General features: G+C 43.1%; 3 protein-coding genes and 1 long non-coding RNA gene across 7 annotated transcripts; 2 read left to right on the top strand and 2 right to left on the bottom strand.

The window, feature by feature from the left end:
- Positions 1–3,187: 3,187 nt before the first annotated feature.
- On the top strand, positions 3,188–11,096 carry RPS5 (ribosomal protein S5). Of its 3 annotated transcripts, none has more exons than XM_034431794.3 (6): positions 3,188–3,317; positions 5,068–5,173; positions 5,304–5,513; positions 9,429–9,557; positions 9,640–9,738; positions 10,975–11,096. In XM_034431794.3, the coding sequence occupies exons 2-6, from the start codon at positions 5,069–5,071 to the stop codon at positions 11,041–11,043; spliced, it is 612 nt and encodes a 203-aa protein (XP_034287685.1). In that variant the 5' UTR covers positions 3,188–3,317; position 5,068; the 3' UTR covers positions 11,044–11,096. The 3 variants fall into 3 exon arrangements, with proteins under 3 accessions (XP_034287685.1, XP_034287686.1, XP_060540231.1); XM_034431795.3 differs by having other exon boundaries at positions 3,211–3,336; XM_060684248.2 differs by having other exon boundaries at positions 3,317–3,392.
- LOC148115585 (uncharacterized) lies at positions 7,932–11,023 on the bottom strand. Its single transcript, XR_015731696.1, has 2 exons — positions 10,908–11,023; positions 7,932–9,807 (listed from the first exon to the last, which is right to left on the bottom strand). It is a non-coding gene; the product is annotated as an uncharacterized LOC148115585 (long non-coding RNA).
- Positions 11,097–31,743: 20,647 nt separating the features above from the next.
- RNF225 (ring finger protein 225) lies at positions 31,744–44,704 on the top strand. The gene is made up of 2 exons (XM_034431789.2): positions 31,744–32,256; positions 42,062–44,704. Exon 2 carries the CDS (start codon positions 42,187–42,189, stop codon positions 42,889–42,891), a length of 705 nt encoding a protein of 234 aa, XP_034287680.2. The 5' UTR covers positions 31,744–32,256; positions 42,062–42,186; the 3' UTR covers positions 42,892–44,704.
- Positions 44,705–47,739: 3,035 nt separating this feature from the next.
- Positions 47,740–248,122, bottom strand: GABBR1 (gamma-aminobutyric acid type B receptor subunit 1). 2 transcript variants are annotated; one of them, XM_034431779.3, is made up of 24 exons: positions 247,166–248,122; positions 195,818–195,895; positions 144,610–144,688; positions 110,060–110,263; positions 107,560–107,748; positions 104,444–104,476; positions 93,500–93,660; positions 86,549–86,683; positions 85,257–85,427; positions 77,967–78,068; positions 73,079–73,144; positions 72,229–72,420; positions 70,808–71,050; positions 69,673–69,736; positions 68,191–68,268; positions 66,876–67,026; positions 65,998–66,130; positions 61,345–61,461; positions 59,972–60,079; positions 55,066–55,159; positions 54,057–54,184; positions 52,041–52,169; positions 51,116–51,259; positions 47,740–49,643 (listed from the first exon to the last, which is right to left on the bottom strand). In XM_034431779.3, exons 2-24 carry the CDS (start codon positions 195,833–195,835, stop codon positions 49,398–49,400), a joined length of 2,985 nt encoding a protein of 994 aa, XP_034287670.1. In that variant the 5' UTR covers positions 195,836–195,895; positions 247,166–248,122; the 3' UTR covers positions 47,740–49,397. The 2 variants fall into 2 exon arrangements, with proteins under 2 accessions (XP_034287670.1, XP_087739953.1); XM_087883827.1 differs by having other exon boundaries at positions 107,597–107,748; positions 247,166–247,976.
- Between the last annotated feature and the right edge of the window lie 17,330 nt (positions 248,123–265,452).

Raw genomic sequence — 265,452 nt, 5'->3', positions numbered from 1 at the left:
ATTGCAGGCAGCTGGTCTTAATAAGCTTAATAACAGGGTGCCTTAAACCCCTGTACCACCAAGGCTCTTTCCTGCAGGAGACCAATTTCTTCTCTCCTAATTTAGGAATTAATTTTGATTTTCTGGAAAAAAAAAAAACAGAGATCGAAGTCCACTAGTGAGGTATCTTCTTTTTAATAGGCGCATTCTTGTATTTGTTATACCATACTTAAGACATATAAAGTGTTAACTCTCCCTGGATACTGTAACCTCTGATTTCAGAATCTTTTCTTCATTGAATGGAGGTTCTTTGACCTGATATACTGCAGCCCCACCATATGTAAGAATGAGAAATCAAACCGACCTGTTAATTTTTATTTATATCTTACTTTTATTATTTTTTTTTATAAACAACTCAAAGTGGCGAACATACTTTATATTCCTTCTTCCTCCTATTTTTCCGATAACAAAAGCAACCTTGTGAAGTGAGCTGGGCTGAGACGGAGCTGGCCCAAAGTCACCCAGTTGGCTTTCATGCCTAAACTGGGACTAGAACTCATGATGTCTTAGTTTCTAGCCTGGTGCCTTAACCACTATATGAAACAGTCTTGAGGACATTTTTAAGCACCATAAAATTACTAAACCTATTGTTTTAGTATTTTTGTGATATGATCTGTATTTTCTATTCAAGCCAAGTATCCACATAACTAGCACAATAGGTTTTTCAGCAGAACCTCTCTCGACCAGCTGCCCTGGACCTGTTTTTAATATATACATAGTACCAGAGAGATCCCTTTATACTCACTGCCAGGAGGCAGGCACTTACACAGCTAGTTTGGGTCCTCATTGGGAATTCACAGTAGTAGATAATGTTATTCTGTGGGATTCAAACTTCCCACCAGAAGTTGAACTCATAAAGTTTTATACTTCAAATGCAATGCATTAGCTTTTAGGAGCTATCTAGATTCTGGTCTTGGTGATTGCAGGGAATAATATATCGAAGCTATCTTCCCTTAAACCTTCAGAGCAGCGAAATACTGATGTGAAACTATGTCATGTCTCTGTATATGGGGATTTTTTTTACATAATTCCAAAAGCTACAATTGTTTCTGTAATGTCTCTGCATATTGCAATAGTTTAAGTTACTGAAATAAATTATATGGTGGTGATTTGGTGTTGCCAGGGTTCATTGGGAGAACTGTGTGGACTCTGGGGACAATCTGTACTCAAATTTAAGCCTTTAAAGCTTAACTTTGATTAAGATGTTGAGACATATCAAATAGTTCTTCAGCATTAATTTTTGTGAAGAAGGTACTAAAGCAGATGTTATTCGTACAAGCGCCACTTGAAGGGAGATTTTCTCACAAAAGTGTTAAAGGAGCAGAATCATTCAGGTCTTTCCTCTAGAGAAGTCCTCCAACTCTTCTCACTGTCACTCATGACCTTTGTGGCCTCTCCTCTGGATTACTGCAATGCACTCTACATGGGGCTGCCCTTGAAGAGCATATGGAATGCTGCTGCACGTATAGTAAATGGTGTTGATTACTTGACACTATTCTGTGTGTTGTAGTGGTTGCCTGTGCTTCCGGGTACAATTCAATGTGCTGGTTGCCATCTTTAAAGTTTATGGCTATGGACCAGATTATCTGGGGGACTGTCTTTTCCCAGTTGTTCCTACCAACCAATTTAATCTGGCAGGATGGGCTGCCTGGGTCCTGTTACTCAGGAAATGGCAGGGCCCAGGAAATGTGCTTTTTGTAATGTGCAAGTAACACTTGCCTTATGGAACATCCTCCCTCCGGGGATTAGGATACCCTTGAGTTGCTGGCCTTTCATAAGATCCTAAAAAGGCTTGGTTATGTATCCAGGCATGAGACCCCAAAGTGTCCCATCTCCTGGCTGTGACAACACTCATGGATTATAGCAGTTTCTTTATCTGCTGTACGTGGTTTAAATTTCGCAGTCATGGTAATTTATTTGATTGTTCATTGCCCAGAATCACTTGCTAATGAGATAGGTGGGCCTACAGTTTGAATGAATTAATGAATAAATAAAGTGGAAAGTAAAGGCAGCTTACCTTCACTTAAATAAACAGATTATGCTCCACGTAGTTTGAGTAAACAAAGCGAGGGAAGCTGATCTAAATGCACCTGCACAAAAGAGATTTTCATATGCAAGATATCTCTTGCCAACATTTATAAAGAAAAAAAGAGGACATTAGGGTCCCCAGATCCGGGTTCAAAAATCTGGCAGAGATGCAACCCACCGTTAGTAGTCTTTGTTTCTCTTGATTCCACCTACTGGGCATCTGGAGTTTTGCAACCCAAATCAGGTAGCCGAATGTCTATGGAGATTCTGAAGTTATCTAGGTCATAGTTGCCCCAAAGGTACTTTTTTTTCCCAAGAGGCAACTGAGCTGAATCTGGCACCTTTTTCAGAGCTGATGAAGCTTCTTGGATGAGAAGCGAAATGTCTTCAAAAGAAGAAAGCAAGAAAGTCCAGTTGCCTCCTAAAAAAGCACCTTCGGGACAACCTAACAAGCAGTTCAATTACAGAGAAATAAAACTGATAACGAGGAAAGGCTGAAGGCGAAAAGCAAACCGCCTCAATCATCATCATCATCATCATCATCATCATCATCCCATTGTCATCAGGGCACTTGGTACCATGTCCAAGAATTTCACAAAACATTTAAAGAAATTACAGCTTCCTGCAATAACACCAGTGGAACTGTAAAAAACTGCGCTACTTGGAACTTCGTACATCTTAAGAAGGTACTTGGTTGATACCTAGGATGCTGGCAGCAACCCGTATCAACCATTAGCACCAGTCAATGGTATTTGTGACACATTTTTAAATGTCCAGTTGAGTTTCATTTTTAATGAATAAATAATAATAATAATAATAATAATAATAATAATAATAATAATAATAATAATAATAATAATAATAGTAGTAGTAGTAGTAGTAATACTAGTGATTTGTGATATGAAATCCAGCATGGTTAGCTCGTTTGCTGTGTACAATGTCATTTTTGTGTATATAATAATAATAATAATGATGATGATGATGATGTTATCATTATCATGATAAAGTTATCAAGGCCACTTTCGTCCGCAAACCCCTCACTACCTCTGTCACGACTCGGAAGGAGCAACTCCGCATGCGCTAAAAAACGTCTAAACCATGCGACGATTTCTTCGGACCCGATCGGCGCCCCGGAGTGAGGATGAAGCGCATGCGCAAACACGCCGGAAGCCGGTAGCCCCTGGATAAGTCTCCGAGAAACCCCGCGTGTGGCCCTTTTCTGCCTGAGCCAGCGAGCGGCGCGCGGGGAGGTGAGGGGAGCGTCTCCATGTGAGCTTTTACCTCCGCGAGCGTCGGCGGGATCCTATTTGGTCCGAGGGTTGGGAGTAAGGAGAAGCTCTGAGGGAAAGGCCTGGGGCTGGTTGGGTGGGCAGAATCCGTTGAGAAATGAGGCCGGGGCGCCCTTATCCAGAGCACGTGATCCGGCAAAGCGGAGAAAGACACGGCGGCATTAACATTCAATCCCTGAATAAAATAAAATAAAATATGACACAATAAAGCAACGGCAATTATTCTGAGGCGGGCTTTGTAGGCCGGTCAGCCCTCTATAACCCTGCACCCTTCCAATATGCTGGGACTTCATGGCTCCAACGTGGTCGTGCTGACTGAAATGGGAGTTGTAGTCCTGAGCCAGTAGAGAGTACAGTAGGGAGAGGAAAGGGAAGGTCGGGCTTCACATCTTTATTTGACCAGTGAACTTTTCTTTTTCTTTTTTTTGGAGGGGGGGAGAGGAGAATGTAATTTTTGGCGCCTCCTAATTTCTGAAATGAACTTTCCTGAAGGGAGAAATGATCCATTTTTTTAAAAAGTTACGGTGCTCCAAGTATAGCCGTTTTGAGAGAGAGAAACTTTTGAGAGCGAAGCAGGTTGTACCTCCTGAGGTTTTTCCTCCCACTTATTTCAGCGGCTGTGATGATTCCCCTCATTTTCAGCTTGTGATTCTGCATTGCTCTTCGTTTTAGTTATTTATTTATTATTTATTTATTAAATTTATATACCGCCCTATTCCTGAGGGACTCAGGGCGGTGAACAGCGAACGATAAAAATACATGTAATACAAACGTTAATAAAAAAAACCAATTAAAATATACTAAACACTCTGGTCCTAGATAATTCAAGACATCCCAGTTTAAAATAAAATCAAAAGCAATATAAAGGGAAAGTTAGGCCAGGCCGGCCTGCTGAAACAGGAATGTTTTGAGGGCACGGCGGAAAGTGCGCAGATGTTTTACTTACGGGTGTGTTGGTATTTTATGACCCAACCCTCCTGTCCCTTTATACCAGGGGTCTTCAAACTTGGCAGCTTTAAGACTTATGGACTTCAACTCCCAGAATTCTCCAGCCAGCTATGCTGGGAGTTGAAGTCCACAAGTCTTAAAGCTGCCAAGTTTGAAGACCTCTGCTTTATACAGTAGGCCATTTTCCATTGTCTCCCCCCCCCCCAAGCTTTTTCTTCACATTCCTGTTCACTTGTCCCTCCAGCTAATTCTTATAAACAGAGTCAACCACAGCCTCCAAAATTTATAGAATGTATGCTCCTTCTGGTAATAACCCACCACGTTGCTATCAAGATTTAGATCATCCGATAAGCCTGAATTTGGAAAGAGGGAACGTAATAGTAATGTATTTGTAAATATACCTTACAACTACAATTAGCCTTGAAATACGGGTGTAATGGGACTTGTAGTCTGGCACCTAACTCTGTTAAAGAACGAGCATGTACTGCATCACGTTTTTGCAGGTTTGTGGGAATTACAGGCCATTTGGATTCTTTCTGATAGCTTGTCTACAACATTAGTATTGGTTATGAATTAGAGCTGTGTGATTATGTTTCTTCACAACTAAATACTTCCATATTATGAAAAGATAATTGAACTAATTTGCATAGCATGAGTAGAGCTGCCTGACGTTGTCTATCCAGAAAGTCAATATTGGGAGTGAGGAACAAGCTATTGAAGAAGGCCGATTCAGGATTTAATTGCTTTTTATATTTGTATCTAGAATGACTGACTGGGAGACAGCCCCTGCTGTGGCAGAGACCCCTGATATCAAGCTGTTTGGAAAGTGGAGCACAGATGATGTCCAAATCAGCGATATCTCCCTGCAGGTATGAAAAGAGAAGTTACAGATGGAATTTTGAAAGACAAAAACTGTAGAGTGGTTTGTCTTCTGGCTGGAAAAAAAGTTTTATTCTTATATTTATCCTAATGCATGGCTCTTTATTTGTGTTTTTGTAGGATTACATTGCTGTGAAGGAAAAATATGCTAAGTATTTGCCCCACAGTGCTGGGCGCTATGCTGCTAAGCGCTTCCGTAAGGCCCAGTGCCCAATTGTGGAGCGCCTCACCAACTCCATGATGATGCATGGGCGCAACAACGGCAAGAAGCTCATGACTGTGCGCATCATTAAGCATGCTTTTGAGATCATCCATCTGCTCACAGGAGAGGTAAGCATGGGGAGAAAAGACTATGTTGAGGCATGGAGCAGGATAATTGAAATAAATTACTTGAAGTGGGGGGCAAGAGAAGGAGAGATGAAGTCATACTTACTAGAAATAAATAGCTATAGTATGAATGAGGCATAAGCCATGTAGTTGGAATTACAGGCCTGATAGAGTACATTTGATAGACAGGTATTGTGTTTGGTCATTTTCTTAAGTCTACTTTTGAAGCCCATTACAATTCCCATTAAAGAGTAAAGTTCCACTTGAATAATTTTTAATTTATGGAATAGAGATGCTGCAAACAGTTTATCAATCTTGGATAGCAGAGTGCATCCTGAAGCCCAATTGCTTGCAAATACTCAAAGCCACTCTGAAAGTTGTCACTAAACTAAATGTTTTAATGGAACCAAAGGGGAAAAATACTACTTTTGCTTTGGTCCCTATTTAGCTGTTAAACTGTCTTCTCATTGATGTATTCAAAAGAGGTTTGATCTTCAGCCCAAAATAGATTTAACAACCCTGATCTAAGAGAAGTAAACCATAAAAATCAATATACCCACAGTATTTTCAAGGATTTATTCCTGAGTAATACATAATTTAACATCTATTTGTGCTACATCTTTAAATAGAAATAGATTTGGCCTCAGTAAAAATACATCATCTGAATTTTAAACAAATCCTGCTTTGTTAATAAGCTATTAAACATTGTCTTTCTCACAATATTTAGTGCTCTATTGACATAGCAGGTTTGTTTAAAGTTCAGATGGTGTTTAAAGTTTAAATGTTTGCTCTTAAATCCTATAGAAAATATTCGCTATTAAATGTACATGTTGTTGCTCCTTCCTGCCTGGTGTGAAGAGTAGTTGCCTAGGCTAGAGATCCTTGTATAATGCTAAGAAACTCCATACCTAGAATGTATTGCTGTTGGAAAAGGTATCTAATCTTAATCTTTTTCACCCAAAATTCTAGACAAACGAACATTAACATTATAAGAGGCAGACAAATAAGATGGTGGCTATCTTAATATAATGCAGTCCATTATTGTAAAAAGCAAAGAGGACGGCCATAAGAGAGAGACTGAGGAGAACCAGTCCAAAGAGATGAGAATGAGAAAATAGATTAAGTTTAGGGCATTTGGAAAAAGTATGCAAACATCTGAGACATCCTTAATTCACACAAGTATAAAAAAGAAGGGGAAGCACAATCATACTTGGAAATTACGTTATCAATCTACATGTAGGTGGTCCTTGTTTAGAAACTGCAATGAGGCTGGCAACTGTTGCTAAGCAAAACGGTTGCTAAGTGAAACTCTTGCTTATGATCTTATTTCAGCTTTCCTTTGCTTTACAAACCTGCAAATATTGTCAATGTGTTGGTCCCAAAGTTACTTTTTCATCACTGTCATAACTGCAGCAGGTCACTGTACCAGGCAATCTAAATGAGAACTATCTGTAAAAGTAGTCTTTTGTCTTCCGTGGAGTTTATTCCTTGGTCTGGTCTGCCTCATAGGGCTGATAGTTGCTTTGTTGTTATGGCCTGCAAAAAGTTGGTGCTAGGGAACTGCTACATGAAAAATAGAAGAGAGGGTCAAGGCAAGATTTTGCTGGTTGAGCCTCATGAATATTTGGTGGCAAGCAGCCTCAGACTTCTGTTATGCCATAAAGTAAATAAAAGCATTTCTAAAAAGTTAGACACAGATCAGCATCAAATGATGTTACTTGCTTAGTGCTGTTCTGATTTGGTAGCCACTGATTTTATAGAGATAATTGCAGAATTCCCCCAGTATAATCTGGATTGGGCTAGCAATTAGAAAGGCAATTATGACTAATCAGCTTTTGAACATTTTATTTATTCATCACATTTCAATGCAGCCCATTTTATCTAAGCGACTCAGGGCAGCTTACAGTAAAAACATCACAAAATATAAAAGCATAGGTAAGAAAGTTGAGCCTTGGTAGTACAGTGGTCTAAAGCACCCTGTTATTAAGACCAGCTGCCTGCAATTACTGTAGGTTCGAATCTCGCCAGGCTCAAGGTTGACTCAGCCTTCCATCCTTTCTAAGGTAGGTAAATTGTGGACCCAGTTGTGGGGGCAATAAGCTGACTTTGTATAAATATACAAAAGGATGAAGGCTATTGCTTAGCACATTGTAAGCTGCCCTGAGTCTCCGGAGAAGGGCGGCATATAAATCAAATTAAAAAAAAAAGTTAAAAACAGTATTAAAAAGTTTTTAAAACATGGAAAGAACACTTTTAAGACAGCAACCATCCCCAGGGCTGCCTAACACTTCAACTCCTGTGCTAATTGGCAGAACCAAGTCTTAACACTTTCTGAAGGCCAAAAAATATAATTTGGGGAGAGATCTCCACTGTTAAACTCCTGGGAGGAATGAACTAAAAACACACAAAACAAAATTGGTATTTACATATTAAGTTTTGACTTTCTTTAATACCTTTCTCTTTTTATATGTTTTAATATGTACAGAAAATTTAAGAGTGGTGGAAACCTCTAGGATAGGGAGACGGAAACAATAAAAACATAGCAGTTACATATAGGGAATAATTTCAGGCAAATCTTTAATACATCATTAAATCTAGACTGTATATAATAATATTGATCAGAGAACTAGTTCACCATTGCTGTTTGCTGTAGACAAATTGAAACCACTTACTCTGCAACTGTTTTATCAAACTATCTTGTGCAGAGTAGTTAATCAAAGGCAATATCTAATATGCTAGGATTTTTTAATGTCTTCAAAATTAATTACATAGCCTTGCTGAGGAAATTGGAAAAGCCTTATAACAAAAAGCATTATTGATCTCCAGTCATTGAACAGTGTCAGAAATAAATTGCCCTTTTTGCACTTATTCAGGACTAAAGAAATGGGCTTTAGGAAAGCTACCAGGTGTTTATAGGCTTATTTTGGCCACAACAGTTTCATCTCCATGATGTTCACAAATTGTAATCAGACTAAGTCATCTCTGAATATAGTGCTCCTTATAGGGTGTGTTTTAGGAAAGTCAATTTGATTCCCTTTGCTTTCTTCAGAGCAGTTGCTGCAAAGTGATTGTTACAAAAGTATTTTATAACCAGTGCACAATTTTTCTGGGTTGAGGACTGTGTGAATGGGCATAGAGAGTTGGATGGCGTAGTTATTTCTGCTTGGTTAGTTTCAGGATAAATATTTATTCATACTCAGTTGAGCAAGATTCTAGAAACTACACAGACACAAAATCATTCTAGTATTACTACTATTTCTTATATTGGTGAAATAATATTTGCAACTCCGGCTGTTGTCTTTTTTAAACTCTCTGCCTTTTGGAAACTAAAAGTTACACTTGTGTGCCCCTTAATACAAGTAGGAAACTATAATATTGGAGAATAGAGCTAAAGTCAGTAATAGCCAGCTCTACTAACTTAACAACTCCAGTGATTCACTTAACAACTGTGGCAAGAAAAGTCGTAAAATGGCAAAACTCACTTCTCAAATGTCTCACTTAGCAACAGAAATTTTGGGTTCAGTTATGCTCATAAATCAAGGACTACGTGTACAACTAAAGATACAATTGGAGAATTTCCCATACATAAATATTGTCTGTCACCTCACTTTTTTTGCCCTTGCAGTTTTAGAGAGATTTCAATAATGGCAAGTATAGTAGCATAAAATTAGTTACAGTCATGATTATATCTTTGAATTTTGTTTACTTTTTGTTAAAATCTCACTTCAGTTAAAACAATTAAAAGGTAAAGATTCAAATTTAGATATGCAGATTATTTAAGCGTTAATCATTATGTGCTCTTCTGGAAACTGTAAAATATTTAACATTTTGGGCTATTTTTTGAGAAACATTGGCTCTTTAATCCTTTCCCAGACTTGGTTTGGATGTAGTTTAAACCTTGCTTGATTTTTGTTCCAGAATCCCCTCCAAGTCCTGGTGAATGCCATCATCAACAGTGGCCCTCGTGAAGACTCTACCCGTATTGGTCGTGCTGGCACAGTGAGGAGGCAGGCTGTTGATGTGTCACCACTGCGTCGTGTCAATCAGGTAGGGGTATTTATCAAGAGAGGTAGATTGATGTAGACTCGGCTGACTATTTTGTGAACATATCTCCTATGTCTTCATATAGGCTATTTGGTTACTTTGCACCGGGGCACGTGAAGCTGCCTTCCGAAACATAAAGACCATAGCTGAGTGCCTAGCAGATGAGTTGATAAATGCAGCAAAGGTAAGAACAAAAGAATGGAGAGCTGAGCTGAGTTGAGCTGTGGAGAAGATGGCTTAAGAGACCACAGACCTAGGAATCAAATATATAAATCTTAAAAGAGTATTTACATTAGCCTATCTGAGACATTTCAACAAAGTCCTCTGGAAAACCCAGCAGGAGCCCAAGTGCAGTGGTGCTAAGTTGCATCTCACAGCAGCAGTGCACATTTTGTTTACTTGGGGTTGGACCTGTGAATAATAATAATAATAATAATAATAATAATAATAATAATAATAATAATAATAATAATAATAATTTATTATTATTATTATTATTATTATTATTATTATTATTATTATTATATAATATGTTAATAATATATTCAATAATATAGAGGTGGCAAAATGACCCTTAAGATGAAATAATTTCCTGGAATCTTTTTATAGTATCCTCAAGTGTTAAGAGATTTAAATAACAAGAATAACAATCTTATGTGGTATTTCAAACAAAAACACCAAAATTATTAGTGACCTTTAAAGCTATTTAAGAAGACACCAGTGTTTTTGTGATTGCCTGTCTTGTAGTATAGGATGATGCCCCTAAAGTTATATTTGCTGGCTTAAACATTAATTTTTACGGTGCAGAGCAATTCTTTCCTGTCTTTATTCTAGTCCTCACTGTTTATTGTTTGGCAAAAATAGCTATCATTGCAAGTAGCTTGCTAGCAGTAAACAAAGAATGCAAGTCAATACAATTCTAACATTGTGAAATTTATTTTATTGCTCAATTTCTTTGGTATATATAGCCACCCATCTTATAAAATGATTTGGGTAGAATTAAAAATTCAATAGAAATAAATTAATACTAGTAGTAAAACTAAACACAAATTAGTAACCAAAAATTGATGACACCGAGGCCAATAGCAAGCGATACGGTAGTCTCCATCTCACAGATCCTCTTAATCTTCTGACCCTCAAGCGTGGGAACATAGCCACATTGTTAAGGCAAGTGTCTCTTAAATGGCTACTATGTTAACATAAGTCTGGCATGTAATCAGTTAATGGTACCATAAAGGTTTCTGGTGTGGTGATAGCTGACTGGCTTTTTCAGCCATGTACATGAAAACCACTCTGCTGCTATACCTCCTATTTATCTTGAGTTTGGAGGATGGGAGAGAAGGAGAGACTTACATAGATGTTTTCAGTGACGTCAGATGGGATGTGTGGTTGCTTAAACTGTAACTGTACTTGTTCCTAGGGTTCCTCCAACTCCTATGCCATCAAGAAGAAGGATGAGCTGGAGCGTGTGGCCAAGTCCAACCGTTAAAAAGAGTTGTTCCTGGAAACCAAAGCAAATAAATCCTCATTTTCATACTGTTACACTTTTTTTGTGTTGCAGTTCACTTGTTGAAGCAGATGGGACTTTTTCTTTGATTTGAGGGAATGGCCTGGTCGGTTTATAATAGACATGATATCTGGAGGTTTTTTCTTTTCTTTTTCAAATAATTTTATTAAAGAGATATAAATTGATAAAAGTCAATATATAAACTACAAAAATGTGACAGAAAAATACAAGACAAAGAAAAAAAGTCATTTCTCCCTTCATGCCATCAGGTAAAACAATTTTAGTAGTTTGGCACCATCTCTGATTAGCTCACTTCTTAGATTTAAAATAAGGCCACGTGCTACATCAATCAATCTTTGTCAGTGTAGCACATCTTGACATCAAATAGATACCTAGGTATCTCTCTTTACTGTCTGTATTTTAATTTTCTCAGCCAATTCTTTTTCTTGCATTTTACTCATATTCTTGACTAAAATTTCGGTTTTTTCCTTGTTCACCCTCAAACTTGCAACTTCCCCATATTCGCCCAATACTTCCATTAACCTCTCATTGTAAAGGGTCTTCTAGAATGAACACAAGGTCATCAGTGAATGCTTGCACCTTGAAGATTTCCTTTTTTATTTCCAGACCTTTTATTTGTTTGTCTTTTCGCATAATTCTAGTGAGTACTTCTAGGGATAGAACGAACAATAACTGTGATAATGGGCATCCCTGCCTAGTTCCTTTCTGAATTTTGAAACTCTGTGTCGTTTCACCATTAACAACTACTTTGGCTTTTTGGGTGGAGTAGATTGCGTTGAACATATTTATGAAATTCTCCCCAAATTCCATTAGTTTTAATTGATTTGACATGAAGTCCCATTTGATGTTATCGAAGGCCTTTTGCGCATCAACAAACATTTAGGCCAATTTCTTTTCATTATGGGTCTCATAGTATTCCAATACGTTTAGTATGATTCTGATTTTATTTTTTATCTGCCTCCTCGGCAAGAAACCATTATGGTCACTATGAATAAAGTCCTCTAAGAATCTTTTTAACCTTTCGGCCATAATAGCCATGAATATCTTATAGTCCAAATTTAACAAAGATATGGGTCTGTAATTCCTAACAAGTGTCAAATCCGAATTATCCTTTGGAATTAAGGTGATGATTGCTTCCTCCCATGAGGCCGATATTTTTGCATCTTTCAGAACTGCATTGAATACTTCTAATAAAGTGGAATTTAGTGGATCTTGAAGATTTTTGTATATCTCCGAAGGCAATCCATCCGGGCCTGCCGTTTTGTTATTTTTCTGTCTTTTAATTCCCATTATTAATTCTAGAGGTGTTCTGTCTTTGTTCAGCATGAATCTTATTTCTTCTGACACTTTAGGTAAGTCGGCTTTTTGGAGACATCGAATGCTTTTTTCTTTGAGAGTGCCGCCCTCTTCTGCATATAATTCCTTGTAGAACTCATGAATTATGTCTCTTCCCTTCGTTATGATATCTGCCCCTCTATTGCATAATCTACTAATGCACTTTTTATCTTTTTGTTTCTTCAATTTATAAGCTAGCTATTGTCCCGGTTTATTTGCATTTTCGAAATTATTTTAAGTATTTTAGTTGTCGTGCCAAATCCTCCTTCTCGATCATATTCAAATTATGTTTAATTATGTCTATTTGTTGCTTCAAATCCCTTCTTTTGGGTTTTTTTTGTAGATCTCTTCCTAGTCTTACCAAGTTCTTCCTCCAAATCTTTTTGATGCTGTCTTTTCTTTTTATTTTCTTTCGCCATGTAGGCGATTGCAATCCCTCTCGTGTAGGCTTTTGCCGTATCCCATAGATTTTGAATATTCGTGTCCTCTTTTTATTATCTTTGAAGAACAGATTCATCTGTTCTTCCATCTTTGATTTAAATTCTTTATGTTTTAAAATTGCTCTCTTTAATGTCCACCTTCTTGTTTTTTTTCCCCTCTCCATCTAATTGTCACTGGATTATGATCTGCCCAAAGATTTTTTCCAATTTTGATTTCTTCTATTTCCAAATTTAATTCCTTTGATATCCAAGCCATGTCAATCCTTGACCACGAGGCATTTTATCCATTCGCTCCAAAAATTTGGCTGAGAGGTATTCAAAAATTCACAATAAGGATTTGTATACTCTGGCTGTACTGTCCATCCTTGAAGTTCTCCTAAAAATACCAAAGCAGTCTCCATTTTCCCATGATAAAATATCTATAATTCTAAATTCCTTTGGCCACTTAATCTGTTGTTAACTTTCCAGTGTGAGTTTGACACTTCTGCCATAGATCCATACAGGCACAGAAGAAGCGAAGCTAACTCTTGAGGTTTTCACATGAAGAACAGCATAGTTAATTTCCCCTTTTCCGACATGGGCCATCCATTGTCCACCAATCCAACATGTTCTTTTTATTTTGGGAAAACAGTGCGCCTTTGGAAGGTTCCCATCACCCAGCCTCTGAAGTGTCAGGACTTTCTCAGGCTAATTCCTCATCTCCCTGCTCCCAATACATTCCAAACATTCCCCTACCTTCTCCTTTGTTTCTGTTATCAAGTTGGGAATAAAGCTGCATTACGAGTCAGCCTTGACAGTTGTTTATTTTTTAAACATTAAAATCAAATTTACACCATCTTTTAAAAGAGGTGGAAATTTACCTGAATTCAGTAAAACCTTACTGGTCCAAAGGGTCTTAAATCTCTCCAATATACAAAAATCCAAACAAGTGATTAAGATATAAAAATTGTTCGAACTTAATGTGAATATGAGCTTGATGTAATCCTGAATCTCAACCACCCATAAGCTGATTGTACAAAATGGGAGTTTCTATTCACAAGGAATGACTGCCTGGAATCACATGGATTGTCTCATTGATCTTCGTTCCAGAGAAATTACACTAGCTTGGATCCAGCATCCAGCCACGATTCCCTTCACAAGAGCTGTCTTGCTAGTCAGCAAAAGCCAGAATATGTCAGCTCACTGTGATGCCCACAGGAACTCATATCTGGGGCTTTCTAAATGACCCTTTTGGAAGATGAGCTGTGATTTGGGCGAATAATCCAGAATGCGGACTATAGCAGTTCAATGTGACAAGGCTATAGAAGAGCAATGAACTAGAAGCAGTTCTAAAAGCACTGTACCATTGATGTAGAGTACACTTTTGGCGTCATGTTGCCGTCTCATGACATTGTGTCGTTTTCCCTTCACAGAGCTGGGGTGGGAGTAGTGTGTGCGTGATGCATCTGGCCCATGGTCTGCCAGTTTAACTCCCCTTGATGTAGAGGCTGCTATTCCTGTAGTCTATTGATCATTTTTCAAGGTCCTTAAAATTTAGACTTGTATCCCATTTTTTGTTTAGGAATTCAAGGTGGTATAAATGATATCCCTCCACCTATTTTTTCCTCCCAAGAGCAACCCTTTTAGGCTTGAGAGAGAGTGACTCAAAATTACCCAGGAGCTTCTCCAGTTGAAGTAGATTAGATGCAGGGTCTACCCTATTCAACAGTCCAACACCATCTCCAATATGCTAACCTTTTATCTTTCCCAATCATGTTTACTCTTGTGATTATGCAAATATATATTTTTTAGCTAAACAGATTTCAATAAAAGTGCAACAAATTTATTGCACTGAAGAGGTCAGCAGACTCCACTGTAAAGAGGCATTTTGAAGCTTGAAGAGTGACTAAAATGTTGGCACACTGCCTACTTGAATAGTGTTAAAACGACTATTAACATCATTGCTTAATACTAAGAATAAGAAAAGGTGTTTTAGTCTTGACCTTTCTACAGATCCCTTGTTCGGAAAATAGACCAGGGGCCTTTAATCCATCAAAATATTCATTGTCATTGTTTCATACACTGTCAAGCACAAGAAATCAGGAGCCATGGTAGTTCAAATAAATAGGTTTAATACATGGTAACGCTCTACAAGAATCTGAACTATTAATGGTCAAAGTTAATTGGCATTAGATGAGTCAGTAGAACTGAAGGTGGGCTGGACTTAATCTCTCATGAGTGTGAAGAGATTCGAGACTGATGACACATTTGACCCCTCCCTTGGGCTCAGACTGATCATCTACATACACATTACACGGGGTACTAAATCCCTATAGAATTCCCCCCGAATCAAATTTTTAAAATTAGTATGAAATCTTAAGGTGGGATACAACGTATCAACAAGCTGATGGCTTTATTATTAGATTTATATCCTGGCTTTATTTTGTATACGTTAAGGTAGAGCTTCCTATTTCCTTTGGCTGAGAGAGGAGGACTGGCCCAAAGTCATCCATGCAACGTTCATGCTTAATTCTCTGCTGGTTTCTAGTGCAGCACCTAAGTTGTTAAAGCACAAATGGGCTCTCCAGTATCAAGAGCCAAGTAGCTTTCCTACTTGCAATGACTGCAACTTCAGGATTTGTTCTTCCTGTAGGTGAACAGGGCTCACATAGAAGCAAGATGATGAAATGTTCAATGGCACGTATCGTAGTGTTTTGATGTATTTTATAGGGGAAAATAAAATGAAATATAAAGGCTATGATTGTTCTCCCTCGTATTGTGCAACAGGAGATGATAAAACTTGAAGGCTGTGGTCCAGATTACGTTTTATATGAAAGCTGAGTTGCAGGAAGGAGTTGCTTTTTTTCTGACCACAACTGAATGCTAATCCCTCCTCATTTGCAGAAGTTGCAACATTTTAAAGTAATTTGTTTTAGCATTTAGCCACTGAAAAACTTTTGATGGAAAAATCCTTTAAATTTTCTTTCCAGGTATAAAATTTACAGATGTTAAATTCAGTGCATTCTGCTTAATAAGAACTTAACAAATGCCATTAAAGAAAAGTCGTGAGATCATTCCTGAAAACCATCTTTGTCTTCCAAAAGGCAGCACACTTAATACATTTTAAAAAATATTGGTCTCCCTATGTCCCCAATAAGAGAGAAATCCCTAAACCACGGGTGTCAAACTCACGGCATCACGTTGCCATCAAGCAACGTATCGCGATGTTTTTTCCCTTTGTGGAGCTGGAATGGGCGTGGCCTGCGTTTGATGCATCCGGCCCACAGGCCACCAGTTTGACACCCCTGCCCTAAACAATTTAAAACATAGGCAGTATGTCTTAAAACAGTGTAAGACATAAGCAGTATGTTTTAAATCACTTAGAGCAAGGGTGTCAATATTGATTTCATTAAGGGCTGCATCAGAGTTGTGTTTGATCGAGGTGGGCAGGGCCAAGGTGGGCATGGCCAGCTCGATATCACTCATGTATTTCTTGGAAGAAAATGTTAATGGGAGATGTAGAAAGCCATAAACATTCAGGCCAAAGAATATTGTTGCTAGGGTTAAGTTTGTTACCATGCTGTAAATGCAGGGAACAGATTTTACATACATCAGATAAGTAGGACTATAAAACGACTTTCAACCCAGAGAGCTTTTGAGCCACAACAGAAATCCTGCTTAGCTCATTACACGTAATCCTTTTGTTTGGTGACCATTTGAAGTTACAACAGCATTGAAAAAAGTTAAGTTATTATGACCACTTTTCACTTATGACTGTTGTAACATCCCCATGGTCATGTGATCAAAATTCAGATGCTTGGCAACTGGTCCATACTTATGACCGTTGCTGTGTTCCAGGGTCGTGTGATCCCGTTTTGCGATCTCCTGACAAGCAAAATCAATGGGAAAGCCAGATTCACTTTACAATCATATTACTAATTTAACAATTGCAGCGCTTTATTTAATAACAGAGGCAAGAACGGTCATAAAATGGGGCAAACAAAACTCACTTAACTTGGCAACAGAAATTTTGGGCTCAATTGTCATATTCATGGGCATTTCTCTGCTCCTCAAAATATCTGTCGCAAGTAATTTATTCTACAATCTCGAGTTATCCAGGCCCTGGAATTAACCTGCCACCTAATTTATCACAATTCCTGGATCACTATTTTATCTGGTACAACAGGGGCAAGTGATCAGCAGTATCCAAAATTGCCCAGGTTATATCTGAGATGGGTGGTTGGATGTCATTTGTTTTGACAGGGGCCAAAAATCAAATCTTTAATGACCAATTTGGAATCAAAGTCTCTATGGACAGTTTGGGTATGGGGGAAGAGAACACCCTTTCACCATTTTAGCTCCAGTCACAGCTGTGTGGTAATAGCACTGAAATGGATGTTTCTAGAGAAGTTTCTTGAGAAACTTCCCAAGTTTCCATCTCACTGTACAAGAGCGAAACAGTGAATTAAACCTGTCTTAATGCAGTGAAGAGTGTAAATGGACAACATTCTTTTGCAAAATGCATGTGATGTTGCGGTGTTTATATGCTTGTATTCTTTGAGCGACAAGGAACTGCCAGAGTTTTCCATCCAGATCCGGATATGCTTAGTTCCAGCAGGACAGCTCCATCACGTCATGACCTGGAGAGCAACTTACACAGGACAGACAGGAAGTTCATTTTCAAAGTAGGATTATAATCTCTGTACATTCAGACCAGGAAACTAACTCTCTCCAAAGGCTTCCATTGTTATCCATCCATCTGTGGTATTAGGGAAAGAGATTATTTAACTTCAATTGGGGAGAAGTTGTAAAACTTTGGCACTTGCAAAGATTAACTTGGATTGCCATCCTTGCTTGCAAGTCATTGGATCAGTGGACATTTCCCCCACCGCCCACCATTCCAGTGTTACTAGAGATTGTATACTCAGATACTCTGTGTTCATTGTGCGTACAAGTCATTTCAATCTTCAGTCATGCATAGACACAGAAATTATGGACTTCAAATTGCTTCCAAACAAAAGCTTTTATCTTTAAAATCTGTTCCTGCACTCTCTAAGGGTAAGAGGAGGGGAGGCAAGAGAAGAGTAGTACTTTAAAATACCTACCTTAATGAAAGTTAGCCATTAATTAGCTTTACAGGGATACTCAGTGTTAAATTGCAAGGGCTTAAAAATCTGTATGATCTAGCAAGCACTTTTTCATGCTAAAATCCCCCGGGAGAATGATTTTCTGCAGGGTACATCTACACATGCACACTTTTAGGTTATGCACATCTGCTTTTTAGTGGAGAGTAAGTTGTATTATCATAATACATGTCAGCCCATGCTCTTTTAAAGAGATAGGATGTATCATAGTCTGTAAGACGATCCTCCTTGTAACCGACCGATGCCTCCGTTTGAAAAATATTTGTCCTTATGATGGCAGTGTTTTTGCCGCAGGTGATCCTGCCAATACCTTGCTCTGCAGGTAATGCTGGTTTTGCTATTTGCTGGTTCCAGCACTGTCTGAAACAAGTTATGACTGCATATCATATGTAAGTTGGTTTACCTCTAGGCCCCTGTAGCTTCCTGTTGATCAAAATGTCCTTCAGAATTGGGGTAATTTTCTGCCTTACTCTTATTGTGCCAACCCTGTGTGTCCATTCTTACAGTGACTCAGTTGGAGGGGTTCCCAACTTTGGAGGCTTAGTGTGGGCATATCTGGAATATTTAGAACATGCTATCACTCTCTGAAAGCTTCCATGGGGAATATAACCACTATCAAAGTCACAATTTCCCAGAATGCTCTCTGCTATCCTCGCCTGCCTTGTATTCTCCCATAAAATCAACCGAGGGACTTTTATTGAAAGTAAAACCACAATCACAATCACTCCACGCACATACGGAAACGTATGATTTAGTCTTTTTCCCCCCAATTACTTGTACAGGGATTATTCTCTATACTATTTATGTTGTTTTGTATTTTCTGTTATGGATTGCACCAGGGAGGCTAAACCAATTTCGTTGTATATATTATGTACAATGACAATAAAGGTTATACCGTACTTATTGAACTTCTTTGAACACTTGGAAGGAAGGTGGGATAAACCATAGGAATTTTTCTGTTTGCTTTCGTTTCTGTCTGGGAAAATGGGCATAGTTCCAAAAAGCAATGGGCTTTTAAATGAAATTTGGATAAAATGTTTAAGCACTTGTTTTTTTTGGTAGAGGTAAGAATATCTGTCATATAATGAGAGTTTGAAAATTTTGAGAGCACGAAATGATTTTCACCGATCGAAATACTGTCTGTAAGTGTTTGGAAGGTTGATGTTTTTATGTTGTTTCTGTTTAAAAAATAAAAAAAAATTGCAAAAAAACCAAAACAAAAAGCAATGAGCTTTTCATCTAACCCTCTTTTTTATTTCTTTGTTTTCTAAGCAGGTGTATAAGGCCCATTGTATCTAAAAATAATTTGGAAATAAAGACAATGTAGAATGGCTCCCACATTGACCTCTAGACAAAGTAGACGACAGCCTACTTCTTGGTAAGATAGAAAAATGTGAGATGGAAAGCATCACCATCAGATGGATTCATAACTGGCTGACCAACTGCATTCAATGTGTAGTCCTTAATGGAGCTATATCAACATGGAGGGAAGCATGCACTGGAGTACCCCAAGGTTCTATCTAAAGCCCAGTACTCTTCAAGATCTTCATAAATTATTTGGATGAGGGGATAGGAGGGGAACTCATCAAAGAGCCTTGATAGTACAGTGGTTTAATGCACCCTGTTATTAACACAGCTGCCTGCAATTTCTGCTGGTTCGAATCTCTCCAAGGCTCAAGGTTGACTTAGCCTTCCATCCTTTCTAAGGTAGGTGAAATGAGGACCCAGTTTGTGGGGGCAATAAGCTGACTTTGTATAAAATATACAAAAGAATGAAGGCTATTGCTTAACGCATTGTAAGCCGCCCTGAGTCTCCGGAGAAGGGCGGCATATAAATCAAATTAAAAAAAAAAAAATTTGCAGACAACACCAAATGGGGGAACAGTCAACAATTTAGAAGACAGGCTCAAGATCCCAAAGGATCTTGACAGACTCAAATACTGGGCTCTATCCAACAAAATGCAATTCAGTTGTGAGAAAGGTAAGGTTTTACATGAAAAGTAAAATACAGAATAGGTGGTAGGTGACTCAACAGTAGTAACTGTGAGAGAGATCTAGGAGACCTAGTAAACAACCACTTAAGTATTAGCTAGCATTGTGCTATAGCTGCCAAAAAGCCAATGCAGCCCTAAACTACATCAATAGAGGAATAGTATCAAGATCATGTAAAGTATTAGTACCGCCTTATACTGCACTGTTAAGACCATGCTTGGAATATTGCATCTGATTTTGGTCACAGTAGAAAAAAGTTGTTGAGACCCTAAAAAAAAAAGGGCAGAGAAGAGCATCAAAGATGATTAGGGTTTTGGTTACCACCTTTAAAGCGCTCCATGGCTTAGGACCCGGGTACTTGCGGGACCGCCTACTACCACCAATAGCCTCCCACCGGCCGGTACACTCCCATAGAGAGGGGCTCCTCCGGGTGCCGTCAGCCAAACAATGCCGACTGGCGGCCCCCAGGGGGAGAGCCTTCTCTGTGGGGGCACCTACTATCTGGAACGAGCTCCCCCCAGAGATACGGAGGATCCCGGATCTGCGCACCTTCCGCCGCGCCTTAAAGACCTTACTATTTCACCAGGCCGGCCTGGCCTAATTTTCCCCCTCTTTTATAAAAGATTTTTAAAATTTTAAATATCTTTTAGTATTTATATATTCAATTTTAAATTGGTTTTAAAAGTTTGGGGTTTTAAATTTATCGGGGCCAAAATTATTTAATTTGATTTTATTCTATTTTTTAAATTTTGTATTGTATGTGTTTTTATTGTTTGGCTGTGCACCGCCCTGAGTCCTTCGGGAGTAGGGCGGTATAGAAATCTAATAAATAATAATAATAATAATAATAATTAGGAGACTGGAGGATAAAATGTATGATAAACCATTGCAGGAACTGGGTATGTCTACTCTAACAAACAGAAAGACTAGGGATTTTTAAGAAAAGATTGGACAGCCATTTCTATGAAATGGTGTAGGGTCTCCTGTTTGAGCAGGGGGTTGGACTAGAAGACCTCCAAGGTCTTTTCCAACTCTGTTATGCTGTTGCTGCTTGTCACCTGCCTATTGGTTTCAATGCTTTTTATAAAAGGCAGATGTGTCGAGAAGCTTGGTAGGCATCAAGGAAGATGTCAGTAGGCATCAATTCAGAGACAGTAACCATTGTCATGCAAAAAAAAAAAAAAAATCTGTTACGTAGGAGAAGAACATTGACAAATCTAGACCAAAGATTGAAGTGCAGAAGAATTATTTATTAAACATATTTACAAAGGCACCCAATTTATAGACCATGACTCAAAGATATGTATGGTCTGAGCTATCTAACATACGGTCATGAAAACTGGAGCATCAAAAATGCTAAACAGAAAAATTAAACACATTTGACCCGTGATGCTTGAGAAATTGTTGAAAATATATCTGTGTCAGCCCTGGAGGCCATCTTTTTCTTTGGATCTTCAGGGCTGCCACACTTAGTACTGTGGGAAAGTGGGAGGGGGTTGTATGGACTTGGTGGAGATATATAAACATAACAACATTCTTTTAAACATATAAACAGATTAACAGAATTGGAAGGGACCTTATAGGTCATCTAGTCCAACCCTCTGCTCAAGCAGGAGACTCTACACCATTTCTGACAAAATGGCCGTCCAATCTTTTCTTGAAAGTCTCAAGTGATGAAGCTCCCACAACTTCCGAAGGCAAAGCTGTTCCATTGGTTGATTGTTCTCACTGTCAGAAAGTTCCTCCTCATTTCTAGGTTGAATCTCTCCTTGGTCTATTTCCATCCATTATTCCTTGTCTGGCCTTCAGGTGCTTTGGAAAACAGCTTGACCCCCTTCCTCTCCGGGAGTCAAGGACGTTCAGCCTGCACATGGGGGGCATCTCCAGTTGGGACGGTGCATTGATTGGACCATGTGATGGACATGTGGGTGCAGGGGAAGGGACTTGGGCTTTCTTTTGGGTGGGGAAAACCCAGGAGCTTTCAGATTCGGGTTTTCCCAGATGTGCCAATATGACATCTCTAATAAAATGGAACTTTGAAGAACTTCAAGCCTTGGAGTCTTGTTTAGTTGGGGGTATTACTTGGAACTCTGACACTCGGCCTGCATTATGAACAAGTAATTTATTACGCACTAATAGTGAAGCTAGAGCGTAATGTTTTGGACAGTTAGACAGAAGGGTAGAGTCACTGGAGAAAGCCCTGAGGCTTGGAAAAAGCAACATGAATTTAAGAAGCAGACCAAGGAGCCTGCTAGTTACTATCACTGTTGACATAGGCAAAGAAGCTAAACCTGGAGAAATGACATCCTTCAGGTCACAAAGACCTGCAAGTGCCTGGGATGACTGAGCAACGCTAAGAGGAATATGATCTGCTGGGTGCAAAGACCATGCAGTTCTCCTGTGAATGTTCCACTGCAATGGATGGGAGCAGCACAAACCTATGAAAAAGCCTTGTGTGCTGCACACCTGGTCTAGTTACCTTTGGCCTTCTTCTAGAGAGTTGGGCAGGTTTCCAAACTCAACAATGGACTGCAGCCTCCTGTCCTGTTATTTTTCTTTCCTGAGAAAGCTTGTTGGGCCTGTTTTGCACTAGCGGCATTTATGCAAAGGCTGAGACTGGAAACTGGTGCTTTGCTCTACTTTGTATAAGTGCCCCCACTTTTGAATAAATAAATAAATAAATAATAATAAAAAAAACCAAAATAAGGAGTTAGGAAGACTGACTAACTGGCTGGAAAGATGGATGCCAAGGGCTTTTTGTCTGTAAGGAGCGTGGTGCTGTCAGGCTTCATATCATGAGGACCCAAATTGTTGGGGGCAATATGCTGACTCTGTAAACCGCTTAGAAGAGGGCTCATATCAGGGGTGAAATTTTGAGCAGTTCGGAGAACCGGTAGCAGAAATTTTGAGTAGTTTGGAGAACCGGCAAATACCGCCTCTGGCTGGCCCCAGAATGGGGTGGGAATGGAGATTTTTCAATATCCTTCTCCCAGGAATGGGGAGGGAATGGGGATTTTGCAGTATCTTTTCCATGGAGTGAGGTGGGAATGGAGATTTTGCAGTATCCTTCCCTTGCCACGCCCACCAAGCCACACCACGCCCACCAAGCCACGCCCACAGAACCGGTAGTAAAAAAAATTGGATTTCATCACTTACTCATACATTTCCATATGTAAATCATATTCTGTGCAACAAGTATATTACTCTGGTGTATGATCTTATATCATGATATATCCAATATGATATGTATATACATATTGTATATACCATGATATAAGAGCATACACCAGAGTAATATACTTGTTGCACAGAATATGACGTACATATGGAAACATATGACTAGTTTTTTTTCTTTCCTAACTCCTTGTATAAGAATTATTCTTTATATTATTCATGTTCTCTTGTATTTTTGTATGGACTGCACCAGTAGAGGCTAAACCAATTTCGTTGCATACATGATGTACAATGATAATGAAGGCTTTGAACTAAAAGCACAGTGAAGTGGAATATAAGTCTAAGTGCTATTGCTATATTAGGGACCTCCAATAGTAAATCATCTTTTATTGACTTGGCTACAAAACAGGGATCGAAACTCAACCAACCCACAATGTGACTCAGAGTAATGTAGAAATCTCAATATTTTCAAAGAATGCTTCTAAATTGGTGTTTAAAAAATAAAAAAGTAGTCTTCCATGGTAATAGTTCAACAAGGGATGTCTGTAGATCAGTGGTGGGTTTCAAATTTTTTTACTACCAGTTCTGTGGGCGTGGCTTGGTAGGTGTGGCTTGGTGGGCGTGGCAGGGGAAGGATACTGCAAAATCCCCATTTCCTCCCGATCAGCTGGGACTTGGGAGGCAGAGAATAGATGGGGGCGGGGCCAGTCAGAATTTTTACTACCGGTTCTCCAAACTACTCAAAGTTTCCGTTACCGGTTTTCCAGAACTGGTTAGAACTTGCTGAAACTCTTGCTGTAGAGGTCAAAAAAGAGGAGGTTTCAAAGGATTTCTAGCAGGACTACCAGATTCTGTAGCAGCTTTGTTCCATTTTATGCCAAGGGTGTCAAACTCACGGCGGCATCACGTAACGTATAGGGACTTTTTCCTCCCTTCACTAAACTAGGTATGGACGTGGCCAGAGCGTGACGCATCTGGCCTGCGGGCCGGGAGTTTGACAGCCCTGCCCTGTGCCATCTGTCTGGTAAACTTGCAAGATTCATTTTTCTCGCCATGTGTTTGTATACATCCGAACTAGACTGTTGTTTCTCTGCGTCATACAATGTATGTGGGTAGGTGGGTATATGCATATTTATTTATTTATTTGTCATATTTATGTAGTGTATATTGGGGGTGGTGACCCTTTGAGAGCTGTATGCAACGAAATTTTATTTTAATGTATGCCGATTAGTGTACTTTTAAAATGACAATAAAGTTAGCCTAAGTCAACATGGCAGCCAAATGGCGTAAGGGATGCCCCACATTTTACATGCATTAAATGTGTGATGCACGAAAATAAGAGATGAGGATTCAATTGCAGTCACAGTCCCCATCTTGACTTTTTTTTCTTCGTTTTTCCTAACTCCCATCTCCATGGATACTCCTGCTGTATGCAGTCCTTTTAAACTCTTGCAAATTTCAGCTGATCTATAAATGTCATAACTTGACTAGAATAGCTCACCAAAGGTTTGCTGAAATTGTGCTTCTGTGTTATTTAAGTGGAAATGAATTCTCTTCTTGGGAACCAGAAGAACGTAGGCCAACCTCTTCTCAATGCGTTCGACAGGAAGTCCTCAACTTAGAACCATGACTGGCACCAGAATTACCGTTGATAAACCAGGTGATTGTTAGGTAAGTCATGCCTGATTTTATTATCTTTTTTGCCACCGTTGTTAAACAAATCATGTGATAGTTAAGAGAATCTGGCTTCTCCCATTGACTTTGATTGTTGGAAGCCAGCTGGGAAGGTCGCCAATGGCGATCACAAGACCCCAGGATGCTGCAACCTTCATAAATACATGCCTGTTGCCAAGCACCCAAATTTTAATCATGCGACTGGGGGGAATGCTGCACAGTGAATCCTAGGTCACTTTTTTTCAATGCCGCTGTAACTTCAGTCACTAGATGAATGGTGGTAAGTCGAGGACTGCTCTACAGTAGGAACTGCTTAATAACTGCTAATTGTGCCTAGGTTTGTTTTCTTTTTTTTTTACAAAATATTGGAAATCTAAAATCTTTCAGCATGCAATGGCATGCTGGCAGCCAGAAGAACCATGGCTTCTGTCTGCCACCTGATTGGCTGGTGGCTAACTGCCCTGTGCGGCCAAAGGCCCGGGACGAACAGTGTTTCAGCAAATGAGCTGGGCCGAAGGATGTGCGGCAGAGTTGCGGAGGCCCATTGGCCAGGGCGAATGGCTAGGGGAGGGCCAGCCGAGGAGGAAAGCTAGAGGTAAATGGGCGGAGGAGGAAGCCTGGAGGAGGAGGAGGCGCAGCCAAAGGTAGGACACTGAAGATCCCATTCCGGTCTAGGAATTTTCTTTAGCTGACCACTTAACAGAATACAGGTAGTCCTCAACTTATGATCACTATTGAGCCCAGGGGTGAAATCCAAAATTTTTCCCTACCGGTTCTGTGGGCGTGGTTTGGTGGGCGCGGCAGGGGAAGGATATTGCAAAATCTCCATTCCCACCCTACTCTGGGGCCAGCCAGAGGTGGTATTTGCCGGTTCTCTGAACTACTCAAAATTTCCAGAACCTGCTGGATTTCACCCGATTGAGCCCAAAATTTATGTTGTTAAGTGAGAAATTTGTTCAGTGAGTTTTGCCCCATTTTACAGCTTTTCTTGCCACAGTTGTTAAGTGAATCACTGCAAAGGTTAAGTTAGTAACACGGCGGTCAAGTGAATCCTGGCTTTGCTTGTCAGAAGGTTACAAAGGGGGATTATCTGACCCCCAGGATACTGCAACCCGTCATCAGTAAGAGTCAGTTGCGAAGCTCTGAATTTTGATCCCATGATCATGGGGATGCTGCAGTGGTCTCAAGTGTGAAAAATGGTCATAAGTCACTTTTTTCAGTGCTGTTGTAACTTCGAACCATCATTAAATGAACTGTTATAAGTCGAGGACTACCTGTAAGGCGTTTTGAAAACTATTTCTCACAAAGGTTTCCCTAAGAGAAATGCTCCCCCATGCCTAGCCACTCCTGCAGATCTGAGATGTGTCCTTGAATATGGGGCTCATAACAACAGCTGTGAGCCCAGATGCTGAAAAACATGTTAAAAGAAAGAATAAAAAATTGTAAAAATACTTTATAGCAGTGGGGTCACTGTACAAGGGCTGGATACTGGAGGTCTCGTTTAAAAAAAGAAAACTTCTCATCTGGTGCAGGGGTGAAATGCTCCCGGTTCGGACTGGATCGCCTGATCTGGTAGCGATGGTGGCGGGTGGTTCGGAGAATCGGTAGCAAAAATCCCTGCCCCTCCCCTCACCCATGCCCAGCTGAGCCCCGCAATCATCAGAGGCTTTTTTTAAAAATTACTTTTAAAAGCATTTTTTCTATAACCTCTTCGGCTGCAAAAAAAATGCTTTTAAAAGGAAAAAAAAGCCTCTGACGATCAGGCAACTCAGCTGGGATCGTCAGAGCCATTTAAAAGCATTTTTTTTACAACCTCTTTGGCCGAAGAGGTTGTAGAAAAAATATTTTTAAAAGGTTAAAAAAAAAGACTCTGACGATCACAGCTGAGCAATGCATTCATCATAGGCTTTTTTTTTTTTTACTTTTAAAAGCAATACTTTTAAAAATAAAAAAAAAAAGATTGCACGCCACAGCTGTTCTATTTACCGCATGCCTCCTTTTGGCGTGCATTGCGCACGCGCACCTCGCATTTGGTGCATGGTGCGCACTGTGCATGCAGCCAGTGTAGTAAACCGGTTCAGATTTCACCACTGATCTGGTGCCCTGCAGCTGTGTTACATCTTCAGTTAGTATTATCACAGCCAGCTTATACCATTCCTTTGTCCATGTTCCTAAGGTAACTTCTACACGTGGTGGGATGTCTCAGGCCTGGGAGCTGCTGCTCAACAATTCTCAGATCTGTAGGCTTGCTTGATTTCTCGTGAAAAGGTGAACCAGTAGATGGCACTCTTTTTTAATCATTGTGGCTGGTTGTAGTGAAGGCCTAGTATTGGAAGCAACAGGAAAATGATTTGTTTCTGGCCTGAAAAACAGGACTTAGTTATCCCTTAGGTCTAGGTCAGGGGTCTCCAACCTTAAACTCTCAAAGAGCTATTTGGACCCATTTCCCACAGAAAAGAAAACACCGGGAGCCACATAACCCTTCCTGTGCCTGACTATTTCTTGAGTGGCCACAAAACTAGCATATGTGGTTGAATTAAATGTTCTGTTTTCTTCAGAAACTTTTCTTTTCTTGGATTTATCCATGGTTGGCCTACCAGGGGTTGAAAAGCTCAATAAATAGCATGCCAGTGGGTGTCGCAAATTGGCGGTTGTGATGCATATTTTGAGTGACAGGGAGCTGCAGCAGAGGGGTGGAAGAGCCACATGCGGCTCCAGAGCCGCAGGTTGCTGACCCCTAATCTAGGGAGAAAGGAATGTTTTGGGGAGGGGGACTAGGACCGTGATGGCGAACCTTTCTGCTTTACATAAGTCTAGGTTGCTCTCCCAATCTCTTATTTGGCATTTTTCTCTAGTTAGTATTCTTGGGGTGGTGGATCAGTTGAGTCTTCTTGAACAGAAAGAAACCTGGTTAATTTCACAGATCTTTCCCGCTGCCAAACATTTCCTCTGAGTTCAGCTCTGGCAAAGGACATTCTGGTTTGGCTTCCTGGTGTAATCTGGTTAGAGAAGTCAAACTTGAACAGAGATCACGCTGGGATTTTAACCTCTCGTCTTGAACTGTTTTTGATGTTGCTGTTGCTGGAAATGTTGGTTTGATTCACCTTTCGCACACATAATGGCTGTAACCTAGAGGCACCTCAGGGCCATTCCTATGAATACTCATTTCTCATAAAAACAAACACACAGGAACTTAAGTACTGACTGGGTTTGGAGGTGGGAGACCATGTGATGCAAAATAAAGGAATGTTTTCTACAGATTGAGGCATTTCCTTGTGTAAGAAGCACTGCAGAAGTTTGTGTATTAAAAGAAAAATAATGTTAAGAACCCCCCTTCAAAGACAGCTGCAAAAGACACGTCTGCTTCCAGACACACAAATGATTTGGTTGTAAATGCACCTGTATAGAGGGATCTAAAGTGGCTTTCTTCAGCTTGAAAGACTCAGATAGAGCAGGATTAAAATTCCCCTCAGCCTCAGCCTCTCTGGGTTGCAATGGTGGGAGTTGCAGTCCATTCATTTAGAGCAGGGGGGTCAAATTCGAGGCCGGCGGGCTGGATCTGCAGGCTGCCCTAGAAACAGCGAAGGACCAGCCCGCGGTGCCTCTGCCAGTGAAAATGGAGCTCGAGAGGGCCGCACACAGCCCTCCCCAGCTCTGTTATTGGTTGTGATGGCCTCCTACAACCCTTTGCCAGTGAAAACGGAGCTCGGGAGGGCTGCATGCAGGGTGGATAAAAATCAATGATTTTTTTTTTAAACAATCAAAAAAATCAGATTTTTTAAAATTTAAATCGGATTTTTTTGATTTTTATCCAATTTATTTTAATAAAAAACTTGGGGTAAAAATCTATCGTAAGATAGTTTTCTATTTAAGATACATAAATAATTTAGTTTACTCAGCATGAAATGGAGTTTAGTTATGTAGCATGAGGTTGTATATTCTGCAACACTGGGACTATCGGTGAGTCAACAGTGGGTCAAAGGAGTAGCAGAGATGACAGTTGCTCTTTAAAAATTATGATTTAAATCGAGTTGATTTAAATCAAAGCTTTTTACTAGTGATTTAAATCATGATTTAAATTGTGATTTAAATCAACTCGATTTAAATCAAATCCACCCTGGCTGCATGTGAGCTCCATTTTCACTGGCAGAGTGCTTGGGCTACCACAGGCGCCAGTGATGTCGAGCTGGCCACGCCCCCTGGCCACCACCCCCCCCCGGTCAAAGACAACTCTGATGCGGCCCTCAAAGAAGTCAAGCTTGACACCCCTGATTTAGAGGCTGTGCAGATCCTCTAAAAGATTATATCTTCTATCACTATGACCAGGCTGTACAGGTAGGCCTCATCTTACAACCACACTGAGCCCCAAGTTTCTGTTGCTAAGTGAGACAATTGTGAATTAAGTGACTTTTGCCCCATTTTACAACCTTTCTTGCCGCAGCTGTTAAGTGAACCACTGCAGTTGTTAAGTTAGTAACATCGTTGTAAAATGAGTCTAGCTTCCCCTTTGACTTTGCTTATCAGAAGGCCGCAAAAGGTGACCACTTGATCCCGGGACACTGTAACCATCATAAATATGAGCCAGTTGCCAAGCGTTCGTATTTTGATCGTGTAACCCGGGGGATGCTGCAATGCTTGTGTGAAACATGGTCGTAAATCACTTTTTTCAGTGCCGTGGTAACTTCAAATGGTCACTAAATGAAAGGCTGTAAATTGAGGACTACCTGTAACTGTAAGGAACATCTGTGAAATCCCATGGGTCTTGTTCCAGGTTCTTATGAAAATGGCTTTATTGTGTGATATTTTGAAAAATGAGCACAGGGAGAAGACAACCTTCATGCATTCTTTCCCCACCAGTCATCTTAGAGACTGGAGTAATTTGACAAAAAAAGGTCTTTAGTCTCCTTACTTCCAGAAACAAAATTCAATTCTACCTAGTTGTTTAATAAAGAAATAAATTTAACTCTGGATGATACTAATTACAAAGCTTTTGGGTAATGACAAATTCTTAGACTTTTTAAACTCTCTTAGTGGCTGTAATAAAATGTATTTTCAGTGTATTAAACTATGTAATAGGGACGCGGTGGCTCAATGGCTAAGACGCTGAGCTTATCGATCGAAAGGTCGGCAGTTCAGCGGCTTGAATCCCTAGTGCTGCATAACGGGGTGAGCTCCCGTTACTTGTCCCAGCTTCTGCCAACCTAGCAGTTCGAAAGCACGTAAAAAATGCAAGTAGAAAAATAAGGACCACCTTTGGTGGGAAGGTAACAGCGTTCCGTGCGCCTTTGGCATTTAGTCATGCCAGCCACATGACCACGGAGACATCTTCGGACAGCGCTGGCTCTTCAGCTTTGAAAAAGAGATGAGCACTCCCCCCTAGAGTCGGAAACGTCTAGCACATATGTGCGAGGGGAACCTGTACCTTTTTAAACTATGTAATAAATGAAGAACTATTTGGCTATTTATGATTACTGGTTTTGTCATTTTGTAGGGTCTGCTCATATGCTATTTGCATATCTATCTATCTATCTATCTATCTATCTATCTATCTATCTATCTATCTATCTATCTCATCTATATCTATACCAGGGATGTCAAACTTGCGTCGTCAGTGTCGTCATGTGATGTATCTTGACTTTTCTCCCCTTCGCTTAACCAGGCGTGGGCATGGGCAGCACGTGACACATCTGGCCCGTGGGCCATGAATTTGACACCCCTGGTCTATATACTAATCTCTCTGTATTTCAAGTTGGTGATTTTTGCAGGCAAACCAGTGGTGGTTTGCCCTTGGTTTGGACAGGTTCACAAGAACCTGTAGTAAAACCGGCGGGAGGCCCCGCCCACCGTCCCGGATGTCATCATCAGCGATCTGTGCATGCGATCCCGTTGCCAACTGGTAGTAAAGGTAAGTAGAACCCACCTCTGAGGCAAACCCGCCTTCTAAGTCTGTCTTCACTTTATGCTCCTTTGGCCCAACTGTATTCTACACTCACATGTAGTTTGTAGCTCAGTTTGTCATGAAAACCCTGAAAATTGGGCTGATTAAGTAAACGTGGTTAAACACGGAAAGCATGTAGTGCAAACACAGCTATTGTCTGAGTTACCCTAGGACAGTGGTTCTCAACCTGTGGGTCGCGACCCCTTTGGGGGTCGAATGACCCTTTCACAGGGGTCGCCTAAGACCATTGGAAAACACATATTTTCAATGGTTTTAGGAATAATTTTATGGTTGGGGGTCACCACATGAGGAACTGTATTAAAGGGTTGCACCATTAGGAAGGTTGAGAACCACTGCCCTAGGAGATTTCCAGCTGCACCACTACCTTCTACCTAACCAAACATTTGATTACTAATTTGTCAGTTTCACTGCCTTGTTACTCTCTGCCGTAATTCACAACACATGCTAAACTGGGTTAGCTTTCTGGCTTTAGGATGCGGTGTGAATGCAACCCATTGGATTAGATTATGGTTCAGAGTCTCAGACAAATTAAGAAGCAATTCAAGACCTGAAGGAAATGTGGCATATGAACAAGTGGTTTAGTAACTAATTTGTGGTTGGTGTGTTAAAAACCCCAAACCCGATTTGATTAAGTAAATCGCGATTAGGTGAATCACGGGTAAGTGTGTTGTTTACACCAGACAGAGGAAGGTGGGTGCAATGGATCCGTTAAGTAGATACTAGGGGCTTCTGTCCTCAGCTGAGGGGGCTGGAAAAATTCCGCCAGCAGACTCGGGAAATTTAAGGCGGTTCTCCTAGAGGGTCTGTTTGTTAGGAGTGGAAGATTTCTAACACGTCGGAGTTCGGCGCTCTCTGGGTAAAGCCAAGCGGCCCCCGGAGGCTTCTACAACCATGAATGGAATTTGCAAACCCATCGGAAGGGCAGAGGGCAAACCATCTTCCGGAATAAGTTATCCCGCAGGTCGAGTCCACCCCCCCTCAAAACGCCTGAAGGCGCGAAAGAAACCCACTTACGTCCGTCTGATGGAAGAGACGCTGCTATAGATTTGCGGTGAGCCCCCCCCCTTGCAAGGAGGGCGATTTCCTAGGCAGAGGAACCCGGAGAGCCTCAGGGGAGAGAAAGGGGCCATAAACCCGCACTTGGCCGGGGATGAGGTTCAGCCACTTTACGCGGGCCACTTTGACGGAGGATTACGCGCCGGCTAATCCCTCCTCCGGGAGAGAATGCGGCGGTACCGGCTCGGTCACCCCCGCCGCTCCCCAGAGCAGGTGGAGCCCTGACACGGGGTGTGCCCGAGGAATACGCTCTCTCCAGGGGGCAGATTCCAGTGGCAGGGAGTGGCCAAGAGCAAACGGCGGCCGGGGCCGGCACGCAGCTGCGGAGGCGCGGCAGAAAAAGCCGGGAGCGCAAAGAGAGCGAGAGCAGAGCAGCTGCCGCGCAGGAAGGCGAGGAAGGCCCGCCCGCGTCTCCCAACTGGTAAGACTTGGCCGGTGCGCTAGGCGAGAAGGGAAGCTCCGGCCCCGCAGCGGCCTTGGGTCAAGGGTGGCCGCGGTGGGACCAGCGGGCTTTCTCATTAGGGGAGCCGAAAGGAGCTCCATATGGAAGCCAGGGCCAAATATCTCTGGGGAAAACGTTCCTATCGTGGAAAGTTTTATTCGACCCACAAACGAGGGGGACCGGCTGCGAATGATGCTCTTACAAGGCTTCTCCGCTCCTTCCGTGCTTTGCATTTGCTTTACACCATGAGTAAGTGCCATGCGTGATTTGGATATGCCAGATTTCCAACGGCTGCTTAGCATATTGGTGGAATATCAAGCAAAAGTGTGTCCGAGGAACATGTTTCTAGTCCTCATGTGTGCAGGGAAAGCTTTGGAAGAGAATTTCTGTTACCTAACTGAAAAGTTGGAATTGGCCTTATCCAGGCCTTGGAGGGTGAGGAAGTGGTTGCTTTTTCGTTCAGTACTTGATACCGTAAAGTCAAGCTCAATACCTACGGGTGTCTTGGACTTGGCTGTGTGGTTTTTTTCAACAGGAGAATAAAAGAGATTTACCTGTATTTGCTTTGGGGGTGGTTTTCAACTTTCTAGTCTAGCCTACATTTTAGGGATTCCGGGGAAATTTCTCCTCCGGGGATCCAGGCAAAACTAACCAGACAACCCTAGCCAAGGTCAAGCAGGTGCCGCCATCGGCTAAGACTCAGGAGAGGTAACATTCCTCAAATTAGATGCATTGGAGCTCAGGTTATTTGGAAACCCCCATCGTCTAGCAAATCCCGCGTTGGTTATAGGAGGTCTGCATAGCTTTTCAGTGCTGCAAGATTCCTGCGCACTATTTACGCTCAGAGGCACTCTTTGTCACCTACACTTTTTCATACGTTCCATACGGCAATGGTTCTCAGTCTGTGCTCTGCGGACCCTGATGTCGTCGTAGGGAGGTCTGCGAAGGCTTGAAGAAATGTTATGGTTTAAATCTTGAGTTAAGTCTTTGATGGTCCATGGCCATTGTCTTTGGCTACAAAGTAAAGGAAGATCTGTGCTGAAGAAAAGATTGAGAACCACAGCCAAACAGTATTGTACTGGATCTGGAAGCAGGATCTAAAAAATAAGGTAACCTGCTTGGGAATTTGGACTCTTAAGAAATCCCTGCAGTAGGAAGCAGTCACCTTAAGAGCACCCTTGGTCTCTGGGCGTTATGTGAATTTCATTGTATGGGTATACTGTGTATATATGTACAATGACAATAAATTATTAAATTAAGCGTTCTGTGTTTTTGACTCGCCTGTGTCCAGAGACTGGGTTGCTTCAGGTGCTAGTTTTAAAAAAGAGTTCAAGAGACAGAGACGAGCTTATTTTTGGCTTAAATCTTCCACCCTCACCCTTAAGTAATGCCCGCGAGAGCTCTATGGTAATGCCTTGTTTGTCCTGCTTCCCCTGGCATGTATTTGCCCCTGTCGAAAAACCAGTGCAGAAGAAAAATTATTCTTTGGAAGCCTTTCAAGAAAGCTCCAGGTAGCAGCTGTCGGGAGAACCAAACTCAGTGATCTGCAAAGACCAAGCAGACCAGGGACTGTAAATTTCAGGTTGCCAAGCCTGTGGAGAATTCCTGGTTGAACTTGCATTGCTGTCTTTGCCTTCCCCCCAGCCTTCACTTGACAGATGCTCCAGCTGTCCCAGGGGTTCCCTCTTGACTGAAGTGCAGATGCCTGTGTGCCTGTCTACCCAGACAGCTGACCTTCTCCGTAACCTTTGAAATAAGATGATGAGCTGTCAAGACGGTCAGTGCTCTTGCATGCCAATGGGTTATTGACCAATACTTTCAACGTGCCCAGACTTTTTGAGGCTGCCCTGGTTTGATCAAGCTGCTTGGGGAAGGTCTATATTCCCCATAGAAAATACTATTCTCTACTGTGGTAGGGCTGGGAAGGACTCCTGTCTGAAACCTGAAAAACTTCTGCCAGTGGGCACTTAGAATCAGGCAGTTTCACATGTTCCATGTTTGAATGTTTGCAAAGCTGGTGGATAAAGGGAAATTCCATTAAAGCAAAGGTGAAGAACCTACAGTCCTCCAGATGTTGCTGCCCGACACTTACAGCCTCTGTCTGCAGTACCTTGTGTTGCTGGAGGTTCTGGCTGAGAATTGGATTTCTGCAACCGCTGAAAGCCCACAATTGAATTACGGAAAATAATGGATTCAGGTTGTGGGACAGTTGGTTTCTTTATTATTTATTAACTACCTCTTTTGTTGAGGCTACATATCCCTCCGTCCTAAAGTGATAAGATCTGGACTGCCAAAATCCAGACTGCTGCTTGACGATGGCAGGGACAATCTCCTCGATGCCCTTTTTGCAGCCCAGATTGGATGGCCTTCCTTGTTCTTCTATTTATGTCTGAAAAAAATCGATCGATACTCGCAAATTTATTTATTAAACTCATACACGGTGATTCCAGGTGGTTTATAACAGTGGTCCCCAACCCCCGGTCCGCGGACCGGTGCCGGGCCGTGGAGTACCTGGCACCGGGCCGCGCAGCGGCCGGGGGACATGAACGCTGCAGCGCACGGCCCAGGAGCCTTTGCGCTGCAGCGTTCATGTCCCCTGGCCGCTTTTGCGCACTGGGCCGTGCGCAAAAGCTCCTGGGCCGTGCCCCCACCCCTGCACGCGCTCAGCGGGCCGCGGCGATAAAAAGGTTGGGGACCACTGGTTTATAACATCAAAAATTGTCAATGTAAAACCCTACCACACCTTCACAGCCTTATAGTCAAACTGGCTGCAATTTGACGCTGCCCAGCATGCCTTGCACAGTTCTATCAATCTGCTGCCTACTGAAGAAATGTTTACAGAGGAGCAAAGGGCTACTATGGTCAACTGTCAGACTTGACCCCCAACATCACTTTTGCATTTCCTAACATGGGGAGCAGCCCTATTTCTCCGTCCTTGTTACTGCTTCTCTTCTGACAGTGTCTCAAATAACTCCCTCCACACTGTCAAACTATTCACTAAGTCTGCACTACTATTAATCTTCTCATCGTTCCCACCACCCATCTCCTTCCACTTATGACTGTATGACTGTAACCAGGGTGGATTTGATTTAAATCGAGTTGATTTAAATCATGATTTAAATCATGATTTAAATCACTAGTAAAAAGACTTGATTTAAATCAACTCGATTTAAATCATAATTTTTAAAGAGCAACTGTCATCTCTGCTACTCCTTTGACCCCGCTGTTGACTCACCGATAGTCCCAGTGTTGCAGAATGTACAGCCTCATGCTACATAACTAAGCTCCATTTCATGCTGAATAAACTAAATTATTTATGTATCTTAAATAGAAAACTATCTTACGATAGATTTGTACCCCAAAAGTTTTTTATTAAAATAAATTTGATAAAAATCAAAAAAATCCGATTTAAATCAAAAAAATCCGATTTAAATAAAAAAAATCTGATTTTTTTGATTTTTTAAAAAAAATCATTGATTTTTATCCACCCTGACTGTAACCTTGTTGCTGGTATCCTTACAATTTATATTGATATTGTTTCCTGATTGCTTATTTGTAACCAATGACTATCATTACAAATAATGATAGTGTTGTACCTTATGATTCTTGATGAACGTATCTTTTATTTTATGTACACTGAGAGCGTATGCACCAAGGCAAATTCCTTGTGTGTCCAATCACACTTGGCCAATAAAAATTCCTATTCTATTCTATTCTATTCTATTCTATTCTATTCTATTCTATTCTATTCTATTCTATTCTATTCTATTCTATTCTATTCTATTCTATTCTATTCTATTCTATTCTATTCTATTCATCAAACCCTGCTCCCTGATCTTTTTAATGGGAAATGCCACAGCCGGAACCTGGAACATCTGGCACATAAGGTGTATGCTGTACTAACTGAGCAACAGTATCTCCTCCTCCTCCTCCTCCTCCTCCTCCTCCTCCTCCTCCTCCTCCTCCTCCTCCTCCTCCTCCTCCTCCGTCTGGGAGGTGGGAGCGAATTTGGCTGGCAGAAAGTTGAAGTCTGATTCCCACATTGGATCCAAAGGGTGGCCTTAGGTAATCCTTCATCTTAGCTCATTTGTTGGGTGAGGCGTTCGTTGATCATAATTAGAAGAAAAAATTATATTGTGATTGGTTTGATTATTGTTTGTGGATAATAATTGCAGGAAGAAAATAGTTGTAGGCTGTTATTGAGCCAAAATATATATCTTGGAGATCATTTAGTCCAACCCACAGCTTAGTATAGCACCTATAATGCAAAATGCAGTTTTTAAGTTTCTTCCTTTCCTGGGAAAGAAACATAGCAGCTCTTAAGCCTGTTAGATTCCTCTCTAATTGCTGTAATTATCAGGATAGTTCTCCTAATGTTTAGTCAGATGCCTCTTCAGTATTATTTCTACCAATGTCAGATAGTGAAACGCCTGCAGATTTTTCTCCCAGTTGTCCTTCAACTGGAGGGAAAAGAATTGGTTTTAAAAATTGTTTTAAAAGAGAAATGATCAGGAATGGATTGGGCTCTTCTTCCTTTTCTGTGCTACCAAAAAGGTTTTGCCCATTATTGAGTTCTGTGACCACAAGGATATATTTGAATTCATTCTGCATGATATAGCTCTGTAATATTCACGTAACCAAATTATTGATTTATAAAAGTTCTCAGAACTCGCCTGTGCAAATGTATCTCCGGGTTGGGCAAAAAACATTTTAGATGTGAGATGGTGCCCACTCATGGTGGGCAATAAAAGTAACAAGAGCCTTTTGCAGAATTGGGGTGCTCTTTTTATTTTATCACAATGGGGCCAAAGGCTGTGTCTAACTTTGCCAGAACAGTAGTCCTTGACTTACAACAGTTCCTTTAGTGACCATTCAAAGTTACAATGGCACTGAAAAAAGTGACTTATGACCATTTTTCACACTTACCTTTGTAGCATCCCCATGATCCTGTGATCAAAATTCAGATGCTTGGCAACTGGTTCATACTTATGACCATTGCTGTGTCCCAAGGTCGTGTGATCACTTTTTGCAATCTTCTGATGAGCAAAGTCATCAAATGAGGCAGCCAGATTCACTTTAACAACCGTGTCACTAACTTAACAACCTCAGTGATTCACTTAACAACCGTGGCAAGAAAGGTCGTAAAATGGGGCAAAACTCAATTAACAAATGTCTCACTTAACAAGCAAAATTTTGGGCTCAATTGTGATTGTACATTGAGGACTACCTGTATCTGTCCTGCAGCCTTCCTTGCTTTAGTTCAGCCTTGAGGAAAGATTTCAGGAGGAAATGTCTTCCTTTGGCCTTTTTACCATTAAGAAGTAGGCTGGGTTGATTGTTTACCTACCATCAAATTGTTGTTGACTCTTAGCAACCACATTAGACCTTTGTGAGGGAAAAAAAGGAACCCTGACCTTGAGAAATACAGAAAAAGCATCTACTTCACCCTACAGATCGAATGGAGAAATTTGGAAAGGTTATTTAAGCCTAGCTCTAATTTCTCCCCTTTGTTATTTTCTTTTACTTTATTTTCTAATTTACTGGAGCTCTCCATCTCATTTTCTCCTTAACTTTCTCTTAAAATAGCCAGTCCTCTCAAATATTCCTCATCATTCAGGATTAAACATTAAACGTTACTGAAATAAACGTGTTCATCTCAGAGATGGACTATCGTTTTGAGAGCGTAACACACATTTTTGTTGTTTAACATAATAGTGGAGTAGCGGAGCTATTGGGAAAGGTAGGGTACTTGACCTATATCCCTATTTTCTTTTAAAGGGGGGTATTTTTGAAGGCCAAGCCCATTCCTTTTTATTCATGTCCCACCCTAAATCAACATGGAATAATTCCAGCATTGTTCATGTTGTTGCCAAGCAAGAGGTCTTGCCAGACATATCCGAGGGATTGGGATGGTCATTTATTTATATCTCACATTTATTATTATTATAAATAATTTATTATTATAATAAATAATTAGAATGATGAAGATAACTAATACTCCCCCTTCCTCTTATTTTCTCCACAACAACAACCCTGTGAAGTCAGTTGGGCTGAGAGAGAGTAACTGGCCTGAAGTCTCCCAGCCAGCTTTCATACTTAACTTGGGACTAGAACTCACAGTCTCCTGGTTTCTAGCCTGGTGCCTTAACTACTAGAGCCTGGTGGCCCACGGGCCGGATGCGTCATGCGCAGGCCACACCCAGCCCAGTTCCGCGAAGGGGAAAACCGTCGTGATACATCACATGACGGCAATGTGACACCGTGAGTTTGACACCCGTGCACTAGACTAATAATGGCTTTGCTGCCCCTGTGTTATACTGTAGGAAGTTAGCACCCACCCCTCTCCTGGAAGAATGAAATATTTTAGGAATTATTAAAAAGGCAGAATATTATGTTTCCCTGTATGAGAAATGGAGAAGCATGTTTTTAAAGACAAAGCAGCTCCCACCTTCCTGCCCCCATCCTTTTGTTAATGGGCCAGAGGCAGAATCTTAATCTTTGTCAATGGACCTCATCTGCAAGACAATGGGACCCATCTAGCAACAGAAACCCACCACATGGCACCTGAAGATTACATCAGCCAGCAAGGCTAGCTAAGACCTGCACCCCCTGGAAGTCTGACAACCAATCAGGATACTCTTTCTGGGCCCCAGGAAGTTCAAAGCCAGAGAGAGCATAAAACCCGAAAACTCATTGTATCTACCCTTTTTCTGTTCAGGAACTCAAGCCATGTGATCCTGTCCACCCTTAAACCATCTTTCCAAGCGGTCTCCATGTTTCCAATGTCTTTTTCCCCACTTGGAGCAGAACCCAGAAGGATATTCCTTCCTACAATACTAAGGTGGGACCAGGCATTTTTGCTTGCGCAAGATAATGATACCATTGGAGAATGTCTCCATACTCAGTCCCCATTCATGCCAAGTTATACCAGAAACATCCCTCTGCAAGCAATAAAATTAGCTTTCCCAAATGAAATCTAAACTGAGAGGATACAGAGTCCAACAATCGTATTTCCCATGCATTCTTATCGCCTTGTTGTCATTCCTCTTTTGTTGCTACATATATGCAGATGGTTGACCATTGACTAGAATGACTTGCAGACATTTTTTTTTTTTTACAGCCCGCATGTTCTCCAGGTTGTCTTGGAACTGAATCTGTGAGTGGGCATTTTGTCTGTCTCTCTCTCACATCCCTGGATGTTGTACGGCTGCGCAACCCATAACCTCCCACTTTACATTTAGCACCAGTGAAGACTATTTTGCATTGCTGAGGAAACTTTTTCATGGAGGATTTTTTTTCCTCCTCATCCAATGCAGATAAAGATCTCTCTACATTGCCTTTTGACCTTGCAGCCTCTCTCCAAAAGTAATCCAGAAGATACAAGCAAGTTGTGCTTTCCTCTTAAGATTCCCCTTTCTGGATTGGGACGCCTTGCGCACAGTCACCCATGCTCTTGTCATTTCCCTTCTGGACTATTGCAATGCTCTCTACATGGGGCTCCCCTTGAGAAGCACCCGGAGGCTCCAACTGGTCCAGAATGAGGCTGCACGAGTGATAATGGGGGCAACTCGTCACTCCCATGTAACACCTCTCTTGCGCGAGCTGCACTGGCTCCCGGTGGTCTTCTGGGTGCGTTTCAAGGTGTTGGTTACTACCTTTAGAGCGCTTCATGGCTTAGGACCTGGATATTTACAGGACTGCCTGCTGCCACTGACTGCCTCCCACCGACCAATACGCTCCCACAGAGAGGGCCTCCTCAGGGTGCCGTCGGCCAAACAATGTCGACTGACGACTCCCAGGGGGAGAGCCTTCTCTGTGGGGGCTCCTGCCCTATGGAACGAATTGCCCCCAGATATACGAAGGATCCCCGACCTCCGTGCCTTCCATTGTGCGCTGAAGACCCTGTTATTCCAGCAAGCCAGTCTGATGGGACAATAATTTTAATCGGGTTTTAAATATGGGTTTTTAACATGGTTTTATAAGGGTTGTAGAATGGGAATTTTAAATTCGGTCAAAAATTGAATTATTTTAATATGGTTTTTAAATTTGTCTTGTATATTGTTTTATTATGGCTGTTCACCGCCCTGAGTCGTTCGGGAGAAGGGCGATATAAAAATATAATCAAATCAAATCAAATCAAGATGCGTATGTGTGATTTGAGAACCTGACTGCTGTAAATATCAACTCATACAATTTCATTGAAATGTCCCTTATTTCTCAGTTATACCACATTTGTCACACAGTTGAGAAGTTAGTTGCTGAATGAAAGATAATTCATGGAGCAGTTTCTCTAATCACCTGTATTCGGGTTTCCCTTATTCTTTTCCACTGGAGATGCCACAAAGTATACTTTCTTAATTTAGATCATTTTCTAAATCCTTTAGATCAGGGGTGTCAAACTCAAGGCCCGCGGGCTGAATCTGGCCCGCAGGGGCTTAGATCTGGCCTGAGGGGCCGTCCTGGAAACAGCAAAGGACTGGTCTGTGGGGCCTTTGCCAGCTAAAATGGAGTTCAAAAAGGCCACAACGACCTCCTGCAGCTCTCTGACAGTGAAAATGGAGCTCATATGCACCCCTTGGGCTCCGTTTTTGCTGGCAGAAGGCTGCAGGAGGCCATTGTGGCCGAAAACGAGTGACGTCGAGCTGGCTATGCCCACCCTGGCCCCATGAGGTCAAACACAATCCTGATGCGGCCCTCAGTGAAATCGAGTTTGACACCCCTGCTTTAGATCTTCTTCAAAGGATGAGGCCACAAAAGCAATGAAAGGTTTAGGGCTAGGAAAAAGAAAGACTTGGATAACATTAGGAGAACTGCTAAGGATGGAGATCAGTATTTCTCAATCTCAGCAACTTTTAAGGTGTGTGGACTTCAATTCCCAGAATTCCCTAGCCAGCAGCTTCTACCATGAGGAGAAGTGGGATGAGAAAAGCAGGTATAGCTGGCATTTAAGATCAGGGTCAGCAAAGTGTCTTTGGACTATGATAACAAAGAGAGCCAATTTGGTGTAGTAATTAAGGGCACTGGGCTAGAAACAAAGAGACCATGAGTTCTAGTCTAATCTTGGACATGAAGCCAGCTGTTGATTTGGGGCAGGGGTCTCCCACCTTGGCAACTTTAAGACTTGTGGACTTCAGCAAAGCTGGCTGAGGAACTCTGGGAGTTGAAGTCCACAAGTCTTAAAGTTGCCAAGGTGGGAGACCCCTGATTTGGGGTTTCTCTCTCTCTCTCTCTCTCTGTCCTAAATGAGAGCAATGGCAAACAACTTTCAAAAATATTATCAAGAAAAGAGTATGAACTTGTTCAGATGGTCATTAGAATCAAGACTGACTTGAAGCACACATATTAATAAAGATCTGAAGTATAGTAGTTGAGATGCTGAGGATAAACCTTTGCTGCAATTAAAAAGTCAGCAGAAGGCTTTTGATCCATTTCACCTGTCATTTTGTAGACAGAGCCTTTGGTGATTAAGTCTGGGCGTTAACCAAGCATTATGAATTCAAAGCCTTCGTGGCAAGAAACATAACATCTATCACAAAAGCTGCATGTACAAAAGAAAAAGGAAAAAAACACCCATGTCTTCCACTGGACGGGGCTGTGCTGTTTGAAAGCGGCTGTGATTTGCAATTCTTCTCCTGTTTTAGTATCTTATCTTGGTATTGCAGGCAAACTGGAGTACCTCCCTTTGAATCTACTTGACAAAAGGTGTCCCTGCTCCTGGTACATTGTGGTTTGGGAGCATGTTATCATCAGTGCTGACCTTTTGTCCTCTTTTTGTTGTTCTCAGAATTGTCAACTCATTTCCCGGCCAATTCCTCTGAAGTTTGTCGAATGGAAGAGTGGACTATTGAAGCATGACACCTGAGTCCTTCAGCTTTTGGTCTTTCAGGGTTTGGGCCTGCCAGTGACACCATGGCGCACCACAATGTCGGTTTCCAACCTGAATCCTCAGTCCCACGTTCGGATTCCAAGGAAGAAGCCGTGAATGACAAGGAAGAAGCGGCCAGTGCTGAGCCCAGCCCTTTGGACTGCGTTATCTGCTTCACCCCTTATGACCAGCTCTTTAAACTGCCAAAGGAGCTGAGCTGCAGTCACATCTTCTGCCTGGAGTGCCTGGCCCGCATCAATGTCTCCTCAGAAGACGTCAATGCCATCACCTGCCCCATCTGCCGGGCACCCACTGTCTTGCCTCCCCGCAAGGGCCTGCCGGGGCTTCCCACCCGCCGTGACTTGCTGGAGCAGCTCACCGCAATGCCGGTGCCCCCTGGCTCAGTGCGCTTTGATCGTCGGCGGGGTTTGCTCTACTTGCCAGCGGGGAATAAAAGCGGGCCTCAAGTTGGATCGAAGCCGGGACCTCTGCTCAACACTGTCAGTTTGAGTGTTGATGTCGGGAGGCCTCCACCCCCAGGATCAGCCCGAAGACTGGCCGTATCGGGTTGGCCATTCTATGCCGCTCTGTCGGTCGCATTGCTCGTCACTATCGCCTTGATAGTCTGTGGCATCTACATCTTCATGATGCCTTCTATGTACATTTCAGTGGGAGGATTTCACAAAGGGAATCACAGCTTAGGCCTTGGGGGAAACCACTCTAATCCAATAAGTCCTTCCCCAACCTAACGCTAAGTGATGGGCTTCCTGCCCTTCCTGCATCCACTTGTTATGATTGTGCTGCTGGTAGTTTCAGATTCTCCAGAAACACCCTGGCCGCCTCCAGTTGCCTGCGTAGGATGAATGGGAAAATAAAGCTTAACTCTTGTCTGCTAATCCTTTTCATCTCTGGAGGCTGTGGCACCACCAGCACTTTATTGGTGAATCACTCTTTGGACTTCTACTGGCACTTTCTCTCGCAGCCACCAACCTGCGGATCATCTTTAGATGAGTTTCCCCTTTGCTGTTTTATTGCCCACAGGAACAGGCTGGTGGAAAAACAGAGCAAGTTATAACTTCTTGGTGGAAGGGAGACATTAATCCACCTTAATTGGTACCTTGGCAGAGACACACCATGCTGTTAAAATATTGCCAACCTTCCTTATCCTGGTGCCCTTCAGACATGATAGTTCATTATTTCCAACCCCTCCAGGATGTTGTAGTCAGATGTCAGATGGTGCCAGGCTGGAGACTTATCACTCCAGATGAGGGGAACAACATTTCAGGTGCCCAAGCCACTGCCAGCTTGAAACTCTTTTCTCCAATCAGAAATTTACTACAGGACAGAATATGATGGGGTAAAACTCTTAGAAACTGTGCTTGGGAAGAAGCAAATGAGGATGTTTCCATTGGCCTTTTTTCCTGAACAGCTGGGGGAATCTCCTCAGTGGATCTGTTTCATAAATGGCTCTGGCACATGATCACTTCCAGGGATTGAGGTTTCTTTGGCAAAGGGAGCTGCACTTTCACTGTTCTTGGTGTTTCTTTTTTGCTATCTATCCTCTCCTCCTGGGCCCAGGCTACATTACTCACAGGAGCAGCTTGGCAGACTAATCCACAGTGTGGGGTTCAATCATGGGCACCTTGCCAAAGATACCAAGGTGAGATTAATGGTTGATGCTGCTCTGGAGTTCTGGTCAGCATGAATATAGATGTCAAGTCTTGTGAAAGTACAACAGCTTAATGAAGGATTGTGGGGGTATCACTTCCAGCTTATTGCTTGTTTTGCTACTTCGTTTTTCTCTCCTCTTCTGTGGCCTGAATAGTTGCATGGAAAGCAGGAATCCAAAATGCCAAGGTTTTCCTAACATCAAACATGTAGTGAAGCGAGTGGCCTTTACCTGCGCTGAGATACTTGCTGTGAGTCCATAAAGGCCCAAGACTGGGATTTAGGAAGGAGAGATGGGGGTGGAACAGACCTGCACAAAGGCAGCCTGTGGTAGAAGCTTGGAGATTTTATCTCCAGCTCAGAGTTGTATTTTTTTTTAGTGGATTGTGGTTATTAATTGGCTGGGGGGAAAAACCATCTGGCTTTGTGTCTGTGGTTTAATAGCAGCAGAAAATGCACAGATCAGCAGATAAAGTGAGAAGCAGTTACGGGCAATTAATGCAGGTCAAATTACTCTGAAACACAAGAGGACGGATTGGTTAGGCAAGGAAGAATGCCAGTAAAATTCTGCACTCTTCAGGTTTTGTGCCTTAGAAATTACTCTTTGTTTTTGTTTCTGTTGTTGTTGGCCACTTCTGTAGCAGGGTCACCTCATTCTTGGATATGCCCCAAAGCCGTTTCACCATCCTGTATAGGAAATCTGTACTATTGGGGGATGCTTATTTGTAAAAATATTGGCCAGCTGCTTTGAACTTGAAACTTGTGATATGGAAATTTAGAACTGAAGTCCAAAAGCCTAGAACTCTATGCCCATTGCCCCAAGAAGTTTAATCTTCTTAAATGTTTTGTCTGCAATCACAAATAACCATTAAAAGACTTTCACAGATTTCTTAAGCATGTCTTGGGAACTTATTCTGGGTTCATAACATGTATTTTTTTTCTCTTTATGGTTGGCTATGAACTGAGCAAACTCATCTCCAATCATTCATCACCTGGGCCTGACACCTGAAGTTCAACCAAATTATTGGCATTTGTATCTTGATTAATGGATCATTGCAATTGAGAGATCTATATGGGTATCTTCCTTAGGTAGCTTTTTATTTTTCCTTTGCCGTGTGCCTCAAGCAAATTATTCTTTTCAGCAATCTAATCATTATAACTTCTAAGGTCACAAATAGATGCAAGATATACATAATACAGCAGTGTTTTGTAATCTTAAAAGGCTTTAAAATCTGTGAACTTCTAATTTCAAAACTCGGGGAATTGAAATCCACACACCGATCCAACCTTGATAACTTTAAAATTATCAAGGTTGAGAAAACACTGCAGTAGAGAACACCAAAATTAGCAAGCTAGGCTCTCGGTCTGCTTGTGGAGGCTATTTAGCTATTTGTGTGTGTGTGTGTATATATATACTTGACTGCATTTATTAAAATGCTGATTCATGCATACACGGGCAAATGCAAAACAATGCCTTAGAGCAGGGGTGTCAAACTCGATTTCATTGAGGACCGCATCGGGGTTGTGTTTGACCTCGGGGGGCCGGGATGGGTGTGGCCAGGGTGAGCATGGCCAGTTTGACATCACTTGTGTTGGGGGACGCCTGTGGTGGCCCGAGCGCTCTGCCAGAGAAAATGGGCTCCTGAGCTCCGTTTTAGGCTGTAATGGCCTCCTGCAACCCTCTGCAGCTCTGTTTTCGCTGGCAGAAGGTTGCAGAAGGCCGTTGCGGCCGAAAATGGAGCCTAGGAGGGCCGTGTGTGGCCCTCCCAAGCTCCGTTTTTGCTGACAGAGGCACCATGGACCAGTCCTTCATTGTTTCCAGGGCGGGCCGGATCTAAGCACCCAGCGGGCCAGATCCAGCCCACGGGCCTTGAGTTTGACACCCCTGCCTTAGAGGATAGGACCCAGAATGTTGTTATGGAGGAAGACCCAATTACCCTGTACCTCGAAATCTTGTATATAAATCTGTATTGAGAGCCAATTTGGCCTAGTGATTAAAGTGCCAGCCTAGAAATCAGGAGGTTATGAGTTCTAGTCCTCCCTTGGGCCTGAAAACCGACTGGGTGACTTTGGGCCAGTCACTCTCTCTTAGCCTAACCCATCTCACAGGGTTGTTGTTTGGGGGGAAAATAGGAGCAAGGAATATTGCTGCCTTGAGTTATTTAACAATAATGGGACAAAAATCTAATTAAAAAAATACCTCAACCACTACAAATGGGACCTTCTAAGAGTCCTTTCTTTAATGGGGAAGAAGCTGCTCATTTTGGATAAGCAGGAAATTGAGGTAATATTAGCTCCTGGTAGTTTCTAATCTATTTTTCTGGTTGCCCTCTATCTAAGGAGTTAAAATAATTGTCTAATGTCAGTTAAATTTTACGTTGAATCTCTAGAGATCTATATCTGCAGTATATAAAAGAATGGACTAATTCTTTGTATAATTTCTAACTATGCTGATGAACAGTCCTGGCACAGTTTTGGCAGCAACAGAGCAAGCTTGCTGGCCAGTGCTGCTCATATGACCTCCATCAATCTCTTTACTATTATGCCATTTTCCATAGCTGTTTTAACTCCAGGAGCTGGGCATTATGAGATAAATGATCTCCTTCGCCTTAGGGCTACTGGGCTAATTCATCTGTTCATTCATCGGCAAAGATTAAGGCTGTATTTTAAAAGAGGCTTTTCAGACTAGTCTAGCCACACTCCTTAGCTTCCTTGGCTCTGCTGCACCAACAAAGCTTTCCAAAACACACATACAACACACCCTCCCAGTCAGGTATTAGTGGCACTGAACAGCTTTTCTTTTAAAGTAGTAAGAACAGTTTGGAAACAGCCCAAGTATACCTGCTTTCTCAAGCACATTGTTTTTACAAGCCTGCGGAAGCAGCCAATTACAGTTGGCATTAACTGGCTATGTTTTTTTAATCAACTTTAAAAGCCCACTAGAAGGGTTTTTTCTCTCTCTCTACTTTCTTATGAACTGATTTATAAGAGGAGCCTAGTGAACTCAGTGAAACTTACTTCAGGGCCAAACAGCTTGCCCTTCCCTCATTCCCAATAAGTACGGTTAACAGTCAAAGCTGGTGCAAGTTTATAAACCAAAACATTTAGATGGTGCTAGGTTGCTAGATTGAGATGCTCTGGAGTAACATGCGTTGATTTCCTATACATGCAGTCAAGTGTGTCCTGACACCACAATAGAGGCCCAAAATTTCCATTGCTAAGCCAAGACAGTTAAGTGAATTTTGAATTTTGCCTCATTTGCCACAGTTAAGTAAAATCACTGTAGTTAGTAACATGGTTGTTAAGTGAATTTGGCTTCCCCGTTGACTTTGCTTGTCAAAAAGTCGCAAAAGGGGATCGCATGTCCCTGGGACATTGCCAACAGTCAAAAGTGTGAAAAATGGTCAAAAGTCACTTTTCCAGTGCTGTTGCAACTTCAAATGGTCACTAAACAAATGGTTGTAAGTCAAGGAGTACCTGTGTAAGAGAATGAACAGGTTGTACCTATACGTTATGGGGGAAACATATATGGCACCAAAAATGTGGCGCAGTGGTTAGGGTGCAGTACTGCAGCTACTTCAGCTGACTGCTAGTTCAGCAGATCAGTGGATCAAATCTCACCGGCTCAAGGTTGACTCAGCCTTCCATCCTTCCGAGGTGGGTAAAATGAGGACCCAGATTGTTGGGGGCAATATGCTATTTAGTATACTGTCTTTGGTGTAAGCTGCCCAGAGTCCTCGGAGAGTGGGCGGCATAGAAATATGAATAATGATAATAATAATAAATAAAATAATAAAACACTTTCATGAAAGAGAATTCCCTTTGCTCCATTCCGTGTTACTTTGTGTAGGGCTCATGTCACTGGATGTAGAACAAAACCACAAAATTGAAGACATTCATACTGTCCACAGATGACACACAGACATGTATTTCATATGGTATAATTTTACTAAAGAACATCTGTATACTGGTGGAAAAGTCTGGCAGGCATCTGGGCTCCCCTCACCATCCTAGGCAGCACCCATTCACTTTCCTATATCTGCTGGGATAATAAAGTGCTCCAAATGGGAAAAGCATGGGGAGGACCTGGCACACGTGTGTGCATTCTGCATGCAGAGGTGCATACATTCGTCAGACCGTTGGGCCCAGTTCCCTAATGTTCATCAGCAACCTAGCCAATCCTTGACTTCACTGTAGCTCCAGCACCCTACATTCCTTGTTTAGGTGAACTAAAATGAAGGCAATAACGGCAATTAAATATGGTCTAGAAATTCTCCATGGCCCAGTGTCAAAAGGAGGACACACTTCCAAGCAGGGGCAGGCGTTGCTGAGTGAGAACTGCAACATTTGTAGAAACGACTCCAAGCTAACCTTCTCACATCAGGCAATGCCCATCCCATCCCCTCATATCCAAGGAACAGTGCTTGCTTTCTTAAGAACTCTGCTACAAGGTGTATCTCGTGGTTAATTAATTACCATCTGGACAAGGAAGTCACCTGATAGGTTCCCTCTCCTGTCCCTAGCAATAGCCTATACCTCTGAATAAGGGCTCCACCTTCACCTTTACAATTTTTCCCTTTGACTTTAAACCTTCACCTCCATCATTGCATCACTCTTCACCTTTACATAGATGTGGCCCACCTGGGACTCCGCTCTGTCCCATGATTGTACAGGAATGATGGCTATCGTCAGAGCCAGCCAGGTTGCGCCTTTGTGCGGTTGCTTGTATTGGCAGCCAGAATCAGATTGGGAAACTTAAGTTAAGTGCTTTTGATAACGAACGTACATAATGCATTCCAGTCCAACGGTAGGCAACTCTTTGGGGTTACATGAAACAGATTTTTTTTTCATGCCAAAATGCTTAGAAGACTCAATTGTCTGCTGCAGGAAAACTGTGCTACAGACCGGCTTGCAATAAATAGACCCTTTTGCAAACGATCAGGTTGCAGCGAAAACGGGAAAAAATGTCCTCGTTGTTGTAAAGAAGACCCTTGTGAATTATGGTATGACTATCAGTAACGCAATACAACTGCCACATCACAACTCAACTGTATACAAAATTGGTGTCCCTGAATGCTGTATCTACTGGTATCTGTATCTACTGGTATCTGTCTCTAGGTAAGTTTACAGAGGAGCAAAAACTACATCAGTTTTCAGTGCTCCTTTCAGTCTGAATTTCTTCTCGCTCGTATTCCTGCAAGCATCCAAGGCATGCAGACTGAGAGTTTGAGTTTACAACAACCATATTTCCAGCTGCTCCCTTCCCGAGTAGTGACACTTGAAGAGTGGTGAGATGTGGAAGTGGGGGTGGGAAGTGTAGATGTGGGTATCCTTGGGATTCCCTACTTTTAAAATAAATCTCCAGATTTTCCACTTGGATTCCAGGCTCCAGGGGTAGCAGATGGACAGACACAAAGATATTTTACAAAGACTAGGGATTATGATTCCTTTTCCTTTCTTTTTTTTGGGGGGGGGGGAAAGCCCCTTCCCAGCCAGCTGTACAGAGTCCCCACCCATCAGATGCCCATTCCCCCAGCTACCCAAACAAAGCTCCACTCTCCCTTTCTCCAGATGTCTGTAAGGTCCTTCACTTGTAGAGCAGGTGGACACGGCTCCCATCACAGTTGTTGCGTCCCAGCTTGTCAGCCTGCTCAGCCACCAGGCAGCGGACGAGAGGCAAGCTGGGCTGGTAAAGGTTGGGGCCAGTGGCTGCTGAAGCTGAAGCCGAGTTGTTGAAATGGTTGTCAGCTGCACAGTTGGAGGAGCGCCGCCGGGAACGCAGTTGCTGCCGCTCTTTCAGCTGTTGCTGGAGCTCTGAGACACGCTCTTCTTTCTGTCGGGGAGGAAGGAGCAGGGGTGGGTTGCTGGCGGTTTGTAAGAACCTCTAGCTAAGATTCTGTGCAGTTTGGAGAACCCCCAAATCCCACTCCTGGCTGGCCCTGTCCACCCCTCCCCTCCCCTCCCTTCCCAGGAGTCCCCATGCAGCCCATTTTGGATGCAGGTAAGTGCAGGGTGTGCGTGGAGGCTCGGGGAGGCTGAAAAATGGGTCTACTGGAAGTTCAGAAAGGCCAGAAATGGGCCTGTTTCCAGCCTCCAGAAGTCCTCCGGAGCCTGGGGAGGCCATTTGCACCCTCCTGGAGGTTCAAGGAAAGCCTCCTGAGCCTGGGGAGGGCAAAAACGCCCCTCCCCCCCCACCATGGTGCAGGAGGCTGACTAGGCCATGCCCAACATGGCCACGCCCACTCAGCAACCGGGCAGAGAAACCCTTGCTAAAATTTTTGAAACCCATCCCCGGGAAGGAGGAAGGGAGGAGTCTATGAAGCAACGGGTCAAGACCCCCAGCATCCTGGTGGAAGGGATGGAAGTTGGCACAGGAGGACTTGATCATGTGCCATCAAGTTGGTGTTGACTCTAAATGACCACATAATAGATTTTTCTCCAGGATCTGCTCTCAACTTGGTCCTTTAGATACTAGGAGGAGGAGGCAGCTGCAATCCTCCCCACACAAAAGGACCACCCCAAAACCTAAAACTCACTTCCAAGGAGGCTGCCCAGCAATCAAAAGGGAGCTCAGTTCTCCTACTGTTTTATACTCTCAGTTCTGTAGACTTCTAAAATAGTATATTCTAAGAAGAGTGTGGAAGGTGCTCATGAATAGTAAGCAGTGTTGTGCCACATTCTTAGTCTTTACAGGTGGCCGATTTGCACCTCCAAGGTTGGCATTCTCCATCAATGATCACTGGAAACATTCACAATGGCGTTTCCCACAATTTTGAGGAAAGAAACTGCCCCAAAGTCAGGTAGAAAGAAATCCCATGCCATCTCCCATCATGGCTTTGTTCTCTGCCCCACGTTTTCTCCCTCTGGATCCAAGAAAGTCCCTACTGTGCATTACAAGCTTTTCAGTGGTGGGTTTCAAAAAGTTTTACTACTGGTTCTGTGGGTGTGGCTTGGTGGGTGTGGCATGGCGGGTGTGGCATGGCATGGCTTGGTGGGCGTGGCAGGGGAAGGATACTGCAAAATCTCCATTCCCTCCCCAATCCAGGGAAGGATAGTGCAAAATCCCCATTTCTTCCCAATCAGCTGGGAGTTGAAAGGCAGAGAATAGATGGGGGCGGTGCTAGTCAAAAATTTTTACTACCGGTTCTCCAAACTACTCAAAATTTCCGCTACCGGTTCTCCAGAACTGGTCAGAACCTGCTGAAACCCACCTCTGAAGCTTGTGCAGAAAATATAATGGAAATGCAAGGAAGGGCCAAACATCCCTCCCTGACTGCCCCCTGCCAAGTCACACATGGCCCCCACCTCGGCAATGATCTTCTCCAGTTCACGGTTCTCCTTCTCCAGCATCCGTGATTTCTCCTCCTCGTTGTTGTTGGTGGAGGAGCCAGTTTTCATGGTGTCCTGCTGCTCGGATTGCCATTCTCCACGGGTGATAAGGCGCCTCATCTGAAACAAGAACCACACTTCTGCAATTCATGGCTAGGAAAGGGCTGCGCAAGATAGCCAGAACAGGAAGACCAGGTGTGCTTCCTTTACTTTTTCAGCTCCCTTCCTGAGAAGGCCATTGTCTGGGATGGGCTAGAGCAGATCTGGGCATTTTACAGCCCCTGATCCATATTTGGCTCTTTGGCTGTCTCTGTCCAGCTCACATGAAATCAATCGAAAATTAAAAATCGAATGTAATAGTGTACGCCATGCATGCAATACAACTGCATTGCTTTTATTTTGAAAGTGACTGTTTTTTTTTTCCAAAAGGGATGCGGTGGCTCAGCGGCTAAGACGCTGAGCTTCTCGATCGAAAGGTTGGCAGTCCAGCGGTTCGAATCCCTAGTGCCGCATATTGGGGCGAGCTCCCGTTACTTGTCCCAGCTTCTGCCAACCTAGCAGTTCGAAAGCACGTAAAAAATGCAAGTAGAAAAATAGGGACCACTTTTGGTGGGAAAGTAACAGTGTTACGTCTTCGGACAGTGCTGGCTCTTCGGCTTTGAAATGGAGATGAGCATCGCCCCCTAGAGTCAGGAACGACTAGCACATATGTGCAAGGGGAACCTTTACGTATTTTTTTTTCCAATTTACATCATGCATGCATGCATACCTATGCACCTTCACAGCCCTTTTGGTTTGGACCTCCATAATAGTCCCAGTCTCAGGTGGCCCCTTGGGAAAATTAATTGTCCAGCCCTGAGCTAGAGAATGACTTAAACGGTGTCAGAGGGGAAGTACTTACCTTGGGCACAAACAGCACAACCAGTGTGATGTAAGAGGAGAAGACAATGGCAAGGGAGGCGAAGGCAAAGGCAGCATCCTGTTGACTGCTGAGGATCATGGTCACGGGGGCTGTGATAAGACACAGCACCTACAAGAGGGAGAAGCTCCAGGCTGTTAGCTTATACCAGAAAGCACACCCAGGAAGTCCTACAGCAGGATTTTACAACCTTGACAAACATAAGGCGTGTGGACTTCAACTCTCAGAATTCTCTAGCCGTTGTAGGAACTGTCAGGAAATTTGCTTCTAGCCTTTAAGGCTCACCCGGCCCCTATGGCCAAGGAGAGATAATATCCTTAATATCATCCAACAGGACAGGTTGGCTTCCTGAAAGCAGATGGTTATCACTGCAACTCTAAACACTGGGAAGCAAAACTTCCTGTCTGAGCTGCAGCCAGATGTTCAGAAGTTCCTCTCCCAAAGTGTCAACCCCAGTGGGTAGACCACACCAGGAAATCTACAGGAAGGTTTTATCTACTTTTATTGAGATTGGCTATAATAACAGAATTGTCCAAGTCTGATTGTATCTCCTACTCCTTTTAAATATACTGTAAACTAGCTGGATCCCCATGCTTCGCAACAAAAGAAGGAAGAGCCTGTAGTACAGTGGACTAAAGCACTGTTATTAACATCTGCTGCTTGCAATTACTGCAAGTTCAAATCTCACCAGGCTCAAGGTTGACTCAGCCTTCCATCCTTTCAAAGGTAGGTGAAATGAGGACCCAGATTGTGGGGGCAATAAGCTGACTTTGTATAAATATACAAAAGTATGAAGGCTATTGCTTAATGCATTGTAAGCCGCCCTGAGTCTCCGGAGAAGGGCGGCATATAAATTAAAGCAAAAAAAAAAACAAAACCCACTATGTGATCGGGCTTGATAAATGGACACTTACATCTTGAAAATTAATGAATAGTTATGATTGGCTTCTCCTCTCCCCTTCTCTCCCTCAGCCTTGCCCCACAGAAACATCTATCCTATCCCCTTCTCTCCTTCAGGCTTTCTAGCCCCTTCTCTCCATGAAGCTTGTCCTATGTTATCCCATTCTCTCCAGTTATTTTCAGGTTGAGAGGGGGAGTAGAACATCTAACTAATTAGCATCAGAGCATGTTATAATAATATAGGAAATACTAATGCTCTGATTGTCATTTTGAAAAATCCTTTCTTAGTGAGCACCTAGAAGCCAAGAGGAACATACGTGGCAAATTTCAAGTTTGTAGGCTTTACGGTTCTGGAGATTTTGTGATTACGGCGTGAGTGGTTTTCGCTTTTATATATATAGATTTAGAATCCTAAATTCTAAATATAAATTTGGTGAATATACTAAATCAAGTAAATTTACCCTTGTAGTATGGCTGTATTATCATTATTATCCTTCTCATCTTTTTTTACTACTTTCTCTTATTATTGTTGTTGTTGTTGTTGTTGTTGTTGTTGTTATTATTATTATTATTATTATTATTATTATTTGTTGTTGTTGTTTTGCATGTACACTGAGAGCTTGTACACTGGAGACAAATTCCATGTGTGTCTAATCACACTTGGCCAAATAAAGTATTCCATTCCGTTCCATTCTGTTTTTAAAGTATTCTTATAGTTCAGTGAATCTTCCACTTCCCAACATTATCTAGACATCCTGGACTTTAAAAAAATATTCTATGTCTTGTTACCTTGGCAACAGAGCTTGCAGATATGTGAAGATCATCTTCCTTCCGCTTTACAAAAAGAGATCTAACATGCAACCCCCAGTGTGAGGCAAAGTAGCCCAAAACAAGACAACTGCACGACAAATTAGAAGTGGCCCAATCCCCATTCTGAGCCCTGCTAAGGCAGAAATGTTGGCCCAAACCTTCTTCCTTCCCTTTAGACGGAGGAGAAACTGAACACTCTTCTAATTACTTGTACTCTCAACTTCACTGCTGCACTCAGAAGGTCAATTGGCAGAGATGATTGCCAATCATTGGAAACAAACCACTTACAGCCACATTATAGATTGCCATGCCCACAGCTCGGTGGTCATTGATCTTCTCTGTGGAGACTCCCTTTGTCTCATAGGCCAGGAAGATGCCTAAAAGTAGCAGCAGTCCCTTGAAGCCATAGAAGATACCTGTGGGGAGGGAGAAGTGTGAAGGTGGTGGAAGGGGAAGAGGTTCCAATGGGAGTCTGGATGTAGAACAACCTTAGGAAGGTTGGCAGTAGATTCTGCCCTCCACCCCACCCCCCTTCACTCTCTCACTCTTTAGATAGTTAGGTAGCTCACTTCTTTTATGAAACATTCAAGGACGTTTGCAAGAAAAAAGCAACACATAATAACAAAAAGAATCAAAAAGAATCAAAAAGAAATTTTTAAAAACACAGATTTTAACAGGACTTTAAACCAGCCACCCTTTTCCTCCAAGGATTAAATCTCCCCAAATTTCCAGGTAGCCTAATTGCTGGTCACTGGGCAGCCAATGTACCAGATGGAGGAAGGCTTGTCTAATCAGCTTCCAAACAGTGTAAAAAAAATAAAAATAAAAACCAGCAATGATCATTGAGTACAAACCAAATGTAACAAAGAGAGAGGGCACCAAATGGCAGGCAATTCATGCCCAGTATTCTTGGCAGAGCCACCTGGCTGACTCTTGTCTCCAGGATCCTGCTCAATCCCAGTCTGTGTCTCCAGCCTTATCACCTACATGGTTTTCAGCCCTCCAGCATTTCCTCCCCAATTTCCTATGACAGTCCATTTTGGACTGGTAAAATACACGTGTACAGAAGGAACTCCTGGGGGGGGGAGATTGGGCAGTAGACTAGAACCCCAAAAATATTCAGGACATGTAAGATTCAGTCCAGAATGCAGGACAGTGACCGAGTTGTCCAGTTCTGAACTAAGGCAAGACTGGGCAGGGTTGCAGGGCTAGCCAAGGAAAGGAAAGGACACCGAAACCTTGGGATGAGCGGAAGTGGACTTGGGACAAACACCCTTCTTTTCCCGGAGAGGCTCACCCAGCCAAGTGTTCATTTTTTCGGAACTGCAATGCTCCAGCTTGGGTAGGATCAGCACGTCAATGTCACTTTTAGGCTCCTCTTTGGTAAATTCCTTAGTGGAATGGATGAAGACATGTCAGGATGAAGACATTGGAAGCAGAAGAGACAAAGCACATAATAAACTGAATAAGGCAAGGTACACTGTTAACTAGGAGCCTGGATAGCTCTGCAGACTAAAAAAGCACTGTAATTTAACACCAGCTGCCTGCAATTACTGGAAGTTCGAATCTCCCCAGGCTCAAGGTTGACTCAGCCTTCCATCCTTTCTAAGGTAGGTAAATTGAGGACCCAGTTTGTGGAGGCAATAAGCTGACTTTGTATAAAATATACAAAAGTACGAAGGCTATTGCTTAACGCACTGTAAGCTGCCCTGAGTCTCTGGAGAAGGGCGGCATATAAATTAAATTAAAATAAAAAAAAATAAAAAATAAACTATTTCTTAAGGATGCACTATAAGGATCAAGATGATTATATATATCTCTATATCTCTAGCTCTATCTTTCTATCTATCTATCATCTATCTATCATCTACCTACCTACCTACCTACTTACCTACCTATCATCTATCTATCTATCTATCTATCTATCTATCTATCTATCTATCTATCATCTATCTATCATCTACCTACCTACCTACCTACCTACTTACCTACCTATCATCTATCTATCTATCTATCTATCTATCTATCTATCTATCTATCTATCTATCATCTATTTATCATCTACCTATCTACCTACCTACCTACCTACCTACCTACCTACCTACCTATCCCTGTCTCAAACAGATACAGTATAAAGAAGCCTATAAAGAAGCCTATATATAATGGAATACCCTAGTCAAGAAACCACCAAGGAGAAAATCACCCTCAGCAACACTGGCAGGACAAGCTACTGTATATGAAAAGAGAGCAAACCCCACTCCCTTCTAGCACTGATGACGTTACATAGCTGGATAATAAAACATCTGCAAGAAAACAACCAAGCTTGGAAAGCACCAGGACTTCACAGTTCAATCCTGATATTCTCTTTTCTAGAGAAGGGCGTGGAAGAGGGTGAAATGGTAATTTAACAATAGCAATAGCATTTAGGCTTACATATTGCCCCATAATACTTTATAGCACTATCTGGGCAGTTGACAATGTAAATATCAAGCAAGGAAAATCAGTAGTCCAGGCAGTTGGGATGAATATAAAAGTTTAGTGCATGCTTAAACTCTCTACAAGAATATTTATTACTAGCTGTCAAAGCAAAGAGGCGGTAAATAAGAGTCAACGGAATTCAAGGTGGGTTGGACTTACCGTATTTTTTGGAGGACAAGACGCACCTTTTTACCCCCAAAAAGGGGGTGAAAATCTGGGTGTGTCTTATAGTCCAAATGTAGCCCCACCCACCCACCGGCCTCCACCCTTTGGACATTTTCAGGCAGTTCCAGGCAGCGGGGATTTGGGTTGGGGCACAGCCTGAGGAACAAACCTCTTCGGGACAGTATGGGGGGGAAATCTGCCCGGCAGCTTCGGCGAACAAGGCAGGCCCCACAGTTTGTGGCTGGTCACCCCTCTGGCTGCCCAGTGGGCAGCTCAGGGCAGACAATGGTCGCAATGACTTCACTCCCCAGCAATGTGAGGAGCCGCCGCCGCCGCCTAAGCCCTCTCTGAGCCCAGGAGCCAAGCCAAGCCGAACGGGAGCCCCTAAAGTGCCTCCCGTTCCATTCAGCTCGGCTTGGCTCCTGGGCATGGAGAGGGCTTAGGCAGTGGCTCCTCACATTGCTGGGGAGTGAAGTCATCGCGACCTTGTCTGCCCTGAACTGCCTGCTGGACGGCTAGAGGGGTGACCAGCTGTGAATCGTGGGGCCCGCCTTGTTCACCAAAGTCGCCAGGCAGATTCACACACCCCTCCCCCGCCCCAGACAATCCTGAAGAGGTTTGTTCCTCAGGCAACTCAGCTGGGATCGTCAGAGGCTTTTAAAAGCATTTTTTTCTACAACCTCTTCAGCCAAAGAGGTTGTAGAAAAAATGCTTTTAAAAGCCTCTGACGATCCCAGCTGAGCCACGCGATCATCAGAGGCTTTTTTTTTTACTTTTAAAAGCATTTTTTTCGGCCGAAGAGGTTGTACAAAAAATGCTTTTAAAAGTAAAAAAAAAAGCCTCTGATGATCGCGTGGCTCAGCTGGGCATGGGGGTGGGGGGTGGGGCAGAGATTTTTGCTATTGGTTCTCCAAACCGCCCTCTGCCATCACTACCAGATTGGGTGATCCGGTCCGAATTGGGAGCATTTCACCCCTGCTCCACATCTTTTTTACGTCGTGGCAATCAAAACTGGAATGCCGTATTCCAAGTGTGGCCTTACCAATTTTAATTTGCTTTTTAAAAAAGGGGTGTTTTAATTAGTATGGGCCAAATTTGTTTAATATGTTTTAAATTGATTTTTTAAACTTTATATTGTATGTGTTTTATCTTTGGCTGTTCACCGCCCTGAGTCCTTCGGGAGAAGGGCGGTATATAAATCCAAATAAACCTTAAACCTTAAACCAAGGCATTATAAAGTGATATTAACACTTCATGTGATCTTGATTCTATCTCTCTGTTTATGCAGCCTAGGAATGTTTCATCATCATGAGGAAATGGATGTTGTGACATCACACTGAAAACACCTGTCTCTTACTGCATGCAATATCACGATGAATGTGCAAAAGAACAGAGCTTGCGTCCATATTTCACAACGATCATTTTGTCATTTGCACCTCTTCCCTTGTGATATACTTTTAGGTCAGGGGGAAGGAACACCAAAGTTTTAGCCCCTTCCCAGAACCATAAGTCCTAAGTTAAATTCAGTCAAAGAAGGAAAGGATCCTGGGATAGATCTTTACATACAACTCAACTTACAGCAGTTTGCTTATGACCGTTCGAAGTTACAATGACACTGAAAAAAGTGACTTATGACCACTGCAGCATCCCTATGGTCATGTGATTTACATTCAGACCACTTGGCAACTGCTTCATATTTATGTCGGTTGCAGTATCCGGGGCTTCATGTGATCCCCTTTTGCAACCTTTTGACAAGCAAAGTCAATGGGGAAGCCAGATTCACATAACAACCGTGTTACTAATTTAACAACTGCAGTGATTCACTTAACAACTGTGGCAAGGAAAGGCGTAATATGGGGCAATACTCACTTAACAAATGTCTCACTTGGCAACATAAATTTTGGGCTCAATTGTGGTCATAAGTCGAGGACTGTATATTCCAACACAGACTGGGAATCACGATTCAACCAAGATATGGACAAATATGCCAAGAACGGAAAGGAGAGCAAAGAAGGGAGAAAAACAATTTTCTCAACAGGTTGAGATAATGGAAGAGGAGAAGAAAGTGCAGGGACATACCAAAGAGGTGAGATATAGGAGATGACGAGGCTGAGCCCGAGGGAAGGATCAACCCCATGATCTCCTACATGATATCTACAACTGCAGTAAAGGCCAGTAATTAACAGGAGCTTGTAAAACTCAAGACTCAGCGGTTGAGTGTCAATAAGGTGAGTTTACAAAATTCTCCTCTGCTTACAACTGTCTCTGGTGGCCGGGCCAGTTAAGTATTGCTGGATCAATTCCAAAAATGGAACGAATTGATTAAACCAGGATTAAGGCAAGCATATCATGTGAATGCAGCCAGCACAGATATGAAGGGTGGTGGGAGAGACTCAAAAACGAGAGGCGGTAAATGTTTGGGAGATTAAGGGGCTATGTTTTAAGGGAAGAATCAGGGGAACTGGGCCATAGAGGAGAGATGGGCATCCAAGAGAGACAGACTTTTCTACAATACATTGCTTTTAGTTATGGTCCATCAAGCCATCCCTGACTCCTGATGACTGCATGGACAAATCTATGCAGTTTCCTTGCCAAAACTTTCAGAGGAGATTTGTCATTGCCTTCTTCCTAAGGCAGAGAAAAAGTGACTGATCCAAAGTCACTCACTTTATTCCATGCCTAAGGCAGCAATAATTTCCCCCCTCCCAATTTCCTGGCTTCAAATTTAGTGCCGTTAAGCTTGATTGCAACGGTTGGCTTTTCTGTAAAAGAAAAGCAACAACACAGCGGTCAGTGGAATGAGAACCGTCTCCAGTAACATGGGACTAGTAGTCCTCTTTCCTGCCTAAGCAGGGGGTTGGGCTCTTAGAAGACCTCCAAGGTCCCTTCCAACTCTGTTATTCTATTCTATTCTCTCTGTGGTTCCAGAACGACACCTTACAGGATCTCCAGACAGCAGGGCCAGTGAAGAGGGATATTACAAATAACAGTAACTGGGAGGCCACAAGGTTCCCCTCATTGAACTAATAGGAATGTGGAATCTTCTTTTGAAGACGCTTTTAATATAAGCATGTTTGATAAAGCAATACTTCACTGCTGAAAAGACAGACCTTCTGGTCCAGGCTAACATAATTTTTGCCTGTTTAACTCACTAAAACTTTGTGGGCTTATAATAGAAAGGCAGTCTTGTACTCTCCATGGATTTTTTTAAAATTCCTGTTTCACGTATCTTGGTACTAATGGTACCAACAGCCCAGTGGTGGGTTGCTACCAGTTCGCCCCGGTCCGAGCGAACCAGTAGTGACGGCGGCAGGAGGCTCCGCCCACCCACCCAGATTTTATCAAAAATGCTTTGTGCATTTGCAGAACCTTCTGTGCATGTGCAGAAGTGCCGCACGCTTGCAAAGCAAGTGTGTGCACTCACGCGCTCCCGATAATGAACTGGTAGCGCCGGGATTTGAAACCCACAACTTCAACAGCCTTTTCAACAATCTGGCCCTGTCTCCTGGAATCCTTGAACCTATAGCTTGCTTTGAAATGACGCCATCTTAGGATGTTACCTCTGTTGTGCGTTTCAGTGGATTAACTATTTGCCAGATAGCCAAGATGACAAAATCGAGCCCAACAAGCAATCCAACAGTGGCATAGAGTTTCCAGGGTTCCAAAGTCTGTGGAAGAAAAAGGAGAGAGAGAACTGGGGGCTGAACCCACTCAAAGGGATAGAATAGAATATATGAAATTTCACGGATCCCGGAAGTCACAAATTCAAGCTGCCCTGAGTTTTCAGACCATGGATCCATCTAGTCAATTACAATAATGATTATTGTTTACCCAATGTGTTTATCGTGTATTATTGGGTAATATGGAAACAATACACACCTATTTCACATGCTTCCTTTTTGATTATGGGAGCAACTTTTCCCCAAGCTGGTGCCATTTATGTAGTTGGTTTTTCAGACTCTCATAAGCCAGGGAATTGAAATGAATATTACCTGGAAGGCATCAGACTGAGGAAAGTTGAGAAAGTGTGGGAAATCCAAGACCTTGTGTCAAAAGTTTAATGGAAAAAGTGGGCTTAAAGTTAAGAAATAAGACAACACAAAGATGTTCTGGGAAACAGGTTGTGTGCAAATTCCTGTTTTGCATCCAGAGAGGACTGGAGAAACTAGTCCCAGTCACAACAATACCAGGCTGCGTGGTTCAATGGTTTGATTTACCGGTAATATAAGGCAGCCTCTTCAATGTGCCTATGAATTTAAGTTCTGTTCCTGCAGTGACAGTTCCTTGGGAAATTTATCAACATAAATGTAAAAATACAACACCGTAAAGCAATAAATCAAAACAGCAAAGTTCAGCAGTGTTTAAACAAGAGGCTAAGGACACACACGGAGAGAGAGAAAACATGGTATCCATGGCTAAGGAACTCTGAGAACTTAATTATGCCTTTTCTGAAGTATGGGTTGTAAGATCAAATTTACTAGCCCTCCCACCCTGAGAATGGTGTGCTCCCCTCCAAATCTGCAGCCAGTCATAAATCGTAGAAAAACTCAGGTGTAAATACACTCTTAGACCTGGGCTTTGCTAAGATTTATGAACTTGTATGTTAAATCCTTTCACCCAAAGACACACCCACCAGATATAAAAGATAAAGTATCTGGAAACGCTAATCTCTATCAACAATTATTTTAGTGGAACAAGGGTGTGGCATGATTTCAAGATTAAATTCCTGCGGAATAGAAAACGATGAACACCCTTGTAACTTAGGAGCAAATCTAGGCCAATTCTGTCTTGGGGTGACCCCAAGCCAATTCTGAATTGTTTCCAAAAATAATAGAGTTCAAAAGAAATACATGGTACATCCAAATTTTTTCTCTGTATTTCTCGCTTCATTTGAATGACTCAGCCCAGAGTGATAACAAGACAAAACACTCACCTTCCGTCGTTCTTTCTTCTCTTCTTTCTTGGTGAAGACGGTGTGCACCCACCAGATTTTGGTGAACATGCTGCCATAGCCAAGGCTAAAACCCAAACCCAGGAGCCAAAGCCGAGCCTGGAAGTGGGGTGGGGGAAAAGAATAGTAAGAAAGCAGTAGCCTTTATTACCAGATTTTTCTAGTTCTAAAAATCCATTAAGTCAGTATCTTCCTTTAAAGTATCTCATCACAAAAGAATGTCAGAACTTCCACAAAGCTCTTAATCAACCAAGAGAATCTGGGACTTTCCCAAGAGATATCTATACCACAGAGAGTTGATGCATTTTCTAACACTATAGATCAGGGGTGTCAAACTCGATTTCATTGAGGGCCGCATCAGGGTTGTGTTTGACCTTGGGGGGCTGTGGTGGGCGTGGCCAGGGTGGGCGTGGCTGGCACATCACTTGTGTTGGGGCACCTGTAGCGGCCCGAGCGCTCTGCCAGCGAAAACGGGCTCCCAAGCTTCTTTTTCGGCTGCGACAGCCTCCTGCAACCCTCTGCCAGCGAAAATGGAGCTCGGGAGGGTCAGTCACAGCCCTCGTGAACTCCGTTTTCACTGTCAAAAGCACCGCAGGCTGGCCCTTTGCTGTTTCCAGGGCGGCCCACGGGCCAGATCTAAGCACCCCGTGGGACAGATCTGGCCCCGAGCCTTGAGTTTGACCCCCCCCGCTATAGATAGTTGTCAACTTACAACATTTCAACTAGTGACCTTTCGAAGTTACGACGGCACTGGAAAAAAAGCGACATGACCGTTTTTCACACTTCAAACCCTTGCAGCGTCCCCATGGTCACATGATCAAAATTTAGATGCTTGGCAACTGACTCATATTTATGACGGTAGCAGTGTCCTGGGGTCATGTGGTCACATTTTGCGACAGTCTGACAAGCAAAGTCAATAGGGAATCCACCAGATTCATTTAACAATCATGTTACTAATTTAACAACTGCAGTGATTCACTTAACAGCTGTGGCAAGAAAAGTCGTAAAATGGGACAAAATTAACAACTGTCTTGCTTAGCAACAGAAATGTTAGGCTCAATTGTGGTCAAAAATCGAGAACCACCTGAATTCTCTCTCATTTAAACAACGTTACATTAAATCTTATTAAACGGCTTGCCTCCAAAAGTTGTGGTGCCAGACTGGACAGCCATCTGCCTGAAATGATATACGGTCTCCTACTTGAGCAAGGGGTTGGACTAGAAGGCCTCCAAGGTCCCTTCCAATTTATACTATTTAAGTGGGCTCAGTTCTGAAATAACAGAATAATGTTATTTCAGAACTGAGGCCGCTTAAATGATATAAATGATGTAAAGGTTTAAATTGTATGAAAATAACACTTCTACCGGCAACCCATTCAACTATGTTTCTTCATTTCAATATTGCAGGTTAGAAATGCTATGATTGAAAATGTGCTGAGCTGCCTATTAAACTTTTTTCCCAAATTGTGGGATATTGTGACATTTGCGCACAACAATTTGAAAATATCCTTGGGTTTATATCAGTGATGGGTTGCCCCCGATTCGGACTGGTTCTCTAGAACCGGTAGTAAAACCGGTGGGAGGCTCCGCCCACTGACCCTGACATCAACAGAAGTGATCTGCGCATGCGCAGAAGCAAGGTACGTGCGCGAGCGAAGCGAGAGTGTGCACTCAATCCCGTTGCGAACTGGTAGTAAAGGTAAGTAGAACCCACCCTTGGTTTATATAGCACTAAGATTATGAGACTAGCATTCAATAGTCTTACAAAGAACAGTTTTAATTAAATTTGAGAAATTCCACCAGCTGCCAACTGTGCCAACAAAGTGCCAGTTTCCACTGGAGTTTGTGGCAAAGGTTTTCATCTGTTTTTGTGTCACAAGTTCTACAGGGGCTCTAGCAAAGACTTTACTCTATTATCTACCCAGTAGAGATCAACAGTGCAAGATATTTCAAGAATCAGTACCCAATAAGATTTTGTTCTGCCTTAATTTTACAGGACTTTATTCATGAAGATCAATGTGGGTTTTTACCTAAAAGACAATTATGAAATAGTATTAGAAATGTTTTGGATATTTTGGCGCATTTGGAGCAATGCAATGAAAAACAATTCTGCACTGATCTTCTTAGATGCATCAACGTTTTGAATTGGATTTTCTTATTTAGAGTTCTAGAACACATGACTCTTAGAGATAATATTATTAAATAGATAAGATCAATTTATACTTCATAGAAAGCACAAATGATTCTTAACAGATAACTAATAAAACTCTGTGAGATTCAAAAAGGCTCAATATTAGGATACCTGCTGTCTCCACTCTTATTTTAATTCTTGAGTTACTGAATAGAGACATAAGATATCATGAGAGAATAACCAGATTAAGATAAAAAAGTAAATTTATAAATCAATCCTTTTGCAGATGACCCAGTGTTAACTCTGGAAGCTCTACTGGATGGAGTTGAAACATTAATGGGAAAATTAAATATGTTTAGTATGCTAGTAGGTTTTAAAACCTACTGGCTTAGGACCTGGTTATTTACGGGACCGCCTACTACCAAATAGCCTCCCACCGGTCAGTACGGTCTCATAGAGAGGGGCTCCTCCGGGTGCCATCAGCCAAGCAGTGTCGACTGGTGGCCCCCAGGGGGAGGGCCTTCTCTGTGGGGGCACCCACTATCTGGAACGAGCTTCCCCCGGAGATACGGAGGATCCCGGATCTGCGCACCTTCCGCTGTGCTCTTAAGACCCTCTTATTCCAGCAAGCCGGCCTGGCCTAATTTTTCTCCCCTTTCTTTTAAATTTTAAATTGAAATTTTAATTTGTTTTAAATTTATTGGGATTTTAATTGTCATGGGCCAAATTATTTAATTTGGTTTTAAATTGTTTTTAAATTTTGTATTTCTGTATTTTATCCTGTGCCTGTTCACCGCCCTGAGTCCTTCGGGAGTAGGGCGGTATACAAATTTAATAAAACTAAACTAAACTAAACTTAATAATCAAAAGACAAAGATGTTTACAAAAATATGAAAATAGAAAATCAAATAGAACTGATGGAGAAAATTGGTTTAAGATTAAGAAAAAAAGTAAAATACTTGGGTATTATGATTATGAATATGAATCATATGTTATTTTGAAATTATTATTTAAATATGGAATGAAATTTAAAAGGTCATGTTAAGATGGAAGAAATTAAAACTGTCACTGTTAGGGAGGACTTATTTGATAAAAATGAATGTTTTATCCAGAATGATGTTTTAAGAACTTATGTACTATTTTTTTTTTATATATACTATTCAAGCAATGGCAAAAAAATATATTTCAATTTGTATGGCAAGGGGAAAAAACTATGAGTTAAATATAAAGCGTTATAAGATGTAAAGGACAGAAGAGAATTGGGTTAACCAGATCTGAAATTGTATTTTGCAGTACATTTATGGTATTTTGATACCATAAAGTTAATGTTTATCTTAAAAGCCATTTTATTAGACGTGTCATTTTGAGAATATGGAATAGATATAAATCAAGACTGTGTCCAAAAACACCTCTGAGGATCTCAGCAAAAGAAGCATTTTATAGAAGAGAAGCAGCAGACAAGTGGTTACTGTATAGGAATTATTGAATTTATCACCAAGGGGAATACAAAATCGAATCAAGAGAGCAATTAATGACAGAGAAATATAGTTCTCAATGGTTTTCCCATTTACAGTTATCAGAAAGATTTAAAACAATATCACTATTGATTTATTTATTTACTATATTGTGGACTGGAGGCCTGTGTTTAAAATAAAATGTTTACAACATCAAATATATATGTGGGATGAGATGCAATTACTATGAATTCCCAGTCCAATATCAGTCCAACATAATTCAGGTTGAGCAAAAGTTGGCTTCCTAACACCTTCTCCTCAAAATCTAGCACTGACACAAAGTGCTTTCTTTCTTCCTTTCTAGTACGAAGAATTTGTACTTTTACTGCATACTAATACATTTAAATGTTTAGGAACTTCTTTAAAATGCATTTTTTTCACACAAAGTAAGACCCAAGTTAGGGTATTCGTTCAACTTTTGGGGGCACGGATATGATAGTGTCTGTTCTAGTTCTGAACTGTATCCGTTGGTTTCCATGGTAGCTCTCAGTTCTGAAATGGAATTAGAAGTCTTTAAGAAGAGATTGGACAACCATTTGTCTGAAATGGTCTAGGACAGTGGTAGGCAAACTTGGCTCTTTCACACCCTGTGGACTTCAACCCCCAGAATTCCTAAGACAGGGTGTGAAAGAGCCAAGTTTGCCTACCACTGGTCTAGGAGTTTCCTGCCTAAGCAGGGGGTTGGACTAGAAGACCTCCAAGGTCCCTTCCAACTCTGTTATTCTATTCTATTCTAAGTGGTGGGGACTTCACTGAACAAAAATTCTGAAATTTGGTCTTAGGTACATGTATAACTCAGGGCTGGTGGTAACTGTGGTTCTCCAGAAACTACAGGATTGTAGCTCCTAGCATCATTTATCATTAGGTAAATTGGTTAGGTTTGCTGGGAAATGTAGTTCAATGGCATGTAAGGGCCTCAGGTTTCCTACTCTTTGTTTAGCTATTAAACTACCAGGATGTTCTCTAAAGCTTTACAGCAGCCATGATGTACCTGGCAAACAAAAGGGAAGAGTTCTTTGCTGATGTGAAGGCCATCCAACCCAAGCGGGAAGACAGCTGCCTGGGCCAGTGCACAGCCCACAGCTGTCATATTATTGAGATATGGCTGAGAGTTCTGGATGTATCTGTAAAAAAAGAAGGACACCGTCAAGCAGAATCTGGAATACAAAGGGTTCGAGTCACCAGCTCTCTGCTTCCAAATTCATAATAAAGTATTTCAGCTAAATGAACTAGGCAAAATCCATTTTGAGTTGCCAGTTTTAAAAGCTATCAAACTCAATTGTTGATTCAATTTGATTTTTAAAAAATATTCTAATTTATGCTTTTGAATCATTGAATTGGATCTTGAAATAGCCTCAGCATGCTTAAGTGAAATAAACAAATATTCAATCTTTTTTATCGTTTTGGGTGAATATGCCCTTCAGTATTACATGAGATAAGTATCTAAGAAGCCACCTTACTCTGACTTGAAGTCCCTGTCTTGGTTGTCTCTAACATGTTACCTTTTGGTTGTTCAAATACTAAACTTGTGGTATGCTGGCAGGGGATTCTGGGAGTTGAAATCCCAACATTACTGGGAGTCATCAGATTGGGGAACTGATAAGGATTAAAATCTGACAATATCTAGACTGCTGCAGGTTCCTCACACTTGATCTGTGCTGACAGGCAATGGTTCTTTCATTGTTTCAGAATCCAGATGTTCTGGATATTTTGAGAATGAACCTTAGGGACTCTGAATGCAAAGTATGTCTTCAACTATAGAATTACAAATTTTCACTTAGCAAAAGAAACTGGATTTTTTAAGTGGAATCACTTGTCAGTGAGATGAGCAGCATATAAACTTAATAAATAAATAAAAGTATCACCCACCTGACATGCCCATTGTAGATGTTGAAGGCCAAGCAAATGATGGCCAACAGGATACCCAAACTTGAGAGCACCGAAACAGAAATGAAGAGCTTCTGGGAAAGGTACCGGAAGGTGATGATGACTTTAGTATAATCTGCTGGTGGGACACCACCTGCAATGAAAGATATGGGAAGAAGAAAGGAATTCAAGAGCCTATTCATATCTCAGGCTTTTTCACCAGGAAGATTCACAAAGACTCACGTGTGGGGATGTTTCCATATGGTAACCTGACTAGCTTGAAAGATGCATTGCCTGAGGCTAAGCAGTTCCTCCTGACTCAACCCACGCACGAAGCATTTCCCAAGATGCACCTCCTGACAGACACGGAATGCTAAATTATGAAATTCAGCATTTCAACAATAAAATGGTACTTGCTAACTTCATTGTATAACAATGGTCATTAACCCACATGCATACAAGGAAGTGGAAAGCTCTAAAAATTCTCATTCATCTGACCCCATTCCTACCATTTATAGTGTGGGTCCTTTGTGAAGAGTACACTCTTTGCCTTAATTGTTCTTGAAATGAATCGTTATCTACTCTAAGCCAGTATAGATGCTCTCAGGATGTCTAAACCTGAGATGAGAACATTTTTAGACCTCAAGGAAATCACTAGACTGCTAGATTTCATCTTTTCAAATCTAAATCCCATATTTAGCCCAAATATGCACCAGCAGTTCATTCATATCCATCTGTCTGTTAATTTCCTCATCCTACAATTTCATTATTAGTGATTCTGACTCACTAGTTAAAATCTCTAGAATTTCCTATCCTCAGATAAATTGGAAAAAAACTGAATTGCATCAATTTTTTTAAAATTTCTTATTTGTTATCTTTCTTACCATATAAGAAAATGTCTTACACTGACTTTCTTGAGATGTTCTGTTGAAATGATTACTTGACTGTGTTACAGCAGGACAAAACTTGGAACAACTTCAGGATTTTGTCGCAATTCCTGGCCTCAGAATAAAACTGTTGGAATGTCCAACTTTGTTTTTGATCTTGGAACACTCGAAATCACCAGCTTCAATTTCAAGCAGTATTTTAGTATTTACCTATAACTTAAATACTCAAAACGCCATTGCTCAGAATGATTTAAGTTTTTAGGCTGTTGGTTTGAGCTCCGAGCTTGGCAATTTGGTTGCATGATTAACTTTTGTTTGGAGTTTGGAACAAAGCAATATTATTTTATTTTAAGCTCAGAACACTTAAAATATTTTGATTTCAAAAAAAATTTCACACTCCTATTCATAATGAACATCTTTCAGTCTCTTACCAATCCACTTGTCATTGTTATACCAGGAGAGGTTATCCTTGGTGCTGTCATAATAGCCAATCTTCTTATAGACACCATCTGTTGGCAGAGAGAAGAATTCTAGACAATAGAAGAATCAAGGAATGGATTTACGGGAAGAGAGACTATTGGGCCAGTTTTTAAACTGTCAGAATGATGGAACTGAATCTTTAAAAAAATAGCAATAGCATAGCAACACCTAATTGCCTTTTTATAAAAGGAAACATGGTAAAATAAATCCTACATAATTATGCAAAATTGAACATTTCTACATAATTATACAGTATTTATTGTGCAGTGCTGATCCTTGTAATGTTGAATAATTACTTGCCCTCAGTGGGATATTATACAGCTTTGTGGGCAAGAGATGGCATTCTCCCAAGCACAGTGGTATGATTCACAACCTATGGTATTGTTAAAGACAATCATTTGTTTTTAGAGCATCTCCTCAGCAGTACATTTCTATGAGCTATAATCTCAAAAAACTGTAATGATGAGAACATAATTGTAATCTTTTGTTCCCTTCAATAACCAGGAGAGCAATAATTTCCTGCAAGGTGCTGACACACCTGACTTTACCGTTTCGTCACAAAATCTTTTAAACAGGATGTACAGCTGTGCTGCAGCAGAAGTCCATTTTAGGTGTGTGTGTGAAATGTGTTTATTTAAAGGGTAGGATTTCCATAGAGTTGTGCAACAGGGCAGGAATGAAGAGCACAGAGAAAAATACATTTCTATATCATTCCAAATAAAGGGGAAAGGTAAACCCCCGGTGATATAAGTTACACCGTGGCGTTATCGGCACACACCTAAATTAATAGAAAAGAAAGGTGGGTGGGGAGGAGTAGCAAAATGAATCCTGCCAATCAAAACCACTCCTGTAACTGTAACACTGCGTGACTGCCACACAGTACAGCTAGTCCTCAACTTAGAACCACAATTAAGCCAACATTTCTGTTGCTAAGTGAGACATTTGTTCAGTGAGTTTTGCCGCATTGTATGACCTTTCTTGCCACCGTTGTTAAGTGAATCTGGCTTCCCCATTGACTTTGCTTGTCAGAAGGTTGCAAAAGGTGATCACATGATTCCCAAGACACAACAATTGTCATAAGTATGAGCCAGTTGGCAAGTGTCTAAATTTTGTTAATGTGACCCTGAGGATGCCGCAACGGTCATACATGTGAAAAACAGTCATAAGTCACTTTTTTCAGTGCTGGTGTAACTTCAAATGGTCCCTAAACGAACTGTTGTAAGTTGACTACTACCTGTAAAAAAAAAAAATCCAAAATGGAAATTACAGCATATCTGTGTTCCATTGGGGGGGGGGGGTGGAAAAAGGATAAAAGGGCAGAAATGATGCGAGTGTGATGTTTTGGCAGCTATTTCATGTGGCATGGGAGCCAGCTTGATGTTGCAATCAATGGGAAAACCCATAGTGTAGAGCATGCTGGGAACTTTGCTCACCCTGAAGCTGCTCAATGAGGGTCCAGGCCATCCGAGAGCCACTGGCATCAAAGACCACATGTCCCTGGGGGAGTGAAGGAAATTGTATTAACAGAAGGTCCCCATCGTGGCAACCTGGTTTGGGATCTCTTGCCAATGTTACCTGGGGAAAAGCCCCACATCCCAACAATTTAAGAGAAAGAATGATTGTTTCTCTCTAGTGAGAAGGAATTTCAGAGAAGAAAAGTGGCCATAGCGCTGAAGAATGTAAAATTAAGAAGTTGAGTCAACCTGGCTCTAGGAGGTTGTACAGTTCTATTCGAGAAATATTTCTATCATGTGTCTGACTTCCAGAGCAGAGTTTCTGAGAATCTCAGTTTTCAAAAATATGGGACAAGCAGTTCAAGGACTAAGTCATCATTGTGAAGAAATATTGTACCTGAAAGTGTACATATAACCTCAGTGAAAGGTGAGTTTTTGTTCCTTAACTGAGTAGGACACCTATCCTTGATCTACTACCTTTCATGACCTTTATTATATGTCCTGTACTAATAAAATGTAATGTTAATGTTAAAGGTTTCCCTGTTCAATCATATCTGACTCTAGGGGGCAGTGCTCACCTCTGTTTCTTAGCCAAGGAAGCCAGGGTTCTCTGAAGACACTTCTCTGGACATGTGGCCGGCATGACTATATGCCAAGGCGCAGGAACACTGTTACCCTTCCACCAAAGTGGTACCTATTTATCTACTTGCATTTTCCATATTTTCCAACTGCTAAGTTGGAGGATCTGAGACAAGAATGGGAGCTCACTCCATCACATGGTACTTAGGTCTCAAGTTGCCAATCTTCAGGTCAACAAATCCAACGCCTTAACCACTAGGCCACTGCGCCACCATCCTGTACTAATAATTCTTTATATAATTCTTTTTTCTTACCATCAGGGTTTCTTGGCATATCCTATTTACTTCTACCCCAAAAACCAAAGGCTTTAAAAAGTCAAATAGGCTTGGAAGGAGAATGCAGGATTTTTGATCTTACTCAAAATAATCTTACTTGATGATCCAGAATTCTGACAGACTTGCCAACGGGTAGATCCTGAATGTTTTGCACACCAGATTCCCTACCTTCAGGAGATTGGTTTCAAGGGATCACTCACCGAGACCCCCTCAAAGGCTGAAGAGTTGAGGGCTCGGTAGATCTCGTCTGTAATGGTCTGGTTATTGTAATTGAAGTCTTCAAGACGTAACCCTTTCTTTACCAGTTCAGCTGAGGTCTTGTTCAATGCAAGGGCCAGTGCCCAGATGGCATCATAAGCCAATGGGGCTTCCTGGAAACCCCCAGTCTCCTCTGGAGATTTCGCTACACGCTTTGTCAGTTTCTCAATGAATTCCTCCGATGTCTAGAGGGGACCAAGAAAAACAACATTCTTCCTTGTTGCAAAAATTGATAATTATTGGGATTGTTTAAATAAAGAAAAAGAAATAGCAAAAAGTAAAATGCAACATTTATAAATAAACAGGATTTAATACTTCTATAAAATATGTAAAATATTTTAAATTTGCAAAGCAGTAAAATACTATTATTGGGTAATATATTGTTTGGATACTTTTACAAATTTGCCTTTTTACCCAGGTTTTTCTGCCTGGAACTGCATTGCCTGGAACTGCATTGTTCCAGTTAGATCTCTTTAAATATTGTTTTTTATTTTTTATTGTATTTTGTTATTTTATTTATTTATTTTTTGTATATGGCTTTGATATTATGTTTTTAGTATTAAATGGTTTACAAACTGATTAAAAACAAATATATTGCTGTAAAAAAGTTTGAGAATAATATTGGCTCAAAGATTTATTGTAATTTGTTTCATAATTGAATGCAAAAGAATGTAAGGTTTTCTAAAAGGAGAATTAATCTTATTAGAGAAATCTATAACTGCTCAGCTACCCAAAAGAAAACTCTAATTTTAATTGAATTAGAAATATTACTTTATACAGTGAATCAGCTCTTTTTAAATGGAAAGGAACCTTTCATGAAACAATCTTGTTTTCTTTTTAATAAAATCAGGGAGCATCGGTGTGAAAAAAATATTTTTGCTTAGCTGAAATACTATAAAAAAAATCTCCTGCCAACGTATATAATTTTGACTAGTGATTTGCAATAAAAGAAAATATGTAAATATTTTACGTGTAATGAACGTGCTATTGGCATATAACACATTTCTTATACTGCCAATTCATTTGTAGAGTAAATATGTCCAAACTAAGGAATGTAACTCCTAGATAAATTTGCAAGTCTATTTTAAAACTCAAGAGGAGTCTGGCAGGCCTAAGCTTTTTGAATTACAGCTCACTTCATCAAATGCACAGGGTGGAAAAATCGACGCAAGATTTAAATTAAAAAATGAGGTCAGGGGAGAAGAAAGAGAGGGGAAAACCAGGCGCTTATGTCTTTTAATAAAATGTATTCGCCTGAAAAGGCCCCATCAGGCGCCTCCTAATTTTGGCTACCATGGATTAACCGGGTTTTCATTTTAGCAAGACATGGCCACGTTCCTTGCCTGTTGCGGCTCTTCCTCACCATATTAGAGATGCTGCGGGTGTTTTCTGGGTTCAGCATGACGATCTCCGTGGTGATGTGTCCCTCTACCGCCTCCCTCATCTCTTCCTCTGTGCAATTAATGTTTGCGTCCTTGATGCGGAACCAGTTGTCAGCATACCAGCCAATCAGGAACCAGACATATTTCTTTCCAAACAAACGCTCCTTATATACCTGCCACGGTTCACAAAGGAGGAATAAAAGAAGGTGAACTCGCAAACAGAGGAAGCCACACTTTCTGGCAGAAGGAGCGCACACACCATCACAGTACAGAAAGGGGCCCATTGAATACATACAGGTAGGCGGAAGAAAGCATTGCGAGATCGGCTATGCATTACTCACTGGAAAGTAACAAAGCCGAGCGCATACACAACAACCCCGGAGCACGAGGCACGGAACAGTTCATCAAATTAGTGCCATCCTCCCACCCACTAATGCTAATTTTCCAGAACGAGAAGCAGAATGGAGCTTCTATCTCAGAGGTGGTATCCAGCAGGTTCTGACCAGTTCTGGAGAACCGGTAGCGGAAATTTTGAGTAGTTCGGAGAACCGGTAAATACCACCTCTGACTGGTCCCACTCCCATCTATTCTCTGTCTCCCGAGTCCCAGCTGATCGGGAGGAAATGGGGATTTTGCAGTATCCTTCCCCTGGAGTGGGGAGGGAATGGAGATTTTACAGTATCCTTCCCCTGCCATGCCTACCAAGCCATGCCCACCAAGCCACGCCACGCCCACCGAGCCACGCCCACAGAACCGGTAGTAAAAAAATTTGAATCCCACCACTGTTCTATCTGCATTCTCTGGTCCACTCAGAGGATTCTGTGTACTCACCTCACAGAAAACCTTTCGTGCCTCAGTCTCGTAAAACAGCCCAACAATAATGCGAGCGTCCTGGCGCTGGAAAGGGAAAAAGTGGAATCAGATTTTGCTATGGAGACAAGCTTATATATAAATAATGCCAATGCTAGAAAACACAACGTTCTTTCGTCAAATGTATACGTATAGACAGACACATAATTGTATTTCTGTTGGTACTCATTATTATCCGACATGCAGCTTGTTTTCAATTTATAACCAGGGGTGAAATCCAGCAGGTTCTAACAGGTTCTGGAGAACCGATAGTGGAAATTTTGAGCAGTTTGGAGAACTGGCAAATACCACTTCTGGCTGACTCAAGAGTGGGATGGGAATGGAGATTTTGCAGTATCCTTCCCCTGCCACGCCCACCACAGAACCGGTAGGGAAAAATTTTGGATTTCACCCCTGCTTATAACCATTCATTTATCGACTGTTCAAAGTGATGCCACTGCTGAAAAGGATGAGTTGCAACCAGTCCTTGCACTTACGACTGTCGCAGCATCCCCACAGTTATGTGATTGAGTGCTTGGCAATCAGCATGTACTTATGACGGTAACATCAGCCTGGAGTCACGTAATCACCGCTTGCAACCTTCCCAGCTGGCAAACAAAGTCAACGGGGGAAGCTGGATTTGCTTAACGATGGCATGATTCCCTTATAAATTGCAGTGATTTGCTTAACAACTATGGTAAAAAAAAAAGGTGGTAAAATGAGGCATGATTCACTTAACAACTGCCTTGCTTAGCAACAAAGCAATTCTAGTTCCAATTGTGGTCATAAATCAAGGACCACCTGTACTATCCAACATATTTAACTGCAGATCATGCTTCCATTACATAGAATGAAATCGTATAAATGCCCTTCCTTACAGCTTTTAGAATGCTGCAGGGAAAGATATTTCCCACTGCACAGTTGCAAACTCACCCTTTCAGACCATTAATCCCCAAATCTTAACCAATCCAAAAAGGGTAACCTGCCTATCAGCTAATGAAGGACAGAAATATTTCTGTAGGTGTACTGCATGCACACAAGTACGCACCCATACATCAACAACTGCAATTACATTTTGAGCCTCACAACATAAGCACCATTTTATTCCTTTCATGCACAACAGAGGGAAAGATCCCATCTACATACAGTAAGTGCAGCTGTAGCAATAGTTTCTATTTTCTATTATCTTAAATGGGTAAATGGAAATCTGTTTTGCATTATTTTATTGGGGTGGGGGGACCATGTCATTTTGCTAAGACTTCCAGAAGTCATTATTACTCTCCTTTATTATATTGGTCTATACACGGGTACATATGACAGGCAGGTTTAAAATTACAAAATTCCAACAGGTAGTATAGAACAATGAGTAAAAAGTTAATTCAAACCCTGTGGAATCAAGCCACAGGCCAGCCTTCCCTAACTTGGTGTTACTGTCCTTCGGTGCTAGGTCCTAATTGCCATAATCCTCAGCCACTAGGACCAACAGAGTAGAGTATCTGAAAAGCCCAAGTTGGAGGAGGAAGTTGTATAACAGATCTCTCCCCTGCCCTGCCCTGCCCTGCCCTCTCCTCTCCTCTCTCCTGCCCTGCCCTCTCTTCCTTTCCCTTCCCTTCCCTTTCCCTTCCTTCTCCTCTCCCCTCCGCTCCTCTCTCCTGCCTCCCCTCCCCCTTCCCCTCCTCTCTTCCCTTCCCTTCCCTCCACTCCACTCCCCTCCCCTCTCCTCTCCTCTCCTCTCCTCTCCTCTCCTCTCCTCTCCTCTCCTCCCTTCCAGGGGTAGATTCTACTTACCTTTACTACCAGTTTGCAACAGGAGCGCGCGCACGCTCTTCTGCACATGCGCAGAAGCTTCTGTACATGCACAGATCATCAATTATGATGTCCGGGCAGGTGGGTGGAGCTTCCCACCGCTTTTACTACCGGTTCGCAAGAACCGGACAGAACCGGGAGCAACCCATCACTGCTCCCTTCCCTTCCCCTCCCCTCCCCTCCTCTCCTTTCCTTTCCTTTCCTCCTGGATCTCAATCAGCCACTGTGCTTAATTTGTTCAGACCTCTTAAAAAGCAGTCACTGTACATTCGAGGCACATATTTCTGACTTAATTATTCATTGCGTGAAGACATTCTTCTTTTTGTCTGTCCTGAACTTATGGTTAATCAGGTGGTCTACTCTGTGTCAGAACAGCTTAGCTGGGAATTCTGCATTTTTGAAGTAGACAAGGCGTTCGGTGAAGCCCGCACCTAGCTCCTTGTTTTCATTCTGGCAGAGCCAGGTCTGACAAATCTATCATTCTGTGCCATCAATTATTAATGCATGCCGCTGAACTGGGCCATTGGATTTTTAGACGTGGGAAGTACCTGTTGCAACTGGTCTCTTCTAGGAATTGGGGAGAGAAGCGTAGGGCTCAAGTTTTCTGGCATCATTATAGCTTCCAGTAAGGGGGGGGGGGAGAACATGCTGCAGTGCCTATAATGCAGTGTTTCTCAACCTTGGCAACTTTATGATGTGTGGACTTCAACTCCCTGAATTTCCCAACCACACATCTTAAATTTGCCAAGGTTCAGAAACACTGCAAAATATAGTAAAAGGGAGGCCCTGTCCCACTAAAACTGAGTGGGGCATAAACTTGTTGGCTTCCATAGGAATAAAGGCAGTCGCTTTTCCCCTTAGGAAAGGAGGTGGGTCACAGCCATCTGACTGCTACCAGATGATGCTCACCGTAACTTAGCTCCACTTTTTAAAGGATCCATGAAAAGGTTAAGTACTGCCACTGAGACGGCATTTGGTGCATTCATTCCAGAGGCATCATCTCCTTCCTGAGTAGCAACCATCAGAAGGATGAGAGTCTGCCCATCTCTTAGTTCGGAGATTGGCAGCTGCCACGAGGACAACAGAATCGCAGTGATAGCTTTTTTTCTCTCTCTCTCAGCAGGCGGCTAAGCCGGCTGTGATGAATCTGTCCTGTCTGGGAGCCCAGAGCAATTATGATCCAGGGAGGGTTGAAGCTGCACTGCTGGATGCAGGCCAGGGGTGGCCTCGTTTGTTTGTTTTTTTATGGAAAGGTTAACGGAGGGAAAAGATCATAAAGGGATTGCTCATTTAGAAGACAACCCTATACGAGTTCCCCAGAACAATTAAGGCGGCTGCAAAAAAGGACAACGGCCTCTTGAAGAGCATCCAGATCCCAGGAGGTAATTATCCTGTTCTGTTCTGCCTTGGCCAGGCCATATAATCCCAGTTTCAAAAGGACATTGATAAATTGGAGCAAGTCCAGAGAAGGGCTGCCAAGGACTGGGAACCGCATCCTATGAGGAATAGTTAAAAAACCTATCTATCTATCTATCTCTATCTATCTATCTATCACCTACCTTCCTATCTATAGTCATAAGTCACTCTTTTCAGTGTTATTGTAACTTCGAACGGTCACTAAACGAATGGTTGTAAGTGGATGTAGTGGGATGAAAATTCAAGGAGGTAAATACAGATTATCTATCTATCATCTGTTTGTCTCTGTCTGTCTGTCTGTCTATCTATCTCTATCTCTACCTCTCTCTATCTCTCTATCTACCTATCTCTATCCATCTCTATCTATCTCTATCTATCTATCCATCTCTATCTATCTATCTATCTATCTATCTATCTATCTATCTATCTCTATCTATCTATCCATCTCTATCTATCTATCTCTCTCTCTCTCTCTCTTTCTCTCTCTCTCTCTCTCTATCTATCTATCTATCTCTATTTCTATCTATCCATATCTATCTATCTATCTATCTATCTATCTATCTATCTATCTATCTATCTATCTATCTTCCCCCGCCTGAGGATTTTAAACAATGATTGGATAATCAACTATCAGGGATGACTTAGGGAATCTTGCAGTGTGCAGAGGGTTGATTTTGATGACCTCTTAGATCCCCTTCCAATTCTATGATTCATTTAATTTAACATTCCAACACAGCCTTTCTGGACAATGGCCTCTCAAAAAGGCTGCATCAGTTGCACTGCATTCCATTCAAAAGTTAAATTCCAAAAATCTAACGATAAGTAGCACTTGAAAATGTGATTCGGTTTGTATGAAATTATTTCCTCATATTGCAGTAAACATACTTGCAGCTTGCCCAATCAAATTGCATCAGTTTTTTAAAAAATTGATCTCAGCAAATGTAGGGGACAAGTCAGCAGGTAGTCCATCACCTGCCAACCCATAATAGCCCATAATCTCAGTGCCTTTTCCCCTCATCTCTGTTTTATGCTAATCTAATCAGTCTTAGATAGCCTAGGTATACATTTCCAAACCAACTACAAAGCACTAACCCAGGCAAGGAGTCCACTAGTAACCTATGATAGATAGACACACATACACAGACACATACAGACACAGAAACATAAAAATATCAGTCAACATTAATTTAACAGCACATGATCAATCAAGTACAGTTCATGGATAAATGGGTTCACTTCTAAAAAAACAAGGTTACATAATATAACAATTTATTCACCGCAATCATTAATCTGTTTAGAATTATCCCCCTTTTAGCCTCCATGTTGAGATGTTCCAGGCTAACAGGGTCAAACATGTTTGTAGGAAATTCTTTTGTAAAGGTTTCGTGCGTCCATGTGGCTTTTCAATTTGCAAGAGAAATGTTTCATGACAACTCTGCCAAAAGTCTATTATTTTGTTGTCAAATTTCACCCATGCAATCATAGAGCTGGCGATTGGGGATGAAGGACAATCTTCCTTAACATATTCTTGGGCTGTTCTGCCAGCTTAAACCTTCCACGTGTGAAAGGCGATGGGTTGTGGAAGGCTGCATGGAGGTATTGTGGGTCCCAACCTGCCCTCCCATGAGAGTCAGACATATTCTGATACCTTGAGATTCTTGACAGGCACTGTAGGATCAGAGAAGAAGCTCTGACGAAAAGTGATTTCAATCCCAGCCTCTTTGACTCGCTCCTCCAGATCATCCAAAGTCTGTGGGAATGCAGAAGGAGGTATCATAACCATGAAGATATAAGGACCTGGATAAAGATGTACTTCAGAAACTACATTAAGATAGGGGAATATATATTCTGAGTTTGCACCTCATACTACTAAAACTAATAATAAGCCAATCCCAAACAAAGCACAGTACAGTTCAGCCTGCTGTGTGAATCCAGTGGCTCTATTTTTCAAGCCATGATTGAAAACCCAACTCAGTTATCAACTTAGAATAGAACAGAATAACAGAGTTGGAAGGAACATGGAGGTCTTCTAGTCCAACCCCCTGTTTAGGCAGGAAGCCCTACACCACTTCAGACAAATGGTTATCCAACATCTTTTTAAAAACTTCCAGTGTTGGGGCATTCACAACTTCTGCAGGCAAGTTGTTCCACTGATCAATTGTTTTAACTGTCAGGAAATTTCTCCTTAATTCTGAGTTGCTTCTCTCCTTGATTAGTTTCCACCCATTGCTTCTTGTCCTGCCCTCAGGTGCTTTGGAGAATAGTTTGACTCCCTCTTCTTTGTGGCAGGCCCTGAGATATTGGAACATTGCTGTCATGTCTCCCCTAGTCCTTCTTTTCATTAAACTAGACATACCCAGTTCCTGCAACCGTTCTTCGTATGTTTTAGCCTCCAGTCCCCTAATCACCTTGGTTGCTCTTCTCTGCAGCCTTTCTAGAGTCTCCACATCTTTTTTATATCGTGGTGGCCAAAGCTAGATGCAGTATTCCAAGTGTGGCCTTACCAAGGCATTATAAAGTGATATTAACACTTCACATGATATTGATTCTATCCCTCTATTTATGCAGCTTAGAACTGTGTTGCTGCACACTGCTGGCTGGTTCAACTTATTCAATAAAACATGACCATACAAATAGCAGCTTAGCACAACACATAAAATTATCGCATGCAGAGGTTAAAAACTATGAAAATGACAATGTCATTTTTATGTTTAGAAAATCTCCAGCATTTGTGATCCTGCAGAAAACAGAACTTCAGAATTTCAGTTTCTATGTTCTCAAAAGATACTAGCCCTGTAGCTGTACAAAAATACCTAGTCAAATCTCAGAAGCAGGTTCTTGTTTTGGACTATAAAGCTCCCAATGTTTGCTTGTTGTTTTTTTTTTTTCATTCTTGCTATCATGGGGACAAATACAAAATAAATTGTTTAGAATATTATTATTTCACATACTTTGGCCTCTTTTAACATGTTCATTGGTGTTTTCTAATGTACATGCATTTTCTCTTTTTATTCAGGAAAAATAGACACAAGGGATCAAATTCTATGTGACAAAGAAGCTTTTCTTTTTCTATACCTCTTCCCCGTTGGAGCTCTTGGACCCAATGAGAAACAGCCCCTCTGTAAGCAAAGGAATACTTTTCATGAGTAAAGAGAATATTTGCATTACTGGATGCTACTTATTAAAAGGAGAAACCAAGGAGGAAACAAATCACAAAGAGGAAGCAAAGTAGAATTAGGGATATATGGAGAAATATTTGAGTGCAACTACCTAAAACTAGCTGGGTACTTGTGTATCTGGTATGAACTCAAGCACACTTAGCATTGTTACTTGCACAATTGCCGAAGCCTCAATTGGGATTAGGAGCACATTTGTATCCAGGGTCCAGGAGCTGCTTTTCTTTTAAAATATTTTTTTTTCAAAGAAGTGAAAAATGTAACATATACTGTGATTCTAATAGTCAGTGGTGGATTTCAAATTTTTTTACTACCGGTTCTGTGGGTCTGGCTTGGTGGGCGTGGCATGGCTTGGTAGGCATGGCAGGGGAAGGATACTGTAAAATCTCCATTCCCTCCCCACTCCAGGGGAAGGTTATTGCAAAATCCCCATTTCCTCTCGATCAGCTGGGACTCAGAAGGCAGAGAATAGATTGGGGTGGGGTCAGTCAGAGGTGGTATTTACCGGTTCTCCTAATTACTCAAAATTTCTGCAACCGGTTCTCCAGAACTGGTCAGAACCTGCTGAAACCCACCTCTGCTAATAATGCTGATCTCTCTGTTCTGCTGTGTCTCTGGTATAATAATAATTGTGATAATGATAATACCCAACAATGTGCAAGTATTATGAGACATAGCTTGCATCAATCATAGCCTGCATTAATTACAGCTGCTTTGATCACCCACAGTTTCTTAATTTCTCTGATAATAGACTGGGATTAATCAAAAATGAAGAACAGGTTTGGGCAGGAGGAGGATCGCTTAGCCCCAGTGATGCTAGTGGCAATATACCACCATGAGAGATGCAGAGCTTCAGCCTGCTTGCCAGTCACAGGTCATGTAAAAATAATTCTGGGGTTTCACATTTGCATAAATGTGATAGACATTGGAAAACAGCTGGTGAAAATGTTCCTCTTCTTTCTTGGAGCTATTTGTGGGGCTTTGTTTTGTTTTTTTCCTTCTCTGAAAGAGGAAGCTGTAATTGTTGTTAGGACATCGTTGAGACAAATAGCCCTCAGCTGAGATCTCAGTTGACATTTATTAAAATTCAGTAAGGAAAAAAAAAAAGGTCCTGAAAATATATTTTCTGCTAGAGAGAGCAGTCTAGAAGCATATTAAGAGACTCATTACTTCTTCTCTTGTCATTTCCTCCTTTTTCGCATCCCAACCTCTCCCACCCCCTCTCATCTGTCTAACTTCAGTCTGAGAAACTCAAATGTGGAAGGAGAATTACAGCACCATTCTTGTTATTTCACCATATATGGGCACCTTCATGCCAGCTTTTGATTCCTGGCAACTGCATGGACTAAGACCTTGTAAAGGTTCCTCCCCACTCCCCAGAAGTGATCTGCCCTTCCTTCCTTCTTTCCTATGGCTGAGAGCAGGGGTGAAATCCAGCAAGTTCTGACAGGTTCTGGAGAACTGGTAGTGGAAATTTTGAGCAGTTCAGAGAACCGGCAAATACCACATCTGGCTGGCTCCAGAGTGGGGTGGGGAATGGAGATTTTGCAGTATCCTTCCCCTGGAGTGGGGTGGGAATGGAGATTTTGCAGTATCCTTCCCCTGGAATGGGGTGGGAATGGAGATTTTGCAGTATCCTTCCCCTACCATGCCCACCAAGCCACGCCCACCAAGCTACACCCACAGAACCAGTAGTAAAAAAAATTGGATTTCACCACTGGCTGAGAGGCTCCAGGTCACCGGGCCTCTGGCAGGACTAGAACTCATACCGTAGTCACCTGGTTTTTAGCCTGATGCTTTAATCACTACACCAAATTGGTTCTCTATATTACAGTAAACTCAGTGGTGGGTTGCCCCCGGTTCGCACCGGTTCTATAGAACCGGTAGTAAAACCGGCAGGAGGCTCCGCCACCGACATCATCAAAACACTTCTGCACATGCACAGAAGCTTCTTTCTTTGCACAGAAGAGCGCACACGCGGCCCCGCTGCGAACCGGTAGTAAAGGTAAGTAGAACCCACTCCTGAGTATACTATATAGTTCTACTTAATAAATATGGAATTGATTTCACCTTCTACATGGGTAAGAGCATTCTAAACGAAGTTTTGCCCAGAAAGCCAGCAGACTAGGGAGGGGATAATTTTTGCCATTTCTTCTTCCAACAGGCCAGCCCCATAATTCTGAAGAGTTCCCAAACATCCAGAGCAGATTTTCTGAGACAGAAGGGACTCCGGGTGTTTGTGTGTGCAGAATCCTCAATTAGCCAGTGTTTCTTTTGGTCCACAGATCACACAATGGATTAAACCCGTTTTTAATAATTTATATTGTGCAAATGTTCACTATATCTTAAGTCCTGACATTTTGAAGGAAATCTTTCTTTGAGTTTCTAAGGATATTCAAGCCTGAGATATACCCAGAAGTTTAAATTGTCCATTTGTGTGTAGATTAAAGGGATGGTTGCTAATACTGCTAATAATCCAAAAGAAGATTAGGATTATATACAGTAGTAATTACAGAGATGGCATCAAATAGAGACAATTTCAGAGACAATCATGGAGAAAGACCTTAATTTTAACTCTGTGCATTCAGTTCAGGGATAGGGTCTTTGTGCTGAGAGAGAGATACACGGATATTCAATACCTTGCTGAAGTTTGAGATTTATTTCTGGTAGATAAACTACTGGTATATTAGTATGCATTAGGAAACTCAAATCTAATGAAAATAATATATATAAGTGGAAAGCAATCACCATAGATAATATGAGCTAGGCTGCATTTATACAAATTCGAAATGTTTTAGTACGGATTTGAGTGGCAAACAGCAACAAGAGGAAAGATCAGCTGAGATACTGCAAAATATGGGGTGGGGGTGGGGGGAAACCAGGGGTGAAATGCTCCCGGTTCGGACTGGATTGCCTGATCTGGTAGCGATGGAGGCGGGTGGTTCGGAAAACCGGTAGCAAAAATCCCTGCCCACCCCCCACCCCATGCCCAGCTGAACCGCTTGATCATCAGAGCCTTTTTTTTTACTTTTAAAAGCATTTTTTCCTACAACCTCTTTGGCCGAAAAAATGCTTCTAAAAGTAAAAAAAAAAAGCCTCTGATGATCGCACGGCTCAGCTGGGATCATCAAAGGCTTTTAAAAGAAAAAAAACCTTTTTTTTCTTTTAAATGCCTCTGACGATCCAAGCTGAGTTGCCTGATCGGCAGAGACTTTTTTTCTTTTAAATGCCTCTAATGATCAGGCAACTCAGTTTGGATTGTCAGAGTTGCTTGATCGGCAGAGGCATTTAAAAGAAAAAACCCCTTTTTTTTCTTTTAAATGCCTTTGACGATCCAAGCTGAGTTGCCTGATCGTCAGAGGCATTTAAAAGAAAAAAAGTCTATGCCGATCAGGCAACTCAGCTGGGATCGTCAGAGCCTTTTGAAAGCATTTTTTTACAACCTTTTCCCCAAAGAGGTTGTAGAAAAAATGGTTTTAAAAGTAAAAAAAGTAAAAAAAAATTGGCCACGCCCACCCAGTCACATTACCTCCCCCCCCCAAGCCACGCCCGCAGAACCGGTAGTAACAAGTTTTAGATTTCACCACTGGAGGAAACCCATGGCAAAAACCAGGAGGTGAATAAGAATGGACTTTAGAGAATAAGTCAATCCCCGCTTCTCTATATCAGCCCCTCAAGTACTGGAAGACAGCTATCATGTCCCCCATAATTCTTCTCTTCGATAGGCTAGACATACCTAGGTCCCTCAACTGTTCATCTTGCAGTTTATCCTATAATCCCCTAATTGTCTTTGTTGCTCTTCTCTCCGTACCTTCTACAGTCTCAGCAACTTTTATGTATTGCGGTGACCAGAAGTGGATGCAGTAATGTGGCCTCACTAGTGCAGTATAAATCAGCATTATCACTTCTCATGATCTTGATGTTATCCCTTTGTTGATGCAGCGCTGAACTGCAGTGGCTTTTTGGTCAGCTGCAGCCCATTGCTAACTCATACTTAAGTGGTGATCCACTAGGACACCTCAATCTCTCTCACGGTTACTAATGTTGAGCCAGGCACCATCTATTTTGTACCTTTTTCTCTCCTTCCTTATCATTTTGTATCCTTCCTTGCAGGGGTGAAATGCTCCCGGTTCGGACCGGATCACCCGATCCGGTAGCGATGGTGGTGGGTGGTTCGGAGAACCTGTAGCAAAAATCCCTGCCCCCCCCCCCATGCCCAGCTGAGCTGCGCAATCATCAGAGGCTTTTTTTTTTTTACTTTTAAAAGCATTTTTTCTACAACTTCTTCAGCCAAAAAAATGCCTTTAAAAGCCTCTGACAATCCCAGCTGAGTTGCCTGATTGTCAGAGGCTTTTAAAAGCATTTTTTTCCTGCAACCTCTTAAGGTTGTATAAAAATGCTTTTAAAAGTAAAAAAAAAAAAAGTTGGGTCACGCCTACCCAGTCACATTACCCACCCACCCCCACCAAGCCATGCCCACAGAACCGGTAGTAACAAATTTTACATTTCACCACTGCTTCCTTGTCCACTTTTAAGATCCATTCTTTTCAGACCTCACCAAACACTGCCTGCATTTTAAAATCTTATTTTGAAACCACAAGAGCTAGGACTATGAGAAGGAGTTTTGTTTAGTTGTTTTGTCTTTTATGAAATAATACGTGTGGAGATTCTGAAAATGCTGAAGATTGTGTCAGTTATATTTATTTAGTTATTCGTTTATATGTTGGGGAGTTTCTATTGCTCAAAAGAGGAACTTAAAGCAACTACATAATTAGACGGTAATGAAAGCACACCCTGAAATAGGAATGATTTGCCAGTTTTATTGGCGACTGGCAATTATTACAGAATCAGGGCTTTTATGAAGCAAAGGCTGCTGCCAAGATATTTTAAAGATCATTGCATAAAGTAAATGTGAAATATCGTTGTGCGTATCCCCTGGCCAACAAGAACTGGCATAATGTCAAGGATGCAACAAAGATTCTGTCTTCACTACAATTGTGTCTCTAGACTATTTTTTAATTTTCTCTATTGAAATCATCATTTACCGAGTGGGGGGAAAAGTAAAGATGTAGTTCAAGGCCTTAATGGTTATCAGAAATACACCAGTTTTCCTCTACTGTGGATTACAATACTAGGGCGTGGAGCTGGTTTGCTATAGGAGAAAGGCACTATCCATTGCCAGAACAAATATTCTGCACAAGGACTGTCCTAGTTTTAAAACCCTGCATCTGTGATTAAAAGAATCAGGTAGCAGGTGATGGACTGATTAATTGAAATTCTGGAACGTAGTTAGAATGAAGTGGTTTTAGAAGAGATTTATGAACAAAGGCAGTGTAGTGATTATTAGTCTTGGACTGAGGAGATATACTTTCAAGTCCTCTCTAAATCATGGGGCCAGGCTTCTCTCTTAAGCTAACCTATCTCACAGGACTGTTGCTATAGCAATAAAATGAAAGACCCCATGTATATTATCTTGAGCACCGATAAGAAAAGATGGAATATAACTGCAGTAATTAATCAATGAATTGTCCTTGGTTTCTTTGGAAATCAGCCCAGTACTGAACCTCTGGAAGAAACAATGCAGTTTGAATATACAAACTGCAAGGATGATGTATTAGACTTGGAAACCTGTTGTGGTTAGGATGGGAACCAGGGATTATAGTCAGGATAAGATTTAAAGGCGCGTGTTCTGGAACCTGTTGCAAATTACAGAATGACTAAGAGATTAAGCTGGGGTCTACACTCAGGTTTGGGTTCCATACCGATGTAAACACCTCTGTGGTCTGCTGTATTGTGGCAATCTTCGTCCAGCTCCATTTCTTGAAGAGCTGCACACGGGTGGGATTGTGCAGTGTGGCAGATGGGTGGGTGCGGAAAAAGGTGGGGAAACGCTGGCGATTGGAAAGGGCTGGTGAGCTGGAGCCGTAGGACAACTGAAAAGAAGGAGATGGAAATATGATTAAAGACAGGAAGATTGAGACACCCGACATTCCTTAGCTAACTTTGAGATGAAGATTTTCTTTCTGCCCCTTCATACATGCACACAGATCTGTCTGGTTAACACCGAAGACATCTGTTCCTTCCTATGCATCTAGGATAATTAGAACTGCAGAAAAAACAATGGCTACCAACCTGCCTTCCATTGAGGACCTATATACTGCACAAGTCAAAAAGAGGGCTGTGAAAATATTTACAGATCCCCTCACATCCTGGACATAAACTGATTCAACTCCTACCCTCAAAACGACGCTATAGAGCACTGCACAACAAAACAAAACAACTAGACACAAGAACAGTTTTTCCCCAAACGCCATCACTCTGCTAAACAAATAATTCCCTCAACACTGTCAAACTATTTTCTAAGTCTGCACTACTATTAATCTTCTCATTGTTCCCATCACCCATCTCCTCCCACTTATGATTGTATGACTGTGACTTTGTTGCTTGTATTCTTACGATTTATACTGACTGTTTCCTAATATGATTTGATTGCTTATTTGTACCCTATGACTATCATTAAATCTTGCACCTTATGATTCTTGATGAACGTATCTTTTCTTTTATGTAGACTGAGAGTATATGCACCAAGACAAATTCCTTGTGTGTCCAATCACACTTGGCCAATAAAAAATTCTATTCTATTCTATTCTAGAGATGCTTCAGTCGAGGTTATGGAGTCCTCCAATGTATTTTACCTTCTTCCATTCACGATGCATGGAGAAAGATAGGGTCTATGGTATCATAGATACGCGGGGAAAGATGCTAAGAGAAAGGTATAGTACTTTGAAGCATTTTCTTCGTGTGTTTCAGGTTGAAAATTTCAGCTTGCAGGGTCAAAATTAGAGCTGGCTTCTCCCATAGCATCATTATCTATCTATCTATCTATCTATCTATCTATCTATCTATCTATCTATCATCCATCCATCCATCCATCCATCCATCCATCCATCCTTCCATCCATCCATCCATCCATCCATCCATCCATCCATCCATCCATCCATCTATCTATCTATCTATCTATCTATCTATCTATCTCAATAGGACCGATGCTTACCACAATGAGATTCCACATGCGTGCGGCCTCGGCCACCAAGGTGGAAACACTGCTGCAGCCAGGCATAAGGATGATCTTGATGGGATCATTGTAGAGGAGTTCATACAGAAATTTAGTTGCCACACCAGGTTCACACTGTAGGTGGAGAGATAAACCTCATCACCAAGAATCTCAAACTGCTCATGGTCCTACATGCACCCCATTCAAAATTCTGGTCAAACTCGGGGTTTATTTTCATATTAAATGCTAAGCAAGAAGCTGTACATAAAATACTTTAATGGAGCCCAAACACGAATCAGTTGCAAATTAGAACGAGTAGAAGAAACATGGAAGATTAATGCTTGGGCAAAATTAATAATAGAAAGAGTTAAATGGCCATGTAAATTCGGGTAGAATAGAACGGAAAAAGCTTTTGTAGTAAAGCGAGAATGTAATTTGTTAAGTAGGCAGAGAAAAGCATACAGCACTTGGCTTGCCAATGAACCTTCCTCTCACAGATGGACCACTGCCCTCCTGTGAGTCTTGCTCCGTAAAAAAACAATATCATATACTTGCCAACTACTCTGCCAAGACCTAGAAATGATGCCACTCCTGAAAGACCAGAGTTCTTGGATTGCAATGGGGTTGCACAATGAAGAAAATGGCTTCTCCAAAAAGTCAGCTTACCACAGACACGCTATACCCCTTACTCCCCTAGCTTTGGAACAATGAAGGTATTAAGTTAGAACAGTGTTTTCACCAACCTGGGTCTCTCCTAGAAACATGGACTTCAGTTCTGAGAATTTCCAGCCAGTATGTCCACTGCTGAGAATTCTGAGAATTGAAGTCTATAATGCTTGGAAGATACCTAGGATGACAAAAACACAGTTATTTTACCCATTTATTAGAGGTATGGGTCATCCATCTCATTTAGAAACAACTCTAGGTTAGAAGGCTTCATAGTAGTGAGGAATCAATAATTAATTGGATTTTTGTTGACAAGTTTAAAAAGATGTCAACCCTGGAGTTTGAACTGGGTTTGAATGGGAGAGAGCAGGACAGCTGAAGAGGCCTGGCCCCACCTTTCTTGGAATTCACTGGGTTTAAGTGAGGAAGGAAATGACTTTTCCATGGACACATTGTCAGTTGTCAGAAACAACTTCAGTTCATTTCTATGCCAACATGCAGAAAGAAAAACCAACCTATTAGAGACAGGATGAATTTTCACCATGGAGAAGCAGACCAAAGGTTATTTCCCCCACATTTCCACTAATAAGGCATAATAAGGCATAGCATAGCTAAGCCTCTCAGGCTGATGGTGACTATAAATAGGAGTAAAATCTCCCTTGTATTGAACACGATGCTGGTGACTTTGTGAGCAGGTCCATATCACTTTGTGAGCAACAGTTCATAAACACCTTGCATTGCCATTTTCCAGGCCATTTTCTCAACGTCCAGTCATCTGAGGACTTTCCAATTAAGAGGTTGGAGCCAAGTTGACTAATGAAACTTTATCTCCCACTAATCTCCCACTAAGGCAGAGTAGGCAATGTGATTCCCGACAGCCACCTAAGATCACAGCTGCTAAAAATGGTGGCAGCGTCCCTAAAATGTGTAGATGGAAAACACCCAACTGCAGCCTTAACTTAACCAAAAAAAGTAAATGAAAAAAATCCAGCTCCTACCACAAAACAATGGCCCTGCCCATCCTGCACTATTGTCATCAGTTGTTGTATGCAGTTTGTTACTGTCATCCTGTCCATCCAAAGGTTCTCCACACCTTCAACGGGCTTGAACAACTAATGCCTACCTACAACTATTCCCTAACTGTGCACATCCTATAGGACCCCAGCCTTGCTTGGTCTCTCTTTGAATAAATGTGCCATCCAAGACCCTCCTGCTGTTTTTTTTTCTACCCCCCCACCACCACATACCCCATGTGCCCCATCCTGTTCCTGGCTGTGAGCCTCCACCGCAAGGGGATGATGAATTATTCAGGGCCTCGCCGCCCCAAGAAAGAGGATCAGTTTCCATGGAAACCTCAGGCAGGCGCTGCCACGGCAACCTGTCAGCACCAGGGAGCGGGCTTCAATAGGGAAGGAACAAAGGGAACGCCATGGTGGGGGGGAGGACGGTTGACTGGGAACCACAGGAGAGCAGAAGACAAGGAGGGAGAGAGAAACAGGAACAGGCAGGGCCGGGAGGGGAGATGTGTGTGGGAGAAGGGACAGACGACCAGACAGACTGATGGGTAGAGAAATGGATGTGAGCAGAGACTGCCTATGTAGGGTTGGAGGAAAGCAGAGAATAATAATAATAAATAAATAAAGTTTGCAAAAATTCTGTGCAAGGGAACCAGGCAGTATGGTGGCAACTGGGCCACGTTGCTTTGTGCCTGAGGAGAATGGAGGAGGAAAAGGGCTGATGTACATAGCTGTGGGTAGCTGGGCAAAGGAAAGAGCTACAGGGATTTCAACATGAGCATCGTGTGTGGGGGAAAGATTTGTAGGAATGGACATGTGGCCTGCCTCAAGTTGCCAAAGTCAATCCAAGAATCTTTAAGGCAAGGAGTGGCAGCAAATGAGGAAGTTAAAAGATGGGTGTTTTTGGAAATCCTGCCCATATATGCCCCTCAGGGCTACATTAACAGGATCATGGTGGGGCCACCAATCCATAGGTACACCTAGACCCACTGACAGTGACAGTATCCCAGGAAAGCCACAAGAAAGAGCAGGAAGAGTTTGGTTCACTTCCCAGTCTTGGGAAGAAAAACATGGTCTAAATATGGCAACATGTGGCATAAGGAGCCTTGGTGGCGCAGCGGACTAAAGTGCTGTTAAGTAGCCACTTAGTTGCCAGTTGTCTGCAATTACTGCAAGTTCAAATCTCACCAGGCTCAAGGTTGACTCAGCCTTCCATCCTTCCGAGGTAGGTAAAATGAGGACCCGGATTGTGGGGGCAATAAGCTGACTTTGTATAAAAAGAACACCGCTTGGGGGGGCCTAAGCAGGTATATACAAAAGTATGAAGGCTATTGCTTAACGCATTGTAAGCCGCACTGAGTCTCCAGAGAAGGGCGGCATATAAATCGAACCAATAAATAAATAAATAATAAATAAATAAGGACCCATACCGTAATGGCCTTTACAGAACTCATGATGAAAACCAGGAGTCTACTCCAGTTAGGGATGAAAGACATGGCTTGTTCCCAGTTGTTATCTAACCTGAAGGACATTACAGAAGGCACCAATAGAAGAGAATATTTGTAGCCGAGAGTTGAACTGTGGGTCTTTGATGCTCTCTGAGCTTGGCTGTTTTTTTTTTGCAAACATTTTATTACCCAGCTGGGCAACATCATCAGTGCACTTATCTAGTTTGGTAATGAAAGGTCTGCAAGAAAACAACCAAGCTCAGAGTCCACCAAGGAACCCACATTCCAGAAGGCTTAAACCACACAGGAAACATCATTTTACAACAGCACCCCCCCGGTTTCTCTTCCATACATTATTTGTGGCACATTGTGCTGTTCAGGGCACAATAACTCATCTAATACAGCTCATTTATCAGAGAAAATATTAAAAAAACACATGTAGAAATAAAAACAAAAGGACAAAGGGTTGAATAAGAACTTAACAAACAAGGGGAGTTGTCCAACACATATTAGAGAGCAATAAGTGCAAATGGAAAGACTCAAGATTGCTTCGGTCAGAAATGGTGCATGCAGACCTAAATGGACGAAAAACATGGCACGTGAGTGTGCAACGGAAGCACATAAAACAATTGGGCATGACCAAAGCTAGTTCCTTGGAAATACCATGCCAATTCTCTGCATAGTCTTTTTCTGTACAGTCTTTCTTGAAGGAGACACATGAATTAAAAAAATGAAATGTTGGAAAGCAGAGAGGATGATTGACAGGGATGTTTATACTTCAAGAGACAAATCTGGCTTAGGGAACGTTTGCTATTCAACCCTGTTTGCAACTGACTTTGGTCTATTTTGGTTTGGGCAGGAACTGATGCTCTGAGGACGGGGAATTTCACATCATCGTTGGCTCAAAAGAAGCTGATTGCTCCCTTCCTCCTCTACTTGCCTCCTCACACCAAAATCCACCCATACCTATACTGGTAACTCTAGAGCAGTGTTTCTTAGCCTTGACAACATTAAGATGTATGGACATTAACTCCCAGAATTCCCCAGCCAGACATTGAAGTCCACACATCTCCAAATTGTCAGGGCTGAGAAACACTGCTGTAGAATACAGGTAGTCCTCAACTTACAACCGTTCAGTCAATGACCATTTGAAGTTCTGAAAAACAGGTGACTTACTGCTGATCCTCACACATGCAATTGTTGCAGAATTTCCACAGTCATGTGATCAAAATTTGGGAACTTGGCAACTAGCATGTATTTACTGCAATGCCCTGGGATCATGTGACCACTATTTGCAACTTTCTCAGCCGGCTTCTGATAAGTAAAGTCAATGGGGAAAGCCAGATTCGTTGAAAACCCATGGTGAATGCTTAGTACCCATGACAAAACAATTGTAAAATTGGGTGTGAATCACTTGACAACTGTTTTGTTTAACAAAGTCTGGCCCCAATTGGGGTCATATGTCAAGGACTACCTGTAACCTTGAATCAGATCATAGGTCTTACCTCTGTTTATCCACATGGTTGGTACTGATGAAGATAGCCTCATAACATCTGTGATGCTTCCTCAATCAACCTTTCGTGATGATTGGCATAGTGACTTCCCATTTAAGACCTATATCTAAACAAACTACAACCAAACTACCAACTGTTGTATAATGTACTGTATTATCTTCAAGAAACTGCTATGCTGACAAAGACCTCCAGTCCCGTAAGCCCAGTGGTGGGATTCAGCCAGTTCGCACCACTTCGGGAGAACCGGTTGTTAACTTTCTGAGCAGTTTGGTGAACTGGTTGTTGGAAGAAATCATTAGGGCAGAGAACCGGTTGTTAAATTATTTGAATCCCACCACTGCGTAAGCCCCATTAAATATATAGTTTTCTGAGGGTCCTTGGTGCTGTTTGAGTTTGGTTATTTCTTGTAGATGTTTCATTATCCAAACTTAGGTAGCATCATCAGTGCTAGTCAAGCTAATCAGAGTAGCACTGATGTTACCTGCTTTGGGTAATGAAACATCTACGACCAAGCTCAGAGAGCACTAAATACCCCTCATTTCAACCCTGAGCTACAAATATTCTCCTTTATTGATATACTTTTCTTCAAGCTGAACTTGAGTCCTGGAGACTACATGCCTGCATTCACACAATTATCTTGACAGTTGCACGGAAAGGTTTTCCACTGCCTCTGCTGGGATCTTTTTCCAGTCTAACCTAAAGCCAAGAATTTCCTGGTGGTCTCTTATCCGTACAAACCACTCTTAAGTCTGCTTAGTGTTTAAGTCCAGGGCTCCCTAAAATGTACTTCTCAACTTCCATTCCTTTTAGAGGACTACAGGTAGTCCTCGACTTACAACAGTTCATTTGGTGACCGTTCAAAGTTACAGCGGCACTGAAAAATGTGACTTATGACCGTTTTTCACAGTTACGACCTTTGCAGCATCCCCGTGATCCTGCGATCAAAATTCAGATGCTTGGCCACTGGTTCATACTAATGACTGTAGCTGTGTCCCAAGGTCATGTGATCACCTCCTGCAACCTTCTGACAAGCAAAGTCAATGGAGAAGCCAGATTCACTTAACAACCGGATTACTATTTTATCAATGGCAGTGACTCACTTAACAACGGTGGCAAGAAAGGTCGTAAAATGGGACAAAGCTCACTGAACAAATGTCTCATTTAACAGCAGAAATTTTGGGCTCAATTGTGGCCGTATGTCGAGGACTACCTATAATTGCGAACGCTGCTGCTTCTCCTCTTCTTTTTCCTTCTCACATTAAAAGCATGCATCTTCCTTCAATATTTCTCTCTACATGGGAACCCTAGCAAATTGTTAACTGAGTCATTCTCACTTTTGGAATCTCCAACCCCTTCCACCACCACCTCCATTTCTGAAGAGGGTCTCCAAACTTTGCTTCCAATAGATGCACGAATGTCACTGTTCCTGTCCTACCTTTTTTCCATCTGTTTACTTTCTTGCTGTGTTGGACCATTACACCCTATGAGAGTTCTCTGCCTCCCGGTCTTCCAGGTCATTCTTTTTCCCAGATCCTCTAATTATGGTCTGGGGCAGTAACCCAAATAAGGAGCCCCATAACTCCTTCGTCTTCAAGCTCTTTGGAGGAGCCCATCTTTGGCCGTTTCACCAACTCTTCCAAAGAAATGAGAAGGTTGCGCAGAGTCCTACCAAAGGAGGCTCTGTCTGACCCAAAGGAACATGTTGAAAGTTGGGTGAGAAAAGAAAGACTTCTGTTTGATTATGCTCACAGTCTCTACCTCTCCCATAGCTCGAAAGCCTTGAATGCTAACTTCAGTCCTGCTATTTTCCTGCCCCTCATTTTTTAGCCTTCTTGTGAACCTTCACACGCACAGCCCTGCTCCCTCAACCAAGACCAGCTCCAGGATTTCCACGTCTCTTACTTTGAAGGTTGCTTTGTCTTTCCATCCTTCTATGAACCTTCTCCCCCTAAGAGTATCCTAGTTGCGTAGACCGACCGACCGACACCTTTTAAAACACCTCTTCCAAGCAAGCCGCTTTGGTCTCCATTTACAGATGGGTCCCTTGCTTGATCTGGCGGTGAGGAGGACTTGTGCCAAGATTGCCCATTATGTTCAAGCATCCCACTGCAGGCAGAACTTACCTTGGTTATAAGGCACAATGTTCTCCTCTCCCAATTTTGATTTCTCCCACCTCCTTCCAGTGAAATTGGGGGGTGGGGAGGGCTTCCCTATCGCAACCAAGGACCCTCTTCCCTTCTCTCCCCCCCCCTGTGGAAGCCCACCGGTGCCCCACCTGGGCGCTGGGGCAGGTGGGGCTCTGCTCACCTCGCTGTCGCGGTGGTCGAGACGCAGCTCGTAGTCGGGCAGAATGTCCCTCCGGCTGTTGACGTCCTCGAGGGCCATCTGGGCGGAAGGCAGGCAGGCTTGGCCCCCCGGCCAGCCGCCGGTCATGGGAAAAAGCGCCCCGATGTGCAGCCTCTTCTTGCCTGCGCCCAGCGGAGGAGAGAGCAAGAGCCAGCCCGTGAGTACCAGCAAGGCCGCCTGGGGGCCCCCGCCGGGCCGCGGGCCGGGTAAGGCCATGGTGCCGGCCGGAGGTCAGGGGCGACGGCGGCGAGGGCGCGCGGTGGTGGCTGCACTGCGCGGCGGTGGCGGCGGCGAAAGCGCCGGAGCCGGCTCCTCCATGGCGCTGCCCGGCGTCGGTGCTGCAGTAAGCGAGCGAGCGAGCGAGCAAGCGAGCTGGCGGGCGGGCGGGCGGGTTGGCGAGCGAGCCAGCCAAGAGGAGGGGGAGGGTGAGGAGGGGGCGGGGGCTGATGTCAGCGCGGAGCCGGCGCGGAACGCCGCCGTCCAAGGGCGCGGGGGGAATTGCAATAAGCCCACCGCACCGCCTCGTCGCAGGGGCGGCGGGCGGGCGAGGGAGCGAGGCGGCCAAGGAAAAGCACCGATGATGGGGAAGAACGAAGAGGGAACGAAATGCAGAGACCACCCCCTCCCCACCTCCTGGGGGGGGGGGGGTTTGTAGGAGAAAAGCAACCCAAAAAAAAAAAAGGCGCTAAGAAAAGAGCGGACGACTGCTAGAAAAGGAGAGGGGAGACTAAACGGTTAGGGGACCATCTGGGACGATGGGAGAAGCACGAAGAGCGGATGGATGAGAAGTGCGGGGAAAGGGCAGAGAGGATGGAGAAGGCAAAGGAGGAATGGAGCTAGGAACGCTATGAAAAAGGTGTAACGTTCAAGTGAGACAGACCAGAGCCAGGAGGAACAAAAAATGAGATTAGTAAACACACACATACACACACAGAGAGAGAGAGAGAGAGAGAGAGAGAAAGAAAGAAAGAAAGAAAGAAAGAAAGAAAGAAAGAAAGAAAGAAAGAAAGAAAGAAAGAAAGAAAGAAAGAAAGAAAGAAAGAAAAAAGGAAGGAAGGAAAGGAAGGAAGAAAGAAAGAAGAAAGAAGGAAGGAAGGAAGGAAGGAAGAAAGAAAGAAAGAAAGAAGGAAGGAAGGAAGGAAGGAAGGAAAGAAAGAAAGAAAGAAAGAAAGAAAGAAAGAAAGAAAGAAAGAAAGAAAGAAAGAAAGGAAGACTGATGGCGAAGAGGAAGAAGCCAAAGGAATGGGTTAGGCAGATTGGTCAAGTTTACCCAGCCAAATCCCTCTAGCTGGAATTGCCCAGCAGGCTAAGTTGGTTAAACTTTATTATTGGGAGCAGGGGCAAAGGGGTTGGGGTCTTGTGAATGCAACCCACTTGGGTAATGATTCGGAGTAGTATGAGAAACAGAAATTCAGCAGACAGATTAAGTCTGAATCAGAAAGAGTGACAGGGGAATGGACCAATAGGTGGCAAGATAAAATGATGAAGGAAGATATGTTTGAAATGTTTTGGAGATATGTGGAGAAAGAAAAACAGAAGGACAAGAATAAGAATCAGGAGGCAAAGAAATGAAAGAGCACGAGGGGATGTAGATTTGGAGTTTGTTGGAAAAAATATGGGGCGGAGGGTGGCTAGATTAGGATGATGGAAACCAGAAACGGATTGAAATCCAAAAAGAGTGTCAGGTATAAGTTGGAGACCTGAAGGCACCAATCATAGAAGCTTGGATAAAGAAAAGCTATGCAGGGAGGGAAGTGATAAAGAAGTTGAAAGGATGATTAAAGAAAAGAAACATGTATTTAAAAAAAGATGAAAAAAAACCCAGAAAAGTTGGAGTAAAATACCAGGCTCTCCACTGTGACTAGCAACATGCTTCCCTATTACTCATATTTGCTGATGTGTTGGAAGATGGACTCTGGAAAAGGGGATAGTTGAAGAATGAAGAAATTGTGATGATAAAAGGCTGAGCAGAAGAGAAGGAGCAGAGAAAAGAGAGAGAACAGTTAGTAGAAAGATGGGGAAAATGTAGTGAGGGTCGAGGGAAAAGCTAGTAGAAATTAGATGTGGGGAAGGATGGAGAAACAACAGCTGAGGAGGAAGGTGGACTAATGAGAACAGATAAGAAGGAACAGAAATGCAGTTAATGTCGGGAACACAGAAAGAGGAAAGTGACAGATGCAGTTAACAAGCAACAGCCAGATAGAAAAGCAGATAAAAAGAAAGACAATGCAGGATGGGAATCAAAGAGGTGGGGAAAGGAGGCGGTAAGGGAAAGTGAAGAGGCTTTACAAAGACACACAGCAAAATACAAAAAGGCTGACAAAGGAAGGGTGGAGGCAAGGATGCAGATCAGGCATGGAGAGGAAAAAAAGCAGTGGGATTTATCAAAACACACCAAAAGGGACGCAGGGAAGCCATTGAGTGATGGAGATAAAATTGAGGCAAGGATGCCATGGAAATGGTGAACAACAACTAGCAATTCACAAAATGGCAAATCATGGCCATCGAGAAATCAGCAACCAGAGTCTCAGTCTGGCATGCAGAAGGAGCCATTCTAGCCAATTCTGGGCTGCATAAGTAAAGGTAAAGGTTCCCCTCGCACATATGTGCTAGTCGTTCCCGACTCTAGGGGGCTGTGCTCATCTCCGTTTCAAAGCCGAAGAGCCAGCACTGTCTGAAGACGTCTCCGTGATCATGTGGCCGGCATGACTCAATACCAAAGGCGTATGGAACGCTGTTACCTTCCCACCAAAGGTGGTCCCTATTTTTCTACTTGCATTTTTTACGTGCTTTCGAACTGCTAGGTTGGCAGAAGCTGGGACAAGTAACGGGAGCTCACCCCGTTACACAACACTAGGGATTAGGACCGCTGAACTGCTGACCTTTCGATCGACAAGCTCAGCTTCTTAGCCACTGAGCCACTGCGTCCCTTCTGTGTAAGTACACACCACCAATAGCTTACAGTTGAGTTACAACTTTTCCTACACCTTTGCTGCTACCTAGTGAGTGCCTGGATATTTGCAGCCCAGATCAGGTAGCCCTTATCTAGGTGGCCAGAAGAAGAAAAATCTTTTAGATTATCCTGTCCACAGATAAATAGCATCAGAGGAAGTAAACTCAGTTGTAGTGTATCCTTTCTGCTCCACAGTTAGCAGGGCAGAGAAGGTGGAACTTAGTTTCTAGCATGGAGATTCTGGGAGGGCAGGATTCCTGGGTTTTCTGAAAGGGGGGGGATTGATTAGAATAGTGGTATTTGTGCTTTTTTTGGGGAGTGGGGGTTGCACTGTGAAGTCCTTGGCTCTTTTCCCAGCTCTGAGAAATGGGGAGGAGGTAGTGTATATCACCAATTCCTCTCCCTGCTGGTTGCTGACATTTCCCTGGCAAAGAGACACATGCGGAGGTGGCTGGAAAAGGAACGGAAACAAAAGGAAATAAAGGGCCTCCCTAAAGCCCCAATTTAGTGTTCAACCCCTGTAGGGAAACGGAGGCTTTGTAAGAAAGGGTATGTGGATAAGGAAAAACAACTGGAAAAGCAAAGGTTTGCAACCTGGAAATGTAGCCCCTGTTCCATCCTGTGTCCAGTTCTCCCTGTTGTAACTCCTTAGACTCTCATCATGGTTTCTTCCCTGTCTTAAGGTCCATTCTGCCTCTGTTAGGCAATTAATATGAAGTCTTGTGAGGAAAAAGGATTTGGAATTTGGGCTCCCAGGCTTTTGATAGGGAGGGTCAAATTATAATTCATATTATCTCCTGGAGGACCAAAATGGCCAAGAGACAAACGTGTCCCTTTATACAGGACACAAACACACACCCCTACCCCAAGCCACCTGTTTCAGCTCACAGAGCGAGATGTTAAGGCTATAGATGGAATATTTGGAGATCCCATTTTTCTTGGCTATATCTTGTGAAAGGTACTGCCTCAAATGATAACAGAAGAAAAGTGTATGCACAACAGTATTAAGAATACAGGAAGTCTGATGCATATTCCGAATTGCATTAGCAGAAGACTTATCAAAAGACATTTGCCAGCTGTTTCACCATCCCTCCATTGAAACAGCTGGCCTTCAGCAGGAGCTACTCTGAGGGGCAGGGCTGGTGGATGGAGAATGTGACAGTTGCTAGGCAACCATATTCTACTGCCAGTGGTGGATTTAGGCCTGGCAACAGAAGCCTACTCTTGCAACCGGTTCTTGCAACCTGGTGCCCCCCAGATGTGACAAGATTTTAACTCTGCAAATTCCACCATGGAGAGTACAAGGATGTTGAAGCCTATTCTAAATTTTGCCTGGCATTTCTCTTCCCCAATAATGAAATAACTATTGTAGGGAATATTCTTTTCCTATGTTTCGGCTGTCAGCTTCCAATTTGGACCCTAGTCTTGTAGCTACCAATGGCAGGAGAGATGTGGTGGGGATGTGTGTCTACCTTTCTCTTCCCTTCCCTTAAGGTCCATTCTGCCTCTATTAGGCAATGAATGTGAAGTCTTGTGAGGAAAAAGGGGCACCAAGCCCCAGAGGAACAGTGAGGAACTATGGCTGCCTCATCTCCAAAAACGATTGGGTGATTGAATGTATCTTATGCTTGGGTTGCAATGTGACAACACCAATACCTATTTAAAATTAAGTTCCTTGAAGTGGATGTGCACATATTCCTGGCATGTTCTTGGCAATCATATGGAAGAGCTGGATTTACCAGGTGATTTTTCATTTAAGTCCTATCAGACCCATCTTGCTTAGCACTAAGCCTAATCAAGGTTGGACAACTGCTGCCATCTGCAAGAGACACCTGCCTTTAAAGAAAACCCAAATCTGGCTCCTTCCTATGCCAAATGCTCACATATGCTGGGATAACGGAGGAAGCCATCCGATCTTTAGCATGTAGACCACCAAAAGAAAAAAAAAAAAGAAAACCCACAGCAGTATTAAGTTACACCTCTGTGAAAAGCACTTGTGGTCCACAGTGTCCTTTAAAGTCCCAAGGGGAAATTACCTCATTGAATGATTTCAAAGTCTAATGCTTTTAAACAAGCTGCCTTGCAAATGATGAGGTCAACTTTTTTTGTCTGCCTGTGTCTAGCCAAGGCAGCATTCACACATCCCATCCTAATCTGATACTTTCCACATGTGTGAGACCCAAATATATTAATTTAGGAAATTTATTTGCCGCCCATTTTATATCCAACGACTCTGTGTGATTTACAGCATAATCCCTGATCTTCCATATTAGCTCAATGTCCAGGTCAATTTGCTTCTAGTTCAAATATCTCAAATTTCTATTTTACCATTTGAGACACTCAAAGTCTTTCAGGGATGTGGATATGGGACAGTTTCATAGTGTGGAGAACTGATGTGGGCCAGTATCATACTGGTCTAGTTTCATAGTGAGAGGACTTACTTTTTGCAACACCCTCCTCCTTGAGGCTAAGAAATTGCCTTATTCCTCAGTACTTAATGCCCTTATACTGGGTTCCAGAACAGTTAGGCACCTATATAGTTTTATTTTATTATTTTTTTTGCTGCAAAACAAGAAAGATACTAATCAGCTCAGATGTTTCCAAAGTCCATAGTGGGAACAACCATGGACTCCTGCCAACCTGAATCTGAACCCAGTATGTGATGTGAGGAACACTTGTGGTATAGTGGAGAATTACAATATGATGGCAGTGTACTACAGAAAAATATTGCCTACACTGGTATTTTAGATCTGAATGATTGGAGAATGGAACAAGCAGTGATACAGAAGTACTCTTAGAAGCCTGAGAAGCATCACATTTGTTACCATGGGTCTGCAAGGCCACAGTATAGCAGAGTTGGAAGGGATCTTGGAGGTCTTCTAGTCCAACCCCCTGCTCAAGCAGGAAACTACTATTTCATACAAAAGTCAGCCTCAAGTCAGTTTTTCTCAGTTAGATTAATCCCTCGCCTGGCTACAAGACATGGAATCATTCATGCCATTAGGCACCAGATATAGTTTTTGTTTCTCCACATACTTGCTGGCAGCTGTAAGGAACATGAATAGGACAGTGGAGAACCACAACCTGATAGCAAATTCCACAAGATGTATAGCTTTATAATTTATGGACCAGCCTGGGATTATTCACTTCTGGGGAATGGTTTTGGCAGCATGCCTAGGTAGGAAGTATTAGAAATGCACAGACCAAAGGTTTCAGCAATCTAGCAACTGATAGAGAGAGAGAGAGAGTTAGGAAGCAGGTACTTAGTATAAAAGCATACTAAAAATTTGAAAAGAACATTTGTTATCACCTTAGAAAACTCAAGATAACAGGGGGTTCTTTCATATTATTTTGACAGCGGTCCCATGAGTTGGGTTGATTGAGAGAGAGTAACTTGTCCTAAAGATACCCATTGAGCTTCATGATTTAGTAAAGATATTTGACATCTCTTGGTTTACTTCCACAGGTAATGATTATTTTTTTTTAACCACAGATCTAAGAAAGTGCAGAAAAATAGATGCAGCCATCATCGACCATTTCCCAAAGTAGACCTGGCATTTGCAAAAAAGAAATGAGATGTAAGTAGGGCCCCCATATATAGTTGGGCAAGTGGGTGTGATACAGAAGTTTAAAAAATATATATCTACAACTCACAATGAACTAGTGTGGTAGTTCATCGTCCACAATCTTCACTGAAGAAGACGTCACCTTACAGTAGATTGATTTTGGGGGATGATAATAATAGCAGCAACAACAATAATAATAATGTAAATCAAATTTTTTTTCCTGTTTAATTTAGGGCCCACTGCACTATTACTTAACTACTGATATGTGACTGTCTTAGAGGAGTGTGCATGCACCAAGTTTTCCCTCATATGTTTTTAAGCTATCAGCAGAGAAGTCCCTAATTATATTTTTGCTTCACTTATTCAGTTTGCCTCGGATGAACCTACATCTCCTCAGTTTAAGTGTTAATAACACGAGGATAAAGTCTGTGGCTTCCTCTACACAAAGCACCTCTAATACCTCAAATCCAGGGGTGGGCTTCAAAAATTTTAGCAAGGGATTCTCTGCCCTGTTGCTGGGTGGGTGTGGCCATGTGGGCATGGCCTAGTGGCCTCCTGCACCATGGCGGGTGTGTGTGTGTGTTTTTGCCTTCCCTGTACTCCGGAGGCTTTCTTTGAGCCTCTGGGAGGGCAAAAATAGCCTCCCCAAATTCTGGAGGCCGTCTGGAGGTCGGAAACTGGCTCATTTCCAGCCTTCCCAAACTTCTGGTAAACCCATTTTTTGCCCTCCCCAAGCCTCCACGCATGCCCTGCACTTCCTGCATCCAAAATGGGCCGCGTGGGGACTTCTGGGAGGGGCGGGGAGGTGGGACCAGCTAGAAGTGGGATTTGGGGGTTCTCCAAACTGCACAAAATCGTAGCTCTCCCGAACCCCTGCGAACCCCCAGCAGCCCACCCCTGCTCAAATCTACGGTCAAAATGCAAACCCGAATGATACGCCCCATTCTGCATCCTTTAGACAAGGGTTCATGACTTCTAAATTAGGTAGCTAAATAAATAAACCATGGGAAAAAAATTCTTTTAAGACGAAAGAAATGACAGACGAAGCAGGAGGGAACCCTTTACACGCAGGACCAGCAATTGAAATTCTATGTCCCAAAGATCAAGGCAAGATGCTATAAAATATGAATAAAGATGTAGCTCCTAATTTGTGCATAACGCATAACTGGCTGAAGGAAAGGCTTGTAGCCTGGAGACAGAGCAACGTTTTGCCCATTAAAAAAATCTTCAGTGCAAGGAGGGCTCAAAATGAGGCAGAACAGCAGCTTTGTTAGTAAAGATCGTTCTCACCTACACACAGAAATCTTCTGATCTGGAAATAAGAGTTTACAGCAATACCCCCTAAGATGCCAATAGAGTGTGGGTGGAGAAAAGCCGACTCTTAAATTCCATAACTTTTGTCTTCCTAGAAAATGCATGTCTGCACACCTTTTTATTCAAACCATATTCAGTGCTGTATTGCTCCCAGCAATTTTTTTTTTCACCACAGAGAGGTAATACTAATTTTCCACCCTGATGCCCACCGCCAGTGTTGAACCTCAATTCTCATAATCCCCAACCAATATCGCCAAAGCTGCAGAGCTGAGAAGGCAAGCTTTAAAAATAGAAGGTTTAGCTATGTTCAGCTTCTGATATCTTCCACCACAGGAAAGACTGAAAAGGCCCAATTCTGCCCGAGACTTTGAAAAAAACTCTTCCAAGGAAATGAGATAAAACTGGCAAAAGCAGCATCCCATAATCCAGTGTCCCCAGTGCCTCCCAACTCATGACTCACATTAAGAAGAAGAACAAGTAGTCTCCCAAGACATCTCCTGGCAACTGAGGGGAGGCCTCCAAGCATTACCCATCAGAGAGCCAAGCTGAAGAATTTCAACCTGGGTTTGAAGGGGATCTCTCTTTTGATAGCTTTAAAAAATAAGATCTGGATGGAAAAAGAGAGAAAGAGAGAAGGAAATGGCCTCCCAGCAACACACTTGACTAAGAGACAAAATGTGCAGGCAGAAAGATCTCTACAGAGGGTCTGACCGCAAGGCTGCAGCAGAAAGAATCCATCATCAAGAATTCTGGGCAGATATGTCCCTTTCAGCAAAATGGACAAAGCCCATAAAGCAAGAGCGGAGATGCATTAAAAGTACAAGAAAGAGTATCTGAATCTCTTCTTTGAATGCTAAAAACAACCCAAAGAAAACAGGTCATTCCTTTTCAGCCTATTGCCGCTTCCACAGTTGCTGTAGGAATGCAAAAGAAGTTGCAAGACTCCTAGGTGCCTGAAGGACAGCGTAGATAAAATGGAGAATCCTGGTTTCTTTGAATTGTCTAGTTGGAGTCTGGGAGGTACAACTTTAGAGGGAATCCGGTTCTCTTTGATTAGTTAGGCCTTCTTGTTGTGCCATGTAGGTTTTCAAAGGTTTCATTTTATTTCCCCGTAATAAAATGGAATTAACAAGAAAATGCACATTAACAAGAAACCACTAAGGGAAATGATCCAAAGGTATGGGGTTATACCAATGATGGGTTTCTACTGATTCGCACCGGTTTGGGGGAACCAGTAGCGGTATTTTGGCCTGGGTCACCAAACCGGTAGCAACCACTGGCTAGCCACACCCCCGAACCGGTAGCCCGGTTGCCACTTGCTTGTCCCACCTGCACAACTGCCGGGAAGCAGCTGGCAAAGAGGCAGCGGCTGGGAGGCTTCTTGCAGTCGCATCAAAAAAGAAATGCCTCCCAGAGGTCGCTGAAGGTCACCAAAAAAGCCGTTGCCGTCACATCCCATTGCGTGCTGCGTTGCACTCGGACTGACGCAGCCCATTGCCTGCTTCGTCAGTCCGAGCACAATGCAGCAGGCAATGGGATGCATGTGTGTGGCTGGCGCGAAGAACAGGGCGGTGGCGGCAGAGGCTTTTTCAGCGACCTCCGGTAGTTTTTGGTGACTTGCAGGCAGCCGCCACAGCCGCAAAGTGGCTCTCAAAGTGGCGGTGGCTGGGAGGCTTTTTCTTTTTCGATGCGACGGTGAGAAGCCTCCCAGCCACTGCCTCTTTGCCAGCCGCTTCCCAGCAGCGGCAGATGGCTGGAAACTATCAGAGGTCAGCTTGCCTTCTGGACTCTGGACCAGCCGCTGTGGGAGGAAGGTAAGCAGCCTGAAGAAAGAGACAGTGGTGGTGGAGGAAGCGGGGCTAGGGCTCGGGCCGCTGAAGGAGGGGAAACGGGGCGACGCGTATGACTGGTGAAGGAAGGGCGGAATGGCATGCAGAAGGAAGCCTTTGATAGATTAGGCCAAGCCTGGGCAGAAAATAAGATAGGTAGAAATTCAAAAAAAAATCCTACCTTTTTCTGTGGGCGTGGCTAGGTAGGGTGGTCATGTGACTGAGTGGCCATGGCCGTGAGTGATGTCAAGTTGGCCATGCTCACTCAGTCACATGACCACCAAGCCATGCCCACCAAGCAAGCCACACCCACAGAACCGGTAGTAAAAAAATTTGAAACCCACCACTGGGTTATACCTTTGACTCTTCACCCAGGCCTTTGATGAGGGGGATTAAGACCTCTAGCCTCATTGCACGTGCCATCTTTTATCTTTATATTTGATTGAGTTGATTGTAACTTCTTTGTCTGATTGCTGTAAGCTGCCCAGAATTGTTCAGAATCAGGCATACAAGTTTAATGATTATAATTGTTGTCGATCGCACAGTCAGCCTGACCTTTAGACTAGATTCAGCATTTTTATCCATCTATCAAGTCCTTCCCAAGGACCTGCAATAGGCAGATGTTGTTGTTTGAGAGTGTTAATGATATTGTCAACTCAACCTGTTTTCTACCCACTAATTCAAAGGAGGCTGTTGAGTTTTGGTTTTGGCATGAATGAGGGTGAACAAATTGAAGTACAAGATAGAAGTACGGTACATTGTGTGAAGAAATGTGCTAATTTGATAGAGGAGGGTTCTTTTTTTAAAAAAAAATGGATAGCGTGGCAAGAACATCAATTGCTGCCATTGCCAATTTCTTCCAAAGCCCATGTTGACCTACCTACTTATCATTCATATTTGCCAAGAATCTCTTGACACCGAAAACTAACCGTGTATTTAACCTGGTCTCACAAAAGTTCTAAACTAAGTGATAATTGCTTGGAGATCTAGACTAGCCTGGGATTAGTGAAGAATTTAAACAATGTAGTGTAGTTGTCAAAGAATAAGCTTAACAATTGTGATCAGGATCTCAGAGAGAACAAAGACTTGTCACCTATTAATACCAGCTGGAACAGGCTACCAGGGTTGCAAACCTTCAAGAAATATGCAAGATAAGCCCAATATTCATGAGTACTAAGGAATGAAGGTGAGCTTTGTAGACATGTGAGAACAAGGATGGTAGGCAAAATAGAAATCAACTCACCTGATCCAGACCGGGAAACAGGAGGACGCCACACTGCACAGAAACATGAAGAGAAAGGGATGAGACCCATGAAGGATCTGGGAAAGTATTTTCACCCCTTCCCAAAGAGTATGCCAGTACAATATATCACAAGGATATACTCTTTCACATGCCAAATTAAATGATTTGTAAGTGGCTGGTGGTGGTAGAAAACTCATTATTTTACCAATTCCACCAATAAAGCTGCTTAATAACATTAGGGATCCCTAAAACCTATTCTAAGTATTTCAACAGCCAAGTAAGTACCAATTCCAACTGATAAATTTGGGTTGCAAATATGTATACAGATAGTCCTCAACCTATGACCACAGTTGAGACCGGAACCTCCGTTACTAAGCAATGTGATTGTTAAGTAAGTCTTAGACAATTTTACCACCCTTTTTTTTGTCATGGTAGTTAAGTGAATCCAACTTACTCCATTGAGCTTGCTTTTTGGAAACCAGCAAGGAAGATCACAAATGGCAATCATGTGACCCCAGGATGCTGCAACTATCATAAGTACATGCTAGTTACCAAGCGCCCGAATTTTAATCACGTGATCCCAGTAACACGCCAATGGTTATAAATTTGAGGACTGCTTGTAAATCACATTTTTCAATATCAATGTAACTTTGAACAATCATGTTTAAAAAATGGCCATAAGCCAAGAATTTTCTGTATAGCCAATGGCAGCAAAAAAGACACACAGGAAACTTGGTTACTTTGCTGTCATCTAATGGTCACCTGGATTTTTGCAACCCAGATCTGATAAACCTGTTGGTTTTCCTGGGTAGGTCTGTTTCAATCTGGATTTGAACCTGGATGGATTGGGATGATTAAACTTGGCCTTCCCTGTATTAGTAACTCTATATAGTTATTCTGTTATAACTGAGGCAAATTTTTAAATGTATTTTTTCTCTCTCTCTTGCATATTAATATATATGGTTTTTATTTGTATAAATGTTCCATTACTCTTTTTAAACCTGATTGTAAAGCACTTTGACATATTTTATGGGGAGAGGCAGATAAATGCATTTCATCATTTATCATTCTCAGTATGGTTAGCCTTGAAAAAAGCCTTCCATAGAAGCCCAGAGATGAGGGTGTATGAGTTTGCACGTATGCACCCGAGAGTGAATGCTTAAAGCAGAGGTATTGAATGATGACCTGCAGGCCAGATGCGTCACGTGCAGGCCACGCCCACCCCAGCTCCACAAAGGCCAAAAACCGCTGCGATACATCACATGACGCGATCGAGTTTGACACCCGTGGCTTAAAGGAAAATATAAAGGAGTGCATGTACATAGGTGTATGTATGCTATACAGGAATGTGTAGGAATCAGTGAGTTTGAAGGCATGTAGAGATGAGAAGTTAGGGGCAGTTCTGCTCCCTGATTCCACCCACTTGTTAAGGATATGTAATGTATCCTGTCCAGTTAGTAGTTATGAAGCCCATTAGCCTAAAATAAGTTTCTCTGCTCTATCTTCCTTCTTTTAGACTTTTGGGAGAGGCCCAATTGATACAGAAGGCTTTTAATTGATTGCTTTCTTGGCTGTATAATTTTAGAGATTATTTTTCCTCCCCAGCCGATGCTTTCTTTGATGCTAATAGATTCAACTGTAATTTTGAATTGCATATTTTTCATCTGTTGCATGACGCGCTCTTAGGTAAGTCACTCTGAATTCATGCTCCAAGAAAGGCAGTATGGAAACAGTTTAAATAAATTAGAAGGCAATTTTAGGGCCTGCTGCAAACTTATTTTATTCTGACTGATTTTTGCCATCAGTGCTATCACTAGTTGGGGTGCTGGGATTGCTCTCATTCAGTTTGCCAGGAAATTACTAACCATCATGAACTAACATGAAGTTCTAAGAATAACATTCCAATGCAAAGAAAACCAGAGTATATAACCCACCACCACCAAATATGAGTACTGCAAACTCTAAATCAGTGTTTTTTAAACTTGGCAGCCTTGAAATGTGTTAAGACAGGGATAGGGGATGAGATTGTTAAAGACTCAATGATTGCCTGGGGGAGAAATATTGGTTACTCAATTGAATTGATAAAATGGGAAGAAATTTGGATGAAACAATTGAAATTTCTGATGGCAACTACTTATAAAGAAAACTTGTATAAGGTGGTGTATAGATGGCATCTCCCTCCTGCTCGATTAGCCAAAATGTTTCCAGGACTCTCCCCAAATTGTTGGAAGTGTGGGGAGATAGGTACTTATTATCATGTATGGTGGACCTGCCCTAAAGCAATCGAATTTTGGAGATCTATATAGAGGTGGATATTAGAAATCACGGGATATAAATTACAATTGAAACCTGAATACTATCTATTAAATATTAGGCCAGATAAGATAGGCACGAATATATGGTGTTTGATTACATATATCACAACCGCAGCAAGAATATGTTTTGCTCAACATTGGAAGGGGAACGACCTACCGGCTGAAGACCTGATTCTGGGGAAAATTATCGAATATGCGGAAGCTGACAGGTTAACTAAAATTTTGAGAGATCAAAAGGACTCCGTATTTTTTCAATGCTGGGACCAATGGTATACTTGGTTGAATAATAGAATAAAAAAAGGATAAGGTTAGTGTATATATATATATATATTTTTATTTGTATATCTTGACTGAAGTTAATATATTCTGTAAAGCTCCCGTCGCGATCTGTGTGCGAATAAATATTTTGTTGTAAAGAAATAAATAAAAAAAAATTTAAAAAAAGAAGTGTGTTAAGACAGGGATATCAAACTCATGTTGTCATGGCGGCATCACGTGACATATTGGAACTTTCCCCCCCCCCTTCGCTAAACTGGGTGCATCCAGCCCATAGCTGGGAGTTTTGACAGCCCTGTGTTAAGATGTGTTAAAAATGAACTGAAGTCCACAGATAACAAGTTTGGAAAAAAAACACTGATCTAAGTCCATCTATCACAAATAGATATTATTTCTCCCAGAATTTCTGAAGTTAACAATCTTGAATACTATTCCCTCCCCCCCCCCAAAAAAAACCTTCTGCTCCAAATCAACCTTCCTTGTGTCTAAGGTTCCCCAGCTCTGCTCTCCTGCCTTATGACTTACGCTCGCAAACAGGTTTGGCGGAGCTCCAGCGGCCCACCTTGGTGCAATTGCTGCGGGGACTGCCCACTAGGTAAAAGCCAGGATTGCAGCGATATTCCACCCAGGTGCCTTCAACAGGCACCCGTTCAATTGCCCGAACAGTGACTTGCCCATTCTCCAGGTTCAGGTGCATCTTGGGACAAGTGCGTACTGTAGAAAAAGAAGGTTTCGTTTCAGAAACATCTCCCAATAATTATTGTACATAGCTTGGCATTGCTACATGAACCAACTAGGTCTTCATGCTGTATAAGACTGTGGCTATCTGGACACAGAGTTAATGTATCTTTGGGACAGGAATTTGACTGTTCAGTCATATTTGTTCCATTGTCATGGTTTTCCAACTGTGGCAACTTGCCACAGCCAAATCGCTGTGGCCAAATCGCCACACCCAACTCACTGCAGGACAGCTCACCATGACCATCTCACGGTGGGACAGCTTGCTGTGAGAAAATTTAACAATTCTATTTAATTATTTGAAGTAAATAAAAAAATATGCACCCTTTCTTTAATGATTCTATTCCACTATCTCTTTATTATTTGTGCAATTCTTCTCTTGCAGCTAGTTGCCCTGCAGTGAGTTGGCCTTGGCAAATTGACTGTGGCAAATTGTCACAGACCCACCTTAAGACACGGCTTTGGGGCAGTGGTGAAATCCAAATTTTTTTACTGCCGGTTCTGTGGGCATGGCTTGGTGGGCGTGGTGTGGTATGGTGTGGTGTGGATTGGTGGGCATGGCTTGGTAAGCGTGTCAGGGGAAGGATACTGCAAAATTCCCATTCCCTCACCACTCCTGGGGGAAGGATATTGCAAAATCTCCATTACCACCCCACTCCTGGGGGAAGGACAGGGGTGAAATCCAGCAGGTTCTGACAGGTTCTGGAGAACCGGTAGCAGAAATTTTGAGTAGTTCGGAGAACCTGCAAATACCACCCCTGGCTGACCCCAGAGTAAGTTGGGAATGGAGATTTTGCAATATCCTTCCCCCAGGAGTGAGGAGGGAATCGGGATTTTGCAGTTTCCTTCCTCTGCCACACCCACCAAGCCACACCTACAAAACCAGTAAGAAAAAAATTTGGATTTCACCACTGGGGAAGGATATTGCAAAATCCCCATTCCCTCCCCACTCCTGGGGGAAGGATATTGCAAAATCTCCATTCCCACCCCACTTTGGGGCCAGCCAGAGGTGGTATTTTCCGGTTCTCCAAACTACTCAAAATTTCCGCTACTGGTTCTCCAGAATCTGTCAGAACCTGCTGGATTTCACCCCTGCTTTGGGGACTGGGGAATTCTGGAAGTTGAAGTCCACACATCTTAAAGTTGCCAAGGTTGGGAAACCCTGAATTAAGTCTTATGCTAGACCACTCATATTTTCAAAGCTGAAAGCATCTTCTGCAAAATTCCTTTGTGCACTGTCACCCTTCTTGATGAGACCAAACTTAATGGGCACAAGCTGCAAGCAAATTTAAATTAGCACTGTAAACTCCCCATACTTATGTGGGTATTCTGGAGCTTCCTAAGAAATTTAAAATGACCATTTATAGCTGCCTGCCACCTGATGCCAGCCCTGTGGTCTAAGTGCTAAGCTCAGAATTTGTTCGACCTATTGAGTACTTCCGTACTTCCTTTCATTTATTTACCTCCCCCAACCACCTCTCAGAGCAAGGATCTCTGCAAAACAAGCAGAAAACCAACAGGTCAAGCTTTCTCCATCATATTCGCCCCGTGTTAAAGAATTTCCTCATGGATTAGGCTCTTACCGCATGAATGCTGTCATGATGAAATAAGGTGAAACTGAAAAAGTAAGAATAAAGCTGCAAGGTTGGTTTTTTTCTTAAAAAAAAAAAAAGAACCACCTTGACTAACAGGATGAAGTTAGTTGCACAAATTATTTGGAGACCAGGAAATTAACTAAATGAAATAAATAGAAATCTATCCAACGTGGCAGATGTAGCTAATCTAGAACAGGGGCGTCAAACTTCATTTCATTGAGGGCGGCATCGGGGTTGTGTTTGACCTTGGGGGGCCAGGGTGGGTGTGGCCAGGGTGGGCATGGCTAATTCCATGTTGTGGGGGGTGCCTGTGGTGGCTCACGCATTCTGCCAGCAAAAAGGGACTACCAAGCTCTGTTTTCGGCTGCAACAGCCTCCTGCAACTCTCTGCCAGCGAGCTCCGTTTTCACTGGCAGAGGCACCGTGGGGCGGTCCTTTGCTGTTTCCAGGGCGGCCCCACGGGCCAGATCTGGGCCCCGGGCCTTGAGTTTGACACCCCTGATCTAGAAGCTTTGGACTGCACTGAAAACTAACTGTTTTTACCTCCCATTGTTCCCCCAAGGCCTGGTGCTTTTAGCCCAAGCAAGGACAGTTTCCATAACCACCAGAAAATTTCACACACACGCACACACACCACCCACTTTGAGCACCACAACACAAAGCTCTTCTCCCAGACACCAGGTAGAACTCACAGCAGCGGCTTTCAACATCACTGTCCGTCCAGGTGCCATTAGGGAGGCATTTTCGTACTTTGGGCCCCACAATTTCCCTCTCTGGACGGCAGACGTATTCAATCTCATAGTCGAAAGGAAGGAAGTGGGCCGTCTTCACCTGTTCACGGGTCAGGCCTCTGTAGCGGATCCCACCGTCCCAAGGAGGGAAGATGAGCTTGCAACCTGGATGAGAAGATAAAGCAAAAGATCCTTTCAAAGAAAAGAAGTGATCTCGCACACCTGAAAAACATTGTTTTGACCTGAGCACCAGAGCTGTGTAGGAATTTGGATCTGGGACATCAACTGAGAGATCTCGATCAGCTACAAAGCTTATGACTGGGAGACCTGGAGCTGATTACTGTGCTGGCTTTCGCTTTCAACCTACACTTTACAAGAGAGCTACGATGCTAAAAAGGTGTGCCTGTTTACACCTGTGTATTATTTCCTGAGCTTTTTGGAGGAAGGCCAAGAAATGAGTTCATCCTTGAATATTAATCTAAGAAGTCACTGAGGCACTTCAGATCGACTAATCCTCCCTTGGCTCCACACAGCCATCTTAAAAGCTGGATTTTGTCTTTCTTTATACCAACTATCACAGAGGTTTTCCTAGGTGCAATAGTAACAATAAAAGAAGAAGAAGAAAAAGATTCTTCTGAGTCAAATTCAACTTTAGGTGACTACAGGAAAACACATCAGTGTAGCCTTCTAGATAGCATACAGAAACAATACGCCATTGTTTTGTTCAACTTGACAATCTAGGGGGATTCCTGACAGTCTTCCATTCAAATCCTAACCATGTTGTCCAAGGAGAATTATGTGCCGCAGTCTGCCATACACACATAAGAGCACCGTGGTTAGAATGCAGTATTGCAGGCTAATTCTGCCGACTGCCAGCAGTTCAATCCTGACCGGCTCAAGGTTGACTCAGCCTTCCATCCATCCAAGGTGGGTAAAATGAGGACCCAGATTGTTGGGGGCAATAGGCTGACTCTGTAAACTGCTTAGAGAGGGCTATAAAGAACTGTGAAGCAGTATATAAGTCTAAGTGCTATTGCTATTTATTTATTTATTCACTTGCTTATTAATCTTAATTTTCATGCAGGAGCTCAACATATAATGCACTCTCCTTCCTCCATAACCACCCAGTGAAGCAGATGGGACCAAGCAAGCATGATTGGACCAGTGAGCATCTATGCCAACCAGTCCACCACCTTATCAATGCACCACAACCCCCTTACAGAGTCCAATTTAACTGCAGTCTATAGAGACAATGTAGTTTTATGCTATATTTTTCATGTGTTTCCTGCTTTAGAATGGAGGGAAACTGAAATTTTCCGTGTCATTGAAAAAGACTGTCGGATCTTTGAAAAGGGATTTGGGAGGTACTGTCGCCAAATGATGCATGACGAGATATGCTGAATCATATAGTTGGAAAAAGCAACGCAGATCAAACAAGAATGAAAGTGCAGCGGTGATAACTATCTTATTAACCAGTGGCAGTTCTGCCATAAAACACCTGCTGCCTGATAATAACTGTTATCAGGTATTTCCTTCTTAATTCACTGTTTACAATTCTTTCTCCATTCCCGCCCCCTCCCTTCAGTAATCTGTGACTCAAGATAAATCTTCAGGCATAAAACCCATGATGTTTACCTTGTAATATATGTGTTTGTTTGAAAATGCCACAAAGTATGCCACAAGTATCTCTCCTTCCTTAATCCCATCTAAATGCAGGCTCGGTGAGTTCATGACAGCTTCCACTCTGCCCTGTCACCTTTTTCAGTTAACATACAGCCCCACACACTTTCTCAAACTTTGGGGTATTGTGACCCCAAAAATAATTCATGAATTTGTATGAAACCTTCCCCCCCCCCAAATTAACTATTTCATTGGCATTAGGGTTAAACAAAAAAAAATACAACTGCACTCATCTTAAGAATTAAAGATTTATTTATTTATTTATTTATTTATTTTACATAGCTGCGTATCTCACATACATGACTCTGGGGGGCACAGAATCAAAATAACAACCCCCCCAATAAACAAATACAAATAAACATCCAAAACAAAATATAAAACCATTAAAAACAATGAAACTAATCTGCAAGAATGTACAATCCACACATTGGAAACAGTGCAACCATCTTGCGGGCTTCCTACCTCTGCTGGATCTCCAGGGCTAATTTAAACTCGGGAGGAATGATGTTCCAAAGACAGATCCGATGCCATTTTGGGCTGAATTGAATCCGGAAGCAAACTGACAACCAATGCAGCTCATGGTTGTCAGTTGCAGAGGCAGTGGTGGGATTCAGCCAGTTCGCACCACTTCGGGAGAACCGGTTGTTAACTTTCTGAGCAGTTTGATGAACTGGTTGTTGGAAGAAATCATTAGGGCAGAGAACCGGTTGTTAAATTATTTGAATCCCACCACTGGGCAGAGGTATCACCTAGGAGCGCACATCAAGCCAAAAATGCAGCGGCCTGCGGTTTTGTGCAGACCTCGGTGTGCGCATGTGTCACCTCTCCTGTGGGAGCTGCATTGATTGCCAATTTGCTTCCACGTGCAAGTCAAGGTGCTAGCTGTCACTTTTAAAGCTCTTCATGGTTTGGCGCCAGGTTATCTGAGGGACTGTCTTTTGCCAGTCACTTTCACCTGATCCACTAGAGGGGAGGCAAGGAATGCTGCAGGTCCCATCCTCTTAAGTAGGTACCACTGGCAGCAGTGGTGAAATTCAATTTTTTTTACTACTGGTTCTGTGGGCGTGGCTTGGTAGGCGTGGCTTGGTGCGTGTGGCAGGGGAAGGATACTGCAAAATCACCATTCCCTCCCCATTCCTGGGGGAAGGATATTGCAAAATCTCCATTCCCACCCCACTCTGGGGCCAGCCAGAGGTGGACTAGAAGATCTCCAAACTCCTTTCCAATTCTGTTGTTCTGTAAAGTGGCTCCAAGAATGGGACTTCTCACTCCTCATCTTGCTATATATGAAGAGATTCTCAAACTTTGCTCTACTGGAACTGCCCCTGAGGCAAGAGACCCATCCCTCAGCAAACTTTGTCAAGGTTCCCGCTCTACCATTGTAAGATTGATCAGATATTTTTTTAAAAAAACAAAAAACATGATGTAAGTCACCCAGGATCTATAGGGAAATCCTGACTCACAGTGTGAGAGCCCTTGATAAAGCCTAAAAATATTTTTGTTGGTCTTGAAGACAGCATTAGTAAAGTCTCCTTTGACTTCAGCTGAATTCCTGCTGACTTCACAGATGCATCCTCATACTTTTCTTGGCAACTATGTGAATGTTATTTGCTATTGCCTTTTTTCAGGGTTTTAAAAAAAAATTTCCCTGAGACTTTGAAATCCCCAGAAAAAGATGGGCTCCCACCCAATTATTAACCAAGCCCAACCCTGCTTAACCTCTAAGCCATGGGTGTCAAACCCGCGGCACCATGTTGATGTCACGTGACGTATCGCGACGTTTTCCCTTTGCGGACCTGGGGTGGGCGTGGCCTGCACGTGACGCATCCGGCCCATGGGCCACCAGTTTGACATCCCTGGTGCTTAATCATTTGCTGAAGCCTAAAGATGCCATACATGTAGCAGATGATTGTCAAGAATGAAACATAAAAGCATGACTTCTTTTTCCATTGTTTGGAAAACAAGCCACAATTGGCTGGACTTTGCATGAGGTGAGAGACTGTGGGGAGGCTGGGAAGGTACCAGGAGAAATGCTGAACAGCGAATAGACTGCAGTTTGTTAGCAGCTTATCTCATAAATGGGAATTCAATCGGCTGCAGAAAGACTGAGAGGAGAAGATTCATAGTCTTCGAAGAAATTCCATCAAACAAATTCAATAATATATAAGGGGTGGAAATTTTTCTACTGCAATTCCACATTTCTCTACACTGCACCTAATCCTTGCATCAAAGCCCCTTACTGAAGTCTGTGAAGCTCTTGCTTGCAGATTATACACAGCGCACTTTGCCCTAGGAATCAGGGGGCCTGAGTTCAAATCATCTGCTAAGACCAACTGAGACTACATTAAGGCTTAGTACAATGTGCAAAACTCATGGCTGACTAGAAATCTCTCATTGCAACCCAGGACTAATGTCACAACACAGCACTGTCTCACAAAATTCTTGGCAAATGTAGGTTCTAAAGATTGGTTGGATGAAGGGGCTTCTGCAAAGAACATCCATATCTGAGAATTTATTTCCAAAGTCAATGAACGTCTTAGAAAGAGGGCTGGTTTTGTTGAGAAACTTAAGACTGCAACTGAAAAGAAATAGATAAATTTGGAGATAGTGGGAAGCTGTCTGGCTCAACCCTCATTGTAAGCATCTGGTACAAGCCAGGATGATGCCTCATGTGCCATGATGTCATCGTACAAATGGCACATGAGACATACTGTACTGTACTGTAATTGCAGAATTCCCATCATTCCTATGATGATGTCATGATGCCTCCTTACCCTTGGCAGATACCCATGACCTTTAATTTGATGCAGCTAACCCAGAATTAAGAGATAGCGGCCAAGCCTGATTCAAGAGGCATGGACCCACTAGCAAAAATCCAAGTTAACTTGTACAAAAACATTTGCATATACTGCAAGAGCTTTTTGGATCCTGACTTAAAGATTACTTCAACCATTTTATGCAATGGCATTCTAAGTTATCCCTTAAATGTCATTCATGCAGGTTTCAGAGGGACATTTCCAAGGCAGTCACAGGAGGTGCTGCTCAGAGCTTGCGGTGGAGCCACTGGCTGAAGAGGAAGGGGCTCAGCTAAGAGGTGTACAAAGACATCCCAGCTTAAAGTCCATTCTGAGGAGGAAATGTCTGAGATCAAACTCTTAGGCTTTCCCCAGGGCAGGCAGAAAGACTGTCAAAATTCTTGTAATATAGGTAATCAGCAATAAAGTATCTGTTTCGGCCTACCCATGAGTAATTCTGGTTACTTGCATCTGATAAGCGTGGGAGAAAATTTGATTGCAGCTTCACCTTTTCAATCAATCAATTAAACAGCAAGGAACAGGATTCGCTCACCCCAGGAATGGAGATATCAGATGGATGGTAACCTCCTGACCAGTATGTCTGCAAGGATAAATAGCCACCTGCAATCTGCCCACCCACCCACACACACCCCAAGGTTTTTTATATTTTAGGCAAACACAAAAGGAGACAAAGGAATGGAATCCAATGGAAATTGATAACAGATTAACAGAAGGACCTTGTAAATTATCTAACTCAACCCCCACCCCAAGCAGGAGACCCTGCCTACACCATTTCTGACACATAAGATAAAGAACACATGGGGGAGGAGGAGGAGGAGGAGGAAGGACAGAATACTAGATCAAGTGTAATCTGAACCAGGATCAGGGGTGAAATCCAGCAGGTTCTGACAGGTTCTGGAGAACCAATAGTGGAAATTTTGAGTAGTTCGGAGAACCGGCAAGTACCACCTCTGGCTTGCCCCAGAGTGGGGTGGGAATGGAGATTTTGCAATATCCTTCCTCCAGGAATGGGGAGGGAATGGGGATTTTGCAGTATCCTTCCTCTGCCATGCCCACCAAGCCACGCCCACCAAGCCACACCCACAGAACTGGTAGTAAACAAATTTGGATTTCACCACTGACCAGGATTATACTGTAATCTGACCCAAATTGAACCAAACCCTGTTAGGCCAGTCACTCAGCCTCATGTAGCAATTTATGGGTTATAGCATAGCGGAGGTTGTAATGTCAGATGATGTCGTTCCAGGAAATATGAGATTACCTGGAAGTCTTCCTCTGAGTCCTCTAGGGGCCATCTCCAAGTGGAGTGACTTTATCTGATTGTGCTTGAGTCACAGACATCTGCCCTTCCCAGAAGGTAGTTCTCTGCTTGCAGGAATCCAATGTTCTGGGCGTCAAGCCTGATCCAAACTTGTACAAACACCTGATTTGCTTTTTAAAATTTTATTGATTTGTAAACCGATAACTTAGTTCATGCAGTAAGCCATAAACCATAATTATACCATGTGTTGTTAACCCATCTCCCAAGAAACCACGTATTGGCTTAGTGTACTCTATGAACCAAGTCACTGAATGAAACAGCAGTCCTGCTGCGTTACCTCAAAGGGATCCCATTTCCCACCATATCTAGCCAGGGGACTCTGGGAAGCCCATGAGCTGAGCAACATTCCTGCCCTGATATTGCAATGCAACACACTGATGCTTAGTGGCTCAAGATGGAAGCTTCCCTCTCCCCCACTCTCTTGGGGCAGGCACAAAAAGGGTGGGTGCCTGAAGACAGTGAAATCATGTGGGGGATGCGAGGTAGACTGAGGATTTCCAGTTCAGCCTTCAGCTCCCTCGCTCTTGCTCCCTAAAGAGAGGAGAAGACGTGGGATGTCTGCATATTAAAAGTATTTTTCAGGTGCAGGAGGGAATGGCGTGTTTAATTTTTATACAGGAAAAAAGGGGAAAAATATAACCAGCACTTGGCTGCACCTAGAGCAGTGGTGGTCCGTGGACCACTCGTGGTCCACGAGAAAATTTTGGTGGTCCACAGAAAAATTATTTGCATTTTTTTTATACCACTAAATACTATTTATCTTTTTAAAAAATTCATACTAGTGGTCCACGGGATTTAAAATTATGAATTTAGTGGTCCCTGAGATCCGAAAGGTTGGTGATCCCTGACCTAGAGGAACCTGGTTAGCCTCAAATAGGATCAGAATCACTTAACGACAGAATGGGAGACAGCCCTAAAATCCTAGGGGAGTCAAAAAAAAAAATAATGTACCGATATATCAAGCTTGATTTAAAAGGGAAAGGTTTACTATAATGAGTCAGACCATTGGTGAAATCCAATTTTTTTTACTACCGGTTCTGTGGGCATGGCTTGGTGGGCGTGGTATGGCTTAGTGGACATGGCTTGGTGGGCATGGCAGGGGAAAGATACTGCAAAGTCTCCATTCCCTCCCCACTCCTGGGGGAAGGATATTGCAAAATCTCCATTTCCACCCCACTCCAGGCAAAGGATACTGCAAAATCCCCATTCCCTCCCTACCCTGGGGCCAGCCAGAGGTAATATTTGCCGGTTCTCTGAACTGCTCAAAATTTCCGCTACCGGTTCTCCAGAATCTGTCAGAACCTGCTGGATTTCATCCCTGAGCCAAACCCTTATATATTTACTGTCTGATTTGCATATTGCATGAAACTATGGTTTATTTAGCCATCTTTCATTGAATAAACTACAACTGGCAGCTTTACATCATACACTAAGCAACAAATCGTCATTTATACATCCTAAGAGTTGCATTTAGGCACCATGCCCAGCCAAACCAAACAAACCATGTTATCGCTTAGCATCATATGTGAACCCAGACAGTGTTGCAATGAGGATAGTAAACGAGGAGAGCCTTCTATAGCTGCCTTACATTTCTCAAGGCTGTGAAGACCTTGGATAGTTTGCCTGTCCAGAAGCAATTTTTCTTTACTCTCCCTGGTTCCAGGGATGGGCAACATTGCAAGAATGAGAAGTTACCGAGGGCTTGCAATGAATAGCACAGGTGGGTAGGGAGGAGCAAAGGACTTGGATGGCACACAAAAGGTTGCGTCAAAGAAGTAGGCATTATCATCAGGAGGCAGGAGAAAAGCAGAACTATAATTAAACACTGGACAACAGTCCTACTGCTAATCTAATAAAGCTAATTTGTTCAAGAAAGGGAAAGCTAATTTAAGATAGCAGAAGCCCATTATTGAGATACTTTTCTGCAAGGTGCTAGACTTCAGCTCTCATTATCCCTGGCCAGCATGATTTGGGATTATGTCTGAAGAGTACCAGAGCGGCAGAAGGGGTGTAATCTCTGTTGTGATTTCTTCCCTGGTCAGGGAAGACAATTCCTGCAGATCAGAATGGATTCTCCCAGCCGTAAAATATGCTATGAATAGCAAATTCTACTCATGCCTTTTTTTCATTACTTCCTAGAGCTGTTTCCCACTCTTCTCTGAAGCAACCAACCAACCAATCACATTTAGAAAGAAGATTTTATAACGCTGCTCCAACAAGTGTAGGGTTGGAAGTAGGAAGGGATGAGAATGCAGCAGATGGGGGGGGTGTGGGGAGCGAGGCCTTCCCATCATGGGGATCTTATTTTGGTTGCCAAAGGATTATTAGACCTAAAAGCGAAAAACAATCAAGGGTCTTCTAGCAACTTAAAGTCTAGCACATTTATTATTGAATCTACTTTCATAGTTCGCTTCATCAGATCTACACAATATGGGTTGCTGAGAAAGTGTGCACACCCACACCCACAGAGAGAGAGGAGAGAGAGGGGGGGAGAGAGAGAGAGAAGAGAGAGAGAGAGAAAGGAGAGAGAGAGGAGAGAGAGAGAGGAGAGAGAAAGGAGAGAGAGAAGAGAGAGAGAGATGAGAGAGAGAGAAAGGAGAGAGAGAGAAGAGAAAGAAAGGAGAGAGAAAGGAAAGAGAGAAGAGGGAGAAGAGAGAGGAGAGAGGGAGGGGGAGAGAGAGGAGAGAGAGAGAGAGAGAAAGGAGAGAGAGAGAAGAGAGAGAGAGGAGAGAGAAAGGAGAGAGAGAAGAGGGAGAAGAGAGAGGAGAGAGAGGGGGAGAGAGAGAGAGAAGAGAGAGAGAGAGAAAGGAGAGAGAGAAGAGAGAGAGAGGAGAGAGAAAGGAGAGAGAGAAGAGAGAGAGAGAAAGGAGAGAGAGAGAAGAGAGAGAAAGGAGAGAGAAAGGAGAGAGAGAAGAGAGAGAGAGAAGAGAGAGAGAGAAAGGAGAGAGAGAGAAGAGAGAGAAAGGAGAGAGAGAAGAGAGAGAGAAAGGAGAGAGAGAGAAGAGAAAGAAAGGAGAGAGAAAGGAAAGAGAGAAGAGGGAGAAGAGAGAGGAGAGAGGGAGGGGGAGAGAGAGGAGAGAGAAGAGAGAAGAGAGAAGAGAGAGAAAGGAGAGAGAAAGGAGAGAGAGAAGAGAGAGAGAGAAGAGAGAGAGAAGGGAGAGAGAGAGAAGAGAAAGAAAGGAGAGAGAAAGGAAAGAGAGAAGAGGGAGAAGAGAGAGGAGAGAGAGGGGGGAGAGAGAGAGAAGAGAGAGAGAGAGAAAGGAGAGAGAGAGAAGAGAGAGAGGGGAGAGAGAAAGGAGAGAGAGAAGAGAGAGAGAGATGAGAGAGAGAGAAAGGAGAGAGAGAGAAGAGAAAGAAAGGAGAGAGAAAGGAAAGAGAGAAGAGAAAGAGGGAGAAGAGAGAGGAGAGAGGGAGGGGGAGAGAGAGGAGAGAGAGAGAAGAGAGAAGAGAGAGAGGAGAGAGAAAAGAGAGAGAGGAGAGAGAAAGGAGAGAGAGAAGAGAGGAAAGAGAGAAAAGAGAGAGAAAAGAGAGAAGAGAGGGAGAGAGAGAGGAGAGAGAAGAGAGGGAGGAGAGAGAGAGAAGAGAGAAGAGGAGAGAGAGAGAAAGAGAGAAGAGAGAGAGAGAGAGAGAGAGAGAGAATTATTGATAAGAGAGGATGGAAAAAGCTGAAAGAGAATTGCCCAAACATAAAGTTAGTAGCATCTGTTTGAATCCATGCCACGCATACGGTAGCTGCAACTGTAAGACCCACCCAACGAATTTAAATACCAGACCAACCAATTCTTGGGAATAATCTGCTACAAGAGAGGCACAGAAGAGGGGGAAAAAAACCCACCCCAATCAAAATGCCACTCATCACCTACTGTTCTCAGCTAAAGCCGCTCAACAGTATAATTAATCATCAAAGAAAGGCTGCTTCCTTTCACGCATCTCCTAGGTGCTCGGCCCGGATTTGTTGCAGATAACTGCTGAGCCTACCACAATTAATAACCAGCCTCAATAAATAAATTGAATTTTAATTATTTTCAAAAGGAATTGCTAATAGATTTGAATTATTATTTTAATTAATACAATAATGCACTATGCATGCCGCAGCAGGGCCTAAAATCTGCAATGACTCTTCCCAGCCATTTAAACAACAGGACAGGGCTAATAACATCACGCACCACTTTAGGAAAACACACACATTTTCACTCTTCTAGGAGGCACCTGTCCCCCTCCCATCAGCACTGGGCAACATATTGCGCACTATACTGGATCCTGATCGCCTTGCAGGAGAATAAGTAAGCATAAATCTGATATTAAAAATAACAACAATCCCAAAAGAGAAATATCATTTCAACTCCCCAGGCTGTTTCTGACCTCGGGGGTCACCATCCTCAGAAAAAAAAAAAGGAATGAATCAGCGAACAATGGAGCTGGAATTCATCCAACAGTTTAACACCATTTCTTACAGATTAAACAAAGACTGCAATTTCTTATCACCCATATATTTACTAATTAAGTGCAGGACTATCTGGGTTACAACTAACTACTATCTAATTTTGGCTGACTGTTAGGTAATTGTACCTTTCAGCTTTTCTTTCACCCTTTTTCTTCTCTTTCCTCATGAAATCACCTAAACTCTGTGTGTGTGTGTGTGTGTAATTTCCCCCCACCCATTTCCCCTGAGTCTTCACGCCGCCCGGTTTTGGGTCGACGTTTGGGGGCTCAGAACCCTGGACAGCGCCCCGGTATTCGGTATTTGGGGAGCTGGTTGGATTTTAAAGCAGATTCAGGTTAATGTTGGGGTTCCAAGTAACACGCCCAATGATAGAAGACTCCGAGGCTAGCAATTCCTCAAAGTTCCATTTTATTAGAGATGTCATATTGGCACATCTGGGAAAACCCAAATCTGAAAGCTTCCAGGTTTTCCCCACCCAAAGGAAAGTTCAAGTCCCTGCCCAACACCCACATGTTTATCACATGGTCCAATCCAAGCACCGTCCCAACTGGAGATGCCTCCCAGTCCCGGCTGTCCAGGCGCAGGGCAAGATGACCTTGACTTTCTGAGAAAGGAATGTTATTATGACTATATATATCACCCTGGCTCCATACAATCCCCTCTCCCAGTTTCCCACAGTAGTAAATGTGGCAGGCCTGAAGATCCAAGGAAAAAGATGGCTTCCAGGCCTGACAGTGTGTTTGTGTATTCTGAAAATGCCTGAAACTTAATCAGCAAAACCATCAGGGAAGAATCTTGGGGCAGACAATCAAGTTCCCACCAGATGGATATACTCAGCGCATTTTAAAATAAATGAAGCCATACCCATTATGGAAGATGGACAGTTATATAAATTTGAAAAATTAACAAATATAATAAAAAAAAATATTGTGAAGAAACAATGGACCATCTAGTTATCTGCAGCAAGAACATCACACAGACGGACTGCAAACAATGGCATGAGAAAGCAGATAATGGATGTTGCAGTATTTGGAGGCTTCTCTGAAGAGAAGAAAAAGAACCAGAGAAATTCACAAAATATAAAGACCTGCAAATAGAAGTAAAATATTTGTGGCAAAAGAAAGCAAAGATAATATCAATGTAAATATCAATGTATTTTGGGTAAAATCCCAAAATATCTGTAGCACCACTTGCCCCCTATCGGCATTGACAAAATGACCATCAGTCAATTGCAAAAGGCACCTTTACTCGGAACAGTTTATATCCTGGGATGATACCTTTAATACCATCTGTTTATCCCAGGTTCTTGGGAAGGACTCATAGGTGGATAAAATATCAAATCCAGCCTAAACCTTTGGCTAACAGTATGATGAACAAAAATAATAATTATTTGTGTTGTTTTTTTTAACACTACCATGTTTCCCCGAAAATAAGATCCTGTTTTATATTTTTTTGAACCCTAAAATAAGCTCTTGGTCTTATTGCCATGCACTCAAAAGCCCGATTGGGCTTATTATCAGGGGATGTCTTATTTTGGGGGAAACAGGGTAGTTGTATGCCACCCAGAGTCACTTATTTTGTGAGATGAATGGCTAATAAATTTGAAAAATAAATAAATAAATCATGACCAAAACACTTCCTTCTTTAGAACTATTATGCCCAGAATCTAAAATTAACAAACCATGCCTCTGATCTCAGAATGGAAACCACGTTCCAAGGTTTGGAAACTACTGGGCAGAATATGTGGAAGGAAAGATAACGCATCCATCTGTATACATACTGTATATCCTGTAAGGCACAAGCAACCAGAACCACTCGTGAATAATCTTAAACTGTAACTTTATTGTTTATCGTCTATGCTACAAGAATCTCATCAGACCGCTTACCTTCCCCTGGGAACGCCCAGATAAGGTTTCATGGATTTGGGAGGGAGATAGTGCTTATGCTGTTTGCAACTGTGCACTAATTCTAAGCTAGGCCCTTACTTGACCCCTCCCTCCAGCTTAGTTTGGCAATTCTCCAAAACATCTTATCTATACTGCAGAAGAATGAATGTCATATCATCCTTCTTATGGTAGCAATACAGCAATACAGTATGGTAAGGTAGCAATTCACCCCATATTAGCTCCTTGCCCCACCTGATTTTTAAAAAAATACTAATTAAAAATCACAAATAGGAAACTAGGATGACACAAGACAAAGCCTGTGCCACTAGCCTATCTATGCCTTTTATTAAATGGGTGTTTTAAGCCACAGAAAGCTCTGTGACTATGTTTTGAACAGACAAGCTTCTTCTTTTTAATATGCCTGTTATATAGTCTCACAATCCCGGGTAAACCCAGTGAAACTGCCTACCCTTTTCCTATTGTGTACCTATCCACAGAGCCTAGGGAACTGGCTGCAACAAAATCATTGCATTGACTACAGGTGCCATAAAATCTGTGGGGTCCTTGGTGCTCTCTGAGCTTGCAGATATGCAATCGTGATTGATTTATTTAAGAAAATGTATATTATTATTATTATTATTATTATTATTATTATTATTATTAATATTAATATTATTATTAATATTTCTATGCTGCCCACTCTCTGAGGACTCTGGGTGGCTTACACCGAAGACAGTATACTAAATAGCATATTGCCCCCAACAATCTGGGTCCTCATTTTACCCACCTCAGAAGGATGGAAGGCTGAGTCAACCTTGAGCCGGTGAGATTTGATCCGCTGATCTGCTGAAGTAGCTGCAGTACTGCACTCTAACCACTGCGCCACCTCGGCTCAGTATATGACTGCCAATTCACTCTCAGTGATTCTGCATGGCTTACAAGGATAAAACCCTAATAAAAAAAAATACCAAAAGCTATAACCCCCACCCCTTTGAGGACAACAATCAAACGAGGCACTTGATGGGTTCAATATCATTCAGGCCCATTGGCAGAACCATGTTTTCAGGCTTGTGAAAGTTTGTGGGCCAATCATTTCTCTGCAGGGATGATGTTCCACAGGGAGAGACCCAGTGGTGAAATGCAGCCGGTTCTATCCAGCTCAGGCGAATCGGTAGCACCTGCAGTGGGAGGCTCCACCCAACTGCCCGGACATCATCATGTCCCGTTTTTGACCCTCTGCGCATGCGTGGAGGAGGCACGCGCTCTCACATTTGCAAACTGGTAGCGAAGATAAGTGGATTTCACCCCTGGAGAGGACCAACAGAGAGAAGGCCCTTCTTCTTGGTCCCATCAGATGGACCTCCTTAGGAGAGGGGTCCCTTAGCATTCCCTGACTCCCACTCTCTAGGGTTGGGTAGGTCTGCTTTGGAAAAGACGATCCCTCAACTAAGCTGATCCCAAACCATGGAGAGCTTTGAAGGTGATGATGTTACCTAGCTGAAATAATGAAATATCTGCAAGCAAATAACCAAGCTCAGAGAACACCAATGACTCCACAGTTCAACCTTGAGCTGTGGACACCAAACTATAAAAAAGGTGTTGAGACTCTAGAAAAAGTGCAGAGAAGAGCAACAAAGATGATTAGGGGACTGGAGGCTAAAACATATGAAGAAAAGTTACAGGAACTGGGCATGGCTTGTCTAGGGAAGAGAAGAACCAGGGGAGACAGTGTTCCAATATTTGAGGGGCTGTCAGCACAGCGGAGGGGGTTCTTAGAAAGAGCCTTGGTGGCGCAGCAGACCAAAGTGCTGTTAAGTAGCACCAGCTGCCTGCAATTACTGCAAGTTCAAATCTCACCAGGCTCAAGGTTGACTCAGCCTTCCATCCTTCCGAGGTAGGTAAAATGAGGACCCGGATTGTGGGGGCAATAAGCTGACTTTGTATTAAAAAAGAACACCGCCTGGGGGGGGCGAAAGCCCTACTAAGCAGGTATATACAAAAGTATGAAGGCTATTGCTTAACGCATTGTAAGCTGCCCTGAGTCTCCGGAGAAGGGCGGCATATAAATCGAACCAATAAATAAATAAATAATAAATAAACAAATAAACAAATAAACAAATAATAAACAAACAAACAAACAAACAAACAATGGATGGAAACTGATCAAGGAGAGATCCAACCTACAAATAAGGAGAAATTTTCTGACAGTGAGAACAATGAACCAATGGAACAGTTTTGCCTTCAGAAGTTGTGGGAGCTTCATCACTGGAAGCTTTTAAGAAGAGACTGGACTGCAATCTGTCAGAAATGGTATAGGATCTCCTGCTTGAGCAGGGGGGTGGACTAGATGACCTACAAGGTCCCTTCCAACTCTGTTCTGTTCTGTTCTGTTCTTAGCATAAAGCCTCCTACAATTTGGTGTCCCCTCCTCCTAAGTTAGACTATGAACCCCATTATTCTTAGCTCATAACAGTGGTGGGATTCAGCCGGTTCTCTCTGGATCGCGCGAACCAGTAGCGGTGACTGTGGGAGGCTCCGCCCACCCGCCCGGATGTAATGCGCGACTACTGCGCAGGCGCAGAAGGCCATGTGCATGCACAGAGGTGATGCGCGCGCACATTTGCGAACTGGTAGGGAAGGTAAGTGAATCCCATCTCTGGCTGATAAGAAAATAAGGTTTCAGCCTCAGTTTTAGTCCAACATACCAGGAGGAGCACCAAGGGCTGCTTTAAAATATAACAAGAATCTTCATTCTGATGGTTGCTAAGGAAGAGACAACTTCTTCCCTGTCCCTTCCCCTGTTTGAGCTCTGACTGTGCAAATCCGGATTTCAAAGAAAAGAAAGCAGGTGCGCTAATGATCATGCAGGCGAAAACCTGAACCACGCACGGAAATCAAGCAATTATTGCAAAATATGTAATTGCAGAAACATCTATCGGGAGTCGCCTTTTTTTCGCGGGAACATTATATGAATCATACAGCATAATTCTGGGGAAGACAATACCCTCCTGATTACCATCGATACCTCCATTGAAGTTTATTCTTCTGCACACAATGGAGCTGGATTGACGGAGGACTGCTTTCTTAATAAGGCTGCCAAGTTCTCAGGCAGCTCCTGAAGCTGTGCCTGTAATGGCAGTCTGACTAAATGAGGGTCAGAATGTATTTGTCCTTGCTGTGCTAAGTCAGGACGAAGCCTCAACTTTGCCATTTTGCTGGAGGTCTCTCCTAGTTGCAGTTCTTAAGAAACATAAGCATATAAATAGCACCTAGCTGGATTGGACCTCTGACCCCATCTAGTCCAGCAGTCTGTTCATGCAGTAACCAAGCAACTGCAGATAGAAGCCCAGTGGTCTCTCAGCATGCAGCCTTCAGTGGGAACTGATCTGACAGATGTCATGTGATTTTTGAGGAGAGCCATAGAAGATACTTAGAATAAAATCGATCTAGGGCAGCTCTCCCCAACTTGGGCAGATAAGAATAACAGAACAACAGTTGGCAGGGACCTTGGAGGTCTTCTAGTCCAACCTCCTGCTCAAGCAGGAGACCCTATACCCGTGATGGTGAACCTATGGCACGCGTGCCACAGGTGGGCACACAAGCTCAGCTCCACCAGCTGATTTTCAGGCCTTCTGGGCCCACCAGAAGTAGGGAAACAGGCTGTTTCCTGCCTCCTGAGGACCTCGGGGGGGTGGGGGGTGGGAAGGCCCGTTTTTCTCTCTCCCCAGCCTCCAGAGCCTTTCTAGGAGTCTGGGGAGGGTGAAAATGGCCTACCCCACCCCCCTGGAGGCCCTCCGGAGACCCAAAACAGCCCGTTTCCCAAATTCCAGGGGGAAACTCCCACCCCACCCCGCTCCTGGCACGCAATGGCAAAAAGATTAGTCATCACTGCCCTATACCATTTCAGACAAATGGTAATCTCTAATCTAATCTCTTCTTAAAAACCTCCAGTGATGGAGCACCCACAACTTCTGGAGGGAAGCCATTCTACTGATTCTTCTAATTGTCAGGAAATTTCTCCTTAGTTCTACGTTGCTTCTCTCCTTGATTAATTTCCATCCATTGCTTCTTGTTCTGCCTTCAGGTGTTTTGGAAAATAAGTTGACTCCCTCTTCTCTATGGTAGCCCCCTAGATACTGAAACACTGTTATCATGTCACCCAGTGGTAGGTTTCAAATTTTTTTACTACCGGTTCTGTGGGCGTGGCTTGGTGGGTGTGGCATGGCTTGGTGAGCGTGGCTTGGTGGGCGTGACAGGGGAAGGATACTGTAATATCTCCATTCCCTCCCCAATCCAGGGGAAGTTTACTGCAAAATCCCCATTTCCTCCCAATCAGCTGGGATTCAGGAGGAAGAGAATAGATGGGGGCGGGGCCAGTCAGAATTTTTACTACCGGTTCTCCGAACTACTCAAATTTTCCGCTACCGGTTCTCCAGAACTGGTCAGAACCTGCTGAAACCCACCTCTGATGTCACCCCTAGTCCTTCTTTTCATTAAACTAGACATACCCAATCGGGGGTGGGCTGCTGCCCTTGTAACAACTGGTTCGCCCAAAACTGAAAATATGGGAATGTGTGCGTGGCATTGGAAAACTGGCGATTATATAGGACATGATAGCGCCAGGATGGGTGGGCGGGGCCAGCCCTGGTAGGAACTACCGGTTTGCACGAACCGGTCTGAACCAGCAGCAGCCCACCACTATACCCAATTCTTGCAACTGTTCTTCCTATGTTTCAAATCCCAGAATCCCCCAATCAGGATGGCCACTGCTGAGAACTCTGGGAGTTGAAGTCTACACATCTCGATGTCCCCAGACTGGAGATATTGCCTTTGAGCAGCTTTCTCCAAGCTATTATCTTTCAGCTGCACGGGGAATAAAAAATTATTAGAGTATTAGCTAAGCATTCTAACAATTGCAGTTTCAAACAGCAGGTTTGGGAACGCTGCCTTGGGACTCTTTACCCAAAACAAGAGGAAACTGCAAGGCCCAGTATAGCCACTGCTTCTGACGATTTATACTGCAAGATTATTTGTTTTTATTTATTTGATTTCTATAGCTATCCGTCTCAACAAGTGACTCTGCACTGCAAGGATGAAAGAAAAGCCATTTTTTTCCTGACAACTTGGAAATCAAAGCTGGGACTTTTCCAAGAGCTCACTTAAAATTTAATCTTACTTGACTTGGAACACACAGAAAGAATGCTAGACAGGCCTAGGATCGTTTTCAATGCATTTTCAATCCAGAATACACAAATTGCTGTGCTGAATCAAATCAAAGGCCCATCCAAGTTTTCGCACGTCATCCCCCAGCAGTGTGCAGCCAAATGCCCCTGGGAAGCTGAAAAATAGGGCATGATCGAGATAGTTGTCCCCTGTTGTTTGTCCCCAGCGTCTCATAATTATGTTAGCCGTAATAAAGGCAAACCACTCAGCAGCTTCCTCCACAAAGAAAATTGCCATGTAATTAACCGGCATTCAAGTTGGTTTCACTTCCAGACAAAGCAGCAGCCAACCACCAACTGCGGTTGTTATTTTTTGCATTAATTGAAGACATTTACCCTCACAAAGGCATTAAAAAAGGAAGCAGAGATTTCTGCCACTGTCGCTTTCACTGAGTTTTGAAAAGAGCTGATGCCATTTGACTTTTTGAACCAAACAACTTGGCAAGATGTGGATACAGAGGCAAATTTGTATAGTTATTGTTGTTGTTGTTGTTGTTATTTTGTTGTTGTTCCATTTTAATACACAATACAATGGGTTATACATAATTGTGAACATACTTGATACTCCTACCTCTTATTTGCCTCAGAACGACAACAACCCTGTGAGGTAAAGTTGAGCTGAGAGAGGGGAACTGACCCAAAATCTCCCAAATCCAATATTTTATTACAGTGAAAGGATAAACAAATAGATACTTTGGGTCAAGAGAGAATTATCGTCTGGGGAGTAGGGCCAGTGGATTTATATCAATTTAGCTCCTGCCTATTTTCAGTCTAAGCTTCAACACACAGTGCAGGTAGTCCTCGACTTACAACCATAATGAAGCCTGCCCATTATGGTTGTAAGTCATGAGGATTGTAAAGTGGGCAATCACGTGACTGATCAGATTTTACAATATTTTTTTGTGGTGCTCATGAACATGACGGTCATTAACTGAATCCCATTGTTCACTATGGGATTGTTCACTGCGACAAAAGACAAAAGCAAATGCTGGTTTTGGCAAAAACGTTCTAAAGCTATATATGAGTGTGATGCTGGTTGCAAGCTGGTTACCGAGCACCCAAAATGCTCGGCAGGGGAAGAGGCAGCCGTCAGAACTTCAGAACTGTACCTTTTGGGAGGTCTGGTCCAGTGATGGGTTCCGCCCGGTTCCGCCCGGTTCTACTGAGCTGGTAGCAGTGATGATATGACGTCACCAAACCGGTTCTGTCCCCCACCCACCCCCCCACGTTATTCTTACCTTTTATTTGGCCCTACCCCCAATCTATTGTTGCCTCCTGAGTCCCAGATGATGGCTAGAGGGAAAAAAACTGTTTAAACTATTGCGGCGGGGCTTCAAAGGGCCGCCGTACCCATTTGTTAAAAGAAAACAAATGGGTAGACCAGTGCCTGCAAAAATATATGAGTAGATCAGTGCCTGCAAAAATAAATGGGTAGATCGGTACAGCTCTGCAAGCAGTTAAAAGCCTGGTAGACCAGTACCTCTGCTAAATCCTAAATAATTGTCACATGACCATCAAGCCACGCCCACAAAATAATCCACACCCCCAGAACCGGTAGTAAAAAATTTTAGAACCCACCCTTGGTCTGGTCACTAAAAAGATCACTAAGATGGTCACAGAGAAGAAGGAGTCGACCTATTCTCCAAAGCCTCTGAAGGCAGGACAAGAAGCAATGGAGAGAATCAATCTAGAACTAAGGAGAAATTTCCTTATAGTTAGAACAATTGATCAGTGAAACGAAGTTGTGGGGTGCTCCAACACTGGAGCTTTTTAAGAAGAGATTGGATGGCCATTTGTCTGAAATAGTATAAGGCAGGGATGGCTAACCTTTTCTGGACTGAGTGACCAAAGCGTGCGCACATGCGTGTGGATGTGCTCGCGTGCGCCCAAACTACCAAAATTCAATGTGTGCATTGCTCCCACCCTGTGCATGCACCTGCGGCCCGCCCCCACCCCTTGTGCATGCGTGTACGCTCCCGGCATGCACCCAACTCCCCGCGCATGTGCCTGCGGGCCCCCGCACGCCCCACGTCCCCCACGCATGCGCATGTGCCCCATGCACACGCCCCTCCCCCCATGCATACGTGGCAGAGACCCAAAGACCAGCTGGCTGGTGGGAAGCATGTGCGCGTGCGTGGTGGAGCTGAATGGGGCGACGGCTCATGTGCCCACAGAGTGGGCACTGCGTGCCACCTCTGGCACGCATGCCATAGGTTTGCCATCACGGGTATAGGGTCTCCTACTTGACCCTACTTGACTCCAAGATCTCTTCCAACTATGTTGGAAGTGACCAATCCTTTACCATCTTTGGTTCTGGAGGGGATGGTACTATCCCAAATGGGCCTAATGCACAGTTCTTTTGGACTCACACCTTCTGCTCGAGGAGCAGATGGCAATCATGGCCAAGAGGATCTTTGGGCAATTTTGTAATGTGCACCAGTTGTGCCCATTCTTGGATCAGGAGACTCTGCTTATAGTCACTCCTCCCCTGGTCACCTCCTGACTTGACTACTGCAGCTTGCTTTACATGGGGCTGTTCTTGAGGAGTATCCAGAAAAGCTTCAGCTGGTGCAAAATGCAGCAACACGGGCAGTTATTATGACTGCCCTAGGATGGGCACCTATTATACCTGTATTGGTTGCCAGTTTGCTTCCAGGTCCAATTCAAGGTGAAATTTTTTATATGGCATAGCACCAGGTTTATCTTCATCCCTATTACAGCTACCCATCCCATCAGGTCTTTCAGGAAAGGCGCGCTGCAGGTCCCATCTGCTAAGAGTTCCATGTGACAGGGACCTCTTCTGCCATGGCGCCCACCCTCTGGAACATCATCCCACTCGAGATGAAATTAGCCTCAACTCTGATGGTCAAAATGTGCTTTTTCAGGAAGCCTGGGTATCCCCCTGGTAATAGGGAGCCGGCATGCTGTTTGTAATTGGGATGCGGTGGCTCAGCGGCTAAGACGCTGAGCTTGTCGACTGAAAGGTCAGCAGTTCAGCGGTTTGAATCCCTAGTGCCGCGTAACGGGGTGAGCTCCCATTACTTCTCCCAGCTTCTCCCAACCTAGCAGTTCGAAAGCACGTAAAAAATGCAAGTAGAAAAAATAGGGAACACCTTTGGTGGGAAGGTAACAGCGTTCCGTGTGCCTTTGGCGTTTAGTCATGCCGGCCACATGACCACGGAGACATCTTTGGACAGCGCCCCCTAGAGTCGGGAACGACTAGCACATATGTGCAAGGGGAACCTTTACTTTTACCTTTCATGCTGTTTCTACTGTATGTAAATATTATCCCTCTCATGGTCTTGTTTTATCCATTTTTATTCTTTTTATGGGTTCACAAAATGTTTTAATTACTGGCTTTACTGAACAGCGCCCGGTGTCACTTCAGGTGAAATAGGCAGCCCTGTAAATTTAGCCAATTAAAAATAAAATAATAAAATAAAAATAAGTGTACTGGACCCGGATCACACTTTGATTAAAGGCACAAAAGTAGGCCAAGCTGATTTTTTTCCCCCCTTATCCCTTGTGAGCCTGGCTCGCTTATAAGTACAGATGGGTAGATATTCAACAGGTAACAACCGAGGAAAGGAAATAGCTTCATCTTTAGAATACCTACTTATTATTCAACGGCTGAATGGCCCCGGAGCGCTGATGGAGAAGAAGAAATGACAGATTTGTGCAACTGAAGCGGCATATGTAGATAATTGTCTCTGCTGCTCTCATCTTTTCTATACTCCGAGAAAGCTCATCAGACATACTCAGTTTTTATGTGGGTCACCTCATCGATCAGTATTCGGAAGATGACTCTGGCTGGGAAGGAACGGCAGACGGAGTGAAGTGCTTGGCTGCAGAGAACCGAGAAGGATGGACTGGGATAACCCTTCCCGGAATCCGTGCTGGTTTCAAGGAAGACAGGACGCTTGCATTGATTCTCACTGTGACTTCACGCAAGTAGTCCTCGACTTACGACCACAAAAATGTCTGTTGCTAAGCAAGGCAGTTGTTAAGTGAGTTTTGCCCCATTTCAAGTGAGTTTTTTGCCACAGTTGTTAAGCAAGTCGCTCCAGTTGTTGGCGGAGGAAGGTTACAAATAGTGATCACATGACCCTGGGACCAGTGGTGAAATCCAAATTTTTTTACTACCGGTTCTGTGGGTGTGGCTTGGTGGGCATGGCTTGGTGGGTGTGGCAGGAGAAGGATACTGCAAAATCCCCATTCCAGTGATGGGTTGCCACTGGTTCACACCAGTTCTATAGAACTGGTAGTAAAACTGGTGGGAAGCTCCACCCACCAACAGCAACATCATCAAAACGCTTCTGCGCATGTGCGGCCCCGCTGCGGCCCCGCTGCGAACCAGTAGTAAAGGTAAGTAGAACCCACCCCTGTCCCATTCCCTCCTCACTCCTGGGGGAAGGATATTGCTAAACCTCCATTCCCACCCCACTCACAGGTATTTTCCAGTTCTCTAAACTACTCAAAATTTCTACTACCGGTTCTCCAGAACCTTTCAGAACCTGCTGGATTTCACCCCTGCCTGGGACAGTGCAATTTTCATTAATACATGCCAGGTGTCAAGCGCCCAAATTTTGATCACGTGACCATGGGGATGCTGCAAGGATCGTAAGTGTGAAAAACGGTCATAAGTCACTTTTTTCAGTGCCATTGTGACTATGAATGATCACTAAATGAATGGTTGTAACAGTTCATTTAGTGACTGTTCAAAGTTACGACGGCACTGAAAAAAATGACCGCTTTTCACACTTATGACCATTGCAGCATCCCCATGGTCACATGATCAAAATTCAAATGCTTGATAACTGACTCACATTTATGACAGTTGCAATATCCCGGGTCATGCCGGATCACCTTTTGCGACCTTCTGACAAGCAAAAGTCAATGGGGAATCCAGATTCCCTTAACAACCATATTACTAACTTAACAAATGCAATGATCCACTTAACAACTGCAGCAAGAAAAGTCATCCAATGGGGCAAACTCACTTAACAAATCTTTCACTTGGCAACATCAATTGTGGTCATAACTCAAGGACCACCTTTATAGTGTCGCTACCAGAGTAACACCTGGTAAGGATGATGGGAGTCTAGTCTGGGCGATGGATTCTGCATTTGGAATTGAAGGCATCACCTTGCAGCTACAACTCTGGACACTACATTTTTATACACCATGAATCATTCATTTAGAGCAACGTTTCTCAAACTCATCCACTTGAAGATGTGTGGACTTCAATTCCAGCATGCTGGCTGGGGCATTCTGGAAATCCACATATCTTCAAGTTGCTGAGTTTGAAAAACTCTGATATAGAATAAATATTATAGTCACTTAAATATCTTTAATATATTATCAGAGACAAATAGAAAGCCATTGTGGTCTAGTGATTAAGGCACCATTCTAGAAACATACGATGAATGGTTGCAGGAACTGGGCATGACTAATCTAGTGAAGAGAAGGACGAAGGAGATATGACAGCAGTGTTCCCATATTTGAAGGGTTGCCACAGAAGGGAGGGCGGTCAACCTATTTTCCAAAGCCTTGTCTGACCTGAAGGCCAGACAAGAACCAGTGGATGGAAACTGATCAAGCAGAGATTCAACCAGGGGTGAAATCCAATTTTTTTCCCTACCGGTCTGTGGGCGTGGCTTGGTGGGTGTGGCAGGGGAAGGATACTGCAAAATCTCCATTCCCTCCCCTCCTGGGGGAAGGATATTGCAAAATCTCCATTCCCACCCCATTATGGGGTCTGCCAGAAGTGGTATTTGCTGGTTCTCTGAACTACTCAAAATTTCCACTACTGGTTCTCCAGAACCTGTTAGAACCTGCTGGATTTCAACCCTAGATTCAATCTAGAAATAAGGAGAAATTTTCTGACAGTGAGAACAATCAACCACTGGAACAGAAGTTGCCTTCAGAAGTTGTGGGAGCTTCATCATTGGAGGCTTTCAAGAAGAGACTGGACTGCCATCTGTCAGAAATGGTGTAGGATCTCCTGCTTGGCCAGGGGGTTGGACTAGATGACCTGCAAGGTCCCTTCCAACTCTGTTAATCTGTTAATGTATTAAACCAGGAGACTGTGAGTTCTACTTCCACCATAGGCCTGAAAGCCAGCCAGGTGACTTTGGGCTAGTCACACTCTCTCAGGCCACAACACCAGGCGACAAGTGTTGACAAGCCAGGCAATCAATTCCTAGTGCAACCAATGAATCAAGCCTCTGAAAAAATTCCAACCTTACACTTGTAGGAAAACGCTGAGAAGAAAGGAAAAAAAAAGAGTTCCTAGAGCAAATATAGTTTATGTGTGACAATATGTCTTACTTGCAATGAGGCTTTAATGATGATGATTTCAGCATGTGGTCCAGTGGTGAAATCCAATTTTTTTTACTACCAGTTCTGTGGGTGTGGCTTGGTGGGCATGGCAGGGAAAGGATACTGCAAAATCCCCATTCCCTCCCCACTCCGGTGGGAACGATATTGCAAAATCTCCATTCCAGGGGGAGAGCCTTCTCTGTGGGGGCACCCGCCCTCTGGAACGAGCTACCCCCAGGGATACGACTGATCCCGGACCTCCGGACCTTCTGCCGGGCCCTGAAGACTTTTCTATTTCAGCAAGCCGGGCTGGTTTAAAATTTTTTTAACTGGTTAATTTTATGGGTAAGGGGTTTTAAATTGGGGAAGCCAAATTGATTTAATTATGTTTTAAATTATTTTAAACTTTCATATTGTATGTATTTTAATCTTGGCTGTATAAAATTTAATAAATAATAATAATAGTAATAATAGTAATAGTAATAGTAGTAGTAGTAGTAGTAGTAATAATAATAATAATAATAATAATAATAATAATAATAATAATAATAATAATAATTCCCACCCCACTCTGGGGCCAGCCAGAGGTGGCATTTGCCGGTTCTCTGAACTACTCAGAATTTCCGCTACCGTTTCTCCAGAATCTGTCAGAACCTGCTGGATTTCACCCCCGATGTGGTCTATATTTTAACTTGACCCTGACCTTTTGTTTATAACCACTCCTAAACCGTTTTAAGGTATTATGAAGGTTCTGTTTTTAGTCCATGCCTGCTTGGTATGGTTGTTTCAAGGGTTGATTCAATATCACTTTAAATATTGATTTTTAAAAACATTGTTGATTGTTCTTGATTTCCTTGCACTTAAGTATAAACATTTTTTTTAAAAAAGAGATATCCCAATATACTCTGCCTTTGATTCGATGAAGATAAAAGGCAGTGCAAAATTACCAGAAAAAAGAAAAAGTACTTCTGTTTGGCTTATGTATTTCCTTTGAGGTTGAAACCTTCTGTATCTAGGATTTTTTTTAAAAAAACAACAACCAACAACCCTTGATTACTATAGCTAAAAATATGCTTTAATAAAGCAATCCTATGCTCTGCTCAAAATGCTTCTACAGCAGAAATTTCTGACCTTGCCAAATATCCTGCAGGCAGGGAGGAAGCAGAAAAAGAAGCCAAATTTATTTCTATGATTGTTGGTTGGTTTGTGGAAAAAAACCCCAAACTTCTTCCACAGTAAGCAATGATATTATTTATAGAATCTTCGGAACACAGAAATGTGGAGTTAGAAAGAACTGTAAGGATCATCTAGTCCAGGGGTCACCAACTGGTGGTCCGTGAGAAAATTTTGGTGGTCCGCAGAAAAATTATTTGCATTTTTTATATTGCACTAAATCAGGGGTCCTCAAATTAAGGGCCCTGGGCTGGATATATATATTTTTTAATTTGATTTATATGCCGCCCTTCTCCGGAGACTCAGGGCGGCTTACAATGTGCTCAGTAATAGCCTTCATCCTTTTTATTTATACAAAGTCATCTTATTGCCCCCACAACTGGGTCCTCAATTTAGAAAGGATGGAAGGCTGAGTCAACCTTGAGCCTTGGAGAGATTCGAACCTGCAGTAATTGCAGGCAGCTGGTCTTAATAACCAGCTTAATAACAGGGTGCCTTAGACCACTGTACTACCAAGGCTCTTCTGCAATGAACATTTGTGTTGCTGCAGAGAGTCTACCTCTTCGGGGTCCTTTTGTGAGGGTTGGAGGGGGACAGAAATTCCGACTCGGGGTCTCCTTCAGCCTCCTGGTGTGGGGCTTTGGGCGAAGGCTGGAGGGAATGCCGCTGGCAGCAAAGAGCCAGAGGGCCTCGTTCCAGTGGGACTGCATCATGGCCTGGAACTGGCTGACCATCTCAGCCCGCTGACCCTCCAGGAGCCGGTACCCGGCCTTGCACTCTCACAGGACTTCCCTCTGCTTGGAAAGCCTATGCTCCTAGTCCTCAGTGAGGTGCTTCTGCTGAGCCTCCTTCTTGGTCAGATCAGATTTGAAACTGAGCTGTTTTGCCAACTCTTTCTCATGGTGGCTGCTTAGCTCCAACAACTGCTTCCTGTTGGGGCCCTAAGGAGCCCGGGCAGGGAGGGGAGGAGTGGGTGGGAGGGGAGGGGCGAGTAGAGGCTGGTGAGGTGCCCCTTGACATAAGTGACATCAAGTTGGCCACACCCATCCAGTCACATGACCACCTAGCCACGCCCACCCAGCCAGTCATTGGTAGATCATGTTAGTGGTCCGTGGAATTTAAAATTATGAATTTAGTGGTCCCTGAGGTCCGAAAGGTTGGTGACCCCTGATCTAGTCCACGGGTCCCCAATGCCCGATCTGTGGCCCAGTGCCGGCAGTGGTGGGATCCTTCTGGTTTAACAACCGGTTCAGTGATTACGTGCTTTGTGCGCAGTTGAACCAAAAATCATCTTCCGCATTAGTGCTAGGGAATTAAAACAACTGAAGCACGGCAATCCGCTCTGCCGCGCCAATCAGCTGCGAAGGTAAAGGTAAGTAAAGCACAGGGGCGGGGGGTGGGGTGGGCGGGTGGGCGCAGCTGATCATTGGAGCAAACCGGTTTGCTCCCAGCTGATCGTCGGAGCTACCAGTTCACCCGAACTAGTAGAATCTCAACCCTGAGTGCCGGGCTGCAGCCTGTTTGGGCTGCAATTAGTGGTGGCGAGCACGCCTCTGTGCACACATGAAGCTGCATTTGTGAAAGTGGCGCGCAAGTATGAAACCATTCCCTCTTCCCCCCCCCCACTTCCTCCGCTGGTCTGCCAAGTCAGAAAGGTTGGGGATCGCTGGGATGCTGTAGTGTAGCCTCTTCTTCAAAGCAGCGGAGAACCCCACCACTTCCACAGGGAAAGGGCTTACTCTTGTAGAGATCTTACCATCACAAAGTTTTTTTATTGTATATAAATGATAATCAAAGGCCTTGAAATAACAGGAGTCACTAGAAACTTCAGAAGCTTTGTGGAAAGACAAATGACATGATAGAATATAGTTGCCTGACCCAACTGTGGAATGGGGCAACTTGCTGTCAGACCTGGAGGCCATCTTTTTCTTTGGATCTTCAGGGCTGCCACACTTAATGCTGTGGGAAACTGGGAGGGGGGAGTCTTCTTTTGTTGGGGGTGTTACTTGGAACCTTGACACTCGCCCTGGTTCTCTTGCCACGGCCATCTAGCTATAGCTGACTTGCCATGGCCAACTTGCCATGGGACAACTCAATGTCGCCAACTAGCCACGGGACAATTCGCCATGGACAATTTAATGCAGGATAACTCAAGAGAGAGTCAAGTAGAATTGCAACTCACCCCAGCCTCGAAGACTTTTAACTTGAGAAGGTTCAAACCTAAAGCAAGACAAAGCCCACTGCAATTCTTTTGTCCCTCTCTTGAGTTATCTTGCATTGAACTGTCCAATGGCGAGTTGGCCAGAGTGAGTTGTCCTGCAGTGAGTTGGTCAGAATGAGTTGGTTTTGGTGAGTTAGACACAATGAGAAAGTCAGGGTGAGTCGACTGAGGTGAGTAGTCCTAGACCAGTGATGGCTAACCTTTTTGCCATCATGTGCCAAAAGCGGGGGGAGTGTGTGGAGGGGTCGCGAGCGCATGTGCCTACATCCATAATTCAATGCGCCCTGCCCTTCCGCGCATACCCACACGACACCCCTCCATGCAACTCCATGCTTTTTGCACCTGATGGCCCGGTGGGTCCAGTAGGCCCATTTTTCGCCCTCCCCAGGCTCCAGAGGCTTTCTAGGAGCCTGGGGAGGGCGAAAATGGCCTCCCCCACCCCCCGGAGGCCAGAAACAACCAGTTTCCTGACTTCCGGTGGGACTGGAAGGCCTGAAAATTAGCTGGCCGGTGCGCACATGCACGCTGGAGCTGAGCTAGGGCAACACTCGCGTGCCCACCAATATGGCTCCGCGTGCCAACTGCGGCACGCATGCCATAGGTTTGCCATCACGGTCCTAGACCTATAACAGTTATAACAGTAACAGAGTTGGAAGGGACCTTGGAGTTCATCTAGTCCAACCCCCTGCTCACACAGGAGACCTATATCAAGGATTCGAACCGCCGAACTGCCGACCTTTCTGATCGACAAGCTCAGCATATTAGTCACTGAGCCACCTCGCCAGGCTGATTACTGGGAGACTAGGAGAGGTTTAATATCAAGAGGGGAATCTTTCAACGAAACTCATTATCACAACTATTGTTATCAGTGCACTGATTCCTCTGTCAACTCTACTGAACAGGTCTTGCTCATGGTTATCAAACATCAAAAACATCTGCCAGGCTATCCCACCTCCTCTACATGGATGTTCTGAAGTTGTATGGAAAAGCACCCTTACCATCAGCATGGAAAAATAGTGAACATTGATGATGTTTTATGGAAATGTCATCAAAAGTCTGGTTGAGGAAGAGCACTACAAATACCTGGGCGTCCTTCAAACTGACAACATCAAGCACACCGAAGTCAAGAAGAAGATTAGAAGTGAATACATCATGAGAGTGCGAAGAAGATCTTATAGTCCAAACTCAGTGGAGGAAATATTTTCAAGGCAATTTACACCTGGACAATTCCAGTCATTAGGTACACAAATGGAATAATGGACTGGATTTAAACAGCCCTGGGTAGGAAGACCAGAAAAATAATGACAATGAATCATGCCTGTCACTCAACTCAGCAATGTTGACAGACCCTACTTACCAAGGAAAATAGGTGGGCGTGGAATGTTGCAAGTACATCAGACAGTTGAAGAAGAAGAAAGGGCACTGGAAGAATATCTGAAGGGCAGTGAAGAAGATGCATCCAAACTAGTAAAGCATGAAGGTTTACTGAATACCAGAGAGAACAAACTGGAGTCCAAGAAAGACCAAACGAAGAAGAGAAAAAAGATTTGGCAAGGCAAAATATTTTACACACAATTAGTAGGCAAAACAGATAACAAGATCTGATGATGGCTAAAATAGGAAAGTTAAAGAAAGAGGCAGAGGGGCTAATTCAGAGTTGAAATCCAGCAGGTTCTGACAGGTTCTGGAGAACCGGTAGTGGAAATTTTGAGCAGTTCGGAGAACCGGCAAATACCACCTCTGGCTGGCCCCAGAGTGGGGTGGGAATGGAGATTTTGCAATATTCTTCCCCCAGGAGTGGGGAGGGAATGGGGATTTTGTAGTATCCTTCCCCTGCCACGCCCACCAAACCACACCACGCCCACCAAGCCACGCCCACAGAACCCGTAGTAAAAAAAAATTGAATTCTACCACTGGGCTAATTGTGACAGCAATAGACCAAGCTTTAAGAATGAATGCATTCATGGCTGAAATTCTGCATCCAGGTTTGATCACCATGTTACAAAAAAGTTGTTGAGACATTAGAAAAGGTGCAGAGAAGAGCAACTAGGATGATTAAAGGCCTGGAGACTAAAACATATGAAGAATGACTGCAGGATCTGGATATGGCTAGTCTAGAGAAAAGAAGGAGTAGGAATGACATGATAACATTATTCCAGTATTTGAAGGGCTGCCACAAAGAAGAGGGGATCAACTTATTTTCCAAAGCACCTGAAGGCAGGACAAGAAACAATAGCCTTGGTAGTACAGTGGTCTAAGCCACCCTGTTATTAAGCTGGTTATTAAGACCAGCTGCCTGCAATTACTGCAGGTTCAAATCTCGCCAAGGCTCAAGGTTGACTCAGCCTTCCATCCTTTCTAAGGTAGGTAAATTGAGGACCCATTTGTGGGGGCAATAAGCTGACTTTGTATAAATATACAAAAGGATGAAGGCTATTGCTTAGCGCATTGTAAGCCGCCCTGAGTCTCCGGAGAAGGGCGGCATATAAATCAAATTAAAAAAAAATAATAGGTGGAAACTAATCAAGGAGAGAACTTAGAACTAAGGAGAAATTTCCTGACAGTTAGAACTAATCAGTGGAAGTAGTTGTCTCCAGAAGTTGTGAATGCTCCAACACTGGAAGTTTATAAGAAGAGATTGGACAACCATTTGTCTGAAGTGGTGTAGGGTTTCCTGCCTAAGCAGGGGGTTGGACTAGAAGACCTCCAAGGTCCCTTCCAACTCTGTTATTCTATTCTATTCTATTCTATTCTATTCTATTCTATTCTATTCTATTCTATTCTATTCTATTCTATTCTATTCTATTCTATTCTATTCTCATCAAGGAGAGAAGCAACCTGGAATTAAGGAGAAACTTCCTAACAGTGACAACAATTAACCAGTGGAAGGCTTGCCTTCAGTAGTTGTGGGTGCTTCCTCACTGAAGGCTTTTAAGAAGAGACTGGATAGCTACTTGACTGAAATGGTATAGGGCAGGGGTGGGTTCTACATACCTTTACTACCGGTTCGCAACGGGAGCGTGCGCACTTCTGCGCATGCACAGATCGTCCATTATGACGTCTGGGTAGGTGGGCGGAGCCTCCCGCTGCTTTTACTACCGGTTTGCAAGAACCAGACAGAACCGGGAGCAACCTACCACTGGTATAGGGTCTCCTGCTTGAGCAGGTGGTTGGACTAGAACAGGGGTGTCAAATTCAAGGACCAGGAGCTGGAGCCAGCCTATAGGGTGCTTAGATCTAGCCCATGGGGCCTGCCCTCAAAACAGCAAAGGACCGGCCTGCAGTGTCTCTGACAGTGAAAACAGAGCTTGGGAGGGCCATGGGTAGCACTCCCAAACTCTGTTTACTCTGGCAGATGGTTGCAGGAGGCCGTCGCAGCGTAAAACGGAGCTCGGGAGCCCGATTTTTGCTGGCAGAGCGCTCAGACCACCACAGGCATCCCTGACACGAGTGACATCGAGCTGGCCATGCCCATCCCTGCCCCCCACCACCACAGATCAAACACAACCCTGATGCGGCCCTCAATTAAATCAAGTTTGACACCCCTGGACTAGAAGGTCCCCAAGGTCCCTTCCAGCTCTATTCTGAGTAATGGGAATTGAGTAGCTAGCAACACCCAGTAAAAACTGCCTCTTCTAAAAAACTGGAAAAAACAGTGGATCACTTAGCTGCTGCAGGAAGGTCTCACAGATTGACTACAAACAATGGAATAACGAAGTAGCAACCCTGATGCATTGGAATAAATGCAAGAAATACCATTTGCCTGAGAGCAAGAACTGGTGGGATTACAAAACAGACAAGTAATAGAAAATGAAGACTCTAAAGTGCTCTTGGATTTTAGGATTCAAACTAGACAATCAATTGCTATATAACAGCCCAGGCTTAACAATTGTTGATTAAAAAAAAAAGACCAAAAAAAGTCTGGATATAGATGTTGCAGTATCAGGAGACAGCAGATAAGAAGAGAACGTACTGGAGAAAAACCACAAAACATGAAGACCAAATGGAAGTAGAATAACGATGGCAAAAGAAGCAAAGATAGTACTAATTGTAATAGGCACCTTGGGTGCAATTCCAAAAAAACATCTGGAACAGCATTTGAACATCATCAACATTGACAAAATTACTACTAGTCAATTGCAAAATTGTGGCTTTACTTGAAACAGCTTACATCTTGCAATGGTATCTTCAATACTGTTAAACAATAATATCTACAACAACATCTGCCTAACCAAGGTTCTTGAGTAGTGCAGTACTCAATGGATAGGCAAAAAGGCCAAATCAAATCTAAACATCTGGCTGACTGTGTGACCAACCACAGTATATTAAACTTGTTTACTGCCTGACTCTAAAAAACTCTGAGTTATGCCTATGCCATTCTTGTTTTGGAAACCCTGGCTACTAGAGCCGTGGTGGATTAGAATCAGTGGTGGGATTCAAGTAATTTAACAACCGGTTCTCTGCCCTAATGATTTCTTCCAACAACCAGTTTGCCAAACTGCTCAGAAAGTTAACAACTGGTTCTCCCGAAGTGGTGCGAACTGGCTGAATCCCACCCACTGGTTAGAATGCAATATTGCAGGAAACTCTGCCCACTGCCAGGAGTTCAATCCTGACGAGCTCAAAGTTGACTCAGCCTTCCATCCTTTAGGACTGGGACAAATGAGAACAGAGGATGCTGACATTGTAAATTGCTTAGGGAGGGCTGTAAAACACTATGAAGTGGTATATAAGTCTAACTGCTACGGCTGCTTTTGCTATCTGGCATCTTCAATTTTACAACTTTGCAAATTATTATACACATCATTTTGCTGCTCATGGTATCTTTTTTTTTTATTACTGGATCTCATTTTATATAATATTAGATTTAACTTCATTCTATTTATTTATACCCTACCTGTCATACTACAATGGTCCAGGTAGTATAAGTATAATGTTTGTTTTAATGCAGCAAAAATAGAATAATATAAAAGCACCCAAATACAATAATAAAGAAGAGGTACAATAATTAACATAATTATATAAGCTTGGCCACACTGGAATGATTGTTGTCCATTGTAGTCCACAGTGGTCAGCCATATGCCTCAAGGGCGTTCACCAGGAAGAAGAGAAGACAGACACTCTTTCTGTTCTTGTTCCATGGCTATTGGCAGGGGTAGGCTGCTGGGGGTTCGCAGGGGTTCGGGAGAACCTCTAGCTAAGATTCTGTGCAGTTCAGAGAACCGCCAAATCCCACTCCTGACTGGCCCCGCCCACCCCTCCCCTCCCAGGAGTCCCCATGCGGCTCATTTTGGATGCAGGTAAGTGCAGGATGTGCGCGGAGGCTTGGGGAGGCTGAAAAATGGGCCTACCGGAAGTTCGGGAAGGCCGGAAACAGGCCCGGAAAGGGCCTCCGGAGCCTGGGGAGGCCGTTTTCACCCTAACAGAGGCTCAAGGAAAGCCTCCAGAGCTCGGGGAGCAGGGGTGAAATACAGCAGGTTCTGACACGTTCTGGAGAACCAGTAGCGGAAATTTTGAGCAGTTCAGAGAACTGGCAAATGCTACCTCTGGCTGGCCCCAGAGTGGGATGGGAATGGAGATTTTGCAATATCCTTCCCCCAGGAGTGGGGAGGAATGGGGATTTTGCAGTATCCTTCCCCTGGAGTGTGGTGGGAATGGAGATTTTGCAGTATTCTTCCTCTGCCACACCCACCAAGCCACACCACGCCCACCAAGCCACGCCCACAGAACAAGTAGTAAAAAAATTTGGATTTCACCACTGCCGGGGAAGGCAAAAACGCCTCCCCCCCCGCATTGGTGCAGGAGGCTGACTAGGCCACTCCCGCCATGGCCACGCCCACCCAGCAACCGGGCAGAGAACCCATTGCTAAAATTTTTGAACCCCTCCCTGGCCACTGGTATTTGGAGCAGGCGGTCCCCAACTTTGAACTGAGCCCTTGAGAGACCAGTCCTTCATAGACTTAACAGAATAACAGAGTTGGAAGGGATCTTGGAGGTCTTCTACTCAAACCTCCAGCTCAAGACAGGCGATCCTATACCATCCTGGTCAAATGACTATCCAGTCTCTTCTTGATAACCTCCAGTGTTGGAACATCCACAGCTTCTGAAGTTAAACCGCTCCACTGGTTAATTGTTCTCAGTGTCAGGAAACTTCTCCTTAGTTCTAGGTTTGTTCTCTCCTTGATTAGTTTCCACCTATTGCTTCTTGTCCTGCTTTCCGGTGCTTCAGAGAATAGGTTGACACTACCCCACCTCCCATGCTCTACTTTGTGGCAGCCCCTCAAATATTAGAAGATGCCACCATGCCATCCCAATCCCTCACCTCGCCAGACTAGACACGATTTCTCTATCCCTTTCTCCTCTTAAGTCCATCCAAGTCAGAAGCCGTCACCTTGTTTTGTAGCAATAAATCCCACAAGTTAATGATCCATTAAGTAGGTCAGTTGCAGTATCATGAGCTTTCAAGGTCTGAGGTGAGTTCAACCCTTTTTTTAGCATCATGGCACAGTCTCTGCATGAGTTATCTCTACATGAAATACAGCAGCGCAGACATTTACTTAACAACAAAAACAAAGGGGTGACTAGAACTTTCCTGGTCTATTAGTGACGGCTCACAAGCAACTCATGCCTACTGGGGAATTGTCAAAATATAAGACTGAGGCAATTTCTAACAGTGTGTGCTGGTTTCTTGTTTAACCTTTCAAAAATACCAGATGGATCGAGGCTGATTGAGCCTCCGTTAGAGCCCCTGTTTTGCCTGCAGAAAATCCAAGCGTGAATTTCTTTGCCTGCGTACCTTGGAGGGCAATGAGGTTGGTGAACCAGGAAAGGAAGGCCGCCTTTCTACCATCTTCCCTCCATCACACACCATCACACCAGACTCAGAAGATTCATTTGGGTCTTTTTTTAAAAACCAAGCTTAGACATTTTAAATATAAAGATACCCTGTTTCCCGGAAAATAAGACCTCCCTGGATAATAAGCACAATTGGGCTTTTGAGTTCATGTGCTAAAATAAGCCCCACCCCTGAAAATAAGACCTCCCTGAAAATATTTAAATGCTTGCACAGCCGGTCCCCGCCATTTCCTCTGGTTAGGGTTAGGGAGACAGAGCTGGAAATCAGGTAAGATGGCAAGAGGAGCCCCGTCTTGCTCCATGCACCTCAAAATAATAAGACCTCCTCGAAAATAAAGCCAAGCGCTTATTTCGGGGTCCAAAAAAAAATATATAAGACAGGGTCTTATTTTCGGGGAAACACAGTATTATTTTTAGCAGAGCTTAGACAGGTATTGCATGCTAGAGAAACAGTAGCATGTTGTCTTAAACCAGAATGTACCATCTTTGGGGTATGCACAACACAAGGAACTGGAGTGCCCAGAAAAAGAGGCCCAAGGGCAGAAGTATAGAAGGGAAAGGAGGAATCTTACCTTCTGTGATGTTCAGATGGACTGCTCCATGGCCAGGTTGTGATATCGCCAGCAAACTCACCACAAGGAGAAGCGGCATCTGAGGATAAGAGGAAAGGTAATGTCCATACAAGGATTACACCGCAGGATTTAGAATAACAGAGTTGGAAAGGACTTTCTGGTCTGACCCCCACTTCTCAAGCAGGAGACCCTACATCAGAACCTGTCAGCAGGTTCTGACAGGTTCTGGAGAACCGGTAGTGTTAATTTTGAGTAGTTTGGAGAACCGGCAAATACCACTTCTGGCTGGCCCCAGAGTGGGGTGGGAATGGAGATTTTGCAATATCCTTCCCCAAGGAGTGGGGAGGGAATGGGGATTTTGTAGTATCCTTCCCCTGCCACGCCCACCAAGCCACTCCCAAAGAACCAGTAATAAAAAAACACCATTTCAGACAAATGGATGACCAATCTCTTCTTGAGAACCTCCAGTGATGGAAGTTGATTGCTCCAAGATGATCATGTATTCTTGATTTCCATTACTATAACGAGTAGATATAGTAATGGAAATCAAGAATACATGATCATCTTGGAGCAATCAACTTTTGTACACCGGTGGGTACAAAAGATTGTGTGACCCTTGCCCTAAAAAAATTAAGAACTGCAGTCTTACACAAGTAGCCCCTATTTTGCCCACCATCAGAAGGAATGTGATCATAGAAATAGCAATAGCAATAGCACCTAGACTTATATACAGCTTCACAGTGCTTTACGGCACTCTCTAAGCAGTTTATAGAGTCAGCATATTACCCCCAACAATCTAGGTCCTCATTTTACCCACCTTGGAAGGATGGAAAGCTGAGTCGACCTTGAGTTGGAAAGAATTGAACTGCTGAGCCGCTGGCGGGGTCGGTCGTCAGCAGAATTAGCCTGCAATACTGCATTCTAACCACTGCGCCACCACGGCTGTTACAATCATACAAACAAAGAATATTTGCCTACTGAGCTTGCTTTGTATTTTCTTGTTTCCTTTTGATTGTTTCAGAAGTCTGATTGTTACAGACCCCTCATATCCTGGACATAAACTGTTTCAACTCCTACCCTCAAAACAACGCTATAGAGCACTGCACACCAGAACAACTAGACACAAGAACAGTTTTTTCCCCAAATGCCATCACTCTGCTAAACAAATAATTCCCTCAACACTGTCAAACTATTTACTAAGTCTGCACTACTATTAATCTTCTCATCGTTCCCATCACCCATCTCCTTCCACTTATGACTGTATGACTGTAACCTTGTTGCTTGAATCCTTATGATTTATATTGACTGTTTACTAATATGATTTGATTGCTTGTACCTTATGACTATCATTAAGTGTTGTATCTTATGATTCTTGATGAACGTATCTTTTCTTTTATGTACACCGAGAGCGTATGTACAAAAGACAAATTCCTTGTGTGTCCAATCACACATGGCCAATAAGGAATTCTATTCTATTCTATTCTATTCTGTTCTGTTCTGTTCTGTTCTGTTCTGTTGTTCTATTCTATTCTATTCTATTCTATTCTATTCTATTCTATTCTATTCTATTCTATTCTATTCTATTCTATTCTATTCTATTCAGAATGCCCATAGTAAATGTTTAGTGTGCAGTACGTTCCTTTGCATTAAATCCTTGGGAGAAATTCTGAAAATGGGCCTGTCTACGGAGAAGCATCACAAGTCGGTGTGTGCCTCTCTGAACCATCTATAAGACCTGATGTAAGATAGAGGTGTCAAACTCAAGGCCCCGGGACTTAGATCTGGCCCACGGGGCCACCCTGGAAACAGTGAAGGACTGGCCTGATGTGCTTCTGCCAGCGAAAACAGGCTCCCGAGCTCCATTTTCAGCTGCCACTGCCTCCTGCAACCCTCTGCCAGTGAAAACGGAGCTCGGGAACCTGTTTTCGCTAGCAGAGTGCTCGGGCCACCACAGGCACTGACTAGAGTGACATCAAGCTGGCCACACACCCCCGGTCTCCCCGAGGTCATACACAACCCTGATGTGGCCCTCAATGAAATTGAGTTTGACACCCCTGATGTAAGACAAATTTATTAATACAGCAACTTCACTGCCAAGCCCTGATATCTTATCTTCTGGTTACATTTATTTATTTAGATTTACTGCTCTCCTAACTCTAGTGGATTTCGTTACCTCGCCCAGACTCCTGAGATTTTACGGTTCGGTTACTTCCAGGTGTTATGCAGAAATTAAAACATATGCGTTTGTTTGCTTGCTTATATGCAGTATCGCTAAATCTTGCAACTCCTGATGGTGGAATGAGGACTTTGCTACTGGACATGCACACTAAAAGTTGACAATACTGGCATTCCTGATAGCCTTCCAGTCAAATAGCATAGTGTCCAACATACATACATATATCTAATTAGCCAAATTCCTTTCAAGAGGAAGCCGTAGGGTTCCTGTTTAATCCATTTTTAAATGGCCTTTCAAAGTACAGGGCTCTGCCTGCAAGGCAGTACAAGTAGTCCTCAACTTACAACAGTTCACTTAGTGACCATTTGAAGTTACAACTGAACAAAGTGACCTATGACCATTTTTCACACTTATGACCATTGCAGCATCCCCATGGTCGTGTGATTTACATTCGGATGCTTGACAATTGATTCACATTTACGACATTTACAATGTTCTGGAGTCATGTGATTCCCCTTTTGCGGCCTTCTGACGAGCAGAGCCAATGGGGAAACCAGATTCACTGGTTTCAAATTGCAGTGAATCACTTAAAAAATGTGGCGAGAAAATGGAGCAAAACTCACTTAACAAATTTTTTACTTCGCAACGTAAATTTTGGACTCAATTGTGGTCATCGGATGAGATGTACACGAAACTGGCTTTAAAACACAAATAAGTACCAAGAAATGCAACAGATGATTTTAATCAAGATGAAACGAGACGTTCTTGTACTCCCAAGTACATTAAGCACATATGGGCAGGAATAAACACCTTTTCAGAATGTTTTATAAAGCAACAGGTTGAAACTGCCAAATCCTGCAGGGTTCTAGGAGAATGTGGCCAGCAAAGAGACGATTTGATCCTGAATATGCATGATGTGAATAATTCTGAATGTTGGGTCGCTAGACAGGATCCAAAAGGCTGATTTTATTTCCCAGAAAGGAATATATAGAAATAAAATAATCCCTCAGATGAACAGAGTTCTTGTTCATGTAAGGTTAAAATTAGCATTTTAAAATGGATTTGGAAATTAATAGGAAGCCATGCAACGGATAAAAGAATTTGGTTTGAATGTCACACAGCAATTGCAAAAGTTTTGGCCACCGGCTCCTGCTCTATCTGCAAATTTTAAATTGTCTTCAAGGGAGCTCTGCATAAAAGGACGCTATAGTCACCAACCCCGCGTCTTACCCAATAAATGAGTTTTACTTTAACATGAAGTGGCCTAAATTGGTTATAAAACCATACCTAGCCATTGGCACTAACTGCACCTCCTCTGAGCATGCTGAATTTAAAAGGTACGCATTGCATAAATGACTTTATAAATGAAGTGCTGCCTTTTATAAATGAAGTGCTGTAAAAGGATTTTCCAGATCAGCAGTATGGTTTTCTTCCTGAGCCTAAGCTTTAACCTGTTCATTGTTTCAGCCATTTCCCTAGGATGAAATGATGAAAAACAGAGCTCACATAGAGTGTCATTTGCAGACTTGTTTCATCTCGTGTCAGAAATGCAGGAACTAGAAAAGGGGGGGATTAATTAATTTAATATTTAAAAAATTTAAAAGCTTTGATAAAAGCTTTATATAGTTCTAGCCCAGTACCGGGCCACATTAATGGCAGAGATATATCTAACTAACAAGTCATTCTCTGTGCAAATCGATTCCAGAGAGCACTGTAAAAGATGGATAGTTGTTTGAACAGGGACTCATGTGAATTTCCTCTTACTCGAGGAGAAACCCCCATTTTCCCATGTAATCTCTAGTTCTAACTAGGCCAGTGTTTAAATATCTTCAGATTGTCCACTCCTCCTTCACACCTCCAGGCAGCTCCGCAAGCAGTTCTAACCAATTATGAGGATGTTTTACTTGAGATTTCCATCTTTTTTAATCATTCTTTTTGGGGTATTGTAACAACCTCCTCAGGGAACGTGGTGGCTCAGTGGGTAAGACGCTGAGCTTGTCGATCGAAAGGTCGGCAGTTCAGCGGTTCAAATCCTTAGTGCCGCGTAATGGGGTGAGCTCTCTTTGTTTGTCCTAGCTTCTGCCAACCTAGCAATTCAGAAGCACGTAAAAAATGCAAGTAGAAAAATAATGACCACCTTTGGTGGGAAGATAACAGCGTTCCGTGCGCCTTTGGTGTTTAGTCATGCCAGCCATATGACCACGGAGACGTCTTCGGACAGCGCTGGCTCTTTGGTTTTGAAACGGAGATGAGCCTAGAGTTGGAAACGACTAGCACATATGTGCGAGGGAAACCTTTACCGTTACATTTACCTAACAATCTCCTCAGCCCACTAATGACATTTTAGTCCACAGCTCCAGACAATTTCTCTAGGTAGTTTCATGTAAAAGTTTAAAAAATGGGGGCAAGAGAGAATCTTGAGTAGCCCCTAAGACCAATTATAAAAGTTGGAAGTATCCACTTTCTGAATGTGCCCACCCATGAAGAATTTAAGTCACCCTGACATCAATACTCCAAGTCCCGTTCTAGAGGAAGCATTCAAGAATCACTGAGAGGTCCAGAGAATCTTCAGACTTATATTCTCTCACTCCCCAACCTCCAAGGTAATCAGGATCGCTTCCATTCCCCAAATCCTGTCTAGAAAACAGAGCAGAAGAGCATTTAAATAATTTGTGTCCTCAAAAACTCTTAGGAATTGACAAGATGTCACCTACTCTGAAAACCCAAGAATTTTGTGAGAGAAACTGGATGATCAGTCTTGAAAACAGAAGACCTACGTTGGCTTCTTCAGCAGTTGAATCACCCTTTAACACATTTCCTCTCTGATCAACATATTGTGAGCCCAGTCCTGACAGATTTCATTAGTGAGGAAAGACAAGGATCTGGAGCCTGAGCAGTCAATCTTTTCATCTTCAAAGGCTTCCAGCTGGTGGGACACAGCTTGATTAGGTTTCATCTGCAAAGATGTGCGTTCATAATGTCATGCTAGGGAAATGCTAATCAACTGCCTAGCAGTATCAGGAAGTAGGAGCCAATGGCAGCCTCTGGGGTGCGTCATTCAGGCAACCATCAAGTGCCATATGAGACCCATGATCTTCCTATATGAAGACTGGGAAACTATGGCAACTTTATGATCTGTGGACTTCAACTCCCAGAATTCCTTAGACTTTAACTTAGGGAGTTAAAGTCCACAGGTTGCAAATTTGCCATAGTTGCCTACCCCTGGCCTATCTCAATCTAGAGATCAGTGGTAGATTGCTGTCCTCAAGTTAGAAATATATACCGCTTCACAATGCTTTTACAACTCTCTCTAAGTGGTTTACAGAGACAGCATATTGCCCCCAACAATCTGGGTCCTCATTTTATAGACCTTGGAAGGATGGAAGGCTGAGTCAACCATGAGCCAGTGAGATTCGAACTGCCAAATTGCTGGCAATCGGCAGTCAGCAGAATTAGCCTGCAGTACTGCATTCTAACCACTGCGCCACCACAGCTCAAGTAGCTTGTCAGTACAGTAAGGTATATATAACACAAGGTTAGTTCCATGGCTATACTTCCATTTGAATTTGGCCAAACCAAGGCATCCTTGTCAAAGCAAGTACGAAAATTACACAAACATTTTCAAAAGAAATTCTTATGGATTCCACACACTGACTCTGTAGTGCCATATACTCCTTTCCCATCGTATAACTATGATTTTACTTTGATGATACTTTCATTTTAGTATCAGGAATATTTATTTTTGACAATTTCATTGTTTTATGCTGTAAGCAATGCAGAATTGCTTCAAAATGAGACGAGTAGCAAATAAATTTAATGAATAAATAAAAATTAAATAAATAAATATACAAAGCACTGTCTCTTCTTGTACAAACATGTACAATAACATCCAGATGGTTATATTTCTAATCCACCATATCTCTGTTTTGTCTGCATTATATTTCAGCCTATTTTTATTTATTTGTCTATCATCTGTCTATCAATCATCTACTTCTCTCTCTCTCTTTCTCTCATCTATCTGTATCTATCTATCTATCTATCTATCTATCTATCTATCTATCTATCATCTCTGTGTGTCTCTCTCTTTCTATCCATCCATCATCTCTCTCTGTCTTTCTCTCTATCTACCATCTCTCTCTCTCTCTCTCTCTCTCTCTCTATCTATCTATCTATCTATCTATCTATCTATCTATCATCTCTTTCTGTCTCTATATCTATCTATCTACCATCTATATCTATCTATCTATCTATCTATCTATCTATCTATCTATCTATCTATCTATCTCTAATCTATGTATCACATTTTTGAACCACTCATTTCCCTCACAGAGGGACTGTTTGCCTTCAATTAACCCAAAACTGCTTTTGAATACCATTTGTTAATTTCACTCTAAAGCTATAATCCTGCATTTTATTTACAGTATCTATTCCTTAATAGCTAGACTGTTTTATCAATTTTCATTATTCGGTGCACACATTTCCCTCAGCTGTTGCTGGGGCTGTTCTTTGCCTTTAATCTAAACCTTAAACATTATTTTCTTATAATTAATACTTGACTGCATAATTTGGATCGTATCCCCAAATCCTTCCAAATGAAATTTCTCGCCTCCACAGTACATTACTGCGAGTGAAAAAAATCTGTCAAAAATGAAAGAAATCTATACTGTACAATAAGAGTATATTGGGCAGGATGCATGTTTAGTCCTATATGTATCTGAGTGTGCATAATGTTCTCATTTGTTTTGCTATAATTTCAACACTTGGGTCTGTAATTCTTATTCTTTCAAATATCCACAGAGGTGATATACCACACGAGTGCCACTTAGAAGTAGCTTCCCCCTATATTTAGTTGTGTTTTTTTTAAAGTCCTTGCATTCTAAAAAATATTCCCATCTATAGATTGGATGAGTTCTAGAGAGTCCCTTGTGTAAGAAATAAAACTCACCACATATGAGGGACATACAGGGCTATCAACCTTTTTTTTTTTTTAATTTGATTTATATGCCGCCCTTCTCCGGAGACTCAGGGCGGCTTACAATGCGTTAAGCAATAGCCTTCATACTTTTGTATATTTATACAAAGTCATCTTATTGCCCCCACAAACTGGGTCCTCATTTCACCTACCTTAGAAAGGATGGAAGGCTGAGTCAACCTTGAACCTTGGAGAGATTCGAACTTGCAGTAATTGCAGGCAGCTGAATGTTAATAACAGGCTATTAGTCTGCTGTGCCACCAGGCTCTTTTGATTTCAATGAGTGCCATATGAGGGTTGTGTTTGACCTTGGGGGGGCCGGGCTGGGTGTGGCCACGGTAGGTGTGGCCAGCTCGATATCACTCATGTCGGGGGGCACCTGTGGTGGCCTGAGCGCTCTGCCAGTGAAAACAGGCTCCCAAGCTCTATTTCTGGCTGCGACAGTCTCCTGAAACCCTCTGGCAGCAAAAACGGAGCTCCATTTTCACTGGCAGAGGCACCACGGGCCGGTCCTTTGCTGTTTCCAGGGTGGCCCCGGGGGCCAGATCTAAGCACCCCGCAGGCCGGATCCGTCCCACGAGCCTTCAGTTTGACACCCCTGTTGTAGAAGGTAAGTGGGGAATATGGTCACCTTCACCCTTGACCTTCCAAATTTCTCTCTCTCTCTCTTGCCTGTGCTAAAACCAAATGGTTTATTTCACATTTTCCAAATGTTTTAGGAGAAGACAGCTCCAAATGCTGACCCTGAGCCTTGGACTGCATAGACGGGGACTATTTATATATCAGCCAATCAAGAACACAAGAGAAGGAGAAGCAGAGAGAATCACAATGGGGTGGCCACACGGACTATCCGTTGGGGGAAAATTCAGGAGCAAAACACAGTTTTCCATCCACCAGACAAAACCTCCCCCTTCCTTGTCACAATTCTTACGATGCTCTATTCAGGGAAGCTAAACCCAAAGGCACAAGCAGAGCAAGGATGGCGCAGAGATGTTATTTTGTTATTAAACCCAGTCTGGAGATGAAGGAAGAAGGGAGCCCTTTCATCAGAGGGAGAGACGGTGTACGTCTGCCCTCCTGTGGTTGTTTAGTCAAGGGTTGCCATCCTTAGGAGGGGCCCTTGCTACACCCGCCCAGTTACTGGTGTCAGCAAAGGGTCCAAGGGAGGCAATTCTCCCTGGGATGCTACGAACCCTTCCTGTCTCAACTTCCCCACCTAAAGAGAGAGCTCTAATGTTTTGCTTTTCTAGAAATACGGGTAGAAAGGAAAACGCTTGGTCTCTCTTGTGGAAGGAAAGCTTTCTCCCGCTTAAGTGTTTTTAAGCCAGTGAGAGGACAGGCCTCACACTGTTTGATACTGCCTGGAGGAGGACCACTCTTAAAATCTTCCCTGATGGGACATGGCTCATGAATCTCTTAAAAGGCAACAGAGCTAGAAAATAAGAACCTTTGGTGAAGCGAAGGAAAGGGGAAGGGGAAAAGGAAAAGAAAAGAAGTGGAAGGGAGGGGAGGGAAGGAAGTGGGGGAGGAGAGGGGAGAGGAGAGGGCAGGAAAAAGGAGAAAGGAAAGGAAAGGGGAGGTGAAGTGAGGAAGAGGGACAGGGAGAGGGAGAGGGAGAGGGAAAGGGAGACGAGAGGGAGAGGGCAGGAAAAGGGAAAAGGAAAAAGGAGGGGAGAAGCGGAGAGGAGAGGAAAGGGCAGGAAAAGGAGAAAGGAGAGAAAAAGAAAGGAAAAGAAAGGAGGGGAGGGGAGGAGGAGAGGAGAGGGGAGGGGAGAGAAGGGGTGGGGAGGAAGAGGAGAAAGGAAAGGAAAGGAAAGGAAAGGGGAGGTGAAGTGAGGAAGAGGGACAGGGAGAGGGAGAGGGAGAGGAAAGGGAGAGGGCAGGAAAAGGGAAAAGGAAAAAGGAGGGGAGGAGGGGAGAGGAGTGGGCAGGAAAAGGAGAAAGGAGAAAGGAGAGGAAAAGAAAGGAAAGGAAGGGAGGAGGAGAGGAGAGGGGAGGGGAGGGGAGAGAAGGGGAGGGGAGGAAGAGGAGAAAGGAGAAAGGAAAGGAAAGGAGGGGAGGGGAGGAGGAGAGGAGAGAAGAGGAAAGGAAAGGAAAGGAAGAGAGGAGAGGGGAGGGGGAGGGGAGGAAGAGGAAAAAGGAGTAAGGAGAAAGGAGAAAGGAAAGGGGAAAGAAAAGGGAAAGAAAAGGAAAGAGAAAAAGAAAAAACAAAATAGAACAATGATTGAAATGTTCCAAAGTTCCTACTTTTTTAAAAAAAGGATTTCCATAACATTATAGTTTGTTAGGGTGATCATAGGCTGCAAAATCTGAACAACTCCTAGTTGTTAACAAACAGTCAGTGTTTCTTTGGCGCTATCTTGTAGTCATCCAAATATTTTGTAGTCCAGATAACTTAAATTAATGAACATGAGGTAAATGTAAGCTCTTTCTGCTTCTAGGTAAATTCCATCATTGTTACACAAATGTCACAAAAGGTGCATGTTGGATGACAGTCTGAACTACAAACGGTATGAAAGGTAATACAGCACACCTATTTTGTAAGAAAGGGATGTGTGACCATCCTGCAAAATAGTTCAGTGCTTAATACAGAGTTGGGCCATGTATGAGTTCTACAGCAGTACTACCTAAACCAGGGTAAATTACCCCGAATCTTATATTTTTCTGAACCCTGAAATAAGCGCTTGGCCTTACTGCCATGCGCTCAAAAGCCCAATTGGGCTTATTATCAGGGGATGTCTTATTTTGGGGGAAACAGGGTAGATAGATAGATAGATAGATATTATAATATAGATAGAGGTATAGATAGAGGTAGAGGTAGAGGTAGAGGTAGAGGTAGATATAGATATAGATATAGATATAGATATAGATGTTTTCGTAGATTTTCACGGGTAGAGGTATGCAAGTTTTGGTGTATTCGGGTCTTTTCCCATGTAAGATTGAGAGTATCTTGGCGACGTTTCGACGAGGTCCCACTCGTCATCTTCAGGCTGGTGTCTTCGGCTTCATGCTTGTGTGAGGAAAGCACGAAGCCGAAGACACCAGCCTGAAGATGACAAGTGAGACCTCGTCGAAATGTCGCCAAAATACTCTCAATCTTACACGGGAAAAGACCCGAATACACCAAAACTTGCATATATATATATATATATATATATATATATATATATATATATATATATATATATATAACTATATTATATAGATATAGATATAGATATAGATATATAGATATAGATAGTGGTTTTTGGTAGTGAAGGAAAAGGTTTGGGAAGCAACTGTTCCAAAGCATAACTTAATATTAAAGAATAAAACTAAAAAAAAAACTCATTATGAAAAGAGTCTAAACTATAAGCTCTAAAAGACAGAAATTTCATCCTTAGCATAAACAATATAATCATGATAGAAGGAAATAAAACAAACAGGGATCCTGGAGTGATTTTTATGGGAAAAGTAGGATAGGATAAGTGTGAGCCCGATCAGGCTTAGAGTTGCAGAGAAAAACATTTCAGGGAAAAAAACTTCCCTCATGGGGAGCAATTTCATTTTAATCACCTCCATTCTTCCTCCTGCTTTTGTGATGGCAGAATATAGGCACCCTGCCCAAGTATTCCCATATTTGAAGGAGGGGGTCAATTTATTTTCGAAAGCACCAGAGGGCAGGGCAAGAAACAATGGATGGAAACTAATCGAGGAGAAAAGCAACCGGGAATTAAGGAGAAACTTCCCCACAGTGAGGACAATTAACAGGTGGAACAGTTTTGTCTTCAGAAGTTATGGGTGCTCCAACACTGGAGGTTTTTAAGAAGTGACTGGACAGTCACTTGTCTGAAATGATATAGGATCTTCTGCTTGCAGGGTCGAGCTGAGGATTTTGTGCAATTCCTGCATGATAAAGTCGCTCAGATTCGGGAAGGCTTGGACTCTGACTGGGTAAGTCCAGGGGAGGAGATGAGGGTAGGTCTTAAGAATATTATCTGGGAAGAGTTTGACCCTGCGGCTCCCGAGGACGTGGACAGGATTCTGGCTAGGCTTAGTGCCGCCACATGTTTATTGGACCTGTGTCCCTCCTGGTTGGTACTGGCCTCCCGGGAGGTTACACGAGGCTGGCTTCAGGGGATTATAAATGCTTCTTTGAGTGAGGGTGCCTTTCCTGCCGCCTTGAAAGAGGCAGTGGTGAGGCCCCTCCTCAAGAAGCCCTCCCTGGACCCGGCTGTACTAGCAAACTACCGTCCGGTCTCCAACCTTTATTTTGTGGCGAAGGTTGTTGAGAGTGTGGTGGCACAACAGCTTCCCCAGCACCTGGATGAAGCTTTCTATCTAGACCCGTACCAGTCGGGCTTCAGGCAGGGGTACAGCACAGAAACGGCATTGGTCGCATTGGTGGATGATCTCTGGAGGGCTCGGGACAGGGCTTGCTCCTCTGCCCTAGTCCTATTAGATCTCTCAGCGGCTTTTGATACCATCAACCATGGTATCATGCTGCAGCGGTTGAGGGGGTTAGGAATAGGAGGCACCGTGTTACGGTGGTTCTCCTCCTTCCTCTCCGACCATTCGCAGTTTGTGTTGGCAGGGGGGCAAAGGTCGACCTCGAGGCGCCTCGCTTGGGGAGTGCCGCAAGGATCGGTCCTCTCACCCCTTCTGTTCAACATTTATGTGAAGCCGCTGGGTGAGATCATCCGTGGTTTTGGGGTGAGAGTCCATCAGTACGCTGATGACACCCAGCTGTACATCTCCACCCCAGACCACCCCAATGATGCCCTTGATGTGATGTCCCGCTGCCTGGAGGCCGTGCAGGTCTGGATGGGGAGAAATAGGCTCAGGCTCAACCCTTCCAAGACCGAGTGGTTTGGCTCCCAGCGTCCCGGTATAGTCAGCTGGTGCCATCGCTGACTATTGGGGGTGAATCTTTGCCCCCCACAGAGAGGGCTCACAATCTGGGTGTTCTCCTGGATGCATGGCTGTCTTTAGAAGAGCATATGACGGCCGTGGCCAGGGGGGCTTTTTATCAGGTTCGCCTTGTACGCCAGTTGCGACCCTTTCTGGATCGGGACGCCTTGCGCACGGTCACTCATGCCCTTGTCACGTCCCATCTGGACTACTGCAACGCTCTCTACATGGGGCTCCCCTTGAAGAGCACTCGGAGGCTCCAACTGGTCCAGAATGTGGCCACGCGGGTGGTTATGGGTGCGATTTGTTGCGCCCATGTGACACCTCTCCTGCGCGACCTGCACTGGCTCCCAGTGGTCTTCCGGGTGCGATTCAAGGTGTTGGCTACCACCTTTAAAGCGCTCCATGGCTTTGGACCCGGGTACTTGCGACACCAACTTCTGCCACCAATAGCCTCCCACCGGCCAATCCGCTCACACAGAGAGGGACTCCTCAGGGTGCCGTCGGCCAAGCAATGTCGGCTGGCGACATCCAGGGGGAGAGCCTTTTCTGTGGGAGCTCCTGCCCTTTGGAACGAACTGCCCCTGGAAATACGGAAGATCTCTAACCTCCGTGTGTTTCGCTGTGCCCCTAAGACCCTACTGTTTCGCCAGGCAGGGCTAACTATGTAATTATTTTAAATTGGGAGTTTTAAATTGGGGGTTTTAATCTGGGCCAAAATTGTGTAATATTTTTAATAATTTTAAATTTTGATATTTGTATATTTTTTGTTTTAATAGGCTGTACACCGCCCCGAGTCCTTCGGGAGAGGGGCAGTATAGAAATAAAATTACTACCAAGAGCCTTGGTAGTACAGTGGTCTAAAGCACCCTGTTATTAAGAACAGCTGCCTGCAATTACTGCAGGTTCGAATCTCACCAAGGCTCAAGGTTGACTCAGCCTTCCATCCTTTCTAAGGTAGATAAATTGAGGACCCAGTTGTGGGGGCAATAAGATGACTATGTATAAAATATACAAAAGAATGAAGGCTATTGCTTAATGCATTGTAAGCTGCCCTGAGTCCTGGTTAATAGCTCAGCAGCTCGAGTCCTAACCAAGGACCTAGGAACTGTTAAGGTATCGTCGGAGGATGTAAGCTGTTCTGAGTAAGGTGGTTTTTTTGTAGAGTCAAAATGTTCAAGTCCGGCAAATTTAGAATTTCTAAATAGCGGGGTAGCCCTTTGGGGATTGCTCCAAGGGCTCCAATTACAATCGGGACAACACACAATTTCTTTTTCCACAGTTGCTCAACTTCAATTTGTAAGTCCCGGTACTTTGTGATTTTTTCTTGCTGCTTATCTTCAATTCGTGTATCATCAGGTATTGCAATGTCAATGAACCATACTTTTTTCTTTTCAACTATTGTTATGTCAGGTGTGTTGTGGACCAAGTGCCTGTCAGTCTGAATCCTAAAGTCCCACAAGATCTTGAGTTGTTGTTATTATTATTATTATTATTATTAAGCAAGGGGCTGGACTAGAAGACCTCCAAGGTTCCTTCCAGCTCTATTCTGATTCTGCCTAGTGCACACAAGACCCTCATGTGCACCCAGATGCAACACAAGAGGAAATGGCAAACACAAATACACACTCACACAGAGCCACAAGGTATCACATGGGAGAAAATACAGGCACGGCTGTTGCTAGAAAAAGGGGTTGGAAAGAATTCCACAGGGCAGCCTCTGCTTGGCTGAGATTTACAGCTACAGAAGAAATACTTGGATGAAGACACCTGCAGCAAGAGTTTCAGTAGGGCACTGCTAATGCCCAATTATATAAAGGATTTCATGGACCACCAGTGTGGCTTTTTCCTGTGCCAGAAACCAATCTAAAGCAATGTTTTTACATATTATCAAAATGTATTTTTAGAACTGCAATACATTATTGGGGAGATTTGTTTGAAGTTTGTTGAATCACCTCTAGGTGAGATGGGCAGCCTATAAGGCAGGCAGGCAGGCAGGCAGGCAGGCAGGCAGGCAGGCAGGCAGGCAGGCAGGAAGGAAGGAAGGAAGGAAGGGAAGAAGAGGGAGGGGGAGGAAGGAAGGGAAGGAAGGAAGTGGGAAGAAGGAAGGGAAGGAAGGAAGAGGGAGGGGGAGGAAGGAAGGAAGGAAGAGGGAGGGGGAGGAAGGAAGAGAAGGAAGGAAGGGAAGGAAGGAAGGAAGGAAGAGGGAGGGGGAGGAAGGAAGGGAAGGAAGGAAGTGGGAAGAAGGAAGGGAAGAAAGGAAGAGGGAGGGGGAGGAAGGCAGGAAGGAAGAGGGAGGGGGAGGAAGGAAGCGAAGGAAGGAAGGAAGGGAAGGAAGGAAGAAAGAGTGGGAGGAAGGAAAGGAAGGAAGGAAGAGGGAGGGGGAGGAAGGAAGGGAAGGAAGGAAGTGGGAAGAAGGAAGGGAAGGAAGGAAGAGGGAGGGGGAGGAAGGAAGCAAAGGAAGGAAGGGAAGGAAGGAAGAGTGGGAGGAAGGAAGGGAAGGAAGGAAGAGGGAGGGGGAGGAAGGAAGGGAAGGAAGGAAGTGGGAAGAAGGAAGGGAAGGAAGGAAGAGGGAGGGGGAGGAAGGAAGGAAGGAAGGGAAGGAAGGAAGGAAGGAAGAGGGAGGGGAGGAAGGAAGGGAACAAAGTGGGAAGAAAGAAGGGAAGGAAGGAAGAGGGAGGGGGAGGAAGGAAAGAAGGAAGAGGGAGGGGGAGGAAGGAAGCAAAGGAAGGAAGGGAAGGAAGGAAGAGGGAGGGGTGGAAGGAAGGGAAGGAAGGAAAGAAGTGGGAAGGAAGGAAGTGGGAAGGAAGGAAGAGGGAGGGGGAGGAAGGAAGGGAAGGAAGGAAGTGGGAAGAAGGAAGGGAAGGAAGGAAGAGGGAGGGGGAGGAAGGCAGGAAGGAAGAGGGAGGGGGAGGAAGGAAGCGAAGGAAGGAAGGAAGGGAAGGAAGGAAGAAAGAGTGGGAGGAAGGAAAGGAAGGAAGGAAGAGGGAGGGGGAGGAAGGAAGGGAAGGAAGGAAGTGGGAAGAAGGAAGGGAAGGAAGGAAGAGGGAGGGGGAGGAAGGAAGCAAAGGAAGGAAGGGAAGGAAGGAAGAGTGGGAGGAAGGAAGGGAAGGAAGGAAGAGGGAGGGGGAGGAAGGAAGGGAAGGAAGGAAGTGGGAAGAAGGAAGGGAAGGAAGGAAGAGGGAGGGGGAGGAAGGAAGGAAGGGAAGGAAGGAAGGAAGGAAGAGGGAGGGGAGGAAGGAAGGGAACAAAGTGGGAAGAAAGAAGGGAAGGAAGGAAGAGGGAGGGGGAGGAAGGAAAGAAGGAAGAGGGAGGGGGAGGAAGGAAGCAAAGGAAGGAAGGGAAGGAAGGAAGAGGGAGGGGTGGAAGGAAGGGAAGGAAGGAAAGAAGTGGGAAGGAAGGAAGTGGGAAGGAAGGAAGAGGGAGGGGGAGGAAGGAAGGGAAGGAAGGAAGTGGGAAGAAGGAAGGGAAGGAAGGAAGAGGGAGGGGGAGGAAGGCAGGAAGGAAGAGGGAGGGGGAGGAAGGAAGCGAAGGAAGGAAGGAAGGGAAGGAAGGAAGAAAGAGTGGGAGGAAGGAAAGGAAGGAAGGAAGAGGGAGGGGGAGGAAGGAAGGGAAGGAAGGAAGTGGGAAGAAGGAAGGGAAGGAAGGAAGAGGGAGGGGGAGGAAGGAAGCTGTTGCAATATTTTCAGGATCAGACTCAATAAAGATAATAGAAGCTAAAGCTTTAAATATATTTCTTTTTAATTATGATAGGCATTCTATATTCACTGAATATTCAAGGTAGAAGCAACGAGAATGGTGAGGGAGGCTCCTTATATATACAAGGGGTGGAGCTAGGAATGGGAGTGGTAAGTTATGAATACATTAAAGTCCAAAGAATAAGTTAACCTCTGATGTTCCATATATACATTATTTACACATTGGAGAATAAGGCATTTACATCTGACAAATCCCCCTCTAAATGCCGGTTCGTTACACAACACCAATTACATTCTGATTCAGGACAATATAATACATATAATTTAGAAGTTAAATATTTGTGTTGTTTAGAAGGTAAGGGTTTTGTTAATATGTCAGCTAATTGTTCAGAAGTATCGCAATGTATTGCTTTAATGAATCCGTCTTGAGACAGTTGTCTCACATGCTTAAACTTTATATCAATATGCCTGGACCTTTGTCCAATTGCATCGGATCTGGATATTTCAATGGCCGCTTTATTGTCTTCATGCATAATAAATGGTAAGGTGGGTTTCTTCCAAACATCAGTGATCAGATCATTGAACCATACAAGGTTATTTGCAGCTTTGGACAAACAAACATATTCCGCTTCTGTAGTAGAAGTGGCTACTAGTTCTTGTTTACCAGTATACCAGTAAACTGGACAATCATTCAATAGAAAAACATAACCAGAAGTACTCTTTCTGCATGATGTATCACCAGCCCAATCTGCATCAGCATAACAAGTAATTTTTGGTTCTCTGTCATTATTGGGTTCCAACATTAAACAAAAATCTAATGTACCCTTCAGATATCTTAGAATTCTTTTGACAGCTTCCCAATGATACAAGGTTGGTTTACTAACATATCTTGACAATAGATTGAGAGGTAATGCAATATCTGGCCTAGTCCAATTAGATATATAAAGGAGTGAACCTATAACTGATCTGTAAAATGTGTTGTCTTTAAACTCAGGGGAAGATTCATCAGTGTTTCTAAGAAAATCAGTTTGCATAGGGGTGTCACAGGTTTTAGCATTATTTAAGTTACATTTGTTTAGGAGTTCGATGATTTTATCTTTCTGTGTAAGTTTGAATCCCCTTTTAGTTTTGTTAATTTGCACACCAAGGTATTTATTCACTTTACCCAGAGATTTCAGTGAGAAGTGTTCATTTAACTTATTTACAAAGATTTCCCTGCTCTCTTTATGCTTTCCAATGTATAAAATATCGTCCACGTAAATTAATACAAATTCAATATGATCATTACTCTTTTTTACAAAGAAACAGTTATCAGCAGTGGTGGCGTTGAAATCCATGGTCTTAAGTACTTTTACCAAGCAGTCGTACCATCTTTTGCCGGATTGCTTTAATCCGTACAGACTCTTATTTAATAACCAAATTTCGTTCTTATTAGTGTATTGACTGTGTGGTGCTCTTACATATATTTCCTTATCTAATTTTGCATGTAAGTATGCGGTCTGTATGTCATATTGGAATACGTCCAGATTGAGTGCAGATGCTACTACAAGGGCTGTTTTGACACTCTCAGTTCTCACTGTGGGTGAATATGTATCAGTATAGTCTTCTGGGTATTTTTGTGCATAGCCTTGTGCAACTAGTCTAGCCTTGTATAAGGTATTGCCTCCTTCTAAGTTCTTAATTTTATAAATCCACCTGGTACCTATAATTGTTTTATCCTTAGGTGCGATCGCAGGTGTGAATACATTTAATCCTTGTAAACTTTCCATCTCTTTTTCCATAGCTAGTTCCCATTTTTCTCTTTCTTCATGTGGAAGTTTCAATACTTCTTCATATGTATTAGGTGTTATTTGTTCTCCATTCATATGCATTATGTAATCTTTGTATTTATTTGGTATTTGGTTTCTATTGTTTCTAATAGTTCTTTCAGGCTTGCTATGGTTATCATGCAAATATCTAGCTTCCTTTTTTGTTAATGTGTCTGTCTTTATTTTATGCTGACTATTAGTCCAAGTTTTGGTTTTGTTCTTACTTTTGTTAATATTTTGATTTTCTGTTGTTCCTTCCTCGCAAGATATCGTATCTTTACATTTATTAGGAAATATTTCATTAAGGTGCAATTTTGACCAATTGGCCTGTTCATGGAACACAGCTGTTCTGGATACTATAAATTTGTTATTACTATCAATAAATCTGTACCCTTTGGTTCCAGTTTCGTATCCCATGAATCTTAATCTCCTGGATACGTTTTCTCCCTTTCTCCTCAATTGTTTAGGTATGTGTACGTCTGCAGTGACTCCAAATATGTGCATGTGTGATAATTTGGGTTTTCTATTGTACATCACCTCATATGGTGTCTTATTCACAATACTGGACCAGGTTCTATTTTGAGTGTAATTCGAATAATGTAATGCCTCTGACCAAAATTGTTTGCCTAAACCAGCATCCTCTAATGTGCACCTAATCATGGTTTGTAGTGTGGAATTTTTCCTCTCTGCAACTCCATTTTGAAATGCAGAAAAAGGATTGGACGTGAAATGTAACATTCCTCTATCCTTTAACCATTGGGAGAATTCTTTAGACATGAACTCACATCCCCTATCTGTCATAATTTGCTTTATTCTGATATTATGTTGTGTTTCTATACGTTTGTAGAATTCCTTAAATTTCTGAAATGTTTCATCCTTGTGCTTTAATGTGTAAACAAAACCATATCGGCTGTAGTCATCCACTATTGTTAGGAAGTAACGTTTTCTATAGGTAATTGAGGGACTTAATGGACCAACTAAGTCCATATGTACCAAATCAAAAATATTGTTAGTTGATCTGTTAGATTTTTTTGGTCTGGGACTGGTTTTTAGTTTGGTGGACTTACATACTGAGCATTCCAAATAATTTTCACAATTTTTTATTTTGACACCTTCTGCGTGTTCAGTCATTTTTTGTACTACAGGAAAGCTTGCATGTCCTAACTTCCTGTGTAAGATGTGAGCACACTCATCATGAATTGGTTTACCTATTTTTGGTTTCTTTTCCTTGTATGTATTTTTGTGATCATGAGTTATTCTACACTCATCATTGTCACTGTTACTGACATTTTCATCATCTGCTTCAATACAATCTTCCATATTTGAATCAATGTTATGTAAACATCTTTCTTTAGTTATCAGATAGGGTAGACCTCCTTTTATCATTACAGTACCTACATTTGTTTTGTTCTTTTCTATAGTTGCTTTCCCCTTTGAGAAAACTATATTGATATCAGATTCCCTGCTTAATTTTATGGCACTTAGTATGTTGTGAGGTATTTCTGGGATTAATAATACCCCCTCTATTTTCCCTAGACCAGGCAAGGTCACATTTCCTTTGCCTAGTACTTGAACTTTATCTTGATTAGCTACCTTTATCACAAACTTATCTTCTATAAATGAAGATAATATACTTTTGTTGTTGGTGGTGTGATTTGTTGCACCAGAATCAATAAGCCAATTGTTATTCTCATCCTGCTGTGTTCTGGTGTTGTCTTGTTTATTTAGCCCATTCAGTGACCCAGATTTCCTCTCTTTTGAATTTTCTCTACCCCTTCTACCTTCTTTGTAATTTGGTGGGCTTCTATATTTGTGTCTATCTGTGGAAGATTGTCTGTAATTATATTTGCTCCTATATTCTGGTCTATGTCTCTCTCTTGAGACTTTGGGGCAGTCTCTTCTACTATGTTCCCTGGATCCACAATTGTAGCATCTAAAGGCCTCATTATGTTTATCTTGAAAGACTACTTTCCTAAAAGGTTTGTGGTCTGTTTGGTTACTGGATCGATTTTTTCTTGAATTGTCTTCTGCTATCAATTTGTTAGATAGACTTTCTATGGATAAATATCCCAAATTAATGGTATCTAAGTGTGACATAAAGCTATCCCATGATGGATCAAGTGAATTGATAATAACACTTTTCATTGTTTGATCTGAAATCACTTCCCCCCTCAATTGTAGCTCAGCTCTTATTTTGTTTAGATTTATCAAATGCTCACTTATAGAAACCCCTGGTTTTACTCTAGAGGAAAAGAAATCCTTAGATATTCTTGTGGTTGTAGCTACGCTATCGCTGTGAAATAGATTAAACATGCATTGAATTATTTCTGATACAGTTAGGTTTGATTTGATGCTATGATACATTGCAGGAGACACGCTAGATATTATTATGAAAAATGCTCTATGATGTAAACAATCTATTTTTAAAGTCCAAGGTCTTCTTGGAGGGCTAGTTATAAAGAATAGTAAATTTTCTTTCATGAAAATAACCTGAAGCTGTTGATACCACTCTTGTAAATTAATGCCATCAATTCTAAGTTTTGGGAAGTCACTGGGTAAGTTACCTACATTATTCTGTCCATTACTTACAACCTGGGGCAGTCCGTGATCTCTCAAGTGCAGGAAATTACAGAACGGCATTGGGATGCTTGCAATGAGTCTGCGCGGTTCTCTGGCCAGTTCAAGTCCTTCTGGGTCGTCTACGTAGTTTCGCACATGCGCGTTGCTCATTTCTTCTTTGGTGGCGTCGTGGAAGGTTCTCTCCCTTTCAGCTCTCTCGATCCGCTCCTCCTCAGATGAGTCGGTCTCTGGCTCGGTTTTTGGGGTTCTGGTGGTGGTGACGGTTCTTTTCTTCTTTTTGTGTGCGTTGGTATTCGATTTTGTCTGTGGTGTAGGGCGAAATCGGCATGGCTCTCTGGGCTCGGGCGTCGTCGCTTTCGAAGTCAGGATGGGAGCGTGCAGGTCTTGAGTCGCCGGTTTGATTTCTTGCTTCTTCGTAGATGTCTTGGTAATTTTCAGTCTTGGCCCAAAAGCAGCAAAAAGCGTTTTCATTGCTGATTTTACTTGAGATTTTGTTAAATCGTCTTCACTTTCTGATTTTGGATCATCTGAAGAGTTTGAGACTTCATTCTCACTTTCTTCGTCTGATAGTGTTTTTCGCGCCAGAAATTTTGAACTGAGCGTTTTGATTGGCTCTGCTCCATTCTCTTTTGAAGTTCGTTGAAACCAAGATGGCTGCCATTCAAAATTTCGCGCGGGATCACATCTTTTCTTTTTAACAACTATTTTCTCAGTAGTCATCTCACTTACGATTTTTTGATCTTTGGGTTTTTCTTTAATGACGTTTTTCTCTCTCGCTGCTCCGCTGTTCTTCAGCATCTCCTGGAGGTCCGCGATGAGACTTTCATCATTCTTTTGGCTTTTTAGTATCTTTAATATCTCTGACCTGAGTTCGTTATTTTCTATTTCGATTTCTTTCTGGTCATTATTTTCACTCATTAGTTCTTCTTCTTCAGTGGTGTATTCTTCGGATTCTCTCGAAATCGCATTGGTGGATTCGTTGATCATCTCTTGATCAGTTTCTATTTCTTTGCTGTAGGCCCTGGTGTTGGGCCTATCTTTCTTGGACATTTTTAATTACTTATTGAGTCAATTAACCATCCTCTGCTACCAGCTTGTTGCAATATTTTCAGGATCAGACTCAATAAAGATAATAGAAGCTAAAGCTTTAAATATATTTCTTTTTAATTATGATAGGCATTCTATATTCACTGAATATTCAAGGTAGAAGCAACGAGAATGGTGAGGGAGGCTCCTTATATATACAAGGGGTGGAGCTAGGAATGGGAGTGGTAAGTTATGAATACATTAAAGTCCAAAGAATAAGTTAACCTCTGATGTTCCATATATACATTATTTACACATTGGAGAATAAGGCATTTACATCTGACAGAAGCAAAGGAAGGAAGGGAAGGAAGGAAGAGTGGGAGGAAGGAAGGGAAGGAAGGAAGAGGGAGGGGGAGGAAGGAAGGGAAGGAAGGAAGTGGGAAGAAGGAAGGGAAGGAAGGAAGAGGGAGGGGGAGGAAGGAAGGAAGGGAAGGAAGGAAGGAAGGAAGAGGGAGGGGAGGAAGGAAGGGAACAAAGTGGGAAGAAAGAAGGGAAGGAAGGAAGAGGGAGGGGGAGGAAGGAAAGAAGGAAGAGGGAGGGGGAGGAAGGAAGCAAAGGAAGGAAGGGAAGGAAGGAAGGAAGAGGGAGGGGTGGAAGGAAGGGAAGGAAGGAAAGAAGTGGGAAGGAAGGAAGTGGGAAGGAAGGAAGAGGGAGGGGTGAAAGGAAGGAAGGAAGGAAGTGGGAAGAAGGAAGGGAAGGAAGGAAGGAAGGAAGAAGGAGGGGGAGGAATGAAGAAGGAGGGGGAGGAAGGAAGGAAGGAAGGAAGAGGGAGGGGTGGAAGGAAGGGAAGGAAGGAAAGAAGTGGGAAGGAAGGAAGTGGGAAGGAAGGAAGAGGGAGGGGTGAAAGGAAGGAAGGAAGGAAGGAAGTGGGAAGAAGGAAGGGAAGGAAGGAAGGAAGGAAGGAAGGAAGGAAGGAAGGAAGGAAGGAAGGGAAAGCCACTCTCCCCTTTATTTTTTACTGATAAAGAAAGCTTCAAGAAGCTTTGATTTTCCAGACATAAATATATACCATTAGGTGTATGTTCTTCCTTCTGTGAATGAATTCAGTCTTGAATTCAGTATATTTGGCACTCCTTCAAGATGGAGAGTATGAGTATAGGCAGTCCTTGACTTACAACCACAATTGGAACCAGATTTTTTGTTGCTAAGCAAGGCAGTTGTTGCCATGGTTGTTAAGCCAGTCACTGCAGTTGTTAAGTGAATCACTGAATTTGTAACCTTCCCAGCTGGCTTCCGACAAGCAAAGTCAATGGGGAAAGCTAGATTCGCATAACAACCACATGATTCACTTAACGACTGTGGCAAAAAAAGTCTAAAATGGGGCATCCATTCTAAAGTCTAAAATCTCACTTAACAATTGCCGTGCTTAGCAGCAGAAATCTTGGGCTCAATTGTAGTCATAAGTCGAGGACTACCTGTAGGCTGTAAATATCTCCAATTAATTGCTGTACGTGGCCCTGCTGATTTACAAAAATAGAAAAGCAGAGTTTGCATTCAGAACAAAGGAAAAGTGGATAATAAATGGAATAAGATTTTGAATTTCTGCTCATTGAGGAGCTATAATACAGGTATAATTTGTTTAAAAGCTGCAATATTGGAATAATTCCTGTTAAAATACTTGTGGATGTCTAGATATGTGCCAGAATTCCTAAATTAGCCCTAAAAGAATTTAACAACACTTTGCAAAATATTTTTTTAAAAAACTTATAGTTACCGTGTTTCCCCGAAAATAAGACCCTGTCTTATATTTTTTTTGAACCCTGAAATAAGCGCTTGGCCTTATTGCCATGCGCTCAAAAGCCTGATCGAGTTTATTATCAGGGGATGTCTTATTTTGGGGAAAACAGGGTATTAGAGTATATTAACTTGGCTATTGAAAAGTACGGAGTTACAAGAGGAAGGGAACTCTGATTTGGGGTCTATTGTACACCTACAGATCTTTTTGGGGAGTAACTGATAGCTTCAGCTAATTACTGGAGCTATGCTTTGATGTAGACAGCGCCTCCTTCCTCTATTCTAATAGCATCCTCAGCTTATTAGAAAAGGATATGTTAAATCATCCATTGTGATTTATACAAAGAATCCCCCATGCTGTGCTAACATGGGAGAATGTGAGTGTACGATCACAATATATATCAGGATAAAATAAAAAGCAAGAGCTAACAGGAAACTGTAATTTCTCACAAACCAACATTAGGGAGCGTCACATTTCATCTCTTTAAACGTGACCACAAAGGAAAAGGAGCAGTGGTGGGTTTCAAAAATTTTTACTACTGGTTCTGTGGGTGTGGCTTGGTGGGCGTGGCATGGCTTGGTGGGTGTGACTTGGTGGGCGTGACATGGTTTGGTGGGCATGACTTGGTGGGCGTGGCGTGGCTTGGTGGGCGTGGCTTGGTGGGTGTGGCAGAGAAGGATACTGTAAAATCTCCATTCCACCCCACTCCAGGGGAAGGTTATTGCAAAATCTCCATTTCCTCCCGATCAGCTGGGATTTGGGAGGCAGAGAATAGATGGGGGTGGGGCCAGTCAGAATTTTTACTACTGGTTCTCTGAACTACTCAAAATTTCCGCTACTAGTTCTCCAGAACTGGTCAGAACCTGCTGAAACCCACCTCTGAGAAGGAGGTACAATGGAAGGTGGTATAGGAGATGACCGGGCTGAGCCCAAGGGAAGGGTCAAACACGTCATAAATCATGAGTCCTTGCGCTCCCGCAAAAGATTTAAGTCCAGTCTACCTTGAATGCTTTCTTAATTCCCGCTCATTTCCCTTAATCATTAGTAGTTCAGATTCTTGTAGAGCAGCTGTCCCAAACCTTTCTGGCATGGTGGCCTGACATGGAGGGGACAGAGGGGATGACTCTGTTGAGTGGTAGGGGCACATACAAGCGCCCACCACTCCATTAATCTGAGTGGAGCTGCGTGCACATCAGGAGTGAAATGTAAAATTTGTTACTACCGGTTCTGTGGGCGTGGCTTGGTGGGAGGGAGGTAATGTGACTGGGTGGGCGTGGCCAACTTTTTTTTTTTTAACTTTTCAAAGCATTTTTTCTAATGCTTTGAAAAGCCTCTGCCGATCAGGCAACTCAACTGGGATCGTCAGAGACTTTTCAAAGCACTTTTTTACCACCTCTTCGGCCAAGAGATTGCAGAAAAAATGCTTTGAAAAGCCTCTGACGATCCCAGTTGAGTTGCCTGATCGGCAGAGGCTTTTTTTTTTTACTTTTAAAAGCATTTTTTCATCAGAAGAGGTTGTAGAAAAAAATGCTTTTAAAAGTTTTTTAAAAAATGCCTCTGATGATCGTGCAGCTCAGCTGGGCATGGTGGGGGGGGCAGGGATTTTTGCTACCGGTTCTCCGAACCACCCGCTGCCATCGCTACCAGATCAGGCGATCCGGTCCGAACCAGGAGCATTTCACCCCTGGTGCACATGTATGGTTGCCCACTGCTTGCGCGGCCCAGTTCCAAACAAGCCATGACCTGGTAGTGAGCCATGGCCTGTGGGTTGGGGGCCCCTGTGTAGAGAGCTTAAGCTCGCAATAAATCTTTATACTCATTTGAATTGCCTGAATCTCCTGATTTCCCCAGCGCTTGACTGGTGATCTGTCACAGCACCTTCTTGTGAAATCAAGCCATGGGTTGGCTATGGAGATTCCCAATCATCCAGGTCATGGTTGTCCCAAAGGTGCTTTTTGTTCCCAAGAAGCAACTGGACTTTCTGGTTTTTCTCTGAAGACGTTTCAAGAAGCTGAAGAAGCTTCTTGGGTGAGAAGCGAAACCTCTTCAAAGAAAAACCAGAAAGTCCAGTTGCCTCTTGGGACTTTTTCCCAAGTTGCCTCTTGGGAAAAAGAGACTTATCCTTTGGGATAAGTCATGGGTTGTTGTTGTTGTTGTGTATTTATTAGATACATATTTGAAGGCAGCAGGGGTGCAATAAGATGGACATGCAACAAATGCAACTTGTTTCATTGTGACATCATCAAGCAGCCATAACAATAGCCAGCAAGAATAGGTTGACTTGCTGCACTGCAGCAAGTTACCAGCAGAGGGCAGGAGACTCCTACAATTATGCTCATCCTGCATCCATGTGCCTGGCAATATGATTTTCTAGATTTTTTGGAAATATTTTAAATATGTATATATATTTATAGTCTTTTCTTCAGATGGAATAATAAACAACTAACCCATCAAATAGGAGCTCAGCATGCACCAAGAAAAGAGACAATTCAAGAGCAAAACAAAGAAAACCCTGTCAAAGTAAACAAATGGACTTCCTTAAAAGTATTCTGCCAAGTTTGAATATGATGCAGCTCATTTCATTGCAGGCTTCAGGCAATTGCAGAAAAAGCTACTTACATTCATCCTTGGGGTTTTTTTGCAACTGGAGATGAAAAGAAAAGCAGTAGCTGGCATGAAAGGCTGAAAGGATGACATGGAAGACATATCAGTCCAAAACCACTGAACACTTCAGTATTCAAAGGCAGCATGTGGTGTGATGGAAGCTGCAGCCGTTTTTATGTGCATCACATCTGTGGCACAGATAAAACACCGATGAAGCTAGGTTTGGCACTGTCAACAGCCACTGCCTTGGTCTTGTTTCTCATAATCCCAGATTCCTCTACACAGGGTTACAATTGGAATGCTGAACTTAATTCAAAGTGGGCAATTTAGTGTTTTTAGACACTAATGCGCCCCCTAAACAGCTTGCTTGCTGCTCAGATTCTCAGATCGATGTGATTTTTTTTTTGAGCTGTGGTGGCGCAATGGTTAGAATGCAGTACTACAGGCTACTTCTGCTGACTGGTGGCTGCCAGAAGTTTGGCAGTTCAAGTCTCACCAGGCTCATTGACTCAGCCTTTCATCCTTCCGAGGTCGGTAAAATGAAGAGCCAAATTGTTGGGGGCAATAGTCTGACTCTGTAAACCACTTAGAGAGCGCTGTAAAGCACCGTGAAGCGGTATATAAGTCTAAGTGCTATTGTTATTGCTATTTTTTCCTCTGGATCATGTAAATACACACACACCTCTGTATGTGTGTATGTGTGTATGTGTGTATGTGTCTGTGTGTGTCTGTGTGTATACTATAGGCCACCCAACCAGTAGTGAAATGTAAAATTTGTTACTATCGGTTCTGTGGGTGTGGCTTGGTGGGGGGGTAAAGTGACTGGGTGGGCATGGCCAATTTTTTTTAAAGCATTTTTTCTACAATCTTAAGAGGTTGCAGAAAAAAATGTTTTTAAAAGCCTCTGACAATCAGGCAACTCAGCTGGGATCGTCAGAGGCTTTTAAAAGCATTTTTTCTACAACCTCTTCGGATGAAGAGGTTGTAGAAAAAATGCTTTTAAAAGCCTCTGACGATCCCAGCTGAGCCGAACGATCATCAGAGGCTTTTTTTCTTACTTTTAAAAGCATTTTTTCGGCCAAAGAGGTTGTAGACAAAATGCTTTTAAAAGTTTTTTTTAAAAAGCCTCTGATGATCGCATGGCTTAGCTGGGCATGGGGGGGGGGGCAAGGATTTTTGCTATCAGTTCTCTGAACCACCTGCTGCCATCGCTACCAGATCGGGCGATCTGGTCCGAACCGGGAGCATTTCACCCTTGCACCCAACCAAACAGAGGAAATAGATGAATTTTTTGCTATTCAGTTAATTAAGATATGTAGGAAGTACATCACAATAGTAATGGGGGATTTTAACTATCCTGATATCAACTGAGAGACAAACTCTGCACCAAGTGGAAGATAAAACAGGTTCCTGACAAACCTAGCAGACAACTTTGTTTCCCAAAAAGTAGAGAAGGGAACAAGGGAATCAGCCATATTGGACTTAATTCTCACTAACAGAGATGAAATGATAGAAAGTGTTGAAGCTACAGGAACCTTGGGGGGGAGTGATCATGCAGTATTGGAATTCAACATTATGCAAGCACAAGCAATAGAACAAAGTCAAACTAGAATCTTGGACTTTAAGAGAGCTAATTTCAATAAATTTAGAGAAAGCTTGGGAAGGATTCCATGGATGAGAATCCTCAAAGGAAAAACAACTCAAGAAGCTTGGGAATTTTTGAAAAGTGAGATTATAAAAGCCCAGTCTAGCACAATACCAATGAAGAAGAAAAATAACAGCTCTCAAAAGAAATCAGCATGGCTGCATAAAGAACTCTCTGACAAATTGAAAGACAAAAAGGACAAGTATAAAAAGTGGAAAGAGGGGAACATAACTAAGGCAGAATATCAGCAAATAGCTCAAGCCTGCAAAGATGAAGTGAGGAAAGCCAAGTCTCACAATGAACAAAAGCTTGCGACAAAAGTAAAAAATAACAACAACAACAAAAGCTTCTTCCAACATGTTAAAACAAGAAAAAAGTCAAGGAAACAATTGATCCATTGATGGGAGAAAGTGGCAAGAAGGTGACAAGCAACAGGGAGAAAGTGGAACTACTTAACTCGTATTTTTGCATCTGTCTTTACACAAAGGGAAAAAACAGTCCAACCTATCAAAAACAGCACTACAAAAAACACTTTAAAATAGGGAAGAAAATGGTAAGTGAACACCTGTCTACCCTAGATGAGTTCAAATCACCAGGACCGGATGGATTACACCCCAAGGTTCTGAAGGAACTGGCAGACGAGTTCTCAGAACCACTGAACTATATCTTTCAAAGAACCTGGAGCATCGGGGAACTGCGAGAGGATTGGAAAAGAGCTGATGTGGTTCCCATCTTCAAAAAAGGGGAAAAAATAGGCCCAGGAAACTACAGACCTATCAACCTGACCTCAATACCAGGGAAGATTCTGGAAAAGATAATCAAGCAACAAATCAGCGAACACCTAGAAGCAAACAAAGTAGTAACAAAATAATAATAAGGACCGGCCCACAGTGCCTCTGCCAATGAAAACAGAGCTCGGGAGAGCTGCCTCACGGCCCTTCCGAGCTAAATTTTTGCTGGCACAGGGTTGCAGGAGGCCGTTGCAACAAAAAACGGAGCTCAGGGGCCTGTTTTCACTGGCAAAGCGCTCAAGCCACCACAGGAGCCACCAACATGAGTGACATTGAGCTGGCCACACCCACCCTGGCCACCCCCCTCCCACCCCCCCAAGGTCAAATACAATCCTGATGCAGCCCTCAATGAAATCAAGTTTGACACCTCTGCTCTAAAAAGAGTGCAGAGAAGAGCAACGAAGATGATTAGGGGACTGGAGGCTAAAACATATAAAGAACCGTTGCTGGAACTGGGTCTGATGAAAAGAAGGACAAGGGGAGACATGATAGCAGTGTTCCAATATCTCAGGGGCTGCCACAAAGAAGAGGGAGTCAAACTATTCTCCAAAGCACCTGAGGGCAGGACAAGAAGCAATGGGTGAAAACTAATCAAGGAGAGAAGCAACTTAGAACTAAGGAGAAATTTCCTGACAGTTAGAACAATGAATCAGTGGAACAATTTGCCTCCAGAAGTTGTGAATGCTCCAACAGTGGACGTTTTTAAGAAGAGATTGGACAACCATTTGTCTGAAGTGGTGTAGGGTTTCCTGCCTAAGCAGGGGGTTGGACTAGAAGACCTCCAAGGTCCCTTCCAACTCTGTTATTCTATTCTATTCCATTCCATTCCATTCCATTCTCTCTCTACACACACACACACACTATATATATATATAGATAGATAGATTTATATCTTTTTTTTTCTTTTTTCTTTTTTGTGAATGAAACTTGTGAATGAGATTTCACAGAACCTAGGGCTGCAGAACAACGAAGTTTACGTAGGTAAAACCTGGCTAGAAAGAATATGCATAGATTTATATATATATATATATATATATATATATATATATATATATATATATATATGTCTATACACAGACACATACATATACATATTATCTGTCTGTCTGTCTGTCTGTCTATACACACACACACATACATATACATATTATCTGTCTGTCTGTCTATCTATCTATCTATCTATCTATCTATCTATCTATCTATCTATGGATTTGGTGATCAGGTGATCCTCATTTAGAAACCAGAATCAGGAACTCGATTGCTAAGCGAAATGGTCGCTAAGTGCAACTGCAACTGCGCTTATGACCTTAATTCGTCTTTCTTTACAGACCTGCAAAGGTTGTAAAAGCAAGATCAGTTACAAAGTTGACGTATTTGCCACCACCAGCATCATTGTGAACATTGCTAAATGTGAGGCAGTCGCTAAATGAGGATTACTTGAATGTATGTGCACAGATATAGCTTGCATGCTGCAGGGAAAGCCGCTTCCTTGCTTATCTATAGCAATAACAATGCCTCTGGGTCCCCAATTCCTGCTTTTGTGGTTTAGTTATGCTTCTGTTAGCAACTCATGTTGAGTAGTTATGATTTCCAAACTGCCATCGGGGGCCCGCCCCAAATGAATTGTCATGGCCTAAATGGATGAAACGAGCTTTCTTGTTTGGTCTGTGGAAGCTGACACCCTGAATGAATGCATTGGCAGCAAAAGGGAGGATTATATCTCTCAGTGATAAGGAAGAAGGGATGTAGAATGGAATGGAATGGAATGAAGAAAAGAGAAGAGAAGAGAAGAGAAGAGAAGAGAAGAGAAGAGAAGAGAAGAGAAGAGAAGAGAAGAGAAGAGATTAAACAGAGCTGGAAGAGATCTTTGAGGTCTTCTAGTCCAACCCCTTGCTCAGGCAGGAAACCCTATACTATTTCAGATAAATGGTTGTCCAACCTCTTCTTAAAAACCTCCAGTGATGGAGTGCTCACGATTTCTGGAGGCAAGCTGTTCCACTGATAAATTGTCTTCACGATTAGGAAGTTTCTCCTTAATTCCAGGTTACTTCTCTCTTTGAATAGTTTCTGACCATTCCAGCCAGCTCATTGTCCTTCGTTGTTCACCTCTCCTATCTGCTCGGCACATACACACATCTGGAACAGGTCCCAGCTGTTCCTCCTCCTCACTCATCTCTGACTCCAAAGGCAGCTGCCTCTCTGGCTGGGAAATGCCAGGCGGCCCTGGCTCTATCTCTGTGTCTGACGCTGAGCATCCATCAAAGCCTTTCCCAGACTCCAGAACAGGCCCAAGTTCTTCCCCAACCTCCTCATCGTCTGAGTCTGCCGCCAGTTCCGCTGGCAGCTGGTGGACCACAACAGACAACCTGTATAGAGATATGACAGACAACTCCAAGGAGAACAAAGCTCTCTCTTTTTTTTGTCCAAAATTTTTTGATAGATGTAAACTCTACAGTTTCACTAAAAACTGAAATGATCAGTTTCCCTTCATCCCATCAAGGTTTTGATTTCACTGTGCTTGTAACAACCAGATGTTCCTACGCTCAGCCTGGATTCACAAAACACACTACTATATGCCAGCTACCCTGTATATTGGAGATCTTCTAGTCCAACCTCCTGTCTATTACAGGAATCTTCATCTCATTCTGGACAAAGGACTCACTAGTTTCCCAATGATGGAGCACCTATAATTTCAAGAGGCAGGTTGTTCCACTGCTTAATAGTCAGGAAATTCCTTCTTACCAATAGAAGAGAAGATATGGAGGTTGGTGTTGACTAGCATGGCTACGATCAGAGTTAATTCTAGCTATTGTAGGAAGTGTAGGAAGTTAGCACCCACCCCTTTCCTGGAAGAATGAAATATTTTAGGAAATATTAAAAAGGCAGAATATTATGTTTCCCTGGATGAGAAATGGAGAAGCATGTTTTTAAAGACAAAGCAGCTTCCTGCCTCCCCCCCCCCACACACCTTTGTTAATGGGTCAGAGACAGAAACTCAATCCTTTGTCAAAGGACCATCATCTGCAACACAATAGGACCCATCTAGGACAGAAATTCACCACATGGCACCTGGGAAGATTACATCAGCCAGCAAGGCTAGCTAAGAACACCCCCCCCCGGGAGTCATAGAGATCCCGGGTGGGGGGATCATAAGAGAGATCATAAAACCCAGGAACTCGCTGTATCTCGGCCCTTTTTTCTGTTCAGAAACTCAAACCATGTGATCCTGTCCACCATTAAACCATCTTTCCAATCAGTCTCCATGTTTCCAGTGTCTTTTTCCCCACTTGGAGCTGACCCCAGAAGGATATTTCTTCCTACACTATCATACCCAAGAATTATAGAAAGGCTCTGTACAGGTAGTCCTCGTGTTACAACTAGTCACATAACAACCATTCAAAGTTATGACAGACCTCCCTGATGGTACTTACAACCCAGTTCCAAAGTTCCAATGACTCCCCCCCACTTGTGGTTACATTACCGCATGTTGGGCAACTGAATCACATTTACGGCCATTTGCAACACCCTGTGGTCATGTGACTGTTTTTTTTTTTTTTACAACGATTTTGCCAAAAGCCGACATTTACTTTTGGTTTTCAGTCAAACTGGCTCATAACAAACCATTGGTTGACTTAATGGCTGCAGCGTTTGACTAACAACCATGGTGGTTGCTTTATGACTGCATGGTTCGCTTAATGACCGCTGCAGAAAATCAGGTCGGTCACATGGATGACCCAATTTGAGACGGTCACAACTTTCAATTGTGATCTGCAGGCTCCATTATGTTGTAAGTCAAGGACTAGCTGTAGTGCTGGAGATTCAGAGGGAAAGGAGTTAGGGTTAGGGTTAGGTTGCTGCATGAGTGACCCAATTTTTGTGGGCACTCATGCAGCAACCCTTTGAATTCAATTCAATAACAATTTTTCCAGGGGCTGCACAGCAGCTGCACAGACAGGCTGGGCAATCCTAGGAAAAGATGCAGTTGCTGTAAAAAGTTGCTAACAGGTCAGTGGCGGGTTCCTCCCGGTTTGGCCCGGTTCTCCCGAGCCAGTAGTGGTGACGATATGATGTCACCAAACCGGTTCTGCCCCCCCACCCCCCACGTTATTCTTACCTTTTATTTGGCCCCAACCCCAATCTATTGCTGCATCCTGAGTCCCAGCTGATGGCTAGAGGGAAAAAACCTGTTTAAACTCTTGCCCTGAGGCTTCAAAGGGCCGCCCTACAGCTGATCAGTGTTAAAAGAAAACAAATGAGTAGACCAGTGCCTGCAAAAATACATGAGTAGATCAGTGCCTGCAAAAATACATGAGTAGATCAGTGCCTGCAAAAATAAATGGGTAGATCGGTACTACTCTGCAAGCAGTTAAAAGCCTGGTAGACCAGTACCTCTGCTAAATCCTAAATAATTGTCACATGACCATCAAGCCACACCCACAAAACAAGCCACGCCCACAGAACCAGTAGTAAAAAAAATTAGAACCCACCCCTGTAACAGGTGCAGAGGAAGCCCCTTCAAGGCCCCTTTTTGCCTTTTAGTTCCAAACACAGTGCAACCTTAAGAGAGTCCTTATCACGCTGCATGTCTTAATCAATTTGTCTCTGCAAAATGTCTTTTCCCCACTCACCCATCACTGTGCGAATGGTCCTTTGTCAAACATTTTCAGCACAGCGATTTAAAAACAATACCAATTTGATTGCCTAAGCTTTTCTGCAGATAAATGAAATATAAAACAGACGGGCAGATAGTAAGAGTAGTGCGAGGAAGTCAAATGATAAAAGGAAAGAAGAGTGTCTGAAAAACACCACTCCTTGTAATACGTGTGAGATGGACATAGATAGGAAACCTTTGATCGTGGTTTAATCTGTAATTCTAGCTCTGCTACTCACAATGAATCGAATTAAAATGCGGTGGTTAGTTTTTTTTGTTCTAAGATTATTATCTTTGAACAAAGGAATTACAAAGGCTGATTTCATCACAGAACAACTGGTATTTCTTTTATAAATAATTTATAATGGTAAAGATCAAAGCTGAGTTCCACCCTTGGTGACATTGGGGCTTGCAACAATCCATGATTTTGCATTGCCTTTTTTTTCTGAGAGATTTGGTGATTTTTCCAATCTATCCTCTCCCTTCAGCTTTCTTTGTGATTTCCACTCACAATCAGGTCTTATTCTAAGCTTTTTCAAGAACACCCAAAGTTAGTTGTCTGCTTTTCACTTGTGGTGGTGACAAGTAAGTTGTGGCTCTTAAAATTCTCTACATTCTTCCTTGGAAGTAAATCCCAGTAACTGCAGTTGCATTTACTTCTAAGGTAGAACTGTCTTTTTTTGTGAAAGATGCTGCTATCTTATATCTGATTACTTAGAAGCAAGCCACACTAAATTCAAAGAGTTTTATTTCGGATAGCTAGGATAGATAGATAGATAGATAGATAGATAGATAGATAGATAGATAGATAGATAGATAGATAATGGATTAGTGGGACCCATAATTTATTTAATAATGGTTCACTGAATGAGCCACAACTGACTGGGGTCACACAACATATTAAGCCATCAATCACAGTTTACAAATCTCAGTACCATGTTTCCCCGAAAATAAGACTCTGTCTTATATTTTTTTGAACCCTGAAATGAGTGCTTGTCCCTATTGCCATGCGCTCAAAAGCCCGATTGGGCTTATTATCAGCGGATGTCTTACTTTGGGGGAAACAGGGTAGTAGCTGGCTTCACATCACCCTAAGACAAAATTAAATAAGGTACATTATGGCTGAGTAGATGTGATCCAGGCTGCTGACTATTTCACTGAACTGCCCGTCTCCATCTCCTTTTTTTAAAGTTAGTCCTTACTAAATGATCCTTCTGACACAAATTGCTTTCTAGAAATTTTCTGTATCTCTTTGCTGCCATCTGGTACTCACCTGGACTTCCGCAGCCCAGATCCACTTAGGTCAGTGTGTCTTCACCTTGGTAACTTTTAAGATGCATGGCTGGCTAGCAAAATTTTGGGGAGTTGAAGTCCACACATCTTAAAGTTGCCAAGGTCGAGAGACACAGCTCCACACCAATTTACAAGGAAACATCATGTTCTTCCCCCATTGTTATTCATTGTGTTCCTTTCTTATGACCCCTTTGTCGACTCCAGCTCATTAGATTTTGCACCTTTGAAACCGATGCAAAATGTGTGAAGAGAGAGGAGAGTTGGAAGAAGCAGCTACGCAATCTCTTTCTTCAATCACTCATTATTTGTGGTCCACGCTGGCTGCCAAGACGGGTTTTAATTGACACTCCAGAATGAGTAACTGTGGAGGCACAGTTTTGTGTTAGAGATGTGTCCTTAACCAATGCATTCACACCTCTGCATCATCAGCCATATGCTATCCTCATTCTCTGCAGCATGTGTGCGCTTCAGTAGAGGGCACTAGTGTCTTTCCCACCCACAAATCGCTCTGCTAACTAAGACGCAGGCAGCCAATCTTCCCTGAAACATCTTTCTATCCAGATGGGCAAGACACTTCATTGGGCTGCTACCACCACAAACACAAAAGGGTGAAGTCCTTTACATACTCTCTGTGCGTGCGTATGTGCGTGTGCTAGAATAATATACCCTCTTTGCTTTGTTATTATGTTTCACATTTATGCACCACCTACTCCCAAATACTTCTGCTGAGTTAAATATTAAAACTATCAAAAGCATTTCAAAAAAAAATTTTTTTTAAAGGCCTGAATAAATCTTGTTATATTATAATTATTTTATTAGTCTACCCACCAGGCTTAAGTAAGTACAAGGGCCAGTTCCCTGCTGCATTTCATGAATCTGGTTCGCAAAATGCACTAAACTATTATGTGGCTTCCAGCTTAGCATATTAACGAATAGAATGGAATGGAATGGAATGGAATGGAATGGAATGGAATGGAATGGAATGGAATAGAATAGAATAGAATAGAATAGAATAGAATAGAATAGAATAGAATAGAATAGAATAGAATAGAATAGAATTTTTTATTGGCCAAGTGTGATTGGACACACAAGGAATTTGTCTTGGTGCATACGCTCTCAGTGTACATAAAATAAAAGATGAACAGAATAACAGAGTTGGAAGGGATCTTGTAAGTCATCATGTCCAAACCCCAACCCCCACCCAAGCAGAAGACCCTACACCATTTCTGACAGATGGCAGCCCAGTCTCTTCTTGAAAGCTTCCAGTGATGAAGCTCCCACAACTTCTAAAGGCAAGCTGTTCCATTGGTTGATTGCCAAAATTTCTCATTTCCAGGTTGAATCTCTCTTTGATCAGTTTCCATCTATTATTCCTTGTCTGGCCTTCAGATGCTTTGGAAAATAGCTTGACCGCCCTCCTCTCTATGGCAACCCCTAAAATATTGGAAGACTGCTATCATGTCTCCCCTGGTCCTTCTCTTCACTAGACTAGCCATGCCCAGTTCTTGCAACAGTTTGTCGTATGTTTTAGCCTCCAGTCTAAAGTTATTGTAGGAACCTAACTAATTGTCAGCCTCAGCTTTGCCTGCTTTAGCTGCCATAAGAAACGGGGGGGAGGGACTAGTTAAGGGGGGAAGGGGGGGAAGATTGCAGGAGGTGTTTTCCCATTGTAGGAGGTGTCTCCCAAGAAACGAAAGTGAATCTCCAAAGGGGCCGGCTGACCAACTGCCCTACATTCCTGATGAATGACGTTGCCAGACGTGATGCCACCTGACCTTTGGGAGACCTTTGGATTGGACGATGGTCAATGCACACGGGGGGGGGGGAAGCTTACTAGATGCTATTTCGCGTGTTTTGCTCACTTCCAGCTTTACCTGGGTTGCGATCATTTCATATTCAGTAAAAGTACTAATCTCTTTAAAATTATAGAGTTTGGGTTTTTCTTTCCTGGATATTGAAGGAAGCATACCTGACACCAATATAATTTAATCCACAAACCATAGATAAACAAACTGTGGTCTATGAAACTTTATTTATACCAATGGAAGATAATATCTGTTGCCCAGGGTTGAGCTATGGAGTTCTCTGAGCTTAGTTAATCAAGCTTGCCTTAGTTGCTTGGTTTGGCTTGGTAACTTGGCTAACCAAAAACATCAAAACCCCCACAACCAGGGTTGAAATGCTCCCGGTTTGGACCAGATCGCCCAATCCGGTAGCGATCATGGTGGGTGGCTTGGAAAACCGATAACGATCCCGGTGTGAGGCTCCGCCCACCTGCCCAGTTGTCATTACTTCCTGGTTTTAACCAGGAAGTATTGTACCCTCTGTGCATGCGCAGAAGGTTTTGCTTTTTTGCTTTTAAAAGTAAAAAAAAAAAGGGCTCTGACGATCACAGCTGAGCTGTGCGATCGTCAGAGCCTTTTTTTTTACTTTTAAAAGCATTTTTTACAACCTATTTGCCCGAATAGGTTATTAAAAAATGCTTTTAAAAGTAAAAAAAAAAAGCTTGCATGCCACAGCTGATCACACACCCACACCCACGCACACTGTTCTACTTACCCCATGCCTCCTTTTGGCGTGTACTGCGCGTGCACACACACAGACCTTGCATTTGGTGCGTGGTGCACACTGTGCATGCCCAGCCAGTGAACCAGTAGTAAACCGGTTCAGATTTCACCATTGCCCACAACCTTATTTATACTAAGGTGATTCGGATGCAAATGTAACCCCGACCTATTTTGCAGCAAAACAGAGAACAAAATGGCTGAGATTTGTGAACGCATACAAGGCTCCTTCAGTTATCCTAATTTCTTACATCCCATTTAATTTTCTGTCCATCGCTGACTTACACTATTATGAAATGAAATAAACAACAGTTAGTGGTTGTTGATAAATGTATAAGCAATAAAAGCACATATCAAATAAAAGCAGCAGAGAATTCAGGTGGGAGAATAAATAAAGTTTTAAAGTGGAACCTACTGCAGGCTTTTTTTCTCTGATGCATTTATTTAATCCGTGCCTTTGCTTTCATACATCTCGCAAAGCCAAAATGCAATTTGTTTTGACTTACACTGATATGTGATCCTAGCCCTTGTGAATTGTGTATCAAAAATTATGGCTTAGCTTTTATACAAAAATTGGGTCCGGGTGGGGTTTATTCCACAATCCTACCCATTACCCAACCCCAGTTGGGGAAGACCAAGGAAGCCAGAAGTACTTGGGCTTCAGGAAGGTGAATTCAGAACCTTGGAAAGCAGACAGGGAGTTTCCCAGACTCCTTTCTAGTGAGTGAGTTCTGATGGAGTCTCTTGGAACAATTTCAAATGCTTCTTCTTCCCAGATTTCTTGGAACTGGGGCTAAGTTACCATTTATCAGACAAGCTATTAATGGACCCATTAGGGTCTAAACCCCCTTCTATTATTTCCCCCCCACCTTTCCTGCAATCTCACACCAAAATTCTTCCTCATTTACTAGGAAAACATGAAAAATCCAGTATTGGCCATGTACACTTGGCCCTGCCCACTTTGCATTAAGCCCCTGGCTCCTGAACTTTAGGGAAGAGGAGAAGGAGAAGGAAGAGAGAAGGAAGGAAGGAAGGGAGGAAGGAAGGAAAGATATAACAAAGGAAAAAGAAAGAAAGAAAGAAAGAAAGAAAGAAAGAAAGAAAGAAAGAAAGAAAGAAAGAAAGAAAGAAAGAAGGGGGGAGGGTGGGCGGGAGGAAGGAAGGAAGGAAGGAAGGAGAAAGAGATGGCAGGCAGGCAGTAAGGAAAAGAAGATATAGAAAAGGAAGAAGAAAAAGAACGAGAGAGAGAAAGAAAGAAAGAAAGCAGGAAGGAAAAGATATAGGAAAGGAAGAAAAAAGAAGGAAGGAAAAGAAGATATAGGAAAGGAAGAAAAAGGGAAAAGGGAAAAGGGAGGAAGGAAGGATGGAAGGAGATATTGGGATGGCAGGCAGAAAGGAGTGAGCCCCTGGCTAAAATTACATTGCCACTCCCTGGACTACATAGCCCACATTGCTCATACCTTCTGGGCACCGTGCATACTCCCTAGTTGTTTCGGTGGAAGGAGGAGGAGGTGCCGATACACTGACTAAATAATGCTTCAGCATTTTGCTGTTGCTGCTCTGCAGGAGAGACTTTAATCACATCTGCTTTGTTCATGCCACCTTCCTCAGCTTTTTTTTTTTTTAATATATATTTAATGGCTTATTTACTTTAGGTCTTTGGCTTATTTATTTCCAGGCAAGCACTTGCTATTTCGAACACCAAGCCATCAGCTTCTAGTGTTGCCACCTTGTCAGACAGTGTGCTAATTTCATTTTAACACTTTGCCAAGTTGCCCTGCCCAAGTCCCTCCTTTAAGCCCTCTCTCTTCCTGACAATTTGACAGAGGTCTTCAACCTTAAAACAAACCCCCCTCCCGCTCCCCAAATCCTAGCGAGTTATTTGTTTTGAGAGGGACAGCGAGAGTGTCTGTAATATTTTAAGTATAATTCCGCTCTGAACACGATTTCAGGCAATCAGGTTGACGTGCCGGGGACTGCAAAGCCAGTGGAGTCACTCAGGGTTAGTATCTGTCATGTGTGAAGTGCTTTGCAACATTCGCGGGCCGTGCAAATAAAAGCCTACTAAGACAAGGCACTACGGTTGTTCCCATTTCGCAAATTAGAAAACTGAAGCTGACGAAACAAAAAACTTGCTTCCAGCCAGGGAATGACACCGCTTAGCATGGCCAAGATTTAAATCAGGGGCCGGTTGCTTGATCAGTGACTCTGTAAATGGGGTGGATTTTGTAAACAAGTCAGTCCTTGGGCAAAATGAATTAATGGATGCAACTTTGTTGACATCAGCACTCAAACCAAGGACAAAGCCAGAGCAGAAGTCTTCAATCTCCCAGGACCATTATTGCAGATTTCAAAACGACCTTTTTGGGGAAAATGGGACTTGAACAACCCTTTAAGAGACTATTAAGTGCAAGAGATTGCTGAATTCGTATACATCAAAAGGTTTCAGGGTGCCTCAATAGGTTTCAACAAATAAATGGATTTTTAATCTATTACAAGTGTTACTTGCAATCTGTCTCACGTGTAACCTTCATCGACAAAGCAGCTTGTCTCCCTTTCCCTCATCCCAATTTAAATCTGTATCAATTAAGCCACTGGGTGTATCTGAAGTGTGCTGCAACTCACAAAAACTTATCTTTTTTTTAAATAAAAGTGGTTAGTTGGAAAATATGTTTACCAGTATCCTTCTGGTTTGATTTTGTTTGTTTTTGTAAACTTCAGTCAAACTGAGGTAGACCTTTAATGAAATACAGATAGTTCTCGACTTGCAACAATTCATTTCAAAGTTATAACTGCACTGAAAAAAGTGACTTACGACCAGAGGTGGGTTTCAGCAGGATCTGATCAGTTCTGGAGAACCGGTAGTAGAAATTTTGAGTAGTTCGGAGAACCGGTAAATACCACCTCTGACTGGCCCCGCCCCCATCTATTCTCTGCCTCCCAACTCCCAGCTGATCGGGAGGAAATGGAGATTTTACAGTATCCTTCCCTTGGAGTGGGGAGGGAATGGAGATTTTACAGTATCCTTCCCCTGGAGTGGGGTGGGAATGGAGATTTTACAGTATCCTTCTCCTGCCATGCCCACCAAGCCACGCCCACCAAGCCATTCCATGCCCACCAAGCCACACCCACAGAACCGGCAGTAAAATATTTTGAAACCCACCCCTGCTTATGACCATTTTTCACACTTACGACCGTTGCAGCAGCCCATGGTCTGGCATGTATTTATGACAGTTGTAGTGTCCCAGATCATGTGATCACCTTTTGCAACCTTCTGACAAGTAAAGTCAATATTCAAAGTCAATATTCACTTAACAACCATGTTACTAACTTAATAACTTAGTAAGTCAAGGACTACCTGTATTGCATCAGTCCTTGATTTTTGAAGAAAGCAAGCAAGCAAAGGAACAGCAGGATGTATAGGAACCTTCACATCTGTCTATGTTGCGAGATGTTCTTGTGAGTTTTCATTCTTTTTTTATTTGCTGCCCGTAGTCTAGCAATGCGATGCTTTTATTATTTCTCTATGCTCTTCTGGCTCTTAAGCCATAAATGGCATATGAAATAAAAACAGTAATAGTAAAATGTCACTAAGCATTTGGAACAATCCACTAGCCACCACTGAAACTATACTAAGTTTGGAGGGGAAAAAAACCCCATTTTTTAAAAAAATAATTGGTGGACAGTTTGGCTGAGAGAAATACTGCCCTATTGCCCCAAAGGTGTTTTTTTTTTTTTCAAGAGGCAACTGGACTTTCTCGTTTTTCTTGGAAGACATTTCGCTTCTCATCCAAGAAGCTTCTTCAGCTCTGACTGGATGGTGGGGAAAGTCAGAGCTGAAGAAGTCAGAGCTGAAGAAGCTTCTTGTATGAGAAGGGAAATGTCTTCCAAGAAAAAAACACCCAGAAAGTCCAGTTGCCTCTTGAAAAAAAGGACCTTTGGGAGAATCTCCACAGACATTCTGCCCTACCAGATAGGACACCATGCATATTTGCCGTTACAGAACAGGAGCTATTTCTAAGGCAGTCCAAATTCTGAAGGGCATACAGTAAGTACAGTAATTGCATCATATCCCAGAGACAAAGAGATGGGTATTTCATTTGGACTTCCTTTTCCTATTTTCCTTTCCTTGTCCAGGTGTCCTCCATTTATTTAGAACTTGGCATCCAAACCAGAGCTTCTCAACCTGGAGAACTTTAAGATGTATGGATTTCAATGCCCAGAATTCCCCAGCCAGCATGGGAGAAACACTGAGGCAAATTAACCTTTCTGTAATGATAATTCTGTTTGTCTTCTTTTCTCCTTTGTGATTGTTTAAAACAGGGGTCAGCAACCTGCGGCTCCGGAGCCACATGCGGCTCTTTGGGCCCTCTGCTATGGCTCCCTGTCAGGTGATCTCACCACTGGCTGACCCCACCCCTCCCCCTTCCCTCCCAGTCGCTCCTTGCCTGGCCTGAGACAGTAAGGGCGGCTGTGGGGGATGGGAGAAGCGGCCAGGGCAGAGACAGAGAGATACAGAGAGAGGGGGAGAGAGAGAGAGACATAGAGAGATACAGAGAGAGGGGGGGAGGAAGGGAGAGAGGGGAGAGAGAGAGATGTCAAAAGGATTTTGTGGCTCCTGGTGTTTTTTAACAACTGGTTCTCTGCCCTAATGACTGGCTGGGTAGGTGTGGCTAGGGGGTTATGTGACTGGTGGAAGTGAGTGACATTGAGTTGGCCACACCCACCCAGATTTTGTGGCTCCCGGTGTTTTCTTTTCTGTGGGAAATGGGTCCAAATGGCTTTTTGAATATTTAAGGTTGCAGACCCCTGGTTTAAAAGGAAGGAATATGGAAATAATGGGCCTTTCCCAATAAGTTGTTTATTTATTTGTTTGTTTGTTTGGGTGACACTAGTTTGGTCAAAATAACTGATGATGGGAATTGTCACAACAGTTTCTCACTCCTGGCCTAATTGGCTAATTCTTTTTAATTGGCTCTAAAACAGATGTAAATTCTGGAATCGTATCATTGACACAGGGAAGTAGGCTCTAACCTAATGTATTTATTTGCAGTTCATTGCCTTTAAGTCTCATCATTCTGCTCTGACTGGACAATCCATGCAGCTAACAGCCCAGTATAACTACAAATGCAATTAAAACTTTATTCAGTTAAAAAGATTTAATTAATTAATTTAATTAATAATTTAAAATAATTTTTAAAATTTTAAATATCTTTTAGTATTTTATATATTCAATTTTAAATTGGTTTTAAAAGTTTGGGGTTTTAAATTTGTCGGGGCCAAAATCATTTAATTTGATTTTATTCTATTTTTTAAATTTTGTATTGTATGTGTTTTTATTGTTTGGCTGTGCACCGCCCTGAGTCCTTCGGGAGTAGGGCGGTATAGAAATCTAATAAAATGAAAAATGAAAAAAAAATAATTTAAAAATAACGCATAGGTACTAAATTTACTGCTCAAAAGGCCCGGTTAAAAACATGTGCTTTAATTCTTTTTCTAAGAGTGGATGGGGTGGCCATCAAATGAAATTCCCCAGGGAAAGCTTTCCAAGTTGGGAACAACACAGAACAAGGTGGTTGACAATCAGGCTTCTGAAAGCAGCACCAGCACCTTTAAGAGACTTTGTCCTGCAAATGTTAGTGTTTGGACAGGTTCATAAAAGGGGAAATAGTGCCTTAGTTCAGGGGTCTCCAACCTTGGCCACTTTAAGAATTCTCTGGGAGTTGAAGTCCACAAGTCTTAAAGTGACCAAGGTTGGAGATCCCTGCCTTAGATAGTCAAGATCTGAAGTCTTCAGGGCTTTGAAGTTTAAAATAAATTTTATTGAACTGTGCCTTTAAAAAAAAAAACCACTCTTAATCAGTGTAGCTTTTTCAACACAGGCTGGGCATAAATTCCCTTTTGGGAACTGGTGTTTTCCCGCGTCATTATAAATAAGTTGGTTAAAATATTTAAAATCCTGGTTAAAATCCAGGATTTTAACAGAGGAATCAGGAAACAAAGCCTGAGGATGACAGGGTGTGAGCCTGTCGAAACGCTGCTTTAAGAAAAACTTTTAAAGTCACTGGTATATATATATATATGATGATAACTGCATAGGCCCATGGCTAATATTAAAATCTTATGCCTGAAAAATGTTTGCCTGTTGTAAATTGGTGTGATAGTTTTGCCATGGTTATGGTAGGGGTACATAGAGTGGTGTGATGGCCTAGTGGTGAAGACACTCACCTCCCACTCAAAAGGTTGAGAGTTTAAACCTAGGTAACAGCAGATATTTCCCCCTCCTAGTGTGGAAAGAAAAAAAAATACCTGCTGCAAATTTTGCATGGCATCAGGAAGGGCATCCATCCAGTAAACGCTCAGCTCCATCCAGTTCAGTGGTGGGTTTCAAAAATTTTTTACTACCAGTTCTGTGGGTGTGGTTTGGTGGACGTGGAATGGCTTGGTGGGTGTAGCTTGGTGGCATGGCAGGGGGTGGATACTGGAAAATCGCCATTCCCTCCCCACTCCAGGGGAAGGTTACTGCAAAATCCCCATTTCCTCCCGATCAGTTGGGACTTGGGAGGTAGAAAATAGATGGGGATGGGGCCAGTCAGAGGTGGTATTTACTGGTTCTTCGAACTACTCAAAATTTCCACTACCGGTTCTCTAGAACTGGTCAGAACCTGCTGAAACCCACCTCTGATCCAGTTGTCCTGACTCTACCCCGAATTAAAGAATTACAGAGTGGTAAAAAGAAAGTTTATGGTAGGGGTACATAAACATGAAAGCAAGTTTGGTATAGTGGTTAAGGCATCAGGCTAGAAACCAGGAAACTGTGAGTTCTGGGTCCATTTTGGCACAGAGCCAACTGGACGACCTTGGGCCAGTCACTTTCCCTCAGCCCTAGGAAGGAAGCAGAGGTAAATCTCTTCTGAAAAACCTTGCCAAGAAAACTGCAGAAACTTGTCTAGGCCGTCTCCAAGAATCGGACATGATTGAACGGAAGGAAAAACAAAAACATAAATTCACAGAGGTAAGTGCCAAGCATCAATCAATAACCCTAACCGTAACCCATTTGGAGAGGGGACGGGAAGGATGAGACAGCCAAAATAAACAGAAGGAGTCATTTGGAACAAGCAAACAAGAAATATGCCACAGACTCGCACTTGATAAAGCAGCCGTGAAGGGCTTGGAAAAGATATTCAGCTGCCATGGAACAACTACTATACCTACAAAGAACAGAATTGCGCAAGCCCCAACAATCGATGGAAGCAAACATTGGATTCTGAAGGAGCAGGATAGGTTGGTGCTTTTGAACTCTGGTGTTGGAGAAGACTTCTAAGAATACTGTGATCAGCCAAGAACACAGCAGGAAGTTCAATCTGCAATCTTAAAAAAACTTCAAATTTCTTGGTGGTCAGAGCATAGGCTTCCATTAGTTAAAATGAAAGAGGAACGTATATGGCAGGGGTGAAATTCAAAATTTTTCCCCTACTGGTTCTGTGGGCGTGGCTTGGTGGGCGTGGCAGGGGAAGGATACTGCAAAATCCCCATTCCCTCCCCACTCCTGGGGGAAGGATATTGCAAAATCTCCATTCCCACCCCATTCTGGGCCCAGCCAGAGGTGATATGTTGCAATATTTTCAGGATCAGACTCAATAATAATAATAAGAGTTAGAGGTTTAAATATATTTCTCTTTAATTATAATAGGCATTCTATATTCACTGAATATTCACAGATAGAAGCAAAGAAAATGGTGAAGGTGGCTTCTTATATATACAAAGGGTGGAGCCAAGAGTGGGAGTGGTGAATTATGAATACATTAAGAGTCAAAGAATAAGTTAACCCCTGATATCCCATATATACATTATTTACACATTAGGGAATAAGGCATTTACATCTGACAAATCCCCCTCTAAATGCCGGTTCGCTATACAACACCAATTACATTCAGATTCAGGACAATATAAGACATACAATTTGGAAGTTAAGTATTTGTGCTGTTTAGAAGGTAAAGGCTTCGTCAATATGTCAGCTAATTGTTCAGAGGTATCACAATGCACTGCTTTGATAAATCCATCTTGAGACAATTGTCTCACATGCTTAAATTTTATATCTATATGCCTGGATCTTTGTCCAATGGCATCGGATCTAGATATTTCAATGGCTGCTTTATTGTCTTCATGCATAACAAAAGGCAAAGTAGGTTTTTTCCAAACATCTGAAATTAAATCATTAAACCATACAAGGTTATTTGCAGCTTTGGATAAACAAACATATTCCGCTTCTGTGGTTGAAGTGGCTACCAGTTCTTGTTTACCAGTGTACCAGTAAACTGGACAGTCATTTAACAGAAAAATATAACCAGAAGTACTTTTTCTGCATGATATATCTCCAGCCCAATCCGCATCTGCGTAACATGTAAGTTTTGGTTCTTTATTATCACTAGGTTCTAATACTAGGCAAAAGTCTAATGTACTTTTCAGATATCTTAAAATTCTTTTGACAGCTTCCCAGTGATACATTGTTGGTTTGCTAACGTGCCTTGATAATAAATTGAGTGGTAATGCAATATCTGGCCTAGTCCAATTAGATATATAAAGAAGTGAACCTATGACTGATCTATAAAATGTATTATCCTTGAATTCAGGGGAAGATTCATCAGTATTTCTAAGGAAATCAGTTTGCATAGGAGTGTCACAGGGTTTGGCATTGTTTAAATTGCATTTGTTTAGAAGTTCAATAATCTTATCTTTCTGAGTAAGTTTGAATCCCCTTCTAGTTTTGTTAATTTGTACACCAAGGTATTTGTTTACTTTACCTAGAGATTTCAACGAGAAATGTTCATTTAGCTTGTTTACAAAGATTTCTCTTCTCTCTTTGTGTTTTCCTATATATAAAATATCATCTACATAAATCAATACAAATTCAATGTAATCATCACTCTTTTTGACAAAGAAACAGTTATCAGCAGTGGTAGCGTTGAAATCCATGGTCTTAAGTACTTTTACCAAGCAATCGTACCATCTTTTGCCAGATTGCTTTAATCCGTATAAACTCTTGTTCAATAGCCAAATTTCATTTTTATTAGTGTATTGACTGTGAGGTGCTCTTACATATATTTCCTTATCTAGTTTTGCGTGTAGATACGCAGTCTGTATGTCATATTGAAATACATCAAGATTGAGTGCGGATGCTACTACTAGAGCTGTTTTAACACTCTCTGTTCTTACTGTGGGGGAGTACGTGTCAGTATAGTCCTCCGGATATTTTTGTGCATAACCTTGTGCAACCAATCTAGCTTTGTATAGGGTATTGCCTCCTTCTAGGTTCTTAATTTTATAAATCCACCTGGTACCAATAATTGTTTTATCTTTAGGTGCAATCGCAGGTGTGAATACATTTAATCCTTGCAAAGTTTCCATCTCTTTTTTCATAGCTAGTTCCCATTTTTCCTTTTCTTCACGAGGGAGTTTTAATACTTCCTCATATGTATTAGGTGTTATTTGTTCACCATCCATATGCATTATGTAATCTCTGTATTTATTTGGTATTTGATTTCTGTTGTTCCTAATAGCTCTTTCAGGTTTGCTATGGTAGTCATGCAAATATCTTGCTTCCTTTTTTGTTAATGTGTCTGTCTTTATTTTGTGTTGACTATTTGTCCATGTTTTGGTTTTGTTTTTATTTTTGTTGATATTTTGATTTTCTATTGTCCCTTCCTCACGAGATTTTGTATCTTTGCATTTATTTGGAAATATTTCATTAAGATGTAATTTAGACCAGTTGGCCTGTTCATGGAACACAGCTGTTCTGGAAACTATAAATTTGTTATTATTATCAATGAATCTGTACCCTTTGGTGCCAGTTTCATATCCCATAAATCTTAGTCTTCTGGATACGTTTTCTCCCTTTCTTCTCAACTGTTTAGGTATGTGTACGTCTGCAGTGACCCCAAATATGTGCATGTGTGCTAATTTTGGTTTCCTATTATACATCACCTCATATGGTGTCTTATTCACAATACTGGACCAGGTTCTATTTTGAGTGTAATTTGAATAATGTAAGGCTTCTGACCAAAATTGTTTGCCTAAACCAGCATCCTCTAATGTGCACCTAATCATGGTTTGTAATGTGGAATTCTTTCTCTCTGCAATCCCGTTCTGGAACGCAGAAAATGGACTAGACGTGTAATGTAGCATTCCTCTATCCTTTAACCATTGGGAGAATTCTTTAGACATGAATTCACATCCCCTATCTGTCATAATTTGTTTTATTCTGATATTATGTTGTGTTTCTATGCGTTTGTAAAATTCCTTAAATTTTTGAAAGGTTTCATCCTTGTGTTTTAATGTGTAAACAAAACCATAGCGACTGTAATCGTCTACTATTGTTAGGAAGTAACGTTTTCTATAAGTGATTGATGGAGTTAATGGGCCAACTAAGTCCATGTGTACTAAGTCAAAAATTTTGTTAGTTGATCTGGTGGATTTTTTTGGCCTGGGACTAGTTTTTAGTTTAGTAGATTTACATACTGAGCATTCCAAATAATTTTCACAATTTTTTATTTTGACACCTTCTGCGTGTTCAGTCATTTTTTGTACTACAGGAAAACTTGCATGTCCTAACTTCCTATGTAAGATGTGAGCACACTCGTCATGAATTGGTTTACCTATTTTTGGTTTCTTCTCATTGTGTGTATCGGTGTGATCATGAGATATTTTACATTCATCATTGTCACTGTTACTAATATTTTCATCATCTGCCTCAATACAATCTTCCATATTTGAATCAATGTTATGTAACCATCTTTCTTTTGTTATCAGATAGGGTAGGCCTCCTTTAATCATCACAGTGCCTACATTTGTTTTATTCTTCTCTAAAGTTGCTTTTCCCTTTGAGAAAACTATATTGATGTCAGAATCTCTGCTTAGTTTTATGGCACTTAGTATGTTATGAGGTATTTCTGGTATTAACAATACCCCCTCTATTTTTCCTAGACCAGGCAAGGTCACATTCCCTCTGCCTAATACTTGAACTTTTTCTTGATTAGCTACCTTTATTACAAACTTATCTTCTGTAAATGAAGACAATATATTTTTGTTATTAGTGGTGTGATTAGTTGCCCCAGAATCAATAAGCCAATTATTGTTCTCATTTTGTTGCGTTTTAGTGCTGTCTTGTTTATTTAGTCCATTCAGTGAACCAGATTTTCTCTCTTTTGAATTTTCTCTGCCCCCTCTACTTTCTCTGTAATTTGGTGGGCTTCTATATTTATGTCTATCTGTGGAAGACTGTCTATAATTGTATTTATTCCTATATTCTGACCTATGTCTTTCCTTTGAAATTTTGGGACAATCTCTTCTGTTGTGTTCCCTGGACCCACAATTGTGGCATTTAAAAGTTTCATTATATTTTTCTTGGAAAGCTACCTTCCTAAAAGATTTGTGTTCTGTGTGATTGCTATAACGATTTTTTCTTGAATTGTCTTCTGCTATCAATTTGTTAGACAGACTTTCTATTGATAAATATCCTAGATTGATGGTGTCTAAGTGTGACATAAAACTATCCCATGATGAATCAAGTGAATTGATAATAACACTTTTCATTGTTTGATCTGAAATCACTTCCCCCCTCAAATGCAGCTCAGCTCTTATTTTGTTTAAAGATATTAAATGCTCACTTATGGAAACCCCTGGTTTTACTCTGGAAGAAAAGAAGTCCTTAGACATTCTTGTGGTGGTAGCTACACTATCGCTGTGAAACAAATTAAACATGCATTGAATTATTTCTGAAACAGTTAGATTTGGTTTGATGCTATGATACATTGCAGGAGACACGCTAGATATTATTAAGAAAAATGCCTTATGGTGTAAACAATCTATTTTTAAAGTCCAAGGTCTTCTTGGGGGACTAGTGATAAAAAATAGTAAATTTTCTTTCATAAAGACAACCTGGAGCTGTTGATACCATTCTTGCAAATTAATGCCATCAACCCTAAGTTTTGGGAAGTCACTGGGTAAGTTTCCCACATTATTTTGTCCATTACTTACAACCTGAAGTAGTCCGTGGTCTCGCAAGTGTAGGAAATTGCAAAACGGCATGGGGATGCTCGCAACGAGTCTGCGCGGTTCTCTGGCCAGTTCAAGTCTTTCCGGACCATCTACGTAGTTTCGCACATGCGCGTTGTTCATTTCTTCTTTGGCGTCGTCGTGGAAGGTTCTCTCCATTGTAGCTCGCTCGCTCCGCTCCTCTCCAGACGAGTCGGTCTCTGGCTCGGTCTTAGGAGTTCTGATGGCGGCGACTGTTCTTTTCTTTCTTTTGGGTGCGTTGGCGCTTGCTTCGGTCTGCGGTGTAGGGCGGAATCGACATGGCTCTCTGGGCTCGGGCGTCGTCGCTCTCGAAGTCAGGATGGGAGCGTGCAGGTCTTGAAGTATCGGCTTGTTCGCTTGCTTCTTCGTTGGCGCTTTGGAAATTTTTAATTTTGGCCCAAATGCAGCAAAAAGCGTCTTCATTGCTGACTTTACTTGGGATTTCGTTAAGTCGTCTTCACTTTCTGATTCTGGCTCTTCCGAAGAGTTTGAATCCTCCTTTTCACTTTCGTTGTCTGATAACGTTTTTCGCGCCAGAAATTTTGAACTGAGCATTTTGATTGGCTCTGCTTCGCTCACTTTGGAGGCTTGTTGAAACCAAGATGGCTGCCATTCAAAATTTCGCGCGGGATCACATCTTTTCTTTTTCATAACGACTTTCTCTGTAGTCATATCACTCACAGTTTTTTGGTCTTTGGGTTTCTCTTTAGCGATGTTTTTCTCTCTCGCTGCTCCGCTGTTCTTCAGCATTTCTTGGAGGTTCGCGATGAGGCTTTCATCATTCTTCTGGCTTTTTAATAACTTCAATATCTCTGACCTGAGTTCGTTATTTTCTATTTCGATTTCCTCCTGGCCATCATTTTCATTTATTAATTCTTCTTCTTCAGTGGTGTATTCTTCGGATTCTCTCGAAATCGCGTTTGTGGATTCGTTGATTATTTCTTGTTCAGTTTCTATTTCTTTGCTGTAGGCCCTGGTGTTGGGCCTATCTTTCTTAGACATTTTTAGGTATTTATTGAGTCAATTAACCATCCTCTGCTACCAGTTTGTTGCAATATTTTCAGGATCAGACTCAATAATAATAATAAGAGTTAGAGGTTTAAATATATTTCTCTTTAATTATAATAGGCATTCTATATTCACTGAATATTCACAGATAGAAGCAAAGAAAATGGTGAAGGTGGCTTCTTATATATACAAAGGGTGGAGCCAAGAGTGGGAGTGGTGAATTATGAATACATTAAGAGTCAAAGAATAAGTTAACCCCTGATATCCCATATATACATTATTTACACATTAGGGAATAAGGCATTTACATCTGACATGATATTTGCCGGTTCTCCGAACTACTCAAGATTTCCGCTACCGGTTCTCCAGAACCTGTCAGAACCTGCTGAATTTCACCCCTGGTATATGGAGTTTTAACAGTTATTAAATTTTTACAGTCAACTTTAAAGCATTTTCTTAATATGCTGTAGCAAACATTGTAACTGGGCACCTAGACTCTGCGTCGATATAGGTGCTAGGTTCCTGTATTTTTTTCTTTTACTTGTGTGTCACCTCCGTGATTTAGAAAATAAAATCTTAAGGAAGTGTCTTTGCTTATCTTTTAAAACCAGATCTTTAGAACCAGAGCCTCACTGTTTGATCTGAAGCCTGGAAAATGGGAGTTTTCAGAAGAGTTTCATGGGGCTGAAGCAGTGGTGGGTTTCACTTACCTTTGCTACGGGTTCGCTCGCCCGAACCGGTAGCAATCCACCCCTGGGCTGAAGGGACATAATAATAGTAGAATAGGTAGAATAACTGGGACATAATAATAACTTGCTGTTTTGCTTCTGTAAGAATTGCTTTGCTAAGAATTGGAATTGCCTCTGCCATTTGCTTCTACCAGTGATCAAGCTTCTGCCTGGTGGATATCTCAAGAAGTGGGGTATGTCATGGTTTGGCAGGATTACATCGGGCAAATACCTGTGATGCTAAGCACCCAACCCCTCTGTTGCTAAGCTGTCAACCCCCCCCGTTCCTTGCGGCACTGCCAAAGGAAGGCATGGGCCAGGGGCCCAGAATTGGGTACTAAGCTGATGTCTCTGAAGGTATAAAAGGACGCCATACCTTCCCCAAGGTGTGGCCTTTCACTGCATGCTCTTTGTCTGCATGTTGTGGTATGGTCTACCCAGCTCTTCTTTGTACAATTAAAAGCTGATATTTTTCCAAGCCTCTTCTTGGGTCTCTCTCTTTGGCATTCTGGTGACTCAAGTACATTTTGGGACCTTACAGGGCCTTTTCAAATGCATAACTTTAAAGGACTGGTGAGCTTTCACACCAGTGGTGGGTTGCCCCCGGTTCGCACCAGTTCTATAGAACTGGTAGTAAAACCGGCAGGAGGCTCCGCCCACCGACCCCGATGTCATCAAAATGCTTCTGCGCATGCGTAGAAGCTTCTGCACTTGTGCAGAAGAGTGTGTGCACGCACAAGCGAAGCAAGTGCGCGCAGCCCCATTGCGAACCGGTAGTAAGGGTAAGTAGAACCCACCCCTGTTTCACACCCACTCAGATTAACAGTCATTTTGGACAGAAAAATAGGCAGCATATGCATTTATTAAATAAATAAATAGTATCTTTTCCAGGCGTACTTCTTACCTTTTTCCTTCGAACCATACTTCCCCAGCCACGCAGGTGGGACTGTCTGGATCCAGGTCTTGGTTTATATTGCCAGCCCTGATTGAGGAAAGGAAGTGGGGGGGAGAGAGAGAGAGAGAGATTTGCAACTCCATTTTATGGCAAGTCTTCTTTCCAATTCACAAATCACAGCAGGGAAAACATTTATATGATTCTAGGTGTTGGTTCAGAACTGCAGTGATGCTAAAAAAACAACAACCCAAATATGCCTTTTGATGTTGTACTCTTGCATATAAGTGTACATTGCAAAGTGTATTTGGTCACTCTCCTCCCTGGCCTCCTGTGAGAATAATATTTCCACGTGTCAGAGTGAGATTGTGGGGCCCGCTGAGCTTCACAGCTCACTTTCAGCTTGTAATCATCAAGAGTACAGTAATGAGATACAAAGATATCGAGGGCTGCTTTTTCATTGGGATTTCAACTCCCCAAATGTTTGGCTAGAGACAGGCTGAAAAGTCTCAGAATTGCACTCCTTACCAATCTCAAGACTGCCATTTTGGGAAATGCAGATTTTTTTTAAAAAAAAACAAAACACCAGCCTTAATCTCCAGGAGATCTAGATATCTTCATGCTCCCCACATTTTCATACCCTCCCAAAAAGGAAATATATCACTGACGCGTTCAAAAAATGTATCACTCACACCAATAGGTTTGCATTACATTTGCATGTGCTAATTTATAAAGAGAGATGTTTATGTAAACATAATGCATTTAAAGGTAAAAATACACCATATCTCACAACAAGGAGGGGGGGGGAAACTGTGACTAAGTGAGTTGCGTGACTGCTCAGTCTGTTGTCAAGGTCGGAGGTCCACCATCTGGCTGGGCAGGTGGGCATATTGTGGAGACTTTCACAGATGGCTGAGGGAAAGACTTCCCTCTTTTCAAAATGGATGCCACGGTGGCTATGGCTGACAATGAACACCACATTTAGAAAAGCTGGCAATGATGTTTTTTGCCATCCTTCCTCCCCTAGGATATTTCTGCCCTCCGGTCTCCCCTTCCTCCCCCCAAAAATGTGGACATTTCCACTTTAGCTACAGGCCATTTTTACTTTGTAAGAATGCCTATGGGATGGAATTGGAGGCTGATATTTCTCTTTCATATTTGCAGCATTATTAGGGTTCATCGCACAGTCAGCCAGATATTCAGACAGGATTTTTGTCTTCCTATTGAATCCTTCCCAAGGACTTGGGATAGGCAGATGTGGATGTTTCACAGTATTGGAGGTATTGTTGCAGGATGTAAGCTGTTTCAAATAAAGCTTGCTTTTGCAATTGACTGATGGTGATTTTGTCAATGCCGATGGGATTCAAGTGGTACTCCAGATGTTTGAAATTGCACTGAAGGCACCTATCAGTATTGGGATCATCTTCCTTTTCTTTTGCCACAGTTGTTCTATTTGCAGGTCTTTGTATTTTGTTATCTTCTCCAGTTCTTTCTCTTCTCTTCTGCTGTTTCCAATTATTGCTGTATCCACTTTTTTTGTCTTTCTGACCAACAATGGTTAAATCTGAGGTGTTGTGTTTGAATTCTAAAGTCCTGGAGCGCTTTAGCTTCTTCATTTTCTATTACTTGGCCTATTTTGTGGTTCTCACCATTTCTTTCAGGCAAACAGTATTTCTTGCAGATATTCCAATGCAACACAGTTGTTACTTTGACATGTCGTTGTTTTTAGTTATTATTATATACACAAAAATGCAAAATCACAGCTTTATACGTTCTTTAATTGGTGTCAGCCTTAATTGGTATTGAGTTCTTCCCAAGAATTTAGGATGTCATAATGTGTCAGCATATTCCAAGGAATGAACCCAATCAATTCAGCAACACTGAGACTTTTATCTTTCTCAAAAAATTGCTTTATTGAGTCATAGTATATCTGCAAATACAAGCAGGGTAGCCTTTTTGTATTTTAAAGATGGACATTTTTGTCAATGTGTAGATTTTCGAACTGCTGTCCAAGATTTTTTGGTATGGCACCTAGTGTGTTGATAACCCTTAGGCCATCATGGCTGGTTTATGCTGTAATCTTTCAAATTAAGTTTTCAGGTTTTGATACTGTGTGGTCTTCTCCAAATCTTTTTTTTTTCCTGTTCAACTGTCCGCTAGTATTACCGCATCAATTATCCACACTGTCTTCTTTTCAAGCACAGTTAAATCTGATGTGTTATGAGCCAAGACTTTACTAGTTAGTATTCTGAACTCCCACATTATTTTAACCTGCTCATTTTTTACTATTTTTCCAACAATATGTTCCCACCAATTTTTCATTACTGGCACATGATAATTTTTACAGATGTTCCAGTGAATCATTTTGGCAACTGTGTTATGTCGTTGTTTATAATCAATTTGTGCACTCTTCTTGCATGAGCTGAATATATAATATTCTGTTTCTTCTGTCTGCATTTTGAATCATTTGACAATTTTTCAGTTTAGGCCTTGATTGCATTAGTTCAAAGAGCTTGGTCTTGAGCAGCCAAAATCAAGCCTTGAGTTTCTTTTTTTAATGTTCCAGTTGCCAGGTTTTATCTTTATCGACATTCCCCTCAATCTTTTGTAGAAATTGACCATGTAATGCTTTTCCTTGTCAGCATTCTGTTCTTGCTTTTATTACATTATTTCAATATTCATGTTTTGTTTCCTGCATGTTCAATAAGTTCCATTTTTTTAACTTGCATCAATGCTTGTTCTTCGCTGTCTTTTATGTAATGAGCCAATGCATGCTTTCCTTATTCCACAGTTAGAATAGAATAGAATAGAATAGAATAGAATAGAATAGAATAGAATAGAATAGAATAGAATAGAATTTTTTATTGACCAAGTGTGATTGGACACACAAGGAATTTGTCTTGATGCATATGCTCTTAGTGTACATAAAAGAAAAGATACGTTCATCAAGAATCATTCCACAGTTAGCTTGACTTAAAGTAAACCCTTGCCTCCATTTCTAAGGGGCAGGTATAATCTATCCATATAATTATGAGGATGTAATACATAGTGAACAGTCATTAGCTTTCTTGCTTTTCAGTTCAAACCGAACAGTGCAGCTTGTGTCCAGTTAATAATTCCAGCAATATATCATATCACAGGTGTGGCCCAGGTATTGATGGTTTTAATGGTGTTTCCACCAAATCAATATTGTCTTTTCTAATTTTGATAACCAGTTTTTTCTGTAACTACCACTGTTGTACTGTAGGCAAGCTGACTGGTCTGTTCAATAGATGTTATTTTAATCCTTGCAAGCACCTCGCTCACATCCTTCATTATAGCTGCCAGCTCTGTTTTGGGTATTATTTTCAATGCTGGCAGTGTCTGTCTTTCTACTGGTAATTCTGCATATGCCATAATTTTCTCCTTTAGTTCTTCAACATTTTTTGAGGAGGAGGGTGGTGTCAGTTAATAGGTTGTTTCAGGACTGGTTTGTACTGGCTCTGTTGTTATTACTTCTTATATGATATTTCTTATTCTATATTTGCAATTGTTCTTGTCTTGTTGTTTTGGGAGTTTTCCATTTTTACGATTTTTCTGAATCTCTTCCAGTTCTGCATCCCTGAATATTTTATTTCTGTTAATAAATCTCCTTTGGTCTGCTAATCGTTGTTCAGTGACATTTGAGCCTGGTTAGATTCTTTTCCAATATTCAAACATTCACTTTAAGTATTCTTGCTTTGTTGCTTCCGATTTATAATGGCAAGTCATAAAGAAGCGATTTTCAAACGCAGTCTACTTTTGTCTTGTCTGTGGTTGCTGTTCTTCCAGTAAATCCTTCAGGGCTTGGCCCTGGTTACCCAACCATGGTTGTGCATATGTCAACAGATGCCCAGAAACTCTAAAATCTGACACAGTTCTTGTTGATCTGGATTATGATTCATCTGATATAGGATTCTTTTTCAGTTTTCTCTCTCTAGTAAATAGTTTTAATTTAATTTTATTATTTGAATTTCTGGATATCTATCTCCCTCAAAATTGGTTGATGAATACCTTTAGTCTGGCTAAGACTAATACCTTTAGTCTTCCGCTAATTCCTGTCTTACCTTTCTGATAGAATACACTACTGCCAGTGGTGAAATGTAAAATTTGTTACTACCGGTTCTGTGGCGTGGCTTGGTGGGAGGGGGTAATATGACCGAGTGGGCATGGCCAACTTTTTTTTTTTTTACTTTTAAAACCTTTGTAAACCTTGTAAAAAAAATGCTTTTAAAGCCTCTGACAATCCCAGCTGACTTGCCTGATCGGCAGAAGCTTTTTTTTTTTAAAGCCTCTGACGATCCCAGCTGAATTGCCTGATCGGCAGAGGCTTTTTTTCCTTTTGAAAACATTTTTTCTATAACCTCTTCTGCCGAAGAGGTAGAAAAAATGCTTTTAAAAGCCTCTGATGATCCCAGCTGAGCCGCGCGATCATCAGAGGCTTTTTTTTTACTTTTAAAAGCATTTTTTCGGCCAAATAGGTTGTAGAAAAAATGCTTTTAAAAATAAAAAAAAGCCTCTGATGATTGCACGGCTCAGCTGGGCAATTGGGGGGGGACAGGAACTTTTGCTACCGGTTCTCCGAACCACCCACCTCCACCGCTACCGGACTGCGTGATCCGGTCCGAACCGGGAGCATTTCACCCGACTACTGCCAGTATAGCTTTCAACCCCCTCAGGGCATCACAAGCCCCTCCCTCATTCTTATGGTCCATCGCACAGTCAGCCAGATGTTCAGACTGGATTTGGCATTTTTATCCAGCTTCTGAGTCTTTCCCAAGGACCTGGGATAGGCAGATGTGGATGTATGATGGTGTTAAGAGGTATCATTGCAGGAGAGCCCTGGTGGCGCAGCAGACTAAAGCACTGTTATTAACATCAGCTGCCTGCAATTACTGCAAGTTCAAATCTCACCAGGCTCAAGGTTGACTCAGCCTTCCATCCTTTCAAAGGTAGGTAAAATGAGGACCCGGATTGTGGGGGCAATAAGCTGACTTTGTATAAAATATACAAAAGTATGAAGGCTATTGCTTAACGCATTGTAAGCCGCCCTGAGTCTCCGGAGAAGGGCGGCATATAAATCAAATCCCGCCCCCCCAAAAAAGGATGTAAGCTGTTCTGAATAAAGCTGCCTTTCACAATTGACTGATGGCGATTTTGTAAATGCCGATGGTGTTCAAGTGGTGTTCCAATTGTTTTGGGATGCATCCAGTGCTAGGTTTCAAAAATCTTTACTACTGGTTCTGTGGGTGTGGCTTGGTGGGCGTGGCTTGTGGGCGTGGCAGGGGAAGGATATTGTAAAATCTCCATTCCCTCCCCAATCCAGGAGAAGATTACTACAAAATCTCCATTTTCTCCCAATCAGCTGGGACTTGGGAGGCAGAGAATAGATGGGGGCAGGGCCAGTCAGAATTTTTACTACCGGTTCTCCGAACTACTCAAAATTTCCGCTACCGGTTCTCCAGAACTGGTCAGAACTTGCTGAAACCTACCTGTGGATGCACCTAAGGTGCACATTACTATTGGTATTATCTTTGCTCTCTTTTGGCACATATTTCTGTTTGGAGGTCTTTGTATTTTGTTATCTTCTGCAGTTCCTTTGCTTCTATTCTGCTGTCTCTAGGTACCACCACATCCACTATCCAGACATTTTTCTAAGGGGTACTTGGTGCTCTCTGAGCTTGCTTGTTTTCTTGCAGACATTTCATTACCCTAACTAGGTAACACCATCAGTGCTAGTATTTGGGCGCTCCTGGACACACGGCTGTCTTTAGAAGAGCATATGACAGCCGTGGCCAGGGGGGGCTTTTTATCAGGTTTGCCTGATTCGCCAGTTGCGTCCCTTTCTGGATCAGGACTCCTTTCGCACGGTCACTCAGGCACTCGTCACCTCCCGCCTGGACTACTGTAATGCTCTCTACATGGGGCTCCCCTTGAGGAGCACCCAGAGGCTCCAACTGGTACAGAATGTGGCCGCGCGGGGGATTATGGGAGCGACGGGGCGCTCCCATGTGACACCCCTCCTGCGTGAACTGCACTGGCTCTCAGTGGTCTTCCGGGTGTGCTTCAAGGTGTTGGTTACCACCTTTAAAGCGCTCCATGGCTTAGGGCCTGGGTACTTACGGGACCGCCTTCTGCCACCGATAGCCTCCCACCAGCCAGTACGCTCCCACAGAGAGGGACTCCTCAGGGTGCTGTCGGCCAGACAATGTTGGCTGGCGACCCCCAGGGGGAGGGCCTTCTCTATGGCAGCACCTGTCCTCTGGAACGACCTGCCCCGGGAGATACGTAGGATCCCAGATCTTTGTGCTTTTTGCTGTGCCCTTAAAACTTTTTTCTTTCATCAAGCCAGGCTGGCTTAAACCCCCCCCCCCCTTTAGATATTTTTAATTGTTAATTGATTTTAGCTCGGGTGTTTTAAATTTATTGGGCCAAAATTTGTTTAATTCTTTTTTTAAAAAAATTAAATTTTGTATGTGATGTTTTTTATTCTTGGCTGTTCACCGCCCTGAGTCCAGTGGGAGAAGGGCGGTATAAAAATCTAATAAAATAATAAAATAAAATAAAATAGTACGGATGCTGATGTCAGGCCTGGAAGCCATCTTTTGCATTGGGTCTTCAGACCTGCCACATTTACTACTGTGGGAAACTGGGAGGGGGCATTGTATGGAGCATGGATGATATATAGTCATAATAACATTCTTTTCTCAGAGAGTCAAGGTCATCTTGCCCTGCACCTGGGAGGCTGGAACTGGGAGGCATCTCCAGTTGGGATGGTGCTTTGATTGGGCCATATGATGGACTTGTGGGTGTTGGGCAGGGACTTGAACTTTTCTTTGCGTGAGGAAAACCTGGAAACTTTCAGATTCAGGTTTTCCCAAATGTGCCAATATGACATCTCTAATAAAATGTAACTTTGAGGAAATTCAAGCCTTGGAGTTTTCTTTCATTGGGGGTGTTACTTGGAACCCTGACATTAACCTAAATCTCCATTAAACAATTCACCAGCTCCCCAGATACCGGGGTGCTGTCCGGGGGGTCCTGAGCCCCGAACACCGACCTGAACCAGGGCTGTGTGAAGACTCAGGGAAGATGGAGGAGGAAATGACAGCTGAGTTTATATTCTGGTGTCTTGCCTGTCTTTGTGGGTAGGGTAACGTGCCTGGTAGGTACCAAGAAGAGCATCTTAGGACATTATTCTGGAGATCCCAGCTGTAGTTACTCTCTGTCAATGAGCAATTTCAAGGTCTTCCTTCTGCATACTTAAGAGTCTTTCTTGGGATTTGATATAACAGAAGACAGTCCTCGGAAGAGACAACTTCTCAATTTATTTGTTTGGAATATTTATAGGACCACCGAGTTTAAATGAGCTGACCCTGGTGGCATATCAAAAAATGATCAAGCAAAAATGCAAAAAAAAAAAAAAAGTTAGCATGTGCCATTAAAACCAATTCAAACAATTCAATGGTGATCAGAACCAAAATAAACTACATCATTCAGTTGGGAATTCTCCTCATTCTGACTCAGGCACCTGGGAAATCAGCCAGGTCTTAAGTGCCTTTCTAAACTTTCTAAACACTTGCAGTGTCTTTATCCCTGTTTATCTGGGATAATCCCTACCTTTTGGGACCAGTTCCTGTCATTAATCGGAGAGAGATCAGGGGTGTTATTAAAAATGTATTTGCATGCATATATATGACAGCTATATGGGTATCCTTGACTTATGACTGTAATTGAGCCTTGAAGTGACAAATTGTGCCAATTTTTAACCAGGTCACTATTTACACCTTACAGAATTTTATGACCTTTTTTTGTAGTGGTCATTAAACAAATTCAACAGTAGTAAAGCAAACTCCATTGTCATAAGTGAACACCACAGCTATTAAGCAAATCCATTGTCTGCAACGGGAATTTTTTGGGCAGAAACCGAAAGTAAACAACGCCAAAAATGTCACAAATCATGGTCATGCAACCATGGGAAAATATTTCAACATTTATGCTCCAACATTCTTAGTACCGTAAGCCAGGAAAACCATAATGTCCAGAATCCAGATCTCTCTGCAATGTTGTATGACTGCTTCACATCCAGATTTTTACAAAAATTTAAACTTACCATCCTCAAGTGGTCTCTCCCTCTCCCCTCCCTGCAAACTCTTGTGGTTTCATCCAAAGCGTGGGAAGCTCTATATCACATAACTGGGGTTCAGGAAGGGAGTTGACATTTTGCTGAGCTGCCTGTTTGGATAGGCATTTTAAGCTGTGCGAGTGTTTGTGATACTTCCAAAAGATTGGAAGGGTAATATAGGGATATTGAATTTCAGAGAAGGGATGTTGAATCTCAACAGTAGAATACCAAACACATTTTGGAACAGTAAAATCCTTGTTGCCAATATTTTGCCTCAGTGCTTCTCCCTTCTGTATTCGCCCATAATATGAATCATTTTGTGGAAGAAGAATTGGAATGGAATCGGAAATCTCACACTGCTCCTTCATTAGTTTGCTTCCTCCTCTCTATATGAAATACTGTGAATTTGAATGTGCAAATCTCTGCATGGATAATTGTGGGAGCAAAATTAAGAAGAATACTCCATGAAGGCAGAAATAGAAACATTTGTGTGAACTAAAATTTCTTTCATAAAATTGTTACTATTGTTCTTATTTCCCACGGTTTTGTGTGTTTTGTTTCCCTACTGCAGTATTTCTCAAGTTTGGCAACTTTAAAATACGTGGGCTTCTACTCCCAGAATTCCCTAGCCAGCTGGAAAATTCTGGGAATAGAAGTCCATGCACTTTAAAGTTGCTAAGTTTGAGAAACATGATTCTGTTGATTAGATGGCTGATTCATTCATAGTTTAGCATTTCAAGCATGGCAATTATGGGAAAAATTACAAATCAGTGGGAATTGGTTTCTATCTCAAATGTGCTTTTTTTTTTTCAAAACTGGATTGTTTTTTCCTTAAGGAAGAAAAAAGAAGATGTTTGGCTTATCATCCAAGAAGCTTCCTCAGTTGTGAATCTGATGAAGCTTCTTAGATGAGAAGTCAAACGTCTTCTTCTTCCTCCTCAAGGAAAAAACAGTCCAGTTGCTTTTTTTGGGGGGCGGTGAACTCCTTTGAGACAACTATGATCTAGATCAGGGGTCTCCAATCTTGGCAACTTTAAGCCTGGCGGACTTCAACTCCCAGAATTCCTCAGACAGCAAAGCAAAACTGGCTGAGGAATTCTGGGTGTTGAAGTCCACCAGGCTTAAAGTTGCCAAGATTGGGGACCCCTGATCTGGATGACTGAGAATCTCCAAAGACAATTGGTTTGTTTCTTACTGGGGAGTGAAACAGTGGCTGTGTGTGGAAGTGCCTTGACTGGGAACTTGTTTTCTTTAAAACAATATGAGCTCTGTCTTTTCAATGCAATCCCTACCTCTAGTTTCCACCTGGTGTGATTTTAGCAACCTCATTTGGGTAAAAATGGGCAACTGAATGGAGCTAGCAGAGTGTTTTAATGGCCGGATGCCTTTCCTGTCGCTAATGCAGAGTTTTGTTTAGCAGATAAATTCTCAGTGTGCCCAGACTCCACCCCGCAAGGGATTATGCGGTCATTAAGTAAAGGTGATGATGGGGATGATTTGGGTAAAAATGGAATGATGCACATTTTTCATTACTGCTTTTATGAAATAAGCAGATTTCAGAATTTTCTTTTAATGTATGTTCTCCTTAGAAGAATACTTGGAGAAGTGATGTGCATGTATTACTAGACATATTTCAGCAGAAGCTGAATAGCCATCTGTCAAAGAAGAGAACAATCATCACAGCAATGAGATGGCCCTCAAAATCCCTCCAAGGTCACCCCTATTATGCTATGAGCATAATAGATTCCCAAGAATCAAGATTCCTACACTTCCTTGGAAAATAATCTATTGAAAGCAAGGGAATGTATTTTTAAGCAAGTGTACATAAGATTCAGTTTGGATACTTGTCATGCAGGCTGTGGTTACTTAATATTAGTGTTCTAAATCAACCTTGCTTGGGGACAGTGAGGAAAAAGTCTCTTAAGAGCAGAAGTAATTTAGAAGTATAGATCACCTCCCCAGTTCTGTTCTTCCAATAACTAATGCACTTTAGAAATGCCATAGCTCAGTGGTCAAGCATTCGGTCTGCATACAGAAAGTGTTTGGTTTTCAGTTCTGAAATCTGCCCTGGTTAGAGAATTTGTAAATGAATCAGAGGAAATATCTTTTCCTCTTTAGCTTTAAGAAGCTTTAACACACACTATAGCATACTTCATATTCTGGCTCCTTGTAGATACGGCAGACAAGTAAAGCTAGCATTTCTTGCCAATATGACACCACACCAGAGGTGGATTTCAGCAGTTTCTGACCAGTTCTGGAGAACCGGTAGCAGAAATTTTGTGTAGTTTGGAGAATTGGTAGTAAAAATTCTGACCATCTATTCTCTGCCTCCCAAGTCCCAGCTGATCGAGAGGAAATGGGGATTTTGTAGTTACCTTCCCCTGGATTGGGGAGGGAATGGAGATTTTGCAGTATCCTTCCCCTGCCACGCCCACCAAGCCATGCCACGCCCACCAAGCCACACCCACAGAACCGGTAGCAAAAAATTTTGAAACCCACCACTGCACCAGACATAGTACATATGAGTGATTGGAGTTGTAATTCAACACATAGGAGACCATCAGGGGCAAGAAGGCTATATCCAAACTTCACTGGACTACTTGGGTGCCATAATCAGAACTCAATTTCTACAACTTTCTAAGCAATAGTCTGTCTTTTCCATAGTTGTTTGGAGAAGTCACAATGACTAGGTTCATATGTTACATAAGTTTAAAAAAATAGCAAACTAAAATACCAGGATACACAACACACTACGTGAATCTGAGCATTTTAATTATTTTTAAGAGAGTGGGGAAAGTTCATCTTGTATCCCTCCATAGCTGCAAACATATACAACTAGTCCTTGACTTATGACTAGTTGCTTAGTGACCATCTGATCTTACAACAGAGCCTCTCATAGATATTTACAACCAGGTTCCAACGTTCTGAAGGCTGCCCCCACCCTGTGGTCATGTGACTCCAATTCAGACACTTGGCAATTCACCTTCATTTATGGAATTTTGCAATGTCCTGCAGCCTTGAGACTGCATTTTACATTGTTTTTTTTGCCAAAAATCAGCATTTACTTCTGGGTTTTGGCGAAAAAAGCTTCATAGCAAACAATGGGTTTGTTTTACAGCCATGACACCAGCTTTATGACTGCAACATTTGCTTAATGACCATCGCAAAAAAGGTCATAAAATCAGGTCGGTCACGTAGGCGATCTGCTTTATGACCATCACTGGAATGGACAGGGTCCATTACGGTCGTAAATCAAGGACTACCTGTACTTGTTTTGTGTCGTCGAAAACCAGTTTTGCAGAACAAATTAACTCTGACTTATGCTTTGGTGGACTGAAGTCTCCTTCGTCAGTTCCATGTTCTAATCTTGAACTCACATCACACACACAAGTCTCTCTGTTTCACTAAACGACTGTCTGTTTTACATCCATTGGATTATCTCCTAGCAGGGGAAAAAAATTGGTGATTGTGCATTGATTTTTCAGGAGATGGCAGGAAAGTCTTCATGAAGTCCATTGGAGACATAGCTGATCACACGGTAAATTTGACATTGCTGCTATGGGTGTGTGTGTGGATTTTTTTTTATCATATGATGGTTTTAAAAATTTTGTAGCCACCCAGAGTCCCCTCTGCTTGAATTGTGTGGCTGCATTAATTTGCTAAATAAATAAACATAATCCCCTGATTCGCCCCAATGTTTGCCAAATCATTTCCTTCTCTGTAACCCTGAAAAATTGGTAGCCCAGAAGGCCAATGCAAAAGAAAAAAGTACATTAAAAAAAGTAAAAGAACTGGATTGTGTTGTTCCCACCCATTATTGCCCACCCCCCACGGCTTGCCCCACAGCAACAGATTTTCCAGCTACTCTGTATAGTAGATTATTTCAACTTTTAACAATAAGGTGACAGAGTACAGCAGTCCTATGAACATTCATGCAGCTCTTCTATAATAAGCACTTGTTGTGCCTAATGGCTCGAACAATAAGATGGAACTGAATTGAATAATAATTACTGCACAATCTCCATTAGGAGAGGAAGCTTTCGTACTGCTTGGCCATAATGCTGTCTAGTCCTTCCTGCTACAGGAGCAATGAGTGAGAGTTAATGTATGGCAGAGGGACAAACCTACTGCTCTGTGCAATGATCCATGGCATTATAAATACATCTTTACAACCATGGAATGAAGCGGTGGGGAAGCATGTGATTTGCAGCTAGGAATAAAGCTGGATAACTTTTGTCCTGGCACTTAATGATTTCCTGCCTGTCCTTGAAATGGGCAGGGGGATTACTTCAGGTGAGAAATGATTACTAATCTTATGTACTCCCCGTCACTGTTGCCTGCTGCCAAACTAATTCTACATTCCTCTTATGAGAGAGCAGGCTTCTCAGCCTTGGCAAGTTTAAGATGTGTGGACTTCAACTCCCAGAATTCCTTAGCCAGCCAGTTGAAGTCTACACATCTTAAAGTTGCCAAGGTTGAGAAATAGGGTGAACACACACACACACACACATATATGTATGTATCAGTGGTGGGTTGCCCCCGGTTCGGTCTGGTTCTATAGAACCGGTAGTAAAACCGGCGGGAGGCTCCGCCCACCCACCACAATGTCATCATGGGTGATCTGCCCATGTGCAAAAACGCATATGCGAGCAAAGCAAGCGCGCACTCTTGCTCCCGTTGCAAACCGGTAGTAAAGGTAAGTAGAACCCACCCCTGGTATGTATGTATATAGAATAGAATAGAATAGAATAGAATAGAATAGAATAGAATAGAATAGAATAGAATAGAATAGAATAGAATAGAATAGAATAGAAGAGTTGGAAGGGACCTTAGAGGTCTTCTAGTCCAACCCCCTGCTTAGGCAGGAAACCCTATATTATTTCAGAGTAATGGTTATCCAATCTCTTCTTAAAAACTACCAGTTTTGGAGCATTTACAACTTCTGGAGGCAAGTTGTTCCACTGATTAATTGTTCTGTTGTGAAATTTCTTCTTAGTTCTTGGTTGCTTCTCTCCTTGACTAGTTTCCATCCACTGCTTCTTGCCCTGCCCTCAGGTGCATTGGAGAATAGCTTGACTCCCTCTTCTTTGTGGCAGCCCCTGAGATATTGGAAGACTGCTATCATGTCACCCCTAATCCTTCTTTTCATATTCATATACATAAAACAGTCAAGTAGTCTCATTTAAAAAAAAAAACACCTGTTTGCTAAACCTAATTTAAGCAAGGCAAGACCCAATATTCTGATCATGTTTTGTGTTGAATTTGAAGTTCATTTCAATCATAGCCAAATCATAATTATAGAAATAAGTGAAGACAACCTGCTTATTTTTTTTAAGAGGGGAGGCTATGTAAAATATTTATTATGGTCATAGGTCAGCATAAGCGTATTTCTTGAACAACCAGCACTTAATGTTACGATTGTTTTAAACTATACAAAGACATCAATGAAGTTGCAGTGATCAACAGCCTATTTCCAGACAGATCTGTTGTTGGAATTATTTATCAGGGTTCTCTAGGTGATTCTCCCCAATTATGGGGTTCTGGCCCCAACATTCAGTCTTTCTACACCTTCTGTCTTCAGCAGAAAACTAGTACCTGACACATTTTAGGTTTCAGTCTATTTAGTGGTTTTAGAATGCAAACTAAAATAGTGCAGTATTTGAGGTGCTTAGAAGGCCTGAGTTCAAATCCTCTCTGAAGCTGATGATCCCAGGAACTTAGTTTGTCATTACAACCCACCCCATAGGATTGTTGAGATAATTAAATTGGTACGTCCTATTTGCATGTTGCACCCCGATCCATAAAATAAAAAGTAAGTCCTAAGATAATGGGTATAACCACTTCAAGTATTGCAGTAACAAAAACTGTCAAGAATTACCATCATAAAAGATAAATAAATGTAAGGGAATTTTCAGATGCCTGAATATCTTAAAAGGTCACGGAAGGATTTACTATTTGCTATTTTCCCCCTTGATTGTTGGATGAGATGATCAAGAGGCATCTCTGCTGGATTGGCTGTCTCTGAGATGACTCACTAGAAAATGAAGATTTTTTTAAAAAAAAATAATGTTGCCTAAGAAAAAAAGCAGCCATTTCTGGTGTCAGCTTATTCATACTACAAAGTTTCCATTCTCTGCTCATCTCAATTGTGGTTTGTTTGGACAGTTCTTCAGATGAAGGAGAATTACCTTCAGGGAAACTACAAATATTGAAGCTATTTTATAACAAATTAGTTGATATGCCCACCTAGTCCTGTAGGATCTCATCTGATTCATCAGGGTTATTTATGTTACCCTCTGTTTCAAATAAGGGTAATATCCAGCCACAAGCTACATGGATTTTACCGGTACTGGCCCTCTAGATGCTCATGTCAGGCATCTCATCTGTTGGAAGAAATATCCATCTGGTTCAGTTCCAACCAGAAGAAAGGCATTGGAGACAAAATGGAGGCTGGAGGCTGATTGGAAAGAGGGTCCATTTATTGATGAAACAGAACCACCAAGTACATGTGATTCTGGGTAGCTGACCACATTGAGTTGAGAATGAGGGTTTTTAAATACCATCTCTGGGTTTTGCACTTGAACTTCTTGTTCCTGTGCAAGAACATGTGTTCTATTGGCTGTTGTCAGATTCTCATGGGACCATGCAGGGGTTATGTAGGGGTCATAGCTGGCTCTATAGGCAGAGGTGGGCTGCTGCTGGTTCACACCAGTTCGGGCGAACCAGTAGTTACGATTCCGCGCAGTTTGGCAAACTAGCAAATCCCACCATTGGCTGGCCCCGCGTCCGCTCATTTTTCAGCCTGCTTTCCGAGCCATTTTTAGGCTGTTTTTCAGGCCAGAAATGGCCCGAAAAACAGCCTGAAAATGGTCCAAAAAATGACCAAAAATGGCCTCTCAAATGGCCTGGAAATGGCCTGGAAAATGGCCTGGAAATGGCCCAAAAATGGCCAAAAAGCCCCCCAAAACAGCCTGAAAACGGCCAAGAAAAGAGCCAAAAAACAGGCCGAAAATGGGGGGGGCAGCCCGTGGTGGCATTAGTCCCAACCAGCTGAATCCTACCTCTGCCTTTGAGGCGAGTGGCTTTCCATAGGCATTATAATGATTTTTAAAATTATATTTAGAGACTAAAAAAGGGAATGAAAGATAAATATGGTTCTGGCTTTTTCAGGTATGACAAACCCAATATTTTGATGTCACTTGTAATAAGAGGTTCTCCTAAACATACCAGAATTTTGAGGACCTTCCACAAAATAGCTTTTTAGTTGGAACTCTTAGCTTTGAGTGATATATCTGAAATCATTAAGAAAGTATGGCAGATTCTTGCTCATTTTCTAATCAGACTCTGGACACCAGAAATGTAGTCCATTAAGACTGGGTTTTACTGAAAGCAGATTTTCATAAAATGTGAGACTGTGCTCCCAGCTGAGTCTTTTAAATGCTATCCAGAAAATAATATCTTGTTTAGGTTGGTTAAAAAAATGAGATTAAAAGTACTTGTATATTTCACTGTCCAATAAAAAAGAATATATGTAGCTCAGGATTGCACTATGGAGTCCCTGGCATTCCCTGCAAATTCTACACTTTGATGAGGTTACCTATTGTAGGAAGTTAGCACCCACCCCTCTTCTAGGAAAATGAGATATTTTAGGAAATATTAAAAGGGCAGAATATTTCCCCTAAAAAGGAGGCAGAAACTCAGCCCCCTTTATCAATGGGCCATTAAGGCCTGGGCTAGTCTATTCTACATAACAAAGATCTACCTCCTTCAGGCAGAACCATAATGGGAATCCCAAAGCCCTTTCATTATATCATCACCCAGCAAGAGTCAACCAAGAGAGAAGAGAAGAGAAGAGAAGAGAAGAGAAGAGAAGAGAAGAGAAGAGAAGAGAAGAGAAGAGAAGAGAAGAGGAAAAAAAAAATCCAAGCATCCCTTCATTTCATTTAAAAGCCCTGGAAGTAGAAGCTAACATATTGGTGATGGGGACAAGGGACAAGAGAGGAGGGCCTCAAAACTTCTATCCAGTGGTGGGATACAAATAATTTAACAACTGGTTCTCTGCCCTAATGACCGGCTGGGTGGGCATGGCTGGGTGGGCGTGGCCAGGGGGTGTGACAGGCAGCAGTCAGCCTCCTGCACCCCCCTGGGAGCAAAAACGGGCCACGGGGGTGGTGCCACCCCCCACCCCCCCGTGGCCTGTTTTGGGCCTAGTAGGCCTCCCTGCAGCCAACTGGGAGCAAAAACGGGCCACGGGGGGAGGGCACACCACAAACCCCAGCACCCCGTTTTGGGCTAGTAGGCCTCCCTGCGCTTACCTGGGAGCCAAACGGAGCACATGGGGACTTCTGGAAGGGACAGGGTGGGGCCAGCCAGAAATTTAATGACCGGTTCGGCTGAAGTGGTGCGAACCAGTTGAATCCCACTACTGCTTCTATCCCCTGGGGGAATGGGCTGGCTGCAAGCTTAGCAGAACTAAAGCATTACAAAGAAAACACCAGCTTTGCTCCAGTTTTCATAAATTGCAATACAGCCAGGAAAAAAACAACCACATCTTTTAGTCTAGCCAGTCGCACCAATCTCACAGGACTGAATTTGGTTTCAATCTGTTGCAGAGAACTTGTTAATTTTCTTTGGAGAACTGTGTGCATGGTTGTGCATGATCTCGCTCTATTAATATTCTCCTTTGTGCATCTGGTTATTTCATTTCATTTCATTTTATTTTATTTTATTTTATTTTATTTTATTTTCCGAAAGGATTGTTTTTTCTTTAAAATAGTACCCTCACACAATATACAATGTTTATAAAGCTATCTCCTAAAGTGAACCAAAAGTCTCAGCAACCCCAGAAGAAAAAACAGAAGTCATCTACAACCTTTAGTGTAATGACTGCAATAGCCACTAGGTAGGACAAGCAGGCAGAGCCAACTAGCAGTCAGAAGACATGGTGAAAACTCCTTAATTTCAGAACACATGGACGGACTTAACCCAAGGGAAATCATGAGCATCCCAATCCAAAAATGCTCGAGAAGTCCAGTGGCCTGGCACTCTGACAAATCGGCCATCAACAGACACATAGATGTAAACAATATGTGGCTCTTCCTCTGCTGTGCAAAAGCGACTGTGCAGACTATGCAAAAGAGATAACCAGCAAGCCAAAAAGGCTGCAAAAAGACCAAAACACCTCCCCCACCAGCAATCAACACCCAGATGAGCAGAGAGTAAGACCAAGATTAACATCAGACCAACAATCAAAAAGTAAACAATTCTTCAGTCTAGGTATTGTTGCCAAGCAAGCTGACTATATCTAGATTGCCCAACCAAAGAACCCCCCAAAACCACTCCCACCAATACTGACAGGCAAGACACTAGAGTATAAATTGAGAGCAAACCACACTTCTGATGTTGCCTAGATTGGGTAATGAAATATCTGCAAGAAAACAACCAAGCTCAGAGAGCACCAAGGACCCTTCATTTCAACCCTGAACTGCAAACATTCTCCTTTATTGCTATCCTTGAGAGACAAGAGGCGGAAGAGCCACAGCCAGGACAATGACAGATAAAAGACATCTTAGCCCACAGAAGAAATGGGACATAGGAAGCATCTCAGAAGCGAGTTTTCTTACTTTTTTGGAAAGGGGAGAAAAACGGTTGTCAGACTTGCATGATTCTGCAATACAATAAAAGTAGAGCTAATACTCATGCTATAGGTTTCGTGTCTGGGCTACCTCGAAGGGCTAAGGAGAAGGCAAAAAGGATAGGAAGAAGAAGAAAGGAGGGGAGGAGAAAAAGGAAAGGGAAAAGAGAAGGAAGGAAAACTGGGAAATTTAGGGGAATTAGATGTCATGAAGGGTTCTATTACTTGGGGAATGCATGGGGAATTGGCACATCCCTAGGAAACTGGAGGACAAATACAGAGCCAGAAGCTTTAAATAAAAAGGTCAGAAACCTAGAAAATTATAGCTCTGTTAGCTCAGCTTTTGTACTTTGGAATATATTTAGTGGAACTGAAAATAGAATTAGGGTGCAATCCATAGCCAACTGGAGTCCATGGCAAGACTCCTATTGATTTTGATGAAGCTGGGCTGCAACCTTAATGTATCAGCACTTAAGAGAAAATGGAGAAATTACCAGCGGCCCTCATGGCTTTATTAAGCACAAATGATTCATTCCAGACTAAACTACTTTTCACCTGAAAGCCGGTTTAAAATAGGGGAGGGAGTGGGTGGGGACAGACTGCTAGGCTTTTGACTCTGCTCAACACATTACAGGTATAATAGACGGGCAAGAAGCAACTCCCAAAAAGGACACGCAAGATGCTGATTTGTAAGAAGCAATCTATTCTAAATGAGAGTGGAATTCTGCAGGGAGCAGGGCTGATTCAGATGTTGTTCAATACCTCATAAATGACTTTTAGAAAGAGTGCCTAAGGAAGAGTTCCCAGTTGGAAAGAATGCAAACACGTTGGAGGACAGACGAGAAGGAAATCTGAATAATTCCAATCAATGGATGTGCTGTGGGCAGCTAGCGTGATGAAACGGAGCAAGGGAAATAAAATTGTACACATTCATCACAACACCGATGTTACAAATGTAAGATTTCCCACCGCTCAAGAGCTCAAGCTACTAAAATGCTTTACAGTTCTATGTATTTTATTGTGCATCAATTACTGAAGGAAGACAACAATCATATACTAATAAGATTGATGAGGCGTTATTGATTGATAAAGTGCAGCACTTCTGGAACTGCGCAAATCCCATAATGCTAATCCCAAAGTCAATTAGTTCATTACAAAGCTGGACAGTGATGCAGAAATTGTATTGCTGTACATGAAGGGGGCTCTGTCTGGGAGAGGAAGCACGAGAGAGATAAAAGGACCATGATAATATACTCATTCGAATGGAGACATCAGGATGGGGAATCAGTCCTCTGTGCTGTAACAAGGCAGATGCCCAACAAGTATTGATTGTTGACCTGTGGTGGCGTAGCGGTTAGAATACGGTACTGCAGACTACTTCTGCTGACTGCTGGCAGTTTGGCAGTTCAATTCTCACCTGCTCAAGGTTGACTCAGCCTTCCATCCTTCCAAGGTTGGTAAAATGAGAACCCAGATTGTTGGGGTCAATAGGCTGACTCTGTAAACCGCTTAGAGAGGGCTGTAAAGTACTGTGAAGAGGAATATAAGTCTAAGTGCTATTGCTATTGACTGTGGGTCATCTAGTGAGTGTAACTAGACCACATAGCTAGATCTTTTCCAGCAGGATCTGTTCTCAACCTGGTCCTTGAAGTCTACGAACGGTGCACTCATCACTATTGTAACAGAGTCCATGAAAATAGGAGGAGGAAGAAATACTAAATATGTTTGCCATTTTGAGTTGTATATAATAACAATAAAGGTGGGATACAAATTAAGTAAATACATAATAAATCCACCTTGCTGTTGATCAGCCTCTTCTTTTCCCTCCTTCCACCTTTCTCAGCATTATAGACTTCCCAAGAGAGCTAGATCTTTCCATAATGTGTCCAAAGAATGATGGTTTGAGGCTGGTCATTTGTGCCAATGGCTCAGCGGTTAAAGACACTGAGCTTGTCACCTGGAAATCTGACAGACCAGGTTCAAGACCCAAGCGCCGCAGGGTGAACTCCTGTGACTCGCCACAGCTCCTGCCAACCTATGTTGTGGCTCCGTTGCCTGAGCCTGGGCTATTGACAGATGCAGACTCTGAGAGTGAGGGAGAGGAGTTGGCAAGGCCTCCCTCTCCAGGACCCTCCTCTCTGGCAATGCCTCCGGAGGACACCAAAGGCCAAACAATAGGCTCAGAGCCAAGCACGTCCCCGCAGCCACAGGTGGACAGCGATGAAGAAGATAAGTGCTGGCTGGACCCGCGACAGAGGCGCAGGGAGAAGCGTGCACAGCAGAAGGGAAGGCGTGCCAAAGATTAGCTGAGTCACTGGACCACACCCCACAGAGTATAAATGTGGGTGTGGTGGCCTGTTCAGTTTGTGACGAGCAAAAACTTGAAATACTCCATGATCTCTGTGTTACTGGACTTTGCCTGCTTTATCGGACTGCATTTGGATTAATCCTTGTATTGTTGACACTCTGCCTGTTTTATCGGAATGCTGGCAGTCTAATCTTTGTTTTGTGTGAGTAAAGTCTGAATTGGGAGCTAGCCACTGGGTTGCTGCCAGCTTTATCTTCAAAGAGTTTTGTCATGTGGCTTATTAACTCCGGGCCATCTGTGGGGGTGCGTGTGGGGTACGGGGACAGAACAACCTAGCAGTTTGAAAGCATGGAAATGCGAATAGATAAATAGGTACCACTTCCATGGGAAGGTAGCAACATTGCTTGGCGTATAATCATGCTGGCCACATGACCACAGAAGTGTCTTCAAACAATGCTGGCTCCCTCGGCTAAAAAACAGAGGTGAGCACTCCTCCCTAGAATCAGACATGACTAGACAGGGGAAACCTTTAACTTTCTTTACCTATTTGTGCTTCAGGTGAGACCTCCTTGCTGATTTGTTCAATGCTCTATTTGTATGGATCAAATGGAACAAGGTACTGTACATACCAGAGGTAGGTTTCAGCAGATTCTGACCAGTTCTGGAGAACCGGTAGCGGAAATTTTGAGTAGTTCAGAGAACCGGTAGTAAAAATTCTGACTGGCCCCGACCCCATCTATTCTCTGCCTCCTGAGTCCCAGCTGATCGGGAGGAAATGGGGATTTTGCAGTAACCTTCCCCTGGATTGGTGAGGGAATGGAGATTTTACAGTATCCTTCCCCTGCCACGACCACCAAGCCACGCCCACCAAGCCACGCCCACAGAACCGGTAGTAAAAAATGTTGAAACCCACCACTGGTACATATACTTGAAGATAGAACAGGCTTCAAACAGAGGCAGACCAGAAAATCTAGCACAGTCCTTTGTAACTGAACGGGACAACTTTCCACAGCCAATTTGCCATGGCCAGTGCGCTGCAGGACAACTCGCTGTGGGACAATTCAATCATTCAGTTTAATTATTGAAAATAATTTAAGAATTATTTTAATTGTTGTCATTCACATTTCATTTTGTCCCTCCTTTGGCATCCTTTCTTTCATCATTCTATTCCACTATTTCCTTGATATTAGTGTAACTCTTGTCCCTCAGTGAGTTGTCCCGCGGTGAGTTTGATGTATTTATGATGGGTACAACATCCCAGGGTCACGTGATCACCATTTCCAACAACCACATGATTCACTTAACAACTGCATCAAATTGCTTAACCGTGGCTAAAAGGGCTGCAAAATCAGACGCAATTCACTTAACAACCAGCTTGCTTAGCAGTGAGAATCCTGGACCCAATTGCAGTCATATGTCGAGGACTATCTGTTAAAGGAATGGTATAGGGTGTCCTGCTTGAGCAGGGGGTTGGACTAGAAGTCCTCCAAGGCAGGGGTGAAATTCAGCAGGTTCTGACAGGTTCTGGAGAACCAGTAGTGGAAATTTTGAGTTGTTCGGAGAACCAGCAAATACCACCTCTGGCTGGCCCCAGTGACGTGGGAATGGAGCTTTTGCAATATCCTTCCCCCAAGAGTGGGGAGGGAATGGGGATTTTGCAGTATCCTTCTCCTGCCACACCCACCAGGCCATTGCTCCAAGGTCCCTTCCAGCTTTATTCTGATTGATTGATTGAAGTTGGCCATGGCAAGTTGTTGTAGACCCCTTTGTAAGACGCTGTCCTGAGGACTCTCAGAGGAACCCTCATTGGGCAATCACAAGGACAGGGCACTTCCGGGAGTGACACTTCCTAGTTGTAATGGAAAGTCTTTTCCAGATGGTGGGAGAGCAGCTGAGGCTTACTCATAATTTGCTGTTATTCTTCTGTATCACATCAAAGGGGCTACTTCAGTTTGCCTAATGGTAAAGCTGGCCTATTTATAAAAATTATTGATGGCAAAGAAAAACACTCTTCTCTCCCTCCCTCCCTCCCTCCCTCCCTCTCCCTCTCTCTCTCTCTCTCTCTCTCTCTCTCTGTGTCTCTCTCTCTCCCTCCCTCCCTCCCTCTCTCTCTCTGTGTCTCTCTCTCTCCCTCCCTCCTTCCCTCCCTCTCTCTCTCTCTCTCCACCTCCCCCCCTTTCCCATAAGATTAAGACTCCAAATTGGAGGGAGGGCGATAAATAGGAGATTCAGAACAGACTAATGCAAATTCCTCTTCCCACAACACACAACTTATGGAATTTACTGCCAGAAAATGTGATTATCACCACTGGCTCAGTCCCAACAAATTCATAGACGATTGCTCTGCCAGTAGCCATCAACCATGATGAAATAATTTCATCTAAATGGAACCACATTTGGAGGTGATGTTCTGAATTCAGAGTGTTGCGGAGAAGGGTAAGATAGTTGCCTCCATGCCTGCCTCTAAACCTTTTAAAGAGGATGGTTACTTTGGCAAACAAAATCCTCAATCCAATAGATTCATGAGATTGATGCAGCCCAGAGGTGGGCTGCTCCCAGTTCAGACCGGTTCAGGCGAACCGGTCGTTCCAATCAGCGGCTGGGCCCGTCCACCCAGCCTGGTGCTATCCCGCCGTGTGTTTGATGCCACGCACATGCGTGGAAGGCGCACATGTGCTCACATTTTCAGTTCTGGGCGAACCAGTTGTTACAGTACGTGACGCCCACCTCTGGCTCCATCCAGTCGCCCCAACTCGACCCCAGATTAAAGGATTACAGGGTCCTAAAAAGGGAGGGTTTTTTTTAAACGTTGAAATAAGATTAAACTCTCAGTGCTGTTGCATTCTGAATGTGGCATTAATGCTTTGTCTCAGACTACAGCCTGGAGTGGACCACTTCATGGTTAGATGGATTCAACTCTAGCATAGAGTTACTGGGACGGTTGACAGTCACACATAGAAAATTAGTCACTAATCAGAAGCCATTGAGGGTAAACAACAGTGCTTTTGGTTTCATATGTAGTTACTCCATACGGTGAATTGCTGGTCATGTGCTCAGTTTTGAGCACCACATTTAGAATAGAATAAAATAGAAATAGAATAACAGGGTTGGAAGGGACCTTGGAGGTCTTCTAGTCCAACCCCCTGCCCAGGCAGGAAACTCTACACCACTTCAGACAAATGGTTATCTAATCTCTTCTTAAAAATTTCCAGTGTTGGGGCATTCACAACTTCTGCAGGCAAGTCGTTCCACTGATTAATTGTTCTAACTGTCAGGAAATTTCTCCTTAGTTCTAAGCTGCTTCTCTCCTTGATTAGTTTCCACCCATTGCTTCTTGTCCTACCCTCAGGTGCTTTGGAGAATAGTTTGACTCCTTCTTCTTTGTGGCAACCCCTGAGATACTGGAACACTGCTATCATGTCTGTTTAAATGCATCATTTAAAGATGCATCTGGAGAAATTGATATTCATCATCATCATTGATATCAGTTCATTGATATATGAACTGATATTCATATCAGGAGAGCTAGGGCAGAGCAGGAACTGGAAATCAAAATTAAGAGCTATGGCTGAAAATATTTGACTATTTGGTGAAGAGGAGTGGGGGAGGGGTGGGGAGGGAAGAAGAGAAAGAAGGGGAGAGGAAGGGAGGGGAAGGGAGAGGAGAAGAAGGGAGGGGAGAGAAGGGGAGATGAGAGGGGAGGGGAGGAGCAGGGAGGCAGACTTCAAATATTTCAAATAGGAGGGCAAAAGCATGGGAGTGGCTTTGATTCTGTTGCTCCAAAAGGAGATGATAAGACTAGAACTATGGAATTGGACACTTTAGGAAACGGCTTTAGATTAGACCTTGGGAAAGACATCCTAAAGACAGTTAGCTCTTCTTTGTGGCATGAAAAACGATCTGAATATTGGCAGGTTTGGATCTGTTCCACATGTGAGCTGGATCGAGGCAACTGAAACCAAATTGTGGGCCAAAATATTTTATATAAATGCAACCCACGGATACTTTTTTGTGGGGGTGTGGAAGCATTTACAAAGTCTAGTTGTAGCTTTTCAGAGATAAAGCAACTTTTTGAGACATCAGCCTGGGCAGTAGTGGGTTCCAAATCCCGTTGCTACCGGTTCGCTCGTGCATGCGCAGAGATGTCCAGGCAGGTGGGCGGAGCCTCCCGCCACCACTGCTACAGGTTCGCCCGATCTGGGGCAAACTGGTAGCAGCCCACCACTGAATACTGTGGGTAATACTGTGTACGCTCTGAATGAGTGTTGCTTGATTCTTGACATCCATTAGCAACTTTCTCACACTGGGGTGATGCTAAAAGCAAAGAGGTTCCTTATCACCCTGTACTGTACTGATAAGCAAAGTCACACAGGAAAAGCCTTTTGGCAGTTGCCTGCCCTGATCTCACCCAACACGTGTGATCTCTTCCTCTTTTGAATGGAACGGTTTAAAAGCGAACTGCACATGCTCTTTGGTTCCTGAAGCATTTTAAGGACATGCTCCAGAAGCATCACTCCTCAAGGAGGCTTCCTGTGGGTGAAGGAGGAAGATTAGCTGGACCTCGGAAATATCATACAAGGTATTGGCTTCCTTGCACACATCAATAAGTAGAGCATCAGGGGAAGGCAAGAAGAACTCTACAAAGACTGAAGAGAGCAGAGCTGGGAGGTAGGTGTCTTTTTAAAGGGTCACTCGGTGGGACACACCTGAATGATGAATTCTCTTATGAAGATTTTCAGATGCACTGGTGTTATTCTGCAGTTCCCATTCATATTTAAATCTATCCTTAATCCACTGAGATCCAAGTAGAGACCATTTGCTTCATTCCATGAGATTTCACTCAGAAGGCTAGCAAACAAACAAACAAACATCAAAACCTTACAGCTGTTAAACTCAGCGTCCTTCCTTTCACCCCACCAATACAGACATTCCCAGTCTGGCCTGTTTGATGATTCACCCTATGTTCATGAGTGCTGGAACATGCATCCTGCCCTGTTCACTCCCAACTAATGCTTGTCCTCCATCATCCTTCCTGGCTTTTCATAGAATCATAGGGCTGGAAGGGACCTTGGAGGCCTTCTAGTCCAACCCCCTCTCGAGCAGGAGACCCTATACCATTGCAGAGAAGTGGCTATCCAGTCTCTTCTTAAAAAATCTCCAATGATGGAGCACCCATAACTTCTAAAGGCAAAGCTGTTCCACTGGTTGATTGTTCTCACTGTTAGGAAGTTTCTCCTTAATTCAGGGCCGTTTCTCTCCTTGATAATATCTATCTATCTATCTATCTATCTATCTATCTATCTATCTATCTATCTATCTATCATCTATCTTTCTATCTATCTATCATCTATCTTTCTATCTATCTATCTCTACTGATATCTATCTATCTTTCTATCTATCTATCTCTACTGATATCTATCTATCTTTCTATCTATCTATCTTCTATCTTCTATCTCTTTCTTTCTATCTATCTATCTCTATCTACTGATATCTATCTATCAATCTTCTATCAATCTATCTATCTTTTATCTATCTATCTATCTCTATCTTTCTATCTATCTACTGATATCTATCTATCTATCTACCTACCTATATCTATCTACTGATATCTATCTATCTATCTTTCTACCTACCTATCTAATCTATCTATCTATATCTACTGATATCTATCTATCTTTCTATCTATCTATCTTCTATTTATCTTCTATCTATCTATATCTATCTACTGATATCTATCTTTCTATCTATCTATCTTCTATCTATCTTCTATCTATCTCTTTCTATCTATCTATCTATCTCTATCTACTGATATCTATCTATCAATCTTCTATCTATCTTCTATCTATCTATCACTATCTTTCTATCTATCTACTGATATCTATCTATCTATCTATCGATATCTATCTATCTATTAATATCTATCTATCTATCTATCTATCTATCTATCTATCTATCTATCTATTTTTCTATCCATTTATCAAATGAATATTCATTTATTTCAGCCTACTTCACAGGAATGTTGTTACTAGGAAAAACTGGAGGTGGAACGGATAGGTATAATTCCTAACAAATCTAACAAATAAATAAATAAATACCTCACTCACTCCAAAGCAGAAAGAAAAACCCAGTTCTTGAAAACATATATCTGTAACCTAAACTCCCACTGGTGAAATGTGATTAACTCCACTGGCAGTTACCATCCCAGTTATTGTTAACCAGCATCCACCCAAAAATAAATAATATAATGCTAACAATCCCAACAGTACTAGTCAGATCAAAATGATTTTAAACAGAAATGAAAGCAATACTAATAAATTGGCAAAAATGGGTGGATGCATGTTGGAAATTTGAGACACTATTAGGTTGAAAAAAAAACGCATTAAGTCTGATACGCTCATGATGGAACTGTTCATAAGATAGGCTGTCTGGGCGAAAGCAACATAACCACACAATAGGGGGGAAATTATAGATTGCTGCAGGAGTATCTGTTTTACGATATGCTTACCAAAATGTATGCTGGGAAGCCTCTACATTCTGGATTTAAGTGTTTTAGATTATGCTGGTTTTGTTTTTTTTTATTGTTATCCTAATAGCTCTCCAACATTTTGTATCAAACCTTCCAGCACTACCAACCATCAGGTTAAATGCCTGCTGTGGCTGACGTCTATAAAAGTTTGGGTGTCTATTCTAAGTTGTGGGCAATCACAAGGAAGAGAAACTGGCAATGTCGGAGACCCTTCCAATCACATTGGATGTACATCCCACCCACCCCTTCTCCTCAGATGCCAAGCCTACAGGATACGGCCTCTGCAGAAGGCGAGGGACTCGGTGTCCTCTTCTCTCCCCACCCCCCACTTCCAAAACCTGGTTCCTCGCTTCTGTCCTTTCCAAGCCCCCAGCATTTCTTCATTATTATTTCAGGAGCTGGCGCACTGACTCATAGTGTTGCGGCTCATGCCGGGGTGGAGAAAACAGCCAGACTTGGCACACTTGATTGCCCAAGCAGAGGAATGTTTCTCCAGAGGCCTGGCCGGGTGCTCCTATAAACTTAGCCATCTTGAAAGTTGCTCCAGGAAATAGGACGCCTCTCAAAAGCCCAGCCAAGCAGGAAGGAAGGAAGGAAGGAGGGAGATGGACGCAACTCAGGGAGGGGGAAAAAAATCTTGGAAAATCTCAGTGCAGAGATCTGTACACACGACTGCTAAGTGGGAAGCCGTGTTCAGCCAGCAGGAGCTGCCTTCCCTGTGGAGGCTTAGTTGCTGCCTGACCTCTGTCGTTCATCATTTATTCAGTGCGCTGGAGACGGGCAACACACAAACAAAAGAATCCCTGGGGCTGAACCTCCTAATCTGGGGATCATGAGGAGCTGGCCCAAAGTCACACAAAACACACTCACCCGCGCGCAGACACAAATCAGAAGGTGGGAGGACAGATTGTGGACAGACTTTTCTCCCTGCGTCCAAGGGAATTGGCACAGCTGATCTCAGGATGGGCATAAGGAAGGAGGAGGATTTTAAAATCAGGTTCAGACGGGAAGGAAGGATGCCGACACCAGACAAAGGAAGATGCCTATCATTGTGCCAATTCAGGAAATCCAATAATCAGGCTGGTAACAGCTCCACTTACTCTGTGCCTAATTATCCTGTGGAATTCCCTATCACAAGTTGCAGTTACAAATTTAGAGAAGGAGAAAGAGGAGAAGGAAGAGGAGGAGGAGAGAGGAGAGGGAGGGGAAGGGGAAGGGCAGGAGGAGGAGAGGGTAGGAGAGGAGAAGGAGTAGGAAAAGGAGGAAGGGGAGGGGGAGGGGGAGGGGAGGAGGGGAAGAGGGAGAGAGAGAGGGAGGAGAAGGAGGAAGGAAGAGAAGGAGGAGGAGGGGAGAGAGGGAGGGGAAGGGGAGGAGGGGAAGAGGGAGAGGGTGTGGGAGGAGAAGGAGAAGAAGGAAAAGGAGGAGGGGGAGGGGATGGGGAGGAGGAGAGGAGAAGAAGGAAGAGGAGGAGGCGTAAGAGGTAGGGGAAGGAGGAGGGGAGGGGAAGGAGGGCAGGAGGGAGGGGAGGAGGGGAAGAGGGAGAGGAAGGGGGATGAAAAGGAGGAATGAAGAGGGAGAGGAGGAGGGGAGGGGAGGAAGGGAAGAGGGAGGGGGAGGAGAAGGAGGAATGAAGAGGGAGAGGAGGAGGGAAGGGGAGGAGGGGAAGAGGGAGAGGGAGGGGGAGGGGAGGAGGGGAAGAAGGAAGAGGAGGAGGGGGAGGGGAAGGAGGAAGGGAGCGGGAGGAGGGGAAAAGGGAAGGGAGGGGGAGGAGAAGGAGAAAGGAAGAGAAGGAGGAGGGGGGAGAGGGAGGGGAAGGGGAGGAGGGGAAGAGGGAGAGGGTGGGGGAGGAGAAGGAGAAGAAGGAAAAGGAGGAGGGGGAGGGGATGGGGAGGAGGAGGAGGAGGAGAGGAGAAGAAGGAAGAAGAGGAGGGATAAGAGGTAGGAGAAGGGGGAGGGGAGGGGGAGGAGGGCAGGAGGGAGGGGAGGAGGGGAAGAGGGAGAGGGAGGTGGAGGAGAAGGAGGAATGAAGAGGGAGAGGAGAAGGGGAGGGGAGGAGGGGAAGAGGGAGAGGGAGGGGGAGGATGAGGAGGAATGAAGAGGGAGAGGAGGAGGGGAGGGGAGGGGAGGAGGGGAAGAGGGAGGGGGAGGTGGAGAAGAAGGAAGAGGAGGAGGAGGGGAGGGGAAGGAGGAGGGGAGGGGGAGGAGGGGAAGAGGGAGAGAGAGAGGGAGGAGAAGGAGGAAGGAAGAGAAGGAGGAGGAGGGGAGAGAGGGAGGGGAAGGGGAGGAGGGGAAGAGGGAGAGGGTGGGGGAGAAGAAGAAGAAGGAAAAAGAGGAGGGGGAGGGGATGGGGAGGAGGAGAGGAGAAGAAGGAAGAGGAGGAGGGGTAAGAGGTAGGGGAAGGAGGAGGGGAGGGGAGGGGGAGGAGGGCAGGAGGGAGGGGAGGAGGGGGAGAGGGAGGGGGAGAGGGAGGGGGAGGAGAAGGAGAAAGAGAAGCTTCCATTTTTCCATCCTAACTGCATTACATGAACTCATAAATATTTTCACATAGGCTATCAGTTCTTTATCACTGAATGTTATCACTGAAGGTCTAGTTTTGTATATTTGGAACAGTTTTGGAGTTCAAAAGAAGAATATCTTCCGGTGCTATTAGGGAAAAGGGATTAGCTGTAACTTCTATTCTTCTCCAGGACTATGAACAAAGAGAAATGTGTCAAAAAATATTTTGCACAAAAAGGAAAAAAAAGAAAACTAAACTCCTGCCACGAGCTATACAAACATATATTATATCCTGTAAATAGAAGATAATAGAATCAAAATGATGTTTTTATCACAGGATATATAAAAGTAATCAGACGTGTGTAATCGGTAGTAACTCCCCCAGATCTGAAAGCTGCCCTTGAGATGATCTAATCCAAACTGATATTATTATTGGAGAAGCAGTGCTACGCTGCAGTCTGAAAATTATGGCAGTAGAATCTGTCCTTTCTTAACTTTCTTCTCACATTTGGCTGCAGGAAAAAAAAGAAAAGGGTTCCTTGTAGAAAGGCTACAAATCTTCACTAAATGACCGAATATACCAACCTCTCCTATATGGAATGAATGCAGTGACTCAGTTTGTGCTCTGAAGTACAGGTAGTCCTTGACTTATGACCACAACTGAGACCAGAATTTCCACTGCTAAGCAAGGCACTTGTTCATTGAATTGTTAGAAGAAATATCCTTCTGGGTTCAGCTCCGAGTGGGGAAAAAGACACTGGAAACATGGAGACTGCTTGGGAAAATGGTTTAATGGTGGACAGGATCACATTGTTTGAGTTCCTGAACAGAAAAAGGGGCGAAATGCTGAGTGTGCCTTGATTTTATGCCCTCTCTGGCTTTGAACTTCCTGGGGCCCAGGAAGAGTATCCTGATTGATTGTCAGACTCCCAGGGGGTTTGGGTCTTAGCTAGCCTCCTGGCTGACGTAATCTTCCCAGGTGCCATGTGGTGAGTTTCTCTTGCTAGATGGGTTCTATTGTGTTAGTTTCTGTTGCTAGATGGGTCCTATTGTGTTGCAGATGATGGTCCATTGACAAAGATGGGAGGGAATTGAGTTTCTGCTTCTGGCCCATTGACAAGGGGGGGGGCAGGAAGATGGGAGCTGCTTCGTCTTTAAAACATGCTTCTCCATTTCTCATCCAGGGAAACATAATATTCTGCCTTTTTAATATTTCCCAAAATATTTCATTCCTCTAGGAAAGGGGTGGCTGCTAACTTCCTACAGAATCATGTCCAGTTTCAAAACTTGTTTTTGCCGTGCTTTTAAGTGAATCACTGCAGTTGTTAAGTGAGTGATTAATTGTTAAGTGGATTCCAGTTCCCCCATTGCTTGTCGGAAGCCGATTGGGAAATAGTGATCATGTGATCCCGGGACACTGCAATCATCATAAAATACATGCTGGTTTTCCAAATTTTGATCACATATCTGTGGAGATGCGGCGACAGTCATAAGTGTGAGACCTGGTCATAAATCACTTTTTTCAGTGCCGTTGTAACTTTGAACGGCTACTAAACAAATGATTGTAACCAATAAAGGAGAATATGTGTAGCTCGGGTTTGAAATGAGGGGTCCTTGGTGCTCTCTAAATTGGCTTGTTTTCTTGCAGATATTTCATTATCCAAATTAAGTAACATTGCCTAGTTTGGATAATGAAACGTCTGCAAGGAAACAACCAAGCTCAGAAAACACCAAGGACCCCTCAAATGGTCGTAAACCAAGGACTACCTATTAGTAAATAAGTCTCGTATTGGATTAAGTAGAACTAAAATGGGCAAAAGGCTGCAATGATCAGAGTTGGATGCTGCTACCTCCAGCATTCTTCAACTCGATGCCTCGTAAGTGTCCTGAATCCCAGAAGTCTCAACCAGCACAGCCATTGAAGTCCAGGACTTTGGCTTAATGCTAAATTGTGCAAGGCAAAAAGACGTACAGTGGCTCAGTGGCTTAATGACAATGGAGAAGGTCTGTGCTCTGGCGGTTCGAGTCCTAGCACCAAGTGATGGAGTGAGCTCCTGTAACTTGCCTCAGCTTCTGCCAACTAAGCAGTTCGAAAGCATGCTTCATGCAAGTTGATATATGGGTCTCATTGGGGGGGGGGACAGCACTTTGAGCAGCAGTATAAATTCAACCGGTGTGGGACCTGCCCAAAGGTAGCGCCAAAATACGAGGTGACATTGGTGGTGGGAAAAACCCCAGATGATGCTGCAGAAAGTTGTCAAGTCTTATGAGTGTGAAGTTGATCCACCCAATGTAGTGAACTCTGGATAGTACATTAGCATGAACAGAACGCACTGGCCAATTGTCGGCAGCCAAACAATTACTTTGTAATAATACTGTAGTCTCCTGGCTAATGTAACATCGCTGTACGCTAAATAAATAAGTGTGCAAGGCAAAAACTCCCCCAAAAGGTGGAACGCCATTTTATTATGCCTTTCAATGCCTGTCTGGAATAGAGCAGCACAGAAATTTTAGAAATAAATGAATATGTTATAAAAGAGGGAGAGAAAGAATTATAGAGAAGGGTGGGGGGAGGGATGATAAGACAGCAATTCATGAGAGTAAGAAATTTCCCTTTCTCCACTTTTCTGTTATTACACCATTCCATCAATGGCTGCTTCCCCTCCTTCTCCTTCTCCTTCTCCTTCTCCTTCTCCTTCTCCTTCTCCTTCTCCTTCTCCTTCTCCTTCTCACTCTCGCTCTCTCTCTCTTTTTTTTTTTTTTTGATAAAACATGGCCAAATACTTCCCTTTTGTTGCAAAGCATTTTAACTCCTTCTTTGGGTTCTGTTTTTCAGCATCTCTTTCGGATCTACTCAGGGGGGTTTGGGGAGGGGGCAAAGGGGAGATGTGATGAAAATGGTCATTGCTGGGGGAAATTTCTGTGATTAAAAATGGTTCTCTTGCTTAGAATGATGTTTTTGTTTCAGACCATAGCTGTTTTGACAACTGATGCACCATTTAAACAGTGGCAGAAGGACATATCTAAATTTGTGTGGCAGAGGGGGGAAAAAACTGCAAGTTAAATATAAGGTGTTACAAGATGCAAAGCAAAGGTGTTACAAGATGTAAGGGAAAGAAGAGGAGACGTGATTTGAAATTGTATTTTGCAGCTTGCTGTTTCATATGGGTGGAAAAAATAGTGTGTTGCTGAGAAATAGAAGGCTTTTGGAGCTAGATGAACACAACTTGGCATTTGGGTGGCATGGATATTTGTGGCATAGCTAAGACAAGATTAATGTAGATTTTAAAATTCATTATGAGAATATAGAATAGACCCAGACCCAGATTGTGCCTGAAAATTCCTTTGTGGCTCTTAGCCCAAGAAGCATTTTATAGATGAGAAATAATTGCAAACAAAAAATGGCTAATTTATTGTGAGGCGGTAAAATTTTGCCTGGAGGAATATAAAATAAAATCTAGAGAAGAACTGGTGGCAGGAATATAATTATCAATGGTTCTCCTATTTACAATTATTAGAAAGATTTAAAGTAGACAAAAGAATTTATGGCTGGTAACATTCTGGGAAAATAAGCAGCTGAAAGGATTAAAATGTACATTATGTTATATAATCTTAAAGAGAATTTTTATAACATGATGTACTGTTGCTATATGTCACCAGTAAAAATGTCTAGAATGTATAAAGGCATTTTAATTTATGTTGGAAAGGGAGCAACAAGAAGGGATATTTTATGTTGTTTGCTGGACATGTAAAAAAGAACCTAAATAAATAAATAAATCTAGATTCAGAAACATACACTGATTCATAGGATTTAAAATATTAACATACGATTGAAACAGGGGGTTTTCTTCTGGGATTGATAGACAAACAGTAGGGGGGAAAGTCATGGAATTTGTTTCTGTATATGATCACTACAGCAAGATTATTTTATGCACAAAAATGGAACCCTCAGTACCCTCCACAATGGAGGAATTCTTGGGGAAGATGATGGAACTTGCTCAGATGGCCAAATTGACTTGAATTGGAGAAAAGACAATATCTACATTTATTGCTGATTGGAAACCCCTTTTTCCCTTTTTCTTTTTTCTTTTCTTTCTTGCCCTTTTTAACTTTCTCTTTGATTTCTTTCTCTTTCTTACTTCAAATTACATCAGTGCTGATGATGTTACCTAGTTTGGGTAATTAAACATCTGCAAGAAAACAAACAAGTTCAGAGAGCACCTGAGGTGAAAATAGTCTCCTATATTGATATACCATTATAGTGTAGGAAGTTAGCACCCACCCCTTTCCTAGAAGAATGAAATATTTTAGGAAATATTAAAAAGGCAGAATATTATGTTTCCCTGGTTGAGAAATGGAGAAACATGTTTTAAAGACAAAGCAACTCCCACCTTCCTGCCCCTCCCCCCTTTGTTAATGGGCCAGAGGCAGAAACTCAATTCCCTCCCATCTTTAACAATAGGACCCATCTGCAACACAATAGCAACAGAAACTAACACAATGGGACCCATCTAGGACAGAAACTCACCACATGGCACTTGGGAAGATTACATCAGACAGCAAGGCTAGCTAAGACCCCAACCCCCTGGGAGTCTGAGAACCAATCAGGATACTCTTTCGGGGCCCCAGGAAGTTCAAAGCCAGAGAAAGAATAAAACCCGGGGACTCGCTGTATCTCCCCCCACCCCCCGTTTCTGTTCAGGAACTCAAGCTATGTGATCCTGTCCACCATTAAACCATCTTTCCAAGCAGTCTCCATGTTTCTAGTGTCTTTTTCCCCACTTGGAGCTGAACCCAGAAGGGTATTTCTTCCAACAATAGCTTGATGAAAAACGTTTTCTAGTAGATCTGATCACAAAGCTGAGGGATATCCATCAATAATATTCCTCCTGGATCCTCCAGACTTGCATGCTTTGTGGTCACCTTCAAAACACCATTAAAATATTGAGAATATAGGACAGCAATGTGAACAGTGCTAATCCTATCATAAGCAAGACCTTTTGTTAAAAATGTTTGTTTTAATCATCCTGGATGCAATACTTCCATTCCACCACTTTAAAGCTTTTGAACAAAAGAGGCTCTTAATGTTCTGATTTTGTTCTTAATCCCTTGATACTCCTTTTAAAAAGAATGTTTTTCCCCCATCTAGAGACACAAGAAGGTAGTTTTAGTGACAAGTTTGCAAAGTTTTGTTAGAAATTTCTGAAATTTAGCTACTTAAAAATCTCTCAAGGATTCTTTATAGGGTTTTTTCCCAACTCAGGAATAAACTGGAATCAGGGACAAGTCAAAACAATTTCAGGACAGACTTCTGTTGCCTGAAGCAAAATAAACAATGCAACCTTCTGGATTTTAACCTAAAAATCTACACAAAACTCCAGCCTTGGATTGTTGGTTTAGGCACTAATAGGGAAGCCACAGCAAAGACGATTAAAAGGGGAAAAAAGTTTCTGGAGCTTGTTTACACAAAACGCCTTGAAGAGGAATAGAACGTGACTTAGCCTTGGGTTTAAGGATTGAGAGGAACAACCTCTGAACTGATGTACAATAGAAGAAGCTGTTTCCAGAGCATCGCATCTAATTGTTCATGACCTCTTGAATCTTGAGTTCTTGAATACACATGCACAACCCCAAAGTTCACACTCTACCAGGTAAATCAGACTAGGAAACCAATGACATGTAGGCCAAGGCTATTTTTACAGCAGCAATTTTTACAGAAATTAAGCCCTGCAAGCCCAGTGGTGGAATTCAATTTTTTTTACTACCGGTTCTGTGGGCATGGCTTGGTGGGTGTGGCAGGGGAAGGATACTGCAAAATCTCCATTCCCACCCAACTCCAGGGGAAGGATACTGCAAAATCTCCATTTCCACCCCACTCCAGGAGAAGGATACTGCAAAATCCCCATTCCCTCCCCAATCCAAGGGAAGGTTACTGTAAAATGTTCATTCCCACCCCACTCCAGGTGAAGGATACTGTGAAATTTCCATTCCCTCCCCACTCCAGGGGAAGGATACTGCAAAATCCCCATTTCCATCTCACTCTTGGGGGAAGGATATTGCAAAATCCCCATTCCCACCCCACTCTGGAGCTAGCCAGAGGTGGTGTTTGCCAGTTCTCCGAATGACTCAAAATTTCCGCTACCGGTTCTCCAGAACCTGTCAGAACCTGCTGAATAGCACCCCTCCCTGCAAGTCAGAATGTGCTTCCCCCTTCCTCAATTTATCTTTGTGTAAACTAGGCAGGGGCTTGTCTGGGACATTTTCTCCAGTTATTGTAGGAGAAGAAGTGTCAAAACCTTGGGATGGAGTAAAAAGAGGGACCAGCCTAGAATCCCTACATAGTCACAATCAGACTAAATCTGACTCCACTTGAATTCCACGGATCCTTATGTAACTCCAAGCAGGTTCTAATCATTAGCTGAGAGGATTCCTCCGCATACTTTAGGCTCTTTAGCAATAAATCACTTTAATTGGACCTTTCACGTATGGACCTCATCTTTCCTTCCTGAAAGCTATTTTCTTGTCCAACCTTGGGTTCCTCTTCTCTGACCCTTGCCTTGATAGCAGCCCTTCTTCCTGTCCTTCAAGGCTATTCCTTCTGCCTTCTGCAACCCTGGCCAGATGAAATTAAAGGAGCAAATGTCCAGGAAAAAGAGCTGAGATGCATTACTTTTCCCAAACCTAGAACTACAGTTTGCAAAGTAAGGCCAGACAAAACAAAAATTGGATTGCTTTTGGACATGGTCTCCATTCACTTATTTAATAATGTTGCTTATGTCTCATGTAGTGTTATAGCAATTAATGGGGCCATTTTCTTTATCTTCCAATTATTGACTGCTGGAATGGGATGGGAGTGGTATTCCTGTGTCTTGTAAATATAGTGTTCATATACTGAAGTATACATCCCAGAGGTATCCAGTGCAGAGTAAAAAAAAATTCAATAGCAGCCATGATAGTGCAAACAAAGCTCCACCTGTTTTTTTAATGAGCATCATGTATGCAACACACATAAAAAAGAGGCAGAGTTTCAATCACAAGGTGGTACTATAGTCCAGGGGTTACCAACCTTTCAGACCTCAGGGACCACTAAGTTCATAATTTTAAATCCAGCGGACCACTAATATGATCTGCCAATGATTGGCTTGGTGGGCGTGGCTAGGTGGTCATGTGACCACCTAGGGTGGGCATGGTCAACTCCTCACCTCCCTGCCTGGGTTCCTTAGGGCCCCAACAGGAAGCAGTTGTTGGAGCTAAGCAGCCACTACAAGAAAGAGTTGGCAAAATAGCTCAGTTCAAATTGGATCTGACCGAGAAGGAGGCTCAGCAGAAGCACCTCACTGAGGACTACGAGCATAGGCTTTCCAAGTAGAGGAGTGCAAGGCCAGGTACCGGCGCCTGGAGGCTCAGCAGGCTGAGATGGTCAGCCAGTTCCAGGCCATGATGCAGTCCCACAGGAACAAGGCCCTTCGGCTCTTCGCCACCAGTGACACTTCCCTCCAGCCTTCGCCCAAAACCCTGCACCAGGAGGCCGAAGCAGACCCCAAGTCGGAATTTCTGCCCCCTTCCGACCCACACAAAAAGACCTCGAAGGGGGAGACTCTCTGCAGCAACACAAACATTCATTGCATGTATTCGTCCCGGGGCCATAGTTTGAGGACCCCTGATTTAGTGCAATATTAAAAATGCAAATAATTTTTCTGCAGACCACCAACATTTTCTCATGGACCACCAATGGTCCACGGACCACCAGTTGGTGACCGCTGCCATAGTCTGTAGAGATTCTAAGTCATCCAGGTCATGGTTGTCCCAAAGGTGCTTTTACAGCTTTTTCCATTCCTCACTATCCTGTCAGAGCTGAAGAAGCTTCTTGGATGAGAAGTGAAACATCTTCAAATAAAAAACAAGCAAGTCCAGTTGCCTCCTGATTTTTTTTTATCAGTCTTACAGTTACCCCTGTAGATTCAGTCATCAGCCTCTCTTTTCAGAAACACCACATGCACAAGCAGTCAAAACTGACATTCAAAATTGGCTTCCCTGGCTTGACCTGCAATAAACATTGAATAACTGTGGTGGAATGTACTCTGGATTCCCAGAAGGGAGGGGCTGCATTCCAGGGAGCAAAGAGACAGCATAGCTTAGAGGAAGAGGGCTAAAGGTGGATCCTTCCTAACTCATCATCATCTGTTGACGACTCCATAATCCCTTGCAGGGTGGAGTCTGGGCAACTGAATGGAACTAGCAAAGTGTTTAATGGCCAGATGCCCTTCCTGTCGCCGATACGGAGTTTTGCTTAGCAGATATATTCTCATTGTGCCCAGAGAGAGAAATATCTGCCTCTACCTAGGATCGAACTCACAGCCTCATGATTGTGAGGCGAGAGCTCCATCACTAGGCCACAGCACCACTCCTGGGATCCTTCCTAACTGTTCCCAGAGTATACCAGTAGCAATGCAAATAGTTGCTTTAGTTTGGCAAGATTTGTGTCCATAAGTGAGGAACAATAAAGGAAACTGCTCAGAACTAATTATATGCATTTGTCTTGTTGGGGCCTGATGTCAACTTTGCTCAAGGAACAGAATGGAGATCAGAGGTGGTATTCAGCCGGTTCGGATTGGTTCACCTGAACTGGTAGCGGAAATCACAGGTGGTCCCTCCCACCCGCCCCGGCTCTATGGCATCCTATTTAGGTACATTTTTTAGCCGCATGCATGCATGTAAGCTACACACACAAGCAAAGCACATGTGTGGAAGGATGTGCACATGCACGAGTGCTCACATTTGCGAACCGATACGGAAGGTAAGTGGATACCACTCCTGATGGAGATATATCATGTGTTGAGAAGCTCTTCCAAAGTGTAGGAGGTGCAGCAAGAGGGGAAAAACTGACTACAATATTGAGGATCTCAAGGAAGAAGCAGAAAAGCTCTTGATGCCCAAGAGGTATAGAGCTCAAAGTCATGGGAGAGTATTGAGATTACATTGAGGATCAGCCTTGCTGGGGATCTGCTGGGGATCTACAGGGATCAGGGGCCCCATTGCTTTTCTTCTTTCCTATTATGGCTGGCCGCACACTTGTCTCTCTGAGCAAGTGAGCAGTTACAGAGGCAGGAAGCCTCCTGTTCACAGCTGCCTCTTTCCAGCCTGCTGGGTGGATTGACCTCCAGACAAGAGAGGGCAATGGCAACAGCCACAAAGAGAATGAGATGTGTTCTTGCAAGGCCACTGAAGAATTGTGCTCCTTTTTTTGTTTGTTTTAGTTCCTTCTAAGCAATTGCCGGGGAGGAAAAACAAATCATGCCAAATGTCTCTGCGTACTTTGCCCTCTTTGTCCATCTGAGCTCTGCAGATGTTTCCAACACTAATCAAATAAAATGGCAGTCACATTGATGGAGGCATACACCAGGAGAAGGAACTCGCAAAGTCTTCATTCAGTGCAGTGGTGGTATTCAGCTGGTTCTATCCGGTTCGGGTAAACTGGTAGCGGTGGCAGCTGGAGGCTCCGCCCACCTGCCCGGACGTCATCATGTCCTGTTTTTGATGCTCTGTGCATGCATTTTGATGCTCTGCAGGCTCACATTTGCGAACCGGTAGCAAAGGTAAGTGAATACCACCCCGATTCAGTGCAATTGTGGCATGCTTGTGCAGCATGGGGTCAGGACCTGTCCTCAACATTATGCTCAGTAACAGTATTGATTGGAAGACCAATCCAACAGAGAACAGTGAGCATGTGGAGTATTACTTCCAAAGGCTTTTTAGACAGGTAGGAGGCGACTGGAGGCATGGGGATGCAACCAGCGCTTGCCATAGAGATTGTGTATCCTTGTGAATTAGTACAACAAACGGATCTTTTTCCTATCCACAAGAGTGCCACCTACACCATTTGGTAAATTGACTCCTTGCTGAGAGCTGTGAAGAGACAAAATTCATCTTTCATCTTCCAAAAATATCTCCTCCTTTGTAACTCTTTTACTACAATAGCCGCGCTAGTGAAAACTCAAGCATGATTGTATTCTTCCTCTAAGTAGCATTCCAGCAAGGGTTATTAAGAGGGTGGCTTTAGCAATTAGGTAATTTAGGGTTTTCTTGGTGGCCCAAGGAGTCCAAAACATAGAGCTATTTAACTGATTGGGCAAAGCAACTTTCTTCCGAAAGAGATTGCCTTTCAATTATCCATGGCTATTTTTTAAAAAAGAGATTGGAAGATGTGCCGAAGCCTGGCCCATAGAATCACCAAGAATTGGACATGACTGAATGGATATCATCTGTCAAGGTTCCAAGAAATACTCCCACTGAAAGAAGACTCCGAGGCTTGAAGTTCTTCAAAGTTCCATTTTATTAGAGATGTCATATTGGCACATCTGGTAAAACCTGAATCTGAAAGCTCCCAGGTTTTCCCCACCCAACGGAAAGTCCAAGTTCCTTCCCCTGCACCCACATGGTCCAATCAAAGCACCATCCCAACTGGAGATGCCTCCCAGTTCCAGCCCTCCAGGTGCAGGGCAAGATGTCCTTGACTCTCTGAGAAAAGAATGTTATTATGACTACATATCACCCTTGCTCCATACAATCCCCCCTCCCAATTTCCCACAGTAGTAAATGTGGCAGGCCTGAAGGCCCAATGCAAAAGATGGCTTCCAGGCCTGACATCATCATCATCATCATTATCATTTTAAAAATGGAGTCTATTCCTGATGAGAAAAAGAAGCAAAGGGGACCTACCTAACAACATCCAAGCAGGTAACAAGTGAGGAGTTCAGCTACAATTTACGAATTTGATTTTGTGTTTCGGATTGTTGGCATCACTTGATATTTTTTCTAAATATCCCCTTTCTAAAATAAACTCCTTAGGATGATTACAGATGAATAAGAGGCTTTCTCAGTAAAAAGCCTTCCTCTTGTGCAATTACTCTCTTGTATTTTAGAACTGCACAATATTTAAATACACAACACTTCAAGACTTTGGGCAGGAAGATCCAAACTATATTCTTTTCTATTTTTCCAAGGCTGAACTGGAGGGGGGGGAGGGAGGGAGAGAGAGTGAGTGAGGGAGAGAGGGAGAAAGAGAGAGGGAGATATCACTGTCCCAGACTGATCCTCAATAATGCCTAGGTGTTTATTGCAGCATATAACTACAATCACATACACCTGGCAAAACAGCTTTGAACTTGAAAATCCTGAATTCTGAACTTACAGTATTTTCTGAGTGTCAAGACATGAAGCTTCTCCATCTTCATGAATGAGTTGTGTGTTTCTTCAGGAGAGGCTTATTTTGAAACTAGAGCTGCAACTGAAATCAGAACAGGTTGAATATTCCTTTGTAGGAAATTATGACTGAGTCCTATTGAGTTTGACAAGGTACCTTCAGTTCCTTTCTTTGTGCCAACTTGATTTGGAAGATAGAAGCACAATTGTCACTACATTTAGTTGCCATTCCCCGTTTGTGGTTACAAAGTAGATCAAATGGATTTAACCTTTGGCTTCCTTTGCCACAAGTTTCCTGAACACTGTTTCCAGTTGGACCAGAGGTGGGAAAGCCTTGTGTAGTTGCATTATTATTATTATTATTATTATTATTATTATTATTATTATTATTATTATTATTATTTTATCGCTTTCTTGATCTGCCTGTTAACACAAACGGTGGTGATACAATGTTCACCCTGGAGATGCTGGGACAAGGTTTTTCAATTTGAAACTTTAAAATGTTTTAGATGTACATTATACCTAGTGAAGAAGAGTCAAATGTTATAAAAGAATAAACTCAACACAATTTGATCATCAGATTTTAACCAAGGCTGTAAACTCAGTAAATCATACCTTCTTGTTTATAGGTTTCAGAACAGGATCTCTGTCTCTCTCTCTCTCTCTCTCTCTTTCCCTCCCACTCTCCCTCTCTCTCTCTCTCTCTTAATGAAATTGATTATGAACACAGGAAGCTGCCTTACACAGTCAGACTTTTCATCCATTTAGCTGAGTATTATCTTCCATAATTGAGGGTTGCAACTCTCCAAGGTATCAAACGAAGGTTGTTAGCAATCCTATTTGGAAATGCCGGGAGTTAATCCCCACCAGTCTTCTACATGTAAAATATCTGACCCCACCTCACTTCCCGAAAAAGTACTCACAGAATTTTATATATGGAACTCACAGCCATATGAGAGTCCTGCTGATAAAAAGGTTAGGTTTCTCTGAAAGACAGATAGATTGATGAACTGTAGGATTGCCTCCAGGTGTTAGTAAAGGTAAAGGTTTCCCTCGCACATATGTACTAGTCGTTCCCGACTCTAGGGGGCGGTATGCTCATCTCCGTTTCAAAGCCGAAGAGCCAACGCTGTCCGAAGACGTCTCTGTGGTCATGTGGCCAGCATGACTAATCGCCAAAGGCGCACGGAATGCTGTTACCTTCCCACCAAAGGTGGTCCCTATTTTTCTACTTGCATTTTTTACGTGCTTTCGAACTGCTAGGTTGGCAGAAGCTGGGACAAGTAACGGGAGCTCACCCCATTACGCAGCACTAGGGATTCGAACTGCTGAACTGCTGACTTTTCAATTGACAAGCTCAGCATCTTAGGCACTGAGCCACCATGTCCCCAGGTGTTGGTGATGGGAACTAAATGAACTGTCCATTTTAGGGGAAATGGCTGGGTTTATACTGGTACATTGTCCTTTAACAAGGTGTTGTTTGTTTCAGACTTAACAAGAACAATTATTTTATTAATTTATTTATCAAATTTATATAGCCACCTATGTCACAGGTGTGACTGGATAGCTCATCTCAGTGTTAAGGTTGCAGGATCCAGAACAGTGTATGGGAGGAGTGGACAAACTTTTATTACCCAAGAGCTAAATTTACCTAAAATGGTAGCCCAGACTCATTCTATAAGATGCCTAGTAGAGAGCCAATTTAATATATTGATGAAGGTGCTGCCTTAGAAACCAGTGATGGTGATTAATTGATAGATAGATAGATAGATAGATAGATAGATAGATAGATAGATGATAGATAGATAGATAGATAGATAGATAGATAGATAGATAGATACCCTGTTTCCTCCAAAATAAGATATCCCCTGATAATAATCCCAATCGGGATTTTGAGCGCATGGCAATAAGCGCTTATTTCAGGATTCAAAAAAATATAAGACAGGGTCTTATTTTCAGGGAAACTAGATAGATAGATAGATAGATAGATAGATAGATAGATAGATAGATAGATACTAGATAGATAGACAGACAGATAGACAGACAGACGTAGATGATAGATGAGTGTCAAGGGACAAAGCAAGCATTTTTCCTTTTCCTGTGGTTTGAAAAGACACCTTCATTTCATTTCTGAAAATAGTGTCGTGGCGCAAAGTTTTTATATTTCTCTCCTCAAAGGATGAGAATGCATACTGGTGATTTTGGGCTATTAACTAATCCACGCAAAAGACCTTATGCTTTGTGTTACAGATGCACCGAGGTATGTCATGTTCAGCAAGCCATCATTAAACAAACACGAATTTAGTGCAACATATATTAAAATATCAATAACTAGCAAATCAACTTGGCATGGTTGGAAGTTGCCATCATAACCTGTTGACAGAATTTGAAGGGAAATTCGAGGGGGGGGGGTTCGTTTGTCCAAAACTCAAAACAATGGCCCAAATGAATGATGGATACCCCACCCCTTTTTTAAATGCATCACATCTAAAACCAGGGTTGATGTTTGAATCACATGGTTGCAATCATCATCTTGAAATTTTGACAGGTCTCACCCCCATTGCGTACACTCCTATATTTTTGGCTGTCTGGATAAAGCTGTATTTCCCAACCTAGGCAGCTTTAAGATTTGCATGGCTCACTGGGGAATTCTGGCACTTGAAGTCCACCCATCTTTAAGCCGCCAAGGTTAGGAAACACTGCGATAAAGGCTGCTGGGCTAGATGGTTCTAATACTCTCATGGAGATTTCCCTATAATTTTAGGGTGAAGGTGGAGGTGTAGGACTAGATTTTCCCCTGTATTAAATCATGGTATATTTATGGCTTTGGGGTAAACCCAGAGGTGGGCTTCAAAAATTTTAGCAAGGGTTTCTCTGCCCGGTTGCTGGGTGGGCATGGTGCTTCCTGCACCATGGTGGGGGGAGGGGCGTTCTTGCCCTCCCCAGGCTCCAGAGGCTTCCCTCGAGCCTACCGGAAGGCAAAAACAGCCTCCCCAGGCTCCGGAGGTCCTCTGGAGGCAGGAAATGGCCCGTTTTTCGCCCTTTCCGAGCTTCTGCGGAGTCCACGCACCCTGCATTTATCTGTATCCAAAACGGGCCGGGTGGGGACTCCTGGGAGGGGAGGGGTGTGGTGGGGTGGGGTGGGCGGGGCCAGCCAGGAGTTGAATCTTAGCTAGAGGTTTTCCCGAACCTCCAACAGTCCACCCCTGGGTAAAACCATACCTGACTGGGTTAGCTGACCACACTCAGCCACAAAAACATGACTTAGAAACCCTCAAGGGCAAGGTTCATTCATGCCACCATGATGCAATGCCAATGGTGCGGTACCTTCTTTGAGACTTGTTGACTCAGCCTTCCATCCTTCCAAAATCAGTAAAACGAAGACCCAGATTGTTGGGGGCAATATGCAGACTTTGTAAACTGCTTAGAGTGCTGTAAAGCAGGGGTCTCCAAACTTGGCAACTTGAAGCCTGGAGGACTTCAACTCCCAGAATTCCCCAACCAGCTTGAAGTCCGACAGGCTTCAAGTTGCCAAGGTTGGAGACCCCTACTGTAAAGCACTACGAAGCGATATATAAGTCTAAGTGCTATTGCTATCATCAAAATGATGTGAGAGCTCCTCTATCTGCGTCCCCAAATGTTATCTTTCCTGATCCCCATGGGGTAACGAGTTTGAGGGCTAATCGAAGCTAATCGTATCTTGCTCAATAGTAGTAACTGGGAGAGGGATCTTGGAGTCCTAGTGGACAACCATTTAGATATGAGCCAGCAGTGTGCAGCAGCTGACAAAAAAGGCAACACAGTTCTGGGCTGCATAAACAGAGGGATAGAATCAAGATTACATGAAGTGTTGATACCACTTTATAATGCCTTGTTAAGGCCACACTTGGAATATTGCATTCAGTTTTGGTCGCCATGATGTAAAAAAGATGTGGAGACTCTAGAAAGAGTGCAGAGAAGAGCAACAAAGATGATTAGGGGACTGGAGGCTAAAACATATGAAGAAGGATTGCAGGAACTGGGTATGTCTAGTTTGATGAAGAGAAGGACTAGGGGAGACATGATAGCAGTGTTCCAATATCTCGGGGGCTGCCACAAAGAAGAAGGAATCAAGCTATTCTCCAAAGCACCTGTGGGCAGGACAAGAAGCAATGGGTGGAAATTAATCAAGGAGAGAAGCAACCAAGAACTAAGAAGAAATTTCATAACAGAACAATTAATCAGTGGAACAACCTGCCTGCAGAAGTTGTGAATGCTCCAACACTGGAAATTTTAAAGAAGATGTTGGATAACCATTTTTCTGAAGTGGTGTAGGGTTTCTTGCCTGGGCAGGGGGTTGGACTAGAAGACCTCCAAGGTCCATTCCAACTCTGTTATTCTATTCTATTCTAATAAGAGTTTCCAAGCCAGTTGCCTAGCTATAGTCTGTCACTGGACCTGACCCAGGCTAAGGAATTCTACCCAGAACCTTCCAGCAGTCCCTTCTTCTCTTCCACTATCTTCCAAGGCCCCATGCCATACTCCCACCCTCCCCACTTCCACACACAGGTTTCTGCCATGGGGTGGGGAGGGAGTTACAATGCCAATGCAAGAATGATTTTCCTGCTCAGCACAGCATCAGCACAGCCAGAGCTAAAGGGAAGCTCACCACTCCAAAGTCCAAGCAGAATTGCTGGAGGGGAGCTGCCCTTCATCTCTCCACAGACACCTCCTGCCTCCCAGCCACTGACAGTTTCTTCCCCTTGAAGTCCCAGGAGACAGCAGCGATGGGGGACGAGCCCCAGAAACATCCGCTCCAGAATCTATTTACAGAGTGAAAGAATCAGCATTTTGCAGGAAATAAATAAATGCAATCTGCCAGCTTCTCCATTACTTGTGCCACCTTGGTTAGTTCACCCATTAATATTAATCAGGCTGCTGTCACGTTTTTCCTGCACGCGGAGCGGTTCTGGGATCCATACCTCATTCCTTCTTCAGAACAGTTCTGGATACCAAGTTGGGAATGCAACAAAACCCAGGGACTTAGGGTTATCTTGTAATCCATAGTAGTTAATGGACCTTTCAAAGAATTCTATGAGAGTGAAGGTTCGTTCTCTGAGCTTGTGGATTGGTTTCCAAATGTTTTGTTACTAGGCTAGGTAACATATTCAGTGGAGATTGAAAATATACCAGCCAGCGAGAGGATTATTCATAAGATATTAGAATGTGCCGAGATATATAAGCTCACCTTAGAAATAAAAGGCAAGGAAGAAACAGAATTTTACGAGGTTTGGGATAAGTGGTATAAGTGGTTAGAACAGAGAAACAAAAATGTATAGAAATAAATGTAGGTAACTGTAAGAGACACATGACCCACTACTGTTAAAAAATGCTTATTGTTATGTAAATTGGAAAAATGGAAAGTAAAAATTAAAAAAAATCTTATTCAGTGGAGTTTAGGGGATGTCAGTGTCAGTGTTCTGTTTATAAGGGCTTCAGGTGTAGGTGTGTCTTATGTGTGGGTCAGCTGTCACAAGACCCTATCAGTAACAGTAACAGAGTTGGAAGGGACCTTGGAGGTCATCTAGTCCAACCCCCTGCTCACACAGGAGACTTGTACTAGGGATTCGAACCGCTGAACTGCCGACCTTTCTGATCGACAAGCTCAGTGTCTTAGCCACTTGAGCCACCTAGTCACCCTCACTTGACACACCCACACCTGAAGCCCTTATAAACAGAAGGACACTGACACTGACATCCCCTCAACTCCGCTGAAGATGTAACCTAGCCTGGTAACGAAACGTTCAGAAACCAACCCACAAGCTCGGAGAACTAGCCTTCACCTTCATCCTACACTTGAGCTACAGATATTCGCCACTATTGCAAAGAATTCTATCTTGGCATTTTTATTTCTTCATTGACATCGATTTATTTATCCATTTCTATCAGGGATAGCTAACCCGAGTTCACAGGGACTGCGGGAAAGTGCAGGTCTGCAACATCTGAGGAACACAAGTTGGATGGATGCAGACATGTTCACCGACTTTGGATACTTATATCATCCAAAGGTTTGTGGAGGTGGCTTTCAGACCGTAGAAATCCACAGGTAGTCTTCAACTTACAACCTTTCAGTTAGTGACTGTTTGAAGATACAATGGCACTGAAAAAAGTGACTTACAACCAGGGGTGAAATTTATTTATCTTCCCTACTGATTCACAAATGTGTGTGCGTCATCGTCTGCACATGCGCAGAGGCTTAAAATGTCGCAAAAAAGCGACATCATGACGTCCGCGTGGCTGGGTGCACTGGAGCCTCCCACAGCCGCCGCTACCAATTCGCCCGAGCCAGATAGAACCAGCTGGATTTCACCCCTGCTTACAACTCATCCTCGCATTATGATCGTCTCATCATCTCCATGGTCATGTGATCACAATTCAGACGCTAGGCAAGTGGCATGTATTTATGAGTCATGTGATCACCACTCAGCCCTCCATCCTTCCGAGGTGCATAAAATGAGGACCCTAGATTGTTGGGGGCAATAGGCTGACTCTGTAAACCTCTTAGAGAGGGCTGTAGGGGACTGTAAAGTGGTATATAAGTCTAAGTGCTATTGCTATTGCTATTGTCTAACTTCCCAGCCAGCACCCAACAAGCAAAGTCCATGGGGGAAGCCATACTCATTTAACAACAATGTGATTCACTTAACAACTGCAGTGATTGGCTTAGCAACAGTGGCAGAAAAGGTTGTAAAAACTCACTTAACAACAAGGCTTGCTTAACAATAGAAATTCAATTGTAGTCGTAAGTCGAGGATGACTTGTACGTTAATTGATTACCAAAAAGTGGTTGTACGTGTATTTATTGTTGTTATGCCCATTTTGCCAAAGGGAAACGGAGAAGTGAGTTATTTGTCTAAAACCCACGGGGTTTGTTTGCAGCCGGGAAGAGATTTGAACACACGGCCTCCTGGCTTGGATCTCATGCCCATGGGCACTAGTCTGCTTTGGCAGCACAGTGGCGAAGGACCCTAGAGCTTAATGGTCTTGCTGGAGTCTGCAAGATAGGAGGCTTTGATGTGCAACTTCAGTGTACGAAGCACACAGCTCCCGTTTTCCTCTGCCGCCAGCCAATATTTTGCAACGGCTTCTACACAAACCAGCAAAAGGCAACTCCTCAGTCATGCCATATGCGGTTTTGCATTTTAAAGTCATTTAAAATTATGGCACCATCATGCTGACAGGAATAGAAATGTATCTTTCCTCCCTGCTACTTCAAGGCTAAATACATTACCTTGGGAATAAGCCTCGATGCATTGTTTAAAAAGAGACAGCGAGAAAGCCAAGTCTTTTTCTTTCTTTCTTTCTTTTTTTTTTTACTCTCTCACTTGCCATGCTCTAGTGGCCATCCTGGGCCCCCTTTGCTGAAGAGAATTCCACCTGAGTAAAGTTCAGGCTTTACTGTAATCCTGCCCTCCCATCCTTCCAACGTGAGGCTTGCACCGAAAAGGCAAATCTTCATGAGGTTTAGATTCACATCATGCACTTTATTATTTATCCCTGCACCTCTGAGTAGGCAAAGCCATTCAGAGAGAGAGAGAGAGGGAGGGAGAAGAGAGAGAGGCGGGGCGGAAGGGAGGGAGGGAGGGAGGAGAGAGAGAGAGAGGGAGGGAGAGAGAGGGGGAGTGAGAGAGAGGGCAGGAGAGGGAGGGAGAGAGAAAGAAAGAGAGAGGGAGGGAGGGAGGGAGAGGGAGGGAGGGGGAAAGAGAGAGAGAGGGAGGGAGAGAGAGGGGGAGTGAGAGAGAGGGAAGGAGAGGGAGGGAGAGAGAAAGAAAGAGAGAGGGAGGGAGGGAGGGAGAGGGAGGGAGGGGGAAAGAGAGAGAGAGGGAGGGAGAGAGAGGGGGAGGGAGAGAGAGGGAAGGAGAGGGAGGGAGAGAGAAAGAAAGAGAGAGGGAGGGAGGGAGAGGGAGGGGGAGAGAGAGAGAAGGAGGAGGAGAGAGGGGGAGTGAGAGAGAGGGCAGGAGAGGGAGGGAGAGAGAAAGAAAGAGAGAGGGAGGGAGAGGGAGGGAGGGAGGGAGAGGGAGGGAGGGGGAGAGAGAGAGAAGGAGGGGGAGAGAGGGGGAGTGAGAGAGAGGGCAGGAGAGGGAGGGAGAGAGAAAGAAAGAGAGAGGGAGGGAGGGAGAGGGAGGGAGGGGGGAGAGAGAGAGAGAGAGCCCTGCTCCTCTATCACAGCAAAACCAAAAGAGCATTTGTGGTACTTTAAAGTCTAACAAATGTGTTGCAGCATAAGGTTCGGTGGATTAGACTCCATTTCATCGTATGCAATTTGTAAACAAGCCCATATTTATACACAAAGCGGCATTAAAGGAGGGAGGAAACATGGGTGCGCATGCAGGCCGACTGGGCTGCAGCCCAAAACCCCTGATTCAGAGAGCTCTCTTCCAAAATGGCATGCACTTGGCCATTCTTTCCACAGAAGTATTTTATTTCTGGTAACATGATCTTCCTTCTCAGTTAACCGCTCAAAGCACAGCAAGCAGAGGTTGGACTTTTCAGTCAGAACCTGCTATGTTACACTGCAGACCTCCTTACATGAAGGAAAAAAAAAAAAAGAAATAAAACCTTTACAACAAATCAGCAAACAAACGACCCTGCCTGTTGGTTGGTTTCTTTAAAAAAAAAAAAAAAGTTGGACAGCTGAGTACAGAGAGGCAAGCTTCCCTTACACCAGGGTCTGCAAACTACGGCTTTGGAGCTGGATGTGGCTCTTTCATCCCTCTGCTGTGGCTCCCTGTCGCTCAAAATATGTGTCACAACCGCCAATGTGTGACACCCGCTGGCACATGATTTATTGAGCTTTTCGACCCATCTTTTTTTTTTAGTTCAAAATGTTTTTGTTGCATGCAAAAATAAAACTCTGTAGCAGTTCATTGATTTCATAAATGCAACACACTGTAGTTTTTTTATATATATAGCATAAAGGTAGAAAACGATATATGCAGTGTTATCTTCATTTTAGATGTCGAAAGGGTTTTGTAGCTCCCGGTGTTTTCTTTTCTGTGGGAAACGGGTCCAAATGGCTCTTTTGAGTGTTTAAGGTTGACGACCTCCTTCCCTACATAGGGACCTCTGCCTATGGGAGCATCCAAAGCGCCATGATAGAATGAGACCAGCAACCGTATCCCTGAGTGACAGATGCACCAATAAGGAAAACTTTGAGGCTTTGGCTTCCCAGAGAACACAGAAGATGTCAGTCTTGCCCAAACACTTAGTAACATAAGACAGGATTTTCCCGGTGTGTGCTTGCAAATGTCATGTGGATGTGGATTTCAGAGCTGGGGACATTGTAGGAGATTCATTAGACCGTCCGAAGTTACCACGGCACTGAGAAATGTGACTTATTGCCGTTTTTCACACCTATGACTGTTGCAGCACCCCCGCGGTCACATGATTTACATTCGGATGCTTTGACAACTGACTCACATTTATGAGAATCCCGGGGTCGTGTGATCACCTTTTGTGACCTTCTGACAAGCAAAGGTCTATGGGGAAATGAGATTCACTTAACAACTGCGTTACTCATTTAACAACTGCAGCGGTTTGCTTAACAAATGTGGCAAGAAAAGTCATAAAATGGGGCCAAACTCCCTTAACGAATTTCTCATTTAGCAACATAAATTTTGGACTCAGTTGTGGTTATAAGTTGAGGACTAGCCGTATGCCCTGAAAATCTATTTGTCTTTGTGATTGCTTTTATTCTTCACTTGCTACCGGTGCCTATATATTTACCTTCTGTTCCATCCCTGCTGCATAAAAACTGGTGTAGAACCTTTTTGCATCCATCAGCTCCTGGCCGGAGTGATTCCCTTCAGCTGGACGTCCACCATCTCAATGGAGCTGAGGGCCTGGGGGCTTGCCACCTCTCTTAATGTTACATTTAGATTTAGGCTGCAGCTACCCCTGAGCAAATCCTCGCTCCACACTGCTGAAGAGAGACTATTCATTGCCTGGAGGCATGCTTACAGCTGCCTCAAAGGCTTGAGGTACACATTAACCCAATTTCCTAAGCATCGACTGAACCAAGGGAGAACTGTAAGCCCTCGGTGGTCAAGGGAGAAAGCTGGCATGGTGAGGACATGATTTGGGATGGGGTCATCCCAATACAGGCTATGGGTGGTAGAATCCCAGAAGTCCAGGGGGAATACGCACAGTTAAACTCTCCTGCATACTGCCCACATCCCTATTCCCACAGATGCCCTACCTTTCTTCGGGATGAGAGACAGAAAGAGGGGAGTTAAGAAACTGTCCCATGGCAGAATTTTCACCCAAGCCTTAGGAAAAGTTTAGTGACAAGAGAGGTGGGGAGGTGATGCTCTAAAAAAGGGGAGAGGTGAGTTTTCTGGGATGATAGTTGACTGGGCAAACATGCCATCTGGGAGCCAAAGCTAGCCCCCCAAATTAGCAGGCCAACAGGAGGATGGGGTGTGCCCGGCAGAGGCTGGGGTAGGCTTGGTGGAAGGTCTAAGTATCAGAAGGAGCAAGATAGCACATGGGAAATGGCAAGGCCTAGATGTCAGCTGAGCCTGGCTCTTTGCTAAAAATGTGCCTCCTTAGTCCTTCCTTCTCTCAAGTGCCTTCCGGACACTGGAAACGCACAGAAGCGAGCTCCGACTTTCGTTCCGGATTGAGCCGTCTCCCTGGCTCCGGGGGGGGGACAGGCATTAAATCAACCCGGTTGGCACCAGGCGTAAATCCAAACCTTGCTGCAAAGCACCCGCTCTGTAAATTGCTGCCCTGTACACGAGGGATAGCGTTGGCACTTGGCCACCGAGCGGCACATCTCGGTGATTGATACCCTGCTGTAGTCGCACGCTACAGTGGTCCCATCACCTTTCCCACATCCCAATGCCCCGGGTTGCCCCCCCCTCCCCTTTCCGTTTATTGACCCGGAATAGCCTTTTCCCAGGTCGCCCTCCGGGCGCTACGAATCTCCTGTCCCACCAAAGGGCGAAGCCATGGATCAGACAAAGGCTTGCTCCTTCCCCACGGTAGGCCAGAAAAGAAGGGATCCCTACCTGGGGCGCTGTCCAAGGTACCGGATCTTCCAGGCGAGCGCCGCCCAAAGGCTGGGCAGAGCTGCGGGTCAGCGAGGCTTTCCCCAAAGCGGAGGCATCCCGGGGGCAGAGCTCAGGCTAAGGAAGAGCCGCCCGGGAGGCTGCGGGAGCGACGGAAGAGGGACAGCCGTCTAGGTGATGAAGGGATCCCAGCCGGAAGGAGGACCAGATCTCGCCACTAGGCAGCGGGAAAACGAGGGAGCGAGGTGGCTGGGGAGGGGGGTGGAGAGAGAGAGAGAGCGAGCGGCAGGTCCCAATCTGGGATCCCTCGGAGAGGAGGGGCGGCAGGTCCGGGCTGGGATCTCTCGGACAGGCAGATGGGCGCGGGGTTAGAGGCTAGCGAGGTGGGGCGGTGCCGGGAAAGGCAAGGCAAGGCAAAGGGGAGGAGGGGAGGGGAAGGGAAGGGAGGAGGAGGAAGAAGAGGAGGGCGGCTCAGTCCGTCGCCGCCCCGCCACCCCCGCCTGCCTGCCCGCCCGCCTGCCCGCCCGCTTGGGCGGCTGTTGCTGCTTCCACCGAAGAAAGAGGGCTTTGGTGATGAAGTAGAGGAGGGGCCTGTGCGTGCCTGAGGGAGAGAGAGAGATGTGTGTGTGGTGTGTGTGTGTGTGTGTGTGTGAACACGAGCGTGCGCGCGATCGCCGGCGAGAATATCCCGCAATCAGCGGAGCGAGGAAGGGGAAAGCGGCGCTTCTTCTTCGGGGCGACGCCGCCGCCCGGGGGTGGGGGGGAGGGGGTGGGGAGTGAGAAGGCGGAGAGAGGGCTCGGGAAAGTGTCCAAGTAAGCGCGCGGCGCTGGGCGACGAGGAGCTGTCCAAAAAGGGCGCGCGGGGAACGCGCGCGGCCAGGTGCCCGGAGTTCGACCCGCGAGCACGCGGGAGTTCCAGCCTGCCCTGCCTGCCGCGAGGTGGATGGGTGGGGGAGTGAGGGAGCGAGTGAGTGAGTGGCTGGGAGGGGAGAATGATTGACAGCCGGCCGAGCGGGAGGTAGAAGCTCTGCCGCGCCGAACTGCCCGTGAGTTGCGCGGCGACGGGTGTCTTGCTTGGGGAAGCGCCCGAGGTGCCGCTTGCAGCTGCCTTCCGAAGCCACGCCTCTCCCCGCATTGTTGTTTTGAGGCTCGAGTCGGGGAGTCAGTCCGTCTTGCTAGAACAGTGGTTCTCAACCTGGGGGTCGCGACCCCTTTTGGGGGTCGAAGACCCTTTCACAGGGGTCACCTAAGACCATCAGAAAACAAGTATTTTCAACTGTTTTAGGAATAATTTTATGGTTGGGGGTCATCACAACATGAGGAACTGTATTAAAGGGTCGAGGCATTAGGAAGGTTGAGAACCACTGTGCTAGAACCCGAAACTGAGCGGTGTTTTGTTTAGCGTGGCTACCGTGACCTCACCTCAAGCCACGGTGGTCTGCTTTGGGAGACGTGGGATGGGGGTTTAAGCGCGCCTTTAGGCAACGAAGCCACTCGGGTGACTTTGGGCCAACCCAAAGAAAGAGGAGGAGGAGGCAAGGGCAAGCCACTTCCGAAATCTTGCCAAGAAAACTACAGGGACTTTAATCCAGGGAGTCACCAGAAGCCAAAAGGGACTCAAAGGTGCACCCAAAAAATCATGGTCTATCCAAAGATCACTTAATACAATGTTGAATCGGGACATCCTATAGGAAAGTATGGCTTCCCTTCTCCACCTCCCTCCAGTGCCTCACTGATTAAGGCAGTGGTGGGATTCAGCCGGTTCGCACCACTTCAGGAGAACCGGTTGTTAACTTTCTGAGCAGTTTGGTGAACTGGTTGTTGGAAGAAATCATTAGGGCAGAGAACCGGTTGTTAAATTACTTGAATCCCACCACTGAATTAAGGGTAAGAACTCCTCGTCCCAAAAGTGTTTTTTCAAGAGGCAACTGGAGTTTCTTGGTTTTGTTTTTTTTTAAAGAAGTTTTGCTAAACATCTTCAAAGAAAAAAACCCAGGAAGTTCCAGTTGCCTCTTGAAAAAAGCACCTTTGGGAAAACTATGACCTGGATGACTGAGAATCTCCATAGACGTAAGAACTCCTTGTACCTACAATTCGACTTTCATATAGGAAAGGAACCAGAAGAAACGTTAAAGTTACTGAATATTTATCCAACTTTGGCTGGTTTTGAATACTAAGCAGGAGTGGTTGGTTCTTGAACGGGAGACCGCAAGATAAATCTAAGACTACTATAAGATACATTGGGAAATTGAAGCTTAACTTGCAGTGGTAGATCTGTTCCCACCACCAATGTACATTGTCTCAAAACAGTGCATGCAAATGGTTGCTGAGAACAGCTATTGATGTGCTTGTGCTCGATCAGTGTCATACTGTGAAAATATTCTTTATGGGATATATGGCTGTCTGGTAGCCACAAAAGGCCACGATAATTCTCCAGACCATCATTGAAGATAATCATCTTTCAGACTGTACAAATGCTTCTGTCTCTGAGGCCAGTTTCAGTAAATGCAAAGCGTTCCTTCATTCAATTTAAATAAACCAAGGATGATGTTTGGTAAAACCATTATCTCTGTCTATTAGATGCAATTTTCTCCCTGTCTTCCCCTTTTCTTCCTTATCCAGCTGGCTATCAGGGGGAAAAAACCCCAATAATTAACAACAGTTAGAGGTCTCCACCAATGATTTCCAAAGGATGTTTGAAATTGGGCTGAGTGCCATGTGAAATTAAACCAAGGGTCACATGTGGACTTGGTTATATTCTTTATTTCTGTAATTTATGTGTTCATTTATTCCATTTCTACGGCTGCCCATGTCAGACAAAGTGACTCTGGGCAACGAACAAGCTTTGGTTCTTCCAATTCCTTTTATGATGCATGAGTGGCAAAATATAAATACAATATTAATAATTGTATTCAATCATCCCAAACCAAATCAGTCAACCAAGCTGTAATAACCTAATTCAAGCGGAGTTGATCATCATCATCATCATCCTGTGATCGTAAAATTTAGCACCATATATCGTCAGTGCCTTTTATCAAATGTCTCAAGGATCTCTTGATTACTCACATGTCAATCTCTGAAGGCGTGTTGTCAAAGTTGACTCAACATCAGAAGCGAGGGTGCAGAGATTTTATACCTCTGCCAGAACCTGCCAGATCCTTCATCTGGAAGAAGGGCTTTACACATAGGAAAAAAGCTCTTGCTGAAAAGGCTCACCTTTTGCTGCATTTTACAAACTTCCTCGGAAGCCGTATCTCCTATAAGGAGATCCTGAGTTATGTGAGATTTTAATCAATGATTTATAACCAATACCTTGAACTACATCCAGAGGTTCTTGTGTTATTGGTCTTATGTGAGGTATAGTTAGTCATCATCTTGCAACAGTTCAACTTAGTGAACATTCAAGGTTACAACGGAACTGTAACCTTGTGACTTATGACTGTTTTTCACACTTACGATCAGTGGTGGGTTTCTACCGGTTCGCACCAGTTCGGGTGAACTGGTAGTAGCGGCGGCGGGAGGCTCCGCCCACCCACCCGGACATCATCACGGAGGCTCTGCGCACATGCACATTCACAGTTCCGAACTGGTAGTGAAGGTAGTGATAGTGGTAGTGGTAGGAACTGGTAGTGAACTACTGCTTACGACTGTTGCAACAGCCCCATGAACACATGATCTGGCTCACACTGTCAAACTGCTCATATCATTAAGATTTTATTTTTTTAAAAAAAAACCTTGCAATTCAATCCATTTCATTCCTTTCTCCAACTATTCTGTTTACCATAAATATCACAGTTGGGTGGCAACCTTAGGAGATCCTTGTTGAAGTGTAAATGCAAGTTGTAAGTCCCTCTTGGCCTAATTGCAATTAGTTCAAGAGTCCAGCGAAACCCACCTATTGCTCCCCACCCACCCCAAAGCCCACCAAAAGACCCCGATTTCCCCAAGGAACATGTTTCCCTGTCCTGATTGACATTATTCACTCTGTCCATTACAGCATAATTTATGTTCGAATTGCTGAGAAAGAGGAGAGAAAATTGACTCTGACAGGAGCAGCTCCAATTATTCCTCCCATTTCTACTCCATTCATACCCGAGGTGGTGGTCGGGGGGAAGAATTCATATTTCCTAATCTGTATATGTGTAAGGGACAGAAGCCAAAATCTCCTTTTTCCCTGCCTTAATATTTCTGACTCTTAACACTGCTAGCTTTCCTCCACCCACCCCTCCTCTAATGTAGGAAGTTAGCTTGGCTGGAGGATATTTTTAGGGCTGTGCAGCACCTCGGATGCAAAAGGCTAAATATAAGTTGGAGTGCGTGCAACGCATGGAGCGTATGTGGTAGCTGTCAGGGACACCTTAAAGCAGTGTTTTTCAAACTTGGCAAAGTTTGAAAATGCTGCCTGGGGAATTCTGGGATTTGAAGTCCACGCATCTTGGAACTGTCAAGTTTGAAAAAGGTTGCCTTAAAGCAGGGGTATCAAATTCAATTTCATTGAGGGCCACATCAGGGCTGTGGTTGACCTCAGGGGGCCAGCTGGGTGTGGCCAACTGGGTGGGTGTGGCCAGCTTGATGTTACTCCCCAAACTGCTGTCATATTTCCTCTTCACATTGGGTAGACCGGGCTGAAGTGACGCAGGGCAGCCCCTTACATTTCCCAGGATGGGCCCATGGGCCAGATCCGATCACATCACGGGCTACATCTGGCCCGCAGGCCTTGAGTTTGACACCCCTGCCTTAAGGCAACTTTTCCTGGGCTCTCACAGTTACCTTATAATTCTGTAAAAAGTGAAGTCTGGTTTAATGTGTTCATGACAGCTACCTCCTCATTTGTTCTCTCCCCTCATTTGTTTTCCCCACACCTTTCAACCAGGGGTGAAATATTCCCGGTTTGGACCGAATCGCCCAAGCCGGTAGCGATGGCGGCGGGTGGTTCGGAGAACCGGTAGCAAAAATCCCTGCCGCCCCCATGCCCAGCTGAGCCACGCAATCATCAGAGGCTTTTTAAAATTATTTTTAAAAGCATTTTTTCTACAAGCTCTTCGGCTGAAAAAATGCTTTTAAAAGTAAAAAAAAAAAAGCCTCTGAGGATTGCGCAGCTCAGCTGGGATCGTCAGAGGCTTTTAAAAGGAAAAAAAGGCTCTGACGATCCGGCAAATCAGCTGGGATTGTCAGAGGCTTTTAAAAGCATTTTTTTACAACCTCTTCGGCCGAAGAGGTGGTAGAAAAAATGGTTATAAAAGTTAAAAAAAAAAAAGTTGGCCACACCCACTCATTCACATTACCCCTCAACAAGCCACACCCACAGAACTGGTAGTAACAAATTTTACATTTCACCACTGCTTTCAACCCTTCCACAGTTGAGCAAGATCAAGGATCAAACACTATTGAGATTTCAGATCTTTATTGTTAGTGTGAGGTAAATATAGAATCTTAGAAGGAATTCTTATGATTTTAAGCCACCACTAGACAAGATGGGAGGCATCCATTTGTTTTATTTTTATTTTATTTATTTAGTTTGTCAAACATGTATAAGACAGGGGTGGGTTCTACTTACCTTTACTACCGGTTCGCAACGGAGCTCCGCGCACATGCACAAAAGCTTCCTGATGACATCGGGGTCGGTGGGCGGAGCTTCCCGCTGGTTTTACTACTGGTTCTATAGAACCAATCTGAACCGGGGGCAACCCACCACTGGTATAAGATAACAGATATAAGTATAAACATGATTATGAATACAGGAAATGGATAGGAATAAATGGGGACAGTAGGACAAGGACTGTAGGCACCTTGGTGTGCTTATGCATGCCCTTACAGACCTCTTAGTTTTAATTTGATGCTTAACTTACAATCTTTCCCAGCATTCAAGACTTTTTCAGAGGAGCTGAGTCTTCACATTATGTGCCCTGAAATAAGATAATTTGAGCCTGGTCATGTGTGCCTCAAATGAAAACCTGGGTTGATTTGTTTGATGATCCATCAGTTTATTTTCCTGGATGTCCATGGTAACTTCAGGAGTCCTCTTCAACACCAAAGTTCAAAGCCATCCATACTCTTCCTTGACTGTTTCTTTAAAGTCCAACTTCCGCCTCCGTAGAGTATCCCAGGGAATGCCATGGCTTCCACGATTCTGATCTTTATTGGTATAAACACGCATCTGAATATTTTTTTGGATATTTAAATATTTTGATATTCGGAATTTGGGGTGAGCAGAAATGGGAAGTAGCCACAGCATCGTTGATAGCTCAGAAAAACTTGGAGCTATAGGATGTCCTATTGAGATTTGGCCCTAAAGACGTTGATTAGAACAGCTGTTCCCAAAGCATCTAGAAAGTCCCGGTTGGTGAAAATGGTACTAGAGATTACACTGTGAGCCTTTTCCTCCCATTTTATTGTTAAGATTTAGAGCCAGCCTGCCTTCCCTAAGGGCAGATTGTGCCACATGAAGCAGAAGAAGTCCTAGATTCAGCATTTCACTTCTTTTAAAGGGCTGTTTCCCACTGCTGAGCTGAAGTGTTCTCCACCACTTCAGTCATAAACTAAACACACTACAGCTTACCAGCTCAGTCTGTTGGGACCTCTCAAGCATTCAGATGCCCCCCCCTCCCTATTTGTTACAATTTTATTATAATTTCACCCTGGAAGGTCCCCGAAGTTAAGCCCTCCTGCATAGTTCACATGACCCTCATCAATGTAAATATGCACTGTTTCTGCATGTATTTGCACCTTCTGTTCAAAGAAGGATCTTCCCCAGCCTATCACGAGTTTGTTGTGCATGTTGGCAGCATTTCTGCCAAATTCAGTTGCGACACGGCCTTATTCTTCCTTAGCAGGTGCTAAACAGGGCCTCTGCAGCTTCTCACAGCTTAAGAACTCATCGGGTCTACTTTTAGTCCTGGCCCTGCTCTTCCATTTTAATCAGTGGAAAACTACACTGATATAAAATCTGCTGTCCCATTGCCAGCTCAGATCCTGCCTGTAGTGACTCTATTCCTGGCCTCTGAAGTCACCCGAGTGCCCACCAAGGTGATGGGTGACAAAGCCTAACTAATTTTGCACACCATACACTGCTGATGACAGGGTTGGAGAAAGGAACAGGGCATTGTTGTAACCTTTAAGATTTAAGCTTAACAAAGCTTAAATCTGGAGCAGCAGCCTCACCAAGAGTTTAAGATGAAATGAAACCAATATTATAGGAAGAAGGCAGGAAAAATAATGATGTTGCTAAGGAATGTTTGTTCTGTAGTTGAGATGTACTGTATACAGGTAGTCCTTGACGTCCTTGACCACAATGGAGCCCAAAATTTGTGTTGTTAAGCAACACAGTTGTTAAGTGAGTTTTGCCCCGTTTTACGACTTTTCTTGCTACAGTTGCTAAGTGAATCGCCGCAGCTGTTAAGTTAGTGACACAGTTGTTAAGTGTGAATCTGGCTTCCCCCATTGACTTTCCTTGTTCAGAAGATCACAAAAGGGGATCACATGACCCCCCAGGACACTGCAACCATCATATAATATGAGCCAGTTGCCAAGAGTCTGAATTTTGATCATGTGACCATGAGGATGCTACAAGCCATTGTAAATTGGAATGGTCACCAAACAAATGGTGGTAAGTGGTTATGGGAGCAACGTGGCGCTCCTGTGTGACACCTCTCCTGCGCGAGCTGCATTGACTCCCGGTGGTCTTCCGGGTGCGCTTCAAGGTTTTGGTCACCACCTTTAGAGCGCTCCATGGCTTAGGACCTGGTTATTTACGGAACTGCCTACTACCACAAACAGCTTCCCACCGGCCGGTACGCTCTCATAGAGAGGGGCTCCTCCGGGTGCCATCAGCCTAGCAGTGTCGACTGGCGGCCCCCAGGGGGAGAGCCTTCTCTGTGGGGGCACCCACTATCTGGAACGAGCTCCCCCCAGAGATACGGAGGATCCCTGATCTGCGCACTTTCCGCCGTGCTCTTAAGACCCTCCTATTCCAGCAAGCCGGCCTGGCCTAATTTTCTCCCCTTTCTTTTAAATTTTTAAATTGAAATTTTAATTTGTTTTAAATTATTGGGATTTTTAATTGTCTTGGGCTAAATTATTTAATTTGGTTTTAATTATGTTTCTAACTTTTGTATTTATGTATTTTATTTTGTGCCTGTTCACCGCCCTGAGTCCTTCGGGAGTAGGGCGGTATATAAATTTAATAAAACATAAACATAAACATAAACAAGTCAAGGACTAGCTGTATAGGGAAAGGCCCATAAACTAGATTTATGCACTTTATTCCATGAGGCATTCTGCTGACAAATATGCTTCCCTTTTGGATCCAAGACTCAAAAGCACAAAGGAAACCCAGATGTTTAATGGCCCACAAAATTTCACGATCCTCCTATCATCTAAGGAGAACCATGATGTAGCCACTCTGAGCCTTCAAGCAGGCGCTTTCTGGAACAAATCCATAGAAGCACTTTGCAAGAGAGAAATATCTCTTGGGATGGTTTATATGCTTTGGCTTACTATAAATCTAAACGGAGAGAGGCTTCTACTCAACCAGTCCACACTTATTTGAGAGTGGGAACCATTGAATGAATAAGGTTTACTTCTTAGTTGTGGACAAGCTGGGCCTGTACTGTTGACTTTCTCTCAACCCCTAGTATTCCATCTGCCATGTGGAAATAATGATCCAGACTTCTCATGAAAGGTTATAAAGCAGGGGTCTCCAAACATGGCCCTTTAAGACTTGTGGACTTCAACTCCCAGAATTCCTCAGCCAGCCGTGATGGTTGGGAAATTCTGGGAGTTGAAGTCCACAAGTCTTAAAATAGCCATATTTGGAGGCCCCTGTTATAGAGAGTGGAGCAAGGTAATGGTAAAATGTCTTAAGCACTATGATATGAGAGGAAAATATTCAGCCCTAGCATGTAAATTATGTACCTTCATCCTTCAAAATTGGCTTTGCTTGTTTGGCCTCTGGGAATTCACCAGAGGCCCACCACCAATCTCTGGAGAGTCGTAGATCCTCCACCAATACCAGAGTGATACAGTATATGTGGTGATTGATCCCTATTGTAACAGAGCACTCTAGAACACCATTTTGAATAGCCCAGTGGTGGAAAGTGAATTTCTGCAGTCTTTCTTAAAAATGAGTAATTTTTAGTAATGATAGCAATCCCTTTCCATCTGTATGGACTTCAATGTCCAGAATTCCCCAGCCAGCACAGTCATTGTTGAAAATTCTAAGAGTTAAAAGTCCACCCATCTCTGAAGGACATCAATAGTAATAGTACCTAGACTTATATATCATCCCCCCATCGTGCTTTACAGCAGCAGTCACCAACTGGTTGTCCCTGGACCACTGGTGGTCCGCAAGAAAATTTTGGTGGTCCACAGAAAAATTATTTGCATTTTTTATATTGCACTAAATCAGGGGTCCTCAAACTACGGCCCCTTAGCTGGATATGTGCAATGAATGTTTGTGTTGCTGCAGAGAGTCTCCCCCTTTGGGGTCTTTTTGTGTGGGGCAGAGGGGGGCAGATATTCTGACTTGGAGTCTGCTTCAGCCTCCTGGTGTGGGGCTTTGGGCAAAGGCTGGAGGGAAGCGCTGCTGGTGGCAAAGAGCCGGAGGGCCCTGTTCCAGTGGGACTGCATCATGGCCTGGAACTGGCTGACCATCTCAGCCAGCTGAGCCTCCAGGCACCGGTACCTGGCCTTGCACTTGCACAGGTCTTCCCTCTGCTTGGAAAGCCTATGCTCCTAGTCCTCGGTGAGGTGCTTCTGCTGAGCCTCCTTCTCGGTCAGATCCAATTTGAACTGAGCCAGCTGTTTTGCCAACTCTTTCTCATGGTGGCTGCTTAGCTCCAACAACTGCTTACTGTTGGGGCCCTAAGGAGCCCAGCGGACAGGCGAGGAGTGGCTGGGAGGGAAGGGTTGAGTAGAGGCTGGTGAGGCGCTCCTCAACGTGAGTGACATTGAGTTGGCCATGCCCACCCAGTCACATGACCATCTAGCCATGCCCACACAGCCGGTCATTAGGCAGATCATATGAATGGTCCGTGGGATTTAAAATTATGAATTTAGTGGTCCCTGAGGACCGAAAGGTTGGTGACCCCTGCTTTACAGCACTCTCTGTGCAGTTTACAATGTCAGCCTATGGCCCCCAACAATCTGGGTTCCTCATTTTACTGACCTTGGAAGGATGGAAGGCTGAGTCAACCTTGAGCCCCATCAGGATTGAACTCTGGCTGTGGAGGAAGGCTGGGGAAGGCCGCACTACAGAATTTAAGAGGAGTGACTGAAAACCTTTGTTGGTGTTGTACCATTGGATGAGAATCAAGGGACTGGACACCCATTGGAATCACAGCTCATGGGTCTCTGGTCAAACACAAGGAAAGCTGGGAAGGACATATTCATTTATCATTCTGCTTGCCAGGAAGATGGCAGCTGGCCCAAGCAAGGCAAGAGTTAAGGCATTCACTGCCACCTCCTGCTGTGCCCTGATTCAGCATCTAGAGCTCCAGGTGTGCTTTGATCAACAACAGCCCGGAGTCTATGATTCTACGCATAGTCAAGGACAAGGGGCAGACTAAGGGACATTGATTATCCAGGTAGGCTGGACAACGAGAGGAGCATTCATTCCCCTGGCGTGCTCTCACTGCCCTCCACCATTTCTTGGGCTATGGTGCTGCCCAGGGATAGCATTCACTTACTTTCCCTACCAATTTGCAAATGTGAGCGCGCCCGTCCATGCATGTGCCCATCCTTCCATCAATGTGCTTTGATGGTGCGCGTGCCTGCCGCACATACACCAGGCCTCAAAAATGTACCTAAATAAGATGGCATAGAGCCAGGGCAGGTGGGCGGACTGATCCGTGATTTCCGCTACCGGTTGGGGTGAACCGGTCCGAACCGGCTGAATACCACCTCTGGTGCTGCCTGCAAGACCAAGCTTGGGTTTGGAAAATAACAACAAAAAAAATTGCTCTTCTATTTCTTCAGGTTCTTCCTGCTGGAAAGCTTGGTAGGGTTGACATTCCTTCATGCGGTTTGGGTCTGGATACCAAATAGAATGTCATCCAGGGGGACACTGTAACACTGCACGCAAAAAGGGAAGGACCAGCGGAGACATGATAGCAGTGTTCCAATATTTGAGGGGCTGCTACAGAGAGGAGGGGGTCAAGCTATTTTCCAAGGCACCCAAAAGCCAGACAAGGAATAATGGATGAAAACTGATCAAGGAGAGATTCAACCTAGAAATAAGGAGAAATTTCCTGACAGCGAGAACAATCAACCAATGGAACAGCTTACCTTCAGAAGTTGTGGGAGCCTCATCACTGGAGGCTTTCAAGAAGAGATCGGATCTGTCAGAAATGGCATGGGGTCTCCTGCTTGTGTGGGGTGTTGGACTAGATGAGCTACAAGTTTTCCTTCCAACTCTGTTAATCTGTTTGAATAGGCATCCATGGCAGGATATTCAGAGGCAGTAGGTAGACCAGTCACTGGGGAAGACCAGGTGAAAAGAAGTCTTAACTTCACCCGGTCGGTGGGGTTCCCAGCAACAGCCATCTGACTTCCTTAGGGGAACAGGGTACTAGTTAAGCCCAAGATCTGATCTAATAAGAGCCTCTATTTTGTACACAGTTAAAGGTCTAGGTATGCCGTAGAGTCATAGATAAATATTGCTTCCTATTTAATACAGGAATAGACAAACCTTTTCTGGTTGGTGTCTGCTAATCAAAACATCCATCCATCAGACGTATGTTGGAGGACCACAAGTTGGGGGTGGCAGTAAAACAATGACATTCTTGAAACCCCTTCCCCAACCCAGTGACCTTCAGATCTACAGGATGATAAGGCTGCTTTAGTTATTGGTTCTGAAGTTTCATCTCCCCGGCAGGTTTTCATTGTTTCTTTCAGTTCTTTTATTGCTCATTCATTTTAGTCCAATTGCTCGGAAATGCAACTGACCAAACTCAATAGGATTTAAAGTATTATCTTTTCCCAAAGTTGGCTCACAGCATGGTCTGTGATATATAGCTAAAATCCAAGGTATTAAAACCGAAAAAAAACCAATATATGTTCTGAAGCTGCCAAAAGAATCAATGCAAGTTTGGATTGCATCAACAGAGGAATACAATAGTGTCAAAATCATGAGAGATGATGGCATTATTCTATGCTGCACGGGTCAGATTGCACCTGGGCTGCTGTGCTCAGTTCTAGACACCATAATATAATAAGGATGCTAAAGGCAACTGGAAAGAATGCAGAGAAGAACAACAAGATGATTAAGAGGCTCAAAAGTTAAATTCTATAATTTGGATTGATTATGTGCCATCAAGTCATTTTTGACTCCTAGCTACCACATAGATTTTCTCCAGGATGATCTACCACTCACCTGTCCAGGTGTTCCAAAGTGCACTCAACACCATTGTAACTGAATCCCTTCGCTTCGTTCCTGATCATCCTCTTCTTCTCTTTCCTTCCACCTTTTTCATCCTTAGAGGCTTTTCCAGAGAACCCAAATAGAATAATTTGAGCCTGTAATTATTAGGAGGAAGGATTCAAACTTAGTTCAATTTGGTACTGTGTTTCTTGATTTTTATTACTAGATCTAGCAAATCATTTGCAATTTCAGTTCTCAGGGTGCTATCATCAATGTAATGCACACTGTTAATATGCTTACTTCCAACTTTAAAACCATGCTCATCTTTTTCCAATCTGTTTTCTCTTTATACAGTATATACAGGTAGTCTTCGACTTACAGACATTCGTTTAATGACCGAAGTTACAGCAGCACTGAAAAAAGTGACTTATGACCATTTTTCGCGCTTACAACCATTGCACCATCCCCATAGTGACGTGATCAAAATTTAGATGCTTGGCAATTGGTTCATATTTATGACAGTTGAGACCTTCTGACGAGCAAAGCCAATGGGAAAGCCAGATTCACTTAACAACTGTGTTACTAAGTTAACAACTGCAGTGATTCACTTAACAACTGTGGCAAGAAAAGTCATAAGATGGGGCAAAATTCACCGAACAACCATCTTGCTTAGGAACAGAAATGTTGAGCTCACTAGTTGTCCTAAGTTAAGTTAAGGACCACCTGCATTGTACGTTGCACATTTAAAAGCTAGACCCAAAATTGAGTTGATTTCATTGAGGGCTGCATCAGGGTTGTGTTTGATGTCAGGGGGCCGTGGTGGCCATGGCCAGCTTGACATCACTCGTGTTGGGGGCGCCTGTGGTGGCCCGAGCGCTCTGCCTGCGAAAATGGGCTCCCGAGCTCCGTTTTCGGCTGTGATGGCCTCCTGCAGCCCTCTGCCAGTAAAAACAGAGCTTGTGTTTTCGCTGGCAGAGGGCTGTATGGGGCTGTTGCAGCCGAAAACAGAGCTTGTGAGGGCTGCACGTGGCCCCAAGCTCCATTTTCACTGGCAGAGGGCTGCAGGAGGCTTTCACAGCTGAAAATGGAACCTGGGAGAGCTGCATGCGGCCCTCCCGAACTCCATTTTTGCTGGGAGAGGCTCTGCAGGCTGGTCCTTAGCTGTTTCCGGGGTGGCCCCATGGGCCAGATCTAAGCACCCTGTAGGCCGGATCTGGCCCATGGGCCTTGAGTTTGACACCCCTGATCTAAAGAGTTCAAGACATTTTGCTTCTCATCTTCAGTTCTGAACTTCTTTGGTTTGATCAATTCAACCAATTTGGTTCAACAAGTTCTGAGCTTTTTCAGAATTGCCCTCTGACAAGTCTGAGCTTCTCAGTTTCTGGGTGAAGAAGGTGCAAATACCTGTGTTGCAGGGGTGGGTTCTATCTACCTTTACTACCGGTTTGCAATGGGGCCGCGTGCATGCGCAGAAGCATTTTGATGACGTCAGGGTCAGTGGGCGTAGCCTCCCACCAGTTTTACTACCGGTTCTATAGAACCGGTGTGAACCGGGGTTAACCCACCACTGCTGTGTTGGCTTGTTTGCTGTTTCTACCAAAGAATTTGATGACATTCGGTTAGGGAAGCATGCATATGCTTCTTTTAAAAGACATCATAAATTTCCACCAGAGGCCAGAGAACCTTCATTAAATGTTCTCAGTAATGGTATGTTTTCCAAAAAGTCACACATCAGCTTTTTTGACCAGGGAAGGTAGGAAAAGTAATCACCTTGCATGAGGACATTGCAAATAAAGCAGGCTGGCAAACAGTGTCCCAAACAAATTACAGCAAGGTAATCAAAATTTCTACCAATACCGACACAGCTGTCTGGACTGAAGAGAGCAGTTTGCATACCTAGCCTCTTCTTACACAAGAAAAAATAAATAGATACTAAAACATAAAAAAGAGCAGATATACAGAAAAAGACCCATTCCAACAAATTCTTATGAGTAGCCTCCGTTAGACTTTCTGACATCTGTAATGTTAAATCTTCCTATCCAACCTGCTGCCCTCCAGATGTATTGGGGCTATAACCCCCCCTGTACATCTGGAGGATAGCAGCTGTAGAAGATTTGAGTATTCATTCCCTTCCACGAAACAGCTGCATTGGGCCGCAGGAATGGTTTCATGTTATCTGACACATCCTGGTCAGTTCACGGGGTGTGAAGCTTGCCAATTTAGCTGTAGGAAAAAGTGAAAGAAAAGTGCATTGATGGGGGGGAGGGGGCAAAATCCAGTGATATTTTCAAACTTGGCACTTTTAAGATGTATGCACTTCAATTCCCAGAATTCCCCATCCACGAATTCTTGGAATTCAAGTCCTTTCATCTTAAAGTCATCAAAATATGAAAAAGGCTGACGTAGAACTTAGGAAAAACTTATGATGAACTCAAAACACAAGGAATAGCTATGCAATCCTACCACCTTGATCTAAGGTCAGCTTCAAGGAGCAATTCTTATTCAAAACAATGTAATCATGCTTTTCTACAGGAAACATAGTGATTTTGGGAAAGGGGAAATAGGGAGCGTGGTTATTGTGTAGTGGGCTTCAGTAGGCAAGAAGCTACAACAGCATTTATTGACTCAAAACTGGAACTGAGGAACAGCAGGCAAATGCCTGGAGAAGAGAAGAGAAGAGAAGAGAAGAGAAGAGAAGAGAAGAGAAGAGAAGAGAAGAGGAGAGGAGAGGAGAGGAGAGGAGAGGAGAAGAGAAGAGAAGAGAAGAGAAGAGAAGAGAAGAGAAGAGAAGAGAAGAGAAGAGAAGAGAAGAGAAGAGAAGAGAAGAGAAGAAGAGAATTTTTTATTGACCAAGTGTGATTGGACACAGAAGGAATTTGTCTTGGTGCATTTGCTCTCAGTGTACATGAAGGAAAAGATACGTTCATCAAGAATCATAAGGTACAACACTTAATGATAGTCATAGGGTACAAATAAGCAATCAGGAAACGATATCAATATAAATCATAAGGATACAAGCAACAAAATTACAGTCATACAGTCATAAGTGGAAGGAGATGGGTGGTGGGAACGATGAGAAGATTAATAGTAGTGCAGACTTAGTGAATAGTTTGACAGTGTTGAGGGAATTATTTGTTTAGCAGAGTGATGGTGTTCGGGAAAAAACTGTTCTTGTGTCTAGTTGTTCTGGTGTGCAGTGCTCTATAGGGTCGTTTTGAGGGTAGGAGTTGAAACAGTTTATGTCCAGGATGCGAGGGGTCTGTAAATATTTTCACAGCCCTCTTTTTGACTCGTGCAGTATACAGGTCCCCAATGGAAGGCAGGTTGGTAGCAATTGGGTTTTTTTTTTGCAGTTCTAATTATCCTCTGACGTCTGTGTCTGTCTTGTTGGGTTGCAGAGCCAAACCAGACAGTTATAGAGGTGCAGATGACAGAGTCAATAATTCCTCTGTAGAACTGGATCAGCAGCTCCTTGGGCAGTTTGAGCTTTCTGAGTTGGTGCAGAAAGAACATTCTTTGTTGTGCTTTTTTGATGACGTTTTTGATGTTGGGTGTCCATTTTAGATCTTGTGATATGGTAGAACCTAGAAATTTGAAGGTAATTTATACTGTAGGCCCACAGGGACTTAATCAGGGGTGGGCTGCTGGGGGTTCGCAGGGGTTTGGGAGAACCTCTAGCTAAGAGTCTGTGCAGTTCGGAGAACCCCCAAATCCCACTCCTGGCTAGTCCCACCCACCCTCCCTCACCCCTCCCTGGAGTCCCCATGCGGCCTGTTTTGGATGCAGGTAAGTGCAGGGCACGCACGGAGGCTCGGGGAGGGCAAAAAACGGGCTTACCAGACGTTTAGGAAGGGCCTCCGGAGCCTGGGGAAGCCATTTTTGCCCTCCTGGAGGTTCAAGGAAAGCCTCTGGAGCAAGGGGAGGGCAAAAACGCACACACCCCCATGGTGCAGGAGGCTGACTAGGCCACGCCTACCCAGCAACTGGGTAGAGAACCCTTGCTAAAATTTGTGAATCCCACCCTGGCCTTAACCAATGATAATCCTTGAAAAAGCCTGCCTGAATATGAATGTTCTAAGTTTCCCTCCAAAACAGTTGGAATTAATATTAGGTTCATCTAAAGGTTAGTTTCACTTTATCAGGGCTTAACACTTCAATACATAACGTGGTGGTGTAAAGCAATTATCTCACACAATAAGAGTTCCAAATGAAGAGAGCCAGCTTGGTCCAATGATTAAGGCACCAGGCTAAAGTGGGACCATGAGTTCTGGTCCCACTTTAGGCATGAAAGCCAGCTGGATGACTTTTAACCAGTCCATCTTCCCTAGCTGAGGACATCAGGTTTGGGCAACAAGCCAGTCAATCATTTCCTTTCACAATCAATGGATCAACACTTGGTTGATCTAAAAAGGCACCTGGTCCAGAAAAGGTTATCCATCACTGGTCTAAGCAGTTTACAGAATCAGCATATGGCCCCCAATAATCTAGGTCCACTATATAAATAAATTCTCTCCACCATTTCTAACATTAGATGGATATTTGAAATAATTGCACCATTTCAGTTCAAACCTGGATAGAGCCTGGATAGCTCAACAGACAGAGCTCTGTAATTTAACACCAGCTGTCTGCAATTAAAGTAAGTTTGAATCTTGCCAGGTTCAAGGTTGACTCAGCCTTCCATCCTTTCTAAGGTAGGTAAATTGAGGACCCAGTTTGTGGGGGCAATAAGCTGACTTTGTATAAAAATATACAAAAGTATGAAGGCTATTGCTTAACGCACTGTAAGCCGCCCTGAGTCTCCGGAGAAGGGCGGCATATAAATCAAATTTAAAAAAAATAAAATAAATGCTGGCGTTGACCTCCCAGCCACATAGGACTTGTTAATGCTGAAGGTTTATCTCAAAAACGACAACTTAACCCAAGTCAAATGAAATCTGGGAAGCAGCATTTCAAGCCATCCCAAGAGACATCACCTGAATTAAAATTAAGTCACTCTGACACTAGGAATTCTTCTTTCCTAGATTCTGTATTCATCCCAGACTAACATAGCATTAATTATACCTTGCTGTAATCTATAAAATTCTTCCTTCCTCAACCCTACACAGCTGTGTAAGGTTTGACGTGGAGGCTCAATTTACTTGAACATCTGGATTGCAATTTCATGTTCCTGTGTGCTCAGGTTGATTGTGCAATCAAGGTTTTTCTTCACACACTTTATCCCATGTCAGAATGGCTACCTCTCAGTTTAGGGCATTCTTCGTCTAGGTCCTACTTTTTGGAATTGACTTCCCTTTGTGTGTGTTGGAAGAAATATCCATCTGGTTGAGTTCCAAGTGGGGAGAAAGACATGGGAAACCTGGAGGCTGATTGGAAAGATGTTTTATTGAGGGACAGGACCACATGGGTTTGAGGTCCTGGGCAGCTGAACACATGGAGTTGACAGAGAGAGGTATTTATACCCTCTCTTGGGCCTTGCCCTTGAGCTTCCTGTTCCTGTGCAAGAAATGTATTCTACTGGTTGTCAGACTCCCAGGGGGCTATGCAAGGGTCATAACTAACTTTTTAGGTTGTCTGAATTAAATTTGATTGAAGCCGGGAAACTCTCTTAAATGATGTAATGAGGAGGCTTGTGTCCTGAAAGGGTGTTGGGCCATTCCCATTGTGTCTTAGTGGCTTTCCTGGTTTGGATCTTGTGTGAGGACTGATCCTTACATTCTACCTAATTCTGCCTTTGTTCAAAATATCCTGTCTTGAATGGATTACCAAATCTGCATTTCTAAAAGCTGGCCTCAGTTTAATATCTGCTTGGGAGCAGGGAATTGTGGGTCTGAGTTTCTGTTTCCTTTAAGATTTCTATTTCTCTTTTAGAGGAAATATAATATTCTGTCTTTTCAAATATTTCTCAAAGTATTTCATTCTTCTAGGAGAG

Source organism: Pantherophis guttatus, chromosome 2 (assembly GCF_059756535.1).
Source record: "Pantherophis guttatus breed Tessera chromosome 2, ASM5975653v1, whole genome shotgun sequence".
Classification (NCBI taxonomy): Eukaryota; Metazoa; Chordata; class Lepidosauria; order Squamata; family Colubridae; genus Pantherophis; species Pantherophis guttatus.
This window is presented reverse-complemented; position numbering and strand designations above follow the sequence as displayed.

Coding starts and splice junctions, on each gene's coding strand:
- RNF225 (XM_034431789.2), top strand. CDS start 42,187: ATGGCGCACCACAATGTCGGTTTCCAACCTGAATCCTCAGTCCCACGT.
- GABBR1 (XM_034431779.3), bottom strand. Junction 104,477..107,559: donor CGCCAAACCTGTTTGCGAGC/GTAAGTCATAAG, acceptor GTTTCTGTGCAG/TGTGGCGTCCTCCTGTTTCC. Junction 78,069..85,256: donor CCACAGAGGTGTTTACATCG/GTATGGAACCCA, acceptor GCATTCCCACAG/ACTTTGGATGATCTGGAGGA.
- RPS5 (XM_034431794.3), top strand. CDS start 5,069: ATGACTGACTGGGAGACAGCCCCTGCTGTGGCAGAGACCCCTGATATC. Junction 5,174..5,303: donor TCAGCGATATCTCCCTGCAG/GTATGAAAAGAG, acceptor GTGTTTTTGTAG/GATTACATTGCTGTGAAGGA. Junction 9,558..9,639: donor CACTGCGTCGTGTCAATCAG/GTAGGGGTATTT, acceptor GTCTTCATATAG/GCTATTTGGTTACTTTGCAC.